Below are 288,358 nucleotides of genomic sequence, written 5' to 3'. Positions count from 1 at the left end.
CTCATGGAGCTTGAATTCTCGGCCAGGACCCAGGTCCACGAACACAGTCATTTCAGCTGGAGAAGGTGCTGTGGAAAGATGTAGCGGGGCGAAGAGCAGAGGGACGGAGCAGCTGGAGGGCGGGGTGTGCTTTTGGATAGTGTTGTCAGAAAGGATCACGCAGGAGGTTCACCTTATAATTGCACTTTGCCATGTGTGTTCCTTTAGACAATAAGTAGCAATGCCTTTAATAACTATCAACACGGGAAACCAAGAAGGCCCTGGGCTGGATAATCACAGCAGCCTCTCTTCTGGCCCAAGCTAGCCGGGGCCTTTGTAACTTCCTGGGCACGTTAGAAACGGCCCCTATAACAAGGCCCTGCCTGGGTCTGCGGGGCAGCCCTGGGCTGCGACCTTGGAGAGGCCTGTCTTTCACCCAGGAGTCCTGATCGTGCTGGGGCTGTAGACCAGCTCCGATATGACATGCCCCGCTGACCTGACATTGCTGTGAACTTCGGTGGGATGTCCGTTTCCTTCCGTTCCTCCCTGGCCTGTGTTCTAATCCCCCCCAAGCCCTCCACTGTGAAGCCCAGGTCCACCCCTTCGTCCGGTAGCCTCTCTGCAGCTGATCTCCAGGAGGAGGGGGGGCCCTGGGGGAGGAGTCACACAGACCTGGCCCCAGGCTTGGCCCTGCGCTCGCTAACTGCACCACCCTGAGCAGGGAGTCACCTCTCTGTGCTTGACTTTTCTCATTAGCAAAATGGCCTTTAGAGTACCTATCCCACAGGGGTTTTCAGAGGCTTACTAAATGAGGCAGTGCATAAGAAGACTTTGTTCAGTGCCTGGTACATACTAAATGTTCACTAAACACATTAAGCATTAGCTGCTGCCCCTCGCAAACCCCCACCCCCACCCCAGTACTCCAGCAATTACTGCTCTCACTGCCCTCATCTGTCTCGCCTGTAGTTAGTTAACTTTGACCCTGAGTCTGTGGTTCCTTTTCACCAAACTTATCTCTTCTGTCCTTGCAAAACCTGATCCAAACTTCCCTCTGGAATCTCTCCCATAATAGCCCCTGGTGACTGACCGCCCCTTCGATGTAAATCCCCTTGTGCATGCACGTGAATCCCCGGATATGGAACTCAGAAGATCAGGATTTAAATAAGCAAACTGCTTCTGAGGTCTGGACGAGTGAGCTGATGCTCAGAGCAGAGCCCCTGGTCCACTGTGGGACCCTCCACACCCTCTGCATCACCAGGTCAGGGGATAAATCAAGTTCACTCTAGTTCTGTGTGAAGTGCATTTTGTCATTTTTTAAATATGTTTTATTATTATTATTATTATTATTATTATTATTATTGATTTCAGAGAGAGAGGAAGGGAGAGGGAGAGAGAGGCAGAAACATCAATGATGAGAGAGTCATTGATCGGCTGCCTCCTGCACGCCCCCTACTGGGGATCGAGCCCGAAACCCGGGCATGTGCCCTGACCAGGAATCGAACTGCAATCTCCTGGTTAATGGGTTGACGCTCAACCGCTGAGCCACGCCGGCCGGGCTATTTTGTCATTTTTTCAGTCCTTCTGAAAACCGGACTTTTAATCATGATAACGTATCTGATGGATCCTGTCTGCATCTCTCCTTAAGAAGGAGCGGTTGGCAGCGGGAGCTGAGTCTCCCCTTCTCTGTCCGTGGCCTTCCTGGAAACAGGCCCAAGGCAGAAAACACTGAGAGAGGAAGAGTCCAGCCTCGGCTGAGTCGGTTTCGCCCACACACCCCTGCCACTGGCCTCCCGGCACAGACAAGGCAAAGGCTGACTCCGCTGTGTCCACCAACCAGCAACGGCAGCCGGGGACTCGGCGCCTGGCGGGACGGCCCACGCGACAGGCGGATCGGCAGGTTGACAGGGCGGGGAGAAATGAGGGGCAAGGTTTTGCTTGTCGCCCGCCAAGCAGTTTGGCAGAACACGAAATTAGGAAAAGAAAGAACGTGTTTGAAGCTTCTACACTATCGATTTCCATGACTTGTGTCCTCTAGAACATTCATAATCACAGTGTTCACGAACCTGCTGTCTGCTGGAGAAAAGCACGTGTTTGCAGGGGCCGGGAGCATCGAGGTCCCAACAGGGACCGAGTCTGAGTCCCTTTTTTCATCAGCGTTCACTGTGGCAGCGGGGAGGTCTCCCCCCACTCGGAGAGCCTGCTGCCACCTTCAAAATGGGGAGCCTGGTGCCACCTCCTAGATAGAGGTGAGCCCGGGAGGAAGGGGAGAGCATATGAGAATCGCTTAGCACATGCCTGGCGCAAGGCTCACCCTCAGAAATGGTCCCTGTCACTACCCTCACGACAGACACCGAGTCTCCTACAGGTTTCTCCCCAGAGTTTCGGGTGCAAGGTTCAGCCCGGGTGGAGCGCTCTCTGACGACCACACTCCACGTGCCAGCTCCACTGAGGTCCCTGAAGGGCAACCTTGTGAGAAACACGTATTGAAAATAAGGGTTTTTTCACATTAATTTTAAAATCTTTTTCTGCTTCTGCACAATTCATACAGACACCCTCTGATCAACCAAACACTTCATACGTTCAACCCTTAATTCACTTATTTATTACTTCAGCAAATATTTATTGAGAACCTACTATGGACAAGGTACTGTTAAGTAGCATATAGAATATAAACATGACCTCTATATATTTATTCAACTATTGCTGTGTTTATTTACCAGACATTTTCTGAGCACCAGCTATGTACAAGTAATTTTTCTCGATACTACGTATAATACACAATTATTTAGAAAAATTACCCCTGGCCTTAAAATGTAACCAGTGATATACTTTTGTTAATACAACGAATATGTGTGGAGCTCCTGATCTGTGCCAGATCGTGAAGAGCTTTGAGCGTCAGCCTGAGAAGGTTTAACTTAATCATGTAGACAATGGAGAGCGTCGGGAGACCTGTGAGCGAGGCAATGTCACAGTCAAGGTCATGCCGACATGGGTGTGTTTTGTGCTGGTCCTAAAGAGGATAAGAGGGAGGGAACCTGTGGATGGGAGAGACAAGAAGGATATTGCCGTATTCTACACGGAAAATGTGTTTTTTTAAATAGGGTTTGTCTTTGGGGTCTACATACCTAGAGTCACGTTCTGTGGCAGGAAACTTTTTTCTTTGTCGTCAGGTAAGGATATAAACTCACATGATATGGCTGGACCCTTGGAAGGAGCTTCTTTGCCTGGAGGAGATCAAATGAAAGATCGCTGCGAGAGTGTAAGCAGGTTATAAACAAGGGCTACAAGCTTTTGTCAGAACGAGGGAGGGTGGCCCACCAGGTTTGCACCCTAGACGTTGCTGCTGCGGCCTCCCAGGCATGATCAGTGACCGAGCAGCCGGCCCCATCCAGTCCCTGCGGTTCCCGCTGAGCCCAAACCCTCACCTTGCTGCGTGGAGTCTGTGCCTCCTTCTGGCCTATGCAGCGGGGCTCTGAGATCCAAGTGGAGGCCCTTCCATTTTTTCATAGAGAAAACAGTTAGTACGTTTTGGGTGGTAAACAGGGAGAATTAAATGGATTTTGGCTTGAAGAGGCTGAAGTTGGGGCGCATGCACTCACAGCTCTTCATCCAGTGAGTCTCAGGGTTCAGTGCCAAAAGCTAAGCAGCTTCGCTGGAAAGCTGGCAACAGTGAGCTCTGGTTGAACAGGATCATTTCAAAGATCTGCCCCCGGGAACCAAAAGTGACTGCCCAAAAGGACACTAGCTTGAGAAACATGAGATGAGGTCGAGCACCATCAGATTCTCCCGTACGTTAGTTAAGCGACCTTGGGCAAGACATTTCGTGTGTCTATTTTTTGAAATTTCACTTTTCCCACCCATAAATGAGGGGCTGGTCTAAGTTAGTGCTTCTCAACACTAGCTGCCTATGGGAAGCACCCAGTTTGCTTTTTAAAAATACCAGTGCCTGGCCTCATCTCCATAAATGCTGAGTTACGTGGCTCGAAGTGCAGCCCAGCCACAGATGTTTTTTAACTTCCCCAAATGCTTCTGATTTGAGTCAGTGTTAAGAACCACATGTCTACAGTGGTGGTTCTCAAACGTTCACGTGCACCTGGGGATATTGATAAATCTCAGATTTCACCTCCAGGGTTGAAAGCCCGAGGGTCTGCATTTCTCACATGGCCCCAGGTGATGCTCCTACTGGTCCCACAATCACACTGGGAGGGGCCGCCTGCTTTGCTGCTCCAGAACAAAGTTTGGGAACTGGAAGACCGGAAGAGAGAACTCACAAACATTTTTTTATTCTTTTTCTTTTTTTTCCCCCCTACAGCGAATTTTTTTAAGTTTGAATTGCTTGGCGTCATTTAGAAATCATTTAGATATGCTGCATAACTCAGATTCTTGGCTTTGCTTTGAGAACTGGAAGATCTACAGCCCGAGGCCCTCACTCTCTCCTGTGGCAACAGTCAGCTGAGGCTGAGTGGTTGCTGCCCCTCTATGGGGCATCTGTTCTCCGGCCACCACGATCCCCACCCTGACGGGTCACTCATTTACCCTCTGCCTCGGCGAGCTCTGAGGGTGTGCCCCTGTTGTAGGACCATGAGGATCCGTGAGCTGAGTCCACTTTGAAGAAGGAAGGTCAGGATGGAGGCCCTGGTTTGGAGGGAGGAGGGCAGGGTGCACAGCTCTTAAAGATGTATGAGGTTTAGAGCAGACAATCGTAGAGTTTCACACAGCATGCTTGTTTTGTAAAAGGTACCTGTACACACAAAAAGCCTGTAGAAAAATATAGAAGAATATCTTCATGACTTGGAGTAGCCAGTGGTTTCCTACACCGGACAGAAAAAAGTACTACTCACAAATAAATAATGAATAAATTGGATACATTAAAATTAGAAACTTCTATTAATCAAAAGATGCAACTAAGAGAGTGAAAGGTGCCCTGGCCAGTGTGGTTCAGTGGTTAGAGTGTCGGCCAGAGCACTGAAGGGTCTCCGGTTCTATTTCCCATCAACGGCACAGACCTGGAATGGAGGTTCGATCCCTGGGGGCACGTGCAGGAGGCAACCGATTGATGTGCCTCTCTCACATCGATGTTTCTCTCTTTATCTCCCTCTCCCTCCTCCCTTCCACTCTTTCTCTAAAAAAAAAAAAACTCAGTGGAAAAAGATATCCTCTGGTGATATTAACAACAAAAAAGAGAGTGAAAGGTAAGTGACAGAGTAGAAGAAAATATAGACAATATATATGTTCATCAAAGAGTTCAAATCCAGAATATCCAAAGAATGCTAATAAACCTTTAACAGGTAGGCAACTTTCTAGAAAAATGGGCAACAGGCTTGAATAGGGATTTTATCAAAGACAATGCCCAAATGGCCAACAAATTTATAAAAACCTTTCAAGATCATCAGGGAAATGAAATTTAAAATCACAATGAAACACCTTCACATAGACTGGCCAAAATGAAAAAGACAGACAAAGCCAAGTGTTTGTAAGGATACACAGAAGCTAGAACTCCATATATGGCAAGCGTGAGAATTTTGAAAATTTTCATTTTGGGAAACTGACAGTATCAATTCAAGCTGAACATATATACATATGCAAAAGATTCAGCAATTCCGCTCCTAAGCATATACCCAAAATAGTACATACATATGTTCACCAAAATACATCTACTAAAATATTCAGAGCAGCGGTATCAATAACAGCCAAAACCTGGCAACAATGCAAACATCCATCTGCACTAGAATGGATACCTGAATGGTAGAATGTACAATTGAATGCAATGCAGCAATGAGAACAAATGAATTACTGCCACAGGAAGCAGCATAGATAGATATATTTACCGTGTGAAAATTCAACAAGCTATACAGATCTAATTTCATGCACAATTCAATGTGAGTGGTAAATTATAATAAAAAGATAAATTTTAAAATATTTCTGGTGCCTTTCTATACCTGCCCTACCTCAGAATATCTAAGGATAAACTGGAGATATGTGTCTTTAATTAACACCTTTGGGATGTACGATGCCTGCTAAAGTGCAAAGAGGCAGCCGATTCACCAGATGCCTGGAAATCCATGAGCCAGAGCCAGCTCCTTGAGAAACAATAAGGGATCCGGAACATGAGAGTGGGTTTTATAAGAGGAGGAGCTGTTGATAGTTGCACAGGAGTTACAGTTGACACAGCATTCTCACACATGGAATTGTATTTCCAAGTGAAGGAATTTCAAGACTTGAACCAGGTCTTGATAAAGAACGAGACACTATTAAAGGCAACAAAAACCTACCATGTAGAATAAAGCACTTTAAGAAAAATATATGATTTTTTAAATGATTGAAAGTTAATAACCCAAAAGGTTCGTGCCTTTTGCTGAGTCATTTTAAATGATCTTTCCTATACTTTTGTCTGCTTTCCAAATAGTCCATAATGGGCATGCCTTTGTCTTCTAACACTAGAGGCAGGTGAAGCAGTGTCTAAGATCAAAGACTGCAACCAGACAGTCCTGCACGCAGATCCTGGCTTCTGCACTAGTCATGTGACCTCTGTGAACCCCATCTCTGTGGGGTTCAGATGAGGCTGACTCCATCTATTCTTAGCTCTAAAAGTGGTCACACAACTCAAGCATAAGTGAATTGAGTTATGCTGTGCCATAGCCATGTAACCAAAGTTAAGCCAATGAAAATTGGTTTTAGGACACTCATCAGCACTCTCAAGGAAGAGAAGATTTATTTTTTCTTTTTAAAAAAAAATGTTTCTATTGATTTTTAGAGAGGGAGGAAGGGAGAGGGATAGAGAGATAGAAACATTGATGAGAGAGAACCATCGATCGACAGGCTGCCTACTGCACACCCCCTACTGGGGATTGAGCCCACAACCTGGGCATGTGCCCTGACAGGGAATTGAACCAGTGACCTCTTGGTTCATGGGTCAATGCTCAACCACTGAGCCACACTGTCTGGACAGGGAATAGAAGATTTCTTTCCACTGAACTTGAAGCTGTGAACATGACAGCATGGAGCTAAGGGATCCACCACAGAGAGAAAGCCTGTCCAAGTTTGAGGCCAACACAGAACAATTAGAGCTTAGGAAAGATAATTTCCTGATAACATCATTTAGTAATCTTGATCAAGCCATACCTAAAGCAAATGACCTCTGGACTTTTCATTTATGAATCAATAAATTGCTTTCTGGAAGCTAGTTTCTTTATGATTATCATTATTATGAAAAGTTACTAACACTTAATTCAGAAAACACTGAGATTTATTTTAAAACTGTCAAACTATGTTCCAAAGTGTCACTTTGCATTCCCATTTGCAATGTGTGAAAGTTCCAGTTGCTCCACAGCCTCACCAACACTTGATTGTATTTGTCTTTTGCATTTTAGCCATTCTATAGGTGCACAGTTTTATCTCGTTTTCATTTGCATTTCCCTAATAACTAATGATGCTGAGCATTTTTTTTTATGTGCTCATTTGCCATCCATATATTTTCTGAATGAAAGTACCTGTATAGCTCTGGCTGGTGTGGCTCAGTGGTAGAGCGTCAGCCCTCACACCGAAGGGTCTCGGGGTCATTTCCAGGTCAAGGGCATATACCTGGGTTGCAGGTTCATTCCCTGGGACAGGGGCAGTGTGTCGGAGGCAACCAATCAATGTTTCTCTCTCCCTCTCTCCCTCTCTCCCCTCCCCTCCCCCTCTTCCACTCTCTAATAATCAGTGGAAAAAATGTCCTTGCGTGAGGATTAACAAAACAAAAAAAAGTGTCTATACAAACATTTTGATCCCTTTTACTTGGTTATCTACTTTCTCATTCCTGAGTTATAAGAGATTGTTGTTTTTTTAGTGTTCTGCCTACAGGCCTCAGATATATGGTTTACAAATATTATCCCCCCGTCTATGGCTCCCTTTTTATTTTCTTGGTACACTTATGTCGGGGGGAGGGCAGGACTGCCAGTGCAGAGATCAGCAGGACAGTGGTGAAGGAGTTTTCACTCACATGAGATGGCAGAGGCCAGCCTGTACCTACCGGAGGGGCAGGGATCGTGGGGCTAAGTTGATAAATGTGGTAGAGTCAGGATCGGGAGAGTGCTGTAAGGAAAGCAGAGGAGTTAGAATGGATACAGCAAGCAACACAACATTCCCGAGCGTTGCAGCGGCTCAGTGAAAGTGGAAATTCCACCTGGAAGGACAGGAGAGGCAAGGCAGCCAATGGAAAAACTGTTACGGAAATCCACGCGTGGGACCGCGAGAGTGTGGACGGCGATCGCGGCAAATGAGAAAAGAGGGGACAGAGTGAATGACTTTTTTTTTTTTAAATCCTCACCTGAGGATATGAGGTTCTTTTATTGGTTTTCGAGAGAGAGGAAGGGAGAGACAGAGACAGAGAAAGAGAGACAGAGAGAGAAACATGAATGGGAGAGAGGAACACAGATGGGCTGCCTCCCATGCTCGGCCCAACCAGGGATGGAACCCAAAGCCTGGGTATGTGCCCGGCGGTAACAGAGCCCGCAGACGTCTGCTGCGCGGGGTGATGCCCCGACCAACCGAGCCGCCGGCCAGGGCCGAGTGCCATATTTTAAAGTTAGAAAAAAGAAAAGGCATCTTGGCATATTGACTCTGAGAGATAAAAATGAGGAAGAGACAATAATTACAGGAAATGCATGTGAGAAGGGATTTAAGAGATCATTTTGTTCTGCCCATAATTTTACTGTTGGGAACCTAAGGCCCAGAGAGAAGCCTTAGAGAGAGGGTGATGCGCCAGGGCCGTAAATGTGATTAATGTGGCTAACATTTATTGTGTTTGTTTTAAGTGTTTCCCATGTAGTCTTAATCCCCACCACAACCCTACGAGGAAGACACAGTCATATCATAAAATCTACACCTGAGGAAACTGAAACAGAGAGAGGTTAAGTAAACGGTTCAACGCAAGTCACGGAGCCAAGATTAAACCCAGGCACCCTGGCCTCGGAGGCCAGGTGGTTAACCACCATGGTGCCTGCCTCCGTGGCATTGCTTGGGGGCCTGTTTGTTTATAATTTTTAGATCCGGGGTGGCCTTAGTCTGGGAGCCTGTTCCTGCTGGAGGTGCCCAGGTGCCCAGCTGTGACCTCAAGCAAAGCAAGAGGAACATGGTTATTTCCTGTTCACTCGGACAGTAAGTAGCAGGACTCCCAGGGGAACCATCTGTCAGAGCAGAAGCCTTGTCTAGGGGTTCTCCTTGGCTCCCCCTCTGAGGAGCCATGGAGGTGCTCCGGAAAGACCTGGTATGAACCAGGATTAGGAAGATTCCTTGGTGCAATGCTCTTCTATTTCCCCGCTAGGCCTCCTCAGTCCAATCACCCCCACTCCCAAAGCCCTACTCATCCTGAGACAGTCCATTCACAAGACTGCAAGGCCTCAGCTTGGTCCTGCTCTGAGAAGGTCCTGCAAGGAGTTGGCATTAGGATGACCAACCAGCACATTTTGCCTGGGACTGTCCCAGTTTCAGCATTGCCTGCACCCTGGGTGAGCCCTCCGTTCCAGGGAAACCAGGATGGTTGGTCACCCGATGTCAAGTCTCAATGACTTGACAGTTTCTTAGAGCAACAACTCTCCGTGACTTCTACTTGTACCAAAAAAAATAGATCACACTGTGACAGGTAGGAGGCAGGAAACGGCCTGTTTTCAGGAACCCTGATGGAAATAGGATCTGAGGAACTAAAGCGAAGTTTATGAGCACCCATGGGCCCCAGAGGAACTCGCAGCCTGAGCTTTCTTCCGGATCAGGGAATCTGGGGAAGAGAGGAAGGAAGGGCTTAGTCACACCCTGGGACTGGCAGCCAAGAGCAGCACTGGCTCCTCGCAAAGCCCACTCGCAGCCTCTCTCTGCAGGAAAAGTCGACGCTTCCCGAGCTGTCTGCCCTTTCTCCAAAGCCAGGTTGACAAATACTGACAGAGGGAGGGAGGAGGGAGCAAGAACGTACAACCATCTCCCTGTCTTTGGAAGAGCAGCTTCCCCAACCCAGTGGACCCTCAAGGCTTCCCTGGACCACCCACCTCAGCCGAGACTGGCCAGGGACCCCCAGGAATCTCACCTGGGCCCCAGGACAGGCTTGGCTCCCTGAGGATACAGAGGCAGCCACCACATGTTCACCATCCTCTCTGGGAACACTGGCCAGAAGAGCACTGGGAGGGGACAGCCTCCCCACGGTGTTCCTCCTCCACCCACTCCCGGCACAAGGGACTAGGCCCCTGCTCAATGCACAATGTAGCCTTTGAAATCCCAGCTGCAGCAGGAGGCCCAGGGAGGGGTGCCCAGCCCTCAGGCCCCAAAGCCCATGCACTGCCAGGCCTGTGCCTGGGAGCAGAGCTCCTCCCTGCCTCTCTGCAGATTGCTTCATGCCTGTCAGGCTGGGGCACATTCCTGACATTTGTTCTAAGACTGAGATACACCACAAGTTTGGTTCTTGGGGGGGGGGGGGCAGGGCGATGGAGGAGGGCAGAGAGCACCCCAGGGACCAGGCTGCTGTTCTTGCTCCCTCCCTGGCTGACTTGGCCCGCACTGAGTGGCCTGCCACGGGGAAAGGGGTTCCCCAGCCAGCCTAGCCTCTCTCTGCAATCACCTCCAATGTGAAGCCGAAGCGGGAGCCTTGGGAGCAGCATCTCACCTCAGCCCCAGTGGGATCAGTGAGCCAAATGCCTGCTGGTGAAGGCACAAGGCCCCAGCCCTGGCTGCCAAGATCTTGGTCAGAAGGAATCCGGGAAATCGCCTGATATAGCCCAGCATCCTACAGGTGAGAGGGTGGAACACAAGGTTACAGCTACAAGCTAAGGTTACAGGTGTGCCCCAAAACCTGGTTACAGGGATTCACCTCCTTTCCATTTTGGACAGTCAGCAGAACAGGGGATGCAGCTGACACAGTGTGGCCGGATCTTAGAAAACCTCCCATTACAGCTCCCAAGGAGATGGAGAAGATGTGGCTGAACCTCAACAAGATTAGACAGAAGCACGGGTGACCCAACAGCCACACTCAAGGGTCACTGATTACTCAGTGTCTCTTTACTGCCAAGAGCAAAGGTCAGTGGTGAGTGGTCCCAAGAGTGAGGTGTGGGCCGAGGGAAAGCACTGTCCTGGCAGCCTGCCTTGTGGGCTAGTTGGAGAATGGACTTGAGGTCCCTCTCGCAAGCATTTTAAGGAGGGAGGTGGCCTGGTCAAATTAAATTCTGGAAGGAGCACTGGGTGACAATGTGAAGAATGGCCCAGGGGTCCATCCCCCCGGAGTGGTCCAGAGTGTCCACCACACACACCAGCTCAACCCCAGGCGACAAAGTGTCTGTCGACCATGTCTCTGAAGTCTGGCTTCAGTTCACACCTGACTCCTCTTGACTCCCAGTTTACTACGGCCAGGAACTCACTATAGATCATTTCAATCCCATAATGTAGGTGTTATCTCTATTCGTACCTGAGGAGACTAATAAAGAGGTTGTGTCACTTGTCTAAGGCTCCACCATTTATGATGTCAGATTCAGGACTTGAGCCAGCTCTAGGTGGTTCCAAGGCCTAGGGGCTTCACTCTCCTGATTATGGGCTCTTTTCATGACCCTACCGAGGGAGGGTTAGGCTGGGGCAGGGACAGGGATGCAGGGGGCAGGATCTCGGGTCACAGCACCACCAGGGAGGATGTTTAAAGTGTCCACTTCCCACAAGGTGGCCCACGCCTCTTCCCTCACCAAGGCACAGTGTTCTGAGTATGAATTAGGATGTTTTCTTGGGCCTAAGATAAAAAGGCAAGGGTTTCTTTAGAAAGCAGCCACTGGAAACTTGGGGAGGTACGTGAGAATCAGACCGTGATGGGAAGCCGTGGGCTAACTTGCATGTGACAGCAAATGCTCAGACTCAGCATTTCTCCTTGACTTGCCCACACACCGTTCTCATACAGGCACAGTGACAGAGATCAGAAATTGTAAATGATCAAGGCCAACCAATAGAAGGTCATCTGTCAGAGATGACACCCTGAAGCAGTTGACTGAGACACACATTTTGGCAAATCGGAAATGAACGGACCATTCTGGAGAAAGCCATTGCTTCTCTTGAGATACAAGAAACTAGTGCTATTCTGCTCTGGGTAGCTCAGATGAATTAACCAGAACCAAGAGCTTTCCAGTCAGAGAGAGCAGCTTGTGCAAAGGCCCTGAGGCCGGACCACGTGTGGCGTGTTAAAGGAAAAGCCTGTGTGATTGGAGTCTAGTGAAGCCGGGCAGGGTATAGAGATGAGGCCAGAGAAAGCAGCAGGAGGTCCGATTGTGTAGGACCCTGAAGGCCATCTAAGGACTTTAGCTTTTACTCTGAGTGGGATGGGAACCAATGGAGGACACTAAATAGAGGAGTCACATGATTGACTTAGGGTTTTAAAGGGTCACCCTGGCTGCTCCTTGGAAAACAGGCTCAGCTGAGATTCCAGGCGTGCAGCCACTATAACATCCGGGAGGGAGATGGTGACGGCTTGAAGAAGAGTGACGTTGGCAGAAGTGGTGAGAGGGGCTCAGGTATCTGATGTATTTTTCAATGAAGAGTATGTTAGTCAGGGTTCTCCAGAGGAACAGAACCAATAGGCGATATAGCGCCTGTGGTGCCAGGAGGGCACCGCCCTATCTGAGGAGAAGCCCTGTAGGCTTCAGGCAGTGAGGGACACGGTGTGCTGTCCCCTGATGTGTGGCTAGACCTTCTGATTCATCATGAAAACCAGACATCCAGACTTTCAAACGAATCCAGATCTTTCCAAGCACTGGGCCAGTGCTTCAGGGCACACAAGCATCCTGCCAGCCAAATCCAGCCAACAGCAGCCTGTTCACCCTCAGATGTAAAATTGAATTATTTTCCTTGGAAAAATGTACCATCTAGTTGCGATAATAAGATATGCTCTTGGTACTATAATTCAAGAGAAAAGCTGAAAGACCATGCTATGGGTAGAATTATGCCCCCAAAATAATCCATTGCAGACTTAACACCCAGTACCTCAGAATGCAACTTTATTTGGAAATAGGATTGTTGTAGATGTAATTACTCCAGTTAAAATGAATTCATACTGGAGTAGGGTGGGCCCCTAATCCAATATGACTTGGACCCTGTGAAGAGATGGAGACGCACACGAGAAGCCCATTTGACAAGAAAGGGAAAGAGATTGGTGACAGGGCTGCAAGCCAAGGCCCACTGGCAAACCACCAGAAGCTAGGATGAGGCAAGGAAGGCCTCTCCCCGGTGTCCTAGGGAGGCCAGCTGTGCAGATGCACCTGGATGTTGGACTTCTAGCCTCCAGAACTATGACACAGTAAATTCTGTTTTCTTAAGCCCCCGAGTTTGTGGTACTTTGTAAAGCAGCCCTAGGAAACCAATGCAGACCCCATGAGCAATAAGAACAGCATGTCCCCTATTCGTCCTCACTGGAAACAGGAGCTTGGGAAACATCAGCATACAGAGATCCCATTGGCGATATGAGGAGAAAGTTAGCACGTCCCAAAGGGAAAGGCACAGAAATCTTTGAGGAGGCGGCATGTGCCTGGGGCCTTGAAGCACAGAACTGTGCCAGGCAGGTGGGAAGAGCCTCCCAGGTTGAGGAAAAGCCACTGGCAAACAGGCTGTGACTGCCTTGAAGACAAGTTTAGGGAAAAGTCACTCTGAGTGACTGATGTTGGATGGAACCAGTGGCAGAAATGTAGCCTCTTAACTTCTGGTTCATCAATCATTTGTCCATTGTTCATGAAGCATTAATAAAATAATAATAATAATAATAATAATAAATGCTTACTGAGCTTTTATTATATGCTCATGTGAAAAGTCCACATTTCATCTTCACCCACCTACTTAAACCTGAGCAACTTGTCCCAGCTCACTCAGCTGGAAGGCACAGCAGAGCCAGGGCTCGAGGCCAGCATGTGCCTCCAGGGCCATGGTCCTCACCCCTGCAGTCAGTGCCTAACGCTGTCAGGAAGACCGATCCGATGCTGGGGCAGGGTGGCCGGGCAGCCATCACATGGTGCGGGCGACCAGGCCACAGCCAAGTGTTCCCTGGACTCTCCTTTGTAAGGGATGGAAACACCCTCACCAGGGGTCAGCTGAGGACCTGGCGCTGCAGGGGGAGGTGGGGCTGCTGACCTGCTGAACCAGGAGGAGGAGGTCACCCAGCTGCGGGCTCTGACCTCACCCAGAAGAGCTGCTGCTCTTTCCGAAATGTTAGTTTCCTGTTTCTTGGCTCCCACAGCAAACCTGGGCACCAGAGCAGGCAGACAAAGAGCCTCACCCTGGAAAACTTGCATTGAAAGTGTCCGCTCCTCTAGCGTTGTTCTCATTCCCAACCCTTTGTTTTTCCACCCAAGAGTTTAAGGTCAGGAATTAGATTACTGTTCCTGTCGTCCCAAACCATTTTACAGGTAAAGAAACAGACTCATAAAGATGAAGCCATTCAACACTAGCGATTTTGTGGCAAAGCCTATATTAGAACTCAAACCTCAGGACTCTCATTCGAGCGCTTCCACAAAGCATGCCAACGCTACTCAGTTCATGTTCTGAAATTAAGTTCCCTGGGGTGAAGCTAAGATTGTGTGCGCGTGTGTGTGTGTTTGTGTGTGTGTGTGTGTGTGTGTGTGTGCGCACGCATGTGTGCCAAGTGCAAAGTACAAGCCCAGGACTGACTCTCCCCACCACTCCCAAGAGAGGAATTTCTCTCAGCCCAGCTTCTCTTTCAGGGAACTTCAGGTCTGCAGGCATCTGCCCCAGTGAGTGGGGCAGAAAGGAGAAGCCCTCTACCCGGCCCACGAGGCCACCTCGGTTGTCTCTCCTCTCATCTGGGCAACCAGAGGCCTGGGCAGGCTGCTCGGCCGGAAACAGTGAGAAACGGGAGGAACTTAAATGCCCATCAACATGGGAGGGTCAAGCAATGACGGTGAAACAGAATCAGGCAGGTCTAGACAAGCAGCCCAGGAAGGGTCTCTAAGACATACTACGAAGCAAAAACTAAAGGAGCTCACACTCAGTCCACACAGCATGGCGGCATTGATGTGCAAAGTTGCACCACATATGTGACTTTGAATGTGTAGAAAAAGGACCACAGCAGCCTGACGGCCATGCATTCATTCACCCCACAATCTGGTGCCCTCTGGGCTGCGGCCCTGGGCTGGTGAGGGGATCCGCTGAGGGCAAAGCAGCCAGGCATTGGAGGGGGCATGGGAGGGAGTAAGGGGAAAGGGGTGATGTCCTTTTATTTTACGTACTTCTATGTTACTGCAAATTTTCCAGCTAGACTGTTGCATCGTGATGTCATAATAAATACAAAAATACATGAACAAAGAGAAGAGTTGGAAGAAGGTAAGGAGGAGGCGGGATGCACACGTAAGCACGGCGTGTTTGGGCGCTCCTGGGAGGGCTCCTGGGTTGTCTTTCAAGCTGTTACTCTTGGCCTTACCTGAGCGGTGGTCTCTTGTACCGAGCATCCAGAAGGATGACACCACCTAGAGAATGGCAGACACAGTGTTCACGGCATCCTAGAATGAAGAAAGCATATTCCAGCAACAGAAGGTCCCACAGCTCCCCACAGCCTCTTGTGGCCCTCAGAGGGCACTGCCTGGAGCCGTCACAGGTCCTAGAGGAGGCGGCTTTTGAATAGCACGAACATAGCTGCACTGTTTTCTGTGGATGTGGCCTTCTAGACACGGCCTTCATACCTTCCTCCCCTGATCAAGTGCCTCTGTCTGACCAGCAGCCTGTCTAGAGGGCCTCAGTCTTGCTGGGAACCCTGGGTGATAGCAGAGGAGGCCTTTTTTCTTGAGGGTGCCACCTCTCTGCCCAGACAGTCTAACCCCGAGCAGATTGCAGAGTTACGGGGATTCCAGGAAAGGACACACTCTTTCCCACCCTAGCACCTCCCAGCAAAAAAAAAAAAATCAGCAAGACAAGCTTTTGGCCAATAGGGTAACAGAAGTCTTACCAGCAGTCCGATGCGCTTCTACCTCTTGGTGGTCAGTTTGGGAACAGATCTGAGATCAGAGTTGAAATCCTGGCTCTGCCATTTCTAAGTTGTACGCTCTTCCATTTCCCCCTTCATAAACAACCATAATAATAATTAAATGAAGGTAACAAAAAGCTCTACTTCACAAAATGGTTGTGAGGATTAAAAAGGTGTTTTATATTTTTTATTGAATTTGATGGGGTGGCATTGGTTAATAAAATTATACAGATTTCAATTAAAAGGTTATTATAGGTGTTTGTTTTCCACTTGTGCAAATCTTGTGTGTATGATTGTGTGTGTGTGTGTGTGTGTGTGTGTGTGTGTGTGTGTGCAATCGCTGTTCTACTGATCTTCGAGATGCACCTGGAGCTTGCAGGATCCCAAGGAGGAAGGGGCGCCCCAGGCAGGCAGAATGTGCCTGTCAGCTGTGACAGAGGCCAAATCTCAGTCCAACCGGAAAGCCTACAGGGAAAGGCACCCCAGGAAAGCCAGATCCACCTGTCCTCAGAGGTCATCAGAAAGGTTCCTTAGGTTCCCTCGGGCAAAGGCACGCAGACTAGACCACCCTAACTGTGTTTCTGCGCTTACTCCTCAGCTGGCCAGCAGTTTCAAAGACATGAGTTTTGCAAGCCGTGCACTTAAGAAAGAAAGATGACATCTCATGCTCAGCTGTTTTCATTGTTATAGCATTTGGCTTTGCGATCTAATAAATCTGTTTAAAGCAAAAGAAAATGTTGTGTCTCTCTTCTATTCTCGGTGTTTCCATTGATAAATGTCATGGGGTGACCTTGGGCAAGCCAGCCACTGCCCCTTCAGCACTTTCCCCTTTCCTTAAGGGATATAGCTTTGAGTCCCCACACCATTTGGGTCTTGGTCCTGTGAAGATTATGTCCAAGTCCCTCTGGAAGTGGGGTATCCTGATCTCCATTCAACTGTCCAATCCAGCTCGGTAATTTGTTCACAGCTCTGAAGCACTGTCCCCTCCTTTGTTCCACTTACTGTACTTCTATTAATAGATCCCAAGCTTACAGCGGCCTGCTGAGTCAGGAGATAGCTCACATTCTATTCACTTGGAGAGATTTATCAAAATTCAGATGCCCCAATAAATCAAAATATCTGGAGGCAGAATCCTTGGAGGCTTTCTTTTAGACCCATTCCAGGCGATTCTAATATGCGTGCAGATTTTGGCAAATAACGCCGCAGCAGTTTCCTCAACAGGGATCAGGGACAGGCCCAGGTGTAGATTTCAGGGGTCTAAATGCCCAGCACACCTCTCATAATCTTCTGATCCATGCCAAAGGTAATTAAAAACCTTAACCACAGGGGGCAGCACATGCAGGGACAGTCCATCTCAGTGAAAGAATCTGAGGGGTTCCCTTTCATTCCTCAAGGTTCAGGGTCCACAAATAATGAAATAACGACCAAATGATACAGGAGTTCCCTGTTGATGAAATCTCATCTCACTACATTCTCCCACTGTATCCGGACACAGGGGTTGGACCTGCCATTTAGGAAGTGAAGAAAGGGTTGGCTGAGAGGAGTCACATGACTTATTTGCTAGAAACTGACAAGAGATGGGTTTTCTTGAACATTCAAGTCTGCACCAGAACATGCAGTAGCTTCCACCACTTAATGAAGACACCCAGGAGGACATGGACCAGACACATACACACAGCGCCCCAACCCCCATCTCCTTCCTCAAGCAGCATTTGTCTAATGATAAAAAGCAGAACTATTTTAAACTACACGGAACCACAAATGTGCAGGGGCCAAGCAAATGAGCAAAACAAGTTTATCATGCAGGCACTTAATCTAAGAGGTTTCAGCAATGCAGGAGCATATGGGGGAAGTAGGAAAGAGCAACCATTTAAATAGAGTGGGCCAGGGCTTTCAACTATAATATGGATGTGAATTACCTGGTGCAGTAGGCAGAACATGGTCCCCCAAGTATGCCCTAATCCTCAGAACCTCTGAATATGTTATCTCACATGGCTAAAGGGACTTTATTGATATAATTAAGAAATCTGAGAAGGGGAAGTTTGGGGATTATCCAGATAGAATCACCAGGGTCCTTATAAATGGGAAGTAGGAGGGTCAGAGTCAGAAGATTCATGACAAAGCTAAAAGAGATCAGAATCAGAGAAAGATCTGAAGATGCTGCTACAATGTTGGCTTTAGATGGAAGAAGGGACCATGAGCCAAGGAATGTGGGAAGCCTCTGAAAGTCAGAAAAAGCAAGGAATAGACTCTCCCAGAGAAGTTCCAAAAGGCCTTGACCTCAGCCCAGGGAGAACCACTCAGATTCTGACATCAGAACAATAAGATAACACATTTGTGCTGTTTCAAGCCAAGAAGTGTGTAATTTCTTACAGCAGCCACAGGACACAAACATACCTGGGAACCAGTAGGACGCAGATCCTAATCCGGGTCCAGGATCAGGAGTGACAGGCTCCGATGGGAGCTGGCCCGTGTGCTGGTCCTCGAACCGCACTCTGAGCTTGGAGGCCTCCGGTGGGCATGGGATGGGCACATGACCTGCAGACTCTGAGCTCCCTTCCCCTGACTGTCCCAAGCATCCGTCCCACTAGAAATGAGGCAGGTGTCTCATCAGCCTTGCTCTCAGTGCTCTCAGCTGGTTCCCACGAGCTCAGGAGCAGGCACCGATGGCCCTTCAGGGTTGGCCTGGCGCAAGGGCACAGGAAACAGCCGGCCACTGGACTGCTTACAGCTCTGTAGAGACCAGTCGTTGAGGACAGACTGGCCCAGAAGAGAGCAGGACTTGGGGACAGCCACTCTTCAGTTCTAGGCAAGCCCCAGAGAAGGACTCGGCTGACAGCTGTCGACGGTGGAAGCTTCCAGCCACCGGGGGAAGGAGTGGGCCGGCCGCGGCAGGGGGAGCCCAGGCAGGCTCCAAGCGTGCGCTCGGTTCCTCCGTCGCTGGGGGACAGAGCTCTGTGTCACACAACGTGAAGCAGGCGGAAGAGACTGAAGATGCCCAAGATAAAGATGCTGACGCCAAGGGTCCAGAGGGAGGAAGCTGAGGCGGGCTGCGGGCGCACACAGACAGCCCTTCTCGGAAACAAGGTCCTTCTGAGACAGTGTGACGCCTGGGGGTGTGAGGAGAAGTAAGGGGTGCACTTGGGGCGGCTCATGAGCCAGGGCGACAACATAAACGGGCTGAAGGGGGGACAGGATACACCAGGGCCTCATAACAAGAAGCCGCTGAGAAAGGAAGAGCCCGCTGGGCACAGTGAAGGGCGGCCGGCGGGCTGTGAGGGGCTTGCAGGGGCCCAGTCGCCGGAGTTTGCGTCTCTCCCAGGAGCCTGGAGTGGAACAGGGACAGCAGGGAGCTCCGAGCTGCCAAGGCCAGTGCGGCCGGGGGGCACCAGGGTGAGAGAGCCCGGGGCCCGTGAGAGGGTCACGGGATGGGTGACCTCGGACTCAGGCTGGATGAGGGGGAAAGGATCTGAGAAGGGGGACGGACCACGGCACAAGGTCCTAAGGAGCATGTCCCGCAGACATTCGGGGAGTGGGAGACAAGGTGGGGGTGCAGGGGGCTTTCAGGGATCGTGTTTATAATGACGGGGGACCAAGAGGGGGTGGGAAGGGAGGCACTGTCCTTCAGGAAAGCCGGTGTTCTGCTTACAATTGTGTCGTATAGTAGTAACGTACGCACCAGGAGTGCTGGCCACATAGCGAATAAAAGCGCAAGCTGGAACCACCCCTCGCCGAAGCTCCGTCCCCTCTCTGAAGGCGACCACGGGCAACTTGGAGCATCCTCCTAGCGCCTGACTGCATCCAGACACACGCACTTGGGACCCCATTTCTGGAAGGATAGTTCTACATATATACACATACGGGGTGACCCAAAGAACGTACACACACTTTAACAGCTGATAGCTCAATTCTGAAAACGAAATGTGTTTTAGTAAACACTGCCTTTATAATTATCCCAAGCGTGTGTATACATTTTTGGGGTGAACCCTATATACGTGTGTGTGTTAAATACACGCATTATATATACATATACGCAGGAGTGGGAAAAGTAGGTTTATAGTTGTATGTGAAACACAGTTTATTCTTGTATAATTATTTATTAGTTGTATTATTTTCCATACAAACAACTGTAAACTACTTTTGCCCATATATATAAATTTGCTCGCTGCCCACCCTTGGCACCGGAATTGGCCCACAGGGTGAGGCTCTGCCTTGGCCCGTGACACTTGACCTGTGGGTCCGTCTCCAAGTGAGAAGGGCGGGGTCTCGAGGAGAAGGGATCCCCCGTGAGGGCAGCCAGGGCAGCAGCCTGAAGGGGCGAGGCCACCGCCACGGCTGGCCCAGAAACAGCTCTTCCTTCCCCCGGACAAAGGCAGAATCAGTGTGGCCTGCAGGTTCTGCCGCATGGTTTTCCAACATCTAGAAACTTTTTCCTGTTTCCGGGTGAGAGTTTTTTATTCTTCCTTCCTGGAATCTAAACAAAGTTCAAAACAAACTCCTAACAAAGGGATCCTGCTCCCAGGTCTCTACTCCATTCCCCGGGGAGGAAGGAGCCAAGATCCCAGGATTCTGATGGCTTTTCCAGCCGAGCCCCGGAGAATCCCACCCTGGGCTTCCTCTGCACCTTCCCAGCGGCCACCGATTATTTGGAGCCCTCAGGGGCGCAGCATTGCATTGCTGTCGGCCCCTTCGTGTCCTCATAATCGTGCAGGGAAAAGACGACTTTCCCTGATAGAAGTTATTTGGGGCTTTCAAATGGCCCCAGGTGCCATGTCTCTGCCAAGAGCCCAATTCATCAGCACGCAGCTGGACAAGGTGACAGGGATCCTGACAAAGGGAGGTGAGGGGCCCACTGCGAGTCCGGTGCAGCCCCGGCCTCGAAGCGGGGCCGGGCTGAGCGGCTAGTCCCGGGGCAGGGCTCGGCCGCGTCACCCGCGAGTGTTCCCAGAGCGGCTGTGACGGGGAATCAGAAGTATCCCCCAGAGAATTTTGTTAATTGTGAGGTGCTGGGGGGCAAGTGGTGTGTTTCATTAAACTGAGTCCACACAAACGTTTGGCCCTAGAAAGAAAAATTGATCTCAACCTGAAATCAAAGGGAGGGATTCAAGACCCTGACACCTTCGTATATGAATTTATGCCGCTTTGAAAGCTCTTTCGTTCAGATCCTCACACACCTTCGGGAGATCCGAGGCGCACAGAGCCAGCGCCCGACCTCAGACCTGCCCTTTCTGCACCGCACCCTGGGGTGCGCAGGAGACCATGGATCCCCACTGCTCACAGCTGGGTCCTGACTCACCATCTCCCCGGTTCATCCGGCAGCCATGCTCCCCAGGAGGAAGAGCTGTCACCAGTTACCGGTGCAGGACCAGGCTGAACAAAGTGGGAGGGAAAATGCCCCTCCCATAGCCCCTTCTCTCAGGAAACAAAGCAAAGCCCTCCCCGTAACCCCACCCTTTCCTTGAGACTACATGCTCCCCATTTTCATGGGAAATGGAGAAGAGGTTACCATAAATGTAAGCGTTAGAGAGGGGCCATTAAATAAAATTTCTTTATGGTTAGGAGATTTCGGCAAACAACCTAGGGAGAGGTGACAGAGCACTGAGAAATCATGAAGCGAGGCTGAGTCTGGTCAGAAGGACGCTTGTCCAACTCTGACAACAAGTCCACTGCGGGTCGTTAAGGAAAGAATAGACCTGCTACGGGATGGGGAGCGGGGCTGAAGGAAAGTCGGGGGCTGGAGGAAAAAAATCGGAAACAACACAGATCTTCATGGCCACCGTGCTGGGGTGGACCATCTTCAGAAACCTGATACCAAACAGACTGAGAGTGACACTCAGTGGCCAACCGCCAGTAAGCCAAGCTGGGCTGGAACTAAGTTTCCAGCTGGAGAGCTGACATGGAAGCAAAGAACTTTCTAACGAGCTCTTTCAGAAAGTAGGCAGCCTAGACTGTATCTAGTTATTAAAGCCCATTCTGAACCATTTTTAAAAATAAATACAAAAGCAATTAAATTTTTTTAAAAATAAAAATAAATGTAACTTGGAGCTCAGTAATTAACAACCAGGATCACTTACTGAGGGTATATTCTGAGCCAGGGGCTGACCAGAGTGCTTTGTGCATATTGTCTCATTTAATCTGCAGAAAAGCCGCATGAGGCAGCTCTGTTATCGTTCCTTGTTCCGTTTTTTTTGTTGTTGTTGTTGTTGTTTGGTTTTTTAAAAAATATATCTTTATTGATTTCAGAGAGAGGAAGGGAGAGGGAGAGAGAGAGAGAAACATCAATGATGAGAGAGTCATTGATCGGCCGCCTCCTGCACGCCCCTGACTGGGGATCGAACCCCGATCGCCTGGATCCTAGGTCAATGCTCAACCCCTGAGCCACGCCCGGCCGGGCACCATCCCCTGTTCCGTCTGCAGGTGGAGATGCCAGCTGGGCTGTTCCGGAGCAGGCCAAAGCGCTGCCCCTTTGACACCAGGTGGAGGGCCGGGTACATCGAGGGGCAGGGGCAGGAGCTGTCCCTGGTCCTTCCCCCCCACAGCTCAGAGGACCCTGCGTGAATACCTCTGATAAGAAAACCAGACGATAAACTGAATTGCTCAAGGCCAAAGCAGGCAAAGATAAATATTTTAATACATTTTTAGCTTTAAAGAAAGAACAGGTATCCCTGGGGCCCAGAAACAAGCGTGGAAATCAAAGTTCTCTTGGTAAGTGGGAGCAGACATCACGGGGACCCTGGAGCTTTCAGCCAGGACATTGGTCCTCTGAGCTGGGGCTGGCCCTCAAATGCCCATGCCCCTCACTGGGCATGACCCTGGGCCTCTGTGAAGCTGGCAGGGGGCGGGGGGCAGGATTTAGCACCCTGCATAAAGCCTGAGACCTGGAAGTACTGCTTATTCTATCAAAAAAGAATTAGAAAGCTTCCTCCTGCCTTCTAAGGACACCCTGAAGAAGCCAGGCATCTGCCTGTGTGCAAAAATCCAACCCCGGGCCTGCTCCTTGAGAAGGTACAGGATCTAAGTTTACTGTGCACTCGCAAGGGGTCCCAGCCAGGGGAGTTTATGATGTCAATTCTCTAGGGAAACAATTGCAAAAGCTACTCTCTAAGGTTACTTTCAGAGTGTGGGGTTCATGAAAGCCCATTTTTTAATATTAAAGGGCAGTTCCGAGTAGTTTATAGTTAAAGAGATACAAATCACACAACAAAATTAACTACTGAGAGAGAAAACTGGCAGGTGGAACCAGTCAGGGAACGAGCCTGGTGAGAATGGGAAACTAGAAAACTGAAAATGAAATAGGACTAGAATGAGCAAGGGAAAGTGATTTAAAAAATTTGAAAATTGGGAACTATAATGAAGGAATAGAGCATTATGGAAAAATAGACAAATTTGATAAAAAAACAAATAAAACCCCTAAAAGCAAAAAACAAACAAACAAAACCCAAAGGGATTATAGTTCAGGACTCACTGGCTAGGTTAAACAAAAGATTTGACACAGCAGAGGGGGAAAATGGTGAACCTGAACACACATCTGCGGAAATCACACAAAATGTAGTACAGAGAAACAAGGTAGAAACTATGAACAGATTAACCAAGAAGAAGATGGGGTGGGGCGCCCCACATAGTGTAATAGAGCTTCCAGGAGAAAAATGCGAGAGTCAGTGTTCCCAGGGAAATGACTGAGAATATTCCAGAATTGAAGACATGGATATTCAGATTTAAAAGCACACCGAGTTCTGAAGAAGCTAAATACGTGGTTTGTATTTCTTTAAAGGCTTTGTCTGTCCAGGTTTTTCTCCTAATCCTTTCTGAGTTTAATTTCTATTTCATCTAAATGTTCCATTTCATAGAATGAAAGACTTAAATAAAAATTAAGAACATAAATTTTAAAAGCAGAAAACAAAGACTATAGAAAGAAGGCAATAATGCTGAACAGAAAACTTAATGAAACATCTCTATGTTTTAAGCGCTTGTTTCCGAGCTGCCTGCTGTGAGTTAGTAACTAGTGCTGGCCTCTGCTTGCTTCTGCGACAAATAGGCCACTGTCCCCTGTGCAGATCAGAAGTCTGCTTCTGGGCTGATTTCACTCTCAGCATACTCCCTACGTGTGTGGTCAGCGAGGCCCTCCCAGGGAGAAATCCCAGGCGGGGAGGGAACCTGGGCAGAGATGGAGACTGGCAGAGGCTGGACCATCTTCAGAGCCTGATGCCAAACAAGCAGACTAAGAGCGACACCCAGTGGCCACCCCCAGCACAGCCCACAGGGCGATCCCCGGGACTGCCACAGCCTGGCGGCCGCTTGCGCCCAGGATGTTTGTGGGGTTTCCTGGCTGGGGTGTTTCAGGGAAGTCTGTAGCCTAGAGAGGGCCTGGTGGGGGTGCAAGGAGCCTGTTCCCCCTCCTCTCCTCCACCCCTCGCTGGCTCCTGGCTCACTTTCCCCTTCCCTGCGCGTGTGAGATCTCTGGTGCACTGGGTCCCACAGGCGACCGGGTGACCGGGTGTAAGACAGCGGACAACACTGTGGAAATAAGGAGAGGGTCTCACGGCACCACTGCGATGCAGGAGCTGATGTTCTTCAGGGGGAGGGTGTATCCCCTACAACTGAGCAGCTAAAATGGGAAAATTAATTTAGTTAATTGATAAATTCTCCCTGGAAAAGGTAGGTGGACCATTTCCCACCACAGCGGCCCTGTGCTGTGGATACACCATGTGTCCCAAGGCCCCTACAGGTAAATCCCGCAGCCTGAGCTGGCTGTGCACAGGCCACCCCCCAGCTCCTTCCCAAAGCTATGGCATAGGGCATCCGGAGCTTTAATATTTTGAACAGCTTTTTGGTCTTATTCAGAACTAGTTCTTCATTTTAAACATCCATCAACTGGCCCTGGCCAGTGTCATGGGTTCGATTCCCCATCAAGGGCATGTACCTGGGTTGCAGGTTTGATCCCCGGCCCAGTCAGTGAGTGTGCAGGAGGCAACCAATCGATGTCTCTCTCTCTCTCCTTCCTCCCTCCATTCCACTCTCTCTAAAAAAATCAATGAAAAAAATGTCAAGTGAGGATTAACAACAACAAAAATCCATCAATTTTACATCTATCAGTACCTTGCATTTAGTAGGTAATCAATAACTATTTGCCAGTTTTGTTTGGTTTTCTGATATAGAAGGGTCTCCCTGGAAACAAAGAAGCCAAATTTTCCACATGGCATTTCAGAGGAATGGTTAGCATTTGCTTTAGATTTACTTCCAGGTAATTTGAGATAAAGCCAGGCAACCACATCCTCTTCAGGGATTTACTTCTCGCAATTTTTAGAGCCAGATTAATTCCTTAATGTCAAGTGCTACAGGTTGGTTGAGCTGGGAAGTGGCTGTGTCTCTGCCTGTCTGCTCCATGAGTTCCAGAACTTCTGCTTTTGACTGTAACCAGCCATGGTCCAAATCATGGACCATGGACCATTCCTCCTCCGGGCCAGATCATTTCACCAAGAATCAGCTAATAGAACCAGCACGTGATCATGGGAAAGCAATTCATTGGAGCTCAAGGGGGAAAGAGAGAGGGAGGGGGGAAGAAAGAGAGAGAGAGAGATCAGAGGAGATACCATGATGGGAAAGATAACTGAGCTGAACCGTGGAGGATGCAGAAAGCCGTGAGTGAAGATTTGATGGAGGACAGACAAGTAGTGGGAAAGAAATGATTGAAGACTTGGTAGTCAAGCACTCCAAGTATGTTTGTCAGATAATGCAAAGGCCATATCCACTATGGGCCCCCAAACTTATATGGAGTGGAGCACTGTGAGTCATGATGATGGGGGGGGGGTGAAAATCGCAGCCATATTATGAAGCATTTTTATGTCAACCTGAAGAGATTTAAATTAACCTCGTGGGCCATAGGGAGTGGTGGAAGATTTGTAAGCAAGTAAATGTCATAGACAAAGTTAATGTCCTTAGATGTGCTTGGTTGTGGTGTCTAGACCACCTGCAGATGAGGTATGAGTTTAGCAGGGGTCACGTTCTTCCATAAATTTTGACGGCCTTGGTAAACGCACCCCATGCACAGAAAAAACAGCCTCCTCTATCATTATAGGATAGAGTGTTTTATAAATATCGATTTTGTCAAGATAGTGAGTGCTTTCAGATCATCTTTATTTTCACTGTCTTTTTGTGTTCTTTCCATTGTGTGTGTGTGTGATTTTTTTGTTCTTTACGTTATTGAGAAAAGGTGCTAAAAATCCCCAGCTGTGAGCACAGGATTTCTGTGTCTCCTTTAATTCTCACAAGTGATTCTTTGTGTATTTTAAAGATCTATTTATTACTCAGCATGCACGTTAATGACTGTGTGTCTATTTTTGAACTACTACAGCTACCCCACCTTCTCATGCTTGGTTTTCACATCTTTTTCAATCCATTTGGTCTCGACCTGTCTTTAAAGTGTGTATCTGATAGATAGCATATAATTGGGCCTCATTATTTTTAAAAATCAATATTGATATAATCTCTCCCTTTTAATTAAAGTGTGGTTTTATAGTCTTCTGGCCCCCACGGTTTGTGATGAGAAGTTAAAAGTATTTGAAATTGATATTTTTTTAAAGAAAAATTACTCGTGACACTTGCTAAAGATTATGAGGAAGACTTTATTCAAGTGGAAACTATTGCTATGCAGGTTTCAATAGGGGAGAGAGATCAGGCTCAACTCCAAACACAAAAGCAGGTGGAGATTTATAGCCAAGGACCAGGGTAAGGGTCAGTAAATGGAAACTTTCTCAGAGGAAACTTCAGGCATAGTAGGATTATTGCTAGACCTGTTTAAAAGGATTCTAGCAAAGGTGATCAGATATTAAGGGGAGGGGAGGAGGAATTTGATCAGATATTGAGAGGCTCAGATACTGAGTGGAGAATTTTTGCCAAGCTGACTCATCAGCACTCTTGCTAAAACTGGACTGAGTGCGCCAGGGACAGAGCCCATGGTCAGGGCCTGGTCAGAAAGAAGACGCAAAGGATCTTGATTCAAGTTTGGTCTTACAGGCAAGAGAATGGAGGGCCAGGTATGTTAAGGCTACAAGAACACACAAAACACTGGTCACAAAAGATCAACCTCTTGTCCATTTGGCTGGTCAGCAGAGCAGGGGAATGCAGTCGACACAGTGAGCTGACCTTTCGAAAAGCCTCCCCTGGGATTTCCCAAAGGAGACGGAGAAAATATGGACCGAATGCAAGTAAGGTTAGACACCGGGCGACTGAAACTGACTGTGCGGATGCTACTTAAGGATGCTACTTTCTGAGCAGGCTCTTCGTCTCGGCTCTCATTCCAGTTCAGGCCAAAATATAGTCAAGTCTTGGAGGAAGTCGCAGATTCACTCCTTTAAAGGATACTGAATGAGCGCCTACTCCGTAGTGAGCACGAGTAACACTATGAATGAAAAGAGGGCCCCTGCCTTCACAGAACCCACCATCCATCGGGAAGTTGGGCGTCAACCAGTGTCATACAAATGACTGTGCCGTAAGGGCTGCAACAGGGAGGAAGGCAAGGACCGTAAGAGCACATAAAAGAGGAGTTCCAACCGGGGGGGAAATCCGGAAAGGCTTCCCTGCAGAAGCGACTCTTAAGCTAAATCCCTGCGAGATAAGAGTTGCACAGACAGAGAGAGGAGGGAAAAGGCTTCCAGAGAGAGAGAGGGACCAGCGTGTCCCTCAGAGGCCCTGTGCCGGGAGGGACTGTGCTTAGTGAGAGTGAATTAAAGGCCAGTGAGCCTCGAGAGGGTGCAGGAAGCAATGAGGAGCTGTGTTCACCTGCTAAAATGTAAGCTCCGCGAGGGCAGAGAACTTTTATCACTTTGCTCACAGCTGTATTCCTCAATGCCTAGAACAGTGGCCAGCACATAGTAGGTATTCAGAAATATTGAAAATGAATGAATGAACACTGATGTATGAAGCTAAGAGAGTGCACGGGGGCATGAACAATATAAATGCTGAAGGGTTTGGGGAATGGGATGCTGAGAACACGTTTCTCTGTTTTGTAGGGATTGGCTTGGCTCCCGCGCAGTGAAAATACTGGAAGGGCAGGAACAGACGTGTGGGACCAGCGAAGACGAGCATCCATTGTCCGGGTCAGGGCAGCTCAAACTGAAGAGTGTTGAGGGATGTTTGGGGGACTTGGGAAGGGACTGCTGGACACAAACTGACCAAGGTCACCGGTGAAACAGGACAGGGGATACACAGGAAAACAGAATCCGAACTCACCATTCTCTCAAAAAGCTTGGAGGAAATGTCACCAGCAAATTAAATAAACGTAAAAAGCTTAATTCAACATACACGAAAAAAATACAGTGACACAGGTACAAGTAGGGGAAATGGCTAAAAGAAACGCATATAAAAAACACATCAGGGTTTTAAGTGCCTGCAAGTTCTAAGCATGAAGGATCCGTAAATGAGGCCACCACACTCTCATGCAATGTAGGCCCCGCGAGGAGGGCTACTGTAAAAGTAGACAAGGTGGCAAATGGCAGGTCCTGCTGGCCTCGGGGCCGGCCCCTGGGACCAGGCATTCGGCTCTAGGTGACAGGTATTAAAATAGACATTTATTGACTAGAACTCAGAGACAAGGGCAACTAATAACACAGCAAAGAAAGTCACTACATGAAGAATACCTTGCCTGGCCGGGCGTGGCTCAGCGGTTGAGCATCGACCTAGAATCCAGGAGATCGCGGTTCGATTCCCGGTCAGGGCACAGGCCCGGGTTGTGGGCACGATCCCCAGTAGGGGGCGTGCAGGAGGCAGCCGATCAATGACTCTCTCATCATTGATGTTTCTCCCTCTCTCCCTCTCCCTTCCTCTCTCTGAAATCAATAAAATAAATAAAATAAAATAAAATAAAATACCTAAGTTAGCAGAGGACATTTAGCAAACTCGTGAAAAACCTCAGAAGGAATAGTTGCACTTAAGTGTTTAAGGCTCCCAGTGAGAGATTTACTTCTGTGGTCTATGGGAGCCTAACCCACAGTGGGTGTTACAGGAACAAACATTTCCACTCAGTGACAGAAAGAGTTTTCTAATTCAATCTGTCCCAAAATAGAAGTCTCCCCAAGCCCCGAGCTTCCCCGGGGAGAGGCAGATGAAGGCCAAGAGAAGTCGGGGCCAGGTCATGAAAGCCGGGCCTGTGTTTCCAGCTGCTTGGAGACTGAACTTGATCCTCAAAGCCATGCGGAAGCCTGTGAGCACTTGGAAGACAGCAGCCGGATTTGGTTCACATGCTGGGAGGACCTCTCCAGGGCTGAGGATGGCCTGGGCGCTGGCCTCACCAGAGTGGTCAGGAGGGTCCACAGCAGTCACCAAGCTCACATCCGGATGCCGACTGATGCTTTGATTGGGGTCGCATTGAATCTATAGATTAATTTGGAGAGAATTGATATCTTGACAACATTGAGTCTCCCAATCCATGAACACAGGATGTCTCTCCAGATATTTAGGTCTAGTTTGATTTCTCTTGTCAGTATTTTGTAAATGCGAGCACACAATTCTTGCCTGTACTCCGTGAGGCTTTACCTCTATGTTTTTGGTGCTGTCGTAATGTATGGTTTGTAGATTCTTTAGGGTTTCCTACATAGGTAATGGTGTCATCTGCAAATATAGACAATTTTTATTTTTTCCTTTCCAACCTGTACACCATTCATTTCCTCTCCTTTTCTTCCGTATAGTTTTGAGCAATAGTGAGAATAGATATCCTTGCCTTGTTTCTGATCTTAGGCATAAAGCAGTCTTTCAACATTAAGTATTTTCATACTTGATCTTTATTAGGTTGAAGAAGCTCCCTATTGTTTCTGGTTTCTTGAGATATTTTATTATTCACAGCTATTGAATTTTGCTAAAGTGCTTTTCTACATATATTGAAATAATCATGAGGAGTTTTTTTCTTTTCTTTTTTTCTTAAATTTCTGTCTCACTTTTATTTTCTTGATAAGAGCACATTAATACATTATACAATGTTGTAGATCTGCTATTTAATCCACCTTCTGGAATACAGATGAAAACTGGTGATATGATGAATTATATTGATTGATTTTCAAATATTGAACTAACCTTGCATTCCCGGGATAAACCCGCTTTTCATAATGTGTTGTACTTTTTATATATTGCTGGATTTGATTTACTAATATTTTGCAAGGGCTTTTGCATCTATGTCCAGGAGAGATATTTGGGCTACAGATTTCTTTTTATAGAATATCTACGTCTGGTTTTGGTATCAGGCTAATACTGGCCTCAATAAGTGAATTAGAAAGTGTTCACCCTCTTCTGTTTTTTGGAAAATTTTCTGTAAAACTGGTATTCTTTCTTCTGGAAGTGTTTGGTAAAATTCACCACTGACCTTATATGGGCTAGGAGTTTTCTTTGTTGGGAAGTCTTTAGCTACAAATTTAATTTGTCAATAGATATAGCATTGTTTAGACTATTTCTTCTTGAGTGAGCTTTTGGAGTTTGGGTCTTTCAAGCAACTTATCTATTTCATGTAAGTTCTCAGATTTATTGGCATAAACTTGTTCATAATAATCCCTCATTAACTTTAATTTCTGTAGAATCTGTAGTAAATTCTTCTCTTTCATTTCTGATATTGGTAATTGATATCATCTCCCTTTTCTTGATCAGAATGGCTAGAAATTTATAAATTAAAGTTTCATTAATTTTCCTCTATTGCTTTTGTTTCCTATTTCATTGATTGGTTTCTGCCCTTATTTTATTTCCTTCTTTCTGCTCGCTTTGTGTTTAACTTGCTTTCCTTTTCATAATTTCTTAAGGGGTTAGTTAAGATCACTGTTGTGGGATTTTTCTTCTTTTATAAGTAATTAATGCTATATATTTTCCTCTAAGTATCTCTTTAGCTACTTAAGGCATATTTTTATATGTTGTCTTTTCATTCAAAAAAGTTTAGAACTCCCTTTGCAGGAGGCAACCAATTGATGTTTCTCTCTCACGTCGATGTTTCTCTCTCTCTCTCTGTCTCTCTGCCTTCCTCACACTCTCTCTAAAAATCAATGGAAAAAATATCCTCCAGTGAGGATTAACAAAAAAATAAAAATAAAATAGGCTTATGTTTCATATTAGGATCACTGTTAAGGTTAGGGTTAGGGTTGGAATTAAGTTTAGTGTCAGTGTTAGATTAGGGTTAGTTTGTGGTTTAAGGTAAAGCTTAGGTTGATGGTGATGGTATTAGGGTCAGGGTTAGTGTTAAGTTGAGTATGAGGGGTAAGTTCTAGATTAGGTTTAGGGTTTTCTTTAGGGTTAGACTTATGGTTAGGCTGGAGTTAGGGCTCTGTTTAGTGTTAGAGTCAGGGTTAGTTTTAGAGTTTAGGGATATGGTTAAGGTTAGGTTTATAGTTAAGATTTAAGTTAAGTTTAATTTAGGGTTAAGGATAAGGTTTAGAATTAGATTTAGTGTTAGAGTTAGTGTGATGGTGAGTGAAGGGTAAGGGTTAGGGTTCAAATTAGGTTAAAATTAGGGTTAGAGTTAGGGCAAGGCTTAGGGCGATGGGTAAGGTGAGGAAAGTGAGATGGATGGTGCATGTTAGTGTTTGTGTTAGGGTGGGGTGAGTACTAGGATCAGGTTAGCGTAGGGTGAGGGTGAATATAAAGTTTAAAGTGTTAGGGTTTGGGTTAAGATTGGGATTAGGGTTAGGATTAGGTTTAAAGTGTGGATTAGTGTTTAGGGTTAGGCTTCAAATTATGGTTATGATTTGATTAGGGTTAGGTGTTAGGATCAGGATAGGTGTTAGGATTGTGTTCAGGATTAGGTTTAGATTTAGTTTAAAAGTTTAGTTTAGAATTAGGGTTAGAGTTAGGGCTAGTTTTATGGTGAGAGTAAATTTAGAGTTAGGTTTAGGCTTAGGGTTGGAGTTAGAGTTTTGGGTAAGATTTAGCGTTAAGGTTATCATTAGGATTAGGGCAACTGTCAGGGGTAGGTTTTAGTTAAAGTTTAGTGTTAGTGTTAAGGTTAGGGTTTAAATTAGTATTAGGATTATTGTTAGATTGATGTGAGGGTAAGAGTGAGGTTGAGTGTTAGGATTAGGGTGATTGTGAGATTGTGGATAATAGTTTTAGGGTTAGGGTCAGTGTTAGAGTTCGGGTTAAGTTTAGTATTAGAATTAAGATTTAGGTCTGGCCGGGTGTGGCTCAGCGGTTGAGCATCGACCTAGGATCCAGGCAATCGGGGTTCGATTCCCGGTCAGGGCACATGCCAGGTTGGGGGCTCCATCAGTGACTCTCTCATCATTGATGTTTCTATCTCTCTCTCTCCCTCTCCTTTCCTCTCTCTGAAATCAATAAAGATATGAAAGAAAAAAAAAGATTTAGGTTAACATTAGGTTTAGGTTAATGTTAGGCTTAGATTAGGGTGAGGCTGAGTGTGAGAGTGAACGTGAGGCTGAGTATAAAGTAGAGAATGAAGTTCAGGTGACAGCGAGGGTTAGGGTCAGGGTTAAGCTTATGGGGAAGGTGATGGTAAAGGTTAACATTAAGATTAGGGTTTGAATTCAAGTTATTATTAGAGTTAGATTTAGAGCTAGGTTAGGGTGAGGCTGAGGGTTAGGGTGAGGTTTAGGGCAATTATGAGGGTGCGGGTTAAGGTTAGGGTTGGAGAAGGGCAAGGGTGGGTTTAATGTTAGAGCTAGAGTGGGTTTAGGATTGGAATTAGGGCTAAAGTTTAGGGTAGAACCAGGGTTAGGTTTTGGGTTAGGGGTAAGGGTAGGGTCTTAGCTAAGGCTATGGTGAGTGTTAGGGTTAGAATTAGTGTAAGTTATAGGGTGAGATTAGACTGATGGTGAGGGTGAGGGTTTGGGTGATGGAGAGTTAGGGTGAGAACTGGTTTTAGAATGAGGTTGGACTTGAGGGTTTGCATTAGAGAGGGTTGGATTTAGAATTATGGTTAGGTTTAGGTTTAGGTTTAGATTTAGGGTTAAGTTTAGTGTTTAGTGTTAGGTTTTTAGATTAGTGTTAGCATTAGGTTTAGTGTTAGGTTTATGGTTAGTGTTTGGGTTAAGGGGTAAGATTAAGGTAAGAGTTACAATTAGGGTTTGAGTTAGGCTTAGGTATAGGCTTAAATTTAAGGTTAAATGTAGGGTTATTGGTAGGGGTACAGTGAAGTTTAGTATTGCTCTTAGATTTAAGTTTAGTGTGTGGTTTAGAGTTAGAATTAGGGTTTGGGTTAGGGTTAGGTTAGTGTAACGTTAAGGTTAGGGTTAGGGTGAGGGTTAGGGTTAGGGTGAGGGTGAGGGTTAGGGTGAGGGTTAGGGTTAGGGTGAGGGTGAGGGTTAGGGTTACGATGAGTTTTAGGGTAAGGGTGAGGGTTATAATCAGTGTTAGCATGAAGATGAGGGTTAGTGCTAAGGTGAGAAAGGGAGTGAGGATAAGGGGAGAGTGAGAGTTAGTGTTGGGTATAAGATTAGGGTTAGCGTTAGGTTTAGAGTTGAGGTTGCAGTTAGTTTTGGGGTTCAGGGGTAGGGATATAGTTACATCTAGTGATAAAATTAGGGTTAGCTTTAGGTTTAGTTTTTGTTTTATGGTTCGCATGAGGGTTAGGATGAGGCTTAAAGCAAGGGTGAATATTAGATAGAGTGATGGTTAGAGCTTTAGGGTAAGGTTAGGGTTAGTATTAGGGTGAGGTAGGGTTAGGGTTAAAATAAGGTTTAGAGTTCAGGTTGAAATTAGTGTTATGTTTAGAATTAGGTTGAGGGTTAAGGTCATGATTAAGATTAGGTTCAAGGTTACAGAATTTGGCTTTGTGTTTAGGATTCGTTTTAGGGTTTTAAGATAGAGTTAGGGTTCAGGTTAGGTTTAAGGTTACCTTTAGGATTATGGTTAGGGTTATTGTTAGACATAGGGTTCAGTTTAGGGTTAGAAATAGGATGAAGTTTAGGGTTAGGGTTGGGCTTAGAGTTAGGGTTAGAGTTAGAATGAAAGTCGTGGTAAAGTTAAGTTTACAGTTAGGGTTACATTTAGGATTCAGTTTAGAGTTAGGGTTAGGGTTTCCAGCTAAGTTAAGGGTTATCATCAGGTTGAGAGTGAGGGTTAGGGAAACTAGGATTAGAATTAGGATTAGGATTAAGATTAGGATTAGGGTTATGATTAGGTTTAGGATTAAGATTAGTGTTAGGAATAGGTTTTGAATGAGGGTTTAAATTAGTTAGGGTCAATATTTCAGGTTATGATTGAAATTAGGGTTAGGGGTTTACATTAGGGTTAGTGTTTGGGGTGAGATTTAAAGTTAGTGTTTGCATTATGGTAAGGTTTAGTGTTAGGACTGAAGTAGGGTGAGTGTGAGTGTGGGTGTTATGGTGAAATTTAGGTTTATAGTTATGGTTAAATATAGGGTTTGGGTGAAGTTTCAGGTAAGGCTTAATGTGAGGGTTAAGTTGAGGGTGACAGTGAAGTTGGGGTAAGTGTGAGGGTCATTGTTTGAGTAATGGTTAGGTTTAGGCTTACAGTGACAAAGAGGGGGGAAAATAAAGGTAGGATTAGTGTTTGGATTAGGGTTAGTTATAGAGTTAAGTTTAGGTTTAGGGTTAAAATTAGTGATTGGCTAGGTTAAGGGTGGGCGTTATTTTTAGGGTTAAAGGTAGAGTTAGTGTTACAGTTAGGGTAAGAATTAAGGTTAAACTTAGAGTGAAGGTGAAGAACAAGGTGTTTGATTTAGGGTTAAGGGTTAGGTTAGATTTACGGTTAAAATTAGGTTAGTGTTAGAATGAGTGTGAAGGTTACGGTGAGGTTAAGGTAAAGGTTAATGTGAGGGAGAGGTTGATATTTAGGGTCATACTAAGAGTTAGGGTAAGGGTGATGATGGTGTCGTGGTTTGAGAGTTAGGTTTAGTGTTAGGGTTTTTGTAATAGTTAGGGTTAGGGTTAGGGTTAGGGTTAGGGTTAGGGTTATGGTTACGGTTACGGTTACGGTTAGTGTTAGGTCTGGTATGAGGATTAAAGTAAAGGGGAAGGTAAGGGAGAGGGTGAGTGTTAGTGTAATGGTGAGTGTGAAATTTAGGGTTAAGCTTACAATTATAGTTAGTGTTAGGGTTAGGTTAATGTTTAATTTAAAGTTAAGGTTAGGGTTACAATGTATAGTTATGTTCAAGGAAACATCTAAAGGTGGGCAAATGGGAACAGAGGGGGCAAGAAGGGAGGAGAGCTCAGCCCGCCACGGACACAGCCCTGCAGCTGGGAGCCTGCAGACACCTGGGCCGGGAAAGGGGCCGAAGTTGGCAGTAGTAGGCGCTTCCTTCAACTGGAGGAGCAGAGTCTCAGAGGAGCAGGGTCTTGGTGACTCTCCTTCAGGAGTTAGCAGTGTGACATGAGGCTGAGCCAGCCAAGTCACCTGCACAAGGACACAGAGCAGGGGTTCAGCCACAGCTGTCCACTGTCAGGTTGTCAGTGTTCCAAACAAACAAATGGAGTCACAGAGCCCTGAAGCCCCTTAGAGTCCCCAGATTCACCTCCCATCACCCTTGGTGTCAGGTTGAGGAGCACGTTATCTGCAAACAGAGAACTACTACAACAGAATCACTATTTCCCTCTGTGACTGATCCCCGGAGGGGGCATGTTAGGGGGTACCCCAAGGAGATCTGGGGTCGCCATTACCGAGAGAGCAAAAGGAAACCCCCACCCCAAGAGTGCTGCTATTCTGACTGAGGGCACCATAGAGGTCAGCTGCGGGGTTTCACAGAGCTAAAAACCTTGCGATTCAGCGCCACCTACTGGGAAATAGTAGAAAAACCTCTTCATAGAAAGCTGCTAGAGGTGGGCCAGTAATACATAGACGTTTATACAGAAACCAGCAAACACCATGAATAACCATGGTGACGAGGCAGCTCAGAAAGAAAATGAAAAACCTCCAGAAAGCAAACTGGAACACATGGAAATATGTGATATAAATGACAGAGAATTCAACATTGCAGTTCTGAAAATACTTAACAAGATGCAAGAAAATACAGACAGGCAATTTAATGAGCTCAGAAAACAAATTAATGAACAAAATGAGTACTTTACCAAAGAGATTGAAACTTTAAAAAAGAACCAGTCAGAAATCCTGGAAATGAAGCATGCAACTAAGGAGATAAGGAGTGAACTACTGAGCATAGGAAACAGCCAACCAGATGGAGGACAGAATTAGTGATATTAAAGATAGGATTCTAGAAATGATGCAGAGGAAAGAAGAGAGACCTGAGCATAAAAAATAATAAAAAGGCTCTATGAGAACTACCTGACTCCATCAGAAAAAGCAATACAAGAATAATAAGCACCCCAGAAGAAGAGAGGGGGAAGGGAACACAGAGCCTATCCAAACAAATAGTGTCTGAGAACTTCCCAACCCTAAGGAAAGAACTAGAACCTTGAATCCAAGAAGCAAACGACACCTAGTTACCTCAGTCCAAAGAGGCCCTCTCCAAGGCACATTGCATTAAAATTGGCAAAAATTAATGACAAAGAAAAAACTCTCAAGGCAGCCAGGGAAAAGAAGGAAATGACCTACAAAGGAAGACCCATCAGATTATCATTGGCCTTCTCAGCAGAAACTCTACAGGCCACAAGAGAGTGGAATCAAATACTCAAATGACTGAAAGAGGGAAATTACCAGAAAAGAATAATATATCCAGCAAAGATATCCTTCAAATATGAAGGAGAAATAAAGACTTTCCCAGACATACAGAAGCTGAGGGAATTTTATCACCAGAAAATCTCCACTGCAAGAAATACTCAAGGGGGTTACTCTACCTGAAACAAAGAGCATAAGGTCACAATGCTACAAGTAAGATAACCAAAAAACTTAAAGCATAAACAGGGATAAAATGTGACAACAAAAACGTAAAAGGGGAGGGGGTAAAGGTCTGAACTGGCTAAATAGGATGGAGATCAGATGCACTCAAAAGAAAAAAACTACTGTATATATGCAGTTTTATTTTTCATAAACCTAATGGTAACCACACACAAAAACCCTGAAACTGAGACACATAGCTTAAAAAGAGGAAACAGAGGAAGGAAGTATGCAGTACAACCAAACAAAAACAACACACAGAAACGCAAAGGAAAAGAACCAGTGGAGGCACAGAGATACCAGAAAATAATGGATAAAATGCCTATAGGAAATCCTCACACATCAATAATTACCCTAAATGTAAATGCACTGAATTCACCAATAAAGAGACACAGAGTAGCAGATTGGTTAAAAAAACAAAACCCAACCATGTGCTGCCTTCAAGAGACACAGCTAAGCTGCAAAGAGAAAGGTAGATTCAAAATGAAAGGGTGGAAATGATTCCCCAGGGTGGCAAATAATATCCACAGAAAAGCAGGCGTAGCCATACTTATATCTGACAAAATAGATTCCAAGATAACAAAGGTAATGAGAGACAAAGATGAACATTCTATAATGATACAAGGGACTCTACATCAAGAAAACATAACATGTCTTAATACATATGCACCCAATCAGAGCACTGAGCTATATGAAGCAACTACTCACAGAATTAAAGGGAGAAACAGAACAAAACACAGTCATAGTTGAGGACCTTAATACTCCATTGACGGCTCTTGATAGATCATCCAAACAGAAAATCAATAAAGAAATACCAGCCTTAAATGAAACACAAGACCAAATGGACATAATTGACATTCCAGAGCCTTTCATCCAAGAACATTTGATTATACATTCCTCTCCAGTGCACGTGGAACATGCTCAAGGATAGACCATAGGTTGGGTCACTAAACCAGCATCAACAAATTCAAGAAGATTGAAATAATACCAAGCATATTCTCTCCTTGAAATTAGAAATCAACTGCAAAAAGGAAGTAAAGAAACCCACAAATAGGTGGAGATTAAACGACATACTACTAAAAAATGACTGGGTCGAAGAAGAAATAAAAGATGTGATCAAAAGATATATAGAGACAAATGAGAATGAGATTATGACATATCAAAACTTCTGGGATGCAGGGAAAGCAGTAATAAGAGGGAAGTTTGTATTATTACTGGCCTATCTCAAGAAACAAGAGAAATCCCAAGTAAACAACCCAACACTACATCTTAAAGTACCAGGAACAGAAGAACAAAAGCCACCCAGACGCAGCAGAAGAAAGGAAATCATAAAAATTAGAGCAGAATTGGATGAAATAGAGAACACAAAGACTATACAAAAAATTAATACAACAAAGAGCTGGTTCTTTGAAAAGATTAATAAAATTGACAAACCCCTGCCTAGACTCACTCAGGAAAAAAGGGAAAAGACCCATATTAACTAAATCAGAAATGAAAGAGACATTACCACAGGCATCACAGACGTACAAAGGATCACACTAGAATATTATGAAACACTGTATGCCACCAAATTCAATAACCTAGAAGAAATGGATAAGTTCTTAGAAAAATAGAACCTTCCTAGACTAAAGCATGAAAAATTTGTTACTGGTGAAACTGATGATTAGCACACTTTTAAAACATAAAGAGGCCATCAAGAGTGCTAATGTTGCTAAGGGTGTGAAAGAAACAACGATCACAGGCACTTGAAGAGGTAGAAAAACTGTGTTGATTTAAATAAACAAAAAGCAGTTTGCCAGTGAGAGCATTTTGGAGGCAGTGATATACGAACAAGCGAGGATGCTGCATGCTGACCTGAGAGGCACCCCTAGAAAGGGGCTGAAAGTGATTCCTTTAAGGCTAGTAGGGGTGGTTTGATAAATTTAAGAAAAGGTGTTTATTTATAGATTAAACAGTACATTAGACATGTACTGTGTATAAGAAAGGTTAATCATTTGCGGGTCTGAAAGGGAATCATTTGTGAGTCTGGAACAGATTAATTCAATTTACATGATTTCTAGTGGGGAAAAATAATTCAGTTTTCGAACAAATTGCTTTACAAACAGGCTTCTGGAACAAATTAAGTTCAAGAACCACATTTCCACTGTATATATTTAAAATTATTTATTAGCCCTGGCCAGTTTTCTCAGTGGTTAGAGCCTCGGCCAGCGGACCGAGGGGTTGCAGGTTTGATTCCCAGTGAAGGGCATGTACCTGGGTTGCAGGTTCAGTCCCCGTGCAGGAGGCAACCAATCAATGTGTCTTTTTCATATCGATGTTCCTCTCTCTCTCTCTCACTCTCTCTCTCTCTTCCCCCCTTCTCTCCCTCCCTTCCAATCTCTCTAAAAATCAATGGAAAAAATATCCTTGGGTGAGAATTAACAAAAAAAGTAATGTAGTAAAATGTGTTTAAAAATTATAACTTTAATAGTAACTCTACCCTCTCCTAACCATATCTTTAACTTTAACTTTACCCTAAATCTAACTTTAATCCTAACCTCAAGCAGACCCTAAACCTAATCTTAACCTTAACACAAACTGAACCATAAACTTAACACTAACAATAATCTTAACACAAGCCAAATAATAAAAATTACCCTAAACATCACCTTACTCCTAGCTTAATGCCAAACATTAAATTCAACCTTAACCCTAAACCTAACTTTAATCCTCACCTCAACCAGACCATAGACCTAAACATAATTATAACCTAAACTTGCATTCTAACTATAATCAATTTTAATCCTAACCTCAACCCAAACCCAATTATAAACCTTACCCAAATTCTAACGTCCACCTAAATAATAAGGTTAAGCAAATCCTAACCCTAGCCCCAACCTTTACCCAAAACTTAATCCTGACCTCAGCTCTCACCTAACACTAACCCTAACATTATCTTAACCCCATAATCTTAACCCCAACCAAACAGCCCCATGAACCAAACCTTAATCTTAATGTCAACACAAATGATACCTTAACACCAAAACTAACCTTAATATTAGCATTAACCTTAACCCATTTTTAAAGCTCAAACCCTCACCTCAAAGTTAACTCTCACCGTAACACTGAACCAAAGGATATTTCTAAACTCAATAAAAAATTTACTCTAACCATAACCTTAACTGTAATGTTTAAGCTACTCATTACACAAATTTAGTGATGTTTGAACACACTCATAAATAATACAGACCAAACGGAATTTTCAAAACTGTTTTAGCACATTGTACATTCAGTGACTAAAACTGGTGCTCATTATGTGATAATTATAGCTAAGTGTATACTCTCAGAGGTAATGAAAATCTGTTAACTAAAATAGCACTTGCAATGTGTTCAACACAGTGATTTTCAGTGAATGGAACGTAGAAATGAATGTAATAAGTTGTTTCCATTAATTGTTATAGTGATATCCCTAAGAAGATATTAGTCGTCGAACACACTATGTTCAGCATACGATGTTTTAGTAAAAGCAACTCATGCATTCTGTAATGCATGTAGGGTGTGACCTACTAGTTATGTAGCCAGAACAAAGGTTCGACTGCCTGCCACCACGAAAATCAAACTTGTGAGACAGATGCTGGCGAGAAAGGAAAGAGGTTTATTCGAATGCTGGCACCTCAGGAAGACGGGGAAACTCTTGTCCAAAACCCATCTTAGCATCTCAGTGTAGGCAGGGTTTTCTTTGTGTTTTGTTTTGTTTTGTTTTTTGTTTTGTTTTGTTTTGTTAATCCTCACTGGAGGATATTTTTTCCATTGATTTTTAGAGAGAGCGGAAGGGAGGGGGGGAGAGAAAGAGAGAGAAACATCGATGTGAGAGACACATCAATCTGTTGCCTCCCACATGTGCCAACTGGGGCAGAGATTCTGCAACCCAGGTAGGTGCCCTTGACTGAGAATCTAATCCCTGACCCGCTGGTCTGAGGGTCGACGCTCTAACCACCGAGCAAAACTGGCCAGGGCTAGGCAGAGGGTTTTGTAGGGAGGGAGAGGGAAAACAGAACAAAGAGACCAGGAGGAGGGGCTGTGGGCGAGCAGGCAGTGTCCTTGCTGGTCCGGATATGAACCATTAATGTCAGCACACTGGAACTGGCCAGTGCTAACCAAATTCCTGCCGTGGGCGATCTGCACCAGCCTAAGTGGTGGTCAAGGCTGTTTTTTGTACAAGCAGTAACTGGAACTGCTGCTGCCTGCAATATGCTGATAAGGAAACTGTCAGCATGCGAGTTCTTTTATCAGTTCGTTAGTACATTTTATTCTTCCATTTCATGGTTAGTCAGAGTAGGATGAAGTTTTCATTCCCTATTACAGTTATAAATATATTTTTGACCACCTACTGCCACACTGATCTCAATACCACGTTCTCTCGGTAAAAGAAAAGCACAGAATATTTTGTGCTGAACTGAGGAAACAATATTGCAGTCGGTGTGGCACAATGTGTAGCAGTGAGACTACTAAAATGACACTGTTGTGAACAGGGTTTGCCTTTAGTTTGTTTTAAAAATGTATTGATTGTGTCTTACCATGTAACTAGTGAGCTGGTGCTGGTAGCTTCCTTTCAATATCAGCAAAACGGTTACTACACTTTGCATGCTACACGTTACTACGTTACAGTTTCATTTGCTGAGTGAACACTGTGATATGTACGAGCCTCAAGTAGCTGTTTAGAAAGGATTCATTACAACTCAGACCACACTTAATGCATGCACTCACTGAGTGAGCACAGGGCCGCATAACTGCTTAAAAACAAATTAATTACAGCCATGTCAAACACGTTACTATAACCAATACAGACTGCGTAATAAGTATTCATTAGAAATGTCTGATAACAAGTGTGCATGAAGCTTATCATTAAAAGATTGGTGTGAGTTCAGTTTACTAAATGAACGCTTAACTAGAAGAGTGCTAGAAGCCTGTCGAAAAGCATTTTATAAGTCTGCGCACACACATCACTACAGACGTTCTCGAATGCGTGTGACTTTCATTCATTGAAAGCAGACGCTGTGCGTTTCATTTACTGAAACAACACTGTCTTGAACAGAGTTTGCATATAGCTTTTAAAAATAAAGTCTTGCAAAACATTGTACTACATTTATCACAGAAAATAAATGCTACTTTCAAGTAGCATGTAGTGAGCTGAATATCTTTCAAGCATCTTGTTAGACACAGAAATTACAAATCCTTTCGAAACACAATACTACATGCATTTCAGATTTGGTCTTAGTCCAATTCACTAAAATAAAGACAAGGCTGGATGTAGTATTCCACCACTGCTAGGCAAGTGTCAATGATGGTGTGCCAGAAAAGGTTAAAACTATTTTGTTAAAAATTATTTATTTTAGTCTATTAACACATTTTACTACATGCTTTGAAATATGTGTTTTAATTCAATTACCAAGAAGACAACATGCTGAGATAAGGTTTGCTAGGCTTTGTTAAAATGACATTTATTACAAGTTCCCTATGACACTATACTACACACCTTTTTAAGGTTATTGCTAAAAACATTCTTTTACAGTCTTTGCCAGACAGTTCAGTATATGTACTACAAAGTGCGTATTCGCTCCATTCACTGAAGGAACACTACCTAGAAGAGCCATTTTTTAAGAGTTTTGTAAAAACCCACTTTACAGGGCTGGTTCTACACTTCCGCACATTCATTTCAAAGTGAATATTAAATTATTAAATTTATTCTTTACAGTAAAACTTCTAAAAAACACTTTCACTTTCAGTTACCTTGTTAGAAAAATATTTTTAAAACCTTATAAAACACTTTCCTACATTCATTACAGGCCCTGTATGCATCCCACTCACTGAGAGAATACTATGGTAATTTTTTAAGTATCCTGTTAAATCTACCTTCAATACAAGCCTTGTGAAACGTTTCAGGGAATGTATTTTTAAATGGGTACATAAGTTCTATTCATTGAAAGGACACTATGTGAAGAAAACCCCACTTGCTTCCAAGTATTTTGTTTCAACTTTGTGTAGCACAAGCCTTGTGTAATTTGAGAGAATACGGTGTTTCAACACGATCTGTAATTTCTGTTTATAACAGCTTTCTCAGGAAACTGTTGAACACAACAAAATGCTGTGCATTCTGTTATGCACCTAGTAAAGTGTTTTAGAAGACTGGTTTCCAAATACTAGTAGCAAACTCTGTTCAGCACCATGTTGTTTTATTAAATAGAACTCATCCTGTGTGCCATCAACGAGTGAAACATACTCATTTGAAAATACATGCAGAGGGGGATCCAAGAGGGCGACAGAGTAGGTAGATGTTACACCCACCTCCTCCCAGGACCTGTGAGCCACGGTTTAATATAGGTGGTTAATGAATACTTTCCACGGCCTCATGCAAATGCTTCATAACTGGTTCTACTAAATGTTCAGGAAGCAATACAACTCCTTTCTTATTCTTTCCCCATCTTCCATGCAGATCTTCCTCATCAAACCCCCCAACTCTGCCCTGGCCGGTTTGGCTCAGTGGTTAGAGCGTCGGCTCAAGGCCTGAAGGGTCCCAGGTTCTATTCCAGCCAAGGGCACGTACCTCGGTTGCAGGCTCGATCCCTGGCCCCGGTCGGGGCACATGTGGGAGGCAACCAATGCAATCAGTCCAGCTTTCTGAGCAGAGGTTCCCTGCAGTAGGGCCTTGGCCTCTACTATTCCTTCAAGAGCCACAACTGCATACCCAGCTTTTGTTTCCTTTGTCCATATAACTGCTCCCATCTGCATATAGAGCCCAGTTTGCCTCTTCTAGAGGCTGGTCCTGCAAATCAACTCTGCTAGAATAAACCTCATCAGTTATTTCAGCACAGTCTCATTAGCGAGGTTGAGCCAGGCTCCAGGAGAAGGGAGGCAGGATTTAACTGACAGTTTGGAGGGAGATGTTGGGATTGTCGAGATGAATTGCTTGGCACCTGCCCATTCTCCAGCAGTAGTGAGCCACAGATTTCCTTTTTGCTCTCCCAGGCTCAACACTTGGTGGGGCGCATATGTGGTGATAGGCTGTCCCAAGGAAAACTTTTCGGCTTCCTATAAAAGCCCCCAGGTGGCTGCCACACGCAAGCAGGCTGGTCACACCTGGACAATGTGATCTAGTTTCTTTGACAAGTATGCAGTGGGTCGTGGGATGTCACTAAGCATTTGCGTGATGACTCCTAGAGCAACAACACCCTGCCTTTCATGAGCGTGTAATTGAAAGGGCTTCAGTAGGTTTGGAAGCCCCAAGGCTGGTGCAGAAGCCAGGTGCACCTTCAGGGACTCGGAAGCCAGAGTGCACCCCTTCGTCCATTCTAAAGGGCTATATTCTGGTCCTTTCAGGGCTTCATACATTAGTTTAGTAATAAGCCCAGAGTTTGGAATCCAAATGCTGCAGTAGCCCACCAACGGAGGTACGTGCCTTTGGCCAGAATCGAACTTGGGACCCTTCAGTCCGCAGGCCGATGCTCTAACCACTGAGCCAAACTGGCCAGGGCTAGCACTGAGTCTTGATCCAAGATTCCAGGTCCTGCCATTCAAAAGCAAACAATGGTTGATCAACTGGAATGCAAAAGAAGGCATCTTTTAAGTCCAATACTGAATACCAGAGGCAATCCCCGGGTATACTGTTCACCTAAGTATAAAGATGCAGGACAGCGGGGTGAATGTCCTGTACGATGTCATTTATGGCCCTTAAATCTTGTACAAATCAATACTCACTAGAGTGGGGTTTCTCAGTGGGCAATATGGGTGTATTTTATGGGGAGCAACAGGACCAAATAAGGCCATATTCCTGAAACTTCTGAATTATTGGGTGTGTTCCTTCTAGGGTCTCTTTCCCCAAGGGATATTTCCTCTTATTGGGAGTCCCTGCCCCTGGTTTGAGGTCAGTTTTAACAGGGGAGACTCACTTAGCCCTCCCCGGCTTTCCAGCAGCCCACACAATGGGATTTACCTCATTCTCAATTTCTCCTGACAAGGGTCATTTTTCTCCTTACTCTTGTGGTTTCATAAGGAACTGCCAGGGGTGCCCTGGAGGGACCTGTAGGTGGAGCTGCTGTTCTTTTGGAGAGAAAGTGATCTAAGTGTGGAGTTGTGACAGCAACTCCTTCTCAGAAAAGGAATTGGACACTCAGGAATATATAAAAGTTCAGGAGTTAAAACTGCATCTCCCACAGCACATTCAATGGCTTCAAGAAAAATTGACTTTCAGGCTTCCAGGAATTCCAGTTACAGCTGCAGCCTGCTGTGAGGACTCAGTTAGAGGTCCATTGACCACAGAATATGTCACTCCAGTATCAACCAAAAAGCCTACAATTTGCCCCCCACTATTAGTTTTACCCAAAGTTCCTGGGGGTGACTTAATTTTATTTATTTATTTATATTTTCTGGGGGTGATTTTAATAAGCTGTTGTAATAACTGAACCTCTGGGGCCCATCACTCATTATCGCAGCTATTTCCCTTTCCCAGCATAACTCTCAAGTCCTCAGACTCTGACATCCTTTGCCCTCACTTGAGGCCTCATTTTTCCAGGGCCCCTTTCCTTTGCAATACACACATTGATCAGTGAGCGTTTTAGCGGGGGTTGAGCGCCTCTTGCCCACCCACAGAAGTGCCCTGAGGCCTGTTCCAAGAAAGTAGTAGCTGCTTGGGCCTTTTTCTGTTCTCTGTTATTATAAACTATGAAGGCAATGCCTACTAACCTGGAAGGATTCGTGCCTATTCCTCCCCATCCCACCCCCCAACTTCTAAAGCTTCTTTCCGATGTCAGGTGCACTTTGAGAGATAAAGGCCATGTTCCCCATTCTAATAGTTTCAGGGGCTTGTGGATTGAATCCAAATCAGCATATTTTCTATAGGCCTGGCAGAGTCTTTCAAGAAGCTCAGAGGGGCTGTCTGTGGGCTTCTGCTGTGCCACCTGTACCAAATTCAGACTTTTCTGCTAAGGGACTCCTTTCTTTAGTCCCTCAAGGATGCAGCTCTTATGCTCTAAGAGAGGAAGGCCATTCTCATTAGGCTCCCAGGTGGGCTCGGGTAAAGGTATTGCCTCAGTGGGATCGGGAGCCCCATCTGGGTTTCCTTGGTGCAGTCTCCGAGCCTCTGCATTTGCCTTACCCAATACCAACCTCCACTCATCCTCCATAAGCAAAATATTCAGTTAGGCTTGTATGTCCGCCCAGTTGGGGTGGTGGGTGGCAAAAATCGATGTAACTAAGTCAGTCTTTAGTAGGATCATCCCTATAAGAAGGACTTGGGTTCTTCCAGTTTAACAGATCCGGTGTAGAAAACAGAGTATGTGCCCAATAATATCCAGTAGGCTGGCCCTCTAGCCCTACTCCCACTGGACATCTTGGCAAAGGGTATTGCCCTGCCCCAGTAGGGGCTTGTCCTTCACCAAATTTGGTTCCCTGGCAGGTTCAGGACTGAGAGACCACTTCAGGCTCACCACCTCCAGCTTCTCAGCTGAGTAAGAAGATCCCCCAGAGCTAGAGGGGCCACTGGAACCCTGACCATGCTCACAGTAGCCACAACATCCAAATCTTCCTGGTCCCTCACTTCTGAGCTTCTGCTATCTACCACAGCAAATTCCCTTTTCTCTGGACCATTAACCCATTTCCTTTCAATCCTGCATCTTTATTATGTAAGGTCATAGAAGCTTGTAAATCAGGTTTTTCATCCCATTTTCCTGGTCGTTGACAAAACAACTCTAATTGCAGTATAGCATCATAATTTAAAGACCCGTTTGGTGGCCAGCACTCCCCGGAGGCCAGGCTATATATAAGCCAAACAGTATTACAATAAAAAATCATTTTCTTTTTAGTCAAAGGTTTATAAGCATAGGTCGATCAATCAGCCAAAATTGGAATCACTTGGCAGCTGCTAGGGAGTCTCCAAAATCCACACCCCAGGGTCTCCCAGTCCAGGCAGCCAGCAGGACTCCCTACCAAATACCCAGATTTACCAAGTGGTTCTTAAGCAGAGTCTCAAGAATGTGAATCCAGAAAAGTCAGCATGTATGCTGCCTGTCAACACCAGAATCAATAAGTAGAGACAAGAACAGAATCTTTATGGTGCTTTATTCACATGGCCGGCGATCTGAGAAGACGGCGGGTTATGTACCCTAAAGACCATCTTACATCTCATCTCAAGCTGACCTTTTTTATAAGGAGAAGAAAAGTGTAGATAAAGGGTTTGGAATTCAGGAGAAAGTAGGAAAGGGGTTTGGAATTCAGGGAAAGGTTCATCAGATAAAAGCTGCAGTCAGGGGATTTTTCTAGCATCCCTTCATCTGCTGACCGGTGATTCTTTATCAGCATCCTGGGCGGCACATGTTCTCTCTGGAGAGCACAGTGGCTCAGATACCATCTTGGTCATTGCAGTCCTCCCGGGGCACAAAGGTCGAATTGTTTACGGGTCTCCTGGAGTCAGGGTAGGTCCATCATACATCTCAGTTCCTGGAACAATAGCTTGCTACATGCATTAATCACCAAGTCTACTAATGATATGACTAAAGCTAAAATGCTTTAACTTCTTGAGCTCCCCATCAGTACAACCCCACCTGGCACTGCATTGTGGGAGGAACTTCAGTAGTTATGTTACACATGAAACCAAAGACTTCATCTACTTCTACTTGGGCCAGGAGGCCACTCTTCTGTTCAAATCTGGTGAAAACCATGGTCTGTACCACACACCCAGTGATCCATCCAAAAATAAGGATTTCAGCCTAAATTCTAAATACCAGAGACTAAATTCTTCCGCCTCACCTAAGAAAACATCTTGATCTTGAACCTTTATTGTGTTGTTTTATACAGACCATTTTCTATACTCACTTGTTGTGGCTATAAAACAATTAGCAATACAGCTTACATCTGTATTTATTTTCTATTTCATACCTCTCTGCCCCATATTTTCCCTCCTCAAGAACCATTCCTTTCACCCAAAAATAAATCTGTTGGAGGAAAAAAAAAAGTTAGTTAAATCTGAGACATCAGTGTCTTAGTGTCTTCTAGGTCAGCAAGATGTCCAAGATTATAAAATTGCAAAAAATAAAAAACATGGTTCATGCAAACAGACCTCTCATACATCACTTCAGAGACTTTGGAATCACCCGTGTCTGATTCCAGCAGCCCCTGCATCAACCATTTCTACATGGAAGACTCAAGCAACAGCACCTGATAAAAACACAAAAGTTTGGTCATGTAAGAGTTCCCTCTACAATCCCTCCTCCTAAAAAATGTAAAAGAAGTCGAGAGCTAGGAGATTAAAGATGGCAGCAGACTGGGTGGAAGCTACACTGACAGTCTCCCAGGACCAAATTGAAATTACAACTAAAATACAGAAAAAACATCCTGAATAATCAACTGCAACTGAAGAGGAGCTGGAGAGCACCCTCATAACCAAGAACAAAAAGTGGAGACCATATAGAGACTGGTATGGCTGTAAGTATGGAGTCATGGGAGGACTGGCTGGGCTCTCACAGGCAGCAGGTGAAGGTCAGAAGGATACCTTAGCTGTGGAGGGTTCCCACTGAGAACTCTGGGGCCTAAACCCCAAGCTGGGCTCCCCAGCCCAGAGCACCAGAACTGAAAAAGTTGCCACCTAGCATCTGGCTGTGAAATGCAGCCAGGTTTCTGTCTGCCAGGGAGAGATGGCTGGATATGCAGGCACTCTTTTAAAGAGCCAATGCACAAAGTTTCGTGTGCAGCCACTCACCTTGGGCTCCAGCAGAGGGAGGGCAGAGTGGACTGGAGCTATATGAGGAGAGTCTAGGGATATGGGCTCTGGACATAAAACTCAGAGAGCACCCATATAGATTCCTGTGCCACGTCATTCCCCCATACTGCAGAGGACATCTTTCCCAGGCAGACATTTACCTTCCAAGCAGCTTTTGCCTGGGGGAGAAGCAATTGCCCCACTCTGCTAGAAAACCTTTTGCCCTACCCTGAGGAGTTTCTACAGCCTGAGGCTTGTTAAGAGACTGAAAACAATCAGCCGCCCCACCCTGTAGAGTTTCTACAGCCTGAGGTTCATTAAGATAATCAGATTAATCAGCCTTCAGGCAGAAGTGAAACTTAAAATGCTTTGAGTCTTTGCCTGATCTGCTTCTGGACCTGCGCCTTGGAAAAGCAGACTTTGGTGTGCATCTTGGTCCTGTCCAAATGCACCCAGCCCCAGGAGAGGGGACCTCAAGCTGTGGGTTGTTGGTAGCTCCAAACAGAGTACCCAAGGCCAGTCACAAACAGCATCTGACACTGACCTGCGCAAAAGATCCTCCAAAAAGACTGAGAGCCCTAGCTGATCTACCTAATACATAGAAACAAATCCAAATAGGAGCCAAAATGAGGAGACAAAAACAAAAAACAAAACAAACAAACAAACAACAACAACAAAAAAAGCCCAAATGAAAGAACATGAGAATTATCCAGATGAAGAACTAAGTGAAATGAAGATAAGCAATCTATCAGATATAGAGTTCAGAATACCAACTGTAAGGATGATGAGGAAAGATAGGGAAACTATGAAGGAAATTAAGAATGACATAGCAGAAATGAAGAATACATTGGAGGGAATAAACAGCAGATTAGAGGAAGCTGAGGATCAGATCCGTGAATTAGAAGACAGGGTAGGGAAAAAAATCACTCAATCAGAAATCCAAAAAGAAAAAAAAATTAAAAAACAGGAGGACGGTTTAAGGGAGCTGTGGGGCAACATCAAATGTAACAATATTTGCATTAGAGGAGTCACAAAAGGTGAAGAAAGTAATCCAGGGAAACTGAACCTCTTTGAAGAAATAATGGCAGGAAACTTCCCTAACCTGGTGAAGGAAAAGTCACACAAGTTCAGGAGGTACAGAGAGTCTCAAGCAAGAACTCAAAGAGGCCCACACCCAGACACATCATAATTAAAATGCCAAAAATTCAACACAAAGACAGAATCTTCAAGGCAACAAGACAAAAGCAATCTGTTACCTACAAAGGAGCTCCCATAAGGCTGTCAGCTGATTCCTCATCAGAAACTCTACAGGCCAGAAGGGAATGGCATGAAGTATTCAAGGCAATGCAAAGCAAGGATCTGAAACCAAGACTACTCTACCCAACAAGGCTATCATTCAAGATAGGTGGTGCAGTAAAGACCTTTCCAGACCAAAAAAAAAAAGGCTAAAGGAATTTATCACCACCAAACCAGCATGGCAAGAAATGTTAAAGGAACTGCTGTAATAAGAAGTTGAAACAGAATGAGAAACATAGGCCTAAAGAAATAAAATGGCAATAGATAAGTAACTATCAATAATAACCTTAAATATAAATGGCTTAAATGTTCCAATCAAAAGACACTGGGTAGCTGAATGGATAAGAAAACAAGACCCAAATATATGCTGTCTACAAGAGATCCACCTCAGAACAAAGACTCATATAGGCTGGAAAAACAAAGCAAAACAAAAAAACACTTCTGGAGGACTTTAAAGGAGAGATTGACAGCAATACAGTCATACTAGGGGACTTTAATACCCCACTGACTTCACTGGATAGATCTTCCAGACAAAAAATCAACAAGGAAACAGTGACTCTAAATAACACACTAGATCAGATGGATTTAATTCATATTTACAGAACATTCCACTCCAAAGCTGCAGAATATGCATTGTCCTCAAATGCACATGGGACATTCTCAAAGACAGACCACATGTTAGGACACAAAACAAGTCTCTACAAGTTCAAGATTGAAATCATATCAAGCATCTTCTTGGACATTTACACCATGGAATACTATGCAGCTGTAAAAAAAGAAGGACCCTTTACTGTATGAGACAGCATGGAGGGACCTGGAGAGTATTATGCTAAGTGAAATACGCCAGTCAGAGAAAGACAAGTATCACATGATCTCACTCATATGTGGAATCTAATGAACAAAATAAACAAATGAACAAAATAGATCCAGAGACATAGAAGCATGGAACAGACTGAGGGATCTCAGAGGGAAGGTGGGGATGGGTGGGCGGGGAGAGATTAACATAAGAACTTATATGCATATATGCATAACCCATGGTCACAGACAATAGTGGGGTACAGGCCTGGGGGGAAGGTACAGGATGGAGGGGATCAATGGGGAAAACGGGGACATTTGTAATACTTTCAACAATAAAGATAAAGTTTTTTTAAAAAGAGCTGGGCGGGGGGAAGAAAATGGAATACAAACTATGTGTTTCTATAGCCAGGTGCTGGGCTAAGGGCTTTCAGGTGCTCCCTCATCTCACCTTCCCACCATCCCCACAAAGAGAGTTTCCACCCCGCTCCCTGCCATCATGGAAATGCATTGCTCAGGCCTCCCTTCAGGAGAACCTGCTGGGTCTCAGTAAACGGACAATCTCCAGAAGTCACACTGTCCCTGGGCTGCTGCCCACCATGACTGAGCCGGAAAGGAGTACCAGAGCGCGGGCACTTCTACCCAGTGCAGGAATCCTTCAACAGGCAATGTTTGCTTTGGGGAGCCCGACTGGCCTGGCAGAAACTTTCCCAGAGCTGCGCTGAGAACCACTTCTGCCCCCTGCTTTATCCATACTTCTGATTCTGTTCTGCGGTCTGCTTTTAGGAGGACCCGAGCTACCACACTATTTTTCAGATGAGGAAATTGAGACATGAGGTCACGGAGGGGTTAAGTGACTTACCCAAGGTCACACAGCTGGTCTGGAATTCAAAATCTGACAGTCTCTCTCCAGATCCCAGTCCTCTTAGCCTTTCTGCTGTGAGGGAGAGAGAGAGGGAGGGGGTGGGGGAGGGGAGGGAGAGGGGAGGGGGAGGGAGAGGGAGGGGGAGGGGGTGGGGATGAAACTGAGAAAGCCAAAACTAAATCCAAAAGGGTCCTCATCATATGACTTTGTAGTTCCTCTACCCCAGGTATTTCCAACCCTTTTCAGCTCATGGCACACATAAACTAGTTACTAAAATTTTGTGAAACACCAAAAAATATATTTTTTGCTGATCTGGCAAAAAATAGGTATCATTTTGATTCATTCACACTGGACAGCTATTGTGTTGGCTGTTGTCATTTTTCATTTGACATCCTCAGGGAAAAGCAGTCAGTGCCCCTGACCAGTCAGGTACGGCACGTTTTAACCATGCTTGCAGCACACCAGCGTGCCATGACACACGGGCTGAAAGTGCTGCTGCAGTCCGTTTGAATTAGGATCTCCTGCTACTCTGATCCATCTCTCCTAATACTAACAAAAAACCTCTAGAGACCCTTTTAATTCCTAAATGAGCTCTGAAGATGGCAGCGTTTCACCTAAAACCACAAACCAACAGGTAACACGTTCCCTTACTGTTAGAACCACAGTGAGCAGCCAGTGAGATCAGTACTCTGCTTCATAACCTGCAGATACCGTTTCTTCTTAGGGTACAAATTGCTTTACCTACCCAGTCAGAAGATTCCTCCTCTTTCAACATACATGTCAGTTGACCACAGGACCCAACTCGAGCAACAAAATGCCAAATAAACCCCCGGCCCGCCTCATCACCCGTGCACTGAGATGATGTACCAGAATACCACTGCAACTTTTACAAAACTGCAACGAAAACGCAAAATCTTGGAACACTCTATAGTCGTCAGTATTGGGGTGTGGATTTGTTCTGATAGCAGGTGGTCCTGATGGACGTGGGGTGCCTAAAAAAAAAAAAACCCATGCGTTTGCTCAGCTAGGCCCTGTTTGCATGCCTGGCACAAACTTGTTTTCTCTCCCACAACAGCCCTAAGAAGCAGGGATGGTTAGCATCCCCACCGGACAGGTGAGGACTGGAACATAGGGAAGTCCTTAGGGCTCCTCACAGCAGAACAGATTCAAAGCCAGGCAGAGGCTCTGGGGAAGATGCCTGACACTCTAAGACAAATGGAATGTTTCGGGTGGCAGGCAGGGAGAAACAAGCAGAGCCAGCCAAGTCCACTGAGGGTAGAGGACCCTAGGCCCTGCCCCATAGGTGCTCACTGAGGGGGCCTGGGTGTGGCCTAGGAAGACACATCCTGTTAACTGGTTGGGACTCTCGCAAGCAGTCCCCCTGAGATCCAAGGCCCAGAATGAAGCTTCAGGACCCTGTGGACAGACAAGCACCTGCCCTCCAGGCCAGGGCTCCAGGGCCCCTGCTAAGCTTCACTGTTGTCACTTAACCAGGAGACAAACAGGCCATTCACCCACCTGCTCGTCCTGAGACTCAAGCATCCTTGAGACTCATTCCTGGGGAGAAAAAATTTTCATTTCCCAAGAGGCTGCTATTGAATTTCACTGACCCAGGGAGGCACCGTTCAGGCTACCGCCACTCCCAATTAGCAGTGGCATCGATTTGTTAGGGAACAGGAAACTTAGAGAGGTTTGGGGGTGTGGGGAGGACATCCCAGGAGGAGCGTGAAGATAAGCTTTACCTCAATCAGTCTTCACTACCGTCATATGAAGTAGGGTCTGTCATCTTCAATCACAGATGGATAAAATGAGTTCAGGGGACTGTTGCAGGATGGACTCCCAGTTGGTTCTCACCTTCCTGTATCCAACCCTCCTACGGCCCCTCCCCTCCCCCACTCCATGCTGACTGGGCTCAGCCCCTGGGGAACGGGACAGTAGCAAACACCATACAAGCAGCACTCTGGAAAGTGCTTGAATATTGGGGCTTGCTCTCTCATCCAGGAGTGTACCTTATGAACAAGCCCCAGCGAGCCTCCTAGAAGATGAGCCATCCCACCTGCTAGGGCAAAATGTGTGCTGTTTTAGGCCACTGTTTCGGGACTGTTTGTTACACAGCAACAACTAACACAAGAAATTATGTGACTTGTTCAAAGCCACACAGGTTGCTGAAGGCAGGGAGTCAGTGTCCTTACCCACGGCACACTGTATTCAGCTCAAAGAAGGCTGTTCAAAACCCTCCTGCAATCTGCAGTGGCACACTGGCCACCCACCCTGGGGACAGGCCCGTGTTCCCAGGATGACATTTTAAATACTTAATATGTAAATCTCTAGCATGTTGAAATGGAGCAAGATCCCGGAGGTCCCCTGGTATTCTTGGAATGAACCCCTTAGTGCTTGGATCATGGCAGGTCTGGGGTCCCTGAGGGAGCAGTTATACACCAACTGGCATGGAAACAGCTCATTACTTAAACCACCAATTCAACTGTGCAGGTAGGTACCAGTGGGTTGTCAGCCCTGCCGGTGACAATATTTAACCTCCTGCTTCATTGCTCTGAAGGACTTAGGGGTTTGTTCCACAATTTCCTGGCATAGCCCACCCCATAGCCACATGACCACACAGTTCATAGGTCCTTGCTAGAATGCCACACAGAAACAAGACTATTTTCAGATAATTTATTCAGAATTTTCATATAAACAGGTAATTACCCCATGTTTTACATGCAGAGCTATTTCAATAATCCCCCCCCACCCCACCCCCAAAGAAGGCATATTCTGTACATGGCATTACTTGGCTCTTACAGGAAAACACTGAAAATAGTAATTGAGCTATTTGGTGTGTTTTGTGTTTCCAAGTTGTTTTCCACATAAGCCGAGGCACATTTGATCCTGTGAGGCTGAGGGTGGACGGGAGGTGTCTGCTGCTCACACACAGGGCTGAAGCAACCCTCCCCAGACACAGAGTGGGACAGCTTAAGCCACTTGTCAACGTCTGTGTGCACACACTCATTTCGGGGCTGCTCCTTCCTTCTCAAATGGAACGGAGAGCCTCAGATTCATGATGTTTTTTAACAAGGACTTTTGGGGCCCCTGCCCAAATAACAATCTGGCTGGAGGCTGTCTGGGCCTTGACTGGCATGAGGTGACAGCAAGTGCAAAACGTCGTTTCCCTGTTTCTGGGGGACCCTAAGGAAACATTCACCTTCAGTTGCAGCCCCTGACCCTTATTTTGTGTGTCTGAAAAGAGCGCATGCCAATCTGTTCTGTCCATTTCCAACCTCACCTCTGGCATAAATCAATATTCTGAAAACATTCCAGGTTTTCTGAAAGGACACCATTCTACATGCACCATATATACAATCAGCATTTCCTTTCCCCACCCCCAGCAAACCATCCTTTCTGAATAGCCTGAGGGGTCAAGGGCTCGCCAAAAAGCACCCAAAAGTCTTTAATACCAAGCTTCCACCCAAGTAGTAAAATGATTGTCGCTGAGACTACAGCACATCCACGTCCTCAGACAGCTGGCAGGGGCCATGCCCTGACCAATGTTATGACAGCTGCAAATAAACATCTTCCAACCCAACAAGTACATTTCAGGGCATCCTGTCCACTCTTGTGGGAGACAGTGACAGCTCTGTCCATCCGTGAGCAGCCGTCTCCTGTGGTCGTGGGTTGCGTGTGCAGAGCCCTGCATCAATTCCCACATTTTCTCAGTGGTGCTCAACATCTCTCCAAGAGAACCAGCGGCGTTTCTCCCTTCCTACCAGCTTGAGACGGCAGGAGAGCACCCAGGACAGCTCCCAGAATATGAACATTCCCAGACACGTGTTTGACATCACTGGTCCAGGGAGAAAGCAATATGTTTGGTATTCTCGTCTCAGAATGAACTGTGGATTTCAGCACATGGCTGAAAAGGGTTTTCATAATAGCGAGACATCTTTAAAAACAAACAAAAAGTGTCAACCTAAGCTGGCTTTGTTGCTTTGTAAGCCATCACAACCCCCAGGACAACCATGACTTTCTAGGAACAAAGTCAACATTGCCTGGTGCAAAAGGAGGTTTGTGATCCAACAGCTGCTCACACTTGTCACTGCAACAGCAGAGACAGCTGTCAAGTGTGTAAAATCCCACTCCCAAGGGGGCCCAGCACTCTATCCCACCTCTCCGGGGCAAGCAGAGACAAGGGCATCCGCAGGGGCAGTCCTTATAAGTATGACAAGTGCAGCAAGGTGTGGCGACTATGATAATAGCCCTGCGGCCCTGTCAGGACTTACACACGGTTCTCAAAGCCCCACAAGGTCAAACGGTATCCGCTAGAGATCACCAAACCACAACATGGGGCTGCAAGGTTTCACTGCTAAGAAATGTCTTCAGCAAGCTGGTGGGTTGGGGTTGGGATTTCTCAGCACACCTCCTAGGAGACAGTGCATTGCGTGTTTGTGTGTGAGGTGCCCACGAGTGTGATCTGATGCACCCCCAAACAGCATCTCAGTCTGAAAGGGGTGGGGCTAAGGGAACAGCCACGGCACCTTGGTGCTCACTTCAGGGGGATGCAGTGGCACAAGGAGATGCCAGCTCTGCAACAAAACCTGCTTTACCCTAGGGCAGAGAGCAACACCTCCCTCCAAAGGTGAGCAGCTCAGGTCTGGGCACCCCACTCATCAGATACACAACAATGACACAACATTTGGTTTCTGTTTGGGAAGCATGGTGTCAATGGAGATTTAAAAAAAAAAAAAAAAAAAGGAAGATTAAAATCAGAAGGAAGATTAAAATCCGAGAAGACGATTATCTGCCAGAAAAAGGATCTATGCTCACAGAAGGCCACCCCTTCTCCCAAACCCCTCCCTCAAATTTCTGACTGGCCCCTGGCATTCGGAATCAGCCGATACAGACTCTCCCTGACTCAGGCTGGATCCTGGCAGAATTCTGAAGTCGCAAAAATGTCCATTATCGAACCTCATCCTCACAGTGCTGAGGTAGACTGTGCTGGGAAAGAATCATTGCCCACATTCACCTGTTTATTTTTCTGTGATAAAAATTGACGTGCACTCCATTTTTTAGGAAAATGATTTTTACAGTGATTTTATATATTAAAATAAATTATTTTCCCCCTAATGTAAGAAAACCTTTCTGAATTAGAAAAATGTGAAAATTGCTGCAAGTGTCGTCTACAGCCACTACTAATTTACTATGAAAAGAACATAATACCTAGATCTACGTGGTTTTTTAAAATGTACATACAGACCCTCTTCTATGTAGAGAATAAATTTGGTGAAGATAACTTCTGTACTCTTGCTCCTTGTACCCAATCATGGCCACAGAGGCTCCCCAGAAATCTTTTACGTGCTCTAATTTCTCAACCTTATAAATGAGAGAGCAGCAGACGATTGGGATTTGCGTCTCCCTGCGTTCTCCATCAGGAATTGAGGAGTTTGGAGGTCACCACTGCGTCTCTATCTGTTCTTAAGCCCACAACTCCTGAGAGAAGAGGAGGAAGTCATCAAAAACTTGTGAGAAAATGCACTCGGGGGTAACCAGGGTGATGATTCCGATGAACCAACGTAACAAGTTCACTGTGTTCTTTATTTGAGCAGCTGTGGTTCTTTTCCCCGAAGGGAAGAAACTGGATTCTCGCTGGTTCAGAAGTTCTGGGGAGTGTGAAGGTCCTTGGCGGCTCCTCCCCGGGCTCTACTTTCTTAGGGGCTGCAACAGCGCAAGCACCTGAGAGTTCCGCTCAGGCCCCACACCTGGCCCGGCTGAAGTCACAGCACAGAGCAGCTTCTGGGAAGTCAGTTCTGAGGACAGTCGGATGCGGAGGACGGAGAGGACAGACCGATAGGTATCTCTCGCTTCAGACTGCTTAGTGTTCTCCAGTCCATTTGTGCCGTGACACGTTAGGATCCGATCTTGTCGTGTTTGCAGAATAACCGGAGGATAGGCACGCCCAGTGAGGAAGGGCGTGAGGCACACACAGGGAAGCAGGACGTCCAAGAGCCACAAGTATGTTCGAAGGCAGGGCTCAGCTCCAGGTGGCTTCCAGCTTACCCAAGCAGAAACCTAACCATCCATCAAACCCAACTGCCCACACCCTCAGCGTGGCCTCCCACATCCAAGAGGGTTAGCAGCGAACGTGGCTATTCCCAGCAAAACAGGTGCTTTGGAGACCAAGCAAGGAGGCCCCTGGTGCCTAGCTCTCCATGCCCACCCGGGCCTAACACACCAGCCCTCCCCCAAACCAGGAAACAGGCAATAACTTATGAGGCTGATTGGAGATTTTTAAAAAATTAAATATGTTACAAATATATTCTCAAAACTCATCATCTCGGGAGACTTTTTTCCTTTTCTTTTTCTTTTTTTAGGTCCTGGCTTTGTTTGGTCTTGAAAAGATCCATTATCATTCCAAACCAACCCTCAGCTCCTGGAAAAACATTTATCACCAAAGTTAAGGGAGAGAAGACGCCTGAGGCTGGACTAGGGCACGTGAGAACCTGTCGAGGGCTTAGTCTCCCAGTGAGTACGAAGGAAGGAGGGGGAACCAGGATGCTCACACACTTGGAAAAGTGGAACCTTCATGAGCCAATCCCCAAACCTTCATCTCAGCATGAGTGCTCTGCGCGCGCACACACACAACACACACAAACACCAGTCGTGTCTACCCTGAATACACATGCACACGCACGCTGGGACTGCAGATTCTTACCGAAAGTATAAAAGCAGCAGCTATTGGTCAATTTGAGGAACTACTTTTGTGAAGGAAAACAAAAAAATTCTTCAGCCTGAATGAGACAAATCTTCCTAAAGTTCACTCCATAAAGCTTGGAATTCTACTGGAACAGGGTTTGTGTGTTTTTTCTTTCTTTCAAACTTTTGTTCCACAAACAAGTTTTATGTTTTATACTGTAGCTCACACACCAGCCCCCGTCCACCAAAAAAAAAAATCCTTTGTAAAAACAGGTGCTTTCTTTCAATTGACTAGAAACTAAGAAGTAACATCCTGGCTTGGCGCCAACATTGCTGGAAAGGACAGAAGTTGTGGAAACCCCTCCCCTCTCTGTTCACAGTTACATTCTGATCCCTAGTCAGATTGGCAATCAAACAGATGTGTTTTAAGTTGTACCATAAACAGGAGCGGAGAGCAATGATCTCTCAGCTCCACTGGACACTGGCAGAGTCATGGGAAAATCCTGAGTTTTCTGGAGACCTTCAAACTAGAGGAGAGTGAAGGTGGGATCCCCTCCCCCAAACAGGCGCTGTTAGGAAGGACTGGACCGTGGCAGAGTCAGGACCCGTCCATTTTTCTTGCCCCCGTTCATGTGGGTGTAGGAGATGTGATCCTCGTAACTCCGCTTTCGGCCTAGCGAGGACCCCCCATCGTCCTCCCTCTGAGAGTGTGAGGACCGGTCCAGGGGTACACTCTCCATGTCCTCAAACTCCATCTCCAACTCCTCGCTCTCAGGAGCCTTGTTCTCATCACTGTAGAAGAAAGAAACTTCCGGAAAGCTGGGGTGCAGGTCGTCCTTAAGCAGGTCGACGATCTCTAGGAAGGTCGGCCTCATTTTGGGGTTGAAGTGCCAGCACATGCGCATCAATTCGTTGCTGTGGGAGATACACATGTTGGGGGTGAGTCCAGGGGTCCAGCCAAGCAGCCCTCACCCCCACCCCGGTGACCCACATCCACAGGTGATGTGTTCGTTTCAGACAGTGGCTACATGTGCAAGTAACAGTCAAGCAGAAGCAGCAATTCTATTGGTTGCTGAAAGGTGGTTTTAAAGAGAGCCGAAGGGGCTGCCTTATTCCAGAGCCAGGTCAAGAAAGGCCTCTCCTGATGTTGCCACATGTTGAGACCACAGTCCCTCGTTTTATATGTCCTCACACCTGACAGCTGCAGCTGTGCGGGCTGAACCTAGATGGCCAGCTCTGCATGGCCGTCCTGCAGGCCCCGCTGTCACTCTTTCAACGCAACGATGGCCGGAAAGCATTACAACTTTACTCAGCTAACGGCAAACAGGACAGGGGCTGAGGGCCTGGGATTTCCAGTTTACCTCTTCTTTTCCCCACTGTAACTTGTTCCAGGGCAGGGTTGGCAAACTTTGGCCCTTGAACAAAACCTGGCCCCCTGAGTGTTTTTGTAAATAAACATTTATTGACACACAGTCACATAACTATGGCTGCCTTCCAGCTACAGTGGCAGAGTTGAGGAGCTGAAACAGAGAGCAACATGGGCCACAAAGCAAAAATACTTATAACATGGCTGTTTACAAAAAAGTTTGCAGACCCCCGCCCTAGGGCCTCCTGAATCCCCCTGGTCCTGGAGCCACGGCTGGCTGCTAACTGGCCTGGCTAGGAAAGGACCTTCACGAGGCAATGTTTCGAAACACTTTGCTCGGAGACTCTAAAACACTCTGCATCATACTGTTTTTCATACGAGGTCTCTTCAAACCAGGTTTTTTACGTTGATGTCTTACTCTTTTGGGGATGAAGGACAGAAAGGGCCTCTTCCCATAAATTTTCAGGTCAAACTTTTTTCTTAAAAAAACAATGATGAAAGATTTTATATGTAATAAATGCTCACTGTAGAAAGTTAAAAACACCCCAAAATATAGAGAAAATGCAGCTCACACACAACTCTCCTTCAGATATAACCTCTTGTCTTTTCTACCTGGACATGTTTGGAAATGGAACATATACACGCTTTTTTCACTTAATATTTCAACAGGTTTATCCACTGAGTTATAAAATACTTAAAAACATCATTTGAAATTTCAATTGCTACATCATAGTAACGTATCAATTTACTTGGCAATTCTCATTTTGCTGAATGTTTAGATCATTTCAATTTTTTGAGACTTTAAATAACATTGCTCTGAGTAGCTCTTATAACAGGGCAGTAAGAATGGTTATCTAGCCACACCATTGCCAATACCGAGCGTCAAGACTCACCCTGCTTTCCTTCCTCTCTCTCCCTCCCTCCATTCCTTCCTTTCTTTATTTGCTAATTAAGGAAGAAAGTACTTTCCTTTATTTTACTTTATACCTATTGGACTATTAGTGCGGCTGAATAATTTTGCAAATGTTTAATGGCATGTGTTGTCCATTTGGTCCCATAACAAATATTTAAAAGAAAAAAATTTTTAATGTTTATGCTTACTGACTTATTTTTTCCAGTATTACTGAGATATAGTTGAATATAACATTGTATTAGATTCATGGGTTAAACATAAGTCTCCCACCCAGCTTCCCAGTTCTCTTCCAAAGACATGACATGCAAACCCAAGGGTCATTCAAAAATAAAATATGCAAACACAAGCACACATGTAGACATATGCAAACACCAGCATGCCTGTACATGTGTGATGTGCAAACACAAGCACACATGTATATATAAGACTGCAAACACAAGCACCCATCCATGTAAACATATGGTATGCAAACACAAGCACACAGATAGACATAAGTTATGCAGAAACAAGCACACATGTAGACATGATATACAAACACAAGCATGTGTGCAAAATGAAATGCCTTTTAAATGGACACCACTTTCTATACTTACAGTCTCTCTGGACTATTTTCAGGTTGCTCCAGATACCCTCCATCCATGACAAATTTCAACACCTGCTCATTAGAGAGGCCTTGGTAAGGCTGTTCTGCCAAGCTGGTGATTTCCCAAAGGACCACGCCGAAGGACCTGACAACAACAGTTGAGAGAAGTAACAAAGAAGTCGTTAAAACACACACACACACACACACATACACACACCTTCCCTGGTTTCCTAGAAACTGGCTGGCCAGTTAATAAAGTAATTCAGATTCACTTCCTATCAAGATGGAGGATTAGGTAACTGCTGTGCTCGTATCCTCCCATGACCATATGAAAATTACACCTAAATTATAGAACAATTAACCTGGAGAACCATCTGTAGACTAGCTGAACATAAATCTTATAACTAAGGAAATACAGAAGGAACCATGAGAGACTAGAAGGAGGGGCAGAAATAAAGAATACACTGGAATGAAGAATCCACTAGAAGAAACCAGCAGATTAGATGAGGCACAGGATCGAACCAGCAATTTGGAAGACAAGGTAGTAGAGAGCACCCAATCAAAACAGGAAAAAAGACAAATTATTTAAAATGAGGATAGTTTAAGGGACCTCTGGGACAACATCAAGCATAATGACATTCACACCATAGGGAAACCAGAAGGAGAAGAGAGAGACCAAGGGATTGAGAACCTATCTGAAGAAATAATGGGAAACTTCCCTAATCTGGTGAAGGAAGCACAGAGAGTCACAAAGAAGATAAACCCAAAGAGGCCCACAGCAAGACACATCGTAAGTAAAATGGCAAAGGTTAAAGGCAAAGAGAAGAGCTTAAAATCGGGGGGGGGGGGGAAGCAGTTACCTAGAAGCAACCCTAAGAATGTCAGCTGGTTTCTCAACAGAAACATCGCAGGCTAGAAAGGACTGGCACAATATAGTCAAAGAGACAAAAAGCACGGAACTACAGCCTGGCCAGCATGGCTCAGTGGTTGAGCGTCAACCCATGAAGCAGGAGGCCACAGTTTGGTTCCTTGGTAATGCTCGGGTTTCGGGCTTGATCCCCAATAGGGGGCATGCAGGAGGCAGTCAGTCGATTCTCTCTCATCATTGATGTTTCTATGTCTCTCTCCCTCCCCTTCCTCTTTCTGAAATCAACAAAAACATATATTTTTTTAAAAAAGCAAGGAAACACAACCAAGACAACTTTACTCAGCAAGGCTATCATTTAAAAACTGAAGGAGAGACAAAGAGCTTCCCAGACAAGAAAAAGCTAAAGGAGTTCATTGCCACCAAAACAGTTTAACAAGAAATGTTAAAGGGGCTCCATTAAGAAGAAAAATATTTTTAAAGATCATAAATATAAGATTCCACAACGATTACAGAGTAGCTGGAAACTCCATCTGCTTGCTCCCAACACCAGACCAGACTTGCGGCTAAACTGGAGAGCAAGTGGCTTGAAAAGCCAGTTGAAGTGTAGCTAATCTGAAATAATGAAAGCAGGGAACACAGGGGAAAAACAAGAGAAAATGTGGCGAGGGTGAGCCACCTTGCACAGGTGCACAGCTGGGAAGCTGGAGAGATACGGTGGCAGCGAAGCCCCCCATCCCCTGGGAGCATGGGGTCTCACCCCACACTGGGATCCCCAATCCAGAACAACAGAGAAGAGAAGGGGAGTCTGGTTAGCAGCAGGTGGTGGGGTCCAGTGGGGATTTTGTCCACCTGGGAGAGACAGACCACACCTTCCCAGGCAAAGAGCAACTTCTGTGTTACAACACCAGCGTCTGAAGTTCGCTCTGATCTATGTCTGCTGGAGAGGCCACGTGGCAGAGCTCGAGGCCAGTGAAAGGATCTGATTGGTACACCCAAGAGTGACTCTGAGGGGCCCTTTTTTCTCTGGAAGAACTTTGGGTAGAGAGCCAGACAGGGGTTGGACTGTGTGGCTTGGGAAAAGGACCAGCCTCGCTGACCTCGAGCACATGGGCAGCGCCTTGCCTCCGACCTGGGCCGCTACTAGGTCTGCCCAGGCTTCTGTCATCTGGAGCAAAGGGGAATGGTGCTGGGCTAGAAATCTGCCCCTGAACTGCTCAGCCTGATGGCACGGTGCGCTCAGACATCCCCAGGCTCAGTGCGGTCGGCCATGGGGGAAGACTGAAGTGGCAGTGGAGGTGAATTTTTTTAAATCCCCTGCTACTGGGTGTGGCAGTGAGGGGGTGCCAGAAAGCCAGGCAGAACTGAGGTACTGCAACTGTGTTTCCCGGGTGGCCTTCTGTCCAGGAGACAGATAAGCATGGCTGGGTCCTTCGGCTGCATTATATAAAGCAGATCAGAGGTCTCCAGTGAATTCAGGCAGCACCGCCCTGGGAAGGAGAGGAGTGTCTGCCACCCCTCCTACAGGTTACAGGCAACAACCCCAACGGGAGCCCGTTTAAACCATCCTGGCCAGATCCCGGATACCTCCACAGAACACAGTTCCGTGGGGGAAGGGAGAGCAGCTCAGAGCAGGGACATTCACGGTACAACCGGAGACAGACGAGCCTCTGGACTCCAGAGGCCCAGGCCAATGAACTACTTGGGGTTCCGCCCTGCCAAGCTTCAGACAGGTTGCTGAGTGCCAGGCAGGGACAGCGACTGACATTGGCTAGCACCAGAGTACCTCCAAAAGGCCCGGAGCCAGCACACCAACTGGCCAGCATCAGACAACCTCAGAGCAAAATCTAGCAAACTCCACAAAGAGAAGATCCAAAGGGTGAACGCAGTAGGCACCAAAATCTGTGGAGGTGAACTCTACTTCCTATTTGTAGATCTTTTCATAACCTTTTCTGTCATATTTCGTTTTTCCTTCTCTTTCATCTCTTTTATCTCTCTCTTTCCTTTTCTCACAGTCTATTCTTTTTGCTCTCTTTATTTTTTTATTTTTTTCCCGTTTTTCTTTTCCTACTCTATCTTCCATTTAATTCATTATTAGTACTAATTTGTCATTATTATTACTTTATTTATTATTCTTATATTTATTTTTGTCTTCCTTCTTTTTCCTCATATTCTTTCTTTTGGTTTCTATTTTGTTCCCTAATTTTTGGTCTCACGTTTTTTAGTATTTTTTTTTTCTTTTCTTATTCTATTATTTTGTTCTTATTTCTCTTCTAGTTATTGGTTTGTTTTATTTTGTGCTGTTTCCGGTTTGGACTTATTTTGTCCTGCTTTGTGCTGTAAGCACCTGTATAACAGTTGGCAGGATGTGGTTGAAGTTGAGCCTCACAGTCCGACAGCCAGAGAGGGCCAAGCCCACCCATGAACGAGAAAACAGCAATCACGACCCAAACACAGATTCCAAGGTGGCGGTGGATTAACTGGAGGCTACACTAACACTCTTCCAGGACCAAAGTGGAATTACAACTAATTATAGAAAAACCATCCTGAATAATCAATTGAAGACTAGCTGAAAAACACCCTCATAACCAAGGATTTAAAGTGGAGACCACACAGAGACAGTACAAAGTACGGAAGCGTGAGAGGGCTGGCCGGGCCCCACAGGCAGCAGCTGACGTTTCCAAGGGATATTTCAGCTGTGGGGGGTTCCCACTGAGAACTATGGGGTATAAACCCAAGGCTGAGCTCACCAACCCAGAGCACCAGAACTAAGAAAGGTGCACAGATAACATCTGGCTGTGAGAAGTACCAGGGTTCCTGTCTACCAGGGAGAGAAGGCTGGAAATTTAGGCACCCTCTTAAAGGGCCTACACACAAAATTTCATGTGCAGCCACTCACCTTAGGCTCTGGCTGAGGGAGGACAGAGTGGAACAGAGCTGTGTGAGGAGAATCTAGGGATACTGGCTTGGGGAATAGAGCTCAGAGGGCAGCCATCTGGATTCCTACCCTGAGTCATTCCCCTATACTGCAGAGGACATATTTCTCAGGCAGACCTTTATCATCCAGGCAGCTTTTGTCTGGCGGGGAAACAACTGCCTATATATTGGACAATCTGGAAGAAATGGATAAATTCCTAGGAATATACAATCTTCCAAGAATGAATTAAGACGAAAAAGAGCCCTGGCCAGGTTGCTCACTTGGTTGGAGCATCATCCCAAGCACAAAAAGGTTGTGGGTTCAACTGCCAGTCAGGGCACACACCTAGGTTCTAGGTTGTGGGTTTGATTCCCAGTCAGGGTGCATTTAGGAGGCAACCAATCAATGTTTCTCACATCGATGTTTCTCTCTCTCTCTCCCTTCCTCTCTCTAAAACCAATAAACATATCCTCAAGTAATTAAAAAAAACAGGGGGAAAGCTAAAACATTTTCCTTAAGATCATGAGCAGGATAAGTATATCCACTCTCACTACTTTTATTCAGGATAGTATTGGAAGTCCTAGCCACAGCAATCAGACAAAAGAAGAAATAAAAGGCATCCAAATTGGAAAGGAAGAAGTAAAACTGTCATTATTTGCAGATGACATGATACGAATAGAGAGAACCCTGAAGGTTCCACCAAAAAAACTACTAGAAGTGATAAATGAATTCAGTAAAGTAGCAGGATACAAAATTAATATTCAGAAATGAATTGCATTTTTATGCACCAATAATGAACTTATCAGAAAGAGAAATTAAGATAATCCCATTAAAAAATACCTAGGAATAAATTTAACCAAGGTGTTAAAAGATTTGTACTTAGAAAATTATAAGATCTTGTTGAAGAAAGAAACTGAAGAAGATACAAATAAATGGAAGCATATACCGTGTTCATGGATAGGAAGAATTAACATCGTTAAAATGTCCATAATACCCAAAGCAATCTATAGATTTAATGCAATCCCTTTAAAAATACCAATGGCATTTTTCACAGAACTAGAACAAATAATTGTAAAATTTATATGGAATCACAATAGACCCCAGAAAGCCATAGCAATCTTGAAAAAGAAAAACAAAATTGGAGGCATCATCCTACCTGATTTCAAACTATACCACAAGGCTATAATAATCAAAACAGCACGGCACTGATATAAAAACAGACAGATCAATGGAACAGACTAGAGACACCAGAAATAAACCCATACCTATATGGTCAATTAATCTATCAAAAAACAAGGCAAGAATATACAATGGGGCAAAAACAATCTATCCCATAAATGGTGTTGGGAAAATGGGACAGATACATGCAAAAAATGAAGCTAAACCACCTTCTTACACCATAAAGAATAAACTCAAAATGGATTAAAGGCTTAAATGTAAGACTAGAAACCATAAAACTCCTGAAAGAAAACAAACACCCGCAGTAAAATTTCTTACATTTCTCTTAGTAATATTTTTTCTGACATAACTCCTCAGGGCAAGGGAAACAAAAAAAGAAATAAACAAATGGAACTAAATCTAACTAAAATGTTTCTGCACATCAATAAAGCAAAAAGACAACCTGCCAATTGGGAGAACCCATTCACCAATGATACATCTGATAAGATGTTAATATCCAAAATTTATAAAGAAATCATATAACTCAACACCAAGAAAACAAGCAATCCAATTTAAAAATGGGCAAAGCACCTGAACAGACACTTCTCCGAAGAGGACATACAGATGGCCAATAGACATATGAAAAGATCTCAACATCACTAAACATCAGAGAAACTCAAATTAAAACCACAATGAGATACCACGTCACATCTGTCAGAAGGGCTACCATCAATAAATCAACAAACAACAATTGCTGGTGAGGATGTGGGGAAAGGGAACCCTCATCACTATTGGTGGGATTGCCAATTGGTGCAGCCATTATGGAAAACAGTACGGGGTTTCCTCGAAAATTAGAAATAGAACTACTGTATCACCCAGCAATTCCACCTCTGAATATGTATCTGAAGAAATCCAAAACACTAATTTGAAAAGATATATGCATCCCTATGTTCACTGCCCTATTATTTACAATAGCCAAGAAATGGAAGCAAACTAAGTACCCATTAACAGACAACTGGACAAAGAAGATGTGGTACATATACACAACAGAATATTATTCAGCCATAAAAAAAGAACAAAATCTTACCATTTGCAACAACATGGTTGGACCTAGTGGGTATTACGCTAAGTGAAATAAGTCAGCCAGAGAAAGACAAATACATTGTGATTTCACTTACATGTGAAATCTAAAACACAAAATAAGCTAACAATCAAAACAGAAACAAACTCATTGATACAGAGAACAAGCAGAGAGTTAAGATAGGACGAGGGTTGGGGGATTGGGTGGAGGATTAAGAGGTACAAACTGGTAGTTATAAAATAGTCACAGGGATGTAAAGTACAGCACAGGGAATAGAGTCAATAACGTAGTAAGTATGTATGTTGCCAGGTGGGCACTAGACCTGCTGGGAGGATCGGTTCATAAGTATTACAAATGTCTAACCACTATGCTGTACACCTAAAACAAACGTAATATTGAATGGGAACTGTAATAGAAAAACAAACAAATAAATAAAAATGAAAAAAATAAATTATGCTGCATTCAGAAACGTCTATAAAATTAGCCTCAACTGGGATGTAACAGCAGCTGTGCAAGAGTCCTCAGACATGACATTCCCTTCATTTCCTTGATGGCCATGAGGAAGGCGGGTTGTCACTGCCCTGTCACTCAGACTAGCGGGGTGACCTGGAACTCAGCCCTAGCATTCTACCAGCCAGCTCACGCACAACTCACCACATGTCAGAGGAAGTGGTAAAGACCCCGTCCTTCAAAGACTCAGGTGCCATCCAGCGCACAGGAAGCAGGCCCTTGCCGCCTTTCCGGTAATAGTCCGTTTCATAGATGTCTCTGGTCATTCCAAAGTCTGCCAACAAACGGTTCACAAACCCTTAACCCTTCCGCCTGTGGCTCAGGTGTCGCCCTCTTCACTGTCCCGCCCCTGGCAGAGCCCTCGCATAGGCGCGGCTGGTCCAGGCGTATACTCGCCTGGGCTGCCACCGAACCCAGGGAGAGTGGACTCTGAGGGTGCTCATGGCATGTGGAGGAAGAGGGTGGGCCACCATTCGAAGGGAAGGAAAAGGAACCACCAGGTGGCAAAAAGTGATATTCTGGCCGGAGTCTGGGAATCCCACTCTCAGAAACACTTCCTTCCCACCCCTGGCCCACAAGCCACCCGAATCAAACTATTAACTCTGCAGCCAACCCACTGCTCCCCACTGCGTGTGACCCCCCCAACAGCCAGCGGCCCGGCCAGAATCCCAGAGTTGGGCCTCCCTTTGACCATCCCCTTTCCTCACATCCCACCCGCAAAACAGTGGCGAGTCCTACCCACTCTCCCTCCGCATCCCTCCCTGACTATCTGCTCCTCTCCACTGCCCTGGCACCAGCCAGGCCCACCGCCCTCTCTCACCTACAGGACCCTCCCTCCACCCGGACCCTGACAGCCCACTGCCCAAGAGAAGCTTCAAGGACAGAATGGCATCACTTTGTCACTCCAGCTTCCCCTGCTGATACAGGCTAAGCTCTTTGGAGATTATAAACAGAATAACATCGTTTCTCGCTTCCACTGACTGCTAATGTCGGGGACTGTCTTTGGGGATCATAAACAGGATCACATCACACCCTGCTTTGCACTGGCTGCCCAGGACAATGTCTGGATGACTTACTATGACTTGCAAGACCCTTCTGGGTCTGGCTCCTGCCTCTCCCTAATATCTTATCTCAGGCTGCTCTGTCCCCTCCACATGCATTTCATTGACACCACAGCGTCACCCCTCCATGTGCTGTACCTCCCCCTGGGATGCTGTTGACCTGAGTGACTCAGGTCAACTTCTAAGCCTCCGAGTCTTGGGGGAAATGGTGCCTCTTTTCAGACAGAGGCCTTTCCTCCGGGTCAGGAATGTCCATTTCCTTCAGTGCTCCTTTCCCACCTTCTTTATCTCGTCTATGAGTGTGCACCATTTTACTGTTGATCTACAACAGCTCTGCCCAGAGCTTTCTGTGGTGATGAACATGGTCTATACCCACAGCGTCCACTATGGCAGCCACTGGGCTCAAGGTGGCTACTGGACACCTGAAATGTGGCCCATGCGACCAACAAACTGACTTTTTAATTTTACTTAATGTAAGTTAATTTAAACGTAGATGGGCACATGTGGCCGGTGCCTACTGTGCTAGATGGTGCAGATAAAGACTGCAAGCCCACGAGGGCAGAAAAACCATGGTGACATATTGATCGGCACACAGGTAGTGCCTCCCTCAGTGGCTCGCACACAGGGAACACTAATAGCACTTAAAGAAGGGAGTAAGTTAATGAACGAATGCAACTAAATTACGGTGTGGAACTTTGTAAAGTATGGTTGTCTAAACTAGTAAAAATAATATAGAATGTAAAATGTAATTGAAAAATAAAATTTTTTTTAATTTAAAGTAAAAAAAAAAGATTTTGGAAAAAAAAATTTACATTGTGAGAATCAGATGCCCGTCCAAAACCTTGCCCCTTTTCACCACTGGCAAAGCTTTAACAACCCATGATAGACAATTACTTCTGAAATTAAATGTGGCCTGGGCCATACAGTCCAAAGCAGAAAGCCAGACGAACCTCCGATTTTGACGGTAAAATCGTGGGCCACCATGCAGTTTCGAGCCGCGAGGTCCCGGTGCACGAACTTCTTGGCGTTCAGATAGGCCATGCCATCAGCGATCTCCGCCGCCATCTGAATCATCTCTTGCAGGGTGGGGGGCGGGCGGCCGGGGTTATTCTAAAGTCAGAACAGAAGGGTGTTCAGCGACACTGGGCAGAGGCCTGGAGTGAGTGCCCTGCACAGTACCCAGGGGCAGCTCACCTCGGCGTCAGGCCGCAGGGACCGAAGGTGGCTCTTCAGGTCTCCATGAGTCATCAGCTCCATCACCACCAGCGTAGGCTGGCCTTTGGACACCACCCCGAGGAGCCGGACCTGCAGAGCAAGTATGTGGGGGGGTGGGGGGCCTGGCATGAGGGTCTGCGGGAAGATTTCAACTCGCGCAGCTCTCCCTGTCTGGTCACCCACAGCACCCTGCTCTTGTGGTAATCCCTAGTCTGTCCGGCTCCCATGCCAGGGTCAACGCCCTGGGAGGGGGGACAAGAAGGGAGAATTCAGGACTAGAGTCTGGGTGGGGGGGAGCAGACAGGCAAATCACTGGCCAGTTCCTGACATCTCTGAGCACACAAGGCACATCCCCACCTTCAGGCCTGACCCTCTGCTCCCTCACGTGTCCACATGGCTGTCCCTATATCCTTTCTGTCTTTGCTCAAACACACCTCCCCCACTCCTGAATTCCCAATGCCCCAAGCCAGCTCTCCTTTCTCATTTTGCCACAGCAGCATCTCCCTTGATGAGCCTACTGGCTTTAGGGTCTGTCTGCACCCACTGTGTTGGAAGCTCCACAGGGCATCAGAGATGAGAACAGGGCTTAGCGCAGAGCAGGGGGACAGATGAAGGGACAGGAGATTCAAGAGAAAAATAGGCAATGTGGAAGCAGAAGGCCAGGAGGAGTGTTGCTGACTTAGGGGGGACGAGGGAAAGGCGCACCACTGTGTGTTGAAGGGTTAAAAAGGTGCTGAGAAGATAAGATGGAAGACTCCAGAAAGCACTGGGACAGAAAGAATTTGTCTCCAAGTGAGGTGGGATTGGAGAAGAGAGACCCTCCTCCCACTTTTGGGAAGCTCAGTAGGGTTGGGGCTGGGCAAGGGGTCCGCACCCACTGTCCTCATGCTCTGTGCGTAGGAGGAACAGCGGAGCAGAGCAGAGAGGGAGCCAACATGAAAGCGATGATCGAGAAACGTAAACGTGGGCAAGCATCGCTGAGAGTCACTAAGAGGGTCGGGAGGCTTTCAGGGAAGTGGGGCCTCTGCAGTCCTGTGCCTTGGTTCTCGGAGCTGCTGTTACGTTGCTAACCTGCAGCTAAACACAGCTCAAGGCCGAGCCTTAAACACCCAGGAACAACCCAGGGGCTTGCCCTCCTCGCAGTTTCCACCTTGCACTTTGCATATTGAAACTAATGGAGCCCTGGTAGCCTCGCCAGCATCCTCCGCTGGCAGGAAAGAGTGCACAGTGGGGTTTCTGCCTTCAGCAACCCTGCCCCTCTTGGTTCTCTCTGGAGCACAGTGTAGTTGCTACTTGACTCTGGGTCCCTCGGGTTGCGAATTTTTGCTCAAACACATGCTTTTTGTTCATTACAGCCAGAATCTCTTCTTTGGCTAATAAGAGTAACCTTTGCATGCTCCCGGGGCAAAAGGACTCACCACGTGATGGCAGGTGAAGCCTTTCATGACTGAGGCCTCGTTGAGAAACTCGATCCGCTCCCGCAGACTGGCCGACTCGTTGACTGTCTTCACCGCCACTCGAGTCTCTGCCTCGCCCTTGATGATGTCCTTGGCGTTGCCCTCATACACCATGCCGAAGGAGCCCTGCCCCAGCTCTCGCAGGAGGGTGATCTTATCCCGAGGCACTTCCCACTCATCCGGCACGTATACAGAACAGGGGAACACTACTTCTTACTTATCTACACAGTATCCTCGGGGGATCCCCAGCCACCTCCCACCCAAGCCCCCAGGCAAATGTTCACTAAGTGACCTCTGTGATCCAGGACATGTGCCAGACACATTGCCAAGAACAGGACAAGTGTGGTCCCTGCCCTCATGGAGGGGATGGCAGAGACTCAGAAAGGAGCCACGCCAGTCAAGGGTCCTATCCAGTAAGTACCAAGCTGAGCCTGCACCCCCATCCTCCCTGTCTGATTCAGAGACCCACGGTCTAAGGATGCTACTTCCCATATAAGGCTGCCGTTTCTGCAAAGTGCCAAGGGGATGGGAAACCACCCACCCTATAAAACACCAAACATGTAAGTGAGCCCATCCAGGGCCACACAACGTCAGCTGATCCACAGGCAAGTGCAGCCACACGAGTGAAACCAGAAGAACTGCCCAGCAGAGCACAGCCCTGGGAGCAGACCCACCAAATTGTGAACTAATTAATGGTGGTTTTAAGCCACTGTTTGGGGTGGTTTGTTATACAGCAAATGAACACAGGCAAATGCATGAAGGCCTCATGAGAAAAGCCCAAACGGTTCCTGCCTTCCTCTGTGCCATCACTATGATGGGCTAAATTGTGCCCCCCCCCCCCCCCAATTTATAGGTTGAAGCCCTAACCCTGGGACCTCAGAATGTGACTCTATTTGGAAATAAGATATTTAAAGAGATAATCAAGGTAGAATGAGGTCATTAGGGTGGGCTGTAATCCAACAAGATTGGTGTCCTTATAAGAGATTAGGACACAGACACACAGAGGGAAGACCATGTGTGACACAGGGAGAAGACGGCCATCTACACATCAAGGAGAAAAGACTCAGGAGAAACTGACCTTGCCATCACCCTGACCTCAAAATTTCAGCCTCCAGAACTGTGAGAAAATTAAATTCTGTTTTCTAAGATACCCAGTGTGTGGTACATGGTTATAGCAACCCTAGCCAAAAGCTCATGCAAGGACACTGAATCACACAAGAGCTCTGCACTCAAATGACTCACAGATGCTCAATAGGGGCACCCTGCCCCCAGGGTCCTGAGCCTGGGTCTTTCCCTGTGTGTGTCCCTAGGCCTTACCCCTAACTGTGAGACCTAACAGCAGCCCTGAGGATCAGCTTCCCTGTCTCTGATGTGTCATACCAGCGCCATTCCCAAACATGGAGAGGAGGCTCCTCGATCAATGTTCATTCCCTCCCGCTCCTGTTCCCTCTGCACATTCCCATCTGCAATAACCTACTTTCTATAGGTTCTCTGCTCTGACGCTCTGACATCTGGGCGCCCTGCTTACCCTGGAAGGACCGCTGCCCCCCACCCAGGGGTAACCAGTTCCTAGTAATGGTAAGGACTCGCCTAGAAAAGTTCCTTTGACATGCAAACCAACCAATCCGGAGCCCATCCCCCCACCTCCTTTATGGAGCTCTCAGGCTCAGGGCCACTATCCACCTGCCTTAGTCATTACTCACCCCAGGGCCAGCTGCCAGACAACTAGGGCAGCCCTTGAGTCCCAGAGCCCCCTGAAATTATTCACATGAGCCCACCCTAAGTCTCGCCCTGTCCTACCCAGCCCTGCCTTTGTTGCAGAAACCACAATAAAGGTTCTCACCCATGCTTCCCCCCTCCTGCTGCCTCCTGACAGACCCTGGTGCTTCCTCATGTGGCCTGGCATGGTGCATGCCGCCTGTTTCTAGGGCATATGAGGATAAACATCTTCCTTCAGGACAGTCACTTCTGTGTCTGCATGTCTTATCAGACATGATTAAAACAAATCCGGGGCACCCTTAAAAACACCACCCACCCCTGTATCCCAAGCCACTGTCCTGCTGGGCAATGGTGCTCATGCCTTGAAGTGACTTTATTTTTGCTGCATGAAGCAGTTTAGAAACTTGTAATGTAACAGATGCAGCCAGGCCTTATCTCCAGGGGTCACTCACTGCCCTTTGGTACAATCAAGGAAAATCTGGGTGTCAGACCTATGTTCCCACCAACAACAGCAGATGTGTCCCTGGCACCCACACTGCCTCCAACCCACCCTATCTTGTCTCTTGTCTTCCTCACCCCATCCCCAACCTCCCGTTTTGGCTTCCAATTCTCACCTCCCAGCTTGGGCACCAAGTTCAGGCATAGCTTTCTGGCTCTGACCCTGAGCGATCTCTGGCACAGGCCCCAAGCTCCACACCCCTACAGTTGGGGCACGAGGCTCTCAGCCTCCCAGCCCAGCCCAGCCCAGCCCAGCCCAGCCGACAGGTCCCAGACCAGCTAGACCAGCCCATTCAAACAGGGGCCAGACAGCAGGTGTCTGACTGCTCCCAGTAATGGCGTTTCTGTAGCAAGGGGCAAGTCTTCAGCTCCAGTGAACAAGAGGGCTCGTCTCAGTCTCCTGGGGTGTGAACCCTTGACTTTCACTTGACCGTGATGGCAAAGGAAACTGGATAGTAGGATTCTGGCCACCCATAGGAAAGAGGACGGTACTCACCATCGCTGGCACTGAGGTACTCAGGGTTTGAAGAAGCATAGAGTGGTCCCATCGGCCCATCTGGCTGCCTGGAAGAGAAAAGGGAGGCATTCCAGCTTGAGACTCCCACAGGGCTTCATGGGTCCCTACAGGCTACAGGCCTCCGCGGTGTAAGCAGCACCCTTATCAGCAGCATCCATGCACCAGTGCTGTTCTGGAGCCATCTCATCCCAGCTCACAAGAAACACTGTTAGTCAGTCCTGGCCAGTGTTGCTTAGTGGTTACAGTGTCAGCCTGTGCACCAAAGGGTCATGGGTTTGATACCCACTTAAGGGGTCAAGGGCATATACCTGGGTTGCAGGTTCGATCCCCAACACTGGTCAGGCCTGTGTGGGAGGCAACCAATCAATGTGTCCCTCTCATATTGAAGTTTCTCTCTCTCTCTCTCTGTCTCTCTCTTTCCCCACTCCCTCCCTTTCACTCTCTCTAAAAATCAATGGAAAAAATATCCTCAAGTGAGGATTAACAAAATAAATAAATAAATTACAGGCTTATAATTAAATAAATTATATTAAAAGCAAAGGTAACAATATTCAAAACTCACTACTTCTTCATTATCACACTACTTTTTACTATGATCAGTGCTCTTAAGGCCACCTATGTCACCTCATTTATTTACATTATTGTAGATGTATGGCAGAGACACTATACAATAGTGAGCAACTTCATATCCCTTCCTAACTCTGCATCCAACGATATCATGTCTATAGCTTGAAATTGGTCACAGTGGGAATATTTACACCACGGCAATAGGCAAATGCTACAAACCAAGGCTTGATTTCTTGTTCTGTTGTTTCTCTGGGCTTGAGAAAGTGACAGAAAAAATGTTACTGATGTAGATTAAACTTAAACATGTCATAAATGTCTTATTTCATTTTTGGTCTACTCTTTTAACATAAACAAAATATCAATCAACATTCAAGAACACCTGTTTGTCAACTACAACCATAGGTTGGCTATAGAAACAAAGGTTCAGGGAGAAACACCAATGAAAGTATTTGGTGAGGGAATTTACTATAAACTGCACTGTACATTGTATTATGATCGTTATCTGTAAATTGCATGCTATACATCCTTTAGATCAGTAAACTTTATAACAAACTTAGATACAGCTGTACCTGTATCTGTGTACCTAGGCTTAATTTTCCTGGAGAGCCGACTGTTAAGCACCCACCCCTGCCCCACTCACCTCTTCCTCAGGAACAGGTAAATGCTTCCAATCACAACACTGAAGAGAAAGACAAAGACAAGGGGGCCGATGACGATTTTTGCAATATTTGATGGAACATCTACTGAAATAGAATAAGAAAATACATGTTTTGTATCAAAATGTGTTCACATCACAAATCACATCTACAAATACAACAGTGGGCCACACACACTTGTCCCCCATCTTTTTTTTTCCTGTCCCTGAGCCTCTCCCTGCTGGTCTCCTAGACCCTTATTTCCCAGCAGTCCTGAAGCACCATTTGGACCCTTGGGGCTGGACAGCAGGCTCAGAGGTCTGAATTCTAGAAGCACAACCCTGACCCCCAGACCACTGCCTGCTGCCAGCCTCTCCTGTCCCATCCAGGGCCAGCTTCATAGCCATGCACCCCAGGCCGTCACCCAGGGTCCCACACTCAGAGGGGCCATGCTCTGGGTTTAAGCAAGGACCCCACATTTTCACTTTGTACTGAGCCCTGCAAATTAAATAGCCTGTCTTGATTCCTAACAGCAGCTCTGACAGATTAAAAAAGCCAGCAGGAGTGTCCTCTGTGTGCTAGACGGTCAGTCCTGCCCCTTCTCACTCAACGGTTGGCCCACTGACACTGGTGGGTGTCCTGGTTGCCAGGAAGAGTGCCAGGCAAAATAAAGTGATTTCCCCCAAAGAACCTCGTTTAAACTAGCTGCAGAAATACTATGTGGCCTTTATTTTTTTAATTTGCATACAAGGCCAAGTTGTCAGAAATTGTAAACACGCCTATTTATCCAGACTCTTCCAAGTCAAGGAAAAAATGGGTTGGGAGAAGTCAGAGAAGGAATCCGGTCATCTGAGTATTTTAATAATAGCAGCTTAAGGGACACTTACTAAAAGCCAGGCACTGTGTGAAGTGCTTTGTGTGGTGATCTTATTTAACTGTCCTGTAAGTCAAGGTGGGAGGTACTCTGACTAACGCCAGCTAATAGACTGGAAAACAGAGGCTCAGGGAGGAGAGGGGTCTTGCCCAAAGTCCCAGGGCTGATTCACAGAGCAGCATGCATTAGACCCGGGCCATCTGAGTGAGGTCTGACCAATGCCCCAGGCTGCCTTTGGTGGCTGGCTCTATCCTGAGATACCTCGTCCTCCTGCACCTCCCTAGCTGACAGCAAACTGTCAGTGCCATCTCCAGTGGCCCCTGGCAGGCTGAAAGTCTCCATAAAAGTCTGGTTATTGAATGTGATGTGAGAAACAGAAATGGCCTGGTTATGTGCAGTTGTTCGAACGTCCCTCCTGCCCTCCCTTTTCCCTAAGCAGCAGGAAAGCTGGAGGCTACCAAGTGGTTAGGACTCAGCATGTCTCAGGGCAGAATCTGAGAGCCATGGTGCACCCCATCTCTGCTTCCCAGACCCCACAGTCCTGCTCGCTCCTCAGATTCCAGTGGCAGTCAAAACAAAGTTGATGGAAGGGAGGCCCCCAGGGTGCAAAATCTGAGAAACTCTTGCTCTGGGACACGCAAGGGGAAGGACAGCCCCTGAGAGTGAGCACCTCCTTCAATTTTGCACCCTGGTACCTTGCTTCCCTGCCTGTTATGTGATAAAGACTTTCTTTAAAAAGCATAGTTGACCTTTGAACAGCATGGGTCTGAACCACGTGGGCCCACTTATACACACATCTTTTTTCAGTAAATACACATTGTAAACGTATTTGCTCTTCCTTATGATTTTCTTAATATTTTCTTTTCTCTAGCTCACTTTATTGTAAGAATACAGTATATAATATATATAACACACAAAATAGGTGTTACTTCAGTTGCTTATGTTATTGGTAAGGCTTCCTGTAAACAGTAGGTTATTAATAGTTAAGTTTTTGGAGAGTGGAAAGTTATACAAGGATTTTTGATGGCGCAGGAGGCTCTATACCCCTAACCCCTGCGTTGCTCAAGGGGCATCTGTAATCTAAAGTGTAACATCTAACACTCCAGATTTTTGGCTATTGTGAGTAATGTTATGCTCAATTTCCTTGAACATGTATCTTTTTTAGACACCTTTGATTGTTTCCTTACTATACATTTCTAGAACCAGAATTGTTGGCTCAAATAGTAAGATCCCTTATAAATTTCTGACGCACATTATTAAAGTATTACATTTTAGCACTCACCAACCATAAAGTAATTTCCATGTGTCTGAACTCTTGGACAACACTAAGTACTGTAATTATAAAAACAACAATAAAAACCTTGCCAATTTGATAAGTTGAAAATTACAACTTGTTTTAATTTGCATTTTTTTCTTTTTTACTATGCTTTTGAGTGAGAATGGACATTTTTTCTTACGTTTTCTTTTTTTTTTTAATGAGTTATCTATGTTCTTTGCTTATTTTTATGCTAGGACATCTATCTTTTACTCATATAATATATATACAAGTGACCCTTGAACAACACCGGGGTGAGGGGCGCCGGCCCCCACTCCCAGTTGAAAATCTGCGCTTCACTTTTGACTCCCCCAAAACTCAACTCCTAATAGCCTACTGTTGACAGGAAGCCTTATGGATAACAAACAGATGAGCAACACATATTTTGTAAGTTATTTGTATTATATAATATATTCTTACAATAAAGTAAGATAGAGAAAAGAAAATGTCATTAAGAAAATCATCAGAAAATACATTTACTCTATTTATTAAAAAAAAATCTGCGTATATGTGGATGCACACTGTTCAAACCCATGTTGTTCAGGAGTCAACTATATATTCGTTCTGTATTAAAGATATTAACTCTTTGTTAATATCTATATGATACTCCCACTCTGATATTTTCCTTTGAATTTTATCCATGGTGTTCCTGGTTCTTACGGGAGACTCCAAATCTTTGATATCCTAAGGAGTAGAGTGTCTTTGTCATTGACGGGCCTCTTGGAATACACATGAGTTTATGCCAGAAGGTGAGATGACTCAGGATGGGGGCTGGTCACCAGAAGAGCAAGCATGTGATCGGAGGGGTGAGACTTCCAGTCAGCCTGACCTCCAGGGAGAGGAGCAGGGCTCGAGATACAGTTCAGTCACATGGCCAAAGATAAGATCAATCACACCGAGGTAATGAAACCCCAATAAAAACTCTGCCGGCAAAGCTCAGAGGATGAATACATGGGTATGTTGGGAGGGTGACATGATGTTTCCTGATCAGCGGAGAGAGGACACATGGCCCTGTGTCCAGGACCCTCCTGGCCCTGGTCCTATATGTCTCTTCATTTGGGTAGTCCCGACTTATATCCTTTACAATAAAACTGTCTCTGTAATGATAGTACTTTCCTGAGTTCTGTGAGCCATTCTAGCAAATGATCTAATAGGAAAGCGTCCTGAGAACCCCCGAATTTGTAGCCAGTTGGTCAGAAGTGCAGGTGGCCTAGAGAACCCCCAAACTGCACCTGCGGTCAAGGTGAGAGCAGCCTGGTTGAAAACTGTGCTCTTTACCCTGTGGGCTCCATGCTAACTGCAGTCACAGCATTGGAATCACAGTGCAGGACACCCGGCTGGTGTCAAAAATCTCATCCTAGTCCTGACCCTTACCAGAGGTCTCCCAGCAAGAATCACCCCCACTCCCCACTTCCCACACTCCCACCATGCCAGGTCCGTGAAATTCCAGCCAGCCAAGCAGAGGCCACATCTCACCCCTGCCACCAAGCCCCTGCTCCTCCTGGTCTAGGCTCCCCTCCTTCCAAGTTATTTGTTCACTCACTCTAGTGTTCCTACCACGGGCCAAACTAAACATCTTCTTTTACCCCCACTTGTACATTCTTCCAGGTCCTGGCCAAGATGTCACCAGGAGGCACTCCCTGACCAGCTCAGCCCTCCCCACCTCTCCCCACCCTACTGTCCAGTGTCCAGCTGGCCAAGTGGCGGCACTTACTGCATGAACATGGAGAGCACATCCAAGGCTGAGCAGGGAACTTGCCACCTACTCCATTGGAGGACATGGCCCAGCTAATAACAAAGATGGAAACACTACTTCACAGGAGCTGGTGTGTTTATCAGACTTGCCCTGTGCCAGCCACATGACCTTCCTGTCACTGAAACTTCCCTTCACCCCCAGAGGTGGTCCTACTATTATCCCCATGGACAGATGAGTAAGCGCAAGCTCAGAGAGGACAAGCACCTTGCCCCTGTCACACAGCAGCAGGCAGACCCAGAGGTCAAGTCCAGGGCCAGCAGGCACAGCCTCTAACCACCCCCAACTATTCCCTGAAATGTTCTGCTGTTCCCAGCAGCAAGCACAGACCCAACTTGTCTAAGCTGCCGTGCAGACTCACAGTAGTTTGCCACGTAAAAATAGGTGGGGTCCGTCCAGGAACCATTGCCCGCCAGGGAGGTGGCCCGTATCCTCACGCTGTAATTGCCCGGAGGCAGCCCACGCAGCCTGCAGCCCCGCTCCAGAGCAAAATGCCTGCGGGACACACAGAGGTGCAGCTCCTGGAAGACAGGGGGAGAGAGGAGGGGGGTTACGATTCATTCCTTCAGGAGCATCCGCCTGGGTGGGAGGGTCGTGGACGGGGTCTGCTCAGAAATGACACACAAGGAGTTAAGGCACAGAGTGCAACATGCAAGAAACTTCGAGACTTCCAGAATTTTACCTTAGCTCTACAGACAAGGACTGATAACAGCCAATCTCCCCAGACCACAGCCAACCACTGACCTAGATCATTTTATTTAATTCTTACAACAACCCCGAGGCTCAGTCTCTCCTTAGAGACAAGGAAAGTGAGGCTTAGGGGAGAGTGGGTGAACTTCTGCTGTGAAGAACCAGAGAGTAAATATTTTCAGCTTCAAGGCGCAAGATGGTCACTATCACCAACTCAACCCTGCCATCAAAAGAAGCAAAAGCAGCCAGAGACAAACCCCAAATGTGTAAGATCTGTAAACAAACAGGCACGCTGTGTCCATGAAGCACAGTGGAGGCTGAAAGCTGAACTTCACATAACTGGCTGCATCCTGCAACACTATTCTTCTTTCATTTCTTTCCAATCATTTTAAGATGTGGAAGCATTTCTTAGCCCACAAGTGGTATAAAATCAGGCATACAAAAAGAGTTTGCCCACCCCTGGCTGAGGATATGAGATGATTAGTCGGAGCGGCAGGGCCAGCCCTTCAACCCCAAACTTTTTGGCTCCCAAACTTCTTGCAACCACTGTGGGGTATTTTCACCAGACCTTCAGAAAGTCCCAGAAGGGCAGGAAAGAAGGAACCACGTCACCTAAATCACATTTCAGGCTTTTCCCCCACACCTCCTGGCCTCTCCCTCAACAATGGATACATGGGTTTAATGTCTTAATAACAAATTTAAATTCTCCTTCCTTCCTTACCTTTATTACCTTTCTTCTACCTTCATTTAAAAAGTTGGGGATCTACCTAAGTGCCTGATAAAAGAGAGAAGATCCGCATATTCACCCCAGTGATAAGCACAGGAATAGAGATAAGCCCAGAGCTTATTAGGAAAGGCATGAGGCTCACGGGGCCCGACTTTGAAAACTTTCCAAAACAACTCCAAGCTCACAATGCATGCCGAGAACTGGCCTGGAAAATTTAGGAGGAGAGAGAAACGTAAAAGCTCCCATGCTCATCATGTGACAATAGCAACCAGAAAACAAATCGAGCTGTGGGCGAGGCTGGGAAGCTCTAGTCCAAAGGTCCGTACAAGGATGAGTCACCAAGTAGAAAGGGACCAATAAGCAAATATAGAAACCAAAGGTAGCAACTATGCAGGACAAAGGGGACGTGCAACCTCCAACCTCAGTCATTTGCCCCAGCCTCAGGGGTGGGGACTGAGAAGGGAGCATGGTGAAAGGAACTGGAACCTGATACAGCTCTCCCCATAGACACCAAAAAAACGCAAAGAAGCAGCAGCTGGCGAGAGTTTTGTAAAGCTGGCAAAGTCATAATGGTGTAAAAAAAATGTTTACCCGGTTTTGTACTTTATCAGAGACGCTAGACAAAAATTAAGGTAAGGTAAATGTTGGAGACACCAACCAGTTTTGTCTATAAACAGGTTTTTTAGGAAGTTCCTGTAACCTCTCACTCTCTCCTAACTTCCCCCCACCTCTCTGTCCCCCTAAATGTTGAACAGGGCCAGTCTCTCAGCGATGGGGGCCAGGGCAGGCAGGGCAAAGGCTGGTGGGGATTCATGGTCGGGATTCCCACTGGTGACCCTTGGACTCCAGGAACAGGAGAGGCAGGCCAGCCAGGGGCAGTTGGGAAAACATAGGATTAGGTCCAATGCCAACAGGGTAACCAGCTGTCCCAGTTTACCGGGGAACGAGGGGTTCCTAGGATGTAAGACTTCAGTGCTCAAGCGTGGAAAATTCCAGGCAGGTGGGGTAGAGTTGGTCACAGCAGCAGGAATAAAATCAAGGACAGTCTGCAGCATAAATACATGTTGCTCACTGCACAAAATCTATCTTCTCCTCCTTGTAACCAACACCCCAAACTTCCTTTAGTAGCTGTGCCTCCCCTCTGAGTGTCTCCTGCCTCCCACCCTCAACCCCACCCTGGTTCCAGGGCTCACACTGACAGCCTGAAGCTGAAGAGCCCCATTGGCTTGGGGAAGGGCACAAAACTCAGACCCAAATGAGCCATCACAGAAATGCAAATCGAGACCACAGTGAGACACCCCGTCACACCCACTAGCAAGGCTCTAATAAAAAAGATAGGGCAGAACAGGCTTGGCAAGGGTGCACAGAAACTGGAAGCCTCACACGCTGCTGCTGGGAATATGAAATGGTTCAGCTGCTTCGGGACAGAGCCTGGCATTGCCTTAAAAGTTAAATGTCGAGTTACACGTGACCCAGGAATTCCACTCCCAGGTATGCACCCAAGAGAATTAAAAACATGCCACACAAAAACTTGTACACGAGTGTTAATATAGCGGCATGATACCTAAGAGCCAAAAGGGGGGATAAACAAATCAACGGAGAGATAAACAAAATGTGGTCTGTCCACACAACGGAATATTATTTAGTCATACAAGGGAATAAATTACTGATATAAGCTACAACGGAGATGAACTTTGAAGACATTATGCTAACGAAAGAAGGCAGAGACAAAAGGCCACATGTTATATGACCCATTCATATGACCTGTCCAGAGCAGTCAAATTCATAGACAGAAAGTGGCTGCCAGAAACTGAAGAGAGAGGAGGCCGAGAAGACTGGGGGGCGATAGCTAAGGTGAGGGTGAGGTTTCTTCTGGGGGCGATAAAAATAATCTGAAATCGACTGTGGTCACGGTTGCACAATTCTGTGAATGTACTAAAAACCATTAAATAGTACATGTTAAATGGGTATATTTCATAGTATGTGAATATATCTTTTTTTAAATATATCTTTATTGATTTCAGAGAGAGGAAAGGAGAGGGAGAGAGAGAGAGAAACATCAATGATGAGAGAGTCACTGATCGGCTGCCTCCTGCCTGCCCCCGACTGGGGATCGAGCCCGCAACCCGGGCATATGCCCTGACCAGGAATCGAACCCCGATCGCCTGGATCCTAGGTCGACGCTCAACCACTGAGTCACTCCCGGCCAGGCGTGAATATATCTTAATAAAGCTGTTATTTAAAAACCCTCATGCCTGAGCCTTGGACAGGTGGCTCAGTTGGTTGGAGCGTTGTCCTGTATACCAATTCCCGGCCAGGCACATACCTAGGCTGCAGATTCAAGTGCCAATTGGGGCACTTACAGGAGGCAATCGACTGATGTCTGTCTGTCTGTCTGTCTGTCTCTCTCTCTCTCAACCTGTTCCTTTCTCTCTTAAAAAAAAAATCAATACAGCCTGGATGGGAATGCTGGGACTCAGACTCTCTCTTCTGGTAGGCCTGGCGCTGAGAGGATATGAGACTTGGAACCATGGAAACCAAAGAAGGACAGCTAGGAGCTGCTGGGCTCACTGCGAGGACACTTAAGATGCAACTGATCCAAAGGAATTTTAGAGCCAGCCATGCCTGAACACCTGAACTGTCCAGTCATGGGAGCTACTACGCTTCCCTTCTGCCATAAGCTAGTTTGTTCGAGCAGGGGGGGAGATGAGGAGCTGACGCCCAGAGCCTGTAATCTCAGCCTTTACATTATACTGAGCACAGGTCTTCCCAAACACCTTGTCACAGGCTGTTCATCCACCCGTTTTACGGATATGCCATTTCCCATGGACCCATTTCCAACAAACATCCAGCTCATGGCTTGCACTTTTTGCTAGTGATGAAAATATTATAAATAAAGTTTTTGCACCCCCCTCCAGTTTTGAATTATTTCCTTAGGACATATGGGATTAATATACACAGACTAAGACATTAATAAATCTTGCAATAATGACCTTTTGTGAGGCATGCCTCCCTTTATACAACCCTGAGAGGTCCCCTCCCGTGCTGACGCCGGGGCTGGCCACTGTACTCACGGTGATGCACATTTCTTTTTACAGCTCTCCGCAGCCATATAAAACAGGCCTCAGGCCAGATTTGGACCACAGGCTGTAGTTTGCTGATTTGTTTTAAATCACTGTCAAAGCTGAGTAGGTGTGGTTCCAGAAAGGGTCAACAGAGGAAAGCCTACCTGTGCCTTCTGGCCTGGGGAAACCATGCTGTGCCCACCTGTTAGAGGATCACCAACGTTCCAAGAGATTGGAAAGTTTTGTTATAACCTCTGTGAGGTGCTGCAAACTATGGCCCACAGGCTAAATCTGGCCCACTGCTTGTTTTTGTAAATAAAGTTTTATTGGCACACACCACGCCCATTCATTTACATATCATCTATATGGTGGCTTTCAAGCTACAATGGCAGAGTTGAATATTTGCAACAGAGACTATCTGGCGACAACACCAAACATATTGACTATCTGGCTCTTTACAGAAAAAAAGCTGCCAACCCCTAGATTAGAACATCAGAAAGGCTAGGGTTTGACTCCTGACTCTATTCTTAAAACCCTGGACACAACTTAAATTCTAGAAGCCTCAGTACCAAGCTCACTGAGTTATTCTGAGGATTTACTGCACTTCATTGGGCCCAAGAGGCATATCATCCTCACATTTTGGTATTTCTGAAACTGGAACGCATCTTAGAGGCAACGCCACCGTGAGGCGACAGTGTCTTTTTGTTTCTTAGAGGTCCATAAAAATAACAGAGCCTCTCATCACATCTTAGATATGATAAAATGGAATAAATGAGGTGCTGTATGTAAAGAGCTTAACATGAGCAGGGCACACAATGAGCTGTCGGGATAACTCAGCTACTCTTTTGTTCTTAGATCCCATGTCTTGTTCATCTCAGTGTTCACCCATCACCCTGTACAGCTTCTGGTGGTAAAGACAGGCACCCAACAAAAAGTCACTTATTGTCTCCTGTCATGTCAGGAGGGACACAAACACAGGCAGCCATCATTCGGCTTGGAGGAGCTGAAGAGCAACATGAAAAAGTGTTGGACGAGGTCTGTGGACGCGCATTTCCGACCCACCTCCCTGGAAAGCCATGTATCAAGGCTTTGATTTCTAATAATGAAGCATCTAATGAGAGAAGCATCTGGGCCAGAATTTAAGAAGAGGAAGGAAGTGCCAATGACAGCCTTGCAGGCGCAGGTGTCAAGGGTCTTACCTCATCTCCATATCGTCGGTAACTCACTTCATACAGCACAATCAGACCATTGGGCTCCTTTGGCTCCTGCCACATCAAATGAACGATGTTGTTCTCGAAGATTTCATGGGTCACGGGGCCAACAATGTCATCTGCCTTGGCTGTAAGGAGCAGTGATTAGAGGCAGGGACCTGACCCCTGGATCAAATCCCTCCTCCACCACTTACGAGCTATCGAGCTCGAGCTGGTTACGTAACTTTCCATTTCCCTCGCTGGAGAATAAACATGTAGAGCTCACCTCAAAGGGCTGTCCACATATCTAAGTCTGTCTGTCTGTCTGTCTGTCTGTCTGTTGTCAGTTCTGTTACTCTGGAGAACCCAGACTAATTCTAGAAGCCTCAATACCATATATGTATATATATATTTCTTTTTTGTTTGTTTTTTAATATATCTTTATTGATTTCAGAGAGAGGAAAGGAGAGGGAAAGAGAGAGAGAGAAACATCAATGATGAGAGAGTCGTCATTGATCGGCTGCCTCCTGCACACCCCCGACTGGGGATGGAGCCCGAAACCTGGGCATGTGCCTTGACCAGGAATCAAACTGAGATCTCCTGGATCCTAGGTCAATGCTCAACCACTGAGCCACACCCAGCAGGGCTATATGTATTTCTTAATTTTTATTTTTCTTATGGCTTGTGTGTCTTTTCCAATGTTTCTATAATGGCTCTGTATGACCAGTGTAACTAAAAATAAGAAAGGATGGACCTTGAGGGCATTAAGCTAAGTGAACTAGGTCAGAAAGAGAGACAAATACCATAGGATCTCACTTATATGTAGAATCTGAAAAAGCTGAACTAGAAACAGAGAGTAGATTGGTGGCTACCAGGGGCTGGGTGCTGGGGAAATGGGGAGATGTTGGTCAATGGGTACAAACTTCCAGTTTTAAGATGAATAATTTCTGGCTATCTAATGTACAGCGTGGTGATTACAGTTAAAAATCCTGTACTGTGTACCTGAAGTTGCTAAGAGAGTAGGACTTAGAGGTTCTCACCACGAAAAAGAACTGGTAATAATGTGACGTGATGGAGGTGCTGGCTGGTGTCGTGGAGGTAGATGCAGAATAATCACAGTGCAAATATAACAGGACCAAATCAACATGCTCTATACTGTTACAGGAACTTACACAACGCTATATGTCAACTGCATCTCCATAAAGCTGGCAAAAACTAAAAATAACTCAACAGTGGTAAAGGCAAATAAGTTAGAGAGGGTAGAGGGCTTCTCCCTGGTGGGCGTGTGTCTCCCGGCCCGGGAGGAGCCTCCCCACCTTCGGGCATGGTCCTGGCGCTGACATAGGCCGCCACGCTGCACCTTTCCTCGGGCGAATCCTGGTTGCAAGCCTGCAGCTCGATGCGGTAGCCAGTGAAGTGGCGCAGGCCGGAGATGACCAGCGACTCCTTGTTCACCACTTTCTCGAAGGGCCGCTGCTCCTCCCAGCTTGTGGGCACGATCGTTGAGGAGGTATTGGGGAAACCCGGAGCTGTGGGCACGACCGTCGTCACATTCCCCTCCTCGCCGAGGGCCCTGCGTTTCCTTGATGGCCTGTCAGGACAGCAGGACACACAGGGTCACGCACTCACCAGCTTGAAATCAATGCTGCTGCAGAGGAAGAGCTTACAGTAAGACTGGAGCAATGGATGTGAGGGAGCAGGTGAATTAAAACGCAAATTGCCAGGAATTACAACCCTGAGCAGCTTTCAAGATGCCCTGAGAAGCATCAGAAGTATGGGGGCAGGCCCACCAGACAGGGCTTGATTTCAGGTTTTCATTTTGCAGAGTAACAGGCCGCCCAGGGTCAGTGTTAAAAATAAGATGCCAAAAGCCTGCAAGAATCGAGCTTTCCAGGAAGCCTTGCCTCATGGTGTCTGCCCAGTGGCCCGAGCCACTGACCGACACCATTAGTTTAAAAAGGAGAAAGGCGTCTTCTAATTTCATGATCAGTTAGGGCACCTGCGTAATTTCAGTGATTCAACTTCAGTTATTGGTAAAAGAATCTCACCATTCAGGTTGGTACAGATAACTCCAAAAACACGCCTATGCGACTGACACACTTTTCCCCCCTTAAAGAGCTATATGAAAAAATAAATGTCGGCAGCCTACAAGTTTAAAAATACCAGAACAACTATAAAGAAAATTCATATTAGTCATCATTCCACTGCCTACTGTTTCCTGTGGGCAGTTTTCCCCCTAGAAATATTATGACTATGTTGAGGGTCAAGCTAGTTTTATAATCCACTGCACTCGCTTGTTGTATTAGAAGCATTTATCAAATAGTTTTCTCAAAACATACTAAGTAGAAGAGAATTAATGTTTTTTTCTTTTTCAGTGTGAAATGAGTTTTTCCCCCCTCATTATGACAAAAGTAGCACATGCTCATTGCAGAAAACTTGGAAAACTGTAAAAAATTCCAATTTCTGCATGAGCCATAGTTAACCATCCTCCTATAAAATCTTTTTCTTTTCTTTTCTTTAAATATGTTTTAACTGACTTTAGAGAGAAAGGAAGGGAGAGGGACAGAAAGAAACATCAATGAGAGAGAAGCATCCATCGGCTGCCCCCTGCACGCCCCCTACTGGGCATCGGGCCTGCAACCCGAGCACGTGCCCTGACCGGGAATCGGCCTGGCAACCTCTTGGTTCAGGGTCGATGCTCATCCACTGAGCGGGCCAGGCTCCTCCTATATTTTAATATGAGTGTTTTTCAGATTCTTTTTTGCTATTATAAATATTGCTTTGGTCATTGTCTGGTTGTCTTATTAAGTCCTAAAAGTAGATTCCTCGAAGAGAAGTCACTAGGTTATACTTCTTAATCCATTCGGCTACATTTCTATCCGGGCCTCTATGTTGACTTGTGGTCTCCCCAGTGGCCATGAAACTGTACTTCAGCCACGCTGGGTGAGGCCAGTGGGGTTTCCTTTTCCTTCACTTATCTCAGATTTCCAACCTGAGAGAGACCTTTTAAAGCATTGCTCTACTGCTTTACTGTATCTCTTTGTACAGATGAGTGAGAACTTTCCTTTCTTTCGTTCCCTTGTGATTCTCTAGGGGATGCCCCCCTTAGCCTATTTTCCACATCTTGCTCCTGTGCTGTCCAGTCACTAAGGATATTAATCCTTCATCAACTGTGTTGCATGATTTATTCTTGTTCGCCTGTCAACTTTTTTTAAATGACCTGAAACATTTAAATGACCTTTCCCATTTATCTGTAACATTTTTTATCTCAGCAGATTTTAAAATTTTTTCTTTACAGGTAATTGTATGTGGATTCCTTAGGTTTTATGGCAATTATGAAAGAGATCTTTCCCCTTGATTTATATACTAATTATTGCTACAATGGCCACGGGCTTTTGTTTACTTATATTGTCCCTACTTTTCACAGTTGATTTTCACAGTTGATTTTCTTGGGTTTTCAAAGAACACACCAGAAAACAGGTCAGCACACTTTTACCATAAGTGCTAGAGAGTAAATATTTTGGGTTTTGTGGGACATGTGGTTTTTATCACAACTACTCAACTTTCAATGGCTTTCAAGCCATTGTAGCTTGAGAGCAGCCATAGGTGCAATGGAAACAAATGGGTGTGGCTACATTCCAAATAAAACTTCCTTGACAAACAGCATTTGTCCAGCCTTACACTAGAATATCTGCAAATATCAATGATTTTATTTCCCACAATCAATTATTTTAAATAGATATGTTAATTAGTAATCATGACATTGGACTCCTAATTCTAACAGGAAAAGTTTTAAGAATGATGTTAGCTTGGTTATTGGTTTCATCTAGGTAATATTTATCTTATTGCCTCTTCCCCGCCCCCTTCTCTAAATTAGAATTTAACATTATCAAATAAAATTATATGATTTTCCTTACTGGGCCTCTTGATGAACTAGATAACACTGTCATATCCTCAGATCTTAAACTATTCTTGCACTTCTGAGATAAACAATATTGCCAGCATAGTGTTTTATTTAGGCACTTGTATCTAAAGTCCCATATTAGCTGGTCCTGGGGTTTTCTTTCAATGTAGCATCTTTGTCAGGTTCTGCAAAGTTTTATAAAATAAACCGGGTAGATTTCTAGAGATTTCTATGCTCTGGGAAAGTTTCCAAATTACAGGAAGTAGTTGCTCTTTCAAAGTCTGAAATAACTTACATGTAACACTATCTGGGCCAAGGGTCTTTTTTTTTTTTTTTTTCAAGGTTATTAGAATATTTAATTTTTCTATGTCTTATTGAATCAGCCTAGACGAGTTTCAAATTGCATAACACAAGATTGTCAATGGAATGCAACATATTAAAATCTTCCTTAGACCCTAGTTTTATGTCACCTTCCTTACTTCTAGTTATTTATGAGGTTTTTCCCTTTGATTTTATTTACAAATTTAGCCATATTGATTTCCCCTCCCTCCCTAATACATTTATATTTTTACATTTTAATTTTTTTCTTAATTTACAAAACCATGTATGTATGTCTACTGACTTGCATCAAAGCCCAGCTTTACAATATTCTACAGGTTAAGGTATGTGATTCACAATTCCACTATTTTTCAAACAGACTTTAATGAAAGTTTCCATTTCTGCTTTGACCCAATAGATATCTAAGTAACGACTTTTTTTTTTTTTTTTTTTGAGAGAGAGAGAGAGAGAGAGAAACACTGATGCGAGAACATCGACTGGTTGCCTCCAGTGCATGTCCTAACCGAGGGAACAAACCTGCAACCTCACTATGTGCGCTGACTAGGAACTGAACCTGCGACCCTTCAGTACACAGTACGATGCTCCAACCTACTGAGCCACACTGGCCAGGGCTAAGTAATTTACTTTTAATTACCAGGAAGTAGAGTTTTCTGTTCAAACTTTTAAAGTCAACTTTCAGTTTTTATTGCACTGAAACCCAAGTCACTTTGAGTTTACTCATTATGATGTTCATTGTGGCCTTTTTGTATGAAAAGACCAATGATTCTCAGATGGAAACCAGATATATCCATATTAGCAAGATTCAAACATTTCTATACAGCCACAAGTGGGCCTTGATAAAATTGCCAAGACACTGATGCGTCATGAATAACTAAGGAATTGATAGCTCGACAACTGAGAACATAAAATGATCTCGTCAAATAGGCAAAATACGTATATGCCAAAAGGATTATATCCAAAAAGACCACAAACTGGTCAGGGAAGACCCCCATGATCAAACATCACCTGATCCTTCCACTCCCTAATACGTAGCATCATCCCACACCCTCCCACTAGACCAGTGGTTCCCAACCTGGGTGATTCTGTCCAATGTCCCAGCACCAGGGGGACACTGGGCCTGTGTGGAGACATTTTTGGTTGTCACTATTTGGGGGACAGGCTGTGCTACTGGCATCAAGTGAGTAGAGACCAGGGCAGTCCCTACAACTGAGAATGATCTGGTCCCAAGTGCTAAAAGAGGTAAGATCAAGAAACCCTGTTCTGGGCCAAGGCCTCAAAATTCTAGACCTTTCTTTTGTATAAGATCATATTCCAAATGGCCACTAGAGGGAAGATCGGGGCCACATGGATGCCTGAACATAAATAAACAAACAAACACATACAGACTCTGCTTAGAGAATAAAATCGCCAGGGTGAGCCAAATGGGGGAAGTGGATCGAAAGGTACGAAATTCCAGCTATAAAAGAAATGCGTCCTGGGGATAAAGGTACAAAACGGTGGCCTTCGCTAATGCTATACTGCACATTTGGAAGTTACTAAGAGAGTAGTTCTTAAAAGTTCTTGTCACAAGAACTTTGTGACTACAAACTTTCTGTGACTAAAGAAATCTGGGACAGTGAGGTAACAGATGTTCAACAGACTTACTGGGATTACCATTTTGCAATAGATATAAATAGCAAATCATTACGTTGTGCACTAAAACTAATGTTGTATGTCAGTTACAGCCCAACAAAAATAAAATTAAAAATCCCTTCGCATGGCCCCACCCTGCCTTTCCAGTCTTGCCTCCTAGTCCTCCTGAGAGTCCCACCACCTTGCCTTCCTCTCAGGTTCCGTCTGCCCATCCTCACCTCCAGGACAACAGGGAGTTCATTCGAAGGGAAGCATGCCCTCTCTTCAGAGGAATCAGTGACATGGCACACCTGGCTCTCACCTGTAGTCCCACACTTGTCACCCCCAATAAAAATGTTCTATTCCAGGTCAGTCTCCCCGACTACCTGCTGCACATGGTTTGGACTCTGGGCACCAGGCACAGTTCTGCGTACACAGCAGGTATCGATAAATGTTCGGTGAGTGAATGCAGGGGGGATACATGTGGCATCTAGGAGGTACCCCCTTGATCCTATGTTTTAGTAAGTGTGTTAGTAAAGATTTTTCCCCGCATTCAGGCCCAGATCCCATTTCAGGTTTAACGTGTGAATTTGTGAAGTGCCCAGTCTTGGCAGAGTGGCCCTTCGCATGCATCAAGCCCAGAAGCCCCTGGGGTCGGAAGGCACACATGCTCTCTGCTCTGCCTAATCCGCTGGCCCTGCACTGAGCAGCCACCAGGGGCCACAGGTGAGTCGTACCTACTGTCCTCAGCACCAGGGCCTGAAGAGGTTTTTCTGTGAAAACAAAACCAACCACTTTGAGTACAGACAGGACTTCTTCAGACGGACCTCTTGCTTCTAAGACCCTGGAAGCCACATTCTGGCCAAGCAGCCCAAGGATGCCCTGCCCTTTACCATGGGCCACATTTGCCCATCACTTAACCACAACTTTCCCCAAAGATGTGGAGAACTCGGCAAGAGGGAGAAAAAAATCAGAGAAAATACCCCCCAGAGACCTGGCCATCTGGGTTCCCCTTGAATGCCATTTCCCCAAGTCTGGCAGCGTTTTGTTTTTAGCGGGTAAAACAGAAACTGCCTCAGTGCCTCCTGTGCCATTCAGTACTCTTTTGGACTCAGGGTCATGGGAGAAAAATGCAAGAGGAAAAAAAAGAGAAAGAAATGTTACATGCTGACGGATCCGAGGAAACATGTAGCCTACTTGGATGAGGAGTGAGGGTGGGGGTTCAAAGAGACACATTTTAGAATTTTGTTTTATCCCAACATAAACCTTCCGGGGTTTCAATCCACTTTGGAAATGGCCAGTCGTATCAGACCTTTCTAGGCAGCTGTCTGCTGGTCTTTAGGGTGAAGGGGAGAGGTCAAGGGTAAAAAGGCAGGAGGCCACACAAAGCCCGCATCTCACATTTGCTGGGGTAATGGGAGGTGGCACCTGCTTCAGCAGGTGACTGTGAAGATTAAAGGACTGATCTGATGCAGACGGGGCTGCTGGCCTCGAGGGGGCGAGGCCAGGAGTGCTGCTCAACATCCCATAATGCACAGCACTGCCCCACCGCAAATGATCTGGCTCCAAATGTCGACAGTGTCGAGGTTAAGGCTCCCTGCATGACTCTGGGCATCTCATAATCCTAAAAGACAGAAACTATTATTATCTCCATTTTAAAGATAAATAAACTGAGGCACTGAGATAGATGGAATAACCTGCGACCCACAAAAACTTGCCTTTTCCCTAAGTGTCTGCTCGTCGGAGAAGTCAAGAATGGAAAGCCGAGTCATTTTTACTGCAAACCTTCTCGGTAGATCAAACTGCATCAGCAAGTCCCTCCCCACACTAACGGAAAGCGCGACATATTTAAATAAGAGGAGTCTTGGGGTCTGCAGATGCTGTGCAAAGTTCTAGAAGGATGAGAAGCTGACAGATTTTAAAAAGAGAGAATGCTCTGAGCTCGGGACTTGGTGATAAATCAACCTGGGTGGGTGGGGCAGGCATTTCTCAGGATTGGCGTCAATAACCCTACAAAGCTGGTCTCAGGACTCCGGATGGAGACCGGGGGCTGGAGTAAAGAGTCTGGAGATGTCGGAGGGCAAAGGTGAAGCTTTTTAAGCTTTCCCCTCTTTGATGAATATTTGCTCTTTCTGGTAAGGTTCCTGTTGAAATCACAAGGCCAGGGAAGAGGCTCAGCGTGGACCCGGCCCACCCTCTGGGTCTCCGCTTCATCTTGATCTCTAGGCCATGACCCCCCACCCCAAGCCAATGAAAACCCCTGACCTGGGCACGAAAACCACATTGTGCAGGTAATCCTCAAACGTCTTCCTGAACGAGGACTCCTCTAGTTCCTTCAGAATCTGGGAGTCAGTCTTGGGGCAGGAGCAGCATTCGCCGGCAGACTCCTCGTACTCACTCTGGTTGTGCTTCTGGGACCCCTCCAACTCAGACGGTGGAGACCAAGTCCGGGAGGGCAGCTTCAACCCTAGAGAAAGGCAGAGCAGGTGGACTCAAATCTCCCCCTGAAACACACACACACACAGCAAAGGGGACCTGCTCCGAGCGGGTGGGCACTCAGGGCCAGGGTCTCGGTGCCAGTTCTGCTGTGAAAAGTAAGACCTTTCACGGGAGGGTTCAGTCAGTGCCAACTGAGAAGATGCGTGTCAGCATGTTCCAGACACCGTCAGATTCCGTCTCCCCACGGGACTGGACACTGTGAGATAATCAGGCTTGTCCCTGTCCCCATGAAACTTTCTAGTGCACAGAGGCTGCAGAGAAGGGTAGGGGATACACAATAAACCAATGAATAAATCTGCCATGGGTCACATGGCAGGCTCAAAGGGAAGGGTGTCTGCGAGTGATATTTATCACGAGGTGGTCTCAAAGAAAGTGACTGCCAAGCAGGCCCGAATTAAATACAAGAATGGGCCATACACATATCTTGGCGTAAAGCAATTCAGACAGAGCACAAAGCACGTGCAAAGGCCCCAAGGTAAGAATTCCCTTGGCATTCAAAGGACCCCAAGGACCCAATGTAGCAAGAAGACGATGTAGGAGAGAATGGTGGGGGTAGGGCTAGAAAAGTACAGGGGAGCCAAGTCACAGTACAATGAATGAATCAATCAATTGATCAATCAATCAACCTCTTAACTGTAGAGATCAGAGGGCAGAGCAGAATTCTACCAGGAATTCTAAGGGGTCCGGCTTAGAGACCCGATGATTACACTAATTCATCAAATTGTGCAGCAGAAATACAAGAATCGACAGCTCATTCAGGAATCCACACGTCAGATTAGAGCAGTGGTTCTCACCAGGGAGTGGTGCTGCACAACTGCACACTGGGCAAGGTCAAGAGACATTTTTGGTTGTCAGGACTGGTGGGGCGGAGAAGGGACTACTTGCATCCAGAGGGCAGAGGTCAGGGATCCTTCTGGAGACTCTACAACGCATAGGACAGCCTCACCTCAGAGAACTATCCGGCCCCAAAAGTCAGCACTGCTGAGGTAGAGAAACCCTGGACTAAAGACATGAGAGGAGATCGGGGAAAGAAAAGTTTTTAATAAGCTTAGAAAAGGGAATTTTAAAAACAAAAACAACCTCTCAAGGTAACAGTCTTAAAAATACAAAGCCGTTTTCTGTGTCTTAATCCCTGAAGTCCAATCGCACAGCCACACTTTTGGTACAACCTCGAACATGCACACTACTCCTTACGGGCAAAATTCATGACAGCCCCTTAGGGCCCCCTTTCCTGCCACCAGCCTGCGGTGTCTGGTGCTTACTAGTGTCTACCGAGCAAAGGAAATTCCATCCTTCCTCTCCCCTTGAGTGGATCCCAAAGACAATGAGCTCTAAGTGCCTTTCTGTGAATGGTGAGTATCCACTCGGAAGCCCAAGCACTTACACGGCTTTAAAGCCTGCAAGGGACTCTTGAAAATACTTCTTCGGTCTATTAATAGACATGGAATAACCTGGCTGGGTAACTGTGAGAGGGCTGGCCATGGCACTATGGGTAGGAAAAAACTCCGGATTTCCTTGGAGGTGGCGGGGAGGGGTGTTCCTGACAATTTTCTGGAGAGGAGGGGACTTCTGATCAGGTGTAGGCTGCTGCTTATTACCCCTTCCAGCACCCACTCATGACACTTGGCGTCCCATGGTTTTCTGTGATTGTAAAGCATCATGACATACCTAAGACAGTCCAATTTATAGAGACAGGGAGTAAAATGGTGGGAGCCAGGGGCTGGGGAGGGAAACGAGGAGTGAGTGTTTAATGGAGACAGTGTCGGTTTGGGAAGGCGAGAAGGTCCTGGAGACGGACAGTAGTGATCGCTGCACACCAGCGCGAATGCACTTGATGCCGCTGAACTGACACTTAAAATGGTTAAAACAGTAAATTTCATGTTATGCATATTTTACCCCAATAAAAAGCCATATAATTGATAAGACTGTACTGAGAAATTTAAATATGCTAAGAGAGTTAACATATGTTCTAAATGTTCTCACCAAAAAGAGAAAAAGAGAAATGTGTGAGGTGATAGGTGTTAGTTACCGAGGGGGAGGGGCCCTTCCACGTGCATCAGATCCTCACGATGTACACTTTAAATATCTTACAATTTTAACTATGGGTTATACCTCCATAAAGCCAAAAACACTATTGATACTAATAGGAAGCCACTACTGGCCATAGTTAGTATATTTATTTATGTTGTGTATTAGTAAGTTTATATATTTGTGTGTGCATTGGGTTTTTTTTAATTATGGTAAAATACACATAAAATTTGCCATCTTAATTATTTTTAAGAGTAGAGTTCAGTGGTATTAAGTACATTCACATTACCATGCAATCATCACCACCACCCATCTCCAGAACCTTCTTACCTTCCCCGATTAAAACTCTGCCCCCATTAAACACTAAGGCCCCCTCCCCTTCCCCAGCCCTGGCTCCCTGCATCTACCCTGTCTCTATGGATCTGACTCCCTCTAGGCACCTCACAGGAGTGGAATCATACAATATCTGTCCTTAGGAAGTTTTTTCTTAATTATATAAACTTTGGGATCATTAGATGTCAAAACATGTTTAAACAGTCAGTTGTAATGATAGAGTTAGACTTCCAGAATAAAAAAAGAAAATAAATAAATAAAACAAAAAATAAAAGTTGTTGCTCTTTAAAAAAAAAAAAAAAAGAAAGGAAAGGAAAGCACTGCCTGCCCCGCTGCTGGCAGCCGTTCCAGCTGGCGGTTTCAGTTACTCGAATGCAGGGCCAACAGCTCGCAGCTGAGCGCGCGGCTGTGCCTGCTCTCGAGTTATAAAAAGCAGTCGAGGAGATAAATAACGTTTACAACCCTGGGCTCGGGCAGGGAATGAGGTCACAGGCACACATATAGCCCATGATCCTACAGCTGGGACAGCTCCCGGAGATCATCTGGCCCTCTGCCCCTTCTCCCAAAAAGGAGGCAGCTGGTGACTGGCTCGGTGACTTGCCCAGAGCCCTGTAGCTGGTCAGAGGTCCAGCTTAGAGCTCACCAAGAGCTCCCGGCCTCAGCCACGCCTCACCAGCAACCCCAAGGTCAAAGGTCAAGGATGTCACTATCTCCAACAAAATCTAAAGAAAAAGAAATACAAACAAAAACCAACTAAAGAAAAACACGAACCGTTTCTCCAGTTTGATGGGGTTTTTTAAACCCATTTAAAAAATAACCTTAAACTAATTTACACAAACTAGTTTGAGGCTTCAAATATTTTTTCATTTTTTTCTGTAGATAGATGGAAGCCCCTTAAATAAATAAGATTAAAGACTAAAAAAAAAAAAATCATCAGTATAAATTTCTAATAGAAAGCACAGGAGGAAATAGACTGTCACTCCTTGCTGTCTCGGTTCTTTAAAACTTAAGGGTCTAAATTTATGGGCCAAAATCCTTCCCTGACTTTGTCAAGCACCTCTCAACACTCTCGGTTCTTTCTAGTCCAGCAGGGGAGTCTCCTGCGGGTTAACGCAGCTCCATCCCCATTGGGACAGGGTGTGGGGAGCGATGAGGAGGAGGGGAGGGGACGGAGAAGAAAATTCCAGAGGGAAATGCCGCCAAGACATAGGAAATACCTGGTTTCGCACAAGACGTCAGAGTGTGTGCTCATGCTGTGATGTTTGGAAACGCGTATGTGTGAGATGGAACAGGGTGTGTGTGCAAGTCTGCTCTCGTGCACACGCTGGGAAATGGAAGCGGAACAAGGTGCGTGTGACGGGTGAAAACCTGCCACTGTCACACAGCGGCCGCACTCACCTTTGAGGCAATAATCCAACTCGAACAGCTCACTGTCTTCTGCCTGCCTCTCCCAGAAGACCAGGTAGTGAGTGATGTTGCCGTTGGGGTCAGAGGGAGGCTTCCACTTCAGGATAATCTGGGATGAAGAGTTCGAAACCGAGATGGGATCCAGGGGGACGGAAGGATCTGGGAAGGGAAAGGAACCAGGTCCACCGTGAGGAGGGTGCGAGCTGGGGGGCGGCTGTGAGGGGACGCACAGTTCACACAGGTTAGAGAGCCATGAAGGTGTCTGCTGCGGTGCTACTTAACAGCAGAGAAAACGGGAGACGTGCGGAATGCTCACCCAGGACGTGAGGTACATAACCACAGCGCACCCCGACCACAGGTCATGCAGATCGTGGGCGCATTCATCCACCCTCTCGCGCAAGGAGCACTTGTCCAGCTCCAACCGTGTGCCCAGCTCTCTGCCTGGGTCACTGGAAAAATGCTGGGGAAAGGGAGCACTTGGGAAGAGGCAAGCTCGCATTTTCCGGTTAACACCCCAAATTGAACCCAGTCACAGGGCAAATTTTGGCAGCTGGATGCCATTCAATAGGATCACTGAGCTGGCAACGCATCTGACAACCCCCAAATGCATCACCTTTGGCCTCCACAAAACCTTCCCTCGAGAATGGAGGTGGCTGAGAGTCGTGAGAGGTGGGGTACAGGATGCCCTGGAGGAGCAGCTCAGTTGGTTATAGCGTCATCCTCATATGCCAGGGTTGCAGGTTCAATCCCGTCAGGGCACATACAAGAATCAACCAACGATGCATAAACAAGTGGAACAAATTTCTCTCTCTCTCTCTCTAATCGGTAAAATAAAATAGAATATCAAAGACCTGGGAGCTGGAAGTTTCCAGAAACTGTAAGTCCTTTCGTATTGCTGGAGGGCACAAGATGAGAGGGCACTAGCCGAAAGAGCTGAGGCTGACTCGTGAAGCTTGGATTCTATCCTATGGGGTTTCCACAGCAGCGCTGACACTGGGCCGTTCTGGGCTCTGTAGGATGCTGAGGAGCATCCCTCGTCTCCACTCACTCAATGCACAATCACAACCACCACAAATGTCTGCAGACATCACCAAATGTCCCCCAGGGGCAGAGTCACCCCCTGTGGAGAACCACTGCTACCGGAGGACAGAGGCTTTATAAAAGTATAACTGAATTGTTCTGAGATACTCCAGCACCCCCAAAATATGGGGATGGGGAAAGAGGCAGAAAAGGGAACAAAAGTGGCAAAATGTTGATAATTGTTGAAGCTGCGAGATGGTTCATGGGTTTATTTTTCTTTCTACTTTTGCAACTATTTGAAAATTTTCCGCATCGGGAAGCAGAAATATACATACCCCTCAGGTGGCCTGTGGCGACTGCCTCATCTTCTGAAAAGATAAACCTCAGCACGCACGATTACCACGCACACAGCACTTCATCCAATGTCACCATGCCGGCATGTTAAAGGCAGGACGTCCGACTCCCCCCCAAATTCCTTTAAGTCACACAATATACTTACTGGTGGCATCTGTCTGGACATAGATGATATCACTCTTGGCCCCATATGTGCGACGTTCATCAGAAAAGGTGACCAAGGTCTTCACGAAGATGGCGTACTGAGTCCAGGGCTTGAGGCCCCGCATCAGCCACCCAGGGTGGTTCTGCGACTTAGGGTCATTGGACCTTAGAGGCGGGTCAATGTCCACCACTGTCCAGCTATTGGATCCACACGCATCCTGGCCGTCAAACTCCGTCACGTTCTGATAAGGCCTTTCAAGGTGAAAGGAAAGCTGGTTAACATTTCCAACTATTGCTCTGAGGACCCCAGAGACGCAGCCAGGGGAAATCACACCCCCTAGGGCGGCATCCTCTTCACAACACCTTATGCACAAGGAAAAGCAACACAGAAACATCCAAAGAGAAAGGAGCCACCTCCCCTGACTCTCAATAATATTTAATAATAGTGATTAGTAATATTAATAGTAATATATTTATTATTATAGTTACATTATATACTATATTTAGCTTTATTATGTAGTATGTGTAATGTATATCATTAAATAATGTTTGATAAGAAATATTTAATAGTAATTGTTTCTTAATAGCAGTAATAATACTAATAGCTACCTCATGAGTTCCTGAGAAGACTACATAAGAGAATGTATGCAACTCCTCAGCGCACAGCGTGACTCATAATCAATCTTGAGAAACGGAGCTATTATTGATATTAACACCATCATCACTTCCATTATCTTCCTTTAAAATTTCAGCCCATCTGTACACTCGAAACTAAGTGTTTACTGTGGACAGAGTTTCCATTTGGGAAGATGGAAAATTCTTGAGCTGGATGGTGGGGATGGCTGCACATCACAAACATACACAGTGCCACTGAGCTGGATGCTCCAAATGAGTTTAAATGGTCAGTTTTGTGTTATGTGCTTTTCCCGCAATTTTTTCTCTCTCTTCAATGGTTTTAATAAAGAGCAAAATTCTTACAATTCAACAAGACCATGTAGGGACTGTCCCTTCATCACCCCTCCAGCCCGTTCTCCCATGAGGCCTCACATTCCTGCTTTTCACTTGGGTCACTTCTTCAAATGTGTCCCACTGTCTCCTGGGTTCTTGCATTTGCTACTCCTCTGGCCTTTTTGACACTGTGGCTCTGGCCCTTCCTTCATGTTTCAGTCCATTCTTAGTTCCCCAGGGAAGCTCTTCCTGACCTATGTGTCAAGTCACTTCATGATTCTGTCCTTTGAAGCACTGTAACAGTTGTCATTTTATTTTTTTATTGTATTTATTGGGGTGACACTGATTAATAAAGTTACATAGGTTTCAGATATACAATTCTATAATACATTTTCTATATATTCTACTGTATATTGACCACCCTAACTCAAGTCTCCTTCCATCACCATTTATTCCCGATTGGCTCTCTTCTACCTCTCCCCACTTCCCGTTCCCTCTGGTAATCACAACACTGATGACTGTGTCTATGAGTTTTGGGGTTGTTTTGCTTAATCCCTTCAATGTTTTCAGCCATCCCCCCAACACCCCTCCGTTCTCACAGCTGTCAATCTGTTCTCTGTATCTACGAGTCTATTTCTATTTTGCTTGTTAGTTTATTCTGTTCATTAGATTCCACATACAAGTGAAATCAACCATATGGTACCTGTCTTTTTCTGACTGGCTTATTTCACTTGGCATATTCTCCAGGTCCGTCCATGATGGACCATTCTGACAGGTGTGAAGTGATATATCATTGTGGTCTTAATTTGCATCTCTCTGATGATGAGTGACATTGAGCATCTTTTCGTATGTCTATTGGCCATCTGTATGTCCTCTTTGGAGAGGTGTCTATTCAGGTCCTTTGCTCATTTCTAATTGAATTGCTTGTTTTTTGGTGTTAAATTCCATGAATTCTTTAGAAAGTTTGGATATTAACCCTTTATTAGATGTATCATTAATATGGTCTCCTATTCAATGGGTTTTCTTTTCCTTTTGTTGTTTTCCTTTTCTGTGCTAAAACTTTTTAGTTTGATGTAGTACCTTTTGTTTACTTTTTCTTTTCTTTCCCTTACCTGAGGAAATATATCAGAAAAAAATATTGCCTGTGTTTCCTTCTAGAAATTTTATGGTTTTGAGACTTACATTTAGGTCTTTAATCCATTTTCAGTTTATTCTTGTATGATGTAAGAAGATGGTCTAGTTACCTTTTTTTTGCAAGTATCTGTTCAGTTTTCCCAAAACCATTTGTCGAAGACTATCTTTACCCCTTTGTATGTTCTCAACTCCTTTGCAAAGTATTTGCTGACCAAAAAGGAGTGGATTTATTTCTGAGCTCTCTATTCTATTGCATTGATCTAAATGTCTGTTGTTATGCCAGTACCATGCTGTTGATTACTATGGCCTTGTAGTATAGTTTGATATCAGGTAGTATGATTCCTCCAAATTTGTTCTTCTTTCTCAAGATCACTGTGGCTATTCAGGGTCTTTCTGGTTCCATACAAATTTTTGTAATATTTGCTCTAGTTCTTTGAAATACATTAGTATCTTGATAGGAACTGAGTTGAATCTGTACATTGCTTTGTGTAGTATGGACATTTTAACAATGTTTATTCCTCCTACCCCTGAGCATGGTATACGCTTCAATTTATTTGTACCTTCTCTGATTTCTTTATAAGGTGTGTTATACTTTTCCAAATACAGATCTACTACATCCTTGGTTAAATTTATTCCTATGTACTTTATTTTTCTTGATGCAATTGTAAATGGGACTTTTCTTAGTTTCCCTTTCTGATAGTTCAATATTGGTGTATAAAAATGCAACTGATTTCTGGATATTTATTTTGTACCTTCTACTTTACTGAATTCACTTATCAGTTCTAGTATTTTGATGGAATCTTTAGGGTTCTCCACATATAGTATCATGTCATCTGCAAATAATGAGTTTTACTTCATTCTTTCCAATTTGGATGCCTTTTATTTCTTCTCTTTGATCGCTGTGGACAGGACTTCCAGTACTATATCAAATATGAATGATGAAAGTGGACATCCCTGAATTGTGATGTTTCTATGGGTCTGTCATATATGGCTTTTATGTTCCCTCTATTCCTAGTTGGCTGAGAGTTTTCATCATAAATGGGTGCTAGATTTTATCAAATGCTTTTTCTGCATCTATTCATATGATCATGTAATTTATATCCTTCCTTTTGTTTCTGTGGTGTATCGCATTTACTCATTCGCACATACTGTAACAACCTTGTATCTCTGGAATAAATCTCACTTGGTCGTGGTGTATGACCTTTTTAATGTATTGCTGGACTCGGTTTATTAATATTTTGTTGGTGATTTTAGAATCTCTGTTCATCAAGGATACTGGCCTATAAATTTATTTCTTTGTAGAGTCTTTATCTGGTTTTAAAATTAAGATACTGCTGATCTCGTAAAATGAGCTTGGGAGTCTTCCATCCTCTGGAATTTTTTTGAATAATTTGAGGATAGGTGTTAGTTCTTTGAATATTTGGCAAAATTCTCCTGTGAAGCCATCCAAGCAAGGACTTTTTTTGTTGGGAGTTTTTTTTATTACTACTTTAATTTCCTTAGTTTTAATCTGTCTACTCAGAGTTTCTGATTCTTATTGATTTCATTTTGGAAGATTGTATGTTTCTAGGAATTTATTCATTTCATCCACAGTGTCCAGTTTGTTGGTGTATAGTTTGTAATACTTTCTTATATCCTTTGTATTTCTGTGCTGCCAGCTGTTACTTCTTTCATTTCCCATTTTATTTATTTGGGTCTTCTTATCTTTTTTTCTTGATGAGTGTGGTTAAAGGTTTGCCGATCTTGTTTATCTTTTCAAAGAAAAAGATCTTAGTTTCAGTGATCTTTTGTATTGTTTTTTAGATTCTATTTTATTTCTTCTCTGAGCTTTATTATTTCCTTTCTTTTACTCTCTCTGGGCTCTGTTGTTCCTTTTATAGTTCCTTTAAGTGTAAGGTAAGACTGTTTGAGATTTTTCTTGTTTCTTGAAATAGGCCTGAAATGCTATTTCCCATTTATAACTGATTTTGCTGTGTCCCAAAATTTGGGGTTGCTGCATTCTCATTTTCATGTGTTTCAAGGTATCTTTTGATTTCTTCCTTGACCTAAATGTTAACCCATTCATTGCTCATTAACATATTTTTTAGCATCCATGTCTTTGTGTTTTTCAGGTTTTTTTCTTGTGATTGATTTCTAGTTTCATGGTCAAAGATGCTTGACATTACTTCAACCTTCTTAAATTTATTGAGACTTGTTTTGTGTCCTAGCATGTGGTCTATCCTAGAAAATGTTCTATGTGCACTTGAAAAGAATGTATATTCTGCTGCTTTGGTGTGAAATGCTCGAAAGGTATCAATTAAATCCATCCGATCTAGTGTGTCATCTAAGCCCGCTATTTCTCTGTTGATTTCTTGTCTGGAACTTCTATCCATTGTGGTCAATTGAATGTTAAAATCCCCTACAATGACTTTATTATCATCAATCTCTCCCTTCAGGTCCATCAAGATTTGTTTTACATATTTAGGTGCTCCTAGGTTGGGTGCAAAATTTTTACAAGGATTATATCCTCTTGTAAGATTGCTCCCTTCATCATTATGTAGTGTCCTTCTCTGCTTCATACTATAGCCTTTGCTTTAAAGTCTATTTTGTCACTTATAGTATTGCTACCCCAGCTTTTATTATTTTTCATTTCCACTTGCATGAAATACCTTTTTCAATCTCTTTACTCTTAGTCTGTGTGTATCATTCATTCTGAGGTGTGTCTCTGTAGACATCATATATATGGATCTTGTTTTCTTATCCATCATATTTCTTTTGATTGGAGCATTTAAACCATTTACACTTAAAGTGATGATTGATAGGTATGTATTTATTGACAGTTTTATTCTTTACGCCTATGTTCCTCTATTATTTCTTCTTCTCCCGCCCCTCCTCCTCCTCCCTCTCCTTCTAGAAGACCCTTTAACATTTCTTGTAATACAGGTTTTGTGGAAACTAACTCCTTCAGTTTTTTCTTTCTGGGAAGCTCTTTATTTCTCCTTTAATTTTAGATGATAGCCTTGCTCAGTATAGTAGTCTTGTTTGTAGGTCCTTGTTTTTCACACTTTGAATATTTCATGCCAGTCCCTTCTAGCCTGAAATGTTTCTGTTGAGAAATCAGCTGATTCTTTGGGTTCATCTTGTTTGGGACTCTAGGTGCTTCCTGAACTTGTGTGTCTTTTCCTTTGCCAGGTTAGGGAATTTTTCTGTCATTATTTCTTCAAATAGGTTTTCAATCCCTTGTGCTATCTCTTCTCTTTCTGGCACCCTTATGATGCGGATGTTGGTAGGCTTCATGTTGTCTCAAAGGTCCCTTAAACTTTTCTCATTTTTTTAAATTCTTTTTTCATTTTGCCGCTCTGGTAGGGTGTTTTCTGCTACCTTATCCTCCAAATCACTGATTCAATCCTCTGCTTCATTCAACCTCCTGTTTATTCCTTCTAGTGTATTCTTCATTTCTGATATTGTATCCTTCATTTCTGACTGGTTCTTTTTATGGTTTCTATGTCCTTTTTCTTGCTGTTGTAATTCTCACTAAGTTCCCTGAGCATCCTTATAACCACTTTTTGTATCTGATTAATCGCTTGCCCCCATTTCATTTCACTCTTTTCTGGAGCTTTCTCCTGTTCTTTCATTCGGGGCATGTTTCTTTGTCTCCCCATTTTGGTGGCCTCTTTCTGTTTGTCTCTATGTATTAGCAAGATCTGCTATGACTCCCAGTCTTGGTAGGGTGACCTTATATAGTAAGTGTCCTGTGGGACCTCGCTGTGTAGTTTCCTTAGTCACCTGAGCTGGGTGTTCCAGGAATGTCCCTTGTGGGGGTTATGTGGACCCTTCTCTTGTACTTGAGTCTTGATTGCTATTGGTCTGTTCCTGGATGGGGTCGGCCCTCAGGCTGGCTGACTATGAGGATCAACCCCAACCACACTGTATGAGCTTTGTGCAGGTGCTAATTACACAGAGCTAAATTCTCTGCAGGGTCTAGTGCCTGCTGAGATTTCCCTTTGAATATGCAACTTGTGAAGCTAACTGGATCCTGCTCTGACGTTGTCTAAAGCTGGCCTGTAGGTGTGTCAGCTCTTAGAAGGGACTCTGGCACAGTCCAATATCAGACACTGCCTTTCACTGGCCCTGGACAACTGGTTTGGATCTTCAAAGTGATCTACAATTGTGGCTGCCTCTGCTGGACCTGGGTGTGTGCCAGTAGTACCAAGCTCTGCACAAGGCTGGCTTTTACCAGCTCCGGGCCCGGGGAAAGGTCAACAAAAGTTCCGATACACCCTGAGATCAGCCTCTGTCTGCCTCTGCCTGTCAGCTGCCTGTTAGGCTCAGTCACTGAAAGAGCCTCTGGAGGTACTCAAGTTGAATGAGGTAGATTCTCAGTGAATCACCAGGCGGGGTGAATGGTGTTCACCAGATTGATACAGGTTCAAACTAGGTGCCTGCTGGGTCTGAGGCCACTCAGCAAATTTCCCAGTATATACAGTCTACCTGCCACCCACTGGGTGCTCACACATCTTTGTGATGGGGTGGGGTCTAGGGAGTTGTCAGGGTAAGGCCAGCAGTTTATCAGGCCCAAAAAGAGCAAGATTCGGCCCTGTGAAGGGAGGGCTCTGTATAAGTAGGGCATGTGAAGGAAAAATGGCCCCCATACTAAAGCCACACAACTCAGTCTATCCCAGAGTCTGTCCAGTCACAGCAGGGGGAAGTCAAGAGGATGGGGCTAGTGGATCTCTCATGAGGGGAAGCTGTCAATCAGGCTTGGAGTTGCTGTCGGTCAGGCTTGGCGGAGGTGAGGGGAGTGTCCCCCATCCCAAAGCCACACAACTCAATCTGTCCTGGATTCTGCCCACCTGTAGTCAAGAGGATGGGGCTAGTGGATCTCCCCTGCAGGGGAGGCACCTCCAGTCAGGTTCACCAGAAAGTGGGGGAAATGGAGCCTGCCACAAAGCCACACAACTCAGTCACTGACACCACCTGAGTCTTCCCAGATCTCTACATCCAGGTCTAGGCAGCTGACTCCTCAGCAGGGCCCAAGCTACGCAGGGTGAGGCAACAAGGAGTCCAGAGGGTGGGCCTATTGCACTCCCTCAGGCTAATACCATATGGAAGAGAGTGCTCTACTCAAGAAAGATGGTGTCCGTGGTGCAGGAGATGAACTAAGTACAGGAATCCTGTTGGCTATCCCTTCAGCCCTCTCTCTCCAGAGCCCCAAACTCCAGTCTCTCCTCTGGAGACTCTAGTCCGTTCCACCATCCCTTCACAGGAGCACAGGGTGAGTGGCTGAGAACAAGATTTTGTGCATTAGGCTGAGAACAAGATTTTGGTTGCATTAGGGTGCCGGTGTCCCTAGCGTACTCTTCCATCTCCCTGGCAGGCAGATTCCTTGCTGATTTTCACAGCCATATGTTATATGGGCACTTCTTCCCAGCTCTAGTACTCTGGCCTCAGGAGCCCAGCTTGGGGTTGGAACCTCATGCTTCTCGGGGGAAACCTTTGCAGCTGAGATATCCTTCCAAAATTTCAGCTGCTGCCCAGGGAGAGGGGATAGCCCTTTTGAGTCTCTGCCCTTCTTCCTACCAGTCTTCATGTGGCTTCTTCTACAAATCCTTGATTGTAAAATTTTTCTTCAGCTAGTGTTGAGTTGGTTATTCGGGTTGATTGCTCTATATTTTGGTTGTAATTCCAGTTTATCACTGGGAGGAGGCGAGTTTAACATCCACCTACTCCACTGCCATCTTGGATTTCCCTCCCACAATTTTTCAAATGTTGGAAAAATACGAAGTAGGTAAAAAATAAAATTTTAAAAACCTATAAAGTACACTTAACAACCTTTTGTTGAGGAAATCTGGTGAGATGTACATATAAAGGGCAAAATAAAATATTGCTATAGGAAATTGGACAATCTGGACCTCCAAATGAAACCCATCTGCATCAATTTCTGGATTTTCCACAAGTTTATTCGACAAGTGGGAAGAATATAGAGAGGAGCCTCAGAGGGAAACAATGAGCACACATGCAATACCCACACCTCTTTACTCTCTACTTACGCCTCTTTGTAGAAGAGCATGAACCCCAGAAGGTCTCGGAAGTCAGGGGGCCAGTATGGCTCCCATCTCAGCAAGATCTTGTCAAAAGATGTCCGAATGTAAGAAAATTTAAGTAATTCATTTTCACCTAGAAAAGTTGTGGGTTTTTTCAAAAAAGCAATATCAGTATTTCATCATTTGTTTCAGCCCAAAACAGTGATCCTACACTCCCAAAAATGTCCATGTAAAGGAGATGTCAATCTGCTGTTCTGTGGACAGGTCTTGCTTCCACATGTGTCTCCCAGTATGTTAGACTAGTCATGCCAGTTGGCCCCTACTGCCAGTCAATTACCTGGCCAGATGCTCAACTGAATAACAGCAGTTGGCACCAATGCAAGAAGGAAAACTGGCCAATAGTTAGGGATTTTTAAGAGTCCTGACACAACTTTGTCATGCACATGGATTCTCAAGCCTGGCATGATAGATGTAACTCCAGGGCAAATGAGCATGTGCTAAGTGAGTTTAGTGAGTGTGCGGATCATTATACCTTGCACAGACAGATCCTCGGCTCTCCAATACATTGGAGAGAATAACTTCCTCTGCCTGAAATGCAAGTCTCCCTTAAGCTCCACCCCAACCACACTTTTCCTCCCCAGAATTCCCACAGTGTGGACCACATTCTGCTGTAAGAAATCAACTCCACATGATGGTATTACAGAAATCCTGGTAGTTCAATGCTCAGATACCCCTTCTAGAGAGAACCTGTGAGAGGAGTGCAGTCAGCTGACAGCCTCCAGCTGTAGCAACTGCAGACCTACTGTAGCATTTGAGCCAAGGCCATATATAAGGAGGTATCATTCATTAGTTCAGTCAATGCTTATCTTCCAGTATCAGGCACTGTATCTGGTCCAGTAGGTACAGAGATAAGACGTACAACACCTGTCCTCAGTATTTCAGAAAGCCTATCACACATAGTTATTTAAACTCACTGGGGAGGCAGTGATAACCACTGGGGGCCAATGTTGTGGGTGAAGGAAAGGGAAGCCACACTATCTGGTCCACAAGCTGGAAGGGTATCACCACTTACAGGACGCCTGGTCCCCATTGGTCTTCAGGGCAATGTCGTTCCTCTCCTGGCGCCCCTTGGTTCCTGAAATTTCTTCCATCTTGTGAATTTCCGACAAGCAGAGTTTGGGATTATAGTGGAAGAAGAGTTTCCCCTGAGTGATGGTGAGGTTGTGTTTGTTCCAGTCCCATAGCTGCCTTAGGTTTTGGTTGTCCAATGCATAGAAAGAGTAGTTCCTATGAAAACACACACACCTAGTCATTCATTGGCTTGCAGTCTCCAACTCCAAGATGTGTGGTCATGGCTGGAGTTGATCCTGCTCAGCAGTACATACACAGCCCTAACCATCTGCTTGGCACCTACTCAGTAAGTGTTAAATGGGGGGCAGGAGAACCAAGGGAATCTGAGGAAGTATTCATGGCCAGGAAGGTATCTGAGCTCCATCTTGTGGGAGAGGAGAGTAAGACTGTGATGGATTGAGATATGGGTTTCACAGAGGGGAAAGATTGAAGACACAGAGGCACCTGAGCTGAGCCCAAGGGAAAGCAAAAGTAGCCTGCTATGGCCCGACAGGTGACAGGAAACAAGACTAGAGAACTGCAGTGGGTCAAACTCTCTAGTATCCTGCATACCAAACCAAGACTAAGGGCATGTGGCCTTCCTGGGTAGGCAGAGGGGAGCCACGGAAGGTTTTGTAACAACTCAGTAACTTGATTAGACCTGTGCCCATGGACACCTGCACATAATGAATGGGAAAAGGAAAGCATCTAGGCCTATATTGTACAATACAGAGCCCACTAGCCACCTCTGGCTATTGAGCACCTAAAATGTGGCCATTTCAAACTGTTCTGGAAGTAAAAAACAGATTTTGAGGATTTAGCACACCAAAAAAAGGGGGAGGGAGTGTAAAAGATCTTTATAATTTTTATATTGGTTCCAAGTTGAAATGGCATTTTAGATGTAATGGGTTAAGTAAAATACATTATAAAATTCATTTCATCTATTTCTTTTAATGTTTTTAAAATGTGGCTACTAGAACATTTTAAGCTACAGATGTGACTTGCATTATATTTCTGTTGGACAGCACTCATCTAGTTCTAGGATGCCCAGCTAGGAGATCATTGGAACAGTCCAAACGAAAGGTCTGAACTTCAACAAAAAAGTAGTTTTATGACAGAAAAATCAGTATGAACTGGTGAGTGACTCAAGAAGGTACTCTAAACAATTCTGTGAATTGGTTTCTTGAAAACCATTCACATCCCTCTTTTCCTTTGCCTTCCTCTACCATACAGACTGGAAAAGATAAGTATTCACAGTTTCCCAGCCTCCCTTGCAGCTAGGAGCAGCCATGTGACCCATTTCTGGTCAAGGAGATATAAACAGAAGCCAATGTCAGGGGTGAGAACATGGGAGATTCCAGGTAAGATTTTCTTAAAGAGACATTCTTAATTGTCATATATCTTTGTCCCTTTTCCTTTTCTCTGATGGTTCTATAGACATAAGGTCAAGGGTACGGCATGATGACATGAAGATGGAAAAAGCCTGGGTTCTATCCTTGATGGCATTGTTGGATGGCCTTCATACTTCTTGCCCATAAGTCCATCTCAATCTGGATGAAGCATGGCTAGTCTGGATTTCTGTTGTTTTACTGACTGAAACAGGGTCAGCGCAAAACTCGAGGGTAGGGGATCCAAGAAATAAGGATAGACAACTGGGACAAGAGTTGTACCCTGGCTGGTTTGGCTCAGTGGTTAGACCATCGGCCCACAGACTGAAGAGTCCCAGGTTCACTTCTGGCCAAAGGCACATACCTTGATTGCAGGCTCAATCCCCAGCCCTGGTTGGGCGTGTGGGGGAAGCAACCAATAGATGTGTCTCTTTCACATCGATGTTTCTCTCTCCCTCTCTCTCTCTCTCTCTCTCTCTCTCCCCCTTCCACTCTCTCTGAAAAGCAATGAGGAAAAAAGAAAAAGAATGGGAGTCTCATTTGTACACATTGCATTTGAGGCTCCTGGGGTCACCCAACCAGAAGCAGGCTTGAGGCTAGGCCAGGGCTGGAAATGTCAGCAGTAGAGATCACTAGAGAAATGGCTAAGGCTGGGAGCCCAGGACACCAATTCTCAAAGGGGGGGAAGAGGAGCCTGGGAGCGGAATGAGGAAGAAAATCCAGGAGGTCAGCAGAATATCTTGGGGAGGTAGATCCCTATAGGCCAGAGGAGATGATATTTCATTAAGGAGCAGCTGTAGTCAGTATCAATGGGACCAGGACGTGAGCAAGTCCCGGATGCAGCAATTGAAGGATCCCGGTCAGGCCTGCACTCCAACTCACAGTGAAGCCCGAAGAGCCAGACACCCTGTTTCACTCCAGCTAGCGCCCTGGGAGGGCATAAAATTAGGCTGTACCCCCTGTGACTTCCAAGGGTGACTGTAAAACGGGTATCACTTTCCTTGGCTGGATCTTCAGACACGTTCCAACACTCGTTTTACAGAAACATTTTAATCTTCCTATAATTTCCCATAGTAAGGAGTTAAATTACAAGCTGAAAATGACTTTGACATACAAAATTCCTCCCTCTCAAGGTTCTCCAGGCACTTTCTCCTAGATTTTTTTTTGGCTTTAAAAACTCCTAAATTACAGTATAGTGACTGTGTTGTTAACAGGTTGTTTAAGAGAACGGATCTTAAATGTTCTCATCATAAGAAAAAATAATTTTTTGTAGTTATGTATGAGGATGGATGTTAAATAGACTTATTGTGGTGATCATTTCACAATATACACAAATATTGAATCATTATGTTGTATACCTGAAACTAATATAATGTTATAGATCAATTATATCACAATAGAAAAACCCCTAAGTTTTTCTATTCTCTCCCCCAGTTTTATTGAGATATAACTGACATCTAACATTATTAGTTTTAGGTGTACCTAACAATAATGTGACATATAGATGTTGCAAAATGATTACCACACTAAGTTTAGTTAACATCCATCACCTCACATAGTTAAGAAATATTTTTTTCTTGTGATGAGAACTTTTAATATCCATTCTCTTAGCAACTTTCAAATATATGATACAATATTGTTAACTGCAGCCACCGTGCTGTACGTTAGGTCCCGGGATTTACTTTATAACTGGAAGTTTGCACCTTCTGACCACCTCACCATTTCGCCCACCCACCCCAACCCCCCACCCCTGCCTCTGTGTCTATGATCTTGGGGGGGGGGTTCGATTCTACATATAAGTGAGATCACACAGCACTTGTCTCCCTGTCTGACTTATTTCACTTAGCATAATGCCCTCTAGGTCCATCCCTGTTGTCACAAATGGCAGCATTTCGCTCTTTGTTATGAATCATATGCCTGAATAATATTCCCTGCATATGTAAATATACACACCACATTTTCTCTATTCATCTGTTGAGGGATACTTAGGTTATTTCCATGTCTTGGCAAAAACCCCTAACTTTTTATAACTCACAAATTTCCTATTCCTAGTTAGTGCTCAGGTCGTAGACACAGAATCAGGTCCACATACCCGATTTCCAAGGTGTCCCCCTGAATCAGACGTAACTTCCGGAAGAAGGAAAGTGACACGAGAGCATACGAACGGCGGATTTTCAGATACCCTGAAATTTCCTCAATGAGGCCAAGGTTGGCCTCTAGCTCAGCTGCCAGGTTGTCTACGGAAAGAAGAAAATATCCGGTGAGTGTTACAGAATATTTTAATCTTCCTATAAGTTCCCATAGTAAGGAGTGAAATTACAAGCTGAAAATGACTTTGATATATCCTTTGATATCCAAAAGGAATCATACTTAATTAAAATCCAATCCAAAGTCATTACTACGGGGTCAGCAAGTCCCTAAATAAGCAACCACTGCTTTTCTCATCTGCTGCCTTGCCCCCCTACCCCAGACACGGGGCCTCCGCAGGGCCCTTCAGAGGACCACGCACACAGGCGCCTGCCTTAGGGCTTCGCCTGGCTGCCCCCTTGCCCAGAATGGCCCTCTCCCCTCTGTGCGCTTGGTTTGCCCCATGACCAACTCAAAGCATGGCTCCTCTGACCAGAAACTCTTCTAAAATAGCAACCTCTTATTGTGCTCCAGAGGTCTGCAGACTCCAGGCCACTGGCCAAGCCCAGTGTGCTTTGTAAATAAAGTTTTACTGGCACAGGGCCACACCCATTTGTTCACATGTTCTCTGCAGGGCAGAGCTGAGTAATTATAACAGACACCCTCTGGCCTGCAAAGCTGAATATATTTATTATATGGCCCTTTATGAGAAAAGGTTGCCCATCCCGCCCTGGCCGGTGTGGCTCAGCGGTTAGAGCGTCGGCCCGCAGACCAAAGGGTCTCGGGTTCAATCCCGGTCAAGGGCACTTACCTGGGCTGTGGCTCAGGGGCGGGGGCGGCGTGTGGGGGAGGCAAACGGTCAGGAGGCAGCCAGTCGATGTCTCTCTCACATTGATATTTCTCTCTCTCTCTCTCTCTCCCTTCCACTCTCTTTGAAAAGCAATGGAAAAAGTATTCTCAGGTGAGGGTAACAAACAAAAACAAGAAAAGCAAAGGTTGCCCACCCCACTCCCCCCAGCACCGCACTTCGCTTCCCGTCACGGTGGGACCACGCTGAGTTTACATCGTCAGTCGGCCTGCTTGTTTGCAAGGCCCATCATGACAGGCTTTGCCTTGTGCACTGAGAATATTCCATAAATGCTGGCTGAGTAAATAAACAAAGGATTGCCTTTGGCCTGTGAGGGTATTTCTGGAAACACAGTCCCCGGACCTGCAATAGGGAATGTTGCCTGCTTGTTAAAAACACAAATTCCTGATGTCCCAGCTACCACTGTGGAAAAGGAGAATCTCGCGGGGGAGTGGGACCGATGGAACAGCGATTTTCAGGTCTGGGAGCAACTGGCTCGGTGGCTCACTGATTGGAGAACCACTCCAATGGGACAGTATTAAAATCGCCTAAGGAGCAGGCGGCAACGTCCAGACCACTTTCCCTCTCCACTCCCAGGGAACAAGGACCCCAGCAGGACAGCGCCCAGCACTCACTGCCCCCTCGGATGTTGATGATCAGGCTCCCGTTGATGACGGTGCAGCCTCGGAGCTCCTGGGCAGATGTCACGGAGTCGATGGTCTTCTCGCCTTCCAGGAGGTGACAGACCTTGGGACAGGGGCCCAGACACGGAGTGCACATCAAGCTGAGGAAAGAGCAGAGAAAGGGGGGTCAGGGTACACAGGACCCCTACACACACCAGACAGCATGCTACACAGGGTCCCAAGCGGCGGGACTTCTGCCATGGCCCTAAAGCAGGTATTTACTGCACCCACAGCATTGCTGACATCTGTGGCCTAAGAACTCTCCATGCTGTCCTGAGCATTAAGGGTGCTGAGCTTCACCCACTGATTCCCAACAGCACCCCCACCCAAGGGATGACGGCCAAAAATGTCTCCAGACATTGTCCCTTGGAGGAAAGAGGGCAAATCAGGCCAGGTAAAAACCACTGCCTAAAACAGCAGGCTCAGAGCCTTTCTCTGCAGCAGCCAGTCCTACAGCGTTACCCAGGGGGCTCATGCTTCTTCCCCCAGATGACAGAGCTCCTGCTGTGCTCCAGACCGATATGTTTCAATCCCTGAGGAAACACGCAAGAGAAACACTGTGCAGAATGCTTATATCTTGTGTTTAGCATTATCACGTAATGCCATTTACTGAAAGAGCATGCTGGAATACTTACTATAGAGTTAGTAAGAGTTGCATGTGGTAGTCACAGTTTGTGCTATAAACAGTGTTTCCAAATACACTTTCCACACATCATTCTAAGAGCGGACAAAAAATTCACTACAGGATCACATTCTGCCCCGTGGAGACAGAACTCACACTTTTACACCGAACTGATGGGGCTCCTGGAGTCACAGTGGTGAAAGAATAACACTGAGCTGATGGGCCTTACATGGGACTCACTCTGCTGCTATGCCTAAGTGGCAGAGCTAATGCTGTCACCCCAATGTGGCAGAACTCGGGCTGTTACTCCAAGGAGATAGGATGCTTGTTCTTTATGGGGTTTGATGTGACCATGGTTATAACAAGACCTCACGTCTGATGGAGGGTGACTGGGGGCAGACTTGGCTTTGCCTGCCAGCAGCCTGATGTCCTCAAATTTATAGCCCCCAGGAGTCCCTTGAAAACCCTCCCCCACATAGGGTCTCAGTGATCAGCTGTTGCTGGCACAGCTCTCCTGGGTCCAGGTAAGACACAGGATCCAGTACAGGCTGGGCACCACCATCTTCCATCTTAAGGGGTCCAGAGGTGGGCACATACCAAGGCAGTGCAGTGAGGGTTTTGCAAGAACTTCCTGGAAAGAGAAGTTGTCTTCCTTCTGGGTACCTAAGGGGATGTTGCTGTATTGTTAGCATGGGGTAAGAAGTCGGAGAGAGGCTGCCCGAGGATAAAACCAACAGAGAGAGAAAGAAAGCCAAGGATGGAAAGGAACTGATCGTGCACATCACTTGAGCTCCTGGATACAGCTGTACCTGAAGCGATGCCCTGAACTTTTTGGTTAAAGGCACTAATAAACTCCTTTAATCTTGCCTCAGCCAGTTTGAGTTGGAATTCTGTTACATACGACCTCAAGATTCCCAACTGCTATATCCTCAAAATCTCAGTTTCCTCATTTGTGAAACAGAATGACAGTGCCCACCCCTGCAGGTCAGGGTATGGGCTAAATGATATATACCACCTAAAGCACTTGGTACATGGAAAAGAAAAACAGGCATTGCTATGATGACCACTTTTTATTAGTGGTATTGTTGCTACTCTTATTTCCACATGCCTGTATATTGGATTCTTCAGAATGATCTTTGCGATGGTGGTCCCTGTCCCAGGACCTGGCACAGAGCTTCGAAAGCTCTTAGAATTTCCTGAGTGTTAGGAACATCTTTGTTATGCTAACAAGTCACCTGTGGTGGCCCTGTATAGCTTAAGGAGAGGGGCTGGTCAATAGAAAGACCATATATGTGATTAGAGGGCTAGGTCTTTCAGCCACTTGACCTCAAGAGACAGGAGGAGCTGTAGACAGAGTTCCAAAACATGGTCAAAGATTCAGTCGATCACGCCCAGATAATGAAAACCCAGTAAAAACTCAGTGGACTTTTCTGGCTGGTGAACACATCGACATGCGGGGGGGGGGGGGGGGGGGGGAGTAATGTCCCTGGTTCCAGGAAGGCATGGGAGCTCTGTGTCAGGGACTCTCTCAGACCTCACCCTACATGCATCCTTAATAATAAGCTGTAATTGTAAGTGCACGTAGTGTATGCCTCACACTAAGCTTTCTGATTGCCAAGGCATCCACTTCAGAAGACATCCATCTTGACTAAACACAATGCCAGCCTTATGATACAGCTAGTAGTAAAACAACCAGATAAGAAAATCAGGCCCACCCATGAAGACCCCTCCTGCAGAAAGCCCTAGGTCACCTAGATAACTATTTGGGTGACCCTGCTTCCCCCTTCCTGGACCCTAATTCCTGCTCTTATGCTTTAAATTCGACAATAAAGAGACAACCCAGGAAACTTAGATGCCCTGCCCTCAGGCCCTATTATAGGCAGAGCGCCAGGTCTCCCCCCCTCTGCCACCCCATGACCTGGCTCTGTGGCCCTTGGGCCTATCAGGACCTGTGAGTAACAAATCTGTCCCTCGAAGTTCCCTGATGGTTTCATTTTGAAGTCTGTTCTGTGATCACAATAGGAACCATGAGAGCCAGCCAAGCCATAAACTGGGCTCTGGTGGGGGGAATGTCTATGGAGCTCGCTGCAAGTAATGTGAGTGCAGCAGGCATTCCTAAACTAGAGGGCTACCATCAGTAGGCTCAGGACCCCCAAAGCATTACAGCTTTGTTTTAATTCTGTGAGTTGTTATAGCAAATTACTGACCCAAAGGGTTTGTGGGAACCCCCATATCTATAGCCAGTTGATCAGATCTATGGGTGGCCAAAATGTGGCTGGTCTCTGAAGTGAGGGCAGTCTTGTGGAGAACAGTCTTTAACCTGTGGTTCGATCCTAATTCCAGGTGGTTAGTGTCAAATTGTACTGCAGTGAGCCCACTGGTGTCTGAACACCTGGAGTGGAGGCAGAATTGTGACCAAAGGTTTGGGTCCTTTTGTTAGTTCTACAACTATTCACTGAGCATGTATTATGTGACAGGTGACGCTCTAAGCTAAAGATCCACAAACTACGGACCACATGCAAATCCAGCTGGCCACCTGTTTTTTAAATAACATTATAAACACCACACCCATTGGTTTATGGATTCTCCGTGGCTGTCCTCACGCCATCAGCTTAGAGTAGCTGCAGCAGAGACCACATGGCCTTCAGAATAAAAATATTTACATTCTGGCCCATTGCCAATGCTTGCTCTAAGTCACCAGCACACGAGCGTGAACAGAACTTCCCTGTGGGACATTACAAATGACCACCCGTTCTGTTCAGCCTTCCCAGCAGGAAGCAGGGTCTATGGCCTCATCCAGCGAAGCTGGGCTTAGCCAAATTAACTGCTCTGGCCGATGGGACATTAGCAAATGTGATGTCAGCAGAGGCTGAAAAGTAGGAGCACAGTGGAGCAAGTCCTTCCTGGCAGCCAGAATAAGAAACCATCTAAATATGAGCAGCTATCTTATGCAATCAGTCAGGGCCTACCCTGCCCCTGCCAGACAAACCACCCATCAACCATCAGAAACCAGACATGAGTGTTAGGTCACTACATTCTGGGCTGTTCTATCATGCAGTAGGAGCTAACTGATACCCTTTGTGAAGCATACGGTGGACTTGGGGAAAATTAACAAATTGACAATTACAATATCGGCTAGTGGTATAAGCCATGAAAAGTTAAAACTGAGTTAAAAGCAGCTGGACAGGTAATTCAGACAAAGTGGTCAGACAGGGAAGGACTCTCGGAGGAAGTGACTTGCAAGCTGTAACCTGGATAACAAGAAGCCAGCCATGCAACGATCAAGAGGCAGAGCATTCTAGACGGAGGGGACAGGGACATGCTTAACATTCACTCCAAATACTGAGTCCTCCCCATCTCGGTGAAGAGCACACACTACCCCCACCAGGCGATTCAGTGACCACATGGTTCCTCGTGTGCCCCCGACCTCTGCTCTGAAAACACCAGGAACTATTTCTGGAAAAGCCACAAGAATGGAAGAAAGCATATCTGGTCCTATTTGATATCAAACCACATTAGACAATGTAACAGGACTAACGTCTTTCATAAAATAAAATAAAATAAAATAAAATAAAAGCCTCAGAAGGAAAAATATTAATTTTTTCAACACCTTCGGAGTAAAATTGTGCCATAATGAGTCGTAACTTGCATCACTCGCTTTGCCCTTTCCCTCAGCGAAGGTCAAAGCATCACAGGACATACTGTCCAGTTCCTGAGGCTCGGGCTCCAGGGGCCACCACATCAGCAGGAGGACAGCAAGGGAGGTTGCTGTGCTCCTTGGGTCTTAGTTATGGTGAGGAGAGAATACCTTTTATTTAAAGCCAATGTCTTTTAAACAAACATCTTACCAGAAGATGTTAATAAAAAAACAAAACAAAAATGAATCAACAGGAGTATGGTCACTTTCCCAACCTTGCTGATAAACTGGCCCCGAAAAAGAAAATATAGCTCTGTCTGGCATGCAAAGTGACTCATAGTTGCCTATTTTTGGTCAACAAAGTCACATGACAGGTTTCTGTCAAAAACTAATAAAACATGTTGTACTTGCAGGTTTCACAAACACTCAAGAGAGGCTCATAGAACTGAAATAAAGGTTGTTTTTCACACCCTCCCTGCCCGGGAAACAAAATTTCCCACCAGAACACTCTCATTTGGCTAATTCTCAAGTCTGAAGAGGAGGATTTTTTACGTAAGCAGGTCAGCTCAAGGCCCCTCGTGCGTCTGTTTCTGATTTGTTTTTATGTTGTTTGTGAAGGGTGTTTTTTTTTTTCCCAAACCCGCAACACGAAAACCAGGAAACGGATTTTTTAAACTTGGTTACAGCCCCAAGAAACCAAAATAGCTCATCTAAGAGGTAACAGCATGAACAAAAAGCCTGCAATGTGCACAAGGCGTCTGACTCCCAACGAAGAAAGAAAACCCTGCTCTCCCACCCAAGCAGGAGGAAGCGGTCTCGTGGACTGTGCTGGGAAGCCCAAGGAAGCGCTGGCAGCGACCGGGAACCAAGGCCCGCCGCCTGTGCTCCGGCTGATCGCAGCGCACCGTCCAGCTCCGGATCGGAAGGAACATGAAAAAGCCTGAGCTCTGTTTTGGGTGTAAGAGCTAGGAAGTCACATGAGTGGGGACAGTCCCATAAAGGTGGAGGATTCCATGGGAAGCCAAGGCCTTCTGTCTCTGTGCTTTCTATTCCCAAAGCTAAGCACAGAAAGCTTTAAAAATCACGTGCAAAAATACAAAAACACTTCCCCTCTAGCCCTTTGCAGAAGGTCTGTCGGCTCCTGCTGCAAAGGCCAGGACCAGGACGGGAGGCAGAAACGGCATCCAAGCTACCCAAGCATCTCCCCTGGCCACCACGGCTCCCTCACTCATGGCAACGGATTCTGGCTTTTCATACAGGTTTTTTTAGTGTGTTTTTTATTAAAATTTTAATGTTGACATTATTGCAGGTGTCCTCCTTCCCCCCCCTTTGCCCACCTCCACCCACCCGGCCTGTCCCTCCCTTGGCCTTCACCACACTATTGTCCGTGTCCCTGGGGTCATGCGTGTATGTTCTTTAGCTGATCCCGTCACCACCCCCTCCCCCTGGGCACCAGCCACTCTGTTCCATGTGTCTATGCGTTCGGTCCATTTTGTTCATCAGTTTATTTTGTTCATTATATTTTAACAGGTGACACTACCATCAGCAACCTCACGCTCCTTCCCCTCTTTGCTGCTCCCACCCCCCGAACCGACCCCCAGGACTCACTTGCTGGAATTCATCGTGTATCCAGAGGGACACTCAGGAATGCACTTGTTGTTGTGAATGACATACTGGTGGCAGCCCGGCCTCCGCGAGTTCTTGCATCTGTTGTGCAGGTCCTGGCAGAAGCTGAAGTTCACACAGCGCCAGTCCTGGAAGTGATAGTACGGGGGCGGGCAGGTCTCCACGCACCGACCGTCCAGGTAGAAGTGGCGGCAGGCCGCGCACTTGGTGGGGTCGTTGGGCTCCGAGCAGTTGCCCAGGCACTCGCTGTGGCAGCAGAGGCCTTCAGCAGTGCAGCCGTGCGACTTACAGCTGGTCGGGCAGACTAGAGAGAGAAGGAAAAACAGCCGGTCAGTGGCTTGCCCAGCTCCTGTATGCACAAACAGCAGTGCTGGCTCAGGGCGTGCAAGCCAAACAAAAGAAAAATAACAATAACAGCCTCACCTCTACAGCACGTGCTAGGCCCCAGGCACAAAACCACAAACCAAAGTATGAACTGTTTAAGCCCCCAAACCAGTGGCGTGCTGTAAATATTTAACAACCACTTCAAAGAGGGGGTAAAAGAGGATCTAACCTATAGCATCTGCCAATTTCCACGGTGTAAATACCACCAACCTAAAGTTACCGAACATGGAGCTGGTGAGGGATATATGGTACCACAGCATAAATAGTATTTCCACCATATAGACAGAATAGCAGCAAATAAGATCAAGGCATAAATACAGCACCCCCCTTATCTGTGGGGGATTCATTCCAAGACTGCCAGTGGATGCCTACGTCTTGAATAGTACCCAACTCTATAGATACAATGTTTTTTCCTGTACATACATACCTGTGATAAAGTTTAATTTATAAATTAGGCACAGTAAGAGATTAACAACAATAACTAATAAAATTGAATAATTATAACAACAGACTGTAATAAAAGTTATGTGAATGTGGCATTATGAAGTAAAATAAGGGTCACTTGAGCATAAGCACTGCGATACCAGGACAGTCAACCTGATCATCAAGCTGGCTACTAAATGACTAATGGGCAGGGAGCGTACACATGGTGCAGACCCTGGGCAAGGGGATGAGTCACATCTCGGGAGGGACTGAGTGGGATGGCAAGAGATTTCATACTACCCAGAATGGCACACAATTTAAAACTTATGAACTGCTTAATTCTGGAATTTTCTGTAATATTTTCAGACCACGGGTCACTGAAAATATAGAAAGAGAAACCGTAGAGAAGGGATTACTTATAGAAAACTATAGTGAGGTCACTGGTATTTATTACCTTTGTTTTTAACATAATTTGTTTAATTGTAAGTTTATTATTTAAATTTTAATAACAGCTTGTGAACAACTAGTTTGCAAATTTCCTGAAAATTAAACAATCGGCTCCAGCAAGCCAGCTCCACATACAGCTGCAGTACTGGCAAACAGATAAATTATAAATAAACAGATACATTATTGTCTCCATTTTCTCCATCTTACAAATGGGAAAACCGAGGCACAGAAGATTAAGCAAACTGTCCAACAGTCACACACTGCTCCAACAGACACGTGCTTGCACTACCCTAGATCCTGCAGCCACTGCAGGGCCACAGGTCCCCTGCCTTCAGGAGCCCACAGTCTCATGAAGAAGAGGTATTAGTTATTCAAACACACAAATGTGCAACTGGATATGTGACAGGCACCGTGCTAGAGGTGAGGAGAGGTGACATTGCTGCTGCGACCGGAAGGAGCTAATGGATGGGCAGGAAAGAGAAGGCCCTGCAGATGGGGGCAGATGCTGTGCATGGGTTTGGGGGCTGGAGAAAATTTCTTGTTCAATTCAAATGAACTTGGCCACGGAAGGCTGGACTCTTTCCTGGCTTCCTCCAGCACCTTGTTACACATCTCCTTTCTCCCCATGTCTCACTACTCACTGCTTCCTAATTATCCCTTGACTTCAGTCCCTTGGCATCTGGCCTGGGCCTCCAGGCCCAGCCCTCCCTTCCTAGATTGTCATGGACAAATGGCTTCCCTGTGGCTGGACAGACCTCAGCCAAGCAGAGCCTGTCCTCAGAGGTGCTCTCTCCACTTGCTCCCTGCAGGGCTTGAAACGTGACTTGGACGCTGAAGAGTGTTATCCACTCCAAACCCTCAAGCTTTTTGATTCTGCAGGAAACGGCCCTAGTGGACCCCACCAACTGAACCCAGGGAACAGAGTGTCCTCTGCAGAAGCACTGTCTGATGGAACTTTCTGCGACAACGGAAATGTTCCCAATCCGTGTGCTGTCTAACGTGGTACCCTAGCCACATCTCCCCTGTGGCTGTTGACTGTGGTTCATGCCACGAGAAACCACATTTTTTTAAATTGTAGCAAAATATACATAGCATAAAATTTGCCATCTTAACTATTTTTAAGAATACAGTTCAGTGGCATTAAGGACTTTCAAATTATCGTGTAACCACCCCCTCACCCGTCTCCAGGACTTTGTCATCTTCCCACCTGAAACTCTGTCCCCATCAAACACCAGCTCCCCACCCCCTCCCCTGGCCCCTGGCTCCCACCATCTACTTTCTGTCTCTATGGATCCGACTGCTCTAGGGACTTCTGTGAGTGGAATCATACCCTATCTGTCCTTCCGTGACTGCTGTATTTCACTGAGCATAACGACCTCAAGAATCATGTGTCTGTTCAAATTTCCTTCCTTTTACGGCTGAGTAATATCCCATTGTGTAGACGGACCACGCTGTGTTTATCCACCATCCACCCATGGGATGCTGGGGTTGCTTCCACCTTTGGCCGTTGTCAGTAATGCTACTGTGAACGTGCTGTGCAAATATCTCTTCGAGACTGCTTTCAATTCTTTTATGTATATACCCAAAAGCAGAATTGTTTAATCATACAGTAATTCCACTTTTAAATTTTTGAGGAACCGCCATGCTGTTTTCCACAGTGGCTATACCATTTTACATTCCTGCCAAGAGTACACACAGGTTCCAATTTCTACTGAGAAACCAAACTTGAACTTGTATTTCAATTTTAATTTTTATGGCCACCGGCTCTTGCATTGGACAGCAAAGGCTTAGAGAATAGAAATAAACTCCATGCCAAGGCCAAGAAGTCTCATGTGGTCTTCGTGCCTGCCGGCCTCTCTGCACCCTCCCAGCCCAAGGCAGCAGCCACCCTCGCCTCCTTCCTGCCCTTCACATACCCAGGCTCAGTCCTACCTCAGGACCTTGGCATGTGCTGTTCTGGCTAGAGCACCCGACCCCTTATAGCCTCCCACAACGGGCTCCTTGTCACCCTTCAGGGCTCAGCACCTTAGAAAGACCTTCTTTGGCCTCCCCACTGGAAGTCACTCCCTCCTTCTCAAACCATGATCTAGTACATTATCTTGTGACATTTTTCGTATAGCACTTACCACTCTCGAAAATTATCTTGTTGAGTGACTAGAGGGAAGCTTAGGGAGCAGGGCCATGTCTGAATCATTCACTGTCCTGGCGCCTCCTTCCACCCAGCAGGAACTCAGTAGACACATGTTCAATTAGAAAGAGGAGGCAAAAGGAAGGACTCTGGAACAGTTCCAAGTTCCCACTTTTGAGCTGATGGCTCAAAACTTCCTGCAAGAACTCCCAGTTGCAGGAGCTCCACAAAACCACATGCAAAATTCGGAGCACCTATGCATATGTGCATATTATGATTTTCTCCATGGATCAAGAAAGAACTAAGAAGCTGTAACAGGAGCAGAATGGGCGTTAACCCACCAACGTTCTGTGCAGTGTTTTTAGGGTTCACGTACCACCCATAAGCTCTTTACTTTATTCTAACAAAGACCCCAGCAGGGAGGGGATAAATAATATGATGTCCATTTCACAGAGGCAAGAAGACTGGCTCAGCTGAGGTGGAACGGGGCCCAACCTGGAACCTCACTCTTTGGGCTCTTGCATCTGATATTCCTGGGTCCAAAGAAGGGCAAAGCCAACCCCAGGGTCCATGCGGCCCAGAGGGAAGGGCGATGAGAATTTAGCTTTAGTGACATAGCGCCTGCTGCCACTCAGGAACACCATGAAGGTTTCTTTAAAGAACCAACAGCAGCCTTGGTTTTCTTGTCTATAAAATGGGGGTGATAACAGCAAGTCCCTGCCTCCTTCTTGTAACTAAATGGGATGAGATGGGTAAGCGCTGGATTCTTTGACAGGCACGCTGTAGTATGATATCCCTTAGCCACTCTGGGTAGTATTGCTACTATCATCATCATCGTTAATGCTCTGTCTGCAAGGACACAAGGGCTGAAGCTCAATGGCAGGAGGCAATATATACAGGGCAGACAACAATGATCTAGGACCCACAACGCCCCCAGCCTCTGGGAGGTCATATGTGACAGCAGGAAGGGCCTATTTCCTGAGCTGGGGGACATCTGAGGGTCAGTTCTTAAATTCAGAGGAGGCATCAGCAAAGACCTAATGAAAATGTTCTTAATACATAAGCCTTCCGGACCAGACAATGCTAAGAAAATGATGCAACACCAGCAAATAGGCTGAAGGCTGACCACAGGACTCTCACATGTCATGCTGCGGCCCTGACTAAAAGGCCCACCTGAGAATGACTTCACTCTCCAGCACAGGAGCTGGCAGACTTTTTCTGCAGAGGATCACTAAGCAAATATTCAGGCCATATGGTCTTGGTCGGTCTTGGTCGCAACTAGTCCCCTCTGCAGCTGTAGTGTGAATGCAGCCCAACGTCCACAGTGTCCAATAAAACTTTATTTACAAAAGCAGTTGCCAACCCTTTACCCAGTCAGACGTACCTGTGGTTGATTTACTGTTTCTATTAGGACCTAGACTCCAGGAAGCCAGATGCCAACTTACAGATGGATCTGCTGCAAATCATTTTACCTGACAGAAGAGATAACCTCCCCCAAAGGGCAGTTTTATTGCCCATAGGACATTAAGCAGCCTGTCTCTAACTTCACAATCCAATTTCAGTGACTGCAATGCTTTGGCTTCACCATCTTACTGGCCCCTCACTAAAGAGTTAAAAAAATGACAGGTGTTCTTTCCCATTTTGGGGGGTTTTGGCTGAGTTCTGTTTTTAACTTCTGAAGAAAGTTAAACTTTGAAAACCATAAGCTAACTCCGTGTGCCTCTCCCACTGTGTTTCCAAGTACTTTATCTTATTTAATAGAAATGCCACTCAGGGTGGCCTCTCATTACGCGCCCCCTCACCCAGAAGGGACTAAGAAAATCACATGTGCAAGATGAAAAGAAGTGCCAATGGAAGACAGGGCTGATTTCCTAGCTCCATGCCCCTAACCTTGTTCCTCCAGATACCAAATAAGTCCCAGCACTGCAGTCTCAGAGGTCCACCACCCTGGTGCTGTTTCTGCCAAACAGGATAGCAACGGCCTTTTCAAGAAAATGCCAAGCAATCCTGGAACTGTCAACCTTCCAAGGCCAGGTGCGTGCTGTGTGTGTAGTGAAGATATACCCAGACTTCCCCAGAGACAGCACGCACCAGCCCTTCCACTCCAAACACACAGGTTCCTGTCAGTCCACCCATCCAGTCCCCCACCGATGCTGCCCCCCAAGCTGTCTTGGGCTGCTGGCCCCATTTTCTTCTCAATTTACCCCTAAAGTTTACAAAAGCCCCTGGCCTCCATATCCACTAGCAGACCCAGCCATTACCTTCCTGAAACTTTCACCTCAAGTGGCTTTTTCACTACACCTTCCTGAGAAGATTGAAAACTGACCTCTAAATAAACTGGTGGAGTGGGCAGGAGGTTGCTGTGTCAGAACACTCTGGCTGGACCCTCTGAATTAAGTGTAATGCCCCCGCCCAACGATGCTGTCTCTAAAGAGGTGATCTACAGAAATGCCAAACTCTCAGCAAAGCAGATATAGCAGGATCATACCTCAACATAATAAAGGCCATATATGACAGACCTACTGCCAACATCATACTCAATAGGCAAAAACCAAAAGTGTTTCCCTTACGTACAAGACAGGGGTGTTCACTTTCACTACTCTTAAGGTTATAGTACTAGAAGTACTAGCCACAGCGATCAGACAAGAAGAAAAAATAAATGGTATCCAAATTGGAAAGGAGGAAGTAAAACTGTCATTATTCTCAGATGACATGATATTGTATACATAGAAAATCCTAAAGACTCCACCAAAAAACTACTAGATTTAATGAATTCAGCCAAGTAGCAGGATACAAAGTCAACATCCACAAATCGATAGCATTTTTATACACCAATAAAGAACTCTTAGAAAGAGAAACTAAAAAAACAACCCCATTTACCATTACAACAAAAAAATAAGATACCTTGGAATAAACTTAACCAAGGAGATAAAAGACCTGTACTCAGAAAACTACAAGACATTGAAAAAACAAATCAAGAGAGATGCAAACAAGTGGAAGCATATATCCTGTTCATGGATTGGAATAATTAACATCATTAAAATGTCCATATTACCCAATGTCGACCAAAATACCAATGGCATATTTCACTGATCTAGAACAAATATTCCAAAAACTTATATGAAACTTAAAAAGACCCCAAATAGCCACAGCAATCTTGAGAAAGAAGATAAAGTTGTAGGGATCACAATACTGGATATCAAACTATACTACAAAGCCACTCTAATCAAAACAGCCTACTACTGGCACAAGAGCAGGCATATAGATTAGTGGAACAGAACAGAGACCCCAGAAACTGACCCACAACATTATGGTCGCTTAATATTTGACAAAGGAGGCAAGAACATACAATAGAGTAAAGACAGTCTCTTAAATAAATGGTGTTGGGAAAATTGGACAGGCACATGCAAAAAAATGAAACTAGACCACCAACTTATACCATACACAAGAAGAAACTCAAACTGGATAAGAAATTTAAATGTAAATCACAAAAACATAAAAATCCTAGAAGAAAATATAGGCAGCAAAACCTCAGGCATCTCACGTAGCATTTTCACCAGTGCATCTCCAAGGGCAAGAGAAACAAAGGAAAATATAAACAAACAGGACTACATCAAACTAAAAAGCTTCTGTATAGCATCAAAATGAAACCCACTGTATGGGAGGACATATTTTGTCAATGATACATCTGATAAGGGGTTAATTTCCACAATATATAAAGAACCCATACAACTCAACAAACAGAAGACAACCCAATGGAAAAATGGGCATAGGACCTAAATAGACACTTCTCCAAAGAGGACATACAGATGGCTAACAGACATGAAAAAATGTTCAATGTCACTAATCATCAGAGAGATGCAAATTAAAACCACAATGAGATATCACCTCACACCTCCAGAATGGCTGCCATCAACAAATCAGCAAACAAGTGCAGGCGAGGGTGTGGAGAAAAGGGAATGCTAGTACACTGCTGGTGGGAATGCAGATTATACAGCCACTATGGAACAGTATGGAATTTACTCAAAAAAGTTAAAATGGAACTGCCATTTTACCCAGTGATCCCACTTCCAGGAATACATCCTAAGAATTCTGAAACACCAGTCAAAAGAATATATGCACCCCTATGTTCATAGCAGCGCAATTTACAATAGCTAAGATCTAGAAACAGTCCTTCACTAGATGAGTGGATAAAGCAGCTGTGGGATATTTATACCATGGAATCCTATGCAGCTGTAAAAAAGAAGGATCTCTTACCCTTTGGGACAGCATGGAGGGACCTGGAGAGTATTATGCTGAGTGAAATAAGCCAGTCAGAGAAATACGAATATCACATGAACCCACTTATATGTGGAATCTAACGAACATAATAAACTGACAAAATAGGTCCAGAGGCATGGATACATGGGAACAGACTGACAGATCTCGGAGGGGAGGAAAATGGGGAGACGGGAAGAGATTAACCAAAGAACTTATATACATATATGCATAGCCCATGGACACAAACAATCGTGTGGTGAAGGCCTGGGGTGGGGCAGGAGCTGAGTGGGGGGGGGCAAAAGGGTGGGGGAATGGGGGACATCTGTAATACTATCAATAATAAAAAACATAAAAAAAGAGGCTTCAAAAAAGGAGAGAGGTACTTCAAAGCAAAGGAGGCAAGTGCAGTTTGACCCAATATCCCTACTTTGAGGAATTAAGCTGCAGACAAGACAGCATGTGTGCACATAGACTCCTGGGCAAGGATATTCTTCACCCAGCAGGACATCAGCCAGCTGGGTTTATAACAGCAAAAGACCGGAAACAATCTAAAGGTCCACAGCAGGAGATGTGTCAATAAACGACTGTAGATCAAGGAGGTGGCACAGTACACAGCTGTAAAAAAAGGTGGAGGCTCTACACATCCTGGGGCCAGAGCTGTTTCCAGGACAGCGTTAAGGAAAAACAAGCAAGTGCACAGCAGGCCTAAGAACAACACTCATTTGTGGGAAAAGGAAAGAGACGTACATAGTGAGAATGCAGAATGGGAAGCTAGTTTAAAAAACAGTTTGGCAGTTTCTTATAAAGTTAAGCATATACTTCCTATCCTTACCACACAACCTGCAGGTTTACCCAGGTGAAATGAAAACCAAAGCATATGTTCACACAAAGACTCGTACAGGAGTGTTTACAGTGGCTACATTCATATCATCGAAAACTGGAAACAACCCAAGTGTCCCTCGCTGGGGGGTGGACGATCGCTGTATCTCCACAAAGAGCACTACTGAGCAATAAAAAAAAAGAATGAAGCGCTGATATCCACACAGCGATGTGGGTGAATTTCAAGTGCATTATACTGGGCGGTCTGTCAAACTACGGGCTGCATGAATCCATTTATATAACATCCCGGGAAAGGCAAAACTATAGGGACAGTGGACACATCAGTGGTCACCAGGGGCTAGAACTAAGGGCACAGGGGAATTGCGGAGGATGGTGGAACCACATCTTGACTATGGTGGTGGTTACATGACTATACAGTCAAAACTCTCAGAGCTTTACACCAAAAAGGGTAAATTAAGCTGCATGTAAATTATATCTTAAAAGGGGTTGGGGGGAAGAAAAACACAAATGGGATATATGTCCCTCAGGAAGGGCCACAGAAATGTGCCCAAGGACTGCCCAAGAAAAGCACGATTTGATTTTGATTTTTTATGATGTATGTGTATTACCCTTTTAATACCCTTTTAAAACTGACATATATTTGAAAATACGTTTTCTAAAAACCTCTGCTAGATAATAAATGTGATTGATCAATTATTGCATTCTACCCACAAATATTCCAGCAGTGATTGTATGAGAATAGCTGACAGGCACCGACGAGAGCTTTCACACAGGATCTCTTCAGATGATTTTTGCCTTATTACAAAACCAACAGTCAAGGCAACTAAATACCAAGTGTAATCCTAGACTGGAACCTAGACCAGGAAAAAATATTATTGATCATGGACAACAGGAATTGCAGGAGAGACAAACTCAGTGCCTGAAGAAATACAGCCCCTTTTTTCCCTTTGCCTTTTAAAGTTCAGTCAATTTAGTTTTTCTTAAGCTGTGTGGTAAAAACAAAACAAAACCAAAAAACAAACCACGATTAATGTTCCCATAGCGCAAATGATAATGTTAATATCATTTTGTCACATTCCTTTCCAAAGGCTGGAGTTTAAAAGAATAAACTCAAGATTTATTATTCCAAAAATTACAGCTTTCCAGAAATTTCCAAACGGAACGGCTGCGTGCGGGCCTGCAGACACACTGGCCACAGGGCTCCAGGGCTCTCCTGCAAAGTGTGAGTTTTACAAACTTCATTTACTTTGTTTCCGTTCCGAGTTTCTCCCCCTCACCAGCCTGGGCACCGAGGCCTGACGCTGAGGTCCCCAAGCCCGGGGCCCCCGCGGCGCCTCGCAGAGAAACTGCTCCCACTGGGATCTAGGGAATGACTTGAAGGCGGGGTGGGAGCGGGCCGGCGACCTTCCCATGGCTGCGTGCTCACAGGTGCCCTTTCGAGGCTGGATCCCCAAGGGGCAGCGCAGGAGCGCGGATCCTTGGGGCCCCAAGCCAGCCAGAGAAGCGCTGCTTCCTAGGGGCGACCCGACTTGAGCAACCGAGCCCTTTGAAGAAATAGGGGTGCAGAGGCCAGGAAGGGGGTGGGTTGCCCGGGGGGCTCCCCACTGCGGCAGCTCAGGATTGGTCAGATCCCGGCAACCCCGCCAGTGCGCTCACGGAGTGGGCGGCGGCCGAGCGCTCGCCCCGAGCCAGCGGCGTGGCCTCCGCGCCCCCCGCGCGCACTCCGCTCCGCCGGCGGGATCCGGGCCGGGCCGTATCTGCGGCCGCAGCACCGCCCTCGCGCTCAGCCAATGGGCGGGCGCCCTCCGGGGCTGGCCCCGCCCCGGGCGCGCGGCGCTCCGCTTGCCCAACCGGCGCCGCGGTTGTGACAGTCGCTCGGCCGGCGGAGCCAGGTGCCCGGGAGTGACTCTGGGGGGCGCAGACCCTGCGGGGCGGCCAGCGAAGGAGGCGCTCTGGGAGCAGTTAAAGGAGCAGCAGCCGCCGGGGGGGTTGGGCCGCGCACGCGGAGCTGTGGCCCGACCGAGATGGGTGACCATCTGGGAGACGGCGAGGGGCGCCCCGGCGGCGGGCCTCCCCCCGGAGGGGCCCAGAGAAGGGACGCTGGCTCGCCAGTGTCACAGAGCATGCTCGCCCAAACTCGGGCCCGCACTCCGGGATAGTGCGCGCTGGTCGTCTACACCCCCGTGTTTCTACCCAGCACACCAAGGGCCACACTCAGGAATTATATTCCTAGGGAAACTTGCAGGGTACTTTTCTCGGCTGTCCCGCAGCCAGTGTTTCCCGTGCACTCGAAGATGGCAAACTGTGCGTTGCCCGTGTGTTTGCAATGCCAGTAAAGAGGCAGCAAATGAACAGTATCTCTGACACCTCCCCCCTCCCCCCATGAATACACTGCAATGCGAATTCCATTTGCAGAATACAATGTTCAACCCACATCGGTTAATATGCCTTATTAACCCTACTATTCAAATAACTATCTCCATCGCTGATGGGAAAACGGAGGCAGGAAGGGCTGTTTTGCTAATGCCAGATCAGCAAGGACGCAGCAGCGCCACAACTGGAACCCAGGTCTCCCGGGGAGACTGGGACTGGCTGTGGCATCAGGGAGTTCGCCTGGGGGTTTGATTCCCCTGTGTCCTACCCTGGCCCGGGTGACTGGCTTTATCCCAGCAGGAGAGGGACAGTCCATGCAAATGGGTGAATCACCAGGGCTGCCTGCAGAGAGCTCTAAACAGTCCAGAGTTGAAGAAGAGCAAAGTACAGGGAAAGAGGTGTGAGAGGCCAGGCCAGACAGAGGTTAGGGACCAGAGGGGCTCCGATTCTGCACCACAGGAAGAACCAACCAAAAAATATACCACCAGATCCACATTTGGGGCCAATTTCTGGTTCTCTGGTGGAGGGCTGGGGATGGCAAGGGCACAGGGAACAGGGGGGAATAGGCTCAAACTTGGAGAAGCTGGGTAGGAGGTGTGGAGTCCAGGGTGTCAGGGCTTCTGCACACAATTGGTTGCTGTTGTGGTTCCTAAGTAATGCCTCAGAACATTCCAGTCCCCTCCTGCAAAACACTCTTGCTAAGGTGTATGGATCCCTGTTTGTTGGTTGTGGACATTTTTTAAGTTTTTACTCATTTGTGTACATAGTACACATACCTTTTAGGCAATTAACTACAGCAATAACTTTTTTTGGGGGGGGTGTTATGCATATATGGGTTTTTTTGTGTGGTTTTTTTTTTTAAATATTACAGATGTCCCTTTTTCTCCCCAATGACCCATTCCACCCCGTCCCTTCCCCCTCCCCAGTCCCTCTCCCCACCACTGTCCATGTCCTTGGGTTGTACATATATGCACATAAATTCTTTGGTTACTCTCCCCCCCTCCACCCACCCGCCCTCCTCCATCCCTCTGACATTCGTCAGTCTCATCTATGCTTCCATGTCATTGAATCTATTCTGTTCATCAGTTTATTAAGTTCTTTAGATTCCACGTATAAGCGAGATCATGTGATATTTGTCTTTCGCTGCCTGGCTTATTTCACTCAGCATAATATTCTCCAGGTCCCTCCGTGCTGTCCCAAAGGGTACGAGATTCTTCTTCTTTACAGCTGCGTAGTATTCCATGGTGTAAATGTCCCACAGCTTTTTATCCACTCATCTCCTGATGGGCACTTGGGCTGTTTCCAGATCTTGGCTACTGTAAACTGCGCTGCTATGAACATAGGGGTGCATATATCCTTTCTGATGAATGTTTCAGGATTCTTAGGATACATTCCTAGGAGTGGACTCACTGGGTCAAATGGCAGCTCCATTTCTAATTTTTTGAGGACCCTCCATACTGTTTTCCATAGTGGCTGCCCCAGTCTGCATTCCCACCAGCAGTGTACTAGGGCTCCCCTTTCTCCACACCCTCGCCAGCACATGTCGTTTGTTGGTTTGTTGATGGCAGCCATTCTGACAGGTGTGAGGTGATACCTCATTGTGGTTTTAATTTGCATCTCTCTGATGATTAGCGACGTCGAGCATTTTCTCATGTGTCTCTTGGCCATCCATATGTCCTCTTTGGAGAAGTGTCTATTTAAGTCCTTTGCCCATTTCTTAATTGGGTTGTTTGTCTTCCTCTTGCTGAGTGCTATGAGTTCTTTGTACACTTTGGAAATTAGCCCCTTATCAGATTCATCCTTGGCAAATATGTTTTCCCAGACCGTGGGGTTCCTTTGTATTTTGAGGCTGTTTTCTTTTGTATAGCAATAACTTTTTAAAAGTTGTTGCATTTCAGCCTACTCAGATTTTCTGCTTCTTGGGCCAATTTAAATTTTACAGGCTATTTAGAAATTAATAATGGGAAAACTGTACAACTTATGAGATGCAGGCATAACTGTTTGGGGAGCAAATTCAGAGCCTTAATTTCTTGCAAAAGGAAATGATTAAATAAAGTAAGTACTTAAACCAGTAAATGAAATTATTTTAATAATATTTCCAAGTGATTTATTATCAGAGCTGTCTTCATCAATTTTTTATGGATTTTAAGTTACATCTCCATTTTCATTCTTAACTTTATATCCAGTTTGTTTTCTCACCACCACCACCACCCCCCGTTCTCCCTTTTTCTTAGTTATTATAGAGATTCTTCCTGCTAAAACAGCACAGTGAAATAAACTTTCTGAACTCACAGAAAAAGCTCTCTATTTGTGCTGTCCAATTCAGTATCACTAACCACATGTAGCCACCGAGTGATAGAAATCTGGGTAATGTGACTGAGAAACTGAATTTTCCTGTGGATAGTGGCTACCTTATTGGACACTGAAGCTCTAAAAAATTCAGCTCTTGAATATGTCAGTTTGGTTTTGTTTTGTTTTGTTTTGTTTTAATGTATCTTTATTGACTTCAGAGAGAGGAAAGAAGAGGGAGAGAGAGAGAGAGAAACATCAATGATGAGAGAGTCATTGATCAGCTGCAGCCCGCAACCTGGGCATGTGCCCTGACCAGGAATTGAACCCTGATCACCTGGATCCTAGGTGGAGGCTCAACCGCTGAGCCACGCCCGGCTGGGCATTTTTGTTTGTTTGTTTTTGTTTTTGTTTGTTTTCTAATTAGGCCCTATTAATTGGTTATTTCCTTCTTCCTATACAGTTATGTTTCATTAGTCATTGTCTGGTTTGTCATTTATCTATATAATCATTTAACGCTCTCACTTGTCTCTGCAACCGTATCTCCACTACATTTGCAGTTTTGAAATCCTCCTCGACCAAAGTTAAGAGTTATGTTTTGTTTTTAATTATCACATGGTAGGAGTTTGTCTTGCATGCTTGCTTGGTTAAGCTTTTAAGAACTAATTTCCAGTTATATTCACTTGCAGACAGAGATTAGGGCCATTGCAATGTCTGCTTTTTGGAATGTACTGGGTTGGGGTTGGGGGCTGGTTTTGGGGTTTGGGGTTTGTTTTTTGAGATTTAACAGATGATTAGTTTTCTAAATATTCCAAAAGCACTTTAAAATGCGTATTGTTTGCAGAGTACAAAGCTCCATCCGTATCTATTACCACGATCTTATTAACAACCTTATTACTCAAACTCCTGTTGCCTAATTGAGGTTTATCTACGTGATCAAGGCTGTTTTTGAGTTCCCCCACCACCACCGCCCCCCCACCCCAGGTTTCTCAGTTTTCCTTGTTTTTCCCTACAGTTTGCTCTCTAAAGTTTGGTTCTATAGTAGAGCTGACCTGCATTAAGAATTGTCCCTTCACACAATGCAAAACTGCTCTTCTTTTCTCCCTAATAATGCCTCCTTTTGCCTTGAATTATTTGCATTCTTTCTCTGTGCATGTTTAACCACAGGTTTAAGTTTTCTGTGCCATTTTTGGAATTAGGTATAACCATTTTCTCGTGGGGGGGAGAGAGAGAGCAGCCTCCATGGGAACAACAAAGTAGGGATGGGGAATGTCAAGAGTTGAAACCTGTTGCTGTGGAAGGTCTGAATTTCGAGGAGAGTTTCCCTGGGGATAATCTCAGCTATAAAAAGGTCCCCTCACATGACCAATGGCAATGGCTTTTTAATAACAAGTACGTGGTGGTTTTCAATGTGCACAGCTTGACAGAAGCCAGTTTCCCAGGAGCTGCTACACCCACAAACTAACAGAACTTATGCAAAAAATAGGAATGGAGAAAATTTCCTCAACTTATAAAGGACAAGAGTCAACAGCAGAATGTATCAAATTTCTGCAAAGACACCATGAAACAGAATCGCATGTCAATGAAAACACACCGATTTCAGATTCCATGTGACCAAAGGGAGAGAGCTTTCGGCTTATTTCCTTGTTGAGTTTTGTTCCTAAAGCCGGTCTGGCTACTTCACTTTTCATCTGGAAGAGACGAGAACTTCATGTGTCATCTCCATAGCCTCGTGGCTATTCTTAGGACATTCCCATGTGTACAACTCAGACACTGCTATTCTACCCTGAAAAGATGGAGTTCTCGGATTTGGGGGAAAACCCATTTCCTGCCTGTGTTTATTTTGACTAGAGAAAGGAATGCGTTTGCCCCTTGGCCGCTGGCTTCACTGGCTCTTGGGACCCACTCTGCACCCTCCATCTACCAGAGCAAACAGGCAGCGAGTGCCCTGGCACCTCCTGGCTCCACCTCTCTAGAAGCTGCCCAGCCCCAGCACACACTCAGGGGAAATGCATGAAGGAAATAAAGCTGGCAAATGCTTCCCCATCAGACTGGATGCTGGTAGCATCTTAAAAGATAGCATTTCAACACCCAGAGTAAGCCAACTGATGGGGAGAAAGCTTACTGGTAAAAAGCCTCTTTTACATACATACTAGGGCCACAGAGGAATTGTGTTTCCTCACCAGAATCAACAATGTCCACACCCTCGCTCTCTGGCCAATATTTACTCACAGGTGGATTGTTTTCTGCACCATGGAGATGCCCTAGAAACCCCTTCGACCTTTACAGACAGGCTCCCTGACTACAAACTCTTCGTTTAAAGAAAAAGTTTCCTAGGCAGCAAAATACATTCTATCACCAGTCCCATCACCATCTTCGTGCTAGTGCCCTCAGTGAACAGATCTGAGATCCTATGAACAGCAGGCACCATTCTAAGCTCTGGGCACAAGCTGGTAAAAGCAGACTGTTCTACCACCAGCTGGGGAGACAGACATCAGTTCACCAGCCTAAGAACAGTTAGTTACAAATCAAGAACATTTAGTACAAACTGTGCTAATACTCCAAGTAAATTCACAAGGGGCTGTGACAAGCCTGGGCTGTTCGTTTCCTCAGAAGGTAATTCTGTAAAAGCTAAAGTGTTTCTTTCTTGCAATGAACAGCCAGAGAGCCATATGCCATCTTCTGGCTGAAGCCTCTGCCTGTCTTAGTCCCCAGCTTCCCTCTCCATCTTTGCCATGCAATGAAGCTAAGAGACACAGGGACAGTTGGCCACACATCCCAGTCCTTCAGTGTCCAGGACTGAGACAGGGACAGTATGATGGATGGGCTCAGAGAAATTCTACACTGTCCAAGTCTGTTCTCTCGAGGCTCTCCCTGGGATACACAGTTCAAATCACCCAAGTGTGGAGGGCAAAGAATTATGGAGTCAGGCAGACCACTTCCTAATCACATGACTCTACTCTCTGTGCCTCAGTTTCCCCATGTATGCATGGGAACAGTAATAGTACCTTGGCATATCTTGAGGGTCAGGTGGAATGATGCCCGAAACAGCTCAGCACAGCATCTGGCCCCTAGCAGAACCCAAGAAAGAATTTTCAAAGGAGTCTATACCAGCAGCAATTTCAGGCACCTCACCTCTCTGCTTTGGACTCCACAAAACAGCAGTAACTAACTCCTGCATGCCATGGCGGGGAAGAGGGGTAAAATACCAAATTTAAAGCACATCCAAGAAGTTTTTGATTCTTTCCCCTTGGGATGCTGTTGGGGAAACTGTGTTCATTCTACTTTTCTGTGTTATTCCTCAAGTCTGCCAGGTTTCAGGGGGAGAATGATTGAGAATTGGTATCGCTGATGACCCTGGACTGATGGCTGGTCCTGGGATCCAGCCCATTGCTGTGCTCCATTCAATCCAACAAATGCAAGTCAATATCTGCTCTGTGCCAGGCAGCCACAGGCCAGGCACAGGATGCTGATGCAACTGGGGTTGTCCCTGCCCTCCAGGAACCATAATTTAGCCCAGAAAGGTCCTAGCCAGACACTTTTCGCGTGTCCATTTCTATCTGAATCCTAATCTCTCTATGTTCCCATCAACCCCACACCCACATATTCCCCCAAAGGAAACAGCCTAAAAGAATTTTCCAGGGCGCTGTTAAATAAAACATGTGATGTGCTCTTTCTAAAGCCCAACTACTTTGTAAAATAACCACACTTCTCAGTGACACCTTTGAAACCACTTGGAAGTTTCTAGAAGAGCTGACCCACCAGAGCAGAACACTGCAGACTGAAAGGGAAAATACAAGATGCCCAATTTTCCTCTCAGAAATCAAGATTTAATAGCCTCCTAGGGAAACCATAATTGGAGGGCTATTGGGCGCGCATTCCTCTCCGAGGCCTGTGATTATGGAAGGCTGAAAAAGGTTGGGAATTTGGGCCTTGAGCAACTTTGGGCTCAAACTAAAATGAGTGAGACCCAAAGCAAGAGGTATAGCTAAATCCCACCACACAAACACAGACACCAAGAGAAAGCTAGATGGGACTTAAAGAGGGTGGAAAGACAGAAATCTTCACAAACAGAAATAAAACTGTCAAGTAAAAACACCGTCCACCAAGTTACATCTCCCACCCTAGCTAAGGAAAGGAGAGGCACAAGGAGCGTGGCCTTGGGCACCAAAAAAGATTTATGATAAAGACCTGCCCCCCTCCCTCCATTCCTGCCCTTGTACCCCCCAGAAATCCATCTCATGTTTGGCTCATAAACTTCTGCTTCTTGTTACTGGTCTACAGCAAAGCCCTCTGAGATGTCACTGATTCTGTGCCACGTAACCCTTGTGTGGCCTCCAAGAGGAACTGCAAGGTTGGCCTCCCTGGGTAGATTCCTAATCCCACTCCCACCTCACCTTTGAGTTCCCTGCTTTGAAATCTGAAGATCGAAGATGCGTCTTCGTTCTCCAAAAACATCCCTGAGTTTCCCTCCCGTGTCCTTGGCAATGCTCATGCCCAGCGGCCCATTATTCACAGAGTTCCACAGGATGCAAAGATAAAATGTGATGGCCCGGTCGGGGATGGCTCAGTGGTTGAGCGTCGACCTAGGATCCAGGCGATCGGGGTTCGATTCCCAGTCAGGGCATATGCCCGGGTTGCGGGCTCGATCCCCAGTAAGGGGTGTGCAGGAGGCAGCTGATCAATGACTCTCATCATTGACGTTTCTCTCTCTCTCCATCTACGTTTCTCTCTCTCTCCATCTCCTTTCCTCTCTCTGAAATCAATAAAGATATCTTTTAAAAAGATAAAATGTGATGCACTTTTCCTTAGCAACAGCGACTACAAAAAAAGACGACTTTTGGAAAATTAAACAGCAGGTAGCCAAATAGAAACTTTACATTAGAAAAATGGGGTCTGACACACACCAGCGTCATAACCTTGACCAGCTTCATTGAATAGTTATCACGAATGTGAGAAACCAACAGCTGGATCATGAGCCATGGAAATGGGGCTGGGTGAACGGTTAAGATAAAGCGCAGGCCCACCGGCGCTGGAGAGGCGAAGGCGGCTGCTGCCAAGATGAGGGAGGGTGGTCTACCGGGGGATATGAGGCAGTGCTGTCCTGACACCCCACCTGGTAGACTGTTTTGGGGAGGGTGGGCCAGTGTTTAGAAACCAAAGCCCGAGAATAAGAACCGAGGTGGAGTCGGCAGCTCCCTGATTCTGAGCTCTTGGGCAGGTGTCTTAGCTTCGCCGAACCTCAATCCCCCCTTTTATAAAATGGAAGATCATTAGGCCAGCTACTTTGTCAAGTTGCTGTGAGGTTCATTCCATGACTCAGTAGTGGCACAGGATAACCCACACTAAAAACCTGCTCCTGAAAAATCACTGTCGCCTCAGGGCCTTTGCACGTACAGTTCTGGCCACCTAGAGTTCACTCTGTCCCCAAGCACCTCCCATGGCAGCTTCTCCTTTATTCTTCTGGTCTCAGTTCTAATGTCAGACTCAGGCAGGCTCCCCCGACCTCTCCCGACCTCTCTGCGTAAAGGAGCCCCCTCCATCCCACCTCGTCTTGTCACTCTCACATAATTCCTTCCTAGGACTTCTCACCACCTGAAATGATTCCTTCCATCCGTCTACTGACTTGTTTATTGAGTGCCAGGCTCACTGGAGTGTGAGCTTCAGGAGATAAGGCCCCTTGTGATTTTTACTCACCAGAAGACCCCAGAGCCCAGAAAAGAGCAAGAGCTGCACAAACAGTAGCTACTGCTTTTAATAACATCCTCACGTGAGCTAAACTTTCTGCCAGCTCCCAGTAAGCTTGGGAGCAGGTCACAGCATCTGAAGGTGACAAAACTGAGGCCTTACAGGTGATGGGCTGAGTTAGAGGACAATGCCAGGTCTCAACTCTGTTACTATCTGAGAAATAAGTATAGCCCATTCTGCTACATAAACATTTCTAAAAATCACCACATTATGGGGAAACCGGGGTTAGGTCACAGCACTCAAACACGTCATCAGTGACACATAATAAAATAAAATGGGGATCTAACACTGTTCTGCACATGCCAAATAGTTAAGAAAAACACAACTACAAAATATGAGACACTTGACCTTGCAAAGGGCCTGAAGTGTGCTTGTGTGGAACTGGGTGTCAGAGGGTTGTAGCTTTGAGTGATTGTGAACAGGTGGTGAGAGGGTTGTCTAAAACGGATGGAAAGTCCGGACCCCAGATGCAGATGGTGGCGACTCATAACCCATGCAGGGTCCGAGGGAGGGCTGAATGTTTCAGATGTGTGCATGCTTTTTGACTACACGACTTGGTTCAGCTGGTGGCAGCTTTCTGAGTTCAGTCCACCCCCTTTTCTTGAAGACAAGATTGAGCAGACAGAAAGGTAAAATTTACATGTTTAAATTGTGCCTTAGCACCACCATCATGTTGGATCAAATTCGAGTCTTCAAATCCAGCATTTGTACAACCTCAGAAACAGGTCAGAGCAAGTGGGAGCACTGAGGATCATGACCCACAACTGGAGTTTAGTCGCATCGCCCTCCTGAGGCCCGTGTGGGTCTCAGCACGAGCCTGGGCGACACCTTAATAAATAAGGCTTAATTCCTCCAAGCACGCCTTGCAGAGAGCCACACATGTATCAATCACACCTCACTCAGTAGCCTCCATCAGCCAGGCACTTATTTGAAATCTCCAGCTTCTGCTCTCTATGTGTGTAAATGTTGAATCTGACTCTGTAAATGTCATGTGTTTTACTCCACAGGAGATCCATGTGGGTTTGAGGATAAAAATACAGTAAAACCTCAATATAACGGACTAATTCGGGTGAGGGGGTGTCCATTAAAGCTGGAAGTCTGTTCTATGATAAAGTAAGTCCTTGAATGCATATGTAAAAAATTGAAAAATTCATTTACCTGATTTTACTTATGTAGATGCATTTGTATAATTAAAATTAAGTATGTATGAAAAGTATAATTTCACAAAAAAGTTTTCTATATGTGTTACAGTAACTTCAAATTTATACTGAATAGGTCTAGTAAATGCGCACATTCACTCGTCACCATGAGAAAACCAAGGCACAGGGCTAGGGCGTGGCTTAGCACAAGTGGGGACATCAGCTGGCAGGTATTCAAACTGCTGCAGAAAGTCACGCACACTACAACAGAACCAATTACCCAGAGCGACGTGGTGTGATCACACGCTGATAATTCACCAAACACTGTTACAGGCAGTGTCTCTTGGATTTAAATATGTAGACTATAGCTGTAGATATTTATTTTGTTGGCGAAATTACAGTGTTTTTTCCAACATATGGCCTATTCGCTAAAATTTATGAAAAATAACAGTGAATTAATAACAAAAAAATTAACCCATTAATTTAATTATAAGCAAATCTCAGTTAAAAGCATTTTAAAATTAACAGGGTGTTAATTTTCACATATGACATATGGACAAGAAATTCTGTCCATTCAATCCAAAGTCCGTTAAATTGAGGTCCACAAAAATCGAGGGTTTACCGTAACATGTGAATAATTTACAGGTTAAATTCGGAACGTCCTGTCCCACCCCCATCTTTAAATACTACTTCCTCCACCTACTTCAGTTCAAGAGCAAAGTCTAGGGCATTCTCAGCACTCAGGGAGACCACCCCCACACAAAAAATTCTGTGCATGTCAAGTATGAGCACAGACAACTGCTTCGCCGTTTATAATAACAAAGAGCTGGAGACGTCCGTGGACTGCGGATTGGGGGAAGGAAGACATTACAGATGAACGTGGCCACGAGAGAAGATCCAGACAACTTCCAAGAAATGTTATTAGGGGAGAAAGCCAAGACGCAGAGCGGCAAGGGAAATATTTGTGCAAAAGAGGGACTGGCAGGTGTGTGTGGCATCCACACACAGGCATGCATAGAATTCTCTGGGTGAACAGACATGCGGCGGGGTGGTTGCCTCTGGGGAGAGGGCAAACACAGAAAGCTCTTACTTTTCCTTGTGAACCTCTTTATAAAGGTTTTGACTGTTGTATGTATAATAACCTTTAAAAAAAATAGGTTGAATAAACAAAATGACATAGATAGACAGATGATAGATAGATGATAGATAGATAGATAGATAGATAGATAGATAGATAGATAGATAGATAGATGATAGATAGATAGATGATAGATAGCTGATAGAAAAATAAATAGATGGATGGATAGAATAGACACACACACACACACACACACCCCCAGACAATGGAATATTATTCAGCCTTAAAAAGGAAGGACATTCTGACACCTGCTACAACATGGATGGACCCTGAGCTTCTGCTCAGTGATATAAGCCAGACACAAAAAGACAAATACTCTGTGATTCCACTTCTATGAGGTCCCTAGAGGAGTCAGGTCCATGGAGAGAGAAAGCAGAGGATGGATGCCAGGGGTGGAGGAGGGTGGGGAGTAAACTGTTCAATGGAGGCGGTCGGTTTGGGGAGATGAGAAAATTCTGGAGATGGATGGTGGCGATAGTCGCACAACAGTGTGAATGTACTTAATCCCAGTGAACTGTGCACTTAAAAATGGGTACGATAGTAAATTTTATGTTATGTGAAGTTTACCACAATAAAAATTTCTTAATTAAAGTGGCGTGGGAGAGGGAGACAATGTGGCTGCAGTCTAGGGAAGCTCCGCCCATTGCTCCCGGCACCGGGCTGGACCTGCAGCTACACTATCGAACATTCGACGTGAAAAACCAGCTGAAACATCACTGATCTGAGCACTGGGGCAGGGAGCGCGGAGAGGGCGGCAGGGGCGCTGCAGCAGCGCTGCTGGGCAGCGGCGGGAACACGCGGCGGCGCCACCCCGCCCCCGGGAGGCGGGCCCCTGCGCCACGCGGGGCGCCCCGCGCCAGAGCAGCAGAGAGGGGAAGGGGGCGCAGGTACCATCAGCAGTGGGGCTCAGTGGCGAGTCAGTCCCCCCGGCCGACCCAGGCCGCACTATCCCAGCGGAAAGCGGCCGCAGGGCTACAGCCCCGGCCTGGAGCTCACCCCAACCCGCAGGCGGCCTGGAGCGGCGGAGCCCCAGGCGGGCGGCGGGGGGCGCTGCGCCCACCAGCAGCGAATCTGAGGGTCCGATTATTGTCTGAAACAACTCTGGGCAGAGAGCAGGCCCGGGAAGGAGGCCCGGTCCAACCCCCAGGCCCCAGCCCGGGCTGGAAGTCAGCGGGAGCCGGCCGTGCGGACGGGTTAGAGCGCGAGGGGGCTGCGTTTCTCATTTTATTTTCGTTGTAATTTTTTACTGTCCCCTCCTGCTTGGGTGGCGACGAGGTGGTGCCCGTGCCCGGGCAGAGCTGAGGCCTTACAGAGAAGCGCACCGCCCGCGCGCCTCCGAGCTACGGGCAGACCCCCCGCGCGAGCCTGTGGAGGCCCCCCTGACCGCGACAGGGACCCCCGAGCCCGTTCCACCGGGAGTGCAGGGCAGCTCCAAGGGGGCATCCAAGGTCTGGGACCCGGGGAGGGCGCGGCCTCTGGGCTCCGCGGGGAGCCGCCCGGCCTCGGTCAGGGCGCCCGCGGCAGGGGGGCAGTGACACCCTGGCCCGCACCGGAGAACTCCCGGGACGCCCGGCACCCGCGCACCACGGGCCAGTTTCACCAGCCGCGGAGCAAACTCCAGCGAGCTCCGCAAAGGGCAGATCCAAAGAGTTTTTATATGTTGGCCTCTGTTTTGCTTTGTGTTTCTTTTTCTTCTCTTTTATCTTTCATATTCTCTTACTTGTATCTTACCTCTTAGTCTACTCTTTCTAATTTTTCTTTTTTTATTTTCCCGTTTTTCTTTTTCTAGTCTGTATTTTATATTATTCATTATTATTACTTTTCTGTGTTTTTATTGATTTCAGAGAGAGGAAGGGAGAGACAGAGAGAGAGAGAAACATCAATGATGAGTCATTGGTCGGCTGCCTCCTGCACGCCCCCTGCTGGGGATCCAGGGGAAACCAGGGCATGTGCCCTGACGCGGAATCCAACCGGGATCTCCTGGCTCATAGGTGGATACTCAACCACTGAGCCATGCCAGCCAGGCTATTATTTTTTATTTTTTCAGTCTTTCTTGTTGTGGTGGTTGTTTTTGTTATTGTTTTGTTTTCGGCTTGGTCTGGGTTTGTCTCGTTGTGTTTTGTCAGCAGGTGTATAACAGCACAATGTGGTTGGGGTTGAGACTCTCAGTCAGCAAGCCTGAGGGCTGAGCCTACCCACAAATGGGACAACAATCAAGACCACATTCAACAGGAGGGTCCACATAACCCACACAAAGGACATTCCTAGAGCACCCAGTTCAGAAGATCAAGGAGACTGCACCACTGAGTCCCATAAGAAGGCCACCTCACCCAGACTGGGAGGCATAGCAGTCTTATCCAATACACAGGAAGAAACACAAAGAAACAGCAGTAATGGGGAAACAAAGAAACAGGACACAAATGAAAAAACAGAAGGAATCTCCAGGAAAAGAGCTAAATGAAATGGAAGCAAGCCATTTATCAGATATAGAGTTCAAACTAATGGTTATACGGTTCTCAAACAACTTAGTAAGAACTATAAGGAACTTAATGAGAATTACAAGAAACTCAGTGGGAAGTACATCAGCATGAAAAAGGACACAGAAACCATGAATAAGAAACCACTGGAAATGAAGATTGACATCGCTGAAATAAAGAATAGTCTGGAAGAAATTAACAGTAAATTAGACAAAGCTGAGAAACAAATCAACAAATTAGAAGACAAAGAGGGGAAAAATCACTCAATTAGAGGAGGAAAAAAATATTTAAAAAGCATTAGGACAGTTTAAGGGAACTGTGGGACATGAAATGGAGCAATATCCACATCATAGGGGAACCAAAGGGAGAGGAAAGTACTACGGTATAGAGAACCTGTTTGAAGAAAATTTCCCAAACCTGGTGAAGAAAAAACTCACACAAGTTCAAGAAGCACAGAGTTTTAAACAAAATAACACAAAGAGACCAACAGCAATACACATCATAACTAAAAAGGCAAACTTCAAAGAATGAATTTTAAGGGCAGCAAGACAGAGACAAGCAGTTACCTACAAGAGAATTCCCCTAAGGCTGTCAAATGATTTCTCAACAGAAACGCTACAGTCCAGAAGAGAATGGCATGAAATATTCCAAGCAATGAAAAGCAAGGATATGAAACCAAGACTCTATCCAGCAAGGCTATCATTCAAAATTGAAAGTGAAATAAAGAGCTTTGCAGACAAGAAAAGACCTAAGGAGTTTACTAACACCAAAATAATGGGACTGTTGTAAGAAGAAATAGAGAGAGAGGGAAACATAGGTGTAAAGGAAAAATAAGTCTGTATCAATAATAACCTTAAGTATAAGTGGATTAAAGAGCTCCAATCAAAAGACATAGGGTAATTAAACAGATAAGAAAACATGACCCATATATGCTGTCTACTAGAGACCCACCCCAGAACAATAGACTCACGCAGGATGAAAGAGAAGGAATGAAAAAAATTTTCCAAGTAAATGAAAACGAAAATAAAGCAGAGGTAGTGATACTTATACAGTGGAACCTCAGTTCTCGAACTTAATTCATTTTGGAAGGCTGTTCTAGAAGCAGTTTTCTCAAAAACTGAATCATTTTTTCCCATTTGAAGTAATGTAAACTGAATTAATCCGTTCCAGGCCCCCAAGTAATTCCCTGTTTTAAACTTTCTTATACACAGTACATGTCTAATGTACTGTTTAATCTGTGAACAAACACTTATTTTATTAAATTTAACGAACCACACCCTACTAGCCTTAAATGAAACATTTTCAGCACTCCTTCCAGGGTTGTGTTTCTTTGATTGCTGTCACTAACTGCTTTTTGTTTATCCAAGTCAACAACAGTTTTTCTACTTCTTCAGTTGCCTGTGGTCATTGTTTCTTTCACATCATTAGCAACATTAGCACTCTTGATGGCCTCTTTATGTTTTAAAATCATGCTAATCACCCATTTGGCTGGCAACAAAGCAAAAAAACTCAAAAATATTCACAGCACAATTTCCTGAGATGTTAGCAGTAAACTTACTCATACTGTTGCATTCTTTCCTTTGCTTGTGGCCTGAGAGATGCTTTATGTCATGCTGATGTATCAGGATTAATGGGTTGTCAGGTCGAAAACTGAAGCTTTTTCAACAACCGGGGGACACTTTTTTCTGTGAACAACTTGGTTGAAAATCGAATTTTTTTAGATGGGAGACGATAGAGAACTGTATCTGACAAAATAGACTTCAAAACAAAGGCCATAACAAGAGACAAAGGTCACTACATAATACTAAAGGATCATTCCAACAAGAGGAATAACACTGGTAAACACATATGTACCCAATAGAGGAGCGCCAAAATATATTTAGAAGCTCCTGGAGGACCTTAAGGGAGAGACAGAAGCAATACAGTCACAGTAAGGGACTTTAACACCCCACTGACATCACAGGTTAGATCTTCCAGACAAAAAATTAACAAGGAAACAGCGACCTTACAGGACAATAAATCAGATGATATTTCCAGAACATTTCCTCTCAAAGCTACAGAATATACATTTTTATCAAGTGTACATGGACCATTCTCATAGATAGACCACGTTAGGACACAAAACGCGTCTTTACAAGTTGAAGACTGAAATCATATCAAACATCGCTGATCACAACAGCATGAAACTAGAAATCAACTATAATTTTAAAAACTCAGAAACATTCAAACACATGAAGGTTAAATAGTATGTTATTAAACAATGAATGGGTTATCAATGAGATCACGGAAGTAATCAAAAACTTCCTGGAAACAAATGAAAATGAACACACAATCCCAAATCTATGGGACACAGCAAAAGTAACCCTGAGAGAGAAGTTCAGAGCATTACAGGTCTATCTCAAGAAACAAGAAAAATCTCAAGTAAACAATCTAACACTACAACTGAAAGAATTAGAAGGAAAACAACAAGAAAATCCCAGAGGAAGTAGAAGGAAAGAAATAATAAAGATGAGAGTGGAAATAAATTACATAGAGATTTAAAAAACAAAACAAAGAATCAATGAAACCAAGAGCTGGTTCTTCAAAAAGATAAACAAGATTGATGAACCGTTAGCCAGATTCATCAAGAAACAAAGAGAGAGGACCCAAATAAATCAGAAACGAAAGAGGCAAAGAAACAACTGACACCAGAGAAATAGAGAGAATTGTAAGAAAACATTATGAACATCTATATGCCAACAACTGGACACTATGGGCAAAATGGACAAATTCCTGGAAATATACAATCTTCCTACACTCAATCAGGAGAAATCAGAAAACCTGAATAGGCTGATAACAACTAATGAAAGTGAAGCGGTAATCAAAAAACTCCCAGCAAACAAAGACCGGGACCAGATGGCTTCAAAGGCAATTTTTACCAAACATTCAAAGAAGAACTAACACCTAGCCTCCTCAAACTATTCCAAAAAATACAAGAGGAGGGAAGACATCCAAGCTACTTTTACAAGGCCAGCATTATCCTAATTTTAAAACCAGATAAAGACACTACAAAGAAAGAAATTACATGTCAATATCCCTGATGAAAACAGATGCTAAAATCCCCAACAAAATATTAGCAAATCGAATCCAGCAATATATTAAAAAAGATACACCATAACCAAGTGGGATTTATTCCAGGGATGCAAGGCTGGTACAATATTCGCAAATCAATAAATGTGATACATCACATTAAAAAGGGGATAAAAATCACATGATCATAACAATAGTAGCAGAAAAAGCATTCAACAAAATCCAGCAACCATTTTTGATAAAAACTCTCAGCAAAGTGGGAACAGAAAGAACATACCTGAACATAATAAAGGCCATATATGAAAAACCTATAGCAAATATATTACTCAAAAGGCAAAAAATAAAAGCATTTCCATTAAAAACAGTAACAAGACAGGGGTGTCTGCTTTCACCACTCTTATTCAACATAGTACTGGAAGTCCTAGCCACAGCGATCAGACAAGAAAAAAATGAAAAGGATCTGAATTGGAAAGAAGTAAAACTGTCATTATTCACAGGTGACATGATGTTGTACATAGAAAACCCTAAAGACTCAATGAAAAAGCTACTATATTAAATAAATGAATTCCACAAAGTAGCAGGATACAAAATTAATATCCAGAAATTGATGGCATTTTTATTATATACCAGTAATGAACTCTCAAAAAGAGAAACTAAAAAAGCAATCCCATTCGCCACTGGAACAACAACAAAAATAAGATACCTAGGAATAAACTTAACCAAGGAGGTAAAAGTCCTATACTCAGAACCTATAGGACATTATAAAAATAAACAGAGGAAGACACAAACAAGTGGAAGCTCATGGAATGGAAGAATTAGCATCCTTAAAATGTCCCTACTACCCAAAGCAATCTAGAGATTCAACACAGTCCCTATTAAAATACCAACAGCATATTTCACCGATATGGAACAAATATTCCAAAAATTTATATGGAACTAAAAAAGACCCTGAAGAGCTGCAGCAATCTTGAAAAGAAGAACAAAGTTGTAGGGATCACAATACCAGATATCAAACTATACTACAAAGCCACTGTAATCAAAACAGCCTGAAACTAGAACAAGAACAGGTCAATGAAACAGCACAGAGATACCAGAAATCAACCCACACCATTATGGTCAATTAATATTTGACAAAGGAGGAAAGAACAGACAATGGAGTAAAGCCAGTCTCTCCAATAAATGGTGTTGGGAAAACTGAACAGGTACATGCAAAAAAATGAAACTAGACCACCAACTTACACCATACACAAGAATTAACTCAAATTGGATAAGAGACTTCAATGTAAATCACAAAACCATAAAAATCCTAGAAGAAACCATAGTAAAATCTCAGACCTCTCATGTAGCATTTTCACCAGTAGATTTCCTAGGGCAAGGGAAACAAAGGAAAAAATAAACAAAGGAGACTACATCAAACTAAAAAGCTTCTGCACAGCAAAACAAACCATCAACAAAATGAAAACCATCAACTATCACCAATGATACATCTGATAAGGGGTTAATTTCCAAAATATATAAAGAACTCTTACAACTCAACAAAAGGAAGACAAGTGATACAATTAAAAAATGGGCAAAGGACCTGAATAGATACTTCTCCAAAGAGGGCATAGAGATGGCCAAGAGACATATGAAAAAATGCTCAAAGTCACTAATCATCAGAGAAATGCAAATTAAAACTACCAGAATGGCGATCATTAATAAATCAACAAACAACAAGTGCTGGCGAGGGTGTGGAGAAAAGGGAGCCCTGGTGCACTGCTGGTGGGAATGCAGACTGGGGCAGCCACTATGGAAAACAGTATGGAGGTTCCTCAAAAAAATCAAAAATGGAGCTGCCTTATGACCCAGTGATTCCACTTCCAGGAATGTATCCTAAGAATCCTGAAACACCAATCAGAAAGAATATACGCACCCCTATGTTCATAGCAGCGCAGTTTACAATAGCTAAGATCTGGAAACAGCCCAAGTGCCCATCAGGAGATGAGTGGATAAAAAGCTGTGGGACGTTTACACCATGGAATACTACGCAGCTGTAAAGAAGAAGGATCCCTTACCCTTTGAGACAGCACGGAGGGACCTGGAGAGTTTTATGCTAAGCGAAATAAGCCAGTCAGAGAAAGACAAATATCACATGATCTCACTCATATGTGGAATCTAAGGAACAAAATAAACTGACGAACAAAACAGGTCCTGAGGGAGGGAAGCATGGCATAGACTGACAGATCTCAGAGGGAAGGGAGTCGGGGAGAGAAGAGATTAACCAAAAAACTATATGCATAGCCCATGTACACAGGTAATAATGTGGTGAAGGCCTAGGGTGCAGAGGGAACCAGGTATAAGGGGGCAAAAGAGGAAAAATGGGAGACATCTGTGATACTCTCAACAATAAAAATTATTTTTAAAATAAATAAAAGCCAAGTAACACTATCAATGGATGACAGATAAACCCAATCTGATCCATAGGCACACTGAATGTAATATTGTGCAGCCTTAAAAAGGAAGGAAATTCTGACACCTGCTACGTACATGAGTGAACCTTGGCGACATTATGCTCAGTGAGAGGACAAATACTGTGTGAGGTCCCAAGAGGCGTCCGATGCACGGAGAGAGGCAGTTGCTGGTGGGAGCAGGAGCTCAGGAATGAGTGTTTAATGGGGATGAGTTTCAGTTCGGGAGATGAGAAAGTTCTGGAGGTGGATGGTGGCAATGGTTGCCCCACATAATGCCACTGCGTTGTGCCCTTAAAAAATGGTTAAAGCGATTAATTTCACGTTATGCATATTTGGCCACAATAAAAAGAAATAATAAAAGCGACAATAATGGAAGCCAGCCGAATGCCAGCATCGTATTAGGAGATCTCACCCTCCTGCTAACCACAGCCCGTACAAAATTATCCTTATTTTGTAAATGAGAGAACAGGGGGGTCAGTAATTTGCTCAAGGTCAAACATCAAGGATGTGGTGGATGGTGCCCAGATTTGAACCCAGGCTGTCTGCCTCCGGAGTCCGAACTCTTAATGCCCACACTGTAGAGTCTTCAGACTCAGGTTTCCTCATTCTCACATCTGCCAGTAAGCTCTACGGCCCAGTAAATTCCTTCCCCTAACAGCGTGAGTCTCCAGCAGCTGGCTGCCTCTCTGTCTGCGACCTCTAAGACACACGTGGGAATTGTGACAATCACAAGACACTCCCCCCCGAACCCAGCCACCAGCCGGCCACAGACACTCCTTCTCTAGCTCAGTTGGCCTGAGCCAAGAGGTCAAGGGGCTCCCAGCCCAGTGGGGAGCAGTACAGAACTGATACCAACTGCAGCTCAGAGCTCAGCTGAAGGCCGGCAGATGCAAGTTCAGTGACCAACTCTGCCCTTATGTGAGATCTGGCGAGTGAGTCAAAAACCCCTGACCTCAGTTTCCCCATCAGTAAAACAGGGATAATGAATAACACTATGGTTTTTTAACGGAAACAGTAGCTAATACAAAGGACAAAGGCACTTGAACTTCCTAAGACCCAGGGTGGGCTATTAACTGCCAGACCAAACATGGTCTGAATCAGCTCCTTTTAAGGATGGCAACCTGAGGATGGTGTTTTCTCTGGCATTAAACTACATACTCATCCAAAGGGGAAAATTCAGTTTAAGCAAACCAAAAGGCTGCAGGTTTGGTTCCAGGTCAGAGCGCAGACCTAGGCTGTGGGTTCGATCCCCAATGGGGGTGCATATAGGAGGCAATATTTCTCTCTCACATCAATGTTTCTCTCTCTCTCTCTCTTCCTCTCTCTAAAGTCAATTAAAAATATATATCCACAGCGAGGATTTAAAAAAACACAGAAGCAAACCAGGTGTGAGATGAAACATTTTCCATGGAGGGAGGCAGTGGCCTCATTCCCTCCACCAGCCCTGAACCCACTTCTTCCAATACCTTTTCATTTATTTGCATGTCTGCCAGTGCCTGAGAAGGCAGGTCAGGGTCATATTTCCCTCTGTGTTCACCCTTATATTTCCCCCTGTGTCCGCCCATCAATAAACGTGGACTGAACTTAAATAAACCAATGGGTTTGGAGGCAACAGAAACCTCAAGATGCCCGAGTCATTGGTCAGCCAGGGGAACCAGTACTTAGTACACTAGTTAAAAGTTAAAAGCTAAAAGCTAAAAGCTTTGTCCCGGCCAGTGTGGCTCCCTTGGTTGGAGTATCACCCCACACAACAAAACGCTGCAGGTTCGATTCCCGATCAGGGCACATTACCAGGGTGCGGGTCGGGGTGCATACAGGAGACAACCAATCAATGTTTCCAGCTCTCTCTCTCTCCTCCTTCCTCTCTCAAAAAAAAAAAAAAAATCAATAAAAAAGTAAATAAAATGGCACCTTCTCTTTAAAAAAAAAAAAAAAGTTAAAAGCTTTCCCAAGGTCACAGGGCCAGGTCTCTAACCCAGCCTGAGGGCTTTGTTCCTCTCTACTGTACTCACCCAGGATAAAAAATGACCTTGCAGGTGGCTGAAGGTTTGGGGGTTTTAAACCTACCATAGCTAGAGCCCAAGGAGAAACAGGGAAGGCCAGCTCCATGGCAGGCACTGGGGTTAGTGGTTTGCAAAGACTCTCATGTAATCCACTCAAAGACAGTATGGGGTGGATCAGATTGTTTATTCCAACTACACAGAAAACAGAGATGTTAAGTAAGTCCAAAGGTCACACAGCAAATGGGGAAATCAGAATTTGAACTCAGGACTACGGGCTCCTCTCTACTTGTGTTAATGTGAACACTGGTCAGCTCAGGCAACCCAGGTTTCTCCCAGAGTGTCAGACACTTCCAGGGAGGACACAGGGAGGGTCACGGCCCTCGTATGTGTCCTGTGTCATTGTCTAAATCTGGGCGAAAGAATCATGACTGAAACGCCACAATGATCTTTCATACTCTCGATCCAGGCAGAGCAGCCAGCTGTCACCACCGCTCCCCGTATCCACTCACACGGTATGTCTTTCCCCCTTCCACTTGGTTGTGACTTGAAAAAGACTCCAGGTGCAATGCTTTTCATGAATGGCCTCCTTTGCTCAGCTGACGACAGCAATGAGAAAGGAAAGGTGGCACCAGCACCTGAGAGAAGGGACTCTTGACAAACATGTGGCCCAGCTCAACCCTTTGGGCTGCAGCCTGCACTCAACTCCCTGGTCCCTGGTGACCTTGAGCTGTCTTGGCCCTGAATCCTAACCCTGAATCTGTTTCCTATTTACTCCACTAAGGCTTGACACCTGACACCCAGGCAGCACCAGCACCCATGTGCTCCCCTAACCGATGGGGATTATGTTCACTCATAGTTCTTTGGGGCAAAAGCTGAATGTCCTTGGGAGGCCGGGCCGGGCTAATTACGCTTCCTCAGAAGGGGCTACAAGAAGGCTGCTCACGACAGGGACAGAAGGGCCGGGTCCCACACAGAGAGGGTGAGAGGTGTGAAGACTCGGGTTAGTGTGGGTCAGGTGTTTTGCTTAGCTCATCACAAGCATGAATTACCTCATTTAATTCCCACCCAAACCAAGAAATGGAAGCGTCTAGGAGAAGCCAAGCATGAAGATACAAAGGAGCATTTTGGGAGATGACCACTGTTAGGATGAGTAAAAGAGAAGTCAACAGGTCTCCAGGCTCTGGGGTAAAATTCTGCTGCTAGGTGAAACCTAGGATGACCAACTGTTCTGGTTTTCCTGGAACTGATGGGTTTTCCATGAAGCGGGGCTCTTAACACTAAAACTAAGAAAGTGCTGGGCAAACCAGGACACATTGGGCACCCTAGTAGCCTAATTCTGGTCTCCAAATATTGGCCAGAAACTCCTATTTGCCCTTCAAAACTCGGTACAAAAGCCCTCCCTTCCTCTAGAAGGCAGAACATAGCAGGAAAAGCTGAATTTCTGGGTTTAAACTCTAGGTTTAAATCCTAGCTCCATGAAAAGATCTTATGAGGGCCACGTACCTGGCAGATGGTGCTTAACAGACAGTATCTTATAGATGTCCCCGGGGGCTCCAGAGCTCTTAGTCTGCTCTGTTACCTGGACCTTGTCCTCCATTAGACCCCATGTTCCCTTCTCTGAACCACCAGGACAGACTAGCACACAATTTGAAAAATAAAAAATAAGATAAAATCTGATAACATGCAAACCAATAATAGCAATCTCCACTTGAGTCCTTCTCCGTTACCCTCAAGTCCTGCCACCACGCAGGGCTGTTTTGCACTTGGCTCTCCCTCTGCCAGTGATTGCTCAAGAGCCCACAGGAGGCGCGGCGAAGTAAACAGGAGCAGCTCGCAAAGCCCACTCAGGGCCGGTGCCCAGGCGGCGGGCGGCCCTCAGCCATGCAGCCCGGGAGCCTCCGTGAGGCCGGGGAGACTCGCCGGTGGCCCGGGTCCAGGAGACCAAGCCATATCTGCACCAGAGCAACCAGAATGCACAAAGGAAGACACTGTCGCTGGCGAATGACAAAGGTCTCAGGCGGTGCGCACTGCGGGGGCAAGGGAGCCCTAACACTGGCAGCCCCGAGGAAATGCACTGTGGTCAGAAACAGCGGAGGGTGTCCGATGAAGGTCACCTTTAAAACGGAGATGGGCTGGCTAACCAATAGCAGGTGGGGTTTTGCACAAATAAGCCAGGGCCCTTGTGAGAGACACGGGGGCTGTGCAGAAGCCTCGAAGCTCTGCTAACAGCCAGGTGATGCTTGTCTCCAAGTTGGCTAGCTGGGGGAGGCCTAACTAGCAGAGGAGAGGGCAGAGGAGGAGGAATGGCAAACTGGGGGGCAGGGTCGGGGGAGAGAGGTCACAGCCCACCAAGGAAAGGAAAGAGGGCAGTGGAGAGGGAGGGGTAAGCAGTCCCATCAAGACAGCAGGAGAAAGGACGGTGTGGCCAGTCTGGCAGACACTTAAGGTTTCCTGCATGCCAAGCGCCGTTCCAGTTACTAACCATCTATTTCTCCCGACAACCTTAGCTGCTACTGTTATCCCCATTTTACAGATAAGAAAACCAAGGCACAGAGGGGTTAAGTAACCTGCCCATGGCTACTTAACCCACTAGTGAGTCGCCAAGCCACAGTGAGACGATCCCTGTTGCCGTGGGCAAGTTGCCATCATGGGTATATGATTCCTTTTGCCTGGCCAAGGTGGCTCAGTGGTTGAGCATCAACCCGTGATCCAGGAGATCGAGGTTCGATTCCCTGTCAGGGCACATGCCTGGGTTTTGGGCTAGACCCCCCAGTGGGAGCATGCAGGAGGCAGCCGATCAATGACTCTCATCATTGATGTTTCAACTCTCTCTCCCTCTCCCTTCCTCTCTCTGAAATCAATAAAGGTGTTTTTTTTTAAAAAAAAAAGATGATTCCTTTTTATCCTGCCCTCCTACCCCGTGTGTGAAGCACTAGATGGAAAACGCTGGAAGTCCCCTTCCCTGACTCCTGCAGATCAGATTAGGTGTGCTCGAGTTCCCAGCCCCCAACCCCGAACCAAATACATGTGAGTTATGCCCCGTGCTTTTCTAGTCTACAGTGTCACTCATCAGGCATTTAAGGGGCAACAGCCAAGAGGGTGGGCCCCTGTCTGTTTTGTTCCCAGCTACTGTGTCCTCACCCCCTAGCAAGGCACCTAGAAAACCTATAAACCCACCTGCCTTGGACTATAATCACGTTTCCTGAGTCTTTAGTCCCCCACGGGTGGCAGTGCGGATTTTGTCAGCACTGGAATGCCAAACCACTCATTCTGCACCCACATGGCTGACAGCTGGCTCCTGGTTTCCATTTTGCCATGAAAATGAGCAGAGAACAACTGAGTGCCCACCCTCCCCGATTCAGTCATCCTAGTCCAGTGCTCTCAAAAGGAGATGATTGTGCCACCCAGGGGACAATGGCATTGTCTGGAGACACTTGTGGTTGTCACAACTGTAGGGAGGGGTGCTCCTGGCATTGAGTGGGTAGAGGCCAGGAAAGCTGCTCAACACCCAATAACGCCCAGGCAGCCTTCACCATGGAGAATTATCCTACTGTGATTGTCACAAGTTCTCTGTCCCAGAGAAAGAAGGCGCCCCTCTCTACTGCACCAAAGCCAAGATCACGGCATCTCCACCTCTGACATGAGCTTAGGGGAAAAGTCATGTCTTTCAAATTACTGGCTACAAAACTGAAAAATAAAATTAGAAGCCCCAAAGAGGAGGTAAACTCTAGAAACCATTCCAATTCTACTCCCACTCCAAACAGGTTTCCAAATTGCAAAAAAGCTGATAAAATCTCTTACACTTGACAGAAGGCCCCCCTCCCTGCTCTTGGGCAACATCTCAGCAGTTCCACTTGGACACTGGAAATCCACACCAGAGGGGACTTATTATACTAATTGCCTTTAGTAAACATTCAAATCTTACCTTTGAAATCAATGAAACAAGGAAAGCAAGCCACAGGGCCATGTGGAATCCTTTCCTCTCAATGCTAAGCATCAGACTTCCTGTAACTTTTGCTCGAGGTGGTAAACATGGATGTTTCTAGATCAGTGTGAATTTTCCAGCCTATGTACTTTCCGTTTATTTTCAGTAGGCTTGGTGTGAAAGACTGGTAGCCAGGAAATAAGAAGCAACAAAGAAGATCAGACAATTAATGCATTCGCTCTTGGCTGCTGGACAGCCCTGCTGGGTGTGAAGTCACTGCTTCCTAACTGAGGGCACCACTGCATTCATGCCTAGAGATCACCTGCATGTCAAACGCGTGTCAAACGCCTGTCAAACGCGTGTCAGAGCTCTGCACCTCGGCCGGCCCAGCCGCTTCCTGACGTCGCTCTCCCCTTTCACCAGAGGACCAGCAGTTACTACACAGTCCTTGCAATTACACAACAGCCTGCCCATCAAGCCGCACAGAGCTATGGACTGAAAAAGCCCCCCTCAATGAAAACGACAGCATCAGTATAATCATTTTGGTTTTGGTTTTTCCTGAAAACCGACATGTTTCACCAATTATCAGCATTATGTCCTAAAAGTTATTTTTCTGCTTCTTAACATACCAGGAACAAGACAGTCTGAGACCTGTACCTTCACATGAAGGTCCTATGTCAACACAGGAATCAGGGTGGCAGGACCTACAAAAAGCACTGGAACAGACTGTCCCAAACCTGCGACCTCTCTCAGGAGACCCCCAATAGGTCCCACTCACAAAGGCAGCTTTTCTCTGGCCACCACTGTGCAGGGCAGTTCTGAAACATCCCAGACCTGGAGCCCACCAGACCATCCCTGGAAAAGCTGGCCCGGAATGGATGTGGCCATTTGGCAGGAGGTGACAAATGAACACTCACTCTGCTCAAAAACTGGGGTCGGGGTGTAAAGGCTATTTTAGCAACTTAACAGCTTAACACATAGAATCTGCTGTCCTTCTAAATGGACAAATGCCACTTGTATCTCTTGGATATGAGACAGTCAGGAGTTCATGATCACAGTCCATTTACTAAGTGAGGCTAAAAACAAGAAGGTCAAGAGCCTACAATTATATAATTACTCCCTGCAGTAAAACAATTGAAGCACTCCGCTCCAATCAGCAGTCAGGAAGGCTGCCCACGTTCAAGCCCATCATTTAACACTGTTCTCAAAGTTCCTGCTAACCAGGTAGCAGCAACAGCCAGCTTAATTATTGGTAAAAGGCAGCAAATCATCATTATCTGAAGGTGCTATGGTTATAGAGGTAAAAAATCGAGGGGAATTAACTGCATGGCTTTAGAATTTGTACGCCTTTAACAAAGTAGCAGCAAACAGGGAAAATACAAGCCCTGTCCCACGTTCTGGGAAATTCCCACCTTTAATGCTTTTTTTAAATCTCTCACTTTGGATAGATGGATGGGTGGGTGGGTGGGTGAGTGAGTGGGTGGGTGGGTGTGTAGAGTGAGTGGATGAATGGGTGGGTGGGTGGGTGGAGGGAGGGATAGACAGAAGGCCAGCCAGCCTAAGAACAATGCTCACAGAATTAGATTCTGTCTGAAGAAAAATCATAAAACATTTCTAAGACTAGTAAAGAACCCCTGCGAAAATGCATAAGTGTAAGTAAATACTGTCAAGATATCACTTTTCTCCAAATCAATTTATAGGTTCACCATCCCACAATAAAACTCAAACAGGCCCCCAGGTCTGGTGCTTTTTTTTTTCTTCTTTCTCTCCTTTTTCTTTCTTGGAACACTGTTATAGATTCTACATTTTAAGAAAAATAAACAAGCAAGGGCGGGCTTTCAAAATATGGGAAGGAGGACGCTGGACGTGCTGTTAGGATTAATTTAATCCTGACATGAAAGCAAAAAGAAGTGCAAAGATTGATGGTTTAGAGTAAGCGGCTAAAGCAGATTCTGCTCGAAAGTACCCAACAAACAAAGAAAAAGGAATTACGACCCTCCTGCCCGTGAGGTGGGCCACCCAACCCACCATGCTGCACGGATTTGAAGACGTCACGTTCTCACCTCTCAGCACATGTGAAAAGCATAGCACTATTTTTTAAAAAAAAAACAACCTAAAATATAGATGGATGCTTCCTACACATGGGGTGAGAAAGAACTTCAGAACAGAAGCAATGGTGAAATCATGAACTGGAGGCCTGGGAGACAGGTGCAAACTTAGGAGACCGGGGAGGCTGAGTGTAAACTCCAGGCCCCAATCCCGAGTCCTCGGGAGGTGTGCAACTTACCTCCTTTCAGAGATGAGCTCTGCATCAGTGTCCCAGGGCTGCTGCGACAAAGCACCACAGACCAGTGGCTAAAATATCGGAAGTGTATCATCTCCTAGTTCCCGAGGCCAGAAGTCCAACACCAAGGTGTGTCCACAGCGTTAGTTCTTTCTGAGGGTGGAGGAAAGGATCTGTTCCAGGGCTCTTTCCTTCACTTGTAGATGATTCTCTTCTCTCTGTATCTCTTCACATCATCGTCTTCCCTCTGATGTATTTGTCTCTGTGTCCAATTTCCTCTTCTTACAAGGTCGCCAGTCATACTGGATTAGGGCCTCACCCCAGTGACCTCATTTTGACTTGGTCAATTCTGTAAAGAATCTGTTTCCAAATAAGGTCCCATTCGGAGGTCCTGGTGGTACGGCTCCAACATATCTTTTTGGGGCACACCCGACTCAACACTTAACAGCCCACTGGGGCCACTGTAGTGGACAGGGTCCCAGGATGCGGCAAACACCACCTCGGCACCACAGCGAGCCCACCAGGGACAAAACACAGAACGCCCCTCTCTCCTTTCCCGTCTGACAGTGCCCCTTCGCCCTGAGTACACTTGACAGCGCTCACTTCTTTCCCCCGACTGACCCAAATTCCTCACTCCTTCGTCTGCTGGTTGTCACCACGGCCTGCCACGCTGCAGCCGCCACATGGACACTGAAAACACCAAAGATGAAAAGGCCACGCGGCTCTCCGAGTGGAACAAGGCGCTTCCCAGCTTCGCGTCACACTGCAATACAACCCCAACTCCTTCCCAGGCCCCGCAGTTTACTTCCTTTGGCTTTTTTAATTTATTTTTTAAATTGTGATCGAACATCCATAACATAAAATTTACCATTTTAATCATTTTTAAGTGCCCAGTTCAGTGGTATTAAGAACATTCGCAGTGTTGTGCAACCATCAGCACTATCCATCTCCACAACTTCCCAAACTGAAACTCTGTCCCCACTAAACACTAACTCCCCATTCCCTCCCCCAACCCCTGGCAACCACCATCTACTTTCTGTCTCTATAGATCTCACCTCTCTAGGGACATCATTTAAGTAAGATCATACAGTATTTGTCTTTCCTCTGACTAATTTATTTCATGAGCATAAAGTCCTCAAGGTGCATGCATGCTGTGGCAGGTGTAAAATTTTCCTTCCTTTTCAAGCCTGAATAATATTCCTGTGTGTGTGCCACGTTGTGTTTACCCATTCATCTGTCAGTAGACACGTGGGTTGCTTCCATCATTTGACTGTCTTGAAGAATGCTATATGAACATGGGTGTACACACATCTCTTTGAGTCTCTGCTTTCAGTTCTTTTGGGTATATACTCAGAAGCAGAATAGCTGGATCACAAGGTAATTCTACGTTTAATTTTTTTCAGGAACCACCATACTATTTTCCACAGTGGCGGCACCATTTTACATTCCCACCAGCACTGCATTCCAATTTCTCCACATCCTCACCAACACTGTCATTTTCCGTTTTTCCAGTGGGTGTGAAAGTGGCACCTCACTGGCCTCCAGCTTATTAGTGGCATTAAAGGCAGCTATCCTTTACCTGATGCAATGTCAGCCTCATGGGGCAGAACCCTCGTCTCTGCTGTTCACCACCACGTCCTCAGAGCCTAGAACAGCTCCCGGCACGTAGGAAGGGAGGTGAGCAGGTTGGGGAGGGAAGATGGATTTGAAGGCCATTTAAGGAGTTAAAGGGACAGGCCTCAGTGACTGACTGGGAAGAGGGGTGAGGGAGAGAGAAGTTTCCAGCCCCGGGCCCAGGTCAGTCTGTGAGAGAAGCAAGAGCTACAGGTCATCTTGGTAGCAGCCGGGTCCTTCAGCATAGTCCTGTTTTTCTCTAAGCTGCAAGTTCTTCCTTCGTGACACGGGAGTGAAGTAATGGTGTCCACGTGGAGTCAGGGAGCTAATTCACGCAGTTGCTGGCCTGCAGCACTGCATGCCACCCTCCAGAAACGTCAGTTCGCAGCCCCCTTTAAATAAGGCTGCTCCTCGCACAGCACGGTCCTGCAGCAGAAGACGCCCGGAGGTCTGTGCAGAAGGAAAACTATCTAGGGAATGTGTTTTCAACAAAGCAAATGCCAAAGGAACGCGTGTGTATACCCGGAGCTGTGGCCTTTAAAAGCTTCCAGCTTCCCCGCCTGGCTCAGGGCAGAGAAACGGACTCCCCTGGCTGGCCCCAGACCTTGGGCGGCCTCTGGAGCCACGGCCAGGAGCTGGGAGAGCTGCACCAACCTGCTGAATTGCAGAAATGCCGATCTGCCCACTTCATCCGCACAGCCTGCACCGAGGAACACTGGAAAGCAGGGGATCTCCGTGGAACATTCGATCTAGCCGGTCAGCAAAGAGGAAAACAACTTTCTCATCCTGAACTGGCTTCTGCGGACACTGTTTGGGTTCAAACGCTTCGTGTTGTCTTGATCAAGTTCAAAGTCACTGGGTGCCCTGGCTATCTGCCACACAGGGATCTCCCGCACAGTCTCCTCTCCTCTCCTCTGCCACCTGCTTGTCCCCGAGTTCTCATGGCCCATGGCGCTGAACCTCAGCCACCACAACTGCCAACATCTCTTCAACTCTCAAACAAAACTGTCCTTAGGCCATGTCTCAGGCTCCTCCTGCCCTTTCTGCATGAAAGCATGACAAGTCCGGAGTGCCAAGGATTCCTAGGTGGACCACCCCTGCCCTTCCCCAGCTCCCCCATTACTGACCCACTCCTCCACTCTTCTCTTCTTCAAGAAATAAACTGAACAATAAAATGACAATGATGATCATTGTAATAGCACGACATGGCCAGGGGGTGCGGGGATTCATGGGAAAGGAGCACAAAGGAACTCCTGGATAACGGTCACTTTCTCTGTCTTGGTTTTGGTCATGGTTACACACATGTACACACTTGTCAAAATTCACTGAACCGAACACTTAAGACCTGTGCATTTTATTATATGTTAAAAGTCTTGGTTGTTAAAATTAACCAAAAAGAAAAAACACAACAGCAACAATGTGGCTATAGTCGTCCCCCAGGATCGGGGGGATTCGGTCCAAGGCCCCCAGTGTGTGTCCAAAACTGCGAGTAATACGCAACCCTATACATACTATGCTTTTTCCTATACATACATACCTGTGATAAAGTTTAATTTATAAATTAGGTACAGTAAGAGATTAACAACAACTAATAAAATAGAACAATTATAACAATAAACTGTAATGAAAGTTATGTGAATGTGGTCTCTCTCACTCTCAAAACACCTTCCTGTGATGTTCTCATCTTTTCACTTTAAGGAAGCACTTTATGGCTTCTCTTTGGCATGTCCAAGTTGCCAGCACCACTACTCTTGTGCTTTGGGGCCCTCATGAAGTAAAATAAGGGTCATTTGAGCACAAGCAGTGCAATACCACGACAGCTGATCTGGTATCTGAGAAGGGTACTAAGTGACTAATGGGCAGGGAACATGTGTATCGTGGAGACGCTGGACAAAGGGATGAGCCAGTCACCTCTTGCGTTATCTTATCTGATCCTTATAATCTTGTGATATATTTCTCTTCCCATTTTACAGATGAGGACACTGAGGGACCCAGGAGAATTCTAGTAACCTGCCAAGGGTCCCATAGTTAGTGACAGTGCCACGTTCCAAATCATAGTTCCTCCTGTGTGCCCTGGCATGTACTGTGTAGGAAGGACAACAGAAATAAAACATGACTGCAGCTTTTCAAGAAATGTCTGCATTGCGAGCTTGTGTGGCTCAGAGGTTGAGCATCAACCTATCATCCGGGAGATGGAGGTTCAAGTCCCGGTCAGGGCACATGCCCAGGTTGCAGGCTCCATCCCCAGTGGGGGAGGGGGAGTGCGAGAGGCAGCCGATCAATGACTCTCTCATTATTGTTTCTCTCTCTCTCTCTCTCTCCTTTCCTCTCTCTGAAATCAATACACATATAAAAAATGAATAAATAAATAAATAAAAGCTTATATGTGCCAATCATCTTGGAATTTATTTCCTTTTTTTGTTTTTCTTTATTTATTTCTCAATTACAGCTGACACAGAGTATTATATTAGTTTCAGGTGTACACTCCAGTGATTAGACATTATATAACTTACTAAGTGATGTTCTGATAAATCTCATACCCATCTGACACCATACATAGTTATTATAATATTACTGACTCAATTCCCTATGCTCAAATTTACATCTCCATGACTATTTTGTACCTGCCAATTTGTACTTCTTAATCCCTTCACCGTTTTCACCCACCCCCCAAACCCCCCTCCCATCTGACAACCTTCAAAATGCTCTCTGTATTTATGAGTCTGTTTCTGTTTTGATTGTTCATTTATTTTGGTTTTTAGATTCAATCATTGATAGATATGTGTTTATTGCCATTTTATTGTTCATATTTTTTATCTTTTTTTCCTTCTTTTTCTTAAAAAAGACCCTTTAACCCTTTGCGGTCGTATTAAATTTCGACATGGGTGTCATACTGGTCGGAATTAATTTCCATTGAAAGAGTAGTGATACATAACATGCAAGATTATGAAGGATAAACAAGAGAAATTATGAACTGATACATGAATGAATAGAGTTAAGATTTGTACGGTTCCTTGCTGTGGTGGCTGAGAGCAGACATACGACCGGAACGGTAAAAAAGCTTTGGTGACTGAGAGTAGACAAACGACCGCAAAGGGTTAATATTTCATGTAGTACTGGTTTGGTGATGATGAACTCCTTTAGCTTTCTCTTGTCTGGGAAGCTCTTTATATGTCCTTCAATTCTAAATGATAGTTTGCTGGGTAGAGTAATCTTAGTTGTAGGTTCCTTGCTTTTCATCACTTTGAATATTTCTTGCTACTCCCTTCTGGTCTCCAAAGTTTCTGTTGAGAAAACAGCTGACAGTCTTATGGGGGCTCCCTCGTAGGTGACTAACTGCTTTTCTCTTGCTGCTTTTAAGATTCTCTCTTTATCTTTAACCTAAGGTGTTTTAATTATGATGTGTCTTGCTGTGGGCCTCTTTGGGTTCCTCTTGTTTGGAACTCTCTGTGCTTCCTGGACTTGTATGTCAATTTCCTTCACCAGGTTAGAGAAGATTTCTGTCATTATTTTTTCAAAAGGGTTTACAATTTCTTGCTCTCTCCCTCTCGCTCTTCTCCTTAGGGTACCCCCATGATTTGAATGATGGTATACTTGAAGTTGTCCCAGAGGCTCCTTACACTACCCTCATTTTTATTCTTTTTGTCCTGTTGCTGTTCTGATTGGGTGTTTTCTGCTTCCTTATATTCCAAATCACTGATTTGATTCTCTGCTTCATCTACTCTACAGTTGATTCCCTGTAAATTATTCTTCATTTCAGTTAGTGTAGCCTTCATTTCTGGCTGGTTCTTTTTTATGGTTTCCATGTCCTTTTTTATGCTGTTGAGGTTCTAAGTTCACTGAACATCCTGATAACCAGTGCTTTGAACTCTATATCTAGTACATTGCTTGTCTCCATTTTGTTTAGTTCTTTTTCTGGAGTTTTGTTCTGTTCTTGTATTTGGGGCATGTTTGTTTCCTCATTTTGGCAGCATCCCTGTGTTTGTTTCTATGAATTAGGTAGAGCTGCTGTGTCTCCCAGGCTTGGCAGAGTGGCCTTATTTAGTAGGTGTTCTGTAGGGTCCAGTGGCATAGCCTCCCTGATCACCCAAGCTGGGCGCTCCAGGTGCAACCTCCCTCTTCCCATATAGGCTATGTACACCCTGCTGTTGTAGTTGAGTCTTGATTGCTATTAGCACCCCAATGGGAGGGATTTATACCCAGGCCGATCAGCTGCAAGTACTGACTGCAACCACCAACCACAGTTGGTGTGGAGGAACTGCTGTGCAGGGGCCTGCCCCACAGAGCAGGACTTACTTGAGCAGGGCTCTGTGCCTGCTGAGTCTGCCCCTTGAGTGTGTCACTTGTGGAGGTGGTCAGTGGTTCTTTGATGTGGTCTCAACCTGTCTACCAGGTGCACAGGCTCTGGGGCTTTCCAGGCCGGGGGAGGGGGGGGGACTGGCCAAGGTCAGCCATCCCCTGTGTTCTGTCCAGGGCCACCCTGCATGAGCTACAAAGTGATCTGCAGATGGCTGCTACTTATGCTGGGCTTGGAGGTGCCCAGGCAAGGCCAAGCTGTGAACCAAGGCTGGTTGCTGCTAGTGCCAGGCCTGGGGCCACTGAGGCCAGATGTTGCTTGTTTGAGAAATTTTAGAAAAGTCTGAAGCGTGACCCAAGACAGGCCATTCGTATGGGAAAGCCACTCAAAACAGGTTGGGTAGGACGGCAAGTTGGGTGGGGTGGGGTTTCAGGGAATCACCAGGACGGGGAAAACAGTGTGAGCCAGGTTGAGGGGACTCAGATATGGTACCTACATGCTGGCTTTGTTGGGGGTGGGCTCAGAAAAGGAACAATAGCTTCTGCCAGCACTTCTGTTGGGAGAAAGCTGCTCCCCAGCTCTCACTCTAATGCCAGACACTCAGTTCCTTCTTGTATGTCCTGGTGCCTTTCCTACTACTGACCTAACCCCGGAGCTCAGTGGGAGTGAGTCTGAGTAAGTCCATGCTCAGGCCCGCTAAGAGAAACTGCCTGGGGCTCCAGCAGCCCTCTGTCTCCCTCAGCCACAATCCCCACTGGTTTTTACAGCCAGAGTTATGGGGACTTTTCTCCCTGGCACTGGAACCCTGGGCTGGGGGACCTGGTGTGGGGCTTGGACCCTCATTCCTTAGGGGGAATCTCCAAAGCCTACATATCCCTTCCGATTTTTATCTACCACACATGGGTGTGGGACCACCCCGTTCCACCCCTCCTACCAGTCACGGTGTGGCTTCTTCTTTACAGATGTTTCTGAATGATGGTTGTTCTGTAGTTTAGTTGTAATTTTGATGTGATTGTGGTAGGATGTGAGTACCACATTTACCTATGCCACCATCTTGACTGGAAGTTCCTAATTTGTTTTTAACATGGTTGATGTAGACTGCTTTCTCCACACTCCATAATCTGAACTCATGCCCTGGCTCTAAATGACTACTCACTATGTGCTGTTTTATGTGTGTTATCTTACAACTCCAGGAGGAAGCCTGGATTATACTTTCCTTTTACAGGTGGGAAAGCAGAGGCCCCAAAAGGACAACCTGCCCGCTGTTGTCAATTAACAGTGGGTTGAGATTTAAACTCGTCTAAGCCCTTAATCACGATGACAAAGTGTTTCCTCGAACATGATTATCAAGTTGTTTTGCTATCAATCTTTAATTTTGGTGATCTGATGTCTGTGGACACAACCCAGTTAATGGAAACTTCTGAACAACCTTTAAAAATATAGCCATGTATTCTTAAGGTTCCAGCCCCTTTACATATCAGGCTTACTAGTTGACATCTTTGCTCCAGGTTTCCCTAGGACTTAGCACAATATGCCCTTCTGACATGTATCCACGCTTTGTGTTCAAAATGTGATATTAAGTCACTGTCAACATGGGACCCTGGAGAGACCCAAGCACCTGATATACAAAAAGAACAAACTCAGTAGAATTCACCTGATTGGGCTGCAGGGTTTTGAAGAATTAGTAGAACGCTGAGCAAGTCAAAGTGGAAGCAGCGCTGTGTGGAGGTCAACACTTAGTTGTTAAAAACTATAGTTTCAGTGGTCACTTAAAAATAGTTATCCCCATCTATACACTCAACTAATAGTTGGTAAGGCAGCCAAGCGGACTAATGGGGAAAGGACAGCTTCTGCAACAAATGGTGTTGGGAAAAGTGGGTAACCACATGCAGAAAAATGAAATTGGACCCTATCTTACACCACTCACAAAAGTTAACTCAAAATGGATCAGAGATTTAAACATAAGATTTGAAATCATAAAACTCCTAGGGAAAAACACAGAGAAAAAGCCCCTCTACGTTGGTGTTGGTAAAAACTTTTTGAATATGACACCAAAAGCACAAACGACAAAAGAAAAATTCAACGAGTGTCAGTACATTAAACTCAAAAGCTCTTGCAATGCAAAAGCAACAATCAAAATGAAACGCAACCTCTGGAACTGAAGAAAATGTTTGTGAACCATGTATCTTACTTATAAGGGGTTAATTTCCAAAGTTGATAAAGAACTCCTACAACTCAGTAACAAAAAAGCCCCAAACAATCCAATTAAAAAAATGAGCAGAGAACTAAACTGACATTTTTCCAAAGAAGATATCCACGTCGTCAGTAGGTACAGGAAAAGGTGCTTAATTTCACTAATTACCAGGGAAATGAAATCAAAACCACGGTGAGATATGTCACCTCACACCTGTAAGAATGGCTATCACCAAGACAAAAAATAACAAGTCTTGGTGAGAATGTGGAGAAAAGGGAACCCTCGAACACTGCTGGATTGCAAACTGGCTCAGCCACTCTGAAGACCAGGGTGGAGGTTTCTCAATCAGGCAAAAATAGAACTACCACACAATCCAGCAAACCCACTTCTGGGCATATATCCAGAGGAATCAAAATAGGTCATTGAAGAAATATATGCACTCCCAAGTTATTGCAGCATTATATACAACAGCCAAGATAAATGGATGAGAGGATAAAAAAGATGTGGTATATATGGCCAACGAAATACTACTCAGTCATGAGAAATGAGAAAATCCTGCAATTTGCAACAACATGGATGGACCTTAAAGACATTATGCTAAGTGAGAGAAGTCAGACAAAGACAAATATTGTATGATATCTCTTATATGTATAGTCTAAAGCAGAGTCTGCAAATACAAAACAAAAAATACAGTTATCTCTGGGGAGAGGAGGGAGTTCTGATTTAAAAGTGACATGGAAGGGGGTCTTCTAGGGAGCACAGAATGTTCTGATACTTGACCTGAGTCCAGCTCTTTACAATTACTTGCAAAACTGTACAAATGTTCTATGCATGGCCCTGTAGTCATGTCTCACAATACAACATACGCAGGAGGCAAAGAACTGAGAAAATTGACAATTCAGAGTGTCAGCATCTAAGGATAAGATTTCAGAATACGTTCATATGTTCAATCATGAAAACAAGGGTTTGCTTGGGTGTTTTTTTACTCCCTTCTTTAAAATATTTCTGGAAATGGATTTTTCACAGACGTTCATGAGAGCACAGCCAGAATCAGGTCAACCTTGATCAGTCAGCCCTAACTTGCCTCAACACTCACTTGCTGAACTTTAAACCCAGTCAACAGTCTAAACACAAAGCAAGGTTCAACTGCCAGCTTTTCAAAATACTCTCGAAAGACCCTGAGAAGATCATTCCACCACGAAATACCTCCCTCTCTTTGAAGACAGTGTTAAACTACTTAAATTCTGAGTCCTTGTACTTACGGATAAAAAACCATCCTAAAATCTTTGCTCTACACTCTCTCACACATGAAAGAGAATTTCTACTACTCTATAGAATAAAATACTGGGAGTTTTCTCAAAAAATTAAAAATAGAACTACCATATGATCCAGCAATTCCACTTCTGGGTATTTATCTGAAGGAAATGAAAACACTACTCAAAAAATATATATGCACCCCTGTATGCACTGCAGCATTATTCATAATAGCCAAGACATAGAAACAACCTAAATGCCCATCGATGGATGAATGGATAAATAAAATGTGATGTATATATAGATATATATGTATACGGAGAAAGATGTAAATGGAGTACCATTCAGCCATAAAAAAGAAGGTAAGGCCACAGACATGGAAGCATGAAACAGACTGACAGATCTCAGAGGGAAGGCAGGAAGGACGGCAGAAAGAGACTGACCAATGGACTTAGAAGCGCATATTCGAAGCCCATGGACACAGACAACAGACAGGGGAAGAACTGGGGAGGGGTGGGAGGTGGGGGGTGGGGGATGAAGGGGAGAAAATGGGGGACATCTGTAATACTTTCAACAATAATTTTTTTTTTTTAAAGAAGGAAATCCTGCCATTTGCAAAAACATGGCTGGACTTGAGATCATATGACAAAGATCATATGATTTCACTTATATGTGGAATCTAAAAAAAAAAAACTAACAGATACAGAGAACAGATGGGTGCCAGAGGTAGGGGGTGGGGGAGTGGGCAAAATGAGTGAAGGGAATCAAAAGATACAAACTTCCAGTTATAAAATAAGTAAGTCCTGGGGATGTAATATGTGTAATGCACAGCACGGTAACTACAGTTAATAATAATGTACTGTATATTTGAAAGTTGTAGGCCTTTAGCGACGTGTCAGTTATAACTCAATTTTTAAAAAGAATAAAATTGTGGGAAAGAGGGAGGAGGGAAGAGGTGGAGCTCGGGAGTGTTTGAGATTGTAATGGTAGAGACCTGCCATCACGCACTTGCCAAAGCAGAGAATGCACCCTAATGCAAACTATCAGCTGCAGTTTACACTGTGTCAATATTGGCTCATCGGTTATAACAAACCACAGAAATAAAGTTTTTAATTACCACACTAATAAAGGTGCTAACAATAAGGGAAATTGTTGGGGCAAATAAGGGACTATATGGAAACATTTTTTAACTTTCTGCTCAATTTTTCTGTAAATCTTAAACTGGTTTAAAAAATAAAGTCTAGGACGGGGTCAATGGGGGGAAAAAATGGGACATCTGCAATACTTTCAACAAGATAAATAAAAATAAATAAATATTTTTTTTTTAATTTAAAAAGCAAAGGTAATATTTTTAAATTTTTTTTAATTCTTTTAAAAATAAAAAAGTAAAGTCTATTAATAAACAAAACTAGAATAAAATTCCGCAAATGTCTGGGGGGGGGGGCTAGAGCTTCTAGAAAATTCTCAGAGCCACAACTTGAAGCTAATTAAATTAATAGCCCCACCATGTAAAAAACTGGCAGCTCTTCAAAAGACAGTTAAGGTAGAAGAGAGTAAAGGGGGGATAAATTATGATGGAAGGAGGTTTGACTTGGGGTGGTGAGCACACAATACAATATACAAATGATGTATTATAGAACTGTACACCTGAAAACTATATAATTTATCAACCAATGTCACCCCAATAAATTAAATTTAAAACAAAAAAGACAGTTAAGAAAAATGAAAGATTTAAGCCACTAAATGGGAGAAAATATGCACTGTACCTCTTCTGACAACATTCTTTATTCCAAAGTGTATAAACAATGAGGCAAACACCCCAAAAGAAAAAAAAGGGAAACAGGCAAAAGGCTTTGATATTCACTCCACAAAACACATACAAATCCCAATACACATATCAAAGACGTGCAACATCACTAGTCAGACAAATGCAAACTCGAGCCACAGTGAAGACCAATTCACACCAACCAGAACGGCCAGTATTAAAAGACTGAGAGCACAAGTGCTAACGGAGACGGAGCACCCAGAGCCCGCGCACACCGGGGCAGGAGTGCCCAGTGGCACAAGCACTCAGGACAACAGCCAGTTTCTGAAACATCCACACCATTCCTAGGTGTGTATCCAGGAGAAACAGAGGGGCACATGGCATCCTCACAAAGGCTCCTACACAGATGGCCACAGCAGGTTTCTGCATAAAGGCCCCAAACTGAAAGCGGCCCCAATGTCCTTCAACAGGGAAATCCAACGTGACGTTGTCCACACAGCAAGCGCTCCTCAGCAACTGCAAAAGGCTCTGCTCCTGATAAATACAGCAATGTGCACGGGTCCAGACCACGACGCTGAACAAAAGAAGCCGGACGCCGAAGAGCACACGGGGTAAGGCAAAAGGGTTACTGCTGTGAGTCCGGGACACAGAGTTTATTCTTGTATTATTTATGATTTACTGTATTATTTTCCACACAAACAACGGTAAACCTACGTTTGCCCCACCCTCTATATTGTCGGATTTCATCCACATGGAGTTCTAGAAAAGGCAAAGCGAATCTACAGTGACAGAAAGCAGAGGAGTTACAGCCTCAAGCGAGCGTGAGAGGGGGACCTGACTGCAGAAAGCAGGAGGGAAATTTGGAGGCTGATGGAAACGTTCTCTGTCTTGGTCGTGGTTGTGGTTACATGGATGTGCACTTTCATCCAAATGCACACTTAAAGTAGGTACATTTTTTAAACTGTGGTGAAATACACAGCATAAAATTTACCATCCTCACCATTTTTAAGTGCACAGCCCAGCGGCGTTAGGACATTCACACTTGTGCAACCATCACCACCATCCATCTCCAGAATTTTCTTACCTGCCTCACCTGAAACTCTGTCCCCATTAAACACCAGCCCCCCTCCCCCTCCCCAGGCCCCGGCACCCACCACCTATTTTCTGTCTCTATGACTCTGACGCCTCCAGGGACTCCCTGTGAGTAGGATCACACAGTTCTTGTCCTTTTGTGCCTGGCTTATTTCACTGAGCATAATGACCCTAAGGTCCATCCATGATGTACCAGGTCAGAGTTTCCTTACTTTTTAAGGCTGAATAATATTCTGTTGTATGGATGGAACACATTTTGTTTATCTATCATTTGTCGGTAGACACTTGGGTTGCTTCCACGTTGCTTCCTCTGTACTTCAGCATCAAGCCACCGTCCAACTGAGACCGTCACCTGAAATACTATGGGCTGAATGTTTGTGTCCCCTCAAAATTAATATGTTGAAGCCTGTTAGGGGGGCTTACCCCAATGTGATGGTATTTGGGGATGAGGCCTTTGGGAGGTAAATAGGTTTATATGAGATCATAAGGATGGGACTCTGATGATGGCATTGGTGCCCTCATAAAAAGAGAGAAAGACAGAGATCTCCAAGAGCAGACACCAAGGAAAGGTCGTGTGAGGCACAGCAACAAAGTGGCCCATCTACAAGCCAGGAAACAGGCCCTCGCCAGGGACCAAATCTGCTGGCACCTTGACCTTGGACTTCCCAGTCTCCAGAACTCTGAGAAATGTCTGTTGTTTAAGGCCCCAGTCTATGGTGTTTTGTTACAGCAGCCCCAGCTAACTAAGACACCTACCCAAGCCACCAGACATTTGCTTTGCCACCTTCCTGGCTCTGTTGCTCTGAATTTTCTCAAAAAGGAGCCCTGGGCATGGGAGAGCAAGGCAAACGCATGTTGGATAACATTACCCAGCTGAGGACTTGGAGAATTCCCCCTGGAGAGCTCCAGGCAGGTGGTAATTAGAGTAACTAGGCCCCTTCTCCATGTGACATCCTAAACCCGAGTGATGAGGCACCTGCAGCATCAGAGACTCGCCCAATCCTCTCTTTGCAGGACATGTGCCTAACATGACACAGGGCTCGCGTCATCGCCTTGCAGGACCCATGATTCCCATTCTTGGGTCCCACAGGATTTCACAGAGTTGACAGAACAGCTTCACGCTCCACAGCACAGCTGATCCCAGCAACACTGCAGGCCTGGCAGAGAGAGGGCCGTATGCAGCGGCGTGGCCCCGGCGCGAACACCGGGGAAGGCGCTCGCCGGGACTCACGGTGCGGGCTGCACGTGGCAGGTACACACCGCGTGGCATAGAGTGGTTCCGGAAGCTGTGACTTTGGGGCAGGAGACCCTCTCCTATCTCAGTTTCCTCATCTATAAGATGGGGAAACGAAAATCTTTCCCTCAGGAGGTTGTCATGAGGATTAGCTGCTATGAGCACACAGTAAGGATCAAATACCTGCCAGGGCTTTGAATCCTGTGGCTGTTTCTTCCTACTGACTTCAAACCCTATCAAATCCTTCAAATCCCAAAAGCACCAATCATCACTGGAGAACAGTCTCATAAAGCAGGTGGCGATAAAGTTAACCCACTAAGTTCATTCCAACACTCAGAGGTGCCCACGGAACGCCCAACTCCAAATGGCTTGGGGAAGGGGCCGCAGGAGAAACAAGCCAGTCCCCAGTTCAAACTGTCTAAAGAGGATGACCGCTGGGAGCTGCCGCTGAAGATAAAATTGGGGGGGAAATTGATACTAAAAGTGGAAAAGCTCAGGTACAGTCTATTGGAAGTATTTTGGGCTGCAACCAAATGGGGGCTGGTGGGACATGAAGCTTTCAGATGGTGAGATTCTGTGAGTCAGGGGGCACGGGGTCAGAAACTAACTGCTGGGCACCATCCACATTACCAACTGACCTTAACAACAGACCAATAGAGGTGCCACTATCCCATTTTACAGATGGAGCCCTTTAAGAGGAAAGCCTGGGTCCCCAGGAGCCTCTGTGTCACACAATCCCCACTGGTTTTCACAGCCAGAGTTATGGGGACTTCTCCTCCCAGCGATGGAACCTGGACTGGGGGGCCTGGTGTGGGGCTGGGACCCCCTTACTCCTCAAGGGTAACTTCTGCAGCTGAGATATCCCTCCCAGTTTTTAACCGCCACACATGGTTATGGGACCAGCCCATTCTTCATCTCCACCTGTCCCTACATGGCTTCTCTCCTCAGTTACTGGACTTCTGTTCAGCTAGATCTTAGGCGGTTCTTGATGATGGTTGTTCTGTAGTTTAGTTGTAGTTTTCATGTGGTTGTGGGAACAGTCTTATAAAGCAGGTGGCAAAAAAGTTAACCCACTAGTTCATTCCAACACTCAGTAGGTATAGTGTTTACCTATTCTATCATCTTGACAGAAGTCAAGAAAATGCATTTTTCTGCCCCAGCTGGGCATGGCTCAGATGAGCACCAACCTATGATCCAGGAGATCAAGGCTTGATTCCCGGTCAGGGCACATGCCCGGGTTGCGGGCTCCATCCTGCACGCCCCCATCCTGTGGGGGGGCTGCAGGAGGCAGCAGACCAATGACTCTCTCATCATTGATGTTTCTATCTCTCTCTCTCCCCTTTCCTCTCTCTGAAATCAATAAAGTTTTTTTTTAAATAAATAAAAGAAAATGCATTTTTCTAAAGACATAAATGTTTTTAAATGGGCAGGATTAAATAGGTGTCTCAGGATGCAGCTATGTTCCTACAACGATACAGAAACGCCAGGTGGTGAACACTATAAAAGCGAGGACAGTAGTTAATTTGGGGGAAGTGACAGGCACTCAGATCAGACAAGGCCCATGGACAGGCCTAAGTGGGAACTGGCCAAGTGCTGATTGTTGAACTGGTGAAGGTATGAGGGTGTTCACCCTAGAGCAGTAGTTCTCAACGAGGGTTCTGACAATGATGTCTGGAGACATTTGTGGTTGTCACAGCTTGTGGAGTGCTGCTGGCATGTCGAGGGTGGAGCCAGGGATGCTGTTCAACATCCTACAATACACAGGATGGCCCCCAGGACAAAGAATCATTCCGCCCAAACATTAGTGCTGTGGTTGAGAAACTCTGCATAATCATATTAAAAAAGAAGAAATACAAGAGACAACATGAATGATCAATAAACACGTTAAAAGACGACCAACTTTGTTACTGATCAAGACAATCACTCTCACCCAAACTAAAAAGTCTACCATTATTAATTTGGAGGAAAGATGTGGGAAAAATGGTGACTTGTTTTCCCTACCGCTATAAAAATTAACATTTTTTTCATTGTTGATAACTAGAAAAATAATCATTCTCCATTTTGTTCTTCTTTCTGTGTTCAATACTTAATATTTTTAAAAGAATAGTTTATTGATTTTTAAAGAGAGAGGGAGAGAGAGGGAGAAACATTGATGTGAGAACGCAATATCAATCGCTGCCTCCTGCACACCCACTACCCGGGATCGAGCCCGCAACCCCAGGATGTGCCCTTGACCAGGAATCAAACTGGCAGTCGCCTGGTGCATGGGACGACACCCAGCACCCGAGCCACACCAGCCAGAGCTCAGTATTCAATTTAAAAAAATTTTTTAACTTGTCTATGATTCTATATTAAATAAGACAAAATGTATGATGCAAAATTGTGACACTGGAAACATTTGCATGTTGTGTATCTCTGAAGCTATTAAAAATAAAAGATATGGGTCTAAAGAAAGAAAGGGGAAAAAAAGAAATCCCAGGGCAGGACCCCCTTAGGACCAGCAACCGGCTCTGTCTCCCCTCACAGCCAAGAAGAGGAGATGAGGTTTGGGGCAATGGAACCAGTCTTGCAGGCAGTGTTAACACTATAACCAAACCCACTTCCCAACCCTCCACCCAACACCACTCTTAGGAACAATAAAAAAGCGTAAGGAACACAGACTCCAGATGGCAGATTAAAACCTTTATTAGGCTTCTACCGAAAACTCCTACTGTAATACTACTTCCCACGTGACACAGCCCCATAAAAATAAAGATGAATCACAGCCCATTTTAAGGGAAACGTTTGACCACATTACGTCGCAACAAGTCACACTGACTTGCAGCAGTCATGCTGCAAGCAAGACTCAGAAATAGCACCAAGGGCTGAAAGGCAGGTCAGCCCACAGGTCAAGTCCCTCCGTGGCCGGGCCCTCACTCCAATGAGCCAGCATCACAAAACCGTAAGCCCATGATGATAGAAGGAGAGACAAAGTGTGTTTGAAAAAAGCAGGTCCAGCTATCTTAGGAGGCAGGGCAGCTGGGACAGCAGGGCGAGGGTGGAGTAAGAACTCTCCAGAAACAACTCGTGACTTTGCTGGGGGTAGAGACATTTTGCCAGCGCAGTGAAGCCTTTATTTTCACACTCCACGTGCGTGCGGGTCCCAGGGGAGGGATTCCTTGTGGCACTGCAGAGTCTAAGCTCTGACTCAAAATTTGCCAACTTTTCCAGCCTCCATGCAACACGCACAAAGATGATGAAACAGTAACTCAGCTAACAAGAAGCCACAGGCAGTTATAAAATGCAGAAACTCTACAGGTCACAAGTTAATTTTATTTAAACCCCATCAAATTGAAGATTAAACCAACTCATTAAAATGAACAGTTAATTTTTTAAACCCTAACAACTAGTGATTAAAACTCACTCAACTGGAAAGGCAGTGTAGCACAGTCAAAAAGGCACGTGGTTTAGAATCAAAACAGAGCATGGTCTAAATTCCAGTCCTACCCCTGCCCCCAACTCCATTATCCGTGTGACCTTGAGCAAGTCACTTAACCTCTCTTGGAGTTCATTTTCATCTGTTCTTAAAACAGGCTGTTAAACAAGAATAACTCCTTGGTTGCTGTGAAGATTAAACGAGAAAATTAATATAAAGTGATTGAAAGATCATCGGCACTCAATGGCAGTTTTCATAATAATGACTATTAAAAGTAACAAATCAAAATTATTTTCAAAAACTCTTTAGAAAACAAGAATGTTATATAGCCAAAATCCATGAGGGCAGCCAAAGCCATGCTCAGGGTGAATTCATGGTCTTAAACGCTACCATTGTATTAAAAGAATGGTATTAAATTCTTCATTCATTCATTTTCCAATTTATTCCAGAAAAGATTTAGGTGTCTGGTAAGTCATCTAAACGCTTCACATGGGGGGAGGAGAGAGTTCAGAATAATCTCAAAATGGGAAGAATTAAGATTATAATCATCACCAGTGGATGGTCATGGGAAATTTGATAAATAAATCCAAGATCTGCTTTCTGCTTTTTGGGGGGGGGGGGGGAGACCTGGCAAATCTAAACAGACGTAAAGGAGAATATGCCAACAAGATTAATAGCATGCTATTAAATCTGAAAATCTCAATGAAATGATGCTTAAGAAAACAGAAATCACAAAAGTTGAATTAGAAGGACCCAGAAATTTCACTTTTGGGTATTTATCCAAAGAAACCCTAAACACTAATTCAAAAGCCATATGCACCCATATGCTCATTGCAGCGTTACTTACAATAGCTGAGATACAGACGCAACCTCAGTGTCCATCAATGAATGATTGGATAAAGAAGTGGTGCGTACATACAATGGAATATTACTCAGCCATAAAAAGAATGAAATCTTGCCATCTGCAACAGCACGGATGGACCTAGACAGTATTAATGCTAAATGAAATTAAGTCCTACAGAGAAAGACAAATGCCATATGATTTCACTTGTATGTGGAATCTAAATAAATAAATAAATAAATAAACAAAACAGAAACAAATTCATGGATAAAGAGAACATTTGGGCCCGGCCGGGCGTGGCTCAGTGGTTATGCGTCAACCTAGGATCCAGGAGATCGAGGTTCGATTCCCGGTCGGGGCACATGCCTGGGTTGTGGGCTCGATCCCCAGTCGGGGGATTGCAGGAGGCAGCCGATCAATGACTCTCTCATCATTGATGTTTCAACTCTCTCTCTCCCTCTCTCTGAAATCAATAAAGATATATTTAAAAAAAAAAAGAGAGAACATTTGGGGTTTTTTATCCTAACCCAAGGATATTTTACCATTGCTTTTTCAGAGAGAGTAGAAAGGAGAAAGAGAGAAAAAACATTGATGTGAGAGAGAGACACATCCATTGGTTGCCTCCCAAACGCCAGGGCTGAGCCTGCAACCGAGGTACCTGCCTGCCCTTGGCCAGAATCGAATCTGGGACCCTTCAGTCCACAGACCGACGCTCTAACCACTGAGCCAAACCAGCCAGGGCAAAAGAGAACATTTTGATGGTTGCCAGATGGGAGAGGAGTTGGGGAACTGGGTGAAAAAGGTGGAGGGATTATGTACAAATTGGTAGTTACAGAATAGTCATGGGATGGAAAGGACAGCACAGGGAATCTAGTCTGTAATATGGTAATGACTATGTATGGGGCCAGGTGGGTACTAGTATTATCAGGGCGATCACTTCATAAGTTATATACATGTCTAATCACTATACTGTAAACCTGAAACTAATATAATATTGTATGTCAACTGTAATTGAAAAAAAAAAATTATTTTAAAAAAAAAATGACTTAAAAAGATTAGAAGAGGTTAAAAAAAATTTTAAGCTGAATTCTAAAATAAACAATATGAAAGTTTTTTTAAGTTATCAAAGAATTCCCCATGATTTTTCCAACAAATCATCGGTTTTTCAAGGAAGAGTTGATGCCATAATTTAAAACATTTAAAATAAAAACTTACCTAGTTCACTTTATGTGGCTAGATTATCGGATAACAAAACATGATAAAGAGATTGCAAAATAAAATAAACCAAAAACATAGCATAATTTCACTTATAAATACAAATGACAAAAATAAAAAAATAAAAATTTTTTTTAAACTAAGCAAACTTAGCAAATCAAATACAACATTAAGAGGATAACTCATCACACTCAAGTAGGGTTTACCACAGGAAAACAAGAATGATTGTATATTAGGAAACTTATTAAACATGGATGTCAGGTAACACCATTGTTAAAAATTTAATATGAGTCTTGAACCCTCGTCAACTGAGTAAAATTTAAAACTGAAATGAGAGGTACAACATTTAGACAGGATTTTCTTAAAAAAGGTCAAAAGTTCTAGAGGGTAAAATTGCACGGCATGCAAATTAAAACCACAATAAGCTATCACCTCACATCTGTCAGGATGTCTATCATCAATAAGTATATCAACAAACAAGTGCTGCGAGGGTGTGGAGAAAGGGGAGCCCTTGTGCAATGCTGGTGGGAGCGCAGACGGGTGCAGCCCCTGTGGAAAGCAGGATGGAGCTACCTCAAAAAGTTAAAAATGAGCAATTCCACTCTGGAAATTTTTTTTTTTAATATGTCCCTACTGATTTCAGAGAGAGGAAAGGAAAGGGAGAGAGATAGAAACATCAATGATGAGACAGTCACTGATCCACTGCCTCCTGCACACCCCCTGCTAGGGATGGAGCCCCCAACCCAGGCAGTGCCCTGACTGGGAATCAAACTGCGATCTCCTGGATCATAGGTTGATTCTCAACCACTGAGCCATGCTGGCAGGGCTGGGAATTTATCTGAAGAAACCAGAAACGCTACTTCAAAAGAATATATGCACCCCTATGCTCAATGCAGCATTATTTCCAATAGCCAACATTTGGAAGCAGCCCAAGTGCCCATCAGTAGGTGAGTGGATAAAAAAGCTGTGGGACATTTACACAGTGGAATACTACTCAGTCATAAAGAGAGGGGAAAGTTTACCCTTTTCGGGAGCATGGATGGACCTGGAGAGCATTATGCTGAGTGAAATAAGGCAGTCAGAGAAAGACAAATACCACATGATCTCACTCATATGTGGAATCTAATGAACTGAACTACCAAGCAAAATACTGAGCAGACTTATAGAGAGCAGGCAGACAGCTCTGGTGGAGTGGGGGGGGCCGTACTGAGGTGGGGGTGGAGGGACTGAGCAAAAAAGAAAAAAAAGAGAACTCATGGACATGGACAAGTGTGGTGACTGCGGGGATGGGGGGCTAGATGTGGAAGGGCATAGAGGGATAAATGGTGATAGAAAAGTAGAGGGAAGGCGAGGGGGAAGGGGAAGGGGAAGGGGAAGGGGAAGGAAGAATACACACTTTGAAAAAGTGTAACAGGAAAAGAACTGGTCTACCACAACAAAACATCTTCTAAATCTATAGTAATTAAATCAGTATGGTACTGGGATAATAGACACAGATGAGTGAAATAGAACTGCTATCCCAGACACAGACCATGGTTTTTGGTTGAATTTAATAAATGATAAAGAAAACATCAAGAGTCATTGGGAAGGGAACTGATTACTCAATAACTGGCATTCAGGAAGTAAAATAACTACTCTGGAAAATCATTTCGGGTTCTCAGTTACACCGTACACAGATTTAGGTGTTTGATCAAGCTCTAAGTCCTGGTTAAAATGTTTTATGAATCCCATTGTGTTTCCCACACTGGGGTACTGTGGTAGATGGAAAAAATGGCCTCAATTCTTCCTTTTGTGGACCAAGAAAGAGAAGATACCTACCAAGAAGGGTTCCTGGTGGCTAACTGGGCTCAAATTTAAAAGCAGAGCCTTAGCACCATTTCTAAAGAGGGGCCTCTCACACAAAGCACACTTCAGGGAGAAGCCTGCACTAAGCTGCCTGCCTCCGGCACCGAACAGCCTGCCTGCACTGTGCTCCTGCCTTCTAGCCAGCCCTGACAAAGGAGTTCCTGGAATCTAATTTCAACCAATAACAGAGGCTTTCCCCATCCAAATGAAGCTGTGCACCTATATCCCCATCAACATCTTCACCAAACAACCAGAGCGTCTCCACTCTGACCAATCAGGACAGTGCCTTTTGGACCAATCAAGCTGCAAGGATTTGAAGTCCTCATTTGCATGAGGACAGACCAACCAGGGACCAGGGGCAGGGACTTCTGTCTCCATAAGTCAGCCCCCTGTGGCTCAGAAAGCCTGAACTTTACTTTTCCACTGAAGACCACAGACTGAGTTTCTCTGGCTGGAGCAGAAACACCAAAGATGAAACAGCGAAGCCATCTTTCTGGACCAGAGCGGAGCTGTGAGAGGAGCCTGGCCCCAGGGCCTCCTCACAGCCATGCTGCTTCATAACTGAGCTGTTCACACTGATCAAAGTCTCCTTCTTCACTGCACCCCAAATTGGGGATTCCTGTTGGTGTTGGATTGATGCCAAAGACCATCAGTTGACACCCTCCAATCAGTAGAAGGGGTCTATATCCTGCCCCTTCCTTCAAGCTTGTCTGAGCCACATGACTTGCTTTGACCAATGGACCGTCAGAACACCTGATGCGCAGAGAGAGAAGCACTTGCGCACTAAGGATTCGCTTGCTGCTCTTGGAACCTCAAAACCATCATGAGATCCAAGTACAAGCTAGTGTATGCAGGATGAGCGGCCACAGGGAGGAAACCCAAAACATACCAGCTGGCAGCCAGCCCCCACCGCCAGCCTGAGGAGTGTGGCTGTGCTAACTCATCCAGCCACCAGCCATCTCACCAGCTCATCCCGGACCCAGGAGAGAACTGGGCCTGTGTCTGGGGTCCAGCCCAGAAAACTTGCCCAGGTAACCCAGCGAATCGTGAGCGAAATAAACAACTGTATAAAGCCAATATGTCTAGGATTGTCTGTTACACAGCAAAAGGCAGCTGATACAAGATCCAACAGAAGGCCTTATTTCCTCCCAATAAACCAACCCCCTGTGGTTTAACTTTGAGTAGATTCCCATTATCTGTAATCAACGAGCTGACTGAGATGCTCAAGAAGACAAACTCAGGCAGAGGTTCCCTCCCTTAGCTTCCTCCCCATCCTGACTGTACTTTCTCTGGACCCACACCCATTCTGTTCTGCTTACACTGAAAAGCACTCTGTTCCCTGTTCCTCAGAGAGAGAGGAGAGGCCAGGAAGGAGTTGACACATCCCTCATTCTTGGTCACCCACAGACATGATGACACTCTCAGCCCCGGTCAACACACTTACCCTTTCCTTGTTCCTCTTCTCGCTCAAATGGACCTATAATACCCTCTTTGTTTTGTTCAACTTTCCCAAGACACTCCTTTGTCTATTTCAGGGACTCTCAAAGGGGTACAGAGGCTGGGAAGAAAACATTCATTGTTATATTTTGCATTTAAGGGGAAAAATCAAACTCAAAGTAGAGAAGGGGAATGGGATTTTTACTTTCATCAAAAGAGAGGATAGCGGTTACAAGTTGAGGAAAAAACTTTGAGACTGAGTCTCTTACGATTTCCTCACTATAAAAGAGGAAACAGAGGCTGAGGAAAGGTAGACAACTTGTCCAAGGTCACACAACAGATATAGGATTCAAATCCAGGTGTGTCTGACTGCAGAGTTGTCTTTTACCATGAAATGAAATGCCTTAGAGCAGTGCTGCCCAGCAGAGCTTTCTGGAATGATGGAAATGTTCTACATCTGCATTGTCTAAATGTGGTTAGTGCAACTGAGGACATGTGTTTGATTTTATTTCATTTTAATGCATACAAACTTAGCTACATGTGGCTAGTGGGTTATTGGACAGTGCAACTCTAAAATGTCACCAAGTTGGTTCTATACCGCCATCAATGGGACCCTCAACATCCTTACCCTCCTAAATCCCACCCACCCACGCAGAAGAAGTGGGAATTGAAAGTGGTAAGACCTTAAGGGGAAAATAGCACAGGGAAACAGGGTTACCACCAAACCTAAGAAAGCCCTCTATAAATATTCTAATGTCATCTAAAATAAAATAAAGAGACAACCCACGCCATTTTACAGTCAGCAACAACAGGTCCTGAAAAACTGATTCCCACTGACCACTTCAGGCTGGCTAGACCTTCTTCAAGATCTCCTTTGAGAAATTAGGAAAAACTTAGAAATTTGTTTGCCTCTGTGTAGGCAACATTCGCACTGTGGGTCAAGGGGGAAACAATGTCATTTTCTGACTTCTTCGATTCTGAATTTGTAACTCTTCTCACCTGGGTCTACCTGAGCTTTCTTCATTCTTCCTCCTAAGAACTCAGGGCCAGTGAGGCTACATGTCCTTCACTGTCTCTCATCCCCCAACTCTGCCAAATGCCCAGTGTTGTTACTTGTAATTCCCATCAGGAAACACTTGTAAACAGAACACTCCCAACGGCAAGGAGTTTCCAAGTGAAGTCAAGCAGTGCTTGTGGATCTCTTTCAAAAGCATCCTTTCAAAACTGTGAAGAGTCTGTGTGAAGAATTATGCCCTCCTCTGAAGTACGTGAGCGTCCTTTTGTTGTTGTTGTTAATCCTCATACGAGGATTTTTTTCCATTGATTTTTTAGAGAGAATGGAAGGGAGGGAGGGTAGGAGAGAGAGGAAGAGAGAGGAAGAGAGAGAGAGAGAAACATCAATGTGAGAGAGACACATCAATTGGTTGCCCCCCGCAGGCGCCCCAACCAGGGCCGGGAATCAAATCTGCAACCCAGGTATGTGCCCTTGACCAGGAGTCGAACCCGTGACCCTTCAGTGCGTGGGTCAACACTCTAACCACTGAGACACACCAGCCAGGGCACTACATGAGCATCTTTAAGACAACTCCCTAATTTCTTTCTTCATCACACCTATCCCCACGTGAGACATCTTTCCTTTGTCAGATCTGTCTGTTTTCCTTCTGTCATGTGTCTCGAGGTCAGCTGCCCACCCTGTCTTCCTTACAACCACCAACCCTAAAATCTACTTGTTTTTCTTGCCCTTGTAAAATTCCTTTGCGAATCACCCTCATACCTTGTGCCTGTATAAAAAATAATTTCCTCAGCAGAACTTGCCTTTGTAAAGAGGACAGTTTCATTACGGCCTTCAACCTGTGCCTTATTTATCACAAACTGAAAAGGGGAGGCCCATGAGCACCACTGGGCTGGATAACAAAATATGCAGATTTTAAACAAAGAAAAACCAGCCAAAGTGCACACCACCTCCAATAACCATGCTCAAGGGAGGGAGGAGAAGAATCACCTCTGAAAATGGCTGACTGCAGACGGTGCTGGGGTGGGGACAGCGTGTGTTAAATGAAACCCAACGAAGGGACAGAACCCGAGTCTGACCCTGACTCTGGGTCCAGAGGACAGAGGGCCACCAGAGTACATCAGCAACACTCACGCTGGGAGACCGCCCCAGGCCAAACAGCCCAGTGCTCCAACGGGGAGGGTAAAGGGACAGAGAGGAGCCTGCAGACTAGAGCTTCTGGGCACTGGGGCTTGGGGGCCAGATGGTACTTGGCGATAGGGAATTTCTCTGCACTGTAGGGTGCTGAGTGGCAACCCTGGTCCCCACTCACTCGGTACCAGGAGAACACCCTCCTGAGCCGTAACAACCAAAAATGTTTTTAGACATTGCCGAACATCCGCTGGGAGGCAACATCACCCCCAGTTGAGACTCACTGCTGTACATGCAAAGAGACATATCAACTTTTTTAAATGGGCCAGCCTAAACAATATTGTCTAGAGTTGTATCACATTTGAGTGATAAAACTTTACAGAAAGATTTGACCAGTAGAAGAGAGAGGACAGTGACCACTCTCAGGAGGTCATGCAGCCCATGGAAGGGCGTCATGGGGCGGGGGCGGTTGTTGCTGGCAAAGTGCTATTTCTCAACCAAGGTGGGAGTTGCAAGGCTGTCGGCCTTAGAGTAATTCATTAGGCTATACATTTGTTTTGTATGGTTTTCTGCATCTGGTTTCTTTGAAAATAAAATGGCGTTTTAAAAAAATAAAACCAGCCCTAGCCAGTTTGCTAGTGGTTAGAGCATCAGCCCACAGATGCAGGGTCTCGAGTTCGATTCCAGTCAATGGAACGCACCTCTGTTGCAGGCTCCATTCCTGGCCTCGGTGGCCGCATGTGCGGGAGGCAACCAATCGATGTGTCTCTCTCACATCGATGTTTCTCTCTCCCTCCCTCCCTTCCACTAGCTCTGAAAAAGCAATGGGAAAAAAATATCCTCGCGTGAAGATTAAAGAATAAACAAATAATAAATAAGTAATAAAAATAAAACCAAAAGCCAAAAAAATAGGAAAGAAACCTTGACGCAATACATTAAACACAGAATTACCAAATGACTCAGCAGTGCCTCTCCTAGATATATTCCCTCCCTCCTCCCTCCCTTTCACTCTCTCTGAAAAAAATCAATGGAAAAAATATACTCAGGTAAGGATTTTAAAAAGACAAAAAAGTCACATAATGTATGATTCTATTCATAGGAAACATCTAGAAGACGTAAATCCACAGAGAAGCAAGCAGATTAGTGGCTGACAGGGTCTGGTGGGAGGCAGAGTGGGGAGTGACTGCTCATGGGCATAGAGTTTCTTTGTGAGGCAATGATGGTACCGTGGTAATACCTACTTATCAATCACAGGAAAGAAGCAAAGGAAATGCCCAACATTACAGATACGTCATTTAGGCAGCTTCACCAGGAGGCCACAGCTTTACACTCCCCGAGGAGCCACCGGTCCATTCCGGCAGATGGCTGGGGAAAGGGGACAGGGGGAGGTCAGATGTATGCCCGGTAACGCTGGCGGGGACTAGCGAAGGCGCCTGCGTCAGAGACACCTGGGAACTGGCCAGAGGAGGGGTGGCCACCACAAGCACCAGGAGGTTAGGGACATTTAATCCTCTATGCAAAGGGGTCCCCTCCCCGGCTCTGGTGCCCTTGGCTCTCCAGGGCCCTCTCGGCTGACCCTGGCTTGCAGGGCTCCCACGCGCCTGCTCCCCTGCATTCGCGCACACAATGGGCTAACGCACCGCAGCTAGGCCGGCTGCAACCTGGAATGGAAACTGCGCACCGCCTTTGCTTCTAGCTCTACTGAGTCCCCAGCTGCACTTCTTGCAGGACTGGATTCAGGGAAATGGGACTTTGGAAACCCAGGGATGTATTCCACACAAATAAACATCACTCATCCTCCTGTGCGAGTCTCAGAAAATTCTTTTTCTCAAGATATCATAAGGACTCCACCCCCAGCACTCAGCGGGGAAAGGGGGACCCCACATCCACCTACAACAGTGAAATGTTCTGGAACTAGATAGTGGCAGTGGTTGCACAGCGCCGCAAATGTGCTAAATTCACTCAGTAAATCTTATGTGCATTTTACTGCAATAGAAAGAAAAAAAACACATTGTTTTTCAAAGAAGAGAAATCGTGAATATTCCAGATCTAATCTGTCTTATTTTGCATATCTCCTGCTACACCCAGTGGCTTTGCAAATGTGAAAACCCTTAACCTCAGCGCAAGAATGAGGTGGCCTGTGACAGGAAACCTCATCGCCAGAATGAGGTGGCCTGTGACAGGAATCCCGTGTGGTCAGTAATCACCATCAGAGCTGCACACACAGTGCCATCATGACTAGGTAACAGCTCTTGAAACCCTGTTCGTATCAGATCTCCCAACGAGAACAGTTTCATTCACAGATGACCACTTGGAAACACTCCATAGTATTTTCCAGCAAGCAAACCCTCTTTCTAGACTACAGCCATCATTCAAGACCAAAGACCCTCCCTGAGGGACAAAGCCAGAAGCAAAGAAACTTCTATAATAAAAGGTCAAATAACCCTTTACCCAAAACCCTCCAGACACTTGAGGATTATGGACTTTATCTACCAGGTGCCACACCCCCAGCAACAATCTGAGGAGCATGTTCCATCCCCTGCTTCGGTGTCCTTCAGGCTTGAGGCTGGGTCGGGAGATCTCCGCTTCCCAAACCTGGCATTGGAGGAAAGTGGCCCATTTTGCTGCTCCTCGTATGGCCCCACCCACAGGAGACAATGTGGGACCAAAGGAAAGCAGCTCTCTTGTTAGTTTGTTTCCCACTGTCAACATCATTCATTTCTAAGTATGTGCAGACATTTAGCCTGAGCTAAAGAGAGGGGAGACAGAGGGGGAGAGTGAAAGAGAGAGCAGGAGTGGATGGTTGAGGCAGACGAGAGAGAGAAAGGAGGGGAGAAGGGAGGGGGGAAGAGACAGGGACACAATTTGGAAACCCCAGCACCCACACCAGATCTCTTTATTGGGAAAGAAAACATTATATCAGGCACAGGTGCATGGAGAGAGAAGGACAGGCCACAGAGAGCACCTGGGCTCCCAGCCGGATAGGAGCTGAAGGGCCCGGGACCTCCCTGGGGCATTTCAGGTGTTCAGTCACAAAGAACAGATTTTAATTTTGACAAAGTGTCTGGTGACACAGTAGGAAATGTCAATGAATTTTGTCAAGTATGCGGGAGAAAAAGAAAAACTCGTCAGACCAGTTACCAAGTCACCAGACAGCCACCTTTCCATAATGAGGATTTAACTCTATCCCACCTTCTGCCAAAGGATTGGGCCAGTTTAGTTCTCTAAGCAAAAAGTTAGCTAAATTGGTATCCCCGAGACCCCTCCAAGAAGCTGTAAGAAGCTCCTGCTCGGTAAAACTGTAAGTCTGGGTCTTCACTATAAAGATTTGGACGGTACTGTCCCCAGGATGCCCATGTGGCCAACCAGCCTCCATTCTTCAGTGCATCCTGGAGCCTACTGAGCTGAGCAGCTTTATGCCTACCTGGCTTATAACCTTAGTTACTTCTTTGACTTTTTCCCTGACTGGACAGAGACTTTGGGGTCCTATCAACATGCCTGGCTCGGCATATATCAATATCAGTGGAAAGAGCCCATCCTGAACACAGCCTCAATGTAAGCTGCATGGTTTCTCCATCACGCCTACAGGAAACTGTCTGCCACTCAGCACACAAAAGGGTCCAAGCTTCTCTTCACAGCATGAGGCGCCCCCTCACTCTAGTCGACAAAAGACCTCTGCTTTCGTCACTGCCTTCCCACCCACCTAAACACCCTCCCCTCTTCTTTCTGAGCATCACTGCCACCCAAACCAAACCACATCTTTATAACCACTCCCATCTGGAACAATCTCCTTCCGCATATGCCAATGGCATCTATTTATCATCAGTCCTGGGGAGGGGAGAGGTGCTGGAGCACCTCTTCTTTCCTGCTATACAAAATCCAATCATCTCCAAACGGAAAAGTCATTTTAAAGATACCAATCATCTTAATGATAAAGAAATTACAACGGCCATGGCAGTTTTTCAGTATAGTGTCTTTAACTCTGTTCTAGATTTTTAAAAGATCTGTAACAACACTAAAAGGAATCAATATGAATTTTTAAAAACCCGCATGGCCCATCATGCTACACAATCTACTGTCCTTTTAAAAATGATTACCACCATTCAATATCCATGTGCACATGCTAAACTTTTCTATTTTCTGCAGGGACTACAGTAACACACCCACACAGGAATTTATCAATATTCTGCTTTGTTGTCTAGAGAGTGTCAGGATTTCCAGGTGTTCTGGCTCCAAAAGTATCTAGAACCACCAGCCAAGTGACTCACTTAGAGGGAAAGGGGGGCCTGCCTTGTCTTGTGCTATCTCCTGCTGGCTGCCTGCCGTGAATGGTTCATTTGCTCCTGCCTTCTAACTCCCCAGCTAACTCAAGAGCTCAGGAGGGGCAAGGATGACATCCATACTCTAGCCCCTGGGGCCAGAAAGGGGCAGGCGGGCTGCCTTGGCCTGATGCTGTGGTGCTCCCAACTTCCTCTAAAAACAGCCTCTACCCCCAAGAGCCCCCTCATCTTTATAAGGTACATAACCAAGAACAGGGGTTGGCATTTCTTTTTTCTATAAAGGGCCATAGAGTCTCTGTTGCAAGTACTCTCCCCATGGCACCAAAGCAGCCACAGGCCATACTTAAATGAATAAATGAACCAGCATAGCTGTGTTACAATGAAATTTTATTTAGGGGCACTAAAATGTTTATTTCATATCATTTCACCTCTCACAAAATATTATCTTTTAGATTCGCCCCTCCCCCCAAACTTCTTAAGATATAAATAGCATTCTTAGCTCATGGGTCCCACAAAAATTTCCAGCAGGCTGGAATTGGACCAGGCATAGTAGTTTGCTGACGTCTGGTCAAGGGCACCAGATAAGCCTGGGGTCAACCAATATCCCAGCAAGCTCTCCTGGAGTAATGAATTATTCTTCAAGCCTCAGTGTTTTCTTCTATAAAAATGGGAGTAACATCCTCTCATGGGCTATGGTGAGGATTCCGCGAGTTCTTAGCACATGGTAAGTGTTCAATAACATTAGTTATGAGTGGTCAAAGATGTCACTACTTATCTACATGACAGGTGCTGGGGACACAACAAATGCCACAGTCCCTATACTCAAGGGAACTTAGCCTGATGGGGGAGGCAGCTAACTGAAGGCTGAATGAGGAGGGCTCTTACGAGGAGGCAGTCAGAATGATGGCAGGGCAAATTCTAGGGGACCGCCCACCCCCAAGCTTCTTTGTTCTCTGCTGGCTGAGCTCAGATTCGGAGCCAGAATATCCAGGTTTGGGGTGTGAATCCCGTCTCTAGTACTTACTAGGGATATGACCTGGAGCAAGCGGCTTAATTTCTCAGGGCCTTGGCAGCCTCGCCTGTGACAGGAATTGCTGGCAGGACTGAATGCAGTATCACAAGCAAAGCGCTTACACCAGTGCCCTGCACAAAATAAGCATTTGTTGCCAAGGAGATTCTGATTATTAAAATATCAAAAGCAGAGCTAAAAACATAAACGAAGGAATAAAAAGTTTCAACGTGAAGCTAAAACTTCTGCCTACAAGCAAACCCTTCAAGAGCAGGCATGCATTTAAATATCTCATGCTCAGCCCTGGCCAGTGTGGCTCAGTGGTTAGAGCACTGGCCTGCGCACCAAAGGGTCGTAGGTTCGATTCCTGGTCAAGGGCTATGTGCCTGAGTTGCAGGTTCGATCCCTGGCCCAGCCAGGGTGAGTGCGAGAGGCAACCAACCGATGTGTCTCTCTCAGATCGATGTTTCTGGCTCTCTCTTTCTCCCCTCCCCGTCTTTCCCTCCCTTCCACTCTCTCTAAAACTCAATGGAAAAAAATATCCTTGGGTGCGGATTAACAAAAAAGAAAATAAATAAATATTTAATGTTCAATGTAAATAGAGCACTCAATCTTCAGAGGATCTGAAACACAAATGGAAATGCAAACTCAAGGAGGAGGGACCTGTCCCCTTTTGCCTCCAGCTGCTTTCTTGCTATCTGTATGTGGCATCGCCAACCATCTTTCTGGCACCCGGCATGCCCCAGCCTCACCCACTTCTCTGACTGGCAGCAAGCAGCTGAGGAGGCCTCCCACGGGGAAAACATGCCAGTGAGTTTGGCTACAGCAGCTGATCAAGCAAGTCCTGGTTTCTAGTACCCCCAAAAGCCCAGCTTGGGGTCTTCAGAGCACTGGATGCTGAGGCACCAAGTCAGCAGAGTGGTCTTCCCTCTGCGGTAGGCCCAGCACCCAACCCTCATCATATGGTGGGCTCTCCTTTGCCTACCCCTGGCCAAAGTCAGAAATACAGCCAAGACTTGGCCAGTATTCACTCGCTCAGAGGTCTGTCTGCCCAGAAAGAGTGGTAGAGCAATGGCACTTAGAAGCTTCCAGAACACTCACAGAAGCGCTGGGCTATATGCACCTCCTGTGCCATCTCATTTAACCCCCTAACCACAACCCTAATGTGTGGGTCCCGTAATAATCCCCATTTTTCCAGTGAGGAAACTGAAGCTTGTTCCAGATCATGACCAGTCAATGGCTGAACAGGACTCGCAAGGCAGTTCTGCCAGACCCGAAACATCCTCGAAACCACTTTGGAACAGACCCAGTAAGGCCAAGTTCAGGCCCTTAATGACACACCAATTCTGTGACCCCAAAGACAAGTTGAAGGCTTCAGCTGTGCCTTCAGAGACGCTGCTGCTGTACCTCTCCCCACAGCGTACCCAATCATGTGTGCAGGGTCTGTATGGGCCTCCTCTCCAAGGAGGGAGGGGCCGGCCCCCCCTGGGGCCCCAAAGGCCCCACATAATTCCTGATCGGGCTTCTCCTCCCTGCACGTCCCTGACCAGGCTCCTTGTATTTGGCCTCTCCTGGCATCTTCACCCAAAATCTATAGACAGGGTGACGGAGAACAAGACGGAGCCACATGTCACAGTGACGTTTTCTTTTCAATGACCCTAACCACTAATAGCCTTCCTCTGCTCTCTTGCCTAAAGCATTATTGTTTCGGGGACAGGTGGAAGAAGGGACACTGGAGAGAATGCTTAAACTTGGTCCAAAGGACAACCCAACGCTTTCATCCAAAATGCTAACCAGTCCCCAGAAGCTCCCACAGCCTTGCAAACGTGGAAGAAAAAGACAAAGGTTGTGGGGTGCTCGAGGAAGTGTTTGAAGGGATTCTACAGGACTAGATGAGCTAACAGTTTTCACAGGTCTGTGTCTGTCTCCTAGGACAGGGGAGTATCTTCTAAGGGTTCATTTCAGGCTGCTTTGCATTCAAAAATCCCACAAAACGTTACATATGACTTCCGAAGCCACAGCAACGGGTAAGCATTTAAAAAGTTGGAGATGTTCACCCACGTTCACAGCAGCATTAATCACAACAGCTAACATGTGGCATTAGCCCAGGGGCCCGTCCATGAATGAATGAAAACACAAAATGTGCTCCATCCAGACAATGGAATATTACTCAGCCTTAAAAAGGAAAGAAATGCTGACAACAGCTACAACGTGGATAAACCTTGAGGACATTATGCTTGATGAACTCAGCCAGTCACAGAAGGACAAATACTGTAGGATTCAACTCACAGGACATTCCTAGAGGAGTCAGACCCATAGACACAGAAAGCTGAGGGATGGTGGGAGCCAGGAGCTAGGGGAGGGGAGTGGGGAGTTGGTGTTTAACGGGGTAGAACTCCAGTTTGGGAAGATGAGAAAGTTCTGGAACAGATGGTGGTGATGGTTGCAAAACAGCGTGAATGTCCTTAATGCCACTGAACTGTGCACTTAAAATGGTTAAAATGGTAAATTTTATGTTATATGTATCTTACTACAATAAAAAGGTGTTTTTTTTTAAAGCCAGAGTTCAGCTGTACTCAATAGACACGGGCACTGGTTCAGAGAACAATCATTTGTTGACATCTGTCACCAGGACAGGACAATGCTTCACCTACCTCTCAGTGGACCCCACCACTGATTATGAACCAGGACCAACAGACAAAGAAGCCAGGTGCCAGGAACTCAGTACCCTAGCAGGTGTCGGTCACAACAATGCATGTGAGCGGCACCCTCCCCCGGTGATGAAACCCCCAGTGCTGGAAAAACAAGCTTTGTTCTCAAGAGCAAAAGATTTCAAAAAAAAAAAAAAGCCTGCTGAAAATATCAGGGGCATTTGCTGATAATACTGTCCTCGATATTTTGACTAAAATGGATACAGAAATAAACCCAGAGGAATGTCTTAAATTATATCCCAAGACATATGAGCCCGGCACATTTCAAACAAGCTCCTAAATTTGGAGAACTCAGCCTTGGGATGAGAGTGTTCACTGTTTTCCCTAGTGCCCCATCTAGAAGTAGCTCTCTCATTTCTAAACAAAGGGGCCTACCCCCACCAAAAAAACCCACACCGCACATGCTTTTTTGTGTTTCAGACTTGGTGCAAACCCCAGCTGTCTTTTGTTAGCTGTGTGGCCTTCGAAGTTCAGTAACCTCTCTGGTCTCTAAAATCAAGGATAACAGAGCTGCCCTTGCAGCTGTAGTTTAGCTTCTCTCTCTCCCTGACCTACCAACATTCTCAAGATTTTTCCACAATATAATAACCATCGTCCCTTCCCCCACCCACAAACCTCCAGGTTCTCTTGCCCTTCACTGCCCAACCTCTCAGAAGAGATGTGGTGGTCTCCACTCTCTCACCATCTCACAGATGTTTCCTCCCTGGGGCTCGGAGGGAGTCCTGACTGCCAATTTCACAGATTCTACTCAGGACTCACCCTGTGTGGCTTGGCTTCCTGGTAGCTTTGGCCTAAGGTGAAAAAACCCTTCTTTCTCCCTTCCCCTATCTTTTGTGATACAACCCTTAAGCCATCCACTCACTTTCTTCCACCTCCATCTCATGTTCACTAATTCTTCCCAAGGAATTTCACGATGTAGGAAAAGGCAGATGAGACAATAAACAAGTAATGAGTGGGGGGGAGGAACTTCCCTCCCTGGATATCAAAACATTATAAAACTACAATGATTAGAACAGTAATGGCCCTGCTGCAAGGAAAGACAGATGTATTTACAAATACCCAGAACAAGACCCCAAATCAATGACGAAGGGGTAGATTTCTGTAATAAACAGCACTGAGACCCCAATTCGTTATTTTGGGGAAAATGGACACCCCTTCAAATCATATACACAAACAGATCCCAAATGTCAGGCGTGAATTTTTTTAAAGATGATACCTGAAATAGAAAAGCTGGGAGAAAACATTTCCTTTATGGACAGACATGGACTCCCTAAGCATAAAGGAACAAGAAATCCAGCTCTGGACTCCACAAACCCTTTAAGCTTCTCTGTCAACTGACATCTGGAGCATTTGAACAAAAATGCCTAAAGTCACAATTGGTAAAGGGTTAGTAGCCTACATCTGTGAAAACTGCATATGGATGAATATTTTAAAAAACCACTAAGTCCTAAAGGATAAATGGACAAAGGATGTGAACAGGAAGAGAAAACCCAAAGGACAAACATGTTTTAAAAGGTTCAACCCTGATAACAATCAAAGAAATGCAAATAGAACAGCGACAGCACATCAGCTCCTCCCTCCAGTGAATTATGAAAGATTTTTTCAAACAACACTCAGAGCTGCCCAAGGTGTTCCCTCTCCGCTCCCGCTGGGCTGCTACAGCGTTTCCGGAAAGCAATTTGGCAATCGGGAGCGACCTTTGACCCAGAAATTTCACTTCTGGAAAGGCCAGGTTAAAAGAAACAAATGCTCCATAAAGCTTTAACCCCAGAACGTTCGTCTCCCTCTTTGTGGAAACTGGAAGGAATCTAAATACCCAAGGACAGGAAACGTTAAGACACACAGCACCACTAGAAGGAGGTGCCCCAATAATTGTGGAATAAGGGTTGCTATTTTGCTTTTTTTCTTTTCTTTCTTTCTTTTTTTTTTGAATCCTGCCCCAAGGATATTTTGTCCACTGCTTTTCAGAGAGAGTGGAAGGGAGAGGGAGAGAGAGAGAGAGAGAGAGAAACATCGATGTGAGAGACACACATAGACTGGTTGCCTCCCGCACGTGCCCGGCCCGGGCTCGGGGATCCAGCCTGAAACGGAGGTACATGCCGTGCCCTGGGTCGGAATCGAACCCAAGACCCTTCAGTCTGCGGGCCGACGCTCTAACCACTGAGCCAACCTGGCCAGGGCTTGCTGTTTTCCTTTGTGCATTTCTTTTTCCAAATGTCTATCACAAGCAATGTTACTTCTATAATCAGGTAAGAAATAAATATGTTTTTCTACACTGAAGTCTATACTCATCCATTCCTACCCTTCCCTTCTCTCAAGCAAGAGTTGTCCAGCAGAGACAGCTGCTGAGCGCAGGAGTTGAGAAATCCCACCCACCACTTGGTTTTGTAAATAAAGTTTTATTCACACACAGCCACGTACACTCGTTCATGTGTGGCCTGTGGCTGCTTTCCCACTCCGGTGGCAATGGCTGAGTAGTTGCGACGAGACCGTACAGCCTGCAGAGTCTAAAGTACTGAACATCTGAGCGTTTGCAAAAGGTCTGCCACCTCCTGTCCAGGGAGAGCCTCCAGCTCCCTCCTAAACAAGGCACAAGAAACAGCTGAGGAGCCCGCACACCCCGGCCTACCTTTCTGGCAATGGCTGTGAGTCCAACACCGCTCGACGAACTGTCCATTGATGACAGTGGCAGGGCAGTTGGTCTTGCCCTTTGCAGTGCCTGGACAGATGTCCCCACACTCTTCATTGTCATCTTTGTTGAGCACGATGTAATTATCCTCCACCGAGTCCAGGATGCGCGACCAGTCGATGGTCGCCAGGTAGCAGAGCTCATTGTTCTTCTCAATGCGGACGGACCCCCGGGTGATGTTCATCAGGCTGTAGAGGCCAAGCTCCTTCAGGTGAACCATCTCGAAGATGACCAGCGCATAGTTGAAGAAGAGCCGGGAGCCCCGGATGACCGTGAGGTTGGGGAATAGGTCCTTCAGGCTCTCCAGCCCATAGACCCGAAACAGCAGCAAGTAATCAGTGATCATGATGAGGTTGGGGAAACTGAGGTCTCGGAAATCCTCGGGCCTCGTTTTGAACATCAACAGTATCTGCAAATGTCCTTCGATGACCGAGCAGTTGGCCAGCTCGTGCAGCCTCGTGAGGTTGTTCCGGATATCCATGCTGGGACACACTACAAGTGAAAATATGCAGAAAGCATGACAGGTGAGCTCACAGGCAATGGGTGGGTTGGAAGAATTAGTGGCAGGGCCAGCTTCATGGACACTGGATCTGGGTCCCACACTTACTCAGAAGGGTCCTGCCCTCTCCCATCCACCTTAAAATCCTTAAATCATTCTGCACATAGACCTACAAATTCTATAGCCAACCCAGATTGGTAGCTTTTCCTGTAGTGCCTGGGTCTAAGTAACTACTTTCGAAAGGCAAAGAAAATAACTCCTTTGGCAGTACCTGTTAGAAGCCTTAATGTCATCGCATGGAATATGACATGATGGAGACATTGGGAGGGATTACTGGGGATTGCGTAATGTGTGTGGCAGGTGCAGGAGGGGAAAGGAGAGCCATCTCCACTGAGTCAAAGGTGAAGACATTCAGGAAATGGATTTATGGGGATCAAGGTGCCACAGGGAGAGCTGAATTTGTTTGTCACTTTTCCCACCTCGCTGACTCTCAACTTGCCTTCCTGCCGGGCAGGCAGCTAAGGCCTCAGTACCTTTCACCTGGGAGTGGCAAGGGCTTCTCAGCAAGTCTGTTCTCTCCTTCACAAATACCCAGTGTGCCCATTCTCCTGCAGGTGGTCCCTCCCAGGCTCTGACACCCTCGATGGCTCCCCATGATCCTGCACTTTCCTCCTGCAGCCTTCAAGGTTTTGTCTCTCTCTCCCCTGCGCCACACTAAATAGACCGGCCCATCACTCACACAATTCCAAGGCTCTGTGTGCCCCCATAACATAACCTGTGAGTAAAATAATGCAGGGCAGGCCCACAAGCAGTGCCTGGCACATAGTAGGTGCTTATTAATGTCTGCTATTTTGTTATTGTTTATTTCTCCAAAGCATTATCAGTCACCTCTAGACTTTGTGCCCTCACTTCCCTAAAGCAAGCATGGGCAGACATTTTCTATAAAGGCTCAGATAATAAATATGTTCAGCTTGAGGGCAGTCTGCATTGAGACTACTCCACTCTGCCATTATAGCCTGAAAACAGCCAGAGATAATATGTGAATGAATGAAATTGGCTCTGTTCCAATAAAACTTTATTTGCAAAAACATGCAGCAGGCCCGAGTTTTGCCCTCTGGCTGTAGTTTGGCCACTCCTGCCCTAGTCCAACGCCGTCCAAAAACTTTCTGAGGTAATGGAAGAGTCCTGTATCTGTGCTGCTCATTCTAAAAGCATCAGCCATTTGTGGCTCTCAAGCTCTTGAAATGTGGTAAGACTGAGGAACTGAATATTTAATTTTACTTTAGCTAATTTAAATATAAATAGACACATGAGGCTAGTGGCTACTGCACTGAAGAGGGGAGACCTTGTCCTGTTGGCTATCAAAGCCCTTTATACCTTAGCTCCCTATTTCTATATCCCGCCAATCATCCTTCAATATCCATTTCAAATGCCACCTTCTCCAGGTAGCCTTCTCTGATTTCCTTTCCTCCATATACCTACTTGGATCTTGCTCCTCTTCTTATACTTGAGTAAACATTCACCAGAATCAAACTCTTTAGATAGCCTCTCCTTGCCAAAACACAAACACACACACATACACACACACACACACACACACACACACACACAGCTCTCAGCACCTGGAATATAAGGCTCAGTACACAACCCCTACTTACTGTATTCCAGGACACTAAACTTTCCCCTACTATCTTTGAGGCAAACAGATTGTTCTAGAGAAGAGTAGAAAATCCTCTTAAAATGAGCCCTGAGAATGACTGACAAAAGCAGCACAAATCAGAAAGAAAACAGCCAAGCAATGAATTGGGGAAAACAAAGCAACAATGTTCTTGGGTCACATTCCGAACAGATTAGGCTAAATCTAGAAAAAACACATACTCACTACTCCCTCCCTCACTAGGAAGTTGGGAGGCAACTTGGAGAGGACAAGGACACCAGTTCCAGCGCCACACACTCACGCCACCCAAGCCCAGGATAAAGCTCCCTGTTACAGTCACATCAACAGCACATACATACAGAGATCTCTACAGGTACTGAGCCACTGACACCTCTCAACAAGCCCCATCCCCACCCCACAGATGGGAAAATTGGACCTTTAAGAGACAAAGCCAACCACCCAAGGGCACACAACCCACCAGTGACAGGCATGGTTGCCAGATCTGGCAAATAAAAATGCAGGACACCCAGTTAAATTTGAATTTCAGATAAAACAATGAGTCATTTTTTAGGGTAAGTATATCCCAAACACTGCATGGGATATATTTATCCTAAGAAAGTACTCATTGCATATCTGAAATTCAAATTTAACTGGGTGTCCTGTCCTTTACCTGGTAAAATACAGCTTCAATTCAGCCATAACTCTGGGCTCCTCAAGACTCATATTATTTCATACACGCGCACACACACACACGCACAGGAAACTGGTGCAGGTGCAAAGAACAACCGCCTACCATCCACTCCGGCTGTGACAGGATCAAAATGAGATATGAACATGTATTCAACAATTAACCAGCTGTTGGACATCAGGGAAATGCAAATCTAAACCACAACGAGATACCACTTCACCCTGACAACTACTGCTAAAATCATACAGCTGGACAACAATACGTGTTGACAAGGATACAGAGAAACTGGACCCGTCATACATTCCTGGTGGCAATGCAAAATTGTGTGGCTGCTGTGAAAAACAGTGTGGCAGTTCCTCAAAAGGTTAAGCAAATAATTACCATATGACGCAGCAATTCCACTCCTAGGTATATGCCCAACAGAAACGAAAACACACATCCACACAGAAACTTGTATGCAAATCCCCGTAAAAACATTAGTTATAATAGCCAAAAAGTGGAAGCAACCCATATTCCCATGAACTGATGAGTCAACAAAATGCCATCTAGCCACACAGTACATTATTCAGCCACAACAAGGAAAGAAGCCGACACTGACTTCACCATGGATGGACCTTGAAAACATGATGCTCAGTGTAAGAATCCACTCACAAAAGACCACAGCGGGGTATGATTCCATTTACGTGAAATGTTCAGAACAGGCAGTCCATAGAGACAGAGACAGAGACAGATTAGTGGTTTCGAGGGCCTGGGGAGCAACGGCTAGAAGACGGGATTTCTTTTGAAAGAGGTGAAAATGTTTGAAAAGATTGTAGTGATAGTTGCACAACTCTGCGACTGTACTTAGAACTACTGAATTGTAAACTTTAAATGGGTAAGTTGTATACCACTGAATTACGGCTCAATAAAGTTGTTATAAAAAAGATTAAATGACTATAATTATAGGGGGCAATAAAGAACTGCCTTTTTTAAAAATTTCCAATTACTCTAACTCAATTCATTAAAGCCATATGTGTCCCTATTAGTCTAAGACAATAGACAAATTTACTGCTGGGACAGAAATTACCCAGAGGATATCTGAAATGGTGCCAGAAATACATAGATGTAGGGCCTTTGCTGGCTTTTAATGCCTCTGGTTGGAAACCAAGGATGCTTCAAGTTTTTAATAAGTGGCACCTGGGTAATCACCACTCCACACACAGGTAGGGAAGGGCAAAGAAAGGCAGGAGGAGGAGGGGATCCTGGTGACGGCTAATATTTTCTGAGCACCTTCTATGCAAAGCACTCGGCCCGTGTTCTGGAGCACATGTTCCCTCGCTAAATTCTAAAAATCATCATCAGAGGGGGTTTCTTTTTCACACAGACTCACACAGACTGTTCAAAGCGGTGCCACTGGGATTGCAAAGTCTGTGCTGTAACTGCTATGTTACAGCTTCACCATTAGTGTTTTTTCACAAATGTGCCTAATGAAGAAGCATGTGAATTGGACTTAAGGAAACAATGAAATAGTCGTTACGCAATGACAACCTGGAGAAAGCGCGTTAAAGAGAATTTCCTTCATTCACTTCTTCAGCAAATACCTGCTGAGGGCCTGTTCCATGCCAGATGCTGTTCCAGGTACCGGAAGTTCCAGAGGAAACAGAGCAGATGCTGCCCTGGATCTCACAGACCAGTAGTCACTATCAACTACCCAAAGCAGCTTAAAATATAAGTGAGGAGGGTGGCACCAAGGAAAACTCCCTGTGCTAAAAAAGATCATAAAAATGAGCTATTTGACTCGGTCTGGGACAATCAAGGAGGGCCTCCCAGAGAAGGTGATGCCAGGACTGAAACCTAAACAAACGGTGCAGTGAGAATTATTGTTATGCCTACTTCATTGGAAGTTCAAGGGCCATGGCAAATTATAGCTTGTCCCTCTGAATGACCAGGTGTGCAGGATCTAGAGTATCACTATCTAATAGAAATATGTGAGCTACACATGGCATTTGAGATTCTCTCTAAAAAGGTAAAACATGAAATTCAATATATTTTATTTACTCCAGTGTATCAAAAAACTTCACTTCAACATGTAAGCAATACTAAAAAAATATTAATGAGATCCCCTACAGGACTTTTTCCACACTATGCCTCTGAAATGCCACTGTACTTTACACATGCAGCATGTCTCAGTTCAGATGCTAAATTTTCATCAGAAATGCTTGATCTATATATAGGTAGATTTTACAAAGTGACTCATTGAAACTATAGGTTCATATCCCCAAGTTGTTCCAAACATACAAGTTTTCCAATAACAGGATCAAGTACTGTTTTTTTTTTAAATTTTAAATAAACTAAAGTTAAATAAAACTTTACATTTGCATTTAAATGAATTAAAGTTAAGTAAAAGTAAAAATTCAGCCGGGTGCTGACCATAATTTCAAGAGCCCTAGTGTGGACAGTGGCTCCAAATTGGATAGTGCAGATACAGAACATGTTCATCAACAGAATTTTCTGCTGGACAGTGCTGGTCTGAATTTCCCCCACGGCCAGAGGAACCTGAGAATTTTCCAGAGAAGAAGATTGGCATGACAGCTGTCTTGGAAAATGTCCCCTCTTCCCTGGTTTCCTCTCCACCATGAAAGCAGCAAAGGACGTGAAAGCAGCAAAGGAGAAGTAAGGGGGAAGAGAAGAGGTGTCTAGAAGATTCTGAAAATCCTTTACAATGCTAAGAGTTTTACGCTTCCTGCTTTCAATCAAGAACATACTCCTTCCTTAGAATCAGCATTCTTAATATGCTCCCCAGTGACCTACTGTGGGGTCGCATGTGCCTCTCTGCATTCTTTCCAGTCTTAACAGTGCTCCCTCCAAAACTCAGGGGTCCTGCACCAACAAGCCCCGGTTCAGAGGTCAGGCCACCACCTGCACCAGGTTGGGGCACAATAGAAACCCAACAGATCCGGCTTCCCATGCGGGCACTGGCACCTGCCAGCGGTGTGATCCCGGGTCACATCCTTGATTGCTGTGTGCCTGTTTCCTCACCTGCAAACAATGACAACGGCAGGCTAAAAGCTCTGAGGGAGTAGAAGAAAGGCGTTCAATCTCCGCTCGGAGCTACATGGAACTAATTCCCAGATTTATTACCTTCAGAAATTAAAACCTGGGCACACCGCATTATCAGATACCCTGAAGAGTCTCTGCCGGCCTGAGAGACTGGCTCTTAAAATTGACTTTCGCTAAGGAAACACGGGGGAGCTGCAGCAGGTGGCAGGTTCTAGAACTGCACGTGAGCGGTGTGGAAATCACTCCTTTATTCATTCAACAAATGTTTGCTGGGCATCATGCTGGGCACAGGGACTGTCAAAATAGATAAGGTGAAAGCCTTGCAGTCCCTGAGATGCCTGTTCTGGAAATCTGCTGCAGGCAGAGATGCAATATGAGCCGTATGCCGGTCATTCAACCCAGCACAGTCCATGTGGCCAAAGACTGAAACAACATAGCTGTCCATCAAAAGGGGACCCATTAAATCAATGATGATCCATCCACTTGATGCACTGGTTCTCAAAGTAGGCCCCCTGGACAGCAGCATTAGCATTATCTGACAACCTGTTGGATGCAAATTCTCAGGCCCCACTCCAGACCTCCTGGGTCAAAAACTAGGGTTGTGGGGCCCAGGGATCTGCATTTTGCCACACCCTCTAGGTGATCTTGAAGCACGCTCAGGTCCAAGAACCAATGATAGAGTGCAGGGATCAGCAAGCTTTTCCTATAAAGGGCCAGACAGCAAATATTTTTGGTTTTGTGGCCAGTACCATCTCAGTCACTACTTAACTTTGTCTTTGTAGCGCTAAAACCATGACAACACGTGGCATGGCTGTGCTCCAATGAAGCTTTATCTAGAGACACTGAAATTCAAATTTCATATAACTTACATGTGTCACAAAATCATAGTTGGAGCTTTTACTCAACCATTTTAAAATGTGAACACCATTCTCAGCTTGGGAGCTGCACAAAAGCAGGGGGTGCACCACATGTGGCCCACGGACTGTTTGCCAACCTCTGAGATGGACTACGACACAGCTGTGAAAAAGGAGCCAGGCAGCTCCCTATGGGTGATACAGAAGGATCTCCAGGATATGCTCTTAACAGTAAAGAGCAAGATGATCAGTCTGTGTGATTTGCTGTTACTTATGTGGAAATACAGATACATGTCAGCGTATACATGCGAACACTGGTCTCTAGAAGCGTAAACATGTACCAAAATAGACAACTGCAAAACTGACTGTCCTTGGGAAAGGAAATGAGTGGCCAAGGGCCAGAAGGGTCCTGGAACACATCCCCAATGGGCAGGCCGATGTTTGTGGGGACCCAGAGAGGTGTCCCCAGTCTGTGCTGGAAGGGAACGAGAAGGGATGGGTGACGAAGCCAGGGAAGGAGGGGAGGAGACCTCTGACCGGCTTCTGTGAGGAAGAAGCAGGTGGCCATGGACGAAAAGGGCGAAGAGGGATGCTCGGAGCACAGGCGAGTCGAGCGAAAATGCCGAGGCGCGCAGGACAGGGAACCCGGGAACCGCAGCCATGCGCTTCGGGAGGAACAGCTGCGCGCAGCTGCGGCCACACTCGGAGGCCAGGGGACGGGATCTAGCTGGGAGCCGAGGAGACAGGAAAGTCACCCTGGCGGCAGAGTGAAGGGACCAATGGGGCACGCTGGGCAGAGTGAAGGGACCGATGGGGCACGCTGGGCAGAGTGAAGGGACCGATGGGGCACGCTGGGCAGAGTGAAGGGACCGATGGGGCCTGCTGGGCAGAGTGAAGGGACCGATGGGGCACGCTGGGCAGAGTGAAGGGACCACCGATGGGGCACGCTGGGCAGAGTGAAGGGACCGATGGGGCACGCTGGGCAGAGTGAAGGGACCGATGGGGCACGCTGGGCAGAGTGAAGGGACCGATGGGGCACGCTGGGCAGAGTGAAGGGACCGATGGGGCACGCTGGGCAGAGTGAAGGGACCGATGGGGCACGCTGGGCAGAGTGAAGGGAACGATGGGGCACGCTGGGCAGAGTGAAGGGAACGATGGGGCACGCTGCGCAGAGTGAAGGGACCGATGGGGCACGCTGCGCAGAGTGAAGGGACCGATGGGGCACGCTGGGCAGAGTGAAGGGACCGATGGGGCACGCTGGGCAGAGTGAAGGGACCGATGGGGCACGCTGGGCAGAGTGAAGGGACCGATGGGGCACGCTGGGCAGAGTGAAGGGACCGATGGGGCACGCTGGGCAGAGTGAAGGGACCGATGGGGCACGCTGGGCAGAGTGAAGGGACCGATGGGGCACGCTGGGCAGAGTGAAGGGACCGATGGGGCACGCTGCGCAGAGTGAAGGGACCGATGGGGCACGCTGCGCAGAGTGAAGGGACCGATGGGGCACGCTGGGCAGAGTGAAGGGACCGATGGGGCACGCTGGGCAGAGTGAAGGGAACGATGGGGCACGCTGGGCAGAGTGAAGGGACCGATGGGGCACGCTGCGCAGAGTGAAGGGACCGATGGGGCACGCTGGGCAGAGTGAAGGGAACGATGGGGCACGCTGGGCAGAGTGAAGGGAACGATGGGGCACGCTGGGCAGAGTGAAGGGAACGATGGGGCACGCTGGAACCGCCGCTCCACACGGCCGGCCTGGGTGTCTATCTCGGGAGGTGGGTACGCGAAGAGGGGCAAGACTGGAGACGCTGGAGAAACAGAATCAATGGGACCTGGCCCTCAGAGGGGGGGGACAGGAAGAAGGGAGGGAGGCCACTAAGGAGCCCGAGAGGCTGGCACAGGACCAGCCTGGGGTGGCGAGGACACAGGCTCGGTGTAGGGGCGTGCTGAGTGTGCGGGGGCTTTGGGATGCTCGTGGAAGTCGGTCCCTGGGAAGGTGTGATCTGGAGCCTGGGGAAAGGGGCGAGTGAGTGGCAGTGGGAGCCGTGGCAGTAAGTGATATAACCAGGAGGAGATGGAACTGAGGGGGAAAAAGGATGGAGGGGGCACAATACTTAAGGACAGGGAACTAGAGAGGGGACCAAAGACCTGCAGCCACCCTGACACCAACGCCTTCTATATCTGAAAACTCTGGAAAATCTAGGAACACCTAAGCTGCCTCCTCCAGGCAGTACCATAGTTTCGTAACCCTAAGGACCTCACACATCGCATCTCAGGACCTCAGGGGCTCCCAAGCCATCTCGGGAGTCCGAACCCCGCGTTTTCGTGGGGACGGGGAGTGCCAGAGGAGACAGGAGAGAAGCCGGGAGAAGCTTCGCCACAGCGCACCTGGCTCTAACTAGGCGGGAGCAGCTCGAAGCACATCCCCTCCCTGACCCTCCCCAAGGGAGGACGAGTCTTTGAAATCAGAGGGGCAACAAGAGTCTTGGAAAGGCCTCAGGAAACAGCGCACCCCACTGTCTTTAACCCTTTGTGTCAACCACTACCTTTTCCCACGGTGTTAAAGAACGCAGTTGGGGAAAGTACCCATGTTCCCCACATTCCCACAAAGGCATGGGAGAGCAGCAAGCATCTCCTGGGAACACAAAACCCAGGTGGCTGCACAGCCATGATGTCACACCATACCCTTGTGGAATTGGAAGAAAAACCCAGATTTGAAATCAAATTTTAATCCTCACAAGCCCACCTTAAGCTTAAATTGAAACTCATCCCCTGGAGACATTTGGCAACACGGAGCAGGAAAGCTTGTTCTGTTGGAAATAAAATGTGTTTCTAAAATTCCAAAAGCTGCTGGGGCACACGCACACACACACACACACCGCCAAAGACCAGGGTCTAGCGAACACAGGGAGACCCTCCTTGAAACAGCTTATTTCATATACATACGGATTCAGCACTCAGTGCTGGGCACTACAGCCCACCTGAGCAAAGCTTACCCAACACGGGCTTTTCTCTGGGGGGCACAGTGCAGCTTTCTCACGCTTAGGGGCACTAGACGGCACCTCGGTGCTGTGCGTGGGGCCATTTGAAACAACAAAGTCACCAGCAAAAAGCACAAAAATGGCACTCAATGTATCACAAAAAGGGCACTTGCTTTAATTCGTGAGGATTGTATGAATGCCCATGAGAGCTAAAAGGAGAAACGGAGCGCTGCCCTGGCTGATCTCAGCCGGAACTCTCGAGTCAGATTTTCCACGGCTCTGCACGTGGCTGGGAGTGACCGCATCGGTGCTGCGAATATTGATTACAGAGCTACAAATAAATTCTAGCAAACAGGCGAACTCACAAATGTGGAATCCAGGAACAGTGAGGATCTTATGAGTGCTTAAATTAAAATTTTCAACTTTAAGAATATTAATTCTAAGATTCCAATTACAAGATACTTTTTAAAGTCTGGAGAAAACTAGGGACCAACAGATCAGTGTTGCCAGGGCTGAGGGAGGAGGGGTGGGGACGGTGCAATGATAAAAGGGCGGCCCAAGGGAGTTCAGGCAGAGATGGAAGAGATTGTTGTGTATCCTGTTGTGGGGACGGCCACACAACTCTATGCGTGGGTTAAAATTAAAAACTGCACCTAAAAAAAAAAGTCAAGTTTACTGTATAATTTGAAAAATTTAGAAAGATATATGCGAAACTAATAACTTGTTTTTCCCTCTCTATACTTTTCTTGTTTTTGCATAATTTGTTATTATTGTAATTCTAAAAAACATAAGCTCAGCCTAATTGCAGAACATAAACCAACCAGCCCTGGCTTATTCTTAACAGAAATTAACACAAGGGGTCTGAGAGAAAACCTCAGAGCGCACACCACTTTCTTTTGGGATCTAAAGACAGAGCCAAGGGCAAGCACCCTCCTTCAATGTCAAGATGACTTGAAATAAAGAAAGATCACACACACAGCTAACGAGGGAACATCACTGTCATTTTCTCATCATCAGAACCCATATATTCAGCACAGCAAATGCATAAGTTCCTTTAACAGGGCTTGCTCTGTAAAGGAAAAATAAAGGGGGGCGGGGGGAAGCATTCCTAGGCAATTCATTTAACTTGATTCATTCAAGTTGTACCAGGGACCACAGGAGCTATTAGGCACACCATCCTGATCCTCAAGGAGTTTGTTCTAAATCAAGAGTCGGCAAACTTTCTCCATAAAGGGCCAAAGTGTAAACATTTTTGCAGGCCATGCATCACAAAATCCTCTGCACTGGAGAACAAAAGCAGCCATAGGTAATGTATAAATGAACGAATGTGGCTGCTATCAGTACAACTTTATTTACAAAAACAGGCAGGATTTGGCCCTTGGGTTTCAGTTTGCTGACTCCTGTTCTAGATGAAAGAGTCTGACTATATATAAATTTAAAAAGTGGACTGAAAGAGGATCAGAGTAGGGACTGGCCCCCTATGGAGAGAGCGCTAACATCTTAGCCCAAGAAGAGAACAGAGGAGGGGAAGAGAGAGGACCCGGAGAAGGCAGTCGCAGGTGAAAATTCACCAGGAACCAGTGCCTCCAGGAGGGAGAGGAGGGAGTAGGCCGTGCGTGGCAAAGGCAGAGAGGTCGACTGGGGTGAGGCTGCAGGAAACAAAATTGGGATGAGGAATTGCTATCTCTAGAGCCATCGGCAAAGCAATGGAAACACAAGCCAGAGGCAGTGGGTAGAGCACTGGGTCAAAGGTTAGAGAGTGATCTGGGTGCGGGGGATGGCAGTGCCAGGCCAGAGGTGGATGGTGGGTAATGGGGTTCAGGGGAGAGAGTAAGGCCCCGGGGCAGAAGGAGATCCCTGAATAAACAGGGGAGAGAGCAGGGACCAGGTGGATAAGTGCACTAGATGAGAAAAAAGTTATCTCCCCAAATGCAGTGGCTCTCAACTAGAGACAATGTCAGGGGACACACTGTTGGTTGTCATCACTTGGAGACGAGAGGTGCTACAGGCATCTAGTGGGTAGAGACCAGGGATGCTCCTCAACATCTTACAACACACAGGCCAGCCTTCACATCCAAGACTATCCAAACCCAAACGCCAGTCACTGAGATTGAGAGATCGTGCTCTAATCAAATAAAAATGGAAGTCAATGATGGGGTGGGGCGAGGACTCCAGGGGGCTCACCCCAATGACCTCTATGAGTGATAAGGGAGGGACATGGGGCAGGTCTCCAGGAGAGAAGCAAAGGTTAGGAATAACCCCAGGGAGGTGACTGAGCAGGCGGACAATCTGTTCGGAGGGTCCTGGAATGCACAAAAGAAGACACAACAGAAACATCTCGTGCTGCTGTGAAAAATTAGGGGACTCTGGAAGCAAGCGTCTCCCTCCTCAATTAGCCCACTCACTGGACCCCCAAAGCTCTGTAGGCTTTTATTTTAATTCATCCCACATTACCTTCACTCTCTGGCTCTGCCACACCCACGGGTATTCTCGGGCCACAGCCAGTTCACGCAAGGAGAAATGGAGAGAGAAGCCACTGCCCAGTTCAGCAAAGCAACAAGGGACTCCACGGAAGATGAACTGAGGTGACAACTCTGAGAAAGAGTCCCTCATTCCTTAAAAATCACACTGATTTCCCTCCACCCCACCCAGCCAGGCTGACATTAGAGATTAATGATCTGTAAAGTTCCTCCCGCCTCCCCAAACCTCCAAGGGGCACGCGGTCTTTTCATTTGATAGGATTTTGTTAACCATTACCACAGGGACTGGGGCGCTGAGGCCCAGACCCCAAAGAACTGCTTGGTAGGAAACCAGTGCTGTGGCTCAGTTGGTTGGAGCTTCGGCCAGTACACCCAGAGGCTATGGGTTTGATTCCCGGTAAGGGCACATACCTAGGTTGCAGGTTCAATCCCTGGTTGGGGCAAGTGCGGGAGGCAACCAATCAATGTTTCTCTCTCACATCGATGCTTCTTTCTCTCTCTCCTCCCCTCACCCTCCTCTCTCTCTAAAAATCAATTTGAAAAAAAACACATCCTGGGGTGAGAATTAAAAAAAGAAAGAAAGAAAAAGAAACCAGTGCTCTGGTTTCTTTCAGACTAGCTGGGGTTCTAACCCCAGCTCTGCAGCCTCTGGCTCTGTAACCCAGTCAATTTCCTCACCTTCTGGAAAATGGTTAATAAACCTCACCTCATGGGGTTGTGGTGAGGATTAATGAGATTATACATACAAAGCATATAGAACAGCGCCCACTATGTATTTGCTATTATTGTTAGCTCAGTATTGTCTGGAGATACAAGAGTACCAGTGAGAGCATAAGGCTAAGAGCTAAATCAAGAACAAATATTTACCAAACACCTACTAGGTACTAGGCACGGTTCTAGGCTCTGGAAATGCAGCAGTGAACGAAAGAAACATAAAGCTCTGCCCTTGTAGAAACTGTAAACACATAAAGAAGTGATAATGCCATTCACTGACCCCTGGAAGCCCAGGCACAAATCCACAATTAATTACCAACGCTGCAAGGAACAGAGGAGCAGGGAACCACACATACGCACACATGAATGCACGTACACACAGACACAAAGGGGTAGGTCTAACAATGCGTCTTGGCTTTTCTTAACAAGAACCCAAACCAACTGCCACCCTTCACTGCGCGCCTACTGTATACCAGGCACTCAGGGGCTTCCAGACATTGTGTAACTGGGAGAGGCACTCAGCAAGCCCAGTTTGTCAACCCAGGTCCTGTGTGTGTTTCCCATGTTCCTCATTCACCACTGGAGAACGCAGGAGCTTCTGTCCCTTCTCTCACCACCCCCTTCCTCATCATGACTGATTTCCTTTCATGGCCAAATCTTAAGGAACCCAATGGATATTTTTTTTAAAAAAAATACATGTTTTTATTGATTTCAGAGAGAGGGAGAGATAGAAACATCAATGATGAGAATCATCCATCCACAGCCTCCTGCATGCCCCCTACCGGGGCTCGGATCTACAGGCAACCGGCAACCAGCACTTGCCCTGGCTGGAAATCAACCGTGATCTCCTGGTTCACGGGCCAAGGCTCAACCACTGAGCCACACCAACCAGGCCCCTACAGATATTTTTAAGGTAGGGCCTCAGACATCTTGGTGAAACACCCCAGCTATATTCTCTTAAATGATTCTTCATTCATTGTCCCACAGCCATAAAGTCTAGCTATCAAGCACCAAGGAGGATGCTGGGGTTGAGGCTGGCCTCAGTCACTGCCAGCGCAGGGCACCAGGAGGGACTAGATGGCAGGAGAGGCTCACCAAGGTTAGAGAGCTCCTGGGGCTGACAGGTAAAGCCCCTTCACCAAGAGCAGAGATGCAGGGGGGAGGTTATCAGGGAGATGTGGGACACCAGGTAGCACACTGAGAAGTTCGATTCCTCCCTCTGGCACTGACTTGGGGGCAAGTGAGTTACGTCTCCGCCCCGAGCCTGCTCACTTATCTATGAAACGGCTGAACAACAATATCTGCCTCCAGGGGCCACTGTGAGAATCCAGAGAAAAGATGGACCAGCGCGGCGGCACCGGGAGAGACGCTAACTAACAAACATGGTAACAGCCGCACAACTGGGCTGTTGCCACAGCGCTCGAGTTTGCCTCCGGACATCTGGAAACAGAAGCCAAAAGTGTAAACATGGATCTGAAGTCCGAGGTGGCCAAGGGCCTAGATCTCAGGACGAGGGGGGAGGTTACAATTTCCCACCCCTGGGAGCGTCACCTACCAGCAGGGACCCCCCAAAGGACCACCCAGGGCGCGTGCCCGGGGCACTGGGTCGTCACGGGCCGCCGGGACCCAGGGATCCCACTTCTCCAAGGCGACCGAGAGAACCCGGCGCGGGTGAGGGCGCGCTCGGGAGAGGCGCCACGGCGGGCGGGCGGGGCGGGCACTGGGGGAAGGTTCCTCCAGCCTGGGGCCCGCACAAGGGGCGCGGAGCCGCGAGCCCAGGCGGGCAAAGGCCAAGGTCAGCGGCTTCCCGCCCCCCGCGGGGCCGGGGCTGCTCTCCCGTCCACCCGCCCCCCGCCGAAATGGGATCTGAGTTCCCAGCTTGGGGCTCCATTTTGGCAAGGGACCCCCCCCCCTCTCCACCGCGCTGCTCCCTACCCATTCCCGGACCCCCAGACTCACCCTCTCCGGGGTACAGATGGCCCGCGGCGCCCAGCAGCAGCGCGGCCAGCGCCACCGTCAGCAGCGCGGCCGCGGCCCCCCGCGCGCCCCCGGCGCCCATGGCTGCGGGAGCGCGGGGTCCTGGCGTATCAGAGCGCACGGCGCCCGGCCGCCGGGGCCATGCTCCGAGGCAGCCGCCGGAGGTGCCGCGCGCTCCCCTCTTCCACGTCGGCGGCCCCCGGCCGCGGAGCCCGCCGCGGAGGGTCCCCGGTCCGGCTCCCGGAGGGGCGCGCGGCCTCGGCCACTGCCAATCCAGCGGCGCGGCCCGGGCCCGTCCCGCGATCTCGGGGCCTGGATCCCCGCGCTGCGCCCCGGACTTCTCGCTCTCGGCCCGGAACGCTCCGGACCTCGATCTGCAGACGCCCGGCCGAGCGGACACGCGGACAGAAAGACGGATGGACGGGCGAGCACCTGGGCAGGCGGGTGGCGGGCGGGTGGCGAGCGGGTGGCGGGAGCAAGGACTGCTCGGCCCGTAAACAACGCCGCGCGTCAACTGGGCCCCGCGCAGGCGGTGAGAAAAGACGGCGCGGATCCAAACTCGGAAGGGACTCGCGCCCGGGGAGAGGCCGGGGCGGGGTGGAGGGAGGCCCGCGGAGGGAGGTGCCCGCCGCGCTCTGCGGGGCGCCGCGCTGGAGGCTCTGGGCACGCCCCAGCGCAGGGGCGCCCCAGATCCCTACCCAACCCGAGGGGCCCGGCTCAGAGCTTGGGGGCGCCCCAAATGCCCAACCCAGGGAAACAGATCCCGTGTTTAACATTTTGCTAAATCGTTCTTTAGGGCATTCGTTTTCTTTTTTTTTTTTTTTTGATATTGCATTAAGACATTATTTATCTTGGTTACTAGGGTTTTTTATACTCCCTTAAACGTCCTCCCAGCCCAGCCAGCGAGTCTGGTTCTAGGGCCCCCTACCCCACCTCGGAGGCCCTGCGCCGCATGCGCCGGGCTGGGAGCCAGGCCCCTGAGGACAGCCACGTGTACGTGCGCCCCTGCGCTCAGTGCGCTCCCGGCCCGGGCCCCTCCGGGCGGCCTGTGGCTCAAGTTGGAAAAATGACAGCTGGGAGAATGTGCAGACCTCGCCAAAGTGCAAACCAGGCTCTAGAAATCCTGGGTACAGGGCACACCCCTCCTTTCGTGTGTGACCTTGAACCACTGACTTCACTCTCTCTGAGTTGGCCTCCCCTGCGTGATGGATGTAACAATACCTGCCTGTCAGATTGGTGAGCTGCAGGAGAAATAGAGCATGAGAAACCACCCAGCACAGCTCTAGGCCCAAGACATGCATTTTTAGTTTGCCAAGAACTTGGCTCGCTGTTCCTCTAAGGCCCCAAACCTACTCCTGCCTCCAGGCCTTCGCTGCCCTGGCGGTTCCCCCAGCCTGTATCTCCAGTGCCTGGCTCCGCCTCTGCTCCAGAGAGCCTTCCCCGACCACACTTTATAAATGCCCCTCCCCTAATCCCTTTGTTCCCTTCCCGTTATTTACATCACACCTGTATCTCTTAAAATTTTTATTTGTTTTGTATATGTGTATCTTCTCCCCTCCCTTTGAAGGCAGAAATCTTGTCCATCTTGTTCACTATTTTATTCCCAGTGCCTGACATTTCTGTTGCTTAATAAATATTTGTTGAATGAAAGAATCAGCGTGCAATAAGTAATGGAGATTTACAGTAAGCAAAATAACACAATTCATTTCCTTGTAGACTCACAGTCTAGTTGGGGAAAGAGGGCCAATAATTAAACAATCACATGGGGAGAGAGGTTCCTCCAAGGAAGTGATTTTGAACTGAAGTCTGAAGAGGAGGAGTAACCAGCCAAGGGAAGCACCAGACAAATGGTCCAGGTAGATGGAACAGCGTGTGCAAAGGCCCAGAGTAGAACAAACAGATGTTCTAGAAACCGAACCAGGCACTGTAGCTGGAGCACAGAAGGGAGGAAGCTGAACTCATGGACAGGACTAGAAAGGGCAGAAGCTCAAATACACCGTGTTAGAAATTCATGCCACCCTTATCCTAAAAGCAATGGGTAGGCATTAGAAGGTTTACACAAAAGGGTTAACGTAATCAGCTTTTTCCCCCACCATCTGCTATGGGGCAAGAATGGACCCAGGAGGAGAAGCAGAAGGCTGATACGGTCCCAGAGTATCGAGAAGTATGCATTCGATAATGTGCCCTTCCTTCCTGTGCAAACCTGTCCAGAGCTGTGGGCTTCCCTCTGACCCACGGGAGCCCCCAAAAGCCACTACAACTCTGGGTAGGCAGGCAGCTGGTGCTGAAAAAGGCATAAAAGGGGACATGCTGTCTTCTGAAAGTCCTTCATGACATGAGACTTTCGTGTTGGGTACAAAGTCAAAAGAATCATTTCAGTCATGACTTGCTGGGAGAAAATTAAGACACCACCACTCAACTCATACACATATATGCACAACCCAAGGACACAGACAGTGGTGGGGAGAGGGACTGGGGAGGGGGGTGGGATGGGGTGGAATGGGTCATTGGGGAGAAAAAGGGACATCTGTAATATTTTAAACAAAAGAAAACAAAAAAGACCACCACTTCCCGGAAGCACTCATTGTTCCTTTTGTAACCCTCTCCCACCCCTCAAAAAAAGCAAGCATCTAGAAATTGAAAGTCAACTTTTGCCTTTTATTAAAACCATTGGAATAGAAAAATTGCCATTCGGCAAGCTCCAAAATAATTGATTCAGGCAAGAACCATCAATGAATGCTAAAACTAGTGGTTGGAAGTTTAAGAACTAGCAAGACATTTCCATGGTCTTCAAGTAACTCTGAAAAATACTTGTCAATAATGAAAGAAAAAATGGTAGCTTCATGGAGGAGAAAGCTAGCAGATACCCCTTAAATAAGTGATCAAAGTTGATCCTGAATTTTTTTTGTAATAAAAGACACTAAGGGGACAATTGAAGACTGAAAAGGTCAATTTGATAATAGTTTGTATCAATATTAATTTTGAGTATTGTACTGAGGTGATGTCAGAGAATGTTCCTGGCTTTAGGAAATACACATGAACGAAGTACGTGTCTGCAACTTACTCTCAAATGTTTCAGAAAAAAATGACACAGAAAGAGAGAGGACAGAACAGATGTGATAGAAGTTATAAAACTGATTAATGGAGAAGGGGATGCACATGGGTTCACTGCTCTATCTGTGCAGCTTTCCTGGAGTCATCGTATCAACATAAAAGGTTTCAAGAGCTTTAAAAACCATTTGGGGCTTATTGTTTGGTTTTTCTTCTATTGGCTTTGGTTTGACACTTAAACACATTGTACTCTGATGCTTGATGTAAAGAGAGAGAGCATTTGTTGCAGCGGGAGATGGGGCCCTTTCAGAGCCCCGAGAAAAGCATTTCTGGGGACCCACGCATGGGAGGTTGTGATGTACTGGTAAGATTTATTGGGATAGAAATAGAAGGCTGCCCCCAGGTTCCCAATGTCCATCTCTATCCATCCCACTGTGGAAAAAGTCCAGCCTTGTCTTAATTAGGCCCAGAACAAAGGCCAGTGTCCAAGAATTCTGTGCCATGCCAAAGTTAGTCCAGTTTAGCGTCTGTCTTGTCCAGCCAGCGTAGTCTCTGCTCCCGCTGCCCCCTAGCTGGCACCGCGTTGCCATAGCCAGGCTCAGCTTGGAGCCTGTGCTTGGAGCCGGCGCAGCTACTGGCATAGAGCTGCTGGAGGAGAGAAAACACGTGAACGGGACGAGCGCATGTTACAGGGAGAGAGAGAGCTTTGTTAAGCTTGGATTATATTCTCTAGCGCTTGAGAAAGACTAGGTGCTTTTTCAAACTAACTGATCAGTTTCCCAGTCCTTCCCGGTTAGGGTTGGGTCCTCCCCACAATCAACCCATTTCCTAGATCTTCAGGGGTTCTGTGTTCCCTACCCAATCCAATCCCTTTCCCAGGCTAGACACTCCCCCTTATGGTTGCTATCTGGGTTCCTACTGCACTTGCCTCATAGTAGAAGCACCGCCCCCTACACTATCTTGGCTTCTATTGGGCATGTGCCCAGGAGAGGAATTTCCCCTTCTGCTTATTCCTTCCCCCCATAGTCTGGGCAAGTGGACTGGTTGTGTCCTGGGATGATTGAAAAGCTGGCCCTTCCTCTCTACAGGGGGCGGGAGAGGCCCTAATGCCCTTGGTGAGGCAATGCTGAGATCCTGTGGGGATTCCATGAATACTGCAACTTGCTAGCGAAGCAGGCTTGTTATGAGATTCAGCTCCCTAGCTGATTGGGCTTCCTAACGTCTGATTCCCTTTGCTCCCCTCCTTTATTGATGTTTAGCTACCTATGCTAACAGTTTCATGGTTCATGAACATCAGCACCTACTGCTCTGCTTTTGTCTCCCATCAAAGAGGGCTTGGGGAGACCTCCACTACCACCCTGCTGGCGTCTTTCCTTAGCATGTCTCTTTGGCTCAGTGTCCCTCCATCTAGCTGCTTTGCATTTCATTAAAGCAGGAAATTTAATGTAAATCCTAACTCCTGTGTTGTCATGGAAACCCGCTTTAATATATATGCAAATAACAGTACAAAAACCCAGCATCAAAAATGTGCAACAGAACCAGGCAGAAGATTAGAAGAACACAACACAACCAGCAGGATCAAGCGGAACTCAGACCAGGAGTGCAAAGATGGTTCAATGCTAGGAAGTCTAGTCACTGAGATCACTGTATTCATAGGCCCGAGAACAGAAGGCTCATGGGCATGTCCCTACTACGAAAATTGTATTTGATGGCCCTGGATGGGTGGCTCAGTTGCCAGGAGCATTGTCCCCTACACACACAAAAAAAGGTTGCAGGTTCGATTCCCAGTCAGGGCACATACCTAGGTTTTGGGTTTGATCTCCTGTCAGGATGCATATGGGAGGCAACCGGCCGATATTTCTCCCCCTCCCCTCTCTCTTGCTCCCTTCTTCTCTCTAAAATCAATAAACATATCCTTGGGTGAGGATTTTTTTAATTAAAAATAAATAAAAATGTATTTAATGAATTCTGTAGTCATTCAGAAATGAAACCATAAGACTCTACGTTGTGGAAATTTTGTCTTGTAATTTCAAAGTAGGGAATATCTCTTTAAGCAAGACACAAATCACAAATCTAAAAATACTTGGCTATGTAAACATTAAGATTATAGGATTAGCAAAAGAATCATACATAAAGCCAAGTCATTTTTATTTTTTATTTTTTTTTTTTTAATATCTTTATTGATTTCAGAGAGAGGAAAGGTGAGGGAGAGAGAGAGACAGAAACATCAATGATGAGAGAGTCATTGATCAAGCCCGCAACCCGGGCATGTGCCCAGACTGGGAATCGAACCCCGATCACCTGGATCCTAGGTGGACGCTCAACCGCTGAGCCACGCCCGTCCAGGAGAGCCAAGTCATTTTTAAAGTGAGAAAAAATGACAGATAAAGGGCATGCATTATATTATAATGCATAATATATAATGCATAATATTAGGGGTTTTTTTCAGTGAGAAAAATAGTCAAACTCGTGTTTTCCAAAATTTTAATGGCGAAGGATATGAAAACACAGCTCACAGAAACGGACCACTGAAAAGAAAAAAGAAAAGAAATACAAAGGCATTTAAACATAAAAAAGACTGTTTAGCCTTCCCCATGTAACACTCAGAAAAACAGGCAGTGCAATGTGGAGGTTGGTGAAAAAACTGACACTCTTCAATCCCCGGTGAATTTTGGCATTGATTTTTAACAATTAATTGCATTGACCCTCTTTCCCACTCTTCTCACCTCCAGCAATTTATATGCTGCACAGATATAATCCCATGAGTATATAAAGAAGTATTCACAAGGATATTCAACCTAAATAACTTTCTCCCAAGAAACAGGGAGATCTATACATTCTCCTCAAAAACTACTTAATTCAAATATTTCAAATTTTCCTTGTTCTTTCTCTGATACCAATCACCTATGATTTGCATCATCTTATAGTAACGTGCAATATTCTCTAATATTTTTCATGGGTTTTTCTTTTCCCTTTTGAAACTTTGAGATATAAAGCCAGACTGTGAAATTGGTATAAAAAAATGGACATTAGGAGAACAACAAAAAAAGCCCAGAGTAAGTAGAAGGAAGGAAATAATAAATATTAGAACAGAAATAAATGGCATAAAGATTTTTTAAAAAGTATAAAAGATCAGTGAACCCAAGAGCTGATTCTTTGAAAAGATAAACAAGATTGATGAACTTTTAGCCAGACTCATCAGGAAACAAAGAGAGAGGACCCAAATAAACAAAATCAGAAATGAAAGAGGTGAAGTAACAACTGACACCACAGAAATACAAAGGATTGTAAGAAAATACTATAAATAACTATATGCCAACAAACTGGACAACCTGGATGAAATGGAGAAATTCCTAGAAAAATGCAATGTTCCAAAACTGAATCAGGAAGAATCAGAAAACCTAAATAAGCCAATAACAACTAATGAAATGGAAGCAGCAATCAATAAACTCCCAGCAAACAAAAGCCCCGGTCCAGACAGCTTCCCAGGGGAGTTTTATCAAACATTCAAAGAACTAGCACCTATCTTCCTCAAACTATGCCAAAAAATCCAAGAGGAAGGAACACTTCCAAGCTCTTTTTAAGAAGCCAGCATTATCCTAATCCCAAAACCAGAAAAGACACTACAAAGAAAGAGAATTATAGGCCGATATTTTTGATGAGCATAGATATTAAAATCCTCAACAAAATATTAGCAACGGATCCAGCAATATATTAAAAAGAACATGAACAAGACAGGGACGTCCTTTTTCACCACTCTCATTTAGCATACTAGTGGAAGTCCTAGCCACAGCAATCAGACAAGAAGGAAAAAAAAGCAATCCAAATTGGAAAGAAGGAAGTAAAACTGTCATTACTTGCAGATGGAGTGATATTGTACATAGAAAACCCTAAGGACACCACCAAAAAACTACTAGATTTAATAAATGAATTCAGCAATGTAGCAGGATACAAAATTCACACCCAGAAATTGATGGCATTTTTATATACCCATAATGATCTCTCAGGAAGAGAAACTAAAAAAAAAAAAAAATCCCATTTACCATTGCAATGAAAAAATTAAGATACTTAGGAATAAACTTAACCAAGGAGGTAAAAGACCTGTACTCAGAAAACTACTGTATGATGAAAAAGAGACAGAGCCAGCCGGTGTGGCTCAGTAGTTGAGCATCGACCCATGAACCAAAAGTTCACCAGTTCAATTCCTGGTCAGGGCACATGTTCAGGTTGGGGGCTCGATCCCCAGTATCTGGCATGCAGGAGGCAGCCAATCAGTGTTTCTCTCTCATCAATGTTTCTATCTCTCTATCCCTCTCCCTTCCTCTCTAAACAATCAATGAAAACACATTTTTTTTAAATACATTAATACATATTTTAAAAAGAGAAATAGAAGTGATATAAACAAGTGGAAGAATATACTATGTTCATGGATGGGAATAATTCACATCATTAAAATTTCCATACTACCCAAAGCAATCTATACATTCATTGCAATCCTTATTAAAATACCAAAGGCATATTTCATTGATCTAGAACAAACACTTCAAAAATTTATATGGAATCAAAAAAGACCCCAAATAGCCACAGCAATCTTGAGAAAGAAGAACAAAGTTGGAGAAATCACAATACCAGATATCAAACTATACTACAAAGCCACTGTAATCAAAACAGCCTGGTACGGGCACAAGAACAGGCATATAGATCAGTGGAACAGAACAGAGAACCCAGAAATCAACCCACGCCATTATGGTCAATCAATATTTGATGAAGGAGGCAAGAACATACAATGGAGTAAAGACAGCCTCTTCAATAAACGGTGTTGGGAAAATTGAACAGGCACATGCAAAAAAAAAAATGAGACTAGATCACCAACTTACACCGTACACAAGGTAAATTGGATAAAAGACTTAAATTTAAGTCATGAAACCATAAAATTCCAAGAAGAAGACACAGGCAGCAAAATTTCAGACATCTCACATAGCAGATTTTTCATCAATACATTGCCTAGGGCAAGGGAAACCAAGGAAAAAATAAACAAATGGGAGGACATCAAACTGAAAACCTTTTGTACAGCAAAAGAAAGCAGCATCAAAATGAAAAGACAATTCACTGTATGGGAGAACATATTTGCCAATGATACATATGATAAGGGGTTAATTTCCAAAATACATAAAGAACTCATAAAACTCAACAAAAGGAAGACAAACAATCCAACTTAAAAATGTGCAGAGAACCTGAATAGACACTTTTCCAGAGGACATACAAATGGCCAAGAGACACATGAAAAATGCTCAATGTCACTAATCATCAGAGAGATGCAAATTAAAATGACCATGATGTACCACTTCACACTGCCAGAATGGCAACCATAAAAAAATCAACAAACAAATGCTGGTGTGGTTGTGGAGAAAAGGGAACCTTGGTACACTGGTGGTGGGAATGCAGACTGGTGCAGCCACTATGAAAAACTGTGTGGGGTTTCCTCAAAAATTTAAAAATGGAGCTGCCTTATGGCCCAGTGATTCCTCTTCTGGGAATATATCTGAAGAGACCCAAAATACTAATTTGAAACAATATATGCACCACTATGTTCATTGCAGTGTTATTTACAATAGCCAAGATTTAGAAGCGGCCAAAGCACCCATCAGGAAATGAGTGGATAAAACAGCTGTGGTACATTTACACCATGGAATACTGCTCAGCCTTCAAAAATAAGGAAATCTTGCCTTTTGTGATAGCATGGATGGACCTGGAGTATTATGCTAAGTGAAATAAGTCAGTCAGAGAAAGACAAGGACCTTATGATTTCACTTACACGTGGAATCTAATGAACAAAATAAACTAACAAACATTCTAGAAACAAAATCATAGATACAGATAACAGACTGGCAGCTGTTAGAAGCGAGAGGGTTTAGGCAGCTGGGTGGAAACGCTGAAGGGGTTAAGAAGAAAACTTGGCAACTTTTCCTTCCCCAACTTCTTCCCTCTCAGGTGTGCATCTCCCAGCCTCTAATGGACCCTACGAGACTTGCAACCAGGAGAGCAATGGGCAGCAGCAGCTCGTCCTGAGCTAACCCCCTGCACCTATCTCCAAGGTCCCCTTTTCTTTGACTTCTCAGTGAGCCAAAACATCCCCACCTAGGCTCTCTCCTGTTGCTTCTTTTATAGTAAGCCCTTCCTTAAAAGAAATTAAAAAAAACAAAAAAAAAACTCATAGACACGGACAACAGTGTGGTGCAGAAGTAGTGGAAAATACAACTGTGGACTGTGGGATGTCCCCATGTTCACACCATATATGCACAAGAGTTCAAATTGCCCCCCATCCTGGCCTGGTATTTTTCATTTTGCTTTTGTTTTTAACACTAGCCAGTCTCACGGGTGTGGGGTGGTATCTCAGTGTAGTTTAGATGTGCATTTGCCTAAGGACTAGTGATGCTGAATATCTTTTCAAACGCTTGTTGTATGTGTTCTTTGGAGACATGGCTATTCAATTCCATCGCCTATCAACATGCATTACTTTTGAAATCTGGTTGTGTGCCTTGACAAACGTCTTGCGCCCCAACTCCTTCTCTGCTTCCAGAGTGCCCACAGGGCATGTTCCTAACCACTGTGGTACCTGGCCTTCCTCCTGTGGGCTCAATCTCTGTACACCTCTGGGCCACAGGAGGCCTAGAAAAGAGACTCCAACTGGCTGAGACAAATGTGACATAGCAACCCAACTTTCACATGAGATCTCTAGCCTGGGAACATTCTTTCCCTAATTCCTGGTCAAGTGTCACCTCAGTCGCTCCCCACAGTGGGATTCATGCCCTCTCATTCCCTTCAACTCCCACAGTGTCCCAGGTCCACCTCATACCCAGCTAGTGACCCTCCCTCCCACTCCTGAAAGGAAAAGAGATCATGGAGTCCACCCCAGGCCCTCTCAACCTGTAGCCGATCTCCATCCACACCCATCCGCCTTGCCTTTCCTCCTTCCTGGAGGCCCCTTGTTCCCATCTGGGGCTGGTCCTTCCCCCACATCTGGCCCTGTCCCTCCACACGTACAGGATGGCATCCCTCAGTGAGCCCAGCTTTCATGTGTCTCTGACCTTCACCACTCCGCCGCCCCAGCTGTGGACTCAGACAGTCCCAGCCCTGATCCCGGCTCTGCCACATCCTGCCTGCATGAGAGGCTGACCCACCTCTCCGAACCTCAAGTTCCTTGTCTGTGAAATGGGGCTTCGCCAGGCTCTAGCGAGGGTGGTGAGAGGGAATGCATGGACGGGGCAACACTGAGCCAGCTGTGCGGTAAACAATAAATTGATTACTGTGTTTGCTGGCTACATCCTAGTTAGTCAGCTTGGGCTGCTGTAAACAAGTACCGCTGACTGGCAGCTGGAAGTCCAAGATCAAGGTGCAGGCGGAGTCGGTTTCCTCTGAGGCTTCTCTCCTTGGCTTGCAGACGCTGCCCTCTTGCTGCCTGTTTTTATGATCTTTTCTCTGTGTACACCCGCATCCCTGGTGTCTCTCTATGTGTCCTAATCTCTTCTTTTAAAGTATTTTTTAAAATATGTTTTTATTGATTTTAGAGAGAGGAAGGGAAAGGAGAGAGAGAGAGAAATGTCAATGCATCAACATCAATCAGCTGCCCCCTGCACGCCCCGTTCTGGGGATCAAACCCACAACCTGGGCAGGTGCCCTGACCAGGAATAGAATTGTGACCTCCTGGTGCATAGGTCAACACTCAACCACTGAGCCACACAGGCCAGGCCCTAATTTCTTCTTATGAGGACCTCAGTCAGATTAGGACCAAACTTGACAGGCTCATTTTAACTTAATTATCTCTCTAAAGGCTCAATTTCCAAATACATTCTGAAGTACTAGGGGTTAGGGCTTCAGCATATGAATCTAGGGGGACACAGTTCAGCTCACAACAACATCTCCTTGGAAAGTGGGGGTCCAATCTCTTTCATCTTAAAAGTAACAGAAACAGCCCAGGCGGGCATGGCTCACCTAGGGTCCAGGCGATCGTGGTTCAATTCCCCGTCAGGGCACATGCCCAGGTTGCAGGCTCCATCCCCAGTTGGGGGCGTGCAGGAGGCGGCCTGTCGATGATGACTCTCTCATCCTTGATGTTTCTATCTCTTCCTCTCCCTCCCCATTCCTCTCTCTGAAATCAATACAGATATATTTAAAATTTTTTTTAAAAAAGTAACAGAGACAGCTGCTATCCCATTCACCTCGCCTCCCCATGCATACCCCTTTACCTTTGTTATTCAAATGTCCAGGCTGTCTCTGATTTATGTCCAGGCTGGAGAGAATCAGACCGAGGGGGATAGAATCACTGGGGGTGGGGGCAAGATTTTAGCTAAGGTGGTCAGAGAAGTCACCTCCGATGAGGTAACATTAAAGCAGAGACCCAAAGGAGTCAAGAAAGAAATCATGTGGACATCTGGTCCAGGCAGAGAGAACAGCCTGTGCAAAGGCCCTGAGGCAGGACCATGCCCAGCATGCTGAAAGAACAGCAAAGGTGTGCATGGGGCTGGATCTTGAAAAATGGACCATCATGAGCAGCCCTGGTAATATAATAATAATCTCCCACCATCACCACCAGGTTATCAACAGCCAACAAAACTCCTAGAACTCGGCCTCAGCCTCACCGTTCTCCAAGGTAGCCTGACCTCGAAGTCCAAGGAGTGGGCCTGTCTGACACCCTGATGCATGTTCTAAGCCCAGGTGAACCAGCAGTCAGTTTGGAAGCTGCATCCTCTGCCCACCCATGAGGCAAGGCCAAAGCAAGCAGTAGCTGATAAGCCGTCTCTGCTCTGAGCAGTTCCCACACCCAGCCTGCCCTGACCCGATGAAAGCCACTTCTCTCTCCTTGGCTGAGAAATGTGAATTTGCTCAATGGTGCAGAAAAAAATAAACAGATAAAATGATTGTAAGTGGGGAGTTTATTAAGTTAGAACAGGGTTTCTGTTGACATTAGGGGCTGGGTGGTTCTTTGTACAGAGGCCATCCTGTACACTGCAGGATGTTTAGCAGCATCGCTGGCCTTTGCTCTCAGATGCCAGTAGCACCCTCTCCCCAGTCAGCATCTCCAGAGGTAGCTAAATGTCCCCTGGGAGGCAAAATGACCACATTGAGAACCAATGCGTTAGACTAATGCTAGCTGCTATAGCAAACAAACCCCAATGTTTTAATTCTTTCATGCTCACTTATATGACCATCTCTTTCCAGACATCAATTTCTACATTTGTAAAGTGGGTGTTTCCAGTTGATGGACAAGATGTAGGGATGCCACAGAACAGCGGCCAGTTATTGGCACACAGCCCTGCCCATTCATTTACATGTCATCTGTGGCTGCTTTTTCGATACAGCAGCAAACCTGAGTAGTTGCAACATGTATCACTTGATCCGTAAAGCCTAAATATTAACTCTCTGGCCCTTTAAGAAAAAGTTTGCCAAATCCTGCTATGAAATATTACACCATCCTTAAAAGCAGCATGCTAAGTCATGTTTTCCAAGTAACGACATGGAAAGATAAACATGATCTATTACCACGTTGAAAAGAAGTTGCAGAAAAGTATGCAACTTATTTGAGTATAGATAGAGAACATAAGAAAATACATAGGTGTGTTGTGTGTTTATTGCATTCTGAGAGGACATACACAGGTTCACAGTGGCCGGGATCACTGTAGGGGACTTCCACATTCTACATTTTTATGTTATTTTTTTTAAATATGAATTACTTTTTTTCAATCCAGCAATTTTTAATTTTTTTTTCATTGTGGTAAGATACATATAACATAAAACTGACCATCTTAACTATTTCTTAAAATATTTTTTATTGATTTTAGAGAGAGAGAGAGGGAGAGGGAGAGAGAAACATCAATTGGCTGCTTTCTGCACACACACCCCCACTGGGGATCGAGCCTGAAATCCCGGCATGTGCCCTGAAGGAGACTTAAAGAATTGATCCGATGACCTTTTGGTGCATGGGACAACACTCAACCAACTGGGCACATCTTAACCTTTTTAAGTAGACAGTTCGGTGACATTAAGTATACTCACAATGCTATGCAAACATCTTCCATCACCAGAATTTTTTTCACTTTGCAAAACTGAACCTCTGTCCCCATTAATCACTAATCCCTCCTCCCTCTCCTGCAGCCCCTGGCACCCCACTTTCTTTTTTCATTAAATTTATTGGGGTGACATTGGTTAATAAGCTCATATAAGTTTCAAGCATACATTTCTATGATACAAGATGTGTGTATTGCACTGTGTGCCCACCACCCAAAGTCAAATAATCTTCCATCGCCATCTATGAGGCCCCCTTTGCCCCGACCCTGCACCCCCTTCCTTTTGGCAAGCACGACACTGCTGTCTGTGTCCCCGAGTTTCCGTTTTATATCCCACATGAGTGAAATCATATGGTTCTTAGCTTTTTCTGACTGACTTTTTCTCACTTAGCATAGTATTCTCAAGGCCCATCCAGGTTTTCACAAATAGCAGTATTTCACCTTTTCTTATGGCTGAGTAGTATTCCATTGTGTATATGTACCATTTATCCAATCCTCTATCACAGGACACTTTGGTTGTCTCCGTGTCTTGGCCACTGTGAATAATGCTGCAATGAACATAGGGGTGCATATATCGTTGCAAATACATGCTGTTGAGTTTTTCAGGTAGATACCCAGGAGAGGGATTGCAGGGTCCTACGGTAACTCTATCCTTAATTTTTTGAGGAATCGTCAGACTGTTTCCCATAATGGCTGTAGCAGTCTACATTCTCACCAGTAGGGAACGAGGGTTCCCTTTTCTCCACAGCCTCTCCAACACTTGCTATTACTTGTTTGTTGATAGCAGCCATTCTGAAAGGTGTAAGGTGGTATCTCATTGCGGTTTTGATTTGCGTTTCCCTAATTGCTAGTGAGGTTGAACACCTTTTCATATATCTGCTGGCCACTGGTACGTCTTCTTGGGAGAGGTGTCTGTTTAGGTCCTCTATCCATTTTGTTAATGGGGTTATTTGTTTGAGTTGAGTTTTATGAGTTTCTTTATATACTTTGGATATTAAACCTCCATTGGAGCTACTGTTTGCAAATATCACTTCCCATCTGGTTGGCTGCCTCTCTGTTTTGTTGTTGGTTTCTTTTGCTGTGCAGAAGCTTTTTAGTTTGATACAGTTCCATTCTTTTATTTGTGCCTTTACCTCCCTTGCGTTTGGGGTCAAATTCATAAAATGTTCTCCACAACCAAGGTCCATAAGTTTAGTACTTATGTTTTCTTCTATGTAATGTATTTTTTCAGATCTTATATTTAGGTCTTTGATCCATTTTGAATTAATTTTTGTACATGGGGACAGACTGCAATCTAGTTTCATTTTTTTGCTCATGGCTTTCCAATTTTCCCAGCACCATTTAATGAAGAAGATCCTGTTCTGCATTATGTGTTTCTGGCTCCTCTGTCGAAAATTATTTGCCCATATAGGTGTGGTTTTATTTCTGGCTCTCGGTTCTGTTCCATTGATCTGTGTGTCTGTTTTCCTGGCACTACCGTGCTGTTTTGATTATCATAGCTCTGTAGTAAAAAGTCAGGTAATGTGATACCTCCAACTTCTTTCTTTTTTCTCAGAATTGCTTTACTATTCAGGGTCCTTTGTGGTTCAATACAAATCTGATTTTTTTGTTGTTCTATTTCTTTAAAACTGACATTGGGATTTTAATCGGGATTGCATTAAATCTGTATATTGCTTTGGGTAATATGACCATTTTTTTAATATATCTTTATTGATTTCAGAGAGAGGAAGGGAGAGGGAGAGAGAGAGATAGAAACATCAATGATGAGAGAGCCGTCATTGATCAGCCACCTCCTGCATGCCCCCGCCTGGGGACTGAGCCCACAACCCAGGCATGTGCCCCTACTGGGAATCGAACTGAGGTCTCCTGGATCCTAGGTCCATGCTCAACCACTGAGCCACGCCTAGCTGGCAATATGACCATTTTAACCAGGTTGAGTCTTCCATTCAGTGAACACGGAATATTTTTCCATTTTGTTGTGTCTTTTTCTATCTCTTTTAATAATGCTTTGTGGTTTTCAGTACAAAGCTCTTTCACATCCTTTGTTAAGTTTATTCCTAGGTATTTTATTCTTTTGGTTGCAACTGCAAAAGGAATTGGTGTGGGTTGTGGTTTGTGTGGGTTTTTGGGGTTTTTTCATCTCTTTTTCTGAAATTTCATTGTTAGTATTCAAGAAGTCAGTGGGTTTTTATACATTGATTTTGTAACCTGCAACTTTACCCTATTTGTTTACTGTTTCTAATAGTTTTTTGGCAAGTTTTTAGGGCCTTCTCTGTATAGAATCATGTCATCTGCAAAAAGTGACACTCTTACTTCCTCCTTCCAGACTTAGATGCCTTTTATTTCTTTTTCTTGCCTTGTTGCTTTGGCTAGGACCTCCAGAACTATGTTGAATAAGAGTGGTGAGAGTGGGCATCCTACTCTCATTCCTGACTTTAGAGGAAAAGCTTTCAGTTTTTCACCAGAGTACAATATTGGCTGAGGGTTTGTCATATATGGCCTTTATTATGTTGAGGTACTTTCCTTCTATTCTTATTTTATTGAGTGTTTTAATCATCAATGGATGTTGTACCTTATCAAATGCTTTTTCCTGCATCTATTGATAAGATCATGCAATTTTTATCCTTTCTTTTGTTAATGTGGTGTATTACATTGATTGATTTGTATAAGTTGAACCATCCCTGTGACCCTGGAATGAACCCCACTTGATCATAATGTATTATTTTTCTGATGTTTGTTGTATTCAATTTGCTAGTACTTCGTTTAGGACTTTTGCATCTGTATTTATCAGAGATATTGATCTGTATTTTGTGTGTGTGTGTGATATCCTTGCCAAGTTTTGGTATCAGTGTTATGTTGGCCTCATAAAATGTGCTTGGAAGTATTGCCTTTTCTTCAATTTTTTGGAAGAGTTTGAGAAGGATAGGTTTTAAATCTTCTTTGAATGTTTGGTAGAATTCACTGGTGAAGCCATCTGGTCCTGAACTTTTGTTCTTTGGTAGATTTTTGATGGGTGTTTCAATTTCCTTCCTGCTGATTGGTCTATTTAGATTTTCCAGTTCTTCATGATTTAGTCTAGGGAGGCTATATATTTCTAGGAACTTATCTATTTCTTCTAGGTTATTGAATTTGGTGGCATATAGTACTTCATAGTATTCTAGTATGATCCTTTGTATGTCTGTGATGTCTGTGGTGACTCCCCCCACCTCATTTCTGATTTTGCTAATATGGGCCTTTCCTCTTTTTCCTTAGTGACTCTAGCCAGGAGTTCATCAATTTTATTAATCGTTTCAAAGAACCAGCTCTTTGCTGTATTAATTTTGTCTAGTTTTTTTTGTTCTCTATTTCACTCAATTCTGCTCTAATTTTTATTATTTCCTTTCTTCTGCTGCCTTTGGGTTGCTTTTGTCCTTCTGTTCCTAGTACTTTAAGATGTGATATTACATTGTTTACTTGGGATTTCTCTTGTTTCTTGAGATAGGCCTGTAATGATACATGCATCCCTCTTTTTTATTTAATTTTTTTCTTTATTTAATTTTCTTCCCCATCACCATTTATTCCCCCTATACCTTCTTCTACCTCCACCAACCCTCCTCCCCCCAGCAATTGCCACACTGCTGTTCATGTCCATGAGTTATTTCTCTCTCTTTTTTGCTCAAAACCTCCACCATCACCCCCAACAACCCCACCACCACCACCAGAGTTGTCTGCCTGCTCTCTATCTATGAGTCTCTCTATATTTTGCTGGGTAGTTCAGTTTGATCATTAAATTCCACATATGAGTGAAATGATATGTATTTATCTTTCTCTGACTAACTTACTTCACTTAGCATAATGTTCTCCAGGTTCATCCATGTGATGCAAAGGGTAAGACTTTCTTCCTTTTTACAGCAGAGTAGTATTCCACTGTGTAAATATACCACAGTTGTTTTATCCACTCAGCTACTGCTGGAAACTTGAGCTGCTTCCAAATCTTGGCTATTGTAGATAACACTGCAATGAACATAGGGGTGCATATATTCTTTAGAATTAGTGTTTTCAGTTTTTTTGGATAAATTTCCAAAGGTGGAATTGCTGGCTCATAAGGCAGTTCCATTTTTAATTTTTGATACTGCTTTTAATACTGCTTTCCACAGTGGCTGCGCCAGTCTGCATTCCCACCAGCAGAGCACGAGGGTTTCCTTTTCTTCACATCCTTGCCTGCACTTGTTTGTTGATTCATTGATGGCAGCCATTCTGACAGGTGTGAGGTGATATCTCATTGTGGTTTTAATTTGCATTTCTCTGATGGTTTAGTGATATTGACCATCTCTTCACATGTCTATAGGACATCTGTATGTCCCCTTTAGAGAAGTGTCTATTCAGGGCCTTTGTCCATTTTTGAACCGATTGTTCGTTTTTATGTTGAGTTTTATAAGTTCTTTATAAATTTGGGATAGTAACCCCTTATCAGATGTATCAGTAAATATGTTCCCCCATTCAGTGGTTTGTTTTTTTTATTTTGTTGATGGTTTCCTTTTCTGTGCAAAAACTTTTTAGTTTGATTTAGTCCCATGTATTTTCTCTTTTGTTTCCCTTGCCGGGGAGATACATCAGAAAACATATGGCTACCAGAAATGTCTGAGATTTTACTGCCCATGTCTTTCTTCTCGGATTTTCATAGTTTCAAGTCTAGCATTTAAGTCTTTAATCCATTTTGAGTTTATTCTTGTGTGCGGTGTAAGAGGGTGGTCTAGTTTCACTTTTTTGCACACATCTATCCAATTTTCTCAACACTGTTTATTGAATAGACTATCTTTAGTCCATTGTATGTTTTGTCTCCTTTGTCAAATAGTAATTGACTATAAAGCAGTGGGTTTATTTCTGGGCTCTCTATTCTGTTCTATTGATATATATATGTCTGTTATTTTTGTTTGTTTTTTAATGTGTTTTTATTGATTTTTAGAGAGAGAGAAAGGGAGTGGGAGAGAGAGAGAAATATCAATGTGAGAGATGGGTTGCCTTCTGTATGCATCCTGACTGGGAATTGAACCTGCAACCTGGGCATGTGCCCTGACCAGGAATCGAGCTGGTGACCCTTCAGTGCACGGGACAATGCTCAACCAACCAAGCAGCACTGGCCAGGGCTATGTTTATTTTTATGCCAGTACCATGCTGTTTTGATTACTATGGCCTTGTAGTATTGTTTGATATCAGGTAGAGTGATTCCTCCAATTTTGTTCTTCTTTCTCAAGATCGCTGTTGTGATTTGGGGTCTTTTGTAGTACCATAAATTTCTGGAATATTTGTTCCAGTTCTGTAAGATACACCATTGTTATCTTGATAGGAATTGCTTTGAGTCTGTAGTTTGTGTTGGGTAGTATGGCCATTTTAATGATGTTAATTCTTCCTATCCATGAACATGGTATATGCTTCCACTTACTTGTTTCTTCGATGTCTTATAATTTTCCAAGTACAAGTCTTTTACATCCTTGGTTAAGTTTGTTCCTAGGTATTTTATTCTTTTTGAAGGAATTGTGAATGGGATTGTTTTCTTAGTTTCCCTTAGTTCATTATTGGTGTAAAAAATGCAACTGATTTCTGGATATTTATTTTGTATCCTGCTACTTTACTGAATTCATTTATCAGTTCTAGTAGCATTTTTGGTGAAATCTTTAGGGCTTTCTATATGCGATATCATGTCATCTGCAAATAATGATAATTTTACTTCTTCCTTTCCAATTTGGATGCTTTTTATTTTTTCTTTTTATTTCTTCCAGTAGTATGTTGAATAAGAGTGGTGAAAGTGGACATCCTTGTCTTGTTCCCAATCTTTTTTTTTTTTTTAATATATCTCTATTGATTTCAGAGAGAGGAAGGGAGAGGGAGAGAGAGAAACATCATTGATGAGAGAGTCATTGATCAGCTGCCTCTTGCACGCCCCCGACTGGGGATTGAACCCGCAACCCGGGCATTTGCCCTGACCAGGAATCGAACCATGATCTCCTGGATCTTAGGTCAATGTTCAACCACTGAGCCATGCCCAGCTGGGCTTGTTCCCGATCTTAAGGGGAATGTTTGTAGTTTTTGCCCATTGAGTATGATGTTGGCTGTGGGTTTGTCATAAATCATCTTTATTAACTTGAGGTATGTTTCCTCTATTCCTACCTTGCTAAGAGTTTTTATCACAAATGCTGGATTTTATCAAATGCTTTTTCTTTATCCATTGATATGATCATGTAGTTTTTACCTTTCATTTGTTTATGTGATATATCACATTTATTGTTTTATAAATATTGTACCAACCTTTCATCCCTGGAATAAATCCTACTTAAGCATGGTGTATGTTTTTTCATATATTGCTGGATTCAGTTTGCTAATATATATATGTTTTTGATCCTCACCCAAAGATATTTTTTCTAGTGGAAGGGAGAGAGAGAGAGAGAAACATCGATGTGAGAGACACATCAATTGGTTGCCTCCCGCACAGGGGCCAGAGCCTGCAACTGAGGTACATCCCCTTGGCAGGAATTGAACCCGGGACACTTCAGTCCACAGGCCAATGATCTAACCACTGAGCCAAATAGGCCAGGGCAGGTTTGCCAATATTTTGTTGAGGAGTTTAACATTTATATTCATCAGGGATATTGGCTTATTATTTCCTTTCTTGGTGGTGTCTTTATCTGGTTTTGGAATTAAGATAATGCTGGCCTTGTAAAATGAGCTTGGCAGTCTTCCCTCCCCTTTAATTTCTTAAAATAGTTTTAGAAAAATAGGTGTTAATTTTCTTTGAATGTTTGGTAAAATTTACCTGTAAAGGTGGCTTTTGTTTGTTGGGAGTTTTTTTTTCATTATTGCTTCAGTTTCACTGGTTGTAATCACTTTATTCAAATTCTCTGATTCTTCCTGATTTAGTTTTGGAAAGCTGTATGTTTCTAGGAATTTTTCCATTTCTTCCAGATTGCTCAATTATGTTGGTATATAGTTGTTTGTAATATTTTCTTACAATCCTTTGTATTTCTTTGGTATCAGTTGTTACTTCTTCTCTTTCGCTCCTGATTTTATTTATTTAGGTCCTCTCTCTTTTTTTCTTAATGAGTCTGGTTAAAGGTTTGCCAATCTTGTTTATTTTCTCAAAGAACCAGCTCTTGGTTTTATTGATCTATTGTATTTTTTTAGACTCTATTTTATTAATTTCTGCCCTTACATTTATTATTTCCTTCCTTCTGCTCACTCTGGGATCTCTTTGTTGTTCTTTTTCTAGTTACTCTAGATTGTTTATTTGAGCTTTTTCTTGTTTCTTGAGATAGGCCTGTAATGCTGTAAATTTCCCTCTTAGGACTGCTTTTCTTGTGTCCAACAGATTTGGGGTTGTTGCATTCTCATTTTCATTTGTTTCAAGATATCTTTTGATTTCTTCCTTGATCTCATTGTTAATCCATTCTTTGTTTAGTAACATGTTATTTAGTGTCTATGTGATTTTCCATTTTTTTCTTGTTATTGATTTCAAATTTCATAGCATTATGGTTGGAGAAGATGCTTGACATGATATCAATCTTCTTAATTTTATTGAGACTTGTTTTGTGTCCTAACACTTGGTCTATCCTAGAAAACATTCCATGTGCACTTGAAAAGAATATATATTTTGCTGATTTGGGGTGTAAAGCTCTGAAGATATCAATTAAATCCACTTGATCTAGTGTGTCATTTAAGGCTGCCATCTTCTTGTTGATTTTCTGTCTGGAAGATCTATCCATTGATACTGATTATCAATGGGGTATTCAAACACCCTACTGTAACTGTATTTCTGTCCATCTCTCCCTTATGTCCATCAAGATTTGCTTTACATATTTAGGTGCTCCTATGTTGGGTGCTTAAATGTTTACAAGGATTATAACATCCTATTGGTTTGTTCTCTTTATCATTATGTAGTGTCCTTCTTTGTCTCTTACTATAGCCTTGTTTTTAAAGTCTGTTTTGTCAGATATAAGTATTGCTACCCCAGCTTTTTTTCCCTTTCCATTTGTATGAAATATCTTTTTCCATCCCCTTACTTTTAGTTTGTGTATATCTTTTGTTCTGAGGTGGGTCTCTTGAAGTCAGCATATACATGGTTCTTGTTTTCTTACCCATTCTCTATGTTTGGTCTTTTCTAAAGTTTCCATCTCTTTGGTAAAATACTCAGTTCATTAATTTGTTTTCCGAGGCAATTTAATTGCCTGTCTGTATTTTCTATTTTCTTGTATCTCATTGAGTATTTTCAGAACTGCAATCTTGAATTCTCTGTCATTTATATCACATATTTCCACGTGTTCCAGTTTGCTTTCTGGAGGTTTTTCATTTTCTTTCTGAGCTGCCTCACCACCATGGTTATTCATGACGTTTGCTGATCTCCTCCGTATAAGCGGCTATGTATTATTGGCCCGCCTCTAGCTGCTTTCTATGAAAAGGTTTTTCTACTATTTTACAGTAGGTGGCGCTGAATCACAAGATTTCAGTATAGCTGCACTCCTGGGGGTGGGGGCTTGTTTTGCTCTTGGGTAAACACTACCCTGATCTCTGTGGGGTTCCTGCCTCAAGCCCAGCCAGGGATCAGTCACAGAGGGAAATAGTTATTCTTTCGTAGTAGTTCTCGGTTTGCAAATAATCTGCCCCTCCACCTGATTCCAAGGGCTGGGAGGTGAGTTTGGGGACTCTACGGGCTGGCAGGGCTCTGTGGCTCCATTTCTTTGTTTGGAGCACCGACTGCCCAACAGAGGACAGCTGCGGCTGAACCCCTGCTCTGTGTCCTTGCCCAAGCGCCTCTCCTGGCTCAGCTGCAGTTTGCACCGCTGACTCTCGAAAGAGTGACACCCAGACTCTCTGCTCGTCAGGCGGAAGGCAGCGCCTGGCATCACCCCTCTCCTGGCGGAGCTGGCATGAGCTTCAGCTGCAGGGCTCCCTGAGCTCTCCTCCGTTCTCGCCTCCCTGGTTGGCTCCCATCTGCCCACCTTTAGAAGCTTCAGTGTGCGGATCTCCCGGGTGTGCCTCTATGCTGCGCAGGGAATCCTTTGTTGAGCTATAGTTGAGAAATTTATTGAAGTTTCAGGCTTTGGCATTCAAGTCTCCAGTAATGCTTTAAAAATACGCCTGAGTATTTACCCAGAACTCTTAAGGTGGCCTCTCACTCCGCCACTCCTCTGACATCACTCCCCACCATCTACTTTCTGTCTCTGTGACTCTGACTCCTGCAGGGACCTCACACGAGTGGAATCACATAGTATCTCTCTTTTGTGTCTGGCGTATTTTAACCGAGCATAATGTGCTCAAGGTTCACCCATGTTGTAGCACGTGTCAACATTTCCTTCCCTTTTAGGGCCAAATAATATCTTGCGGTTTGGATAACCCACATTTGGTTTATCCAGTCACCCACCCATGGACAATTGGGTAGTTTCCAACTTTTGGCCACTGCGAAAGCTGCTGCTATAAACATGGGTACATATCGTTCTTCTTGCCCCCGCTTTCAGTTCTTTTGACTATATTCCCAGAGGTGGGATTGCTGGATCATATGTTAAGTCTATTTGTAATTTTTGAGGAACCTCCATACTGTTTTCCACAGTAACTGCACCATTTTACATCCCCACCAGCAATGCTCACAGGGCTCAAATTTCTCCACATCCTGGCAGCACTGTTATTTTTTGTTTGGTTGGTTTTGTTTTTAATATTAGCCAGTCTTATGGGTGTGGGGAGGTATCTCAGTGTGGTTTAGATATGCATTTGCCTAATGACTAGTGATGTTGGACATCTTTGCAAATTCTTATTGGCCATTTGTATGGTTTTTTTTGGAGACATGTATATTCAAGTCCTTTGCCCATCAATATGTAATACTTTTGAAATCAGGAAAAAAAAAAGCTAAAAATCCTGGTGGCCTGTAATGATGTTTAGAGGTAGGGACAGTTGGAGGCAGTGGTTCATCACCTCGAGCCTCTAAAAAGTGCACTGGCCCTGGCTGTGCGCTGCAGGCTGAGAATATCCACAATTCTGATTTTCAGGGCTGTTGCTACAGAGATGGGAGAAAAGGGGCCTTCTGGAAATACAGCTGTGTGTCACCTAATTCATGAGATGGACAACTTTAATGTCTACATTTAAACAAGGTGTTTAAGATTTTCATGGTGGAGAAAGTGTTAGGGGATCAAAGGGATAGATACAGGTCTCTTGATGCTGGCACTTGGGGGCCACAATCTTGCATATGAAATTGGCAGAAGCTTGTAGCATTGACCTTGTTTCTTCAGGTATGGAGAAGTGCAAAGCCCCTCACCCCTTCTCACCCGCCAGAACCTCACATACATGATCACCTGCCAGAACTTCAAACACATTGATCGCAGCCAGAACCTCACACATATGATCATGGCTGGAACCTCACTTATATGATCACAGCTGGAACTCCACACACATGATCACCTGCCAGAGCCTCACATGCATGATCATGGCTGGAACCTCACACATGTGATCTACTACCAGAACCTCACACACATGATCACAGCCCAAACCTCACACCCATGATTACAGCTGGAACCTCACACACACAATCACAGCCAGACTTTGGCATTCGAATCTCCAGTAATGCTTTAAAAATATGCCTGAGTATTTACCCAGAACTGTTAAAGTGTATGTCCACACAGAAATTTGCACATAAATGTTCATAGCTCTGTTTACAATCACTCCCAACTGGAAACACACCCAATAAACAACTGATGATGTATCTGTAGGATGGGTATCACTTAGCAATAAAAAAGAACAAATTATGAACACACAGAACCACATGGACCAGTCTCAACATTAGTATGCTGAGTGAGCACACCGCATACTCTGACCAAAAAAAGAGAGCATATGCAATATGATTCCATTTACGTAAAATACTAGGAAATGCAAACTAGTCTATAATGACAGAAAATACATCAGTGTTTTTTTTATTGCAGGTGGTGGGAGGGGAGAGACAGAAGGGAAGGAAATCTGTAGGAAGCAGGGGCAGTAGGAAATTTATGGGCTGGTGCACATTTATCTTTATCTCGTGATGAAGTTATACAGGTGACCAATGTGGCAGAACTCATCCAATTTTTTACCCTAAAAATATGCGGTTTATTGGATGTTGTTGATACCTCAACAAAGCCACTAAAAATAAAAACAACAGAGTCCCATTTAGTTCAAAGTAGTTTTATACACACACAGCTGCAGAAGAGGTTCCTTCCTCCTCCCTCACCACCTAGCTCAGCTCCTGCCCCCTTCAGTCCATTCTCAGCACTGCAGCCACAGAGCTTAGCTTTATTCGAAATACATTAGACCATGTGGTGCCCCCCCAGGGCTCCCTATGGCTAACAAGGCCCCTCAGGGCTGCTCCTGCAGACCTCCAACCACATCCTCTCTGGCTTCCTATGTTCCAGCCAAATGAGTCTTTCAGCACCAGCTTTCAACTACAGAAACAGGCTCTGTTCACTAAATTATATTTTAGAATTCATTACATTGTATAGTACATATATTAATCATATTATTAATATAATAAGTAAATATATTATTACAGATGCCATTCTTTTGTCCATTCAACTGCACCAGGCCAGCGATCATTTCTAGAATGCAGCTGGTCTTTCACTCCTCTGTGGCTGGTGTCTCAACTGGAGAGAACTTCATCTAGGAAACTTCCATTCGTTCAGCCTCAAGTTTACTTCCCCTGACTCTCCTCTCTCTTACACTTCATGAAATGAACACCTTCCTCCACTGTACTACTGTGGAAACAAAAGAATGGATAAATAAATAATGACAGGAAAAAAACCTAAGAACATTACCCAAAATAATCTCTTCAAAAAAGATCAATCCCAAATGGTTATGCCATTGTTCAACTTTCAAAGGTCAAGAAACAGGCGAAGATTTCCAAACTAGATAGAAAATTTCCTAATCATTCTATAAACATTCACCCCTGATATAAAACCTAATGACCTAGAAACAAATTTAAAGACCAAGTTCACAAAAAATAGAGTAAAAGAAAGAAATAAAACCCAAGTTCACAGGCTTTTATCCATAATTCTGAAAATCAAAAAAGTCTGCAAACTGAATTTTTGGGTAAGTTTGGCACCAACACTAAGTTAGTAACTAACTTGACCCAAAATGATATGAGCTGCTTTATAGTATTTATGACAAAGAATGTGAATATTCAAGCATTTTTGCTGCTGAAATATTGATGTGCTTGATTACAAGGCTCTTGACATCCCACTAAGGGTGTTAAGTAACAGTACAGTACATGCTCTTGGTTGTATATATGAGCGTGTGTGCATATTAAAAAAATAATTCACCATGACCTTAGAGGTTTACATCAGGATTGCAAGTATAAATCAGTGTTGGCAGCTGGGTCACAAAACCAACAGAGCTCATCCCTTCTCATCTCCTCATTCAGGAACATCACATTGATAGCTTGAAATCATTTATGATGAGAGTGTTTACACCACAGAAATTGGCAAAAGCTTCAAGATCTTTTCTTTCCATTTACTAGAACTTTACTGAACATTTAGAAGTCTTTTAGACAAAATTTAGTAAATGAAAGAAAAAAATAGTACATATCATCTCGAAAGAAGGCAGAAAGTTCTTTGATAAACTCTTGCTCCATTCTTGATATCAAAACTAAGTTAGTAATGGAAGGAAGTTTGTATTGTCTAGGAAGGTGGAATAGCACACAGTTAAACACACAGGCTCACAGTTTCTATGATCTGTGTTTAAATCCTGATTCTTCAGTAGGCTTTTTGGGGGGAGAAGAGGGATCCCTGAACCTAAATTTCTTCCTATATAAATGTCAATTACCATAGTACCTACTTCTGAGGGCTGTTTGAAAGAATTAAGTGAAACAATTCTGTAAAATGCTTAGAAAAATGCCTGGCAGATAGTAAGAACCCTGTTAATGGTAGTTATTGTTATGAATTGTTAAGTGTGGTAAATAAATAAATAAATAAATAACACTTTTCTAATAAATTGTTTACATTAGCCATTCACTCCATCATGGTTGACAGGGAAACACAGCTTTCTTGTTACAGTTGAAGAAAGAACATGTTGCCATTATTAGAATGCCTGTTGTCATTGTTAGTTGACACTTGGATGTTCTAACCATCTCAGTATAACAAGAAAAAATAAAAAGACCAATAAATAAATATCAAGAGAAAGGAAAAGTAAATCATCTTTAGTTACAGATGAGAACTATAGTTAGCCTAGAAAAATCTAGCTGAAACGCTATTAGAGTTAATAAGAATTCAGGAAAGTAATAGAACATAAAATAAATACATACATGTTAATAGCTTTCCTACAGACCAGCAATTACCAGACAAATGGAACCAGGGAAATGACTCATTTTATAATATCAACCCACACTATGTATAATGTAGAAATAAAATTGATAATAACTATATAGGGTTACTATGAAAGAAATCATAAAATGTTTAAGGGATATAAAAAAACTAAATAGATAAATATCCCTGGATTGGAAGAATATTATGAAGATATCACCATAGTACAGATAATAAAAAGACAGGTTTAGAGACAGGAACAGAAAATCCTTTAACTGACTCAAATATAGATAAGTATTTATAGAGGAGGACCCTCAAATATGAATGCAAACAGCTACTTACTCAATAGATGGATTTGGGACAACTGATGAATCATTTGGTGGGGGGAATTAAGTTTTGACCTTCACTTCAACCCTTACAATCAAATAAGTTTCTGATGGATAAAAAGTTAAATGTAAAAAAAGCTTCAATAACACACCACTATAAGAAAATAAAGGTGAATATTTACCAAAGGTCTCAATAGTTTTTTTTTAAAGACTGATAAATTTGACTAGATAAAATTTTTAAACTCCCGGGGCCAAAAACCTTTTTTAATTTTTTTTTCTTCAATTACAGTTGACATTCAAGATCCAGAACACATTTTTTAAAGTTAAACAAGAAAAGAAAAACTAAAAAACACTATTTGAAACAGATTTGCCAAAGGATGCTTTATATGTGAAAAATCTTAGAAATCAATAAAGAAAAGATGAAAGACAATGGCCAGGAGACATAAAAACTATACAACTTTATTAGGCATCAAAGATTTGCAAATTTCCTGGCCAGTGTGGCTCAGTGGTTGAGCGCCAAGCCATGTGCCATGAGGTCTCGGGGGTCAGGGCACATGCCCAGGCTTCGGGATCGGTTCCCAGCAGGGGGTGTGCAGGAGGCAGCCGATCAATGTTGATGCACAGATGTTTCTCTCCCTCGCTCCCTCTCTCTTCCTCTCTCTCTAAAATCAATAAAAACATATTTTTTAAAAAGCTGCAACTTAAAATAAGATATAATACTAGCATATCAGCTTGGCGAGACATAATACAGTCGCCCCGCCCCCCTTATCTTCTGTGTCACTCTCCAAGGTTGCAGTTGCCCATGGTAAACTGTGATCCAAAAACATTAAAGAAAAAGCCTGAAAATAAATCATAAGTTGTAAATTACACATCATTCTGAGTAGCGTGATGAAATCTCTTGCCATCCAGCTCTGTTCTGCCTAGGATGTGACTCGACCCTTTGTCCAGTGTTTCCACGAAATATACAACATCTCCACTCCCTGCCTGCTAGTCACTCAGTAACCGTCTGGGTTATCAGATCGGCTGTCGTGGTATCGCAACGCTTGTGCTCGAGTGACCCTTGGCTGGCAACTAGGCCATGCCGAAGAGAAGCTATAAAGTGCTTCCTTTAAATGAAAGGTGCCCATGAATAAAAACATAGTATACAAAGGGTTCGGTGCCTGCTGGGGTTCTGGCATCCACTGGGGGTCTTGGAGTGTATCCGCTGAGGATAAGGGGTCACTGCTGTCCCCAGTGCTGGCGAGGATGTGGGGAAGCACACTTACCTTCTCTGAGCCTCAGCCACCTCACCTGGAAAATGAAAAAACCTTCCAGGGAAGGAACGAAGATTCAGTGGGACCCGGTACACGGTACAGGCCAGGAGTACTGCTCCTTAGTATCATGATCACTATTATGTTCAAACCTCAGTCTCCCTGGTGTCAACTTACTGGTCTGTGCCTCTCTTCTGTAGTTGGCATGTTGTAGGTTCTCAACAAGCATCTGTTGAATAAATAAATCCTTGAATTAATGTAGTTACAGGCCTAAGGACTCTTCCTTCCTTCCTTCTATGACGGTTTTTTTGGATATTTAATAATATTGATGAAAAACATTTGAGCACACGTGCACCAGACACTGTATTTTAAGCACTTTAATGGGTTTACTCTGAATTATGAAATGTTATCACACCCATTTTCTAGATTAGACAAAGGAGGCACGGAGGTGTTAAATGAGTTGTCCACATGGGGATAAGCAGTAGAGTTTGGGACTCAGTGGAAATAGACCAGACAGGCCCTCAATCGCGCAAAACTCAAAAAGTTTCAGGAGCGTAATAAGGAAATAGAGTTGAGTTATGTGAACGTGAGTGATAGGGTGGGGCGTTTTGACTTCTAGAAGGAAAGTAACATTTGGCCTAAGGCCTGGAGAATGAGAAGGGCCCTACCATGAAGATCTGGGAGGAAAGAGCAGGAGGCTGGAGTAGCAGCAGGTGCAAAGGCCCTGAGACCCGAGAGAGGTCTGTCTGAACAGAAAGGCAGCCCATGTGGCTGGAGGGCAGTGAGCAGGGGAAGAGGGGCCAGTTAATAGGGAGGAAGCTATAACACGGTGCTTGCAGGGCCTAAGCCCTGGGGCTGGCACACAGCCAGAGCTCCAGAAATGTAACACGTATTATAACTGCAGTCCCAGAGGTGGGGGCTGCCTTTCCTGCCCTGGAGGTTGGACTTTGGGGAGCTCCCTGGCTTTCACATGTGGCCACAGAACAAATGTGGCCCGTGGCAGCTTCTCCAGGGCCTGGCTCAAGAAGACCGTGCCTGGGAAGACCCTGACCAGTCAGCACGTCACCCTTCCTCAGATCCTCAAACACCCGCCCGCCAGCAGCAGGGCTGGAGATTCAGCACCACGCTGCCACTTTCCCAGGAAACCTCTGTCAGATGTCAGTCGCTCTTATTTTTTTACACAATGGCCATGCTCAGGAAAGGAGCAACCAAATTAAGAAACTTTGTTCAGAACTTATCGTTGCTCAAAAAAATTGTAGATATCAACTATATTTAAAACACATCACAGTGACTGCTGCCCAGTGCAGGCTTCTTAAGAAGCCAAGGCCATTGACATTGTAATGATGTTTCTGCTGCCCGGGGACTGAAAACCTTAAATCCTAGCATTTGAACTGGGCTCCCCCTTCCATTGGGAGGCACCATGAGCCCCAAATTCTGCTGGATCAGAAAGCGTGGCTGCAAGTTTACAAGGCTATTAAGAAGTGTAGTCTACTTCCCAGCCCCCGAATCTTGGCTGACCAGCGACTTTATGCCTCGATGTGACCCGGAGATGTGGCTGTACCATCCAGCACTCCGCTAGCAAGAATGAAGAGCCCCAGTTGCTCCACAAGTCAGTCAACACTGGCTGTCCTTGGATTTTCCTCCTTTGGCCGCTCCGGTAAGCGTGCAGGGTCCCTCCTGGTGGCCGTCATGGGCATCTTTTCATACACTCCCTGCTATTCATCCATTCTTTTGTCCTGAAGCATCTGTTAAGTCTTTTGCGCCTGAAATACCTGTTATGTCTCTAAACTCAGCCTGTTTTCAGGACCCTGCCTGCCTCCCTCATGTTCCTGAAGGCCTGTGGGAGAGCTGTCAACCTCACATGTGGGGTTGGACCATTCTGCGTGGGGGTTGCCTGTGTCTGTGGGATGTTGAGCAGCATCCCTGGCCTCTCTACCCGCTACATGACACTAGCACCCCCCCTTGCTGGCGGGCATGACAGCCAAAACCATCTCCAGACCAGACAATTACCAGTGTCCCCTGTGGGGACAAAATCGCTCCCCCGTTGAAAACCACTGGCTTAGAATCACCCAAATCACCCACACTTGAGTTAAATCTCTCCCTCTGAGTCTCCCTAGCTCTGAAATGGGGACACTACTGACACTGTCCTCCAAGGTGCCATATAGCCTCCTGGACACACCATCCAGATGCACACCAGGTGTCCAATAGATTGCACCTATTTTGTTCCAGTTCCATGCCTGGACTTGGCAGTGAAGTCATAGAGCTGCATCCCGCTGGCAGAACCAGCCCCTGAACACCCCAGGATGGACGGCCCCAGCTCTTGGCCCTGGAGGCCAGGGGCCCTTTCCAAGGATGCTCTTCCTACTCCAGACCACTGCAGACCCCTCCGTGGTGACTGCCAGGAGGCCGGAGGCTGCTGGAGGAATTTCCTTGGCTGAATCTGGGGTCTCGAAGGAGCGTTCGGCTTGTGAGAAGGCTGGGGCAGGGAGGGGCTTCAGGGTCGAGGCTGGGGGAGAGGGCTACTGGGGGGCCAGGCTGTTCTCTGGGCCTGAAATCAGGCAGTGCTGGGGGTAAGGAGAGCCCTGGTTCAGGCTTGGACACACCCATGTGGGTACACCTGCAGGCATGTTGGAAACACACATGTTTGTGTGGGCACATGCACAGACATGCTCAGCTCACATTTGCACACTAGCAGGCATATAGACAAGAATACACACGGACATGCTCGGGCGCACCTGATGCCCGACACTCGCAGACATGCTCCAACACATCGTGTGGGCAAGCTCAGGTATGAGTGTGTGTCCATCAGGCAGCTGTGCACAGGTACATGTGTGCACAGGTGCCTGTGTGCAAAGGCATGCAGAGATGTGCTCGGGACACGTGGGGACTGGTGTGGGCATGCACGCGTACACAGCCTCAGGCACACACACAAAGACATGTACCCACATCCTCATTTTCAGGCCACGGTCCCCAGGTCTCTGCTTCATGTCCGTGAATGTCCACTGAGCACCCCATGTAGACGCGGGCCCTGCTGGGAGCTGGGGAGCTGGGGGATGCAGGAGCCCACGGACAATGCCTCCACTCAGCCACCTGCCAACACAGCCTGGCATGAGGCAAAGAGCCCAGGGGACACATGTGTTCAAAGATTGCCACAGGGCCGGTGGGTGGGGACAGGGCAGAGGGAGAGAGCATCCCGGAGCAGGCGCTGTTGGAGCAGAGGCTGAACTGAGGAGCAGGGGCCAGCCGTGGGAGGTGCAGGCTGGGGACTTCCAACAGCCGACACTGTCACTGCAGTTCCAGTGTCATCAAACCGAAGAATGAAGGAACACTCAGGGGCAGGCCTGTGCCCGGAGCAACACACATACAGGTGTCCAGGTGACCCAAACACACGTCCTCAAGCCCCCACCACAAACCTGGGCTTCCTGACCTCCGAGTCCATGAGGGCACAGGAAGAGAGGTCCCCATGGCCGAGGTGCCCTGCCCTCCCTCTGGGGTTCCCAGTTCCCTGACACCCCCCCAAGGAAAAGGAAGAGCATCAGCCCAGGGTGTCAGCTGTCTTTGGGTCGGCTGCTGGGTTGGGGGACCTTCTTCCCAGCCCTATCCCATGGTGGCCAGAGGGACTGCTGGAAAATTCCAGACACGGGAAATACAAATGGACAAATGGCAGGGAACAGGCAGGGACTCTACACCCAGGAACTGGTAGGAATTGGCGTTGTGTGTTCAAAATGCTGGCCCGAGCCTTCCTCGGGGCCTGCCCACTAGGGAACCGGGCTGAGAGCCAGGAGGCACCCTCACTCCCTGCCCTTCAAGTCTACACAAAACCCAGCTCCTTCTGCCTCCTGAATCCACTTCAAAGCCACCCACTTCTTTCCCTCCTGCGCCTGGGTTAAGCCACTACCCTCTTTCCCAGGTAACAACATCCCCCAACAGCCTCCTGGCCTCCAGGATTATACCCTGTAGCCATTCCCCCTCCCCACATCCAGCCAGAAGGATCCTTCTAAAACAAAGCCCAGAGCTTGCTGCCACCACCCGCTGCACAGCGCCTCCCATAGCTCCCCACTGCTCTTGGAACAAAACCTAAAACTCTTTCCAAACCCATGTCCTCAGACCCAGCACTCAACAGCCTCTGTCTCTAGCTTCCTTCATTATGGCCTCTCCCCCTCATGGCTCTCCTTGCTGCAGGGGAACCACCTTTGATCCCCGCGGTGGCCCTGTGCTATCCCAGCGTCCCCCAGCCTGACCGTTCTTTAGGTGTCTACCGGGCACCATTTCCTGAGGAAGCCTTCTTGGACTCCCAAGTCCAAGTTCACCTGGGCTCCCATGACACCGATGCCATATTGCTTTGTACTTACTGCCCTGAGCTCTGCAAGGCCTCCCACACCTGGCACAGAGCCTGGTCCAAAACACATGCTCAGCAGGTAGCATGTGATGTCCTGTGTGGGAAGGCGGGTGTCATCCGATTGTGACAAGCAGGGGGCACCCTGCTGTTCCACAGTTGAGGGGGCTGGGAGGCTACCAGGCACTTACCAGTGGTCCTTCCTGGCTCATGATGACAGGGGAGCCAGGTGATCCCCTCAATTAGAATAGGGTCTAAAAGTTGAAAGCCTAACTCTCCCTCGCAGGGGGCTTGGATGACCCTGGGGTCAGGGCACTCACTACCTCTCACTGCTGGCGACCCTGCTCATTAGAAGGCAAGGCTTGGAAACATCTCTCCCAGCCTCTGTGTACCCCACCTGGCAGCGGGCATGACCCCTGGCCCACCCCAGACAAACCTCGAGAGGGAGTGTTGGCCAGAAGGAAATGCTGCGGGACTGGGGGCCGGGGGGTGAGGCGCTGGTGAGGGACAGCAGTGGCTCAGTGTTTTCCGGGAAGGCTGCAGACCGGAACTGGAGAGCGCGGTGATGGGAAGGGAACCGCAGGGCGCCGCGCTGTGTCCCCTGCTGTTTCCTGTGGGGGCAGCGGCAGGAAGAGGCTGTCCACTTCACCAGCCATGTGAGTCCATGTCACCAGCAGAGAGGGCAGGGCTGGCAATGCGGGTGCGCGGTGGCCCCCTCTACAGTGGTAAACACAGCTGCCCAGAGGCTGTCCCCCTCGATGTGCCCTTAACTAGGCAGATGCTCTAAGGATGTCTGTGCACCACGGCCCCTGGGGGGACAGTTTGTCACAGGTCTCATTTCCCCGAGCCTCAGCTTCTTCATCTACAAAATAGGGCCAATGGGACCTGCCTCCCAGGAGAGCCGTGAAGAGGAAATGAGCTGAAATAAGCCCCATAACAAGTGCTCAGAGTGAAGACCCCACTTTAATGATCCACAACCAGGCCTGGGCGGGAGCCACTTGGGGGCATGTCTTACAATCGGAAATATGAGAAAGCAACACCGTGCTTCTCTGGGCATCTTGTTGTGGGAACACTGGGTTCTTGGGTTATATTAAGATGTGGTTTTCCTTGTTGAAACCCCTGAATTCCCCTATGGTTTCTCTGGCAGTCCCACAGCAGGGGGACGGGTGGTTCTCAGCAAGGAGTGAGCAGGAGAAGGGCTCCAGTCTCCCCAAACCCCATGTTTCTCTCTGAACTTGGGAAACCAGCCCCAGGGTCTCAGACATTATCACAAAAGGTCCCTGAGGAGGGTCTCTGTTATCTAATTGCCACAATTAGCAAATAAAAATATTTTTTATCTGGCAACCCTGAGTCTTCAGGTGTGCTGGGGACCCTCTCTTGACAGAATAAATAATGTCTCCTGCATATTTGTAAGTCTAGTTTTTGTAATGTGGGCAGGTGTCATTTTTGTTTTTGAAATGCAAGTGGATTAAAGGCATTAATGAACTAAGCTTTTTGCCTACACACACACACACACACACACACACACAGAGTTATGCAGTTGAAAGGAGACCTGAACATTATTCCAACAAAGGGAGCTGCAAGTGCAAAAGCCCTGAAGCTGGAAAGCTGTTGTCAGAAGAAGCTGCACAAAGGCCTGGCTGCTGCTGTGGTGCCAAACCCTGTTCCGGGCCCCCACCTGCATTGTCTCATCTAAACCTGTGACATGGCAATGTTACTGAAGAAGGAACTGCAGCACAGACAGGTGGGGCTATGCCCACACGGGGCTCACAGCAAGTGATTGGCAGGCTGCGGTGAGCCCTGGCCCCCGCACTCTTAGCTCCCGCAGGCCCTGTCCCTTCCATTCCCCATTTAGGAGTATTAAAGACTTAGAGGCAAACATCCAAGTTTTCTGGTGTTATACAGGGACCCTAACATAGGGAGACACCACTACACAATGAGAATGGCTAAAACTAGAAGGTGACAACACTAAGTGCTGACAACTGTGGCTGGTGTGAATGCAAAATGGTGCATTTTTCACGCCATCTTGGAAGACAGTTTAAACGTTTCTTATAAAGTTTAACATGGTACTTACCATGTGACCCAGCAATGCCATTCCTAGGCATTCTCCCGAGAGAAATGAAAACGTGTGTGCACACAGAAACCTCCTCACAAATGTTTATAGTGGCGTTATTTATCATCGCCAACAACCAGATACAAGCTAAACGACACTCAGTGGGCAAGTGGACAAACAAACAGTGGTCTCCCCCGCAACGGGACACTACGCAGCGGGGAAGGGACTCACTGACCCGGCAGCATGGACAGTGCTTCATGCGAAGTGGAAGATGTCGGACTCTAACGGAACTGCAGTTCCACTTATATCACATTCTGGAAAAGACAAAGGTATAGGGCCAGGGGAAAAGTCAGGGATTTCGGGAGTAGGGGGTGCCTTCAAAGGGGCACGAGGGAATTTGGGGTCTAGGCAAGGGAATTGTTCTACATCTTGGCTGTGGTGGTAACTACATGACTGTACGGATTGGTCAGAATTCATAGAGCTGTATGCAAAAGGGTTGAATTTTACTCTATATAAATCTTACCTCATTGTTTAAACATTGAAAGAAAGGGGGGGGCCCCATACTGGGAAAATGAAACCCTACTGGGTACCTTCCTCCTCCAATCTTACAGGAAACGGGATGGGAAGTGACACCCAAGCCAGACGAAGTGAGCTTCCCTCTGAAATAAGATGACAGGGAGCTGGGGCTGCTGACAGGTGGCCTCAGCTGTAACTGTTCGTGGTCTACACTCATGAGAGGAAGAGATTCGGATTATACGGCCATGTGCACCAGTACCCTTTCTCTGCATCCCTGTCACCAGGAGGTGTTATCGCCTTTTTTTTCATTTATCTTTATTGTTGAGAGTATTATAGATGTTCTCTTTTCCCCATTGTCCGTTCTTACCCCACACACCCCCACACACACCCCAGGCCTTCTGCGCACCATCGTCTGTGTCCATGGGTTATGAATATACACATATAAGTTCTTTGGTTAATCTCTCCCCCTCCACGCACCCCCACCTTCCCTCTTTTTTCCAGCAGTTGAGCACAAATATTTTAACTCTTTAAAATGACATTTTCTTTAAGAGTTAACTATAGTTCGAAGCTCATTTCTATGAGGTGTCAACGTTTGTCGCCCTTTTAAGGGACATAAAATTAGAAGCTGCCCGAACCTTTCAGCTAAGGGTTAAGATAATGTTAAGGGTGTTTGCAGGTGGAAATCCAAAAAGGACAGTCAGAATGAAACAAGTTCCACATGCTGCAAATCTTGGTAATCTTGGTAAAGGAACTCAAGGGGAGGCCCAAGCTGGTGAGCAAGTGGGAGAAGGCAAGAAACATGGTTCAAACAGGTGACATGGCGACCGGGTACAAACGGTGGCTTTGGCATTATCTAGGCAACCCCTATTTTTTGTCATTGGTGACTCTAATAATAGTCCTATTGTTACCAGTCCAAAGCCCATCAAGTTAAAAAGAAGCCCCTCTTCAACTTGCTGGGTGTAGTTGGTAACCCACATCCTTTCAGGCTAAGACAGGTCAGTTCTGGCAGGAAACTTCCAAGATGCCTGACGGTGCTGTTGGTGGGATGCCAGAGGCCAGGCACATCCCAGTGACGCCCTGGTGACTGAGACGCCAGGTGGGAAGAGGGTGGGCCTTATAACTCGATCAACTTCTTGGCCTTGAAGCAGCAATGCAGGTGGAAGACTAGTGGCTCCTCCAGTGAGACAGCATTGAAAAGATGCTGAAGTGCAGGCCCGAGTGTTTGTGACTCTTTAATATCACACAGCTTGCCCGGCCGGGTGTGGCTCAGCGGTTGAGCATCGACCTAGGAGCCAGGCGATCGGGGTTCGATTCCCGGTCAGGGCACATGCCCGGGTTGCAGGCTAGATCAATGATTCTCTCATCATTGATGTTTCTATCTCTCTCTTCTCCCTCTCTTTTAAAAAAAAAGAAAATATATCACGCAGCTCTTCTCACTGCTTCGTGTAGGCAAAATCATTAATGACAGATTCTGAGAGGTCTTCTAGGCATCATAGCTCCGCTTCTAAAGGTTTGAGATCCTCAACTCTTGCAGGCTCTTCATAATTTTTCACCTGCACCCCATGCTTCACGTCTAGGATCGCAAGGTGGTCAGGTGTCCACCCTGTTCCCTTGCTCTCAAAACACACTTTCGGCCATGTGATAATCTTCAGTGGCGAAGGCAAGTTCCTCCTTGGTTGCACCCTCCTAGTACAGAATATGGGCAGCAGAATCTGTGATCTCGAGGTGGGCGAGCAGGCCACCAGCACCCCCAGGGTGGTGGGTGACCTCAGGTACGCCCGTCACCAGCAGATCCTTGTGCATGTCCCCGCGGAGACACCTGCGGGAGTTAAAGGGCAGGTGGAAGGAGATGGCGAGGACCGAACCGAGCAGGAGCAAAAGTAGCCACGCTAACTGGCAAGGGCGACGCTGGGCTTGCGGGCCAGTCAAGCCAGACGTGGGGCAGGACACCGTCCACCGCCCAGGCCTCTACCGCGCCAGACGTATGGCCTTTATAGGTTTCTTAGCCCTGTTTGGGGGGTTTTACATATTTTACGATCACTGCTTGAAAATTTCTGTTCAATTTTTTAAAATATTAGAAATCATGGACAAGTTAAACTTGCAAAATTTCACATATTTTCTGATTTACTACAATTTCAGCTACGATAAGATGGTGATTTATGTGCTGTCACTCTCTCGTTGCTGCTGTTGCCACCCTCTTGGGTGTGAAATCACAGCTCTTTATTACTGAAATTCACACTCTCTGGGCTCCTAGGATATATTTTCATACGTTCATTTGTTCTTGGTTCTGAGATGTGCCTGTTCATATCCTTTCTCAATTTTCTATTTATGTTTTAGTCTTTTTCTTCTCAATGTGTGGAAACTCTTTATACAGGGTGTCCCCCCAAAATGTATACACAATTTGCATGATTATAAAGTCAATGTTTATGAACATACAGCTCATTTTCAAAATTTGAAAGACTCTACAGAAATGAATAATTTTTTTTTGTCAATGCCTGTTTTCAAACTGATGACCGTTCCGGTTCGGTCACTGCTGCTAACTCGAAGCAATGGAATCGCAAACATCAGGAATCATTTCGTGCGGTATTTGTGGGCTCTCAATTCATCGACTGTTGCCAGTTTTGTACCATAAACTTTATCTTTTATGTATCCCCATAAAAAAAGTCTAGTAGCACTTTAGGATAAATTTACTTTGTTCAAAGCTAGTCTGGCTTCACGCATTATTTCAAATCAGTTAAACCTGAAAAGAAGTGAAAATTGAGTTATCAGCTGTTAAAGTGTGTATACATTTTTTGGGACACCCTATATATGAAAGTATTAACCTTCTCAGACCAAAAAAATGATTTTTACTTATTGGTTTTGTTTATAATATTATTTTCTTAAAATTTTTGTTACTTTATATATTATCAGTTATTTCTGCCTTTTCATTCATGACTTCTGGGGTTCCTGTCTTAGTTTTTTGGTTTTGGGTTTTCTTTTTAAAAAGGTTTGCAACCCTTTGTTGTAAAAATAGCCTTGTAAATTCCTTCCACAATTTTTATTAGTTTTGTTTTCTTTACATTTTATCTTTAGCCCATCTGAAAATTATTTCATTTCTTTCTGCAACACAGATATATTTCACTCAACCACACCTCTATTAAAACCTAATGGCTTCCTGTGTCTCACACCCGTGTCCCTCACTAACTCAGGCCATGGCCTGGCCCCTAGGCCACAGGGTGTCCATCCCTGGCCTGGTTTTCTGGTTTTGACCTATGGTCTTAGCTTGGCCAGAGGAGTCCTGGGAAAGCACTGTTCTCTGGTGGCCACTGTGGTAATAGCAACTACAATCTGAAGAAAAAGCCATCTCTGAAAGCTGAACAGATCTGCTCATGTCTGGGCTTAAAGCTCTCTGGGAGTATACACCCAAAAGGACTGAAATCAGAGACTTGAACAGATATTTGCACACCTATGTTCATAGCAGCACTATTCACAATAGGCAAGAGGCGACAACCACCCAAGTGTCCATCAACACTTGAATGAATACAGTGTTGTCCATCCATAAGACGGAATATTATTCATTTTTTAAAAGGAAGGAAATTCCGCCCGGCTGATGTGGCTCAGTGGCTGAGCGTTGACCCATGCACCAAAAGGTCACCAGTTCATTTCCCGGTCAGGTCACATTGCCCTGGCGGCGGGCTCGACCCCCAGTAGGGGGCGTGCAGGAGGCAGCCGATCAATGACTCTCTCATCTCTCTCATCATTGATGTTTCTATCTCTCTCTCCCTCTCCCTTCCTCTCTATTTAAAAATCAATAAAAACTTTTTTATTTTTAAAGAAAGGAAATTCTGACACTGGCTACAATGTAGATGAACCTTAGGGATATTATTCTCAGTGAAGTAAAGCAGACACAAAGGACAATATTGTGTGATTTCACTCACAGTGTGAGGCCCCTAGAGTAAGATCAATAGAGACAGAAAGTAGATAGCGGGAGCCAGGGGCTGGGGGGGGATGGGGAGTTAGTGTTTAATGGGGACCGTGTCAGTTCAGGAAGATGAGAAAGTCCTGGAGATGGATGGCGGTGATAGCTGCACAACAGTGTCAATGTGCTTAATGCCACTGAGCCGTATACTTAAAATGGTTAGAATGGTAAGTCTTACCCACGTCTATTTTACCACCAAGGAAAGCAGGAAAGGATAGTTCAGGCATAGGGGCTTCCCCGGAGAGGAGATGGGGCAGCAGAGAGGACAGGTGAGGCCAGGGGTACACAAGTGAAGCCAGCGTTCAGGAGGCCAGCGGGCATCTCAGCAGTGGGCATGGAGGCTGGGGTGCAGACGGTGAGGAGCAGGGACAGAGAGTGCAGGCAGCATTCCGGAGCAACTGAACAGTAAGAGGAAAGAGCAGGACAACGAGGCATGCAGGGAGCAGCTGAGTCGGAGGAGAGGCCTGAGGGGCTAAATCCTGACAGGAGAGCCCAGAAAGGAGAGTAAGATAAGAGAGAGAAAAGGAGAGACTGAGAGAGATTTATTCCTGCGATGCAAGGTTGACACAGTATCAGCAAATCAATTAACGTGATACACCACGAAAACAAAGTGAAGAATAAAAATCATATGATCATATCAGTAGAAGCAGAAAAACCTTTTGAAAAAACCCAGCACACATTTATGATAAAAACTCTCAGCAAAGTGGGAATAGAGGGAACATATCTCAACACAATAAAGACCACAAATGTACAACCAATATCACACTCAATGGGCAAAAATGAAAAGTGTTTCCCTTAAGATCAGGAACAAGACAGGGATGTCCACTCTCACCACCCTTATTCAACATAGCACTGGAAACCCTAGCCACAGCAATCAGACAAGAAAAAGAAATAAAAGGCACCCAGAGGGAGACAACAAGATAGAGGTGTAGGTAACCACAACCACAACAAAATTACAACAAAAATACAGAAAAACCATCATTCAGAACCACCTGAAATCTAGCTGAACAGAAACCCTACACTGAGGGAACTGAAGAAGCATCGAGACTGGTAGGAGGGTTGAAGACATGGGTGGAATCTGGGAAGAATCGTGGAGATGCAGCCGCAGGCCCACACCCAGTGCTGCAGTTTAAAACTGGGAGGGATATCTCTGCGGTGGAGGTTTCCCAGAGGAGCAAGGGGTCCCAGCCCCATATCAGGCCTCCCAGACCAGAGTTCCAGGGCCAGGAAGAGAAATCCCCACAGCTTTGGGCTATAAAAACCAGTGGGGACAGTAACTAAGGGATGCAGAGGCTGCAGGAGTCCCAGGCAGCTCCTCTTAAAGGGTCCGCTCAGACTTACTCAGACTCACTCCCTCTGAGCTCCAGCACTGGGCAGCAGCTTGAATAAACCTGGGACATTTGGGGAGGAACTAACTTGCCTGGAATCAGGGAGAGAGCTGGAGGGGTAGGTTTCTCACAGACAGAAGAGCTGACAAAGACCATTGCTCCTTCGGCGAGCCGTCCCAGCACAGAGCCAGCAGGCAGGCGCCATATTTGAATCTCCATCAACCTGACTCACACCTCTTCCCCCACCCTGGTGATTCCCGGAGACCCCACCCCTCCCTACTTGCAAGCTCATCCAAGCCATTTCTAGTGGCTTTTCTATGCAAGTGGCCTCTCTAGCCTCATGCTTAGGACTTTCCTAAAATCTCTCAAACAAGCAGCAGCTGGCCTCAGTGTGCCTCATACCTCTCGATAAGTGGCCCCAGGCACAGTACTAGCAGTAGCCTGCAATGGTTCATAGCTTAGCCTGTTCCGAACACCTCCAAGCCCAGCACAAGTAACAACCATCTATGGATTGCTTTGTAGCTCATGCTGGGTGGTCCTGGGCAGAGCAAAGACAGAGGCTGACTTTGCACCTCCCAGGAGGCCCCAGAGACAGTGCACCCAGTGGTCAGCTTCAACCATGCTGGAGTACAACTGTACCACATCCACTAGTGACACACTCAAGGGGTGGACTCAGTGAACACCAAAGCTCCACTGAAGTAAATCCTGCTCCATAGGGGAGTCTCCAACACAACAGCTCTTTGGCTATAGTTGCAGCTGGTCCTCACAGCCGATTGGCCTGGGGATTCCTCCCAGTGACACCAATAGCAACCAAGGCTCAACTACAACAGGTCAGAGCACACAGCCCACACAGGGGAGCACATAGAAGACCCAGCTCAGGTGACTGGGGAGGCTGAGCCGCTGGACCCTACAGGACACCTACTACCTACACAAAGCCACTCTACCAATTCCAGAAGACATAGCAGCTCTACCTAATACATAGAAACAAACACCTGGAAGCAGCCCAAATGTGGAGGCAAAAAAACATGTCACAAAGGAAAGAACAGAAGAAATCTCTACAAAAGGAACTAAATGAAGTGAAGCCAAGCAAGCTACTGATATAGAGTTCAAAACAATGGTTATAAGGATGCTCAGGGATCTTAGTAAGAATATTTTAAAAACTACTGAGATCATCAATGACATAATAAAGAACCAGTCAGAAAAGAAGGCTACACAACTGAAAGGAAGAATAACTTACAGGGAATCAACAGAAGAGTAGAGGACGCTGAGAATCAAGTCAGTGATTTGGAATATGAGGAAACAAAAAACACCCAACCAGAAGAGCAAAAAGAAAAAAGAATCCAGAAATATGAAGATAGTGTAAGGAGTCTCTGGGACAACTTCAAGAGGCCCAACATTCATGTTATGGGGATGCCAGAAGAAGAAGAAAGAGGGCAAGTAATTGAAAATCTATTTGAATAAATAATTACAGAAAACTTCCCCTACCTGGGGAAAGAAATCAACATACAAGTCCAGGAAGCACAGAGAGTCCCAAACAAGAGGAACCCAAAGAGGCCCGCAGCAAGACACATCATAATTAAAATGCCAAAGGCTAAAGACAAAGAGAGAATCTTAAAAGCAGCAAGAGAAAAGCAGTTAATTACCTACAAGGGAGCACCCATACGACTGTCAGCTGATTTCTCAACAGAAACCTTGCAGGCCAGAAGGGAGCGGCAAGAAATATTCAAAGTGATGAAAAGCAAGAACATACAACCAAGATTACTCTACCCAGCAAAGCTATCATTTAGAACTGAAGGTCAAATAAAGAGCTTCTCAGATAAGAAAAAGGTAAAGGAGTTCATCACCACCAAACCAGCACTATAGGAAACGCTGAAGGGTCTTCTTTAAGAAGAAGCTAATGAACAAAAGAAACTGACAAACAAAATAGATCCAGAGACATTGAAGCATGCAACAGAAGATCATATCTCAGAGAGAAGAAGGAAGTGAGGTGGGGGTGGGAAGAGATTAACCAAAGAAGTTATATTCATGTGTGCATAACCCATGGACACAAACAAGAATGAGTTGAAGGCCTGGGGAGGGGGTGGGACAGAGGAGGAGGGCATGGGGGGGGAGGGACACCTGTAATACTTTCAACAATAAAGATAATTTTTTTAAAAAAAGAAAGTGCCCTGCCAGCATGGCTTAGGGATTGAGCATCAATCTATAATCCTGAAGATTGCGGTTCAATTCCAGATCGGGGCACATGCCCAGGTTGTGGGCTCAGTCCCCAGTGGGGGTCATCTCTTGCCCTTCCTCTCCCTTCCTCTCCTTTCCTCCCTCAATAAAGACATATTTAAATAAATAAATAAATAATAAATAAATAAATAAATAAATAAATAAATAAATGGCATCCAAAATAGAAAGGAAGAAGTAAAACTGTCATTATTTGCAGATAACATGATACTGTATAGAGAACCCTAAAGATTCCATCAAAAAACTACTAGAACTGATAAATTCAGTAAAGTAGCAGGATACAAAATAAATACATATCCAAAAATCTGTTGCATTTTTACAATATATGCCAACAATGAACCATCAGAAACAGAAACTAAGAAAATAATCTAATCTACAATTGCATCATGAAAAATTGCCCAGCCGGGCATGGCTCAGTGGTTGAGCATCAACCTAGGATCCAGGAGATCAAGGTTCAATTCCCAGTCAGGGCCCCGGTTGCGGGCTCGATCCCCAGTCGGAGGGTGCAAGAGGCAGCCAATCAATGATGATTTTCTCATCATTGATGTTTCTCTCTCTCTCTCTCTCTCCCCCTTCATCTCTCTGAAATCAATAAAGACATATTTTTTAAAAATAAAATAAAGATAAAATAAAATACCTAGAAATAAATTTAACCAAGGAGGAAAAAGACCTGTACTCAGAAAATTATAAGTCATTGAAGAAAGAAATTGAAGATACAAATAAATGGAATTATATGCCATGTTCATGGATAGGAAGAATAAATATTGTTAAAATGTCCATACTACCCAAAGCAATCTATAGATTCAATGCAATTTCTATTAAGATACCAATGGTGTATTACACCAAACTAGAATAAATAATAAAAAAGTTTATTTGGAACCACAAAAGACCTGAATAGCCACATTAATCTTGAGAAGGAAGAACAAAGTTGGAGATATCACGCTACCTGACATCAAACTGTACTACAAGGCCATAGTAATCAAAGCAGGATGGTACTGGCATAAAAACATTTAGCCTTGACCTGTTGCTCAGTGGTTAGAGCAGGGTTGCAGGTTCGATTCCAGTCAAGGGCATGTGCGAGAGGCAACCAATTGCTGTGTCTCTCATGTTGATGCTTCTCTCTCTTTCTCTCTCTCCCCTCCCTTCCACTCTCTTTAAAAATGAACGGGAAAAATATCCCTGGGGTGAATTAATAAAAATTTTAAAAAAACATTTAGATCATTGGAATAGGATAGAAAGCTCAGAAATAAACCCATTCCTATATGGTCAATTAATATTTGACAAAGGAGGCAAGAACATACAATGGGGTAAAGACAGTCTATTTAATAAATGGTGTTGGGAAACTTGGACAGATACATGCGACATTTCTTATGACGATGTTTTTTTCTGATCTATCTCCTTGGGCAAGGGAAACAAAAGAAAAAATAAATAAATGGGACTACATCAAACTAAAAAGTTTTAGCACAGCAAAGGAAACCATCAACAAAATGAAAAAACATCCCACTAAATGGGAGAACATAATCACTAATGATAGATCTGGAAAGGGATTAATATTCAAAATTTATAAATAAGTAAAAAACTTGTACAACTCAACATCAAAAAACAAACAATCCAATTTAAAATTGGACAAAGAACCTAAATAAACACTTCTCCAAAGAGGACATACAGGTGTCCAATAGGCATATGAAAAGATGCTCAAGCTCACTAATCACCAGAGAAATGCAAATTAAAACCACAAGATATCACCTCACACCTGAAAGAATGGCTATCACCAAAATCACCAAACAACAAGTGCTGGTGAGGGTGTGGAGAAAAGGGAACTCTCATGCACTGTTGGTGGGAATGCAGATTGGTGCAACTACTGTGGGAAACAGTATGGAGGTTCCTCAAAAAATTAAAATTAAAAATGGAACTACATTATGACCCAGCAATGCCACTTCTGGGTATATATCCAAAGAAATCCAAAATGCAGTTCACAAGAATATATGCACCCCTATTTTCATTGCAGCATTATTTACAATAGCCAAGCTATGGAAGCAACCCAAGTGCCCCTCAATAGACAAGCAGATAAAAAAGCAGTGGTACATATATGCAATGGAATAATCCTTGGCCATAAAAAAGAAAATCTTACCATTTGCAGCAGCATGGATGGGCCTACAGGGTATTATGCTAAGTGAAATAAGTCAGTCAGAGAAAGACAAATGCCATATAATTTCACTTATATGTCGAGTGTAAAGAAATTATAAACAAACAAAAAGTACAGAAACAGACTCATAGTTACAGAGAACAGGTTTGTGGTTGCCAGAGGGGAGGGCAGTTGGGGGCTGGGTGAAAAAAGGTGAAGGGATTGAGAAGTACAGAGTGGTAGTTACAGAACAGTCACAGGGATGTACAGGAGAGCACAGGGAATGTGGTCAATAATATTGCAATAACTATGCATGGGGCCAGGTGAGTACTGGAAATATCAGGGGGAACACTTTGGAAAGTATATGATTGTCTAACCACTGTGCTATACACTGGAAACTAATACAAAATAATATTGACAGTAAACTGTAATTTATAAAAAAAAAAAAAATTTAAGGGAGAGGCTGAGAGATAAAGAGGACATGAGACGAAGAGAGGCAGGCAGAGCAGCCCCTCCTGGACACGGGGTCCTGAGCCCACTCTGTCCCAGCACCATTGTCTGATGCCACCCTTGTGGATCTCTGGGGCTCCCACCCCCTCTGAGCCCTCTCGTCCCCACCTCTGCCCCTTAATATTTGCTTAAACCCCTTCAGCGGTGCCCATCAATCATGCTTACCGTCACCCGCCCCAGGGCCTGTGGGTCTAAGCCCTGCTATGACTGGCCCTCTCCAACCTCCTGTCTAGCACACACCAAGCTCAGTCCTGCCTGCCAGCCTTTACCCTGGCAGTTCCTGCCACCCCAAATGCCCTTTCCCCACATCTTTGTTTACACACTTGGCTTCTCCTGAGCATTTGGGTCTAGCTCCAACGGCCTTCCCTGACCCTCCTGGCTAGAGCAGCCACCACTGCCCCCCACAACAGGTACCTGTCACATCACATGCTTACTTCCTGTCACTGCAATTAACACTGTCTAAATTACCTTATGGGTCTGTTTCCTGCTTCACAGTTTACCCCCAGGACTGGATCATGATCTCCCTTGGGCAATGGGGGTGCATCTGTCCTGTTATCCCATGACTACAAAAGTGCCAGCCTACATTAGGCATTCAATTAATAAATAATCAACTGGGTACAGACTGTGTATGCATGTGAATCTGTGCATTTCTGTGTCCCCTTGTGTCCTACATGTGTCCTGCATTTGTATGTTTCTATAGAGAGTCCTGCGAGTGCCCCTGAGGACAAGTGTGGAGTTCTAGGTCAGCAAGGGTTTGAGAGGTCTCTGTGTCTGTGCGTTTCCGACTTTGGAGGGGGTGACATGGCAGCTGGTGTGTCAGTATCTCCACATGTGTTCTCACAGGTGCCCAGCATCTGCCCTTGTGTGTCTGTGTGTGTATTTAGGTATTTGAGTTATTGAGTGGTCACATGTATGCCCAGGGGTGTTCACTGTGTCTGTGTCTTCATGTCCATTCTGTGTCCACAGAATGGTACATGCTCATGTGTGAACGTGTGCCCATGAACACAAGTATCTGTGTTTGTGTCTTCTTGCATGCGCTCTCCAGGTGTGTCCCTGTGGCTTCATGTTTCTAGGGGTTCATGGGCCTGTTGTGCCTGCATATGCCTCTGGTGAATTGTGTGTGACTGCATGCATTGTCACTTTGTACAGCTTTATGCTGGTAAGTGTTTAACAACCAGCTTTCAAGTGGAGGATGCTAATTTATAGCATTTGCCAATCTCTATGATTTAAATATCCTGGTCATTTCAAAGTACCAGTGTGGTGTCACCAAACATAGAATTGGGAAGGTATGGTATAGTGTATAACTAGATAGATGATGATAGATAGATGATAGATACATAGATAGATAGATAGATAGATAGATAGATAGATAGATAGATAGATAGATAGATGATAGATAGATAGATAGATAGATAGATAGATAGATAGATAGATAGATAGATAGAGAGATAGAGAGATAGAGAGATAGAGAGATAGATAGATGATAGACAGACAGTAGATACAGCAGGTCCTTGAATAACATCATTTTGTTCAACATCGTTTCATTACAATGTTGATTAGATGTTGTAGGAGCTTAACTCTATATCAATTAGCTTATGGTAAAATTGGTTTCATTTTACATCATTTTGCTTAAAATAGCAGAACCTATCAATGATGTTAACTGAGGCCTTACTGTATAAATATGTTTTATATCAATAGATAATAGTATATAATGCCTTTATATACTATTTCTACCAAACAGGTTCAGTAGAATAAATAACCTCATGAGCATGAATAAGAGAAAAGGTGTAGCAAAATAATTAGAAAGTGAAGAATTTCGTTTTTACTTTATTGTGGTAAAACATACATGACACAAATTTACCACTTTAATCATTATTTTATTTATTTATTTTATTGTTGACACTATTTCGTGTCTCCCATTTTTCCCCTCTTTGCCCCGCTCCACCCACCCCGCCCTCCCCTCCCTCTGGCCCCCACCACATCGCTGTCTGTGTCCGGGGGCTATGCATACATGTTCTCTGGCTAATCTCTGCACCTCCTTTCATCCCATCCTCCCCACCCACCTCCTCTCTGACATCTGTGGGTCTGTTCCATGGATCCATGACTTTGGTTCTATTTTGTTCATCAGTGTATTTTGTTCATTAAATTCCACATATAGTGAGATCCTGTGGTCCTTGTCTTTCTCTGACTGGCTTATTTCACTTAGCATAATACTCTCCAGGTCCCTCCATGCTGTCCCAAAGGGTAAGAGTTCCTTCTTTTTTATGGCCAAGCAGTATCCCATTATGTAAATGTCTCACAGTTTTTTTTATCCACTCATCTACTGATGGGCACTTGGACTATTTCCAGATTGTAAATAACGCTGCTATGGACATAAGGGTGCATATATTCTTTCTGACTGGTGTTTCAGGATTCTTAGGATATATTGCCAGAAGTGGGATTGCTGGGTCAAGAGGCAGTTTCATTTTTAACTCTTTTTTATATATATTTTAAATATTTCTTTATTGATTATTTAGAGAGAGGAAGGGAAGAGGAGATAGAAACATTGATGAGAGAGAAGCATCAATTGGCTACCTCCTGCACACCCCCTGCTGGGGCTCAAGCTCTAAACCTGGGCATGTGCCCCAACAGGGAATCAAACTGGTGACCTCTTGGTTCATGGGTCAGTGCTCAGCCACTGAGCCACATCAGCTGGGCCATTTTTAATTTTTTGAGGAAACTCCGTTTTCCCCGGTGGCTGCACCAGTCTGCATTCCCACCAGCAGTGCACTAGGGTTCCCTTTTCTCCACACCCTCACCAGCACTTTCTGTTTGTCGAGTTATTGATGGAGCCATTCTGACAGGTATGAGGTGATACCTCATTGTGGTTTTAATTTGCATCTCTCTGATGATTAGTGACTTTGAGCATTTTTTAATGTGTCTATTGGCCATCTGTATGTCCTCTTTCGAGAAATGTCTATTCAGGTCCTTTGCCCATTTTTTAAATTAGATTGTTTTTCTTCCTGGTGTTGAATTGTATGAGTTCTTTGTGTATTTTGGAAGTTAACCCCTTATCAGATATATCATTAGCAAATATGTTCTCCCATACAGTGGATTCCCTTTTCATTTCATTGATGGTTTACTTTACTGTGCAGAAGTTTTTATTCTGGTATAGTTCCATTTGTTTATTTTTTCTCTAACCACCGAGCCAAAACGGCTAGGTCTGCCATTGGTATTTTAATAGGGATTGTATTGAATCTATAGATTGCTTTGGGAAGTACAGACATTTATTTTAATGAGATTAGTTCTTCCAATCCATGAACATGGTATATGTGTCTACTTACTTGTATCTTCCTCTGGTTTCTCAGCAGCTGCCCTGGATGTAGGGACCAGCCCTCTCCTCATCTATGCCCTTCTTACCATTCTCTGTATAGCTTCTTTGTACAATCCTTAGATATAATACTCCTGTTCAGGTGTCCTTCTATTGTTTATTCACATTGATTGCTCTGAATTTTAGCTGTAAATACGGTTTGGCGCCAGGAGGAGGCGTGTGTTGCCTTCATCTACTCTGCAGCCTCCTTGGGTCCCCACTTTAACCATTTTTAAGTGTATAATTTAGTGACATTAAGTACTGGTGATGGATTTAAGTGGTTATTACTTTTGTACTTAACATAATTTATTAAACTGTCAATTTGTATAATTAAATTTTTATGACAGCTGCATTTAACAACCAGCTTGCAAAATCCATGAACATTTAACAACAGGCTCTGTAAGCTAAGATGAGATGGCTGTGCCTGTCTTTGTGCCTCCTCACAGGCTCCTCTGGCCTCAGAGTCCAGGCATGTGCTCCCGAGTGTGGTTCCACATGTCACCATGCATAATGCTGTGTGTGTCTATGCACCCAGCTGTCTCTGTGGGTAGACTGCTCTGTCTACACACCAGCATGTTGCCCTGAGCCCATAGGTGTCCACATACCTGTGTGATAAGATCCTGTGTGCGTGGACCCACGTGCCTGGGTACCTACTCCAGTGATGTGCTGGAGCCAAGTCTGAGCATTTCTTCCTAATTCCACACTCAATGACATTAGGTTGGCAGATGAAATCAGCTATGATGGGAGTATTTATACCACCAGAATCAGCAGATGCTAAATATCAGGGTTTTATTTTATTCTTTCTCTCTATTTTTTTTTTCTTTTCTGTTTTGGTCAGAGAAGTGGTTATTAACAATTTACCAGCATACAGTGGGGACCTAGGTGCTTCCATGCCCGACGTAGCCATGTGTGTACCCACATACCAGTGCACGGTCAGGAGTGTGCCTGAGCAACTCTGTCTCTGTGGATACACGTGACTTTTGGGTCCCCATGAGTCTCTGCCTGTGTACCCATGTGAGGCCCAGAGCCCTGTTCCTCTTTGGCAGTTGGTTCTACAGGAAACTGTTGGGGTGGGGTCGAGGGTGCTCCCCCATCCCCCACCCATCTCTTCAGGACACCTGCAAGCAGAGCTGAGTGGTGGAGGAGAGTTCCCTGCTTCTAGAATCCCAAGCCTATGCTATACTCAGACCCCTTCCTCAGCCCACAGCTGGGGACAGAGGCACCAGGCAGGCAGGCAGGCAGTTCAGAAAAAGGAAGTTGAGGTCACCCTGCAGTTACCCTGGGCTCTGGCCCACTGCTGTCCCCCTGGACAGACTGGAAGCGTTGGCCATGGGCGGTGGGGGCTGCAGGAGCCAGGCTGTGTACCTGCAGCAGCGAGGACAAGTCTCCGTGTGGTGAGTGACCATCATGGGGGTTGGGGGGTTGAGGGACATGTGGACCAACAGGGACAGATTGGTAGTGAGGTCTGGGGCAACCTGAGGATTAGGGGACAGACAGGGCATCTGTTTCTCTCCAGCCTCTGGTCAGCCTGTTTTCAAATGAGTGGGCTGGGTGGTGTGACCCGCTTATTTGTCCTGCAAAAGTCTGTGGTCCTAAGAGGTCTGCTCAGGGGCAGGGGTCCATAACAAACCACAGGGTAAGACAGGAAAATGGAGCCCCTTGTAGCAAAGTCCAGGGAACAGGGACAGTGAGTGAGGGGCAAGGTCTCAGACTTCCTGTGGCAGAGTTGCCAGGCATGCTTTGCTTTTGAAACTAGAGATTTTGGAACCCCCCCTACCCTCTGGACCTCCCTGAAGCAGAGCCTGAAAGTTGGGGCTGGGGTGTCTGACTTTCAAAACAAACGCTTCTGTTTAAGGCTGAAGAATGGCCTGAGAATGGCCTCTCCCCAATCTGGCTAGCTCATCCAAGGAGGAGAAGCCTCTACCTGGCAGCCCTCCAGATTGTCCCCCCAAGGAGGTGCTCCTGGCTCCCGCCATGACCCATCTTGGGGAGTTTCACACCCTAGGCTGCCTGGGGTGGGGTGCAGCAGGGAGGAAGGCTGTGGTTTTGTTCAGGGCACACCCAAGCCTCTGCTTCCTTCCAGACCCCAAGGCCACACGGCCAACAGGCGGGTTTCAGGCACTCTGGGGTCTGGGAAGGTGACCCAGAAACAGCCAGGAATGGGTGGATTGGAGTGGATGGCTGAGGCCAGGGCAGATGGAGCTGGTGAGTGAGGCTGGGGCACATCAGGGAAGTCCTCAAATGCCACCCTCAGGGGGCTGCTTCCACTGGCCCAGCCTCCTACAGTTCTGAGAAGAAAGCCTGACAACCAAGGAAGGTCAAAGGGGGCTGCCCCCACCTTTAAACTCCCTCTCCATGGCCATGAGCCCCTTTGGGAGGGCTCTGGACAGAGGCAGGCTTCGCACTGGACCTCGAGGCACCCACAGAATGTCAGCGGCAAGCCCATCAATCAGTATGTCTTGTCTAGGCCATTCTCCACCCACCCTTGGCTCACCAGCCGGGACACGGTGCTGGCAGGTCCAGAACTCAGTGTTGTTGTACACAGGGCAGGGTGGCTGTGTCAGCCCGCTGTAGGTTCAGATCCTGGCCCCTGCCTCTGTGCAGCCACGGGCCAGCGCCTTCACCACTCTGGACTTCCCTTTGCTCCTCCACTAAAGAGCTGTCATAGAGCTTGCAAGTAAGATCACAGCACAGGGCCCTGCACACTGTAGGAGCTCAGAAAACATTACCAGGCCCACCTGTTCCCTCATGCTCTGTCCCTGTCCCCAAACCTGGCTTCCCCGAGTGGTCCCTCCCGGGGCAGCCTGTGTGCCTCCTTAGAAACTCTCAGGGCCACACCTGGAGAGCACCTAGTGGACGGTCTCAGTCGCTCCTGAGTATGCAAAGCGGGCTCTTGAAAGGGAACTAAACAGAGATGACAGCCACATCCTGGGACCTCTTTCTGGTCTGTTTCCCAGTCACTTGCGAACCACAATCATATCAACAAACTGCTTGTGAGAAAAAATACTGTACTGCCTCACCTCGCTGGGTTTCCCTGCCTTCCGGATCCTGGCCCCTCGGACCCGGGCAGCCAATGCCTTCCAGCTGAGGCTGGGGGTTTTCTTCCAATTTTGTCCAGCTTTTTAAGCTGTTCTTTTTAAGCTGTCCACGGGTGTTGGGTGTTGATGTACAAAGTGTGTTTTTCCGTCTTTCTACCATAAGCCAGTTTGCCATTGTTAGAAATAGGTGTCCCTGTGGTGTTTTTGGAGTAAGATTTTCCACAAGCCTCCAGGGCCTCCTGTGCTCTAAACCCACGCTTCCCTGGGCCTGGGCTCCTGGGTTCCTGCCTGTGGCACCGGGGGCTTGATGGATGTTCTTCCTGGCTTCTCACTGCCCTGGATGTCCCCGAACTTCTCACATCTGCTCTCCACCCAGGGGCCAAGGGATCCAAGAGGCATCTGTAGCCTGTTCAGGGAAATGTGTGTGGTGGGAGGTAAAGTATTCAAGCCTGGAGCACGGCAGACGAGGTGGTTTTTAAATCCTATGAGCTGTTCTCTGGGTTTCTGTGTATGTGTCTGGCAGGTTGTGTATAATTGCATGTATGCATGTGTGCACATGTATGCACCTGACTCTGTGTCTGCCATTGTCCACGGGTGTTAGCATACCATGTGTGTGTGTTTTAGGTCTTTCTGTGAGTGAAAGATTTGGGGGCCACCTGCTTATGATAGCTGAAGTAATGAGGAAGGTGTAGGCGGGATGGCCAGGGCCAGTGGGCAGGGCAGGGAGTGATCGCGGACAGAGCCCTGGGAACACAGAGCTTAAAGGTCGGGCAGAGGCAAGATGAGCGAAGGGAAGGAGAGGAGGGGCGGGCGGAAACAGGAGGACCCCTTGCATGGTGGGGTACGCAGTGGAGGTGAGACTGGGAAGTGTCCATTGGATTTAGCCCCAGAGAGAGCTGGAAGACTGGAGGGGATGGAAATGCGGCTGCAGTGGGCGGTGCGCTGGAGCGGGCCTGCGTGGGCAAAGCCAGGAGTGCGGGAACTCTCTGAGAAGGGGGCGAGGGGGCTGAGAGTCGCCAGCCAGCCAGGAGTTTCTCAGACAGGAATGAAAACACCAGTCAGGAGGCTGCAACCACCAGGAGGCAGCACCTGGCGTGGGCAGTGGCTGACAGGGGGCAGGCACAGTCACAGGCCCGGGATGCAGAGATCCAGGCACAGACCCGCAGACGCCAGGACCCAGGCGGAGGCCAGAGCCGCACAGATATCAGAACCCAGGCGGAGGCCAGAGCCGCACAGATATCAAAACCCGGGCGGAGGCCAGAACCGCACAGATATCAGAACCCAGGCGGAGGCCAGAGCCGCACAGATATCAAAACCCGGGCGGAGGCCAGAGCCGCACAGATATCAGAACCCAGGCGGAGGCCAGAGCCGCACAGATATCAGAACCCAGGCGGACTCCAGAACCCGCACAGATATCAGAACCCAGGCAGACACCAGAACCTGCAAAGACATCAGAACCCAGGCAGACTCCAGAACCCGCACAGATGTCAGAACCCAGGAGGAGGCCAGAACCCACACAGATATCAGAACCCAGGCAAACACCAGAACCCGCACAGATATCAGAACCCAGGCAGACTCCAGAACCCACACAGATATCAGAACCCAGGCAAACACCAGAACCCGCACAGATATCAGAACCCAGGCAGACTCCAGAACCCGCACAGATATCAGAACCCAGGCAGACTCCAGAACCCACACAGATATCAGAACCCAGGCAAACACCAGAACCCCGTACAGATATGAGAACCCAGGCAGACCCCAGAACCCAGGCAGACACCAGAACCCACACAGATATCAGAACCCAGGCAGACCCCAGAACCCAGGCAGACCCCAGAACCCACACAGATATCAGAAGCAGTTCTCCCTGCGTCCCAGATGACACATGTAGGTCCCACCCCACAGACACTAATGGACCTTCATAAACACACACACGCACACAGCGTGGAGGATCGCAGAGGTTTGAAAAAACACATAGATAATATTCTTCAGCCCTCAAAAAGAAGGAAGGAAATCTTGTAATTTGCAACAACCTGATGGCCTTTGAGGGCATTATACTAAATCAAGTAAACCTGACAGAGAAACAAATACTATATGATCTCACCTATATGTAAAATCTAAATTTTAAAAAAACTCATGGTAAAAAACATCAGAGATGTGATTGCTGGGGGTGGGGGAAATGGGTACAGGTGGTCAAAAGGTACAAACTTCCAGATGAATAAGCCCTGAGGTGGTAATTTCAGCATGGTGGCTCTAGCTAACACTGCTCTGTGGTACATTTGAAACTTGCTAAGAGAATAAATCTTAAGAGTTCTCATCACAACAAAAAACACATTTTTTTCCTTTATTTTTGTACCTATATGAGATACGAATGTTAACTAAACTTACTGTGGTCGTTTCACAATATATGTAAGTCAGATCAGTACGCTGTACACCCTAAACGTGTCCAGTGCTGTGTGCCAATCACATCAATAGCACTGCGGGGGAAACCCACTTAGATGCTTATATCACATACACAAGTCACACTCAAGACTTGCACTCAAACACTCAGACCCGAAAGCACACACGCTCCAAGCTGACACACAAGCGCGCTGTCAGAGACACTGACACACACAAACGCTCGAGCATTCACGCCCACCGAGGCTCGCTTCTGGACACGGCCTATACTTGGTTCCTGAGGACCCCAAAGTCACGACTCCTCACACTGCTCTTCAGCTCCCCCTGGAATGTCCTGTCCTATAGGATCACAGGGTAACAGGCCTATAGGGCTGGGGTGGGGATGCTGCTAGAGCGTGGCCTCCCCCCAGGCTGGAGCCCCTGGGCCCCCAGAGCCAGGAACCCCCCCAGCTGTTGCGCCTGGCAGCCCTCTGCAGCAGTCCCCGCCCCGCTCGCTGGCAGCCTGGTCCTGGCAAGGATCCTGAGCTGAGCTCCTGCCCCATCCCAGCCTGAGCACTCGCCCTCACGAGCCCGCCTCCATGGCTAACCCAGTGCTCAGCCACTCCTGGCCGGCCTTCTCCAAGCTGTGGCCGAAGCGGTGGGCCTCCAAAAGAGGTAAGAGGGCGGGCAGTGAGCAGTGGGCACAGGCCCTCAGACAGGGTGCCCTGGACAACTTGCCCACCGTCCCACCTCGAGCCTCTCCTTGGCCTGGAGCACAGACCGCCTGGGCCAGCCCCCAATTCCACATCTCCGGGGACCCCATGTAACACCACACACCTGTGGGTCCCTCTTGTCCAGGAGGAAACATCTTCCCAGGCTCCACCGTAACTTGTCTCAGGAGGTAAATTTGAGAATTCGCCCCATAACTCCCTCAGGGCAGCCCAGTCGCTTCCTGGGGTCCCCGATACCCTTTGCACTGGCTGGCTGCAGGACAGAGGCTTGGCAAAAGGGAGGGCTGAGGTCCCGGGGCTTCTGATGGGCACCTCTCTGGGTCCTGGGCCTCAGTTTACCTCTGTAGGGGCCCTTGTATTATATCCCGCAGCCTTGATGAATTGCTTTTGCAAAAAGATACTTCTTAAATCGCAGGAGTTTAGCCCTTGAAGATAAGCAGATGTTACCCATGCCCACTGCCTCTCCACAAGCATCTCTGAGGCAGGCCAGCCCCTCTGCTCAGCCTCAGCAAGGCCTCAGGACCATTACTTGCAAGAGCTGAGTACTGCTCAAGGCGACAATGAATGTCCATTCAGGAGGGGGCGATGAGAAGATTCATTAGCCCTTTTATCTACAGACTCTCACTGAGGGCCTGTCGCGCGCTGGGCACTTTGCTGGAGGAGACAGCAATATCAAGGGAACATGGGGGTGGGGCTGGGGAGAGAGAGGGTGGCGACAGAAGCAATCATGATAGAAATTGCTGCAGTTGTTCAGTCTCGTGCAGTTGAACTCAGTGAGGTTGAGTGACTTGTACAAGGTCACACAACAAGGACAAGCTAGAGGAGCCAGGATTTTAAACCAGGTCTGTTCCAGGGCCACCTTTGTGGTATGTTCTGTCCAATGAACAAAGCTGCCAGTGTGGGCAGCTCAAGAGCCTGGTAGTGTTTTTAAATCCACCAGTGGACAGCAATGCTGGAGAATTTAACACATCAGCTGCAGATCAGCAAGGTCCCCGTCTGCAACCCAGGTCCTTATGAGGTCTCTGGCTCCTGGCCACCCTGCCCAGCCAGTCTCCCTGCCCGGGTAGGTTGAGACTGTGATTTATAGCCCAGCAGATGGGGGGGAGCTGTGGGAACCCATGGTGACTCTTAAACCGTTTTATGGCTGGTGCTGCAGGCTCTGCTGGTGGAAGAGGCTGCCTGGGGCCTGAATCCAAGCTGATGGGTGGCTCCTTCAAGAGGACCTCATGGAGGGATGAGGGGAGCAGAGAGTGACTCCCCAACAGTGTCCCTCTAGTCTTTAGCCCTGAGGGCATGGGAAGGATGTCCTGTCTGTATCCCTCTTAAGATCTGTAACTAACTGTCTGGGTGCCTGATGGAACTTCCTGAGAAAATGGTGGGGTTGGATTTAAGGAGGCAGACAAAGCTGGGGGAGAGGGTTTGGGACCTCCAGGGAGGCTCCCTGCAGCAGGGTGGCACTGCCCTGTCCTCTCAGTTGTTCCAGTTACCCCTCTGGCCATACTTTCTCATTCATTCCCCAAAATATAAGTACACACAGAATGAGTGCATTCTTTGCCTCAACTTGGTTTCCTTCTGCCTGGCTTCTCTGCCATGATTCTGACCCCATTCCATCTACATCTCTCATCAGCTCACCCCCTCAGGGTGTAACTCATCACTGCCTCTGGACCCTGACACATCACCTGTCCCCCCAACGATCCATCGGTCCATCGTCCATCCATTCACCCATCCAACCATCCATCTAACCAACTATCTTCCAGCCAACCAGCCAGCTGTCCGTCCATCCCTTTATCCATCCACCTAGCCATCCATTCACCTGTTCATCTATCTACCCACCTAAACATCCATCTACCTAACCATCCATTCATCTAACATACACACATACCCCTGAGCACCCACCCATCTAACCATCCATCCTCTCATTCACCCATTCATCTATCCAACCAACCAGCCAGCCAACTGTCCATGCATCCAACCAGACAACCAGCTAGCCAACTATCCAACCACCCATCCATCCTTCTAACCACCCATTTATCTAATCATCCATCCACCTAACAATCCATTCATCCATCCAACCACCCATCCATTCATCCATCTAACACTTATTCACCAATCTATCCACTCATCAGCTCACCACAGAATAACATGTTGCTTATGAGTCCTTTGCTTTGAGTTGGAAATATCTAGGTTTACATCCCAGCTCTGCTCTTACCAGCCTGGTACGACCTTGAGAAAATCGGTACATCTTTCTGAGCCTCAGTCTCCCCTTCTGTATAGTGGGGACTCAGAGGGTTGTTGTGAGGATAGAAGAATGCAATTACGTGATGGCCTCAGCACTAGCCCAGGCACATGACAGTTGACCGATAAACATAAGGTTTTACTACTTAGGGCTTGGAGGTGTGAAAGTGGGTCAGACACAGAACCTGCCTTTATGGACCTCATGGTCTGGAGCAGGGGTCAGCAAACGTTTTCTGAAAAAGGTCAGAGACTACATATATTCAGTCATATGATCTGGTTTAGTCATATGATTGAAGGTCATATGATCTCCGATACAACTACTGAATTTTGCTGTCGATGCATAAAGTGGGCGTGGCTGTCCGCTAATAAAACTCAGGCGTGGAGCCATATTTGGACCTTGGGACCCTGGTATAGAAGGGCACAAATAAACCAACTATACTGCAGCAGGGTGTAGAAAAAGGGTGTGGAGCAATTCAAAGGCCTCTGGCAAAGACTGTCTGCAGAGGACCAGAGAGAGCCCTTGATTGTCAGGCGGGAAGGGGAGAAAGAGTGGTGAGGGTGGCACCCGGAGAATAGTGGGTGGGGGCTCAGGTGTGTTGAGGGGGGAGTTGAGAGGGCTATGACACCCATCCTGGTGTGACAGACTGAACCTCGAGGTTCAGTCTGTGACTGGATGGCAGTCTATGACTCTATGACACAAAGGTTGGGGCTCGACGTGTGACACCAGGATCAGAGTTGAGTCTGTCATCAGAATCCAGCTCAGCCTGTTCCTGGGTCAGAAACTTCCATCAAAAGACTAAATTTGGCCCGGCCAGTGTGGCTCAGCGGTTGAGCATCGACATATGAACTAGGAGGTCACGGTTCGATTCCCTGTCAGAGCATGTGCCCCGCGTTGCGGGCTCCATCCCCAGCAGGGGCCTGCAGGAGGCAGCCGACCAATGACTCTCATCACTGATGTTTCTCTCCCTCCCTCTCCTTTCCTCTCTCTGAAATCGATAAAAACATATTTTTAAAAAAGATTACATTCATCCCTGACTGATTTCACCTTTAGCCTTTGGATGCCAGACCTGCAAATGCCAGGCATGAGCTTCTGCCTTTGGCCTCTAGAGGCTGTGCAAGGCCTTGGCCTCCATGAAGGCCCTGCCTAGTAAAGCAGGCGGGCCCTGAGGCCTGTCCCGGGCCCTTGGAGGACTTGGCCCAGAGATGGGACTACCCCTCCCCCAAGCTCCCATCAGCCTCCAGGACTCACCTCCACATGGGGTTCCTCCTTCCAGCCTGCTTGTTTTACTCCAATATCCCCCCGAGTCACAGATGTTGCCCCGCTTCATGTCAGGGGAGGGGGCGATACAGGCTTAATGAGGGCAGGAGAACAGAGTCCCTCAGTCAGCCCGGGAGGTACCTGGGGAAGCAGCGATGACGGAAGCTGTGACATTGTCACGCTGTGGCAGGCCAAGGGCATCGCAGGCTCACCTGCCTTGAAGTGAATGGAGCTGGAGCCCTGTAGGTACGCCCCCTCATAACTCTGATTCAGGCCCCAGCAAATATTTTTTGTTACAACTTCAGTGAGATATAACACACACCATATAAGTCACCCACTTTATGTGTACAATTCAGTGGCTTTAGTCACAGGGTTGTGCAGCTGTTACAATTTTAGAACATTTCCAACACCCCCCCAAAAACCTGTATCCTTTACCTATCACCCCATAACCCCCCATTTCCCTCCCCCAGCCTAGGCAACCAGTAATCGACTTTCTTGGACCCTATAGACTCGCTATTCCGGACAGTTCGTAGAAGGGAATCACAGCATGTGACCTTTTGCGACTGGCTCCTTGGGCTGAATGTCCTGAAGGCTCACCCACGCCGCAGTGTGTCGGTGCTTCGCTCCTTTTTACGGCTGCGTAATATTCCTGTGATGGGCCATGCTTTGTGTAAGCATCTGTCCGTTGGTGGATGTTTTTATCTATCTCCACCTTTGGGCTATTAAAAATAATGCTGCTATGACCAGTTGTGTACAAGTGCTGGGGTAGACCTATGTTTTTATTTCTCTTGGGCAGGTACCTGGGAGTGGAATGGCTGGGTCACATGCTGGCACTGTGCTTAACTTTTAAAGGAACCGCCAAAATGCTTTCCAGTCTCCTTGTTTTTCTGTGTCGTTTTTTGGGGGGTGAGCGTTGCACACATGTATGTGTATATGTAACCCCTTTTCATTCATTTATTTATCACACGTGTTTTATTCTGCCTTGGCTATTTTCTGCTGTTTTTGCTACCTCCCAAAGGCCCCGGGAATTCTGTATTCATAATTTTGTATTTTTTTTCCTGAAAGGAGGCCTCCCCAAATTGTATGAGCTTCAGTGCCCCCTAACCTTGGGGCAGGATGCACACATATGCAGCTGGGAGAAGAGGGAACATTAGCGGTGTTGACAGCCCCGTGCCGTCCCCCTTCTCTGCTCTCCCCACATTGGAATAGAGAGGGACATCATCCCCCCTCCCCTCTGCCAGCAACAACAAAATGTGTCACCCAACCAATACCCTTTGGAGAATGAAGGGGGTACTGTTAATAATTGCCTTGGCTCAGTAGCATTAGCTAGGACTGTCCCCAGCAAACCGGGACATGGAGTCACCCAGCCATAGGGGACACAAGCTACGGAGTGAAGGGGGGGGCCTAACTTGGCACTGTCTGAAGGCACTGACCATTGCTCTCCCCTGCCCACTGTCTGCCCCACCTGGGGCAGCTGTGCTCCGACTGTGGCGGTGCTGGGCAGTCCCTCCACGTGCCCCACACCAGTCTGCTCTCCTCCGCCGGCACCCACCTCCCCAGCCTGCTCTCCAGGCCCTCTCCCCGCCTCCCTGGTTAGGGCAGGGCCCTGATGTCTTTGGAGGGAGCGAAGGGAGTCCAGATGTCAAGGCAATGAAATAAAATGCACATCAGAGAGTCACGGTAGGCGGGGGGCGAGTGGAGATCTCAGGAGGGAGTGGGGTGAGGCCTTCGTGCAGGCAGCCTCAGGGCAGGAATGGGGGCTCTCAGGCCGAGTTCTGCAGGAGCAGGGACAAGGCACAGAAGGAAACCCTGGTGGCCGCCAGTGGCTAAGCAGGATACTGGACCTTCTACTTGCAGGCGGTGGGGGGCCCCCGTGGGCGCCCCAGCAGGCGGGGTTAATGTGCTGTGGCGTAGGGAGCAGGGGGCTCCGCCCAGAACCCAAGGTCAAGCCAGGGCACCCCCCTGAGCTGAAGGGCAGTAAAGGTGACCCAGCTCGCCAGGCACCTCAACATTATGCCTGACACACCCTAAGGCCCTTCATTCTCACCGAAGCCCTGAGAGGTGGGTATGGTCACCTCCTTCCAGGTGAGGAAACTGAGGCTCTGAGAGGTGCCTTCCCCAACGTTGTGCAACCACTAGGGGCAGGTCCAGGAAGGGACATGGTTTGACTGACCCCAAAGCCCTTGTTTTCTCCTCTATACCATGCCACCCAGAGTCCCCGGCACTCAGAGGCGCAAGAGGCGACAGAAGCTGCCTGAAGTTCCTCCAAACATGGGATTGGGCCCTTCATTTGGTTTTGGGGACCCAGTCTATCCAAATGAGGGCTCTTTGCTGGAGCAGGCATGACAAATTGACTTCGTTTCATGAACCCCCTTGGATCAACTGCAGACAGCTGCTGGAAACGGTGTGCTGAGAATCCCAAGGGGACAAATGGTTCAGCAGGAGAGTCTCATGATTGCACGGAACTTCTGCCACAGGCTCAGGATGAGGAGTGGTGACATGGATGCATCCTTCCTTGCAACCCCATTTTAGAGATAAGGAAACGGAGGCCCACGGAGACCCATGACAGATGCAGAACTCAGGGCTCCTCAGACCTCCCAGCTCAGCCCTGACGCCTTGTCCCTCCTTTCTCCACAGGCTCTGAATCCAAGCCATGTGTCCAGCCTTTTGACCCTGGGGCTGCAGCCTTGGCCGCCAAGAGCAGCAGTGGATCCTGGAGGCCTGAGCGCCTGGACTTCTCCGCCATGGGGGACGAGCAGGCAGGTGTCTGACTGCCGCGACAGGCAGAGGGGTGGCACCAGTACCAGCAAGTGCACTTCATTTGCACCCGCATGTCGCCAGGCATTTGTGTGCATCACCTCAGGGGACCTTGTTATAACCTGGCAAATTAGTTATTATCCCATGTTACAGATGGGAAAACTGGAATCACTTCTGGAACAAGAAGGGGGAGGGAGAGGGGGAAGGGAGGAAGGGTGGACAGAGGGATGGATGGATGGATGGATGGATGGATGGATGGATGGATGGAGTGATGGACAATGTGTGGATGGACAGCTGGATAGAAGGAAGGAAAGAAGGAAAGGAGGGAGGGAGGGAGGAAAGGAGGGGGGAAAGGAGGGAGGGAGGGAGGGAGGGAGGGAGGGAGGGAGGGAGGGAGGGAGGGAGGGAGGGAGGGAGGGAGGGAGGGAGGGAGGGAAGACAGAGGGATGGATGGGTGGACAGACAGATGGACAATGGATGGGTGGACGGATGGATGGATGGATGGATGGATGGATGGATGGATGGATGGATGGATGGATGGATGGGCGATTAGGTGGGTGAGTGGGTATGTAGATGGATGGATGTAAAGGGGAGAAAGGCTCGCATGGGAGCTCTGAGCTAGAGCAGCCCTGGGAGTGACCCCAAGCCGGCTGAGATGGCCGAGCCATTCCACCCCCACATGAATCAGTCATAGTCTGTGGGCTTCTCAGGAAAAGGTGTGACTTCCCAGAAGGGGGCTGACAGCTGGCAGCCATCTGCTGACAGCCTCCCCAACATCTGGGGCAGCCTGCCCTCACTGAAGGGGATCTGGGTGGCATTTTGCACTGCCCACTACTCTAAGGAAGGGCATTCTGTGTACCCACCTCTGTCATTTTATGTAAGAGGACACTGGAGCCCAAGCAGGGAACTAATTGGCCCAAGTGTCAGGGATGACCCCGGTTAAACAAAAATAAGACAGAGACACAAATTGAGTTATGGGTCCCTCCCGGATCCTGACCTCTTGAGTAGGAACCATGGCCGCAGGCAGGCAGGCCCATGAGATGGTGATGGAGACTGCCGGGGGGGGGGGGGGGGGGGGGCAGCGAGCACTGGGAGCGTGCAGAGGCTCTACACCCAGCACCTCCAATGAACACCTCCCCCTGTGTCTCAGCCATTGTCACTTGATCACGAGCTGGAAGCAAGGGAAGCCATTGTCCTTGCGCCCTCCCTCCCCATCTGTCCCTGTGAATGCTGCACCTGCCACCCTCAGCTCTGTCCACATCTCTCCACGCTTTTCCAGGCCCCCAGCAGGGGCCACTGTAACCACTCTCCGGGTGATCTGCACGCGTGTCCTCACTGCTCCGCCAGCCTCTGCCTCGCCCCCACCCAACCCCTTCCTGGCTCTGCACCCCACATAATCTTTCCAAAGGCCAGTCGCAGCCCCCCGCCTCCCTACCACCACTGTGTAAAGGTTAAATCCTTAGTTGGCCTGCCGGGCCTGCGATCCAGCCCCATCCGCCCTCTCTCCGCACCTCCGGCTGTCAGGAGCCCTTCTCTTGCCAGTTGTTGGAAGGTACAGTGACCCTCAAGCCTGCGGGCTTCTGAACACTCTGGTTTTTGTTGCCCAAAATGCCCTCCCCCACAGCCTCTGCCTAACCAATTCCTACTCATTCCTCAAGGCTTCTCTAGCTGTCACCTCCTCTAGGAAGCTGGCCTTGATTGATTGATTGATTTTTACATTTAGTAGAACTCTGTTGAAACTTATGTACTGATAAGACGAAGATAAAATGTATGAAACTTGATAAAATGTATGAAAACTTGGCCCTGGTCAGTGTGGCTCAGTTGGTTGGGTGTCGTCCCCTGCACCAAGGGGTTGTCGGTTGCATTCCCAGTCAGGGCACATGCCCGGGTAGCAGGCTCCATCTCCGGTAGGGGGCGTGCAGGAGGCAGCCCATCGATGTTTCTCTCTCACACATCAATGTTTCACCCTCTCACTCTCCCTTCCTCTCTCTCTAAAAATCAATTTAAAAACTTGATTTGAAACTTGACCAATATGGCCAGTTAAAGAAATAACTCACATGTCACACGGAGACTATTTTACATGGTCGGAACTAGGAGTTCTTTGATTTAGTTTTGGCTATGGAAGCTGTCTAAAGATTGTCTACCTTTTCTTAAACTAAGTTGCAGTTAGTAGGTCTTCACACCAATGATTACCCTGGGTTTTGTACGTTTTAGAAAGGGATTTTTCTAAGTAAAATTCCAACCCAGAATTGCTGTTCCTCCAGACAGGGTCAGCGCCCGCTGAGCTCTTCCCCAGCCCGCTTCCTGCAACATTACGTCATAGTTGATTGTAATTGCTGGATTTAATCGTCAGTCTTCTCCAGTTAGCTCCAGGCAGCCGGGGACTAACTGAGTGACTCTGTCTGCCACAGTCATCAACTTGCCCAGAGGAAGGGCCCTGACTCTTAAAATATAAAAACTTGGAATATAAAAACAAGAGCCACCCTAATATCTGCTTCTATCAATTGAGCACTTGCAATATGCAAACCTCATCTCATGTGACCTGTAGAGCCATCCAACAGGAAGGCAACATTACACCCATTTTATTTTTTATTTTTTTTATTTTTAAACATATCTTTATTGATTTCAGAGAGAGGAAAGGAGGGGGAGAGAGAAAGAAACATCAATGATGAGAGAGTCATTGATCAGCTGTCTCCTGCTTGCCCCCAACTGGGGATCGAGCCCGCAACCAGGGCATCAAACCCCGATCGCCTGGATCCTAGGTCAACGCTTAACCACTGAGCCACGCCCGACTAAGCTACACCCATTTTAGAGATGAGAAAACTGAGGTTCATAGGGAACTTGCCCGTGGTGAGGCTCAGCTACTAAAGCCAGGCCTGCAACCCTTGACTCAGGCCTTTCTACCAGGCTGCCACTCAAGAACCATCTGTCCTGGTATTTACTTGCTATTTCGTTTGAAACCAATTCCCTGACATGATGAGATAGAACAGGGAAACAGTGCACGAAGTCACCTCGGTGTGCTACTTTTCCCTGAGACAACCCGACAAACAACTGTTTACATTGCTAAAGAAGCGTTTGTCCCTGTATGACTGCACGCAGCAAGCCCACCTGCAGAGGGGGGATTCCCGGACATCTCGCCTCTGGGTCTGAATGGGGAGCCCATCCCCCAGGGTTCTCCAGGGTCTAGACAGCAGGGGCCTGGGCCAGTTAGTGTGTAGTCAGATCCTGGAGAGGCCCCTATTGGGCCAGCTCACATGTTTTCTCCCCCGGGAAATGTTGAGGGAAGGTATAAGCCCCCAGCGAGGCCCCTGCCTCCTCCTCTATCAATGTACCTGCTGCAGGGAGCTGGGCGGCCTGTGCCCCCCACCCCCGCCACCCCCTCCACCCCCAGCTCTGGTGGGGTTCTAATTTCTGCCAGATCGGGGGGGGGGGGGGCGGGTGCCCTGGCCCAGACCAAGAGGCTGTCCTGATGTGTTTATACTTACAGGGAGATGAAAACCAGAGACACAAGGAAACCTTTGGGGCAGTGGCAGTGGAGAAAGGAGATCGCTAGAGTTTGTCCAGGCACCAGGGATGGGATTGGAGGCCTGAAAGGAGGCTGCTGCCGAGGTCACAGGAGGGCCAGGCAGACCTGGGCCAGCCGGGGTGTGAAGTGTGGGAATTTTGGCAGAGACCAAAGAAGGGACCCTGGTGTACAGAGGACAGAGGGCTGCAGTGGAGGCAGAGAAGGAGCGGCCAGGGACGTGGGAAGGAATCAGACCAACGGGCACAAAGGAGAGAGTCCCGAAGAAGGGAGGCCACGGAAAACAGTATGGCACGTCCTCAAACAATCAAACACGCAATTACCATATGAGCCAGCAATTCCACTTCTGAGTGTCTACCCCAGGATATTAAAGGCAGGGACCCAAACATACGGGCACAGCCATGTTCAAAGCAGCATTACCCGCAACAGCCAAAAGGTGGAAACCACCCAGGGATTCATCAGCAGATGATGGATACACACAATGTGCTCTGCTTACATCCACACTGCATGGTCCACCCTTACAACGGAATGTTACTCGGCCTTTAAAGGCATGGAATTCTGATACATGCTAGAGTACAGATAAACCTTGAAAACATTATGTTAAATGACATAAATCAGACATAAAAGGATAAATATTGTGTGGTTTCTCTTATAGGAGGTCCCTAGAGGAGTCAGATTCATAGAGACAGACAGTGGTGAGAGGTTCCCAGGGACTGGGAGCGGAAGGAGACAGAGTTTCTATCTGGGAAGATGGAAAGTTCTGGAGATGGATGGTGATGATGGTTGTACACAATGTGAATATACTTAATGCCACTGAACTGTAAACCTATAAATGGTAAAAAAAAAAAATGATAACTTTTGTTATGTATATTTTGCCATAATAAGAATTAGAAGGGAGAGGTCAGCACTACAGAGAGCTCCAAGTGGGCAAGGTCAGAAAAAAAGGCCAGACCCCGCATAACGCCTCCTTCCTTATTCCAAGGCAAGTGTGGACACTGCCACTGCCTCCTGCCAGCCAAGAGTCTCAGCTGACCAAGAGCCTGGCTTTTGGCTAGTGGGCATTTTTCCACCTCAAGTTGGAAATTTCTTTGAGAATTCCCCACACCAAGCGTTAGCAGAATACATGTATTCTCCCTTCCCTGGTAAAAAGACAGGCCATGCCAAAAGGTCCAGGGGTAGGGTTGGAAGGTTGCACAAATACAATTACAGGACACCCAGTTAGATTGAAATGTCGACTATTGCAGTGTTTGGGATAGACTTATACTAAAAAAAGTATTTGTTGTTTATCTAAAATTCAAATTTAACTGGGTGTCTTGTATTTTATCTAGTAATCCAATCCTGGGGTCCTCTTGCCGAATTCATGCAGGGGGACACCTTCAGGCCGCCAATTGGGACAGTCCATCAAGGGCATCCTGAGATTACTGGGGCAGGAGAGGCCCACCCACCTACTTACCTACCAAAATTTATCTGAAGGTAGTCCTAACAAAGGCCTAGAAAGGGACAGAGGGACACTTTACCTAACCTCAAGGGGTCGGGATAATAGCCTGGAGGGCATGCCAAAGTTGGGTTTTGAAGGATGAATAGGAGTTCACCAGGCTGACTCTAAGTGTGCTGGGGAAAAAGGTCTCCAAGAAGCAGCAGCAGGTGACTTGGCTGGAAAAATTGACAAGCAGAATGACTGGGAGGAAGAGAGAGAAAGGCAAAGGAAGCAGAGGGAAAGCAACAGAGAGCAGCAAGGAAAGAAAGGGCATAGAGCTTGGATCCAGGCAGACCTGACTTTGAGCCCAGCTCTGCTATTTACCGACTGTGTGGCCTGGGTTAGTCAGTCCTTTCTCCGCCCTGCTTCCCTGTCTCCTGAGCTGGAAAGTGGGGAAACAGTGCCCCCTGGTGGAGCTGCTGTGGAGTACACATCTGTTTGGGGTTTTTTTAATTTATCTTTACTGTTGGAAATATTACAGGTGTCCCATTTTTCCCCCCTTAACCCCCTCTACCCTGCTTCCAACCCCCCTCCCATGCCTTCACCCCATTATTTTCAGTGTCCATGGGTTATGCATATGTGCATATTTTGGTTAATCTCTTCTTATCCGCACCCCCCTTCCCTCTTCCCTCTGAGATACGACAGTCTGTTGCATGTTTCAATGACATCTGTGTATCTTTGACATCTAACCCTGTTCGCATGTTTCTGCCTGGTGGGTGGGAGGGACCATGAGGCTACAGAGGGTCCAGAAGCCCGAGGCGGCTGACTCTGGAGCCTTTTGTACTGTGCTGAGGAGCTGTGGCTTCTACCTGCTGGGGAGGAAAAGGCTGGAGTCCTCTCTGGTAGAAAGGATCATGGCCAAAAATGGGGGGAGGTGAGTGAGGAGAGTGCAGGGTCTAGTACTGTCGTTTCTTAACATGTTGATAATTTGTTCATCATGAATCTCCTTGCATTACTTTTGAGTTGTTTTATTTTAAATGTTTTTATTGATTTCAGAGAGAGGAAGGGAGAGGGAGAGAGGGATAGAAACATCAATGATGAGAGAGATACTCATCAATCGGCTGCCTCCTGCAGCCCCCTGAAGCCTGGGTGTGTGCCCAGACGGGAACAGAACCCTGACCTCTCGGTTCATGGGTTGATGCTCAACCACTGAGCCACACTGGCTGGGCAAGTTGTTTTTAAAATTACATTAAAATATTATATGGATTCCTGAGTTTTTGTACCCCCTTCAGCTCTGTGTCGAGGCAAATGCCTCACTTGCCTCACCCTAGTCCCTGCCTGGGAGGGAGATTTAGGGCCCAGGGGATGCACAAGCCCCAAGCAGCCCCAGACAGGACTAGGAGCCCTGCCACTGCCTGAAATCCCGCCATTCACGGCAAGGATGACATACCTCTGTGTGGTGCTTCGACAAGTTGTGTTTGCAGGAGCGATCTTCCTCGAGCCTTAAAGTAAGCAGGGTGACAGCAGGGCAGGGGTTCCTTAAGACAAATGGAAACTCACAGGGAGGTGAAACCAGGTCAGCAAGCCCAGGCTTCCCGCCCCTTTTGCGTGGATAAGGCCTTGAAGGCCCAGGTGAGACAGAGGGCTGTGGGGCTGCCCTCCATCCCGCCCCACCCGCCCTGAGAAGGCTGTGCTGAGCCCAAGCTGCCAGGAGGGGGATGGGCAGGGTCTGGGTCGTGGGGGCCTCTGCTGCCTTCAGTCAATGTCCTCTTCTCCCCCCACCTACAGGAGGATGCTATTCCTGGGCAGCTCGGGGAAAGCACAGAGGACCTCAGTCTGGACTTGGAGGCCCTTCAGGGCAGCGAATATCTCCAGGACCTGGGCCTTGGGGCCCCTTCCCACAGCCAGACTGGAGTGGCTGGGGACAGTGACCCCCCTAGCGAAGCAGCAGGAAGGGGTCCATCCTTCTGTAGTTCAGCAGCACCCCAGGGCCTGCCTCGGAGATGCAGCTGGGAGAGGTCACGGAGCTGCTCCGAGAGCTGGCAGAGGTTGGTCCCCCACCACCGGTGCGTCCCAGGACGCCCTCCCAGGGTCAGGGGTGTCTGCACTGGCAGAGGCAGCCCTCTCCCGAGACACACGTGCATGCCGCCCACAGAGCCTGTGTGGGCACACAAATCCATGTGCGTAGGCAAACACACACATGCTGGACAAGTGTGCACAAGCCCAAAATGACGCTGACATGCACACTGCAGGCAGATGTGACCCGGACGTGCACACCTGCCCGCACACACTAGGTGTACCGCTGCCCAAATGCAACCCACCAGCTGGCACAGTCACCTGCTCTAACTCACACATATAAGCCTAAACGTATGACTTGCACTCCAGCTGCACACGCACGCACGAAGCCACAGATGCACTTGGGATCCAAATGCACATGAGTGCTCGACTCCACACACACCACAGTGGCAGCCCTAAAGAGTGGAGGGGTGCTTTGGCCACCCCCGCCCAATCCCCTCCAACCCTCTCAAGTCACCCCAAACAGAAAGCCAATCCATGTAAAAATGGGGGGTCTGGAATGCAAATGCGGCTTCAGCAAATCCACCAGCCTGGCTCCACCCCCTCCACCACCCCTCTGACATAGCGAGAACTGGACCCCTCTCTGCCCCGGAAGCACTGTCTGGGGGTCCTCCCAACCCCCCAGATTCTGGAGCTGGATGGCAGCCAGGTAGAAAAGACCTGCTGGAGCCCTGAACCCCTCCCTTCCACCAGGCTCAGCCTAGACTCCTCGGCTGTGAGTGAGGAGCGCAGTCTCCCTCGGACGCTGACCAGCCTCACTCTGAACCTTCCTGGAGCGTGTCTGCAGGCCTGGACCCCAGCAGAGCACCCAGGCAAGGTGGGTGCAACCTGCAGCCACCCTGGACAATAGCACACCTCTGGGCCCAGGTACGGTGCTCCAGGTGATGGGGAGAGCCTTACCCGTAAGGCTTCCCTGCCGCGGCTGGGCTGCCCATGACGTAGCCCATGGCTGGGCCCTGAGATTCCAGCCCAGGCCTGAGTGTCCTTCACCGAGGAGGGGGCCACAGCAGGGGATCCTTGGCCAAAAGGGCAACAAATTGCCCGGGAAGCAGGGGGACATCTCGGCATCTTTGCAGCAGGAAGGACCCTGTCTGTGGTTGGAGTCTGCAACTGAGGGGCCTCTTCTTAGGACTGGGACTCCAGCGCACAGCTGGGAAGCGCCTGGGCGTCCTTGCTCAGTGTCAGGGCCCCAGCCCACAGCCCCGAGGGGCAAGTGCAGCGCCTGGCTGGGAGGGAGACCACCTGCCCCGTGCCTGGGGGGACCCTGACTGTGACTAGAGGCTGGGGCAGAGGAGCCTAGATCTGGGAGCCTCCCTGCAGCCTGAGGCGCCCACCTGGCTTAGCAAGATGCTTGTTCCCTGCAGGAATGTGACAGCCTGGAGAAAAGAGTGAGGTCTCAGTCAGTCCCTGAGTCCTTCGATGAGATCAGCTCCCTGGAAATCTCACAGGCTTTGGAGGTGCCCACTCAAGCTGTTCAAGGTAACCAGGCCCAGTCTGTTCCCCCATTCAAACCAAGTAGCGTAGAGGGTGCCCTGGATGGGGTCCCAGTTGGACCTCAGAGAAGCTGGAGGGGGTTTAGGGTCTCCTGGATGTCCTGGGGGAGGGGTTTCCAGAGAGGGGGAAAGGCCTCCAGCATCTGTCCCCACCCTGCCCCCCGGGGTCTCAAGGCGGGGGCACCACCGCAACGACCTAGCCCTCCCTCCTCTTTCTGACTCTGTCCCTCTCTTTGTCTCCCTGTCTGTTTCTGACTCTCTGTCCTAAGAGCTGTGTCTCCGGTGTCAGACAGACCTGCATGCTAAACCCAAACCTACCACTACCCAAGTGTCAGCCTCTGCAGCTTTCTCTACAAATGGAGACATCGGTGTGTCTCCACAGGGCCACTGGGGCTTCACTGAGCACACACGTGCAAAGCCCTTAGAGCATCGAGCTCTCGTGAAAAGCTGGGGACACCCCCTTTCCTGGCTCTCTTCCTGCTTCATGCCTCTTCCTGAGCGGCAAACCCCTCTGGATGACCCCCAGTTCTGCAGGGGTGGGTCGGGGGAGCCCAGTGCACGGTGGGGTTCCTCATATACCCCCAGTGGGGGGGGCAGAGCTCCTCACACCTGTGCCTCCTGGTGGGGGGGCTACTTCCAGGCCTGGAGCCGCCAGTGCTGGAGAGTCTGGAAAAGGACCACGTGGAGCCGGATCATGTGTGAGTGTCTGCCCCATGGGGGGGAGGAGCCCCGTGGACAGCCAGGGGTCAAGGCAGTGGGAGGAGTGTGCAGGTTGTTGCACTGCTGGCAGTAAGTGACCCGGGCAGCCACAGTCCCTCTCAGTCCCCCCATAAGCTCAGTCTTCCCCCCCATCCTCCCAGGGGAGGGACGCAGGCCCCTCAGAAAGTTTCCAACCTGGCATCAGGAGAGAGGCTGGGGCTCCCAGTTAGGGTCTGCACTGGGACCCGTGACGGTGAGGCCGTCCCAGCTCATCTCGGGGAGAATGTCTGTAATCTGGGACAACCGTGGGCTATTTTATTCCCCCCCAGGCTGATGGTCCAACAGGTACTGCAAGAACTTCGAGAGTACCACGGGTGAGTGGAAGAGACAGGTGCGAGGGAACAGGGGACAGGTGGGGGACAGACAGGGAACCAGACAGGTATGGGGACAGGGGTGAGAGTAAGCAGGTTTGGGGACAGGGCTGGGAAACAGGTTGGGGAGAGGAAGGGGAGAAATGGGGCAGGAAAGGTGGGAGAGGCGGGGAGGAACAGGGCCGTCAGCGAGGAGGGGAGGGCTGGCGCCGTGAAGAGCCTGGGGACGGGTTCAGAGCGAGAGGAGGTCCTCAGGGAGAGCAGGTGCATCTTTCCCAGGCACTGTGGCCCGTCAGGAAAGCCCCTGATGTGCTGACCCTGCTCCACCCAGCGGGTCACTGCCTCTGTCAGAACATACACCCCGAGGACCATACATGCCAGCCCACGTGGGGAGGAACGGTGGGCTCTCGGACCACGGCCCTGGGCGCACGCCTGTCCCCAGAGACCCCAAGGGAAAGGGGCAGCTGGGGAGGGCGGGCGCCCTGAGCCGGGTGTCTGTCCCCTCTGGTCCTGCAGGGCTCAGCAGAGGGCTCACTTGTCCGGCAGCCCCAGAGGAGCCCACTCAGACCTCACCTGGTTCGAGTTCCTGTCCGAGTAAGTAGGCAGGGCTCCGGGTGGGGGGCTGGGAGCCGGGCCCTGGCTTCGCACAGCTGTCCTGGCACACACACACACACACACACACACACCCCGTGCCTGGCACACACACACACACACACACACACACCCGTGCCTGGCACACACACACACACACACACACACACACACACACACCCCGTGCCTGGCACACACACACACACACACACACACACACACACCCGTGCCTGGCACACACACACACACACACACACACACACACACACCCGTGCCTGGCGCACACACACACACACACACCACCCCCCACCCCACCCCCACCCCCCACCCCACCCCCACCCCCACCCCCCACCCCCGGTGCCTGGCCTGAGCTGGGGGCAGGAGCTGGGCCGTCCTCTCACTGGAACCGGCAAGGGCAAGAGAAGGGGTGAGGGCGGGGCTCCTCATACACCCTGCAGTGGGGGGAGGAAGACTTCCTGGAGGAGGTGACGGCTTGAGCTGGGTTCTGATGGACGAGCAGTTTACCGGCCCTCACATCTGAGGATGGAGGAAAGAAAACGGTGCCTTCTGCCTTGGAAGGGGGGAACTGTGCCTGGGCGGTGCGGGAGGGGGGGCAGTGAGGGGAGTGGGCAGAGGCCACATCGCCTCCGCAAAGCTGAGGGCCACAGCTCTCTAGCGGCCCAGGACCGTGAGCAGAGAGGGCTGGGGCCGCGGGGGGGCAGCGGGGGCAGCAGAGCCTCCCTCCAGGGCGTAGGTTCAGCCAGGCCGGCTCTGTCTGCCCTTGGCCTAGCAAGTACCTATTTCATGGGGACGTGCCTGTGGCCCAGGAGGGGCACCCCAGCGGTTCGGGGCTGGGGTACCGAGAGAGGAGAGGAGAGCGGGTTTGAGAGAAATCCTGCTCATCAGAGTCGGAGGTGGGGAAGCGGTGGGTCCGGGGGAGGAGGCCGAGATGGCAGAGCCAAGGTTTCCAGCCTGGGCCCGTCACGGGACTTCAGGCTTGAGACCGCGTCGCTTGGTCCCCTGCAAACCCAGTCCCTGTGGTTCCTGGAACGTTGCAAACAGGCTCAAATGTCTGATGAGTGAATAAATGAGGCAGAGAGCGGGGACCACAGAAGGGGTGAAGCAGGAGGAGGCGCCCAGGGGGATGGATGGCGGTGGATGGCAGGCCCAGCTCAGGCCCTGCGAGCGGCTGCCGCTCCTCAGCCGTCTTCCCGCCCCTTAGGAGCGAGGACGGAGCCGGCAAGACCGAGAGGAGTGACAGGGGCACCGCCGGGGTGAAGCACAGGCTCAGCTCCCTCCGCCACCGAGTCACCAGGCACAAGGACAAGGTCAGGGCAGGACCCGGGACCCCCGCCCCCTCGGCTGCCGCCCCGGCCCCGGCGCCCTGGGACTCGAGGTAGGTCTCGGTGCACGGGGCATTCTACGCCTCACCTCCGTCCCCGCAGGGGAAAGGCCCAGCGCATCTGAAGGACAAGGGCCAGGACGCTCGAGAGAGAAAGGAATGTGCCAATGGCCACCAGCTGTCCCGAGGAACCTCCGCCGGCCACTCCAGCTGCCCCCTGTGCAGGAAACCGCCTCTCCGCTCTGGTAAGTCAGGCGGCCCAGCCTGGCCCCTGGCATGGCGGCCACTTGCTCTCCTTTCTTTCCCTAAATCGCTCTTGTGGCCCCCTGCACTCTTTGCATTCTTGTCCCGGTTCGCCCTTGCCAAGGGTGGGCTGACCTTGGCTCCCTGGAGAGCGCCGGGGATCAGTCCCCAAGGGCAGGGACCACTTGGTTAGCTAGGGGCCCAAAAACCTCCCTTTAGGTCTGTTTTGTTGTTGCAAAATCCTCTTGCAAAATGTGGACTCAGGCAGTGTATCAGTTAGCTAAAGCTGCGCCACAAAGTACCACCCTCTGTGTGGCATGCGTCCTCAGAGTTCTAGTTCTATTCTCTGTACATTTGAGGCTTTTCTCCATCAGCTCTACCTGTGGAAGAAACATAATTGACAATCAGTAAACTTTGTAAGAATTATGTCCCAAGCAAGATGGCCGCCAGGGGCGGGACTTCTGCCCCTAAGCAAGATGGCTGTCAGAGTGGCTTCAGTTACAATGTCTGCCCTCAAGTAACATGGCTGCCAAAGTCGATTGGCAACATTGCGGTTCCTGCCCCCTAGCAACAGAGCAGAGGAGGCGGGGCCTTTGCAGCTGGCGTCGCGGGCTGCCGGGCGGGCGCCCGGTAGCAGCTTTTCTCTGTCGCTTCTCTCCGTCCCGGCTCTCTCAGTTGTCCCTTTACCCCGGCCCCTGGTGTCCAGCCGCGGAGGGCCGAGGGGCGCCGAGGCTGGGGAGCTCACAGCGGGCTGCGGGCCGCCCGAAGTCCCAGCTGCAAGCGCGGGGTTTCAGAGCCCTCCGGGCGCAAGCACGCCGGGGGCGCCGGGGGTCCCGCCCCGGAGTTAGTTCCAAGGCGGAGGGAGCGGGCGCCGCTGGCGCGCCGGCTCCTCTCGCTCCTCACGTTCGGGCTGCGAGCCGTTCGCCAAGTCCCGGGCGCGGCGCGTGGGGCTCCGGGCCGCTCCGAGTGCTGACGGGAGCTGGGGGCTCACGGCTGGAGAGCCGCCCTCAGTCCCCGCCGCCCCGTCTAGGGAGGCAGGTCCCCCCTGCCGGAATCCAGGCCAGGTTTTGGTCCTTCCCGGGGCGGGCGGGACGCGGGCCGGAGCCGCTGCAGGCGCGCTGAGCCCGCTCAGCTTCTGTTTCTTCTGCTGTCGCGTCTTCGGAGGGCTGGTCGGGGGGCTGCGAACGGGCTTGGAGGGGGGAGGGGACCCTGGCAGGGCGGGGGTTCGGCTCGCGTCCCACACGCCCGTGCTCCGGGTCACGCCCTGTGGGGGGCGGCCTCGCGCTCCCTGGGATGCGGAGCAGCGTACCGGCCCCGCCCCCGGGCGCCGGCGGCACCGCTCCCCGTGGTCGGGACACCCCAGACCGGGCCTAGGCGAGGCCAGGCGCCCCCCGGCCGACAGGATCGCCCTGGGCGAAAATCAGGGGCTAGAGAGATGGAGAGCGGGCCCTGGAAGCGACACCTCCACCCGCGGCACAGGTCGGGGCGTTTCTACCTCCTCGCCGGCCCGGCTCCGGGCGCGACGCCTCCTCCCCGTCCCTCCCTCCGCCCGGGCGCCGCCGCCGTTCGCCTCGAGCGGGGGCTGCCGTCGGGACCGGGCAGTTTGACCCTGCCGTCCGCCGAAGGCGCTCCAGCGCCCTCTCGGACACACAGCCTGTTTAGCTGAGGCCGGCACGGGCCTTGCGAAGTGCAAGATGCACCGACCGCTCCGGTGTCTCGGGGCGCTGAGATCCCTGTTTCCGCCGACTCCCGGGGCCGAGGAGGCTGGATAGCGGGGCTCCCTCCAGGGCCGGCGTCGGGCCTGCGGAGCCCTGTCTCAGGCGCCCGGCCCAGGGGGTTGGTGAGAAGCTGGCAGACAGAAGGGCGAGGCCCAAGATGAGCCAGCCATAGGAGGACATAGTGAGCGGCCGCTTTCACGCGGCGGAGGCAGCAGGGTGGAGCATTTTGCAGCAGGATCCCCAACGTGAAAATACTTGCTGTGGGGCTCTTGGCAGAAAAGGTCTGCGGGCCCCTGAACTGACTTACTCTGCAGCAAGGAAGACCCAAGAAGTGCCTACCCTAGCTAGTGGATCGGTAAACCCCTAACAAATACGATCTTGAAAGAAGAGGGTGCCAACAGGGACTAATTTCCTGGCCGTCCCTTTACAATCACAGAAGATTTTGCACAAGTAGTAATAATGGGTAACAGTGTATCACTGGGCACTTACAGTATCTGAAACACCCTGTGCTTTAAACGGATTCCTCATTAACCCTCACAATAGCTCTGTAAGACAGGCGCTAGTACTTCCCCATTCTGCAGATGAGGAAATCGAGGCCCAAAGGAGTTAAGTCCTTGCCCAAGGTCACACAGGCAGGATTCCAGCCCAAAACCCAAGCCCCTGATCACCAATCCACTGCCACATCACACTATTTGATTTTTTTAAAATAATAACAACCTTTTATTTAGTTGTTCCAAAACCAAAATTTTATATTTAAAAAAAAATAGACATGGAGAAAAAGAGAAAATTAAATTACAGCTGCATGAAGAGCAAAGGTTTAATATGTCAAAGACATTTTGTTGTTTGATGTGCTTTATTGTCAGTATCTGGGGGCAATTTTTAAGATTTTCCCACCAAAATGGTATTAATAGTAGCTCTGTATAATAATATTTAAAATAACAGGAAATCGAAAGCACCTTTATACCGTATTTTCTCAAACTGTTCTAAAGACCGTGAACTCACACTCAATTGTTTTTCCTTTGCTTTAAATAAGCTACCTGTAATTCTAAACCAGGCAAAAATGTTTTGCCTGGATCGAATATAAGCATTCAGACTTGGAAAAATGTTTTGCAATGAGTTTTTGCCTTTTATAAAAGCCTAAAATAGCTAAGGAGACTAGAGTTTATTTTCAAATTTTAAGACTGGCGTCCTATAATGTCTTACTAGTAGACTTACTGCAAAATACCAGATATTAAGGATCAGATTTAATTCTTTGGTACGAGCATGACACTGTTATTGACTGCTTTCTGTGGCTAGTAGAAACCATTGAGTAACCAGGTCAAGAATACAATTCAAAGCAGGAGCCATAACTTATAGTTTTATTTTGTTACAAGAAAAATCAACACTAATTATAGACTAGAGAAACTAACTCCTACAGAGAGATTTTAACATTATAACAAGCTCCTACTGAGAGATTTTAACATTTTAACCAAAAGGTCAAGCTTCAGAATGACTAGGCTTGTAACTTGTAGCTGGAATATTTTGCTGCATTTTGGTAATACACCCTAACTTAGAGTATACGACTATCTTAGATTACTTAACAAAACTAACTCCTCCTACCCCTCCATGGGGGACCCCATCTCTCCCCTAAACTTTTAATTTTAGATTTACAGAAAGGTGCAAAAAGAACAAAGAGCATCCCCTTATACCTTTCACTCAGCTTCCCCTCATGTTAACCTCTTATATGACCACAGGACATTGGTCACAACTTAGGAACCAACATTAGTACAATACTATTTACCAAACTCCAACTTCAGATTTCACTGGAAAGTCTGAAGGTCACTGTGGTCAAAGCCCAGGCTTAGGGTCTATGATTTAGATGCTAGCTTTGTCCTAACAATAAATAGTGATGATGATGATGATGATGATGATGATGATAGATGCTACTATCGCCCTTCCATACCAGGCACCATGCTAAGTGCTACCTACATCATTTCTTTCATACAAGAAATGTTTGGTTTTTTGTTTGTTTTTTCATTAGGGTTCTCTTTCTGTTTCAGGATCCAACTCAGGACACTATATTATCTTGAATCATCCTCCCTCTCCCATCTCTCTGGTCTGTGACAGTTTCTCAGTCTCTCCTTATTGTTCATGACCTTGACAGTCTTGAGAAGTATTAGTCATGTGTCTTGTACAGTGTCCCCCAAACTAGGTTTGTCTGATGTTTTCTCATTATAGACACAGGGGTTATGGGTTTGAGGAAACTCCCTGCCTCATCATATGAGAGGGCAAGTCCTGTGACCACGACATCCCCGGGGACGATGTTAACCATCATCCCCTCCCCTGGTTAAGGTAACATCTGCCAGGTTACTATTTTTCCCTCTCCCTCTTCTATTGTTTAGAAGTGAGTCACTCAGTTGGGGCTACACTCAGGATGGAAGAAATCAAGCTCCAGCTCTTGGAGACAAGCCTTTGAGACCAAGGAAGGTTTGAGTTTGTGTGAAAGAAATGATGTAGGTAGCACTTAGCGTGGTGCCTGGTATGGAAGGGTGATAGTAGCGTCTATCATCATCATCATCGTCATCACTATTTATTGTTGTTAGGACAAAGCTAGCATCTCAATCATAGACCCTAAGCCTGGGCTTTGACCACAGCCCCTGCACCTGTCAGAGGAGGCGCAGGAAGCCGGAACAGCTGTGTCTCACTCCCAGCAGGCTGACAGCAGGCATCTCTGGGGTATAACTCGCCACAAGCCTATTTACCATCAGAGGTGTTCAAAGCCACGGATTACTCTCTGTCCCCTAGAGGAAACAGCCCCACAGTAAGAAGCAGAAGAGGGAGTGAATCACTCTCCTGGTAATTACAGAAGGTGGGACTCCAGGATAAAGCTGACATGCTTCCCCAGAGACCAGCCCTTCTAAAGGAATACCATTCCAGACAGTCCTGCTCCTGGCCTTGACCTTTGAGGCCCTTCATGGTCTGACCCCGCCTACCTTTCCACCCTTCTCTCTCACTATTCAGCCGCCTTGACTCCAAAGCCCAGCCACCCTGAAGTCTTGTGACTGCCCATGCACCGTGCCTCGTTCATTCAGAGCTGCTACAGGAACTCCCTGGGCCACCTAACACTTAGTCACCCTTTAAAACATAGTGCAGATCCACTTCCATTGTGAAGCCTGCATTAGGTGACTGTATAAGTGTCTGAGTGTCTCTTAGGCCAGCCGCTGTCAGCCGAGGGTCATTCTGTCCCCCAGGGGACATTTGGCAATGCCTGCAGAGATTTTTGACTGCCAGGACTGGGAGTGCTACTTACTTCTAATGGGTAGAGGCCAAGGATGCTGTTTAACATACTCCAATGAATTATCCAGCCCAAGTGTCGATAATGCTAAGACCAAAAAATGCTTCTTTAGACTTAAGCTCTCTGTGTCTCCTTAGCTCTTAGAGTCCACGACTCATGGCAAGGACTCAGTAGGTGCAGAATGGTTGGATGCGTAAAAGAGGAGAGATACGTCTCCTTGCCAGGTTCTTTGAAAAAGTCAGTTTCTACATTTAGGGGAGAGCTGTGTCACCTGAAGGTTTCTGTAACCGAGATGGCTATAGAAATAAGGGTCATGCCACTCTTCCTGCTTTAAATCTCCAATGGCTCCCCAGTGCCTTTGGGATAAAGTCCAAAAGTCATAGCAATTCAGAGAGTGAACATTTACTGACCGGCTAAGACCTCAAAGGACCCGAACTGGGGCTTCTGACCTCGACCGGAGTTGGGCGTCTAATGAGGCATGTCCTTGTACTTCTGGAGTCTCCAGTTCCCTGGACATGCTCCTCTCAACCGCAAAGACGGGACTGAAACTGAAGGCAGGTCACTTGAGGACGCCCCCCTCAGTTTCTGAAGTGAGGGCTCTTGACCGAAGATTACGTGTGTGTTGAATTGAGTTTGATTTGGGGAGATCTTGGCCTGGTGGGCCAGCGTGAAGCTCGGGTGAGAGGTACTTGGCTCCTCTCCTGGTTACTGCCCAAAGGCCCCACCTGTGAAGAACCTGGGTTGGACCAGCAGCCTCAGGGCTGGGATGTCCCGTGGTACCTGAGGAGGCATCTGGCACGTCTACAGCTTTCTAAGAATACCTGGGTGGGGGTGTCTGGCATTTTTCAGACCCTGAACACCTGTTTCGGGGTATGTGATCACATCTGTATTTCAGGCATCTGGTTTGTGTTTTGGGGGAGGATCTAAAAGTTGCTGCGTAGGGTCCCTCATATGTTTCTGGGTGATGTTTCTGGGTGTCCGAAAGCCTTTTGGGGGTATCTGATGGCCCCTGGATGAAGGTGTGTGTGGTACTTTAGGGATATTTGGCACGTTTTTCAAACTTTGCATGTTAGTGTTGGGGAATCTAACAGAACTAGGTGTGGTGTCTGAACAATTTTCTGGTGCCTGACAGCACGTTTGGGGTATCTGATGGCGCCTGCCTGGGTGTCTGGCATGCGTTTGGGGTGTCCGGGGGCACCTGTCTATGTTGAGGTGTCTGGGGCCACCTATTAGTCAGTTCTGCCTACAGTCAACACAGTCCCTTCTTCACAGGTGGCAAACCTGTTCCTCCGTTTCTTGTGCCCTCCCCTCTCCCACTCTTTGCCCTGAGACTCGCCCTCAGCCCCGCCAGCGTCCCGGGCGCCCGCTGACCCCCCAGGCACCCGAATCCCCCCAAACGCCCCCCAGCCGCACTGTCCTCCCCGCCCAGGCCCCCGCCCGGCTAATTCCCTGGGCGCGTTGGCCCCGCCCCCTGGCCTGCCCCTCTGGGACCTCCTGCCCTCCCCGCACTGCCCCCCGCAGCCGCCCCGCGCGCCCCACCCGCCGGGCGGAGGCCCAAACCCCGCCCCTCCAGGCTCAGCCTCAAGCAAAGTTCGGGGGCTAAGCTGTCGCGGGCCACGCCCCTTTCTGGGCCCCGCCCTCTGCCCCGCCCTCGGGGCGGGGCCGCGCCTGCGCAACTAGTCGGTTCGGCTTTCCGCTTCCGGCTCCGCGCTGCAAGCGGCTGTGGATCCGCCGCAGGTGGGCGGTGGCGGCGGCGGGACCCGCGGACAGCGGACAGCGGACAGCGGCCGGCGAGCGGCCTGCAAGGGGCCCGGCCGAGGTGAGGGCGGCTGGACGGGCGCTCGGAAGGAGGCCTCGGGCCGGGAGGCGCCGTCGGGACCCAGGCGGCCTCTGCCTCAGGCCGGGCCCCCGTGGGCTCCTCGGGCTGGCGGGAGGGTCTCCGGCGAGCGCGGAGGTGCCCGCGATGCCCGCCGTCCCCATGCCAGCGCCGGCCCTGGGCGGTGCAGCGTCCTCTTGATCGGGAGGGAAAGGCCATCGGGCTCCGGGCTCAGGGACCCCGGGGCAGGACCAGGGATGTGACAGTAACATAACAGTAACCAGCGCCGCGGGGCTTAGGTCCGCCGGGCGCGCTCACTCCCGGGGCGAGGGCCTCTCGCGGGGAGCGCTGGGGTCACGACGCCCCAAAGTGTGTGCGCGCTTCGGGGGCCCATGCCCCGCACTCTCTCCCCGGTGCCGGCGGAAGAATGTAATGTAGGTGGTGCGGGGCCGCCGTCACTGCGGGCAGAAGCGAAGGCCCGCTGCCTGCACGTCTGCCGGAGCCGACGTCCCGTCTTTCTCACCTGTCGCTCCGTCGCGATCGCAGCCGTCGAAGGTAAAACGCTTTTCTGAAGTTTTACCGCGAAGTGAAGGGTACGGCTTCCCCCCCTTTGCCTCTTTTGGCGGAAAGTGGAATTGCAGCCAGGAGGTTAAAAGATCCCTGTCTTCTGGTTGACTAGAGAGAGCTCAGGATACTGTTGTGGACAGTCCCATGGCCAAGGGCGATGTGGGGATGATGTTGCACGTAGCCGGGTGAATGATTAATCCTGGAGCTATATAGAGAAGTGTCAAGAGCAGAGGCTTGAGTGGCAGATCAGAACTGGGTTCTGGCCCCAGTTTCTACCACGTATGAGCCACGTAACATCGCTGAACCTCGGTCTCCCCATCTTTAAACCGGGAGTAAGGACCGGTTGAGGATTTGCCGTGATAACGTGTGTAAGGTGCATAGCAGAACGCCTGGCAAATGGTGGATGCTCCGTAAATGTTGTGTTTTGTGCATATGCTCATGCCCTGTATCTTTAGGTTGTATTTTTAGGTTGCATTTCAGGTAACAAAGAGTCTGGAAAATTTGAGCATCTCGTTTGTTGTTCGGACTGGATCAGACTTGACACTTATCAAAAGTTTACTATTCCTATGGGTTAAGTCCTTTTGAGGAAAAAAAGTTGCTTTAAAGCAAATAAGAGCATACAGCCAGAGGCATAGTAAATTTAGTTCTTGTAAAGGTACTTTTACTTTCAATTCGTTTTTCACTTTTAAATGGCGTATGTTAGAGAAATGGAAAAGCAATTCTGTGATTCCTTTCTCTTTTCAAGTTGACTTAAGAACGCCCACTTTGAAAGCTGCAGTGTACCTACATTGTTTCTGGCATAACCAGGATATAATTTTTATTCTTGTCACACAGTAGCAATTACCATTTCCCTTGTCACCAGCCACTGGGACTAGGGCTGTGGTCACCAGCCGTGCCTCCCTGGGTGTTTACCTTCCACATGTTTCACATATTTCTGATCCTTAAGTCCAAGTCGGCTTCATTCTCCCTCACTCATCCTGGGGCCTGTTTCCTTTTCTTCAGATTCCATCTGCCTTTTAAAACGTTTTCATCACAGCTTTTATAAAAATAATTTAAAGCCCAGAGAGCTCTAGTAACTTCAAACAGTTGTTGTTTCTTTGTTATTTGTTAGTTAAACTTTTCTTTCCCCCAGAAAGTAGTGAAGAGCTGCTGTTTTCAAAACCCTCTCCAGGTGCAAAATAATTGCAGTCACAGCTCCAGCACTGCCTGTAGGACCTTTTTGGAGGAGGAATGTGGCTGATGGGGGAGGGTGCAAACTGATTGAAATCCTGCCCTCCCAGAGATCTCAGTGAAAGGACCCCTGCAGCTCTGCTGGGGGGGTGGGGAGAGTTGTTAAAATTGCTTTGGGTGTAAACTAAACTCAGCTGGCTTGCTTCTCGGCTTTTGGTCTTAGATAGGTTCATAGTTTCGACTGAGGATAAAGTTGCAGTTGGTTATGTTCAAAGTAGCAAATACCTCACTGATTTACATCATCTTTTGAAAAAAATATTTTAAAGGTTTAAGTGTATACATTTAACACATTGTGGGGTGGTTATATTTTAAAATCATGTTACTTTTTTTAAATTGAGAAATAATTCACACACCTATAATTCACCCTTTTAAAATCTGCCATTCAGTGGTTTTTAGTACAGTCACAGAGTTATGCCACTGTCATGACTATCTAATTCCAGAACATTTTATCAGCTGGTCATTCTTAGGGGTGGGTATCAGGAGTGAGAAAGGCAAAACAGATGTGGTCTAGGCAGGTGCCTCTCCGTTGCACGTGGGATGGAGGGACGGAAGGACCACAGCAAATTACTTGACTGGAATCAGGCAGGCTCCTGCATACAAGGACAGTTACGTGCTATTTATGGGTAACTCTTAATTTGCTGAGATTAATTTGCAAAGTGAAAATGAATTTAGAACAATAAACCCATGGTGGGGGTCAGTGTACTCTCTACTCAGTGAAGTGGATAGTGACTGACCAGACACAATGTAGAGCAAAATATTCAGCTTTGTTGGGTGTCCCAAGCTCTGTGGCATTCATAATGCCAGGATATGGTGATAATGGCAGGTTCTTATGACCCTTTGCAGTGTCCATTTGGGGGCTCCTAATTAAAGAATTTAAAGAGAGATGGAAGGATGGAAACATTGAGGCCCTCAACACTGTTGGTGGGACTGTAGAATGGTGCAGCCACTTTGGAAAACAGTCTGACCATTCCTCAAAAACACAGTATTACCATAAGATCCATCAATTCCACTCCTAGGTACGTGACTAAGAGAAATGAAAACATAGGTCCTCCACACGAGAACTGGCACACAGATGTTTATAAGGGCATTACTCACAGTAGCCAAAAGGTGGAAACAGGCCAAATGTCCATCAGCTAATGAATGGGAAAATAAAATGTGGTATATCCATGCAGTGGAATATTGTTCACTCACAAAAAGGAATGAAGTTCTGATATATGCCATAACATGGACGAGCCTTGAAAACATTATGCTAAGTGAAAGAGGCCAGACACAAAAGGCTACATTATTGTCTGATTCCAGTTATGTGAAATATCTAGAACAGGCAAATCCAGAGACAAAAAGTAGATTAGTGGTTGCCTTAGGCTAGAGGGAGGGGTAAATGGGGATTGGCAGC

At 46.5% G+C, this 288,358-nt stretch overlaps 2 protein-coding genes and 1 pseudogene across 3 annotated transcripts; 1 reads left to right on the top strand and 2 right to left on the bottom strand.

Moving 5' to 3' along the window:
* Window positions 1-54,058: 54,058 nt before the first annotated feature.
* INSR (insulin receptor) lies at window positions 54,059-205,932 on the bottom strand. 2 transcript variants are annotated; one of them, XM_087816272.1, is made up of 21 exons: window positions 205,818-205,932; window positions 190,893-191,444; window positions 118,523-118,844; window positions 112,608-112,756; window positions 111,091-111,235; window positions 107,573-107,787; window positions 106,507-106,633; window positions 98,397-98,647; window positions 96,869-97,036; window positions 92,876-93,077; window positions 86,073-86,347; window positions 84,766-84,905; window positions 79,446-79,605; window positions 75,148-75,250; window positions 73,920-73,987; window positions 71,168-71,412; window positions 69,729-69,839; window positions 69,485-69,644; window positions 67,618-67,747; window positions 60,953-61,087; window positions 54,059-58,995 (listed from the first exon to the last, which is right to left on the bottom strand). In XM_087816272.1, exons 1-21 carry the CDS (start codon window positions 205,915-205,917, stop codon window positions 58,653-58,655), a joined length of 4,101 nt encoding a protein of 1,366 aa, XP_087672398.1. In that variant the 5' UTR covers window positions 205,918-205,932; the 3' UTR covers window positions 54,059-58,652. The 2 variants fall into 2 exon arrangements, with proteins under 2 accessions (XP_087672398.1, XP_087672399.1); XM_087816273.1 differs by having other exon boundaries at window positions 75,148-75,247.
* Window positions 205,933-240,450: 34,518 nt separating this feature from the next.
* LOC107540631 (transmembrane emp24 domain-containing protein 10 pseudogene) lies at window positions 240,451-245,005 on the bottom strand (annotated as a pseudogene).
* Window positions 245,006-272,333: 27,328 nt separating this feature from the next.
* LOC107540630 (rho guanine nucleotide exchange factor 18-like) lies at window positions 272,334-284,722 on the top strand. The gene is made up of 10 exons (XM_016217425.2): window positions 272,334-272,479; window positions 274,315-274,438; window positions 274,650-274,778; window positions 274,986-275,100; window positions 275,755-275,812; window positions 276,143-276,187; window positions 276,701-276,778; window positions 277,998-278,103; window positions 278,221-278,362; window positions 284,625-284,722. The coding sequence occupies exons 1-10, from the start codon at window positions 272,334-272,336 to the stop codon at window positions 284,720-284,722; spliced, it is 1,041 nt and encodes a 346-aa protein (XP_016072911.2).
* Window positions 284,723-288,358: the final 3,636 nt, after the last annotated feature.

The sequence above is a fragment of the Miniopterus natalensis genome, chromosome 4 (assembly GCF_054644295.1).
Source record: "Miniopterus natalensis isolate mMinNat1 chromosome 4, mMinNat1.hap1, whole genome shotgun sequence".
Lineage (NCBI taxonomy): Eukaryota > Metazoa > Chordata > Mammalia > Chiroptera > Miniopteridae > Miniopterus > Miniopterus natalensis.
The sequence above is the reverse complement of the archived record's forward strand: the minus strand, read 5'-3'. Positions and strand labels throughout refer to the sequence as shown.

Excerpts from the sequence above, each read along its gene's own strand:
- LOC107540630 (XM_016217425.2), top strand. The coding sequence starts at position 272,334 with ATGAGGCTACAGAGGGTCCAGAAGCCCGAGGCGGCTGACTCTGGAGCC. Across the intron at positions 275,813-276,142 it reads CACGTGGAGCCGGATCATGT|GCTGATGGTCCAACAGGTAC; the intron begins GTGAGTGTCTGC and ends ATTCCCCCCCAG. Across the intron at positions 278,104-278,220 it reads TCACCAGGCACAAGGACAAG|GGGAAAGGCCCAGCGCATCT; the intron begins GTCAGGGCAGGA and ends CCGTCCCCGCAG.
- INSR (XM_087816272.1), bottom strand. The coding sequence starts at position 205,917 with ATGGGCGCCGGGGGCGCGCGGGGGGCCGCGGCCGCGCTGCTGACGGTG. Across the intron at positions 97,037-98,396 it reads TGTCCAGACAGATGCCACCA|ATCCTTCCGTCCCCCTGGAT; the intron begins GTAAGTATATTG and ends TTCCCTTCCCAG. Across the intron at positions 93,078-96,868 it reads GTTGGATTATTGCCTCAAAG|GGTTGAAGCTGCCCTCCCGG; the intron begins GTGAGTGCGGCC and ends GCCTTTCTCTAG.